This window comes from Alosa pseudoharengus, unplaced genomic scaffold, assembly GCF_046254945.1.
Source record: "Alosa pseudoharengus isolate Yale_2024_CS ecotype anadromous, Long Island Sound unplaced genomic scaffold, YU_APseudo_1.1 YU_APseudo_1.1_scf_20, whole genome shotgun sequence".
NCBI lineage: Eukaryota > Metazoa > Chordata > Actinopteri > Clupeiformes > Clupeidae > Alosa > Alosa pseudoharengus.
The window spans coordinates 3671541-3959898 of NW_027468664.1; the positions used below are offsets into that span (position 1 = coordinate 3671541).

The window sequence follows — 288358 nt, forward strand, 5'->3', positions numbered from 1 at the left end:
ACTAAGATAAACAGAAGCATTTGTTTTGGTATATTGAAACTAACAATGAGGTACTGAATAGTATATGAGGAAAGCAGCCATAATAGCCAAAACCATTGGTAGATCATTCAGCTAACTTCACTTTCATCACTTTTTTTCATTGGTTTATTTCTGCTTGTAAACGGCATATCTGAAGCATACAGTATGCTAACCAGATTTTCATTCTTAACTGTCATGGTCTCTTCCTTCCCCTTCTACATCTACGTCTAAAAAGAAGCTTCATTTCTGTTTGTAATAGGACATCTTTTATCAAAAAGTTTTAATCTATTATCAAACAGTTGAAACTAAATATGCAAACATTGGTATTCCCTCTTTGTTGTGCATGGTCTGTGAGGTCAACAAGTAGCAAAAAGTTGGCAAGTATGTGTCTGCGTGTCATGATTGTTGTGGGAAACATTAAAGATGAGTGTAAAGAATCTGTCCAGGTCCATGGCCTTTCTGTTGAGCAGTAAACATCGAGTGAGTAACCACATAATGTTTACTGAATATATTTAACATTAAATATTAGAAGATCTGAAACGATAGTTAAAAGCATCGCTCCAAGAGTACAGCTATTCAATATACGTAGATGGTAATTTAAGTGCTAAAATCTAATGCTGTCACCTCAGGAAAAAAAACATGTACAATGTGATCGGAAGTATTTTAATGCTGTTCATCCTCATTGTGTGGTTTGTATGGGTTATGCAATATTCTGCTCTTGTGACTGGCATGGTTTATGTGAAGTACCCTGTAACTGTCTCTCGGTGGTAAACAAGTAACAGGCTGCCATCCATAATTTTGTGGGTTCAGATTGATATAAATCAGATGTGAATACATTTATATAATGAATATATTGTTGCTGCTACTTCCAAGACAGAAAACAATATTTATAATTCTGAAACTGTGTGAATCTTCTGCAAAAACAGAATATATATAAAGAATAAAAAAAACATATGACTTATCAGTTGGAGTTGCATAACTTGGGCTTCTATTGAAATGTGTAAGATTCTGTTTTATTGCAAACCCCTAGTTTTCCCTTGCTCTCTTTCCCGATACATACATACACATAGACACACACAAACACAGACAGTGCCATTCAAATAACTTCATTTTCATTATGTGCCTCTTCCTGTATGTGTGAATGTGTGAAAGAAAGGGAGTGGACAGAAAAAGTTACAAAATGAATATACATGGGTAGTTTCAAATGCTTTACAAATGAGCTAACAGGAAAAATAATAAAAGCAGGAAAATAATATATTAAAAAGATAATTTGCATAATAGAATAGATATTTAAAATGTGCATTAATAGTAAAAAAAACAAACAGAAATGTATAAAGATTAAAAGGTTACGGTCGAGCGCCACTACAAGGTGAAACAGCATTTTGCTCAATGTCGGCAGTAGGCCTAGTTCTAAATACATGTAGGCTACACAGAACATTACAAATTAACATTATCAAATTTGGTGCTTAATATGCTGACGGCTTCATGTTTTTCCCCATTACAGTGTCACACGGTGGCATATTTCCCAACATTATTCATGAGGCTATTGTTAAATAGTGAAAACCCTGTTATAATCACCCACTTTGGACATTGGAGCTTACTGACTATGCATCTTCAGTTTTAACTTGACGTGAAGTCATAATCCCATAGCCTACTTTGTTTGAATCTGTCACTTTCTTTCCAACTTCACCAAAGTCATCCACACATTTGCACAGACGTCTGCACTATTGTTGAGCAGCATAGTTTATATTCTCCTGTCTCTTGATTCGTTTGTAATGGAGGCTGGTATTGTTATGTCAGTCTCTACTGTATTTGAAACTGCAGGTGTCAGTGTACAGCTTCGTTAGCATAGATAAATTGATTGATATAAATTTATATGCCTGTGCAAATGTATGGATGACTTTGTCAAGTTGGAAAGAAATGGACAGATTCGAACCACCATGTGACACTGTAATGGGGAAAAACATGAAGCCGTATCAACATACTGTATTAAGCATTACTGTATTCATTTTGGGGTTGCTCCTCCCAAAACATGTAACTCCCTCTGACGCGCCTAAATGACAGATGGGAGAATTCGCCCAGGTTGAAAAGTGCTTAGTTACATGCTTGTTTTGACATGGGAGAATTCCCCCCTATATGCACATTCTGGTCTAACTCAAAACTGTACAGATTTATGTCATTATCATCCACAAATAGATCATTTAAACAGGGGCGGACAGTAACTAAGTACATTTACTTGATTACTGTACTTAAGTATGATTTTTGAGTATCTGTACTTTACTTGGGTATTAATATTTTTGGAAACTTTTACTCCACTGCGTTTGAAAGACAAATACTTTTGACTCATTCCTTGTTTTCTTATTGTTTTTAGTAGGATAGGGCTTATGAAGAAATGTTTTTATTTATTTATTAGTTGGTCGGCACTGAGACCTGAGTTCTTATTTCATTCTCCTCATCCTCCTGTGTTGGAATGACAAATAAAGTATCTATCTATCTATCTATCTATCTATTAGGGTTAGGGTTAGGGTTAAGTGCCTTGAAGTCGAAGGTGGCAGCGCTGCCTCAAAATCAATGGCGGGGGCCCAAAAGACTATCAAGCTTCTGCAGTCCAGACCTGTAACATCGGTTGCATCATGGCACAAAAAATATGCATATCAGCAACTGAAATCCGACAAGATGTTGGGCAAGAATTGTGACTTTAGACTTGAACAACATATGTCTTTTTTTCCAAAATAAATATGTGATTCTGTGTATACTTTGTAGGTAGTGGTGTCAAATTACATCCCAGATAATTTGCCATAAATTAAATCTAAACTTCATCCAGTGAGATTTGTGAGATTCATGAGATGGATTTTTTCAGAGCAGCGGGAAATCAATTAGTTCCTGTTGGGGATCTACCTGTCTTGCTAATTTTCTCCATTTCTGCTCTGCTCTACAGAGCTAATAATGTTACACAAGACCACAGCAGTCATACTGTGGTGCAAACGTCTACACAGGTAGAAATAATTTATTTAGGCATGTTACCCCACACATGGGGTGAGTTAGCAATTAATGAGGTGCCAGACAACCCTGCAGCTGCCTCTAAAATAGGACCATTGGACCTTAGCCTGGACCCACTTAGGACCTCTACTTAGAAAGTTCCCTGGCCATTAAAAGTGGTCAGATTGTGTGCTGTGACCAAAGCACACATGACAATGTCATCAAAATGGCCCCAATTTGTTTACACTGGTGTAAAATATGAGAAGGCATAATAATAAACCTTGCACAGTTGTTTCACAGAAAAAGCTCTAGAGCCGAAAGTGCGCTTTCATTTGCACGATTCAAGTAGCCTACTAGACTGGTGCCAAAAATCCAGAATTGTGACACCCTCAGGCATTTTTGAGACAAAGTTGGCAACCAGTCTTACCTTGTCAATGTGGGTGTGCTGAATTCAAATCTGCAATATGACAAGCTCTATTTGACCTCTGGTGACCTCTAGAGGTCATTGAACTTTGGGGCTGTAAGCGTCCCAGCTGAACCCAGTTTCTCAGCTTCATAAGCAATGAAATGTACTAAAATGATGAATTAAGTTAACAATGGCCTTGTTTGGTAAATATTGGGGTGCTGAATTCACTTTTTCATTTGCAAAACCACATATGACCTCTGATAACCTCAAGGTCATTAAACTTTGCCTATAGGCCTATGCATTTAACTTAACCAAACAAGTCAAGTCAAGTCAGATTTATTTGTATAGCGCATTTAACATGCACAGAGTGCAACCCAAAGCGCTTCACATATAAGACATTGTCATTGACACAGACTAACAAAGACAATAGATGCCGGACGGAGCGGCGTAGTCGCCAGCGTACCCATGACACCAAGACATACAAGAAACAAATTAATAAATAAAATAAATACAAATTAAAAATAAAATTAGTCTGAAACGGCTGAAAATGTCCAAGGGGCAAAGATGACCCGCGTGACAACTGCGCACAGCTGTGTCTTCACGATGCAACACCAAAAGTTCTTAATAACTGACCAACCCGGAGAATCCACTGGCAGTCTGGAGAGCACTGGAAGGACAAGACAGTCCGAATTTGTGATGGGCGACCCTGCTGATTATTAGCTCGGTGGTCCTAGACAGTGACAAAACAAAACATTAAATGCCATTCCATATGGATGGAAAAAGCTTGTGAACTTGTTTCATAATGCCGGGCATATCATTAGTTATAAAAACATTCTTCAAGTTGATACTGTCCTGGCTGAAAGCTCATTAGAGGCAATGGACACTGAAACAGAAGTCGTTGTACTACCAAACTTTGTCAGTGGCCGTTTCACACACTTCACTTGAGACAACGTTGACATCAATGATTCCAGCTTTGATGGCAAAGGCAGTTTCCATGCTACACAAGTTGCAGCCACTGCCATTGTTGTGTCTTCAAGAGACACAGATGTCTTGGTTCTCCTTTTGGTCCATTTTGCCAGCATCAACTGTGAAAAAGTATGGATGAAGGCAGGCACCTCGAAGAAGCAGAAATTCATCCCAATTCACGCAGTTGCCGCAAAGCTTGGAGATGCTCTGCTCGGTACCTTCTTTCTTGGCAGGACACTCAAAAAAATCCTGTTTCAAAGTTTTCATTGAGCACCATAGTCTTCTGAAAGAACTTGGCAGAGGTGACCTAAGCAGTACCACCTGTGCCTTCATTTGCAAGGTTTTCAAAGCTGGCTCATGCACATCATCAAACAGTGCCAGGACCTCTCAATTGATGGGTTTCATCAGGTCCCTTTCCACAGGTGTATTAATCAAGCACCATGCAGACTGCATTGATAATCAAGGTGCTTGATTTTATACACCTGTGGAAAGGGACCTGATGAAACTCATGAATTTACTCAGGCTGTTCCTTTGGAGAGAATGCCCCCATTGTGATGTCATAGTGCCATGATGCATTATCATTCCATATCAAGACGGCACACCACCAAGCAGCTGTATGGCTCCAAGCAAATCAACAAATACCTGCGCTGCCTTCACTGAAAACTATGAAAAAGTGAATTCAGCACCCCAATATTTACCAAACGAGGCCATTTGTTAACTTAATTCATAATTTTTCAATGACCTCTAGAGGTCAGATAGAGTTTGTCATATTGCAGATTTAAATTCAGCACACCCAAATTGACAACATTTTTCAATTTTGGCACCAGTCTATATAGCTATATATAGATTAAATGTTATAGAGCTATACACGGGTTTCCCATTTACCAACAAAACTAGATGCGTGCGCAGCCGTGGGGCAGAAGACGCTTGGTGGCCATCCACAACGTTATAAACTTAACCTAAATAGTCGGCTGCTGTAAGCTACAATCGGATTTTTTTGTATACCCCTGTTGTCTCAATGATAATAACATCTCATTTCAGGCTATATTTCAGAGTTTGCCATTTATTTGCATTATTAATATAACATCGTATTTTGTCATTTTTGGCAAAGACATGCATTCCGTTAGGGATATTGAACATATTGAACATTCTCTAACCGTCGTGATTTCGAATTGGTGCAGTTTTCAGCACAAAAATGTATTTTATTCTTTTCACGGAGAGCACTGCTCTATGCTGTTCTATGGTGCTTTCTGCCTCTTAGTTGCGCACGCATGTTTTCGTGACGTTGCACAGAAATCCATGTATTAAACTGAAAGTGAGGTGACGTGACGTGACGTTGTAAGCAGGCTAGTTGACTTCGAGAAAAGAATATTAGGCTATAGAAAAGAATATAGGATTTTTTTTCTCCCGGCAGTAAAGACAGTAGATTCAATGTTTAAAATGTAAATGCAATCTAAAGGTAGGCTAAAAATATTCATATAAAATACAGTATGCATACCGTGGCTGTAAGAAGAGGTGTGTCTGATGAGTCCCATATTCAAATTTATTTAATGCAGCCGGTTTCACCCAGTGTTTACAGACAGTGTACAAACAGATGGCCCGTCTACTTGCTCCCAGCCGACCTACTTAGGGACCGTCTATAAAGTACCTTCTGAATGGCCTTCATAGTAGGCTAATTTTTTTTCAATAGCTTTGACATCATGTGACCTAGTGACTCCAAACCAATGCAGAATAGTTATCCTATATGGGACTCATCAGACACACCTCTTCTTATAGCCACTGTATCCACACTGTATTTTATATGAATATTTTAAAGAAAATACATTATTTCCTATAATGAATGGTCTCCTTTTTTTCAATACCTCCCAAGCCATGTGACCTAGTGACTCAAAGCCAATGCAGAATAGTTATCCTATATGGGACTCATCAGACACACCTCAAATGAATCTATTTTTTGCACATACTATTTTATAGTAATTTCTTAAAGAAAACCCATTTGTTTGGGTTGCTTTTCTCAATACCTTCCATATAATAGTAGATGCAAAATATTATTTCATATTGAGGTGTGTCTGATTAGTACCCCAGTGTTTCCCATACATTGACTTATTTGTGGCGGCCCACCACAATATCAACATTGACCACCACACAATGCACAGTCTCTGCTTCAAAACTGTTGCATTGAAGGTAACTCTGCACCCCCCCCCCCCATCACCTCCACAAATAGAACTCAATTCTATGGGAAACACTGTACCCCATAGCAGAACAGTTCTGTCTTGATCTGTGATGTCTAGGACCCATTGTATGGCAGCTATTGAGCAAAAAGCTATTTTCCATAGGAAATGAATGGGATTCTTTAAAATATATATATAATAGTAGATGCAAAATATGTTTTTATATTGAGGTGTGTCTGATAAGTACCCCATAGCAGAACAGTTCTGTATTGATCTGTGTTGTCTAGGACAGTGGTTCTCAAATGGGGGTATGCGTACCCCTGGGGGTACGTGAAGGCACTCCAGGGGGTACATGAGATTTTAAAATATACATACTGATATTTATCAGTTCCAAAGTTTAATAAATTAGACACTGATGGCACAGAAGTCTTTTTTTTTCCACTAAAAATGCTTTGCGCTGGTTAGGGGGTACTTGGCTGAAAAAATATTTCACAGGGGGTACATCACTGAAAAAAGGTTGAGAACCACTGGTCTAGGACCCATTATATGGCAGCTATTGAGCAAAAAGCTGTTTTCCATAGAAAATGAATGTGATTCTTTAAAAAAAATTAAATACAATAGTTCATGCAAAATATTATTACACATTGTCGTGTGTCTGATTAGTATCACATAGCAGAACAGTTCTATGTTGATCTGTGATGTCTAGGACCCATTATATGGAAGGTATTGAGCACAAAGCAGTTTCCATTGGAAACAAATTGGTTTTCTTTAAGAAATTAATAGTATGTGCAAAAAATCATATTAATTTGAGGTGTGTCTGATTATTCCCATATAGGATAACTATTCTGCATTGGTTTGGAATCACTAGGTCACATGTCTTGGGAGGTATTGAACAAAGGGGACCATTCCTTATAGGAAATACTATATTAAAAAAAAAAAACATTCATATAAAATACAGTATGCATACCGTGGCTGTAAGAAGAGGTGTGTCTGATGAGTCCCATATAGGATAACTATTATGCACTGGCTTGGAGTCACTAGGTCACATGACTTGGGAGGTATTGAAAAAAGGAGACCATTATAGGAAATAATGTATTTTCTTTAAAATATTCATATAAAATAGAGTGTGCATTCAATGGCTATAAGAAGAGATGTGTCTTATAGTCCCATATAGGATAACTATTCTGCATTGGTTTGGAGTCACTAGGTCACATGATGTCAAAGCTATTGACAAAAAAAGACTATGAAGGTAATTCAGAATGTACTTTATAGACAGTCCCTAATTAGGTTGGCTGAGAGCAAGTAGATGGGCCTGGGGGTCGTTTCTAGAAAGCATCGTTTGCTAACTTGCGTCGCAACCTTGGTAGTTCGCTCCATCGTTCTTGGATTTGGTGTTTCTAGAAAGGGTAGTTCGAACTCTTAATCGCAAACAAGGACGCAAAGTTTGGTCGTTTGAACTACTGCCCCTAGGCAGTCGCACTTGTGTCGTTCCTTGGTAGTTCCTGTTGGTGTCCGGAGCGCCTAACCAAAAATCACAACCGCCTAACCAAAATTTGCGAAGTGGATGTTTATCTCGTGACTCAATGATTGATCTTAATTTTGATTAAGACACTGACTCCCCTACTTGGGTCATTCTTGCTATTTATCTTAATTTAAGTATTGCCTTGCTTTTAGTATTGTAGCGTCGGTGGATGTACATGTTTAACGTTGAATGAGTGTCTCCCAGAATGCAGTGCGAGTGAATGGTAGAATGTGTAATGTCGGTTATAATAGTTGTAGTTACGTTTAGCATGTTGTGTATTTGTTAGCGTGTTAGTCTCTTTAGTTGTACCTCATGTGCTTATCCTCGTGTTGATGTGTGTGGTAAACCCTTATTGTGTGTAGCATGTGCGGCTGAGACTACCCCTGTGTTGCCCTATGTAGTTGTCTGTGTCCGTATGAGTCTTCCTGTTCCAATAAATGGCCGTCCTGGCCAAAGGTGAATCTTGTCTGAGGGTGAGATCGCTACATTGGTGTCAGAAGTGGGATGGGCCCCTCCCGGGGCGCGAAGATCTACGCCAGATCAAGACGGAGAAGAAGGCCGAAGACCAGACCAACAAGATGGCGGCGAACCTCAGCAGATGTTCCAATGGTCCTGTTAAGGACTAGCCAGCTCGCCGAGCTCGCCACTTCGGAGGATGGAGGACCTGTCGGCCCGGCGCGGGACCTGTGCAGGCGACCAGCGGGACCAGCCCTGCACAGCCGACGAGAGCTGCCAGCGCTGGAGGAAGCGGCCCCGGCTGAGGAGTTCCCGGCTCGACGCCGATGTCGATGCTGCCGTCATCCGAGGATCTCATCCATAGAGAGCGCGAACTCTCTGACGACCTTGGAACACGACCACAGCGGCCGGGTTTACACCGCCAGCTACGGAAGAACTTCCAGAGCGTCAGCTGCCGGTCGAGAGTGTGATGGAGTCATAGCTGCTAGTTCGGGAGCTTGCGGTGCTCCAGCTAGTGACCAAGAGGGTAACGTCGACCTGTAGAGCCTTGGGAGCTATCGTTTTGTGGACTGTTTGAGATTTTAAGTGCGCACGTTCCGGTTGACGCAAGTCTGCGCAATGTTTTTCATGTTTTGTGTGAGTTTCTGTGTGTCCCGAGCCTGCTGAGAGGGTCGGGGTCTCCATTTCCCGCCACAGTGGAGCATCGTTGTGCTCGAGAGACAGCCGACAAAAGTTCTACAAGAGGGCAGCGCGAGGAGGGACCTCGACGTGGACTGCTGACCGCCTGGAGATCGGCACACTGTGGACAGGTGGCAACGGCCACGAGCTGTCACAGTAGCCAGAGGGGGCTACCGAACGTCCAGGGGTTCCAGCGTATCCGGGGGTTCGGCTTGCAGTGGGACTGTTTGCTGCTGTTTGGGGTAGCGCAGCTGCACGGCGGGAAACCGAGGGCCCAAGCGACACCACGACCCACGTCTGGCCGGTTCTGGTGCTTGTTCGGGGGAGAACTGACGTGACAGAGGCAGCCGAGAGCCCTTCCAGTCGGGATGGGTTATCGTGCAGCCGGAGGCTTTCCGGTCACTTGGACTAAGCACTGGGATTGACACCGACGCAGCCGCGAGCGGTGAGCTGAGCTGTCATTGCCGGGGACGACAATGGCTCGGGAGGGGGTTATGTAGCGTCGGTGGATGTACATGTTTAACGTTGAATGAGTGTCTCCCAGAATGCAGTGCGAGTGAATGCTAGAATGTGTAATGTCGGTTATAATAGTTGTAGTTACGTTTAGCATGTTGTGTATTTGTTAGCGTGTTAGTCTCTTTAGTTGTACCTCATGTGCTTATCCTCGTGTTGATGTGTGTGGTAAACCCTTATTGTGTGTAGCATGTGCGGCTGAGACTACCCCTGTGTTGCCCTATGTAGTTGTCTGTGTCCGTATGAGTCTTCCTGTTCCAATAAATGGCCGTCCTGGCCAAAGGTGAATCTTGTCTGAGGGTGAGATCACTACAGTATTATAATCTTCCCAGACCCTTACAACAGTAGTGATAAATGGTGTAGTGGCTAAAGCAGATGACTTATTATCCCAAAGTTGTAGGTTCGATTTTCTTATGATGTGAGATCGTCCTCTTGCTTCTCGCTACCTGCAGGTGAACTAGTGTGACACGTAGATTAAATTGTTTTTGACTGATGTCTTGTACCTATGGTCTCTCGATGTAGAATAACTATATACATAAATATGTATGGTCAAAACCTATTGTTGTGTCTCGTAGGCCTACTCTTACTCAGAGATGAAAAGAAGAGACAGGATGCGCACTCCGGCCGAGCGTATAGTGCACTGACGCGTTGCCGTTAAGCCACGAGACGATTAATAACATTTGCGATACCCAGACATTCGTCCAGGCTATATATTTTTTCCGACATAGATATTTAACACAAATAATGGCACATATTGGTCGGCTTCAGTAAAATGTTTTATATACTTGCAATTAATAGGTTTAGGTTTTTGCAGATGATAATGACAATGCCAGCATTAATCACTCGGTTTAAATGAGAAAAATGTCAACAGGCTGTGGCAGAGAATTTCTAGGGGGTGGGGTATTACACGTTGCCACTGTTTCCACCAATGATATCTATCGCTGCATCATCAACAACGTTGTTGGAACTACATTGTTCGAACGTCGGAGGTAGCGAATTGCGACACAGGTACGATGCTTTCTGTAAACAGGTGTAACAATGTCGTTGTTTGGTCGCAAGTTGCGTCGTACCATGGTGGTTGAGCAACGTCGTTGCTAACTTTTCTAGAAACGACCCCCAGGTGATGCTTTCTGGAAACAGGTGTAACAATGTCGTTGTTTGATCGCAAGTTGCGTCGTACCATGGTGGTTGAGCAACGTCGTTGCTAACTTTTCTAGAAACGACCCCCTGTTCGGATCTGTTTGTACACGGGGTGAAGCCGGATGCATTAAAAAAATTGAATATCTGTCAAAGATAGATAGATAGATAGATAGATAGATAGATACTTTATTGATCCCCAGGGGAAATTCAAGAATATCCGAATATCGAATATCAAACTAACTTCACCTTGGTGCTGTAAAACACGAATTGACAACGAAAGTATGGAGATCGCGGGTTAATATCTTGATCGACGATGGAATAAGGTAAAATCTGCATCACCGAATCAGTGGGAGAGCTCGTTTCCCCGACTGCCCTATCATTGGGTGATATGAGAAAGCGACACCCGTGTTCTTAATGTCACGTTAAAATACAAACGTAGCAGACTGAATCATAGGCTATTCAATTGGTAGTCCGAGTTCTGTATCATATGTTTATGTTACGTGAAAGCCCAATTGTATGTTTTTCCGGAAGGCCCAGTCGCAGTTGTCCCGCAACATTTTATTGTTTTTCCGTGCGGTCCAGGGGGTCGTTTCTAGAAAAATTAGCAACGACGTTGCTCAACCACCATGGTACGACGCAACTTGCGACCAAACAACGACATTTTTACACCTGTTTCCAGAAAGCATCGTACCTGTGTCGCAATTCGCTACCTCCGACGTTCGAACAATGTAGTTCCAACAACGTTGTTGATGATGCAGCGATAGATATCATTGGTGGAAACAGTGGCAACGTGTAATACCCCACCCCTTGAAAATTCTCTGCCACAGCCTATGTTGACATTTTTCTCATTTAAACCGAGTGATTAATGCTGGCATTGTCATTATCATCTGCAAAAATCTAAACCTATTAATTGCAAGTATATAAAACATTTTACTAAAGCCGACCAATATGTGCTATTATTTGTGTTAAATATCTATGTTGGAAAAAATATATAGCCTGGACCAGTGATGCCAGTAACGCGTTACTTAGTAACGCGTTAGTCTATTTTTACCACTTTTTTCAGTAACGAGTAATCTAACGCGCTACTATTTACAAACCAGTAATCAGATTAAAGTTACTTATCTAAGTTACTGTGCGTTACTATTTTTGTCATTTTCCTTAATAAAAAGATATATTCTTTGCTTTCTTCTTGTCTTGGGCATTAATGTCATGTAGGCTATGCTCACGTTTTCAGCATGAGGACAATTCACGTGCAGCGACACAAACGAAAACAACAATGGAGGGAGAGAGAGAGAGATGCACATTTCATCAGTCATTACTTTGAGTTTGTGTCAGCTAAACATGACAACATTAAGGTACATTGTACATTCTGTGCTGGCGACAAAGTGCTGTCTAGCTATAGACATCCCAAGTCTCCCGAACTTTTGGGAGTCTCCCACATATTGATAGCGGCTTCCTGACGCCCGCAAATTACATAAAATCTCCCGGAACCTAGAGCGAACAAGAGCACGCAAGCCAGACCGGACTTCAAATCAAAGATTCTAGAGTCTTTGCTTCAAATCGCGTGTGCATAGCTTAATGCGCACACAAAGGAGAGGGAGAGAGAGAGGAGTGGTGCGTTTCTGCCTGAAGCGCATCCAAGACAGAGAGCATCCTGGTCTGTTTTGCTAAATCAACCAATCCGTTTTCAGTGTAAGTGCTTATATCTCTTTTCTCCCAAACATAATTAATCAGTTCAGTCAGTGTATCTAGGAACAGAAGCGTCATGGCAGCGTCAGTGCCCCTCAAAAAGGAAGATTTAAGACCCATTTCACATCAGACTACACAAAAGTGTACCCAATTGTCTCAAAAGATTAAAATATAATGATAATCTTGCACACTGCACTGTTTGTAACAGCAACTTTAGCATTGCTCACGGCGGGTTAAATGATTGCAAAAGACTTGTTGAGGTGAGTTTAACAAGTGTAATTTCATTTGCATATTACTCAGGCCTATAGGCTACAAGATGGCTAGTTGCCAAGGCTACATGAAAAAAAATCTACATATTTTACTATAACAATTTCTATCAATAGGCCTTCCTTATTTGGTGTACTTAGACATTATTGAACAAACATCTGAATTTCAGTATCTAAGTAGGTTAGGTTGGGATGTCTGCTATACATTGCTGTTAAAATGCACTTCCAGTATAGTGAGTATTGGCAAAACCGGTTATCATTTTTATGTTGAGGCGTTGGGGGTGTTGTCGGCAGCTGCTGAAAGTAACTAATAAAGTAACTTGTAATCTAACATAGTTACTTTTAAAATCAAGTAATCAGTAAAGTAACTAAGTTACTTTTTAAAGGAGTAATCAGTAATCAGTAATCAGATTACTTTTTCAAGGTAACTGTGGCAACACTGGCCTGGACGAATGTCTGGGTATCCCATAGATTATTAACTGTCCCGTGGCTTAACGGCAGCGCGTCGGTGCACTGCGCGCTCGGCCGGAGTTCGCATCCTATCACTTCTTTTCATCTCTGAGTAAGAGTAGGCCTACGAGACAATAGGTTTTGACCATACATATTTATGTATATAATTACTCTACATCGAGAGACCATAGGTACAATATACCAGTCAAAAACAACTGAATCTACGTGTCACACCAGTTCACCTGCAGGTAGCGAGAAGCAAGAGGAAAATCTCACATCAGAAAATCGAACCTACAACGTTGGGATAATAAGTCATCTGCTTTAGCCACTACACCATTTAACACTGCTGTTGTTAGGGACTGTGAAGATTATAGGCCTAATACTAAAATCAAGGCAATACTTTAATTAACATAAATAGCAAGAATGAGCCAAGTAGGGGAGCAGTGTCTTAATCAAAATTAAGCTACAGGATAGATCAATCATTGAGTCACGAGATAAACATCCACTTCGCAAATTTTGGTTAGGCGGTTGTGATTTTTGGTTAGGCGCTCCAGACACCAACAGGAACTACCAAGGAACGACACAAGTGCGACTGCCTAGGGGCAGTAGTTCAAACGACCAAACTTTGCGTCCTTGTTTGCGATTGAGAGTTTGAACTACCTTTTCTAGAAACACCAAATCCAAGAACGATGGAGCGTACTACCAAGGTTGCGACGCAAGTTAGCAAACGATGCTTTCTAGAAACGACCCCCAGTAGCGTTAAGTAGCAACGTTGAGCTCCCCCAGGGGCTTCCAATTCTGCAAAGGACGAGGTAGCACACAATCTATGAGCATGGGGGCGACATATTCCTATTTTGCCCAGGGCGCAGGATTGCCTTCCGCCTGCCCTGTGTTAGCACACACTTTACTCTATTCTTTGGTGTTGGCTCTGTTAGGCTATTTTTATAGAAATCTATTCAGTTTGAACTAGGCTACTAGAGGAAGAGCCAGCAATAGGCTAATTTACTGTATTTATTATTATTATTATTATTATTATTATTATTATTATTATTATTGTTATTATTATTATTTTATGTATAGTGCATATTTAGATCAATAGCCTAAATAGTATAGGCTACCTTGTGTAGCCTACGTATGATTATTTGGTAGGCTATTATTATTATAGCCTATCTTTATCAAAATTTCAATTAATCCAAATATAGGATGCATTGTATCTGTGTATGCTTTATAAACGTCCATTAAATCAAACGAGTGTGTATGTGTGCATGCGCGTTCATGTTTGTGTGGTGTGGGCATGTGTGTTGGGGGGTTGAACCGAGGACAATCTCTCCAGAAAGAAGTGAGGTAGGCCTACAGTCTATGTTCAGATCTTTTCATGTTAATTCTGTGGAGGGAGAGCCAGACGTTCCGTTGACATAGGCTACAGTAGGCTACTTGCCAAACACATCGACGGGTCGATATCATGTGGATTTGCAAAGCTTTGTGGTACATTGTAGTTGCGGTTACATTAGGTAAGCAGCTTACAAGTCTTGTCATTTTGGTTTGTGGTTAAAAACAAACAAGGGCGTGTTTTTATTCCATAGAATAGGCTACACATTTTCTATTTCTAGTTGTTTGTGCCAGCTGTTTTGGGAGGTATCTATGCTGAAATGATGATACACGGGTTTTAAGTATAAGCATGACTGAAAGCAAAATTCTAATTTAGCCTACACTTGCTGGATTCACTTTATTTTATTTAGCTATTGAGGCGCTAAAATGCACCTGGCTCTTTTGAAAGCGTGGGTTTGCAGCTTCCATCCTTAAGATCTATCACCCAAGCGATCCTTGTGCTCTTTAGCCCAGGCTACTCTAAAATTATTCACTGGGAAATAGCAATTCTGTTGACAAAAACATTTTTCTAACAAATAACATTGGAAACGAAATGTGTCACTTACTGCTATCCTTATAACTTATAATGCGCATATCAATGGCGAAGGAAGAATTTCCCAGCTAACACACAAGGACGTTGCCAGAAAGTTGTCATTTGGTCCATTCTGGCCACGTCCTTGTGGTATCGCAGCAACGTTGTACAGAGAATGTTGTCATTTGGTACAGTGGAAGTGACATAGTAAGCTGGTCGCCTGATAAGTTGGTATCAAGATATCAGGATCATGGATAACGTTACCACAATGTCGTGCTATGATCATTCGCAAAAGTCTTCATTTGCTGCCATGCATAAAGTTGCCACAACGTCGCGACCTGGTCGACTGATAATGTAGCCAGCTGGTACCTAGGATAACGTTATCACAACGTCTTCATTTGGTGCCATGCGTAAAAGTTGCACAATATCGCGACCTGGTCACCTGATAAAAAAAAAGTCAGACTTGTGAGGAATAAAGTCTCAATTTAGCATATTTTTTTTATTTTCTTGAATTTCCCCTGGGGATCAATAAAGTATCTATCTATCTATCTATCTATCTATCTATCTATTTAGTGGCGGAAACGGGCACCCATTGAGAACACCACCTCCATTTTAAACCTATATGTTGTGTCTGCTGCTGTGTGAGTTTTCCCAGAATTCTGAGAGTGTTTGTCATGTGACTGAATAATGTGTAGTTGTTGGTTATTTTAGTCGTATTTGCGTTTATCATGTGTTACTGTGTATAGTCTGCCTTTGGTTGTGCATCAATGTTGTATAATTGATTGATTGAAACTATGGAATTGATTATCTAATTGGATTCATGTGTGAATAAGGACAAATGTAGATAAATTGATGGTACATTGTAAAGCACTTGTTGGTTGCCTGAGGAAGAGCCAGGGGCTCGAAACGTTGCACGCAAAATAAAAAAACCTTCCATGGGAGCTATATGGTGTGCAGATCACTCTCTTTTACTCTTGCCTTTGGTTGTGCCCCATGTGTTGATTGTTGATGTGTGTGATTACCCTTATTGTGTGTTGCGTGTGTGGGTGAGCCATCTCGTTTTGGCCAATAACTTTGGCCCAATCCAAAAGTCTGGACCCACAAGGCGTGTTCGACTTAAGGGAGATCTGTGCAGATCTGACTTGATGTGATGCATGCTGGGTAGAACACAATGCATACTGGGATGGATGCAATTCTGTCCGACTTCTGTCAGCCGGGGAGGGACTTACCACCGTGACACCATGTCACATGACCTTAAAATATCGCGGGAGTCTTAGCCTGCAGACAGATCTTGCAGTTGCCTTCCACGAGCTGCACGAGCTAAAACACGCCCTCATGACGTCAGTTCAAAGACGTGATAGGGCCATTTGGGAGGAATGTCCTCATGACGATTATGACGGGAGTCTCATGCTGCTTCCTTATGTTGGAATATGCGAAAATAAACAGAAATCGAAGGGATACCTTCTTATACGTGATTTCTGCAACAATGGTAGGCTAGCCTACTGAAAATGTTTGGATATTCTGTTATTTTCTGCTGTTGGCTAAATAGATACACACACATATAGGGGAAACACTTGATATTGAATTTATGTGCTACAATGCAGGCCTGTTAACTGTATGACAACAGTGGTTTATTTAAACTACATCATAAGAATTTATTTCTGCAGTCATCATGCTCATTTTAATGAGTAAGAATGAAAGTTCTGCTGTATTTATTGCAAACAAAATTCCGCGATATCTCCCATGATGTCTCCCGCGAGTCACGTCAGGCAGACTGTAGCCTGTCTGTCTGGGATGAGCTGCCCTCTGTTGTAGCTCCTCCCGGCTAGCCTCTGAAGATCACGTTTACGTAGAAAGCCAGACCAAGTCAGACTCAGTCAAAGTCGAACACGCCTACAGACTCACGGACAGTTCAAAGCGTTGTGACGTCTACGGCAGAGACCATAGAAAATCCGTAAATTACCAAGGTGACACAAGACCAGCTTGTAAAACAAGAATTTGAAAAAATGTGGAATCAGGCAGTTGTCTCCTGTACCTTGGCCATGTGAAAAGCAACAATCTTTGAATGAAAATTCCCAAACTGGCAAGTATCAGCAACATCTTTGTTATTAAACGTCACCAAGGTAACATGTGATCTCGTGAAGTGCTGTCCCAATCCCATGCCTATCTGAGCCCATGTTCCTCACACACTCACTCACTAGCACCTGAGATCAATTAAGTCTGTGAGTCTTTAGTCCTTAGTCCTCAGGGCTCACTTTTGGGATTGGGCCATTGTATGCACGTGGGCCATGACTGCTAGTCCAGCAGATGATCACACGAATCAAAACAAGTTGCTGTAATAGACCTACCATTGCCTTGCTAACCCTATGCAAGCTAACGTCAGCATGGATATCACAATGTACCCAGCCGTATGTACTTTAAATGTAGGCACACTTTAAGGCCCTTATTTTGCACTCTGGCGCACGGCGTAAAACTCGTTTTTCACCCGGCGCAAAGTTTATTTTCTTATTTTGCACTTCTATTTTTTAAACAATGCGCCCAGGGGTGTGGTAATTAACAACATATGGAGTGGCCTAGCGCATTGTTTAAAAATCGCTATCGTACACTACCTAAAACGCATTACGCCACTGACCAAGAGAAACCTGGTCAGAAGTCTATGGTGAGTTGTTTATATGTAAGGGATAATGTATAGAACGCCGGTCATTATTGGGAAAATAAGTCCCGAGAGGGCGAACCGGACCCCGACACGCAGCGGAGGGGTCTTGTTCCGCCCTGAAGGGACTTATTTTCCCAATACTGACCGGTGTTCTATACATTATCCCGCTTATTACACGGCTACTTGTCAAAACGAAACAATAAACTCCCCACGATGTGACTCTTTAGCTAGCCTAGGCTATAGCCTATTTGTTACCGTTTCATCGTAGTTTTTGGTGAGAAACAAATAGTTCGCAACAGCACACGCTGAACTTGAATCAAACATTCTTTAGAACACAGCTGATCAACCGTCTGCTTTCACTTTTGAATGAAGTTCCAGTCCTTGCGCAGTAATATGAAAGACGTAAATTAGAAGCACAAAGCCCATTTTCCTTGACAGCGGTCTGTTATACTTAGCAACGGTCTGTTATTGAGAATTAGCAGACCAGATCAGAACATTGGGAAGGCCCATTCAAGTGAATGGAGCATTCTGCAGCACTCTGAAGAGCCGTGTAATAAGTTATTTTAATCATTGATATAAATTACAATAGTCAGAGAAATAAAATACATTTTATGAAAAGGAGAAAGCCACGGACCTTGTCTCAGACCTACACGCAATAACCAGTGCTACGAGACTCTAATGTATACAGAGCACGACGTTAAGCATCGCCTCCGTAGCACTATTGAGAACTTGCCGTTGCTCTGCCGAGCACATGAAGAATTGTGCCAGTAGCATTGCCCAGTTTGAATCCAGCTTCGGCTGCGGTGGTGGCCTGTATTTGTAACTGTTTGTTTTCTGTTCTTTGTGCTTTTTACTGATATCTTTCATATTAAGAGTGCATTGTCAACAGTCATATTGGCAGGTGTACAACGCACCATCCTTCATCCATGAATGCGCACCAGCGCACGTCCATGCAAAACATTACAAATTACATGATTACAATGGGAAATATAATTAGAATAAAGATATTACGAAATACATCTCACGATGAGTAGTTATTCACCATCATTTGCAAATTGGTAATTACGGTTAAAAGTGATTAGATTGAAAAACAATACTAAAATACTAAATACTAAAAATCCAAAAAAAACTAAATAAAATATCCACATAGTGTGCTTAAGGATGATCAAGCATGAGGCTCTTGCAGTGATAGGGCAGGGACTGAGCCTGTAGTTCCGTATGCATGGTAAGGTGCTCTATGAGAGTGAGTGTCATGGTGATGGTGCAAAAAAGTAAGTCCAACAGTGCAACAGTGCAAAAATAAAGTCTAGAGACCAGCATAAAATAAATATAGACATATAAGAGAATAATGTAGACAAGTAATATAAAAACTATATCAGTGCAAGAATAGGTTGAAGTAATAGGGTTGCAGCCATTGGTCAAGTACTGAATAAAAAGTATTAAGTATTAAGTATTAAGTACGGCCACAATCCAGGCTGTGGGAGGGAGGAAGGGGATATGCATATGTGCTAATATAGCATGTAAACAGCATAGCAGTAAAGCAGTAGGCTAGTGGACAGTACGTACGAGGCGAGAGACACATATGGAGCACAGCTGAAGATGCACTGTCACGAGATATAAGCAACTCCTCTGCAGGATAAACATTGTTTTATTCGCTTTTGAACAATAATAGGCTAAGTGTTGCTTTTTCCAGCCTATGTTTTCAATGGTAACCCATTGTCAGTCAATAGTGAAAGTAGCTTTGTATAACTGTTTTGTCTTTGACTGACACGTCAGTGAAGTTAGTTTGACTTTGCCAATGAGTTCAAATAATAGACGAGTGCAAATGTGTTAAGGCTATACTAGGTTTTAGTAAAGCATGGTTTAGTGGAATGACTGTTCCATACGGTCTCGCAAGCAAACTCCTTCAAATGCGCCGCTGACTGTCAAAATACCGATGCATTCTTTGACGTCGCCCTTTGTGCTGTTAAAGGGAATGACAGATTCTCATTCTCATTGGTTTAAATGATGTTACGCCCCAAACACACCCACTGATTAAGAAACCTAGAAACGCCTTGTTGCGCCATCCGCCCGACGTTTGATAACGAAAACACTCCCAATGTGGACTGGACATCCTACTAAATTTGAATAAGCTTTTGACTAGTGACCATGCGCTTTAGAATGTCATAATAGGGCCCTAAATGTTTAAAAGTCATGATTCATATGCGCCCAATAGGAACAAAAACAAGAACTTCAAAGCACAATAAGTGACGTCCAGAGGACACTGTAGCAACATAATCGACATTGCCAGAAAGTCCCATGCACATAACTTTAGGTTACAGGAATGGAAAAGAAAGACGTAGCCACCTGTCACCACTCCAGGCAATTCACAAATCCAATTATGTGCTCACAACATCCTCTGCACATAACTGTAGGTCACAGTTTTAAAAGGCTATAAACGACTGGGGAGATATTTTTGTTACTTTATGGCATGAGAAAAATTACAATTATATGTCATCGGGTTTATAGACACAATTTAAAGACACAAAGACTTGATTGATAAACATTGACTTGATTGACAGGGTCGGTCTTATGATTTTAAAAGTAACATAATTTGTAACGTTAGATCTTACGCTTGCAACTTTGCTTAGCAGCAACCAATTTGTAATTTTAAAGGAGAATTCCGGTGTGATATTGACCTAAAGTGTGTTGAAACATGATACCGTGTGTGAACGTATGTCTCAGCTCATCTCGGCTTGTCCCCTGCACTCAGAAATCTGGCGCTAGTTAGCCGACGCTACCAAAAGTTTTTCGATGGGGGTGCCTGGGGCATCGGTCTAGCCATGCAAATGAATCACTGTTTTACATCATTTACGAGGCTCAAAGTAGCTCCATACTTCATTGGTAGACTTCCGAGGGCCTTGACATTTAAAACGAGACATTGAGAACTTTGAAAAAGCACTGGTAGTTTATTTACAAGACGATTTATACAGACAGTACCTTCAGAAAGTTTACCGTTTGCCGCCATCTTGAATTTAGTCACGATAAGTCGAGCGACGAGTACGAATGAACAGGTATGATAAGGGATCAGATTCCAAAAATAGCAACTGGAATCCATGCATTTCCACGGAATTACAATTACAATTCACTTCAGACCGTGCGTTGCTAAAATATAGCCTAGCCCTGGAACTTTTTAATTGTTACGCTGCAGGGGCCACTGTGTGTGCTCAGCAGCTAGCCTACTGTGGCTGTGACAGGATACATTTCAGAGTTGCTTTGACACTAGCTACTGGTGCAGAATAGGCTATTCACTTTATTCATCAGTCGGCCATTGTAAGCCAGAACAAGGCCACTGGGCACACTTGCCATCAAAAGAAGAAGAAGAAGGTTACTTTGGCAGGCCAGCAAACCCTCCTTCTGTGAGTTTTTTTTTTTTTCTTTGGTGCAAACGGAGTGCATTACCGCTACCTGCTGGACTGAGGTGTGGTGGCAAGTGTACCCAGTAGCCTCATTTTGGCTTACAATGGCCGCCGGATGAATGAGGTGAATAGAAGTCTGAATATGAAATAAATGTAGAGTCAAAACCCAAAATGTAGTAGGCTTCTGCTACTCTACATGGTCAGGCGACTTACATGTAGAGTAAGTCGCCTACAGAGCTGGGGATGAAGCTGGCATGAGAACAGCGAGAGCCAACCTGTCCCGTGGCATCAAGGAAGCAAAAAAGGAATACACTCACAAGATAACCACCCACTTCAAAGACAGCAGGAACGCACAAAGCCTATGGCAGGGCATTCAGGCCCTCACGGACTACAAGCCCGCGCCACAGAGCTGCGAGAGCAACATCCCTCTGCTCAACAACCTGAACCGCTTCTTTGCTCGCTTTGAAGCACAAAACAGCACCTGCCCACAGAAGACCCATCCCCCTCTACATGAGCAGCCCCTGTGCCTCTCTGCCGACAGCGTGAAGAGGACACTTGCTGCTATCAACACCCGTAAGGCAACAGGTCCAGACAACATCCCTGGTCGTGCGCTGAAGGACTGCGCAGGGGAGCTTAAGGATGTCTTCACAGACATCTTTAACACTTCCCTGAAGCAAGCCATCGTCCCATCTTGTTTCAAAGCTGCCACCATCATACCTGTGCCGAAGAAAACTGCTCCATCCTGCTTCAATGACTACCGCCCTGTGGCACTGACACCCATCATCATGAAGTGCTTTGAGCGGCTTGTCATGTCACATATCAAATCCATTCTCCCCCCCACCCTGGACCCCTTCCAGTTTGCATACCGAGCCAAACGGTCTACAGAGGATGCAATCTGCTCTGCCCTCCACCCAGCCCTCACCCACCTGGAAAAAAGAGACTCATATGTGAGATTGCTGTTTATAGACTTCAGTTCTGCATTCAACACCATAATACCACAACAACTCATCTGCAAACTTGACAAACTGGGACTCAGTACCTACCTCTGCAACTGGCTACTGGACTTCCTCTGTCAGAGGCCTCAAGTAGTACGTGTTGGCAACAATACCTCAAGCAGCATCACACTGAGCACAGGGGCCCCCCAAGGCTGCGTGCTCAGTCCGCTGCTCTTCACCCTGCTGACGCATGACTGCACTGCAACCTACAGCAACAATCACATAGTGAAATTTGCTGACGACACAACTCTGGTGGGTCTCATCACCAAGGGCGACGAGACTCAATACAGGTTGGAGGTCGACCATCTGACCACGTGGTGCAGGGACAACAACCTCCTGCTGAACGTCAGCAAGACCAAAGAGATTGTTGTTGACTTCCGGAGAGGTCACACCCAACACCTGCCACTGACCATCGACGGTGCTGTGGTGGAGAGAGCGAGCAGCACCAAATTCCTGGGGGTGCACATCAGTGAAGACCTCTCCTGGACCACCAACACAGCATCACTGGCGAAGAGAGCTCAGCGCCGCCTGTACTTCCTGCGGAAACTCAGGCGAGCAAGTGCTCCACCAGCCATCATGACCACATTCTACCGAGGCACCATTGAGAGCATCCTCTCCAGCTGTATCGCTGTGTGGGGCGGAAGCTGCACTGAATACAACAGGAAAGCCCTGCAGCGCATAGTGAACACAGCTGGAAGGATTATTGGTGCTTCACTCCCCTCCCTGAAGGACATTTACACCACCCACCTCACCCGCAAGGCGACCAAAATTGTGAGTGATGCAAGTCACCCCGCTCACAATCTGTTTGATCTACTGCCCTCTGGGAAGAGGTACAGAAGCCTGCGCTCCCGCACTACCAGACTCACCAACAGCTTCATACACCAAGCTGTTAGGATGCTGAACTCTCTCCCTCCTCTCCCCCCTCCACCCTCAGCTACATAACAACCTGGACATTGGACCCACAATGGCCGCCTGCACCACTCCACTTGCACACTTGTACACTTTGCAACTTGTTGTTGTTGTCCTGAAAACACAACACTTCTGCTGCTCTTACATAACTTGCACCACTATGCCACTTTATTTCTTACTTAGGTCAAACAGAACTACCTCAGCCTCTTATTGGCCTGACTTTGCACTAGTATTTTATTTTATTGACTGTCTATGCACAATTTCAACCATTTTTTGCTGCTCTTATTTTTTCATTATATGTGCCCTCTTATTTACTTATTTACTTACTTTTTGTTTACTTGAATGTTATGTTTGTCTGTGGACTTAAAATTGGTAAAATATGTCTTGTCTCCACCGTGGGATAGTGAGAAACGTAATTTCGATCTCTTTGTATGTCTGGAACATGTGAAGAAATTGACAATAAAGCAGACTTTGACTTTGACTTTTTGACTTTACAGTGTTCCGGCAATCAGTGTTTGTTAAAGCAAACCAAAAACTGCATAATGTCGACAACCAGGGTCAGAAAATGTGTGGTCTGGGATGAGCCTGATTATTTTATGTATTTAAATTGTAGGGATTTACTGTTGAAATTTGAATTAAATGTTTGTCCAACCCATGGCTTAGCCTACTGTCTATCAACAATTTCAGTGTTTTCCAGTTGCTTGGGTGAGATATGCTTGAGACTTGAAATTCAAGTGGTTTTGCTGGAAAACCACATATTAATTCAGATTTTTTGCTACCAGGACGCAACCATCTTTGATTATGGTATATGATGACGTCACCGTTATGGTTCAACTTCTGTGGATATGACGCTAACATTGATGTACCACATAAGAAAATGTCAAAACAACCGATGCATATAATGGAATAAAGAAATAAAAATGTTATTTGCCAGATGCCTTCATGAAGGCAGAATTAATCGTTGATAAGGCAGTGTTTTACCCCTCCATACAGTATCACTATAAGCCGATGAACGCAGTTCATCCACATTTACAGCCATTCCTCTGTTGCATTACACACAGATATCACATGCATGTCAGGTAAAACTAGACAGCCTCAGCTTTCGAATGGTGCTAATGGCTAGTTGCTGGGATAAACAGTTTGCGAGAAAATTAACTTTGAAAGTACATTAAATGTATGCATTTTATTTACATTCTGCATCCATCTTCACACTAATTTTTCTTGGTGCAAATGTATTAGACTATAGTGATCATAAGTTGGGACATTGAAACCCCTGCTTTTCTTTCTTAACAGTGATTTTTAAATAATGAGTCCTAACAGTACCCTGGAAATCCAGAGTTCTCGCGAGAGCACAATGGAATTGTCTCTGCGAGACACTCTGGCAATGAGCAATGATGCACGTTACTTTTACCCCAACATTCCGGGGAACCAGCTAACTGATGAAGACAGCGCTGCAACGTTGGAGGACAGTACACATTGGTCATGGTGTTATCCGATTGCGTCGAAGTCCGAAATCATTCAGAGTAAACATGGTCTAGTGTTATCCAATTGCGTGCAGTGAGATTTTTAAATGCATGCTTGTTCCCGCCCCTCGAGTTGGGCCATTACATTGTTCTTGGCCAGACCCTTAATCTTTCTAGATTATCAGGGTCTGGATTTTCCAGGCTATTTTAACAGCCCAAGCACATTATAAACAAACCTCTGAACAAATGTGAAGTTTGTGAAATATGAAAAATAAGTTTGGGTATCAGCCTTGTTCTGTATTAAATAAAGCTCTTTCATGAGGCCGTCTTGATTTTGAACTTACACGCTGTGGGTGCAACAGAAATGAGGATGTGTAACTCAAAAGTGTGTAAAGCGTGGATTGGAGAATTCGCCTCTTAGTGAGCAGAGTTCTTATTTTGTGCCTGCTAATGCCTCTATGCTTCTGTCTGTGAAAGAAACATTATTGCCATTTATTTGACTCCCAATCTTTTCCTTTCTTTATGGCATTTTAGAAGGCAAAGAGCAGATCCTGCAGAGGTTTCAAAAGATTGAAGACACCAGACTGTTCTGTCCAGACTGCTTTCTGCCCATTAGGGTAAAATATAACCTCTCAGTTGAGAATTGTGCTCAGAAGTGCAGCAGGAGCAAGAAGACTTTCACTTGCAGGTAAACATGAAGTTACACAAACTAATATCGAAGTCTATGGAATCAATAAAGTTTGTATGTGTTAAAAAATACACCACTAACTGTCCAAGCATCTTGATACAGCACATCCTTTGTCATTATAATGGTCCCTGAACAACATTTCAAGATTATTAAATATTAAACAAGTGTAAACCTACAAGAAACTAAACTGTTCAGGAGTTGCCCTGGGTGTAATTGTTATGCTCTGCTCTGCTTGTTAAGTTCTGCTCTGTTTGCTTCTATAGGGCATTTTACTATGATCATCACAATAAGAAGTGCCATCTACTTCCTTTTGATCACTACAGTCCAGGCACCCAGAGGGAACAGAAGTCTCATCACGATCTTTATGAGAAGAAAAGTAGTTTTTCAACTCCCAACATTTCTGATGTTGCAATACAGAAACAATAACTACTTCAATAAAAATATCAATTGATCATAAAACAAACAAAGTATTAAACATATAATAATAATAATAATAATAATAATAATGATAATAATAATAACAATTACCAAGGCTGTTGAATGGAATCAATCAAAACTAGGTCCTTCCACCACAACAACAAACAAAGGGGCAGGTGTGGGCTATTTATGTATTGTATGTACTGTACGTTATTATAAATTAGATGAAAACTTTAAAACTTTTGGCAGTTATCCTACAGCTAATACCCCATTACCATGGCACTTTTAACAGAACCATGGTGAAAATTATGCTATAGGGGAGACTGTGGACAGTTGTAAGTCGTGTCATTTTTCAGGTCCTGTCTAGCATACTGTGAATATTGTCAAAGACACTATGCGATTTGAGATATACACAGGAGATGTGTTGAATTTCTTGTGGTGTAGGTAGGGATATCTCACAGGGGCCAATCAATGACTACGCCTACGATGTATTTAACATTACACAACATGATGCAGGATACAAGGACAATGTATAGTTGGCTGGAAGCAGACTGCATGTTGCACCCAGGATCCGTAATGGCCCTTCCTCGTGGTACCACATGCACTGAATGCCCAAAGAACCAAAGCGTCACCAACAAAGCATCTTTTGCACACAAAAAAGCATCAACAACAGAGCAGCCTTCATGAGCATTTTACTGGAGTTGTCAAGCAGGCACCTTCCTTCATCTGTGCTTTGTTGAATTAGGCCACAACACCTTCAAAAGGCTCAACAGCCGTGTCTAGACCAACCGCCCTCCACACGCATGATGGGTCCTATAAAAACGAATTCTTCGGTCATTCCTCTTCTAGACCAACACCCTCCACACGCATGATGGGTCCTATAAAAACGAATTCTTCGGTCATTCCTCTTCGCTGCTGTGCCCATTGATGATCCGATCAGCATCATAACCAGACTAACCCTTGACACCAACAAATACCAACAATGTGGCCGTTTATGATCTGGGCCCGTATTCACAAAGAATTTTAAAGATAAAAGTAGCTCCTAACTGGCAAATTTAGGAGCAACTCCTAAAAATAATTGGCATGTCACTCCTAAATTTAGGACTCCTAATTTTTTTCACTAAAAGTAATTCACGAAGCATTTTAGACCTAAAAGTAGCACCTAAGTCTGGGACAGCTTAAAAGAAGTCGAGAGGACTCCTAACTCACTAAGACCTATTCACACTCCCCTTTTTGTGGCATTTCACGTCGCGATGTTTTGCAATCCTATGCGGTTACCGGAGCTTCCAATCGCGAGGAAACAATTTTGCAGGCATAACTAACTGATGCAATAACGTCACTAACAACAACCAAAACTAGGCTACTCATTGTTAACATGTAAATTAAATGTAACATTTCATTGTGAATCAAATTAAAATGTTCTCCTCTTTGCAAACGTAGGCATAGGCATAGGCTATGGTGACAGATTAATTTAAAAATGTTACAAAGATACTGCATCAATCCGTATGTTTCATTAGGCTACTAGGCTATTTGTCTTGCCATACTCTTTATTCAGTTATTCATCATCTTCTGTCCTTGTTCACACATTCTCAGACCTGTCACCTGTCACTCATCAGCCAATCAAGGTGGTCACTTCAGTCAAGCTCGTGCATGAGTAATGACGGCATCCATAGCAATGAAGACTCACTCTTAGTTTAGGAGTTGTCACTTTCCTTACTAAGAGTAGGTCTGAAAGGCTTTGTGAATAGCTTTTAAGAGAAAACTCCTAGCTAAAATCTTTTAGTGCGATTTAGGAGTAATTCTAGTGGTAAGATAAAAGGCTTTGTGAATATGGCCCCTGATCATCAACATAACTACACAAACTACAAGCCCTTGATGCAGCCACCAACAAATTGTTGCCATTTATGATCCGATCAGTAACACAACCAGCCAAAATGTCAGCCCTTGATGCAGGCACCAACAATTACCAGACTCAATTCAGGTCTAAATTGAGTTCATTTCGAGTTCTCAAACCAAAATTCTACAGAATTGTTGTGACTGACTTTGCGACAAAGCCTCTAACACCGATCTTTTCCCATTCACTTCCCTTACTCACTTACTTAGGCTACTTTAGTTATGCATACCTATTCCTCAATTTAATGCGGTTAGCATCCATGGCCCACAGCTCTCTCCAGCTGATCTTCCTCTTCTCAACACCACGCCAGTTATTTCCATTGTCTGTCTCTTTCATTTGAGACATCACTGTTGAACATCTAGCTTTTTAAATGATATCACAAAACTACATTCAAAGTGTCATCAATGTTTTCCACACCTGTCAGAAGTTATAGATTGAAGCTAGTTTCTAAGATGCAAAACTATTTACTTTTTCACAAGATTTTGAATTTTCAGCTGCTTCTTATGTGTTATATATATTTTTATTGTCTTGTCAAATATAACACGCGTTGCATTTGGTTGCAACTAGCAAGGTTGGCTTGCAGTAGGCTAGCAACATTGAATTAGTCATGTAAAGAGACCGATTTTGAGCAATATAAAAAAAAAACATGTCATAACTGTCCCCAGTCTCCCCTAAGTGGGTTCATATCAGACTCCCAAGAGACCCTGTTTACATTCAAGACAACAATAGCACATGTGGTCTCTTTCTGTTCTTCACACAGGGGGCAGAGGTACACTACAGAGGTACCTGAAGACTGAGACATCTTTGCTTTTGTGCATAGATTGTGTTCCCTCTCCAAGGGTCCAGAAAAATATCTCTCTAGAGGAATGTGCACAAAAGTGCAGCAAGGCCAAGATGAAGAATGATTTCACCTGCAGGTATGGGAAAAGCGAAGCATATAACATAGACACTCTGCTGTGAATTGCATAGTCAGTTTGTTCTCATTTTTCTTTGGACTTCTTGAAGGGCATTTTATTTTGACCACCAAACCAGGAAATGTCACTTGCTTCCCTTTGACCACCACAACCAAGTGGTTAGGCTTGAAAACAAAGAAAACCATGACCTTTATGAAAAGAAAGGTAAAATTTAAAATGTATCATGATCTTGTTGCATCTTGATCCGTTTGTATCTTCATCTTATGTAAGGGTGGGAGGACATGAAATAGTCTAGACATAACACATGTATTTGGTATACAGCATAAATGGGACTGAAGTATTCTGCACAGTCTTCTATGTGCCATTGTAAACCTATTGGCCATTAGGGCAACATGTAACACAAAATAAGGCAATGGACCATACTTCAGATTATAACGTTTTTTACTATAAGAAAAGCTATAAAGCTTTTTACTGAAGTACAAACCAGTCACTGTGTGTACAATTTCTTTCTTGAGAATATGTGAGAGAGTGCATCATTGGCAATGGAGAGAACTACCGGGGCAGAACATCTATCACAAAATCTGGGATCCAGTGTCAGCCCTGGGCGGCCTCCATTCCTCATGAACACAAGTAATATCTCTCAATCTTTCTGTCTCCATGGCCTTATTTCCTCTTTTCCATACTCCTTTATTTTTTAATCTGAGTTAGATTGGTTGACTTTTCAAATATTGTTTCACTAGTTTAAAACAAATGTTCAACTTATCATAAATAATGGTTCTGTAACCTTTTCTCTAAATGTACAATGTCAACACACTATTTTGACATATAAGGGTATGGTATTGTAGAAAGAAAATCATCAACATTTGAGAGATTTATTGACTGAAGTCATGTTCTGTTTGCTATCCAGCTGAACTCATAATACTGCAGACACATGGAAATACATGTCCATAGCACATAGAAAGTATTGCCAATCTCAGTCTCAGAGGGACACCTAAACTCCCTTATCTCCATCTCTAGTGTATGTGTTGGTGCCAGAACAACATTAATCAAATTCTTGCCTGTACCCAGAGGAGACTGCAATTCTTGAACAGTCTTTATTTCACAAAATATCCATCCTCAAATTCAGCTTAAATTAACTTTATTAACATGATGAGGTGAAGGATGAATAGCTTGTTTTTATTTAATGACTAGCCTTTGGCAGCACTCCACAAAATCAAAATGTACATGTTTTCAAATATTTTTGACTCCTGGATTTAATTTGAGATTTCCTGAGCTTAAACCAAGAACTCCACGACAAACTGGTCTGTTGAATGAGAAATATATGTGAAACATTTGGTCGGCCACCAATGGGAACTATCTCTGGCAGATACAGTAGATGGATGGCTGGCTACCATCTGTTAGCACACCACATCACAACACGTTTCATTACTGCCAGAGAAATCTAGCTAGGCTTTATGCTCTTCATAACTTGGTTACAGCTTCCAGAGGCACAGTAAGAAAAAAGACCTTCGTGAAAACTTCTGTCGCAACCCAGAGGGTGAGGCCACAGGTCCGTGGTGCTTCACTAGTGACCCAGCGATCCGCTACCAAGAGTGCGACCTGCCTCAGTGCTCAGAAGGTAAGTGTCTGGTATGTCAGAACCAGCAATGCATCATTGTGATAATAGTTTTGGTCTGGGACTTATTGCAAAGTGCAGCCGTTTCTTGTGTGCTGTTACAGGGAAGTCAGCGATCACACACAATTTCATTTTCATTCATATGGCAAAAATCAGAATCACAATTATTTTGGTCAATATGATAGTTATTGCTTATGGAGCCCAGGACGTGACATTGCAAGATATTTTTGAATACCGAGAGAATATGCGCACATTTTAATACATTTTGGTCTCATTTTACTAGATTGTGTGCACATTTTACTAAATTGCGTGCATGTTTTACTAAATAGCGCGCTCATTTTACTAAAATTAAAATGAGCGCACAATTTAGTAAAATGAGCACACTATTTAGTAAAACGTGCACGCGAATGAGCGCACAATTTAGTAAATATATATACACCAAAAAATATCTTGCAATGACCCCTTGAGGGTTCTGTAATTACTCAATGATTTTGGAAACATTATGCATTTTAAATTAATTTTAAATTAACAGTGAATTAAATTTAATTTGAGATATAATTCATCTGTAAAGAAAAGGGGTGCACTAGATTTTAAAGGAGCACACCAACATGTTGGGAAATTAGCTTATTCACCATCTCTCCCACAGCTACTATATCCTTCATCTGTGTGTGTGTGCAGTAACTCAGTCTGACGCACCCATCTTTAGCCTAGCTTAGCATAGCTCATTGAGGTGATTGGAACCAACTAGCTTATATCTCCCAAAAGTGACAAAAGAACTCCCAACATTTTCCTATTTACATGTTGTGACATGTATATCAATGTAAAATGAGACAGAGCGATTTTCTAAGCATATACAGTACATACTTGGGACTGTATTCTCATTCAGGCAAAGCACTGTTATCACTCCGCAAATCACTCGCCTGAATGTGAACATAGTACCAAGTCTGTATACGCTTACAAAATGGCTGTGTTTCTTTTGACTTTGTTATTTGTACACGTTGTAACTATACAAATCACAGTATGTAAACAGGAAAATGTTGGAGTTCTTATGTCACTATTGGGAGGTGTAGGCGATTGGAACAGATTACGTCGAGAAACCTGTGCTAAGATAGGCTAGCGGTGGATGCATCAGACCAAGTAACCACACACCACACCACACACTGAGACCTTGAATTTCCCCTTGGGGATCAATAAAGTATCTATCTATATATCTATCTACCAGGAGATGCGTATGCACGGAGAGAAGGGTATGTATCAACTAAGCTAACTCGTAGTAGTAGTTTTATCTCCTAATATGGTATGTTTTTATGTGGATTTTACAGTAGAGTGTATGATATGTAAAGGGAAAGGATATCGGGGCCCAATGGATCACACAAGCAGTGGTCGCGAATGCCAGAGATGGGACACTCAGTGGCCACATAAACATGCTTTTCAGCCTAGCAGGTAAGACCACACACACACACACACACACACACACACACACACACAGACCACTTCATCTTTTTAAACGTTGCTATGTTACAGAGGTATGACAGTGAAAAGGGATTTCAAAACAAATGTATTAAAACAAGAACAGTGCAATATCTCATTAACATAACATAGCATTGTTTTTGCTAAACAATGTTAGAATAAAGCTGCAAGCTCGATGTGAAAAAGTCAAGGGGACTGAATACTTTATCAATTCATGATACATATACACTCATATAGAACTATAATAGATATAATATATATAATATTTCTATTATTTGTTTATATTATTAGTAATAATATTTCTATTATTAGTTCTATTATATATTATATAATATATAATAGAACTATAATATAATACATAATAGAACTAATTGCCAATCCAAACAATTTCAACCTCTTTTTGCTTTGTGTCTTAAGGCACCCTGATAAAGGGCTGACTGATAACAACTGCCGGAATCCAAGTAATGATATGCAGCCCTGGTGTTACACTATGGACCCTGACAAACGCTGGGAATATTGCAACATCAGTGTTTGTGGTAAGACTTAGGGTAGCGTAACATCAGTGTTTGTGGTAAGACTTAGGGTAGAGTAACATCAGTGTTTGTGGTAAGACTTAGGGTAGCGTAACATCAGTGTTTGTGGTAAGACTTAGGGTAGCGTAACATCAGTGTTTGTGGTAAGACTTAGGGTAGCGTAACATCAGTGTTTGTGGTAAGACTTAGGGTAGCGTAACATCAGTGTTTGTGGTAAGACTTAGGGTAGCGTAACATCAGTGTTTGTGGTAAGACTTAGGGTAGCGTAACATCAGTGTTTGTGGTAAGACTTAGGGTAGCGTAACATCAGTGGGTGAGTGAGAAAAATAAAAAGTTACTTCCATTTTGCCTGACACCATTAGTCTGACGCCTGGTGAAATTCCATAGACTTAAAGGTGCTCTATGCGAAGTCATACATTTTTTTTTCGTCTAAAACATTTTTTGTCACTTACAGCAAACATCACCTCACCATCCGCTAGTTGCCTGTGTCCTGAATACACTGTAAAAAAATGCGATCTCTGTGGACAACCCAGGCTCCAAAAACAGCCACAAAACAACTTGGGCAAACCTTGCCCATAAAAATATAACAAACTGTTCCAGCAAATTACAGACGCACGTGCAGGACAGTATCAATTGCACGGGAGGGAGGGGGAGGAAGTAGCGAGCTAGCTTTCTATTTTGTTTGAACGCAATAGAAGTGGCGTTATCCAGCATCGCTTAGCGCCTTTAACAGAGGTTTTCCTTACATCAGATGCCTTTTCTGATGTCCAAATGTTCCTGAGGATGTCTAACATGAGCACTGTACTATTAGTAGTATTTTAGAGAAGGTTAGTCAGTTAGACACTGTTTTTCCATATATGGACAACCGTAGACAGGGGTAAATTTTTTCTCAGGGATTAGGGGTAGGAAAGCTGGGTCGTATGTGCTCTTATTTGACTTTAAGTTATAACGCAGCTCTTTTTAGGTGAAGTACACTGTGTTGTCACAGCTAGACATGAAATGAATATAACTGCTGTGTAATCTTCCTGCCTTACATCCACCAGACTATCATAATGATACGACTCTGGACACAACCACTTCCTGTTATTGGGGTCAAGGAGAAAACTACCGCGGCAACATGAACATGACCTCACTTGGGATCCCTTGTCAACACTGGAACATGCAATTACCTCATAAGCACAACTATACCTCACAGAATTACAAATGCAAGTGAGTTGCAGACGCCTTAGTATGGAATGGATCTGTGCGGTGGGGTGGTCTAGGCTTGGGGTTGGTCTAGGAGTTGGGGCTCAGGCCTTCCATGTGTAACACCAGAAGGTTGTGAGATCCCAAGGGGCCTCCACCATTGATTAGGCATTTATCCCTGAGTAGCAGGCGGACTTTCCCTGCTAGTTAGTTAATTTTGAATAACACAGAACACAGTAATAATGTGTTATCTGTAATTGAAGGACATAATGTATGACGTTTCATGTACAGTGACTACTGTCCCCCCTGGGAACAATAAACAAGCAAACAATAAGAGCAACATATTACTTACAAAGTGTGTGTGTGTGTGTGTGTGTGTGTGTGTGTGTGTGTGTGTGTGTGTATGTGTGTGTGTGTGTGTGTGTGTGTGTGTGTGTGTGTGTGTGTGTGTGTGTGTGTGTGTGTGTGTGTGTGTGTGTCTGCTTAACTTTGAAGGGATCTGAGAGAGAATTTCTGCAGAAATCCTGACGGAGATGAGAACCCATGGTGTTTTACTACTGATGCCTCAGTACGTAGGGCCCTCTGCACCAACATTCCCAGATGTGAATTTGATAAATCAGACAGCACAGGTAAGTCCACCAGTTAACATTGAGCCTATTTGTTTGAAATGTGATGGTATGAATCAGGGTGCCTTTGAGTGCCTTTGTGAGTCAGTGCTCTGGTTATATTTAGTAAGTAGCAGACATCCCAAGTCTCCTGGAAGTTCCGGGAGTCTCCTGCATATTGATAACGGCTCCCTGACGCCCGCAAATTAGATCAAATCTCCCGGAATCTAGAGCGAGCGAGCAAGAGCACGCACACGAGACCAAAACTTCAAATCGTGTGTGTATCTGAGTGTAGCGCGCACACGACGGGGATAGAGAGAGAGAGAGAGAGAGAGGTAGTGCGTGTGTGCCTGTTCAACACAGAGAGCATCCTGATTGGCCTGTTTCATGTTCAGTTCAGTAGGAACAGGAGCGTCATGGCAGAGGCAGAGTGCCCCCCAAAAAGGAACATTAAGACCCATTTCACATCAGAGTACACGAAAGTGTAGGCTACCCTTGTCTCATAAGAGTTCAAAATAACGATAGTCTTGCATGCTGCACTGTTTGTAACAGTGACTTTAGCATTGCCCATGGCGGGTTAAATGATTGCAAAATACATGTTGAGGTGAGTTTAACAAGTGTAATTTCATGTGCATATTATTCAGGACTAGCCTACTAGATGGCTATTTGCCAAGGCTACATAAAGACCAAACTACCAAAATCGACATATTTTATTATCACAATTTCTAACTATAGGCCTTCCTTATTTGATGTGCTGAGTAGAAACAATTAATTAACAAACATAGGCTATTCAATATTCATCACTATTTCAGTATCTAAGAAGGCTAAAGTATTTTTTTTATAATTATTTATTTCTTTTCTTTGGGGGGGGGGGGGTTACCTCCCGGAAATGGCTTTTTGTAGGTTGGGATGTCTGGCATTTATATTCCTTACTTTTCTCAAGTATGTTCTTAAAAAATGCTGTATGTTCTCAACATCTGTTACAACATTGTTTAGAATGTTCCCTGGCCTCACAAATGTTATCCCTCATTGCTTTTAAGAAGACACATTTCTTTTCTCCTTTCGCACACTGAAATTCTGACTCATTGCATTGTCTGTTTTTACTCGACACAATATGGTTTCTGGCAGAAAAATTTCCTGCAGTCACTGATGACAGAGTGCTCCCTGGTGTTAAATCAGTTACAGCCACTAATAAAACTCCATTTCAAATGTACTTACTCCATGTGTAATGGTAAAACAAAAATAAAACCCAAAATTGCCTCTCTTCTTCTCAGGGTGTATGTGGCCAAACGTTAGTGGACATGTATTGTGCATGTTAATGACAATTCTGTACTGTACAAAAACTATTGTTTTTCCATCAAGTCATGGGAGGTGTCATGCATATCACACATTGCTTTGCTTCTAGATTGTTATGAAGGCAGTGGTGAGACATATCGTGGTAACCTAGCAAAGACCCGCTCTGGAATTCCCTGTGGCTATTGGGCTGACCATGACTATAGGTAATATCTATTTAGATTTTCCTTGACGCATAATCTGTCTGTCGACCTGTCCATCAATTTTTTTTTCAATGTCCATTAATTGATTCTGTATACTCAGCCTCAGAGATGTGCAAGACACATCTCAAACACAATTTTGTATCAATGCCACAAATGTTTTGTGAGTGATTAGGAAACTCCAGCATGTCGTCAAACTGTATTAATAAAGTTTGAAAACAATCAGTTCAAACCAAAGGTTCAGGTGCTTTCAGGCATCTCAGATTTATTTTATTTAACATAAGGAGAAAGCAGATAATAGAGTATTAGGCCCACAAGAAAAAAATATTTTTACCATGACGAGACTAAACTCGAACTTTTGAGAATAAAGTTGAAATTTCATTTTGACTTTAATCTCGACGTGTCAACATTAAACTCGAAATTTCAAGAATAAAGTTGACATATCATGTCGACTTTAATCTTGACATTTCATCTTGTATGTCCATCAACAATAGTTTGGAGAGAGAGCAACTGCTCCAAAGTAGCTGCCACTGAATCAGGACATTCAGTCTCAGACTTAATCAGCTGGCCAACAACTCAACAAAACGCCTTGTGTAGCCTAGATGATTTGGTGAAAATGTACTTCAGAATCGGGTTTAGCAACAACTATACTAACTAGTTTGAATGTTGAGAATAAAGACAAAATGTTGAGATTAAACATTACTTACTTGACAGGAACTTTAAAAGCCAAAATGGCACAGACAGGGCCTCAGGGTTTTGTTCTTCCTGCTCTCCCCCCATGGTAGATCAAAGCCTGTTCATTTTCTTGCATAGCTTGTGAGTGAGCTAGGGCACCATTCAAAACATTGAGTTCTGTCTTGTTTAACATTGGCACATAATATTATTTCACCTTTCAGAGTGCATTGATTTATTAACTTGTTTGCACATTAGTCGATGACATGAATTTCAGTGAGCTGAATAATAATAAAGACTTAAGGGAAAGAGCTTCAAAAGTGGTTGTGGTCTGGGTTTTCCGGATGGTGATTCATATCAAATCATTTGATTTTTTCCCATTCATGTGTTAAAGTATCTTTGAGGAATATATAGCATACAGCTGCATACAGTATTACTGACAAAGAAGCTGTGGATGTGCAATGCAGATGTATGTGTTGCTGTGTTACTGCAGTGATGGCATACGTTCAGCAGCTGGATTGGTCCTGAACTTGTGCAGGAACCCAGATGGAGACAAACATGGTCCCTGGTGCTACACAACTAACTACTCTATTCCATGGGACTACTGTCAGCTACAGCATTGTTAGTATTTCACTTACTTCCACAACTTTGGGTATCAGGGTCTCAGATCTACTAACATGTGTGTGAGTGAGAATATGTGGATATAGTTCAGGCAAAGTGCTACATTTCATTTCAATTTAACATTTCAGGGATTGAACTGGCCACCCTTCAGTCCAAGTCCGCTTCCCTAACCAGTAGGCCACGGATGATTTAAAATTTAGAGTCAGTTATAATTGATATAATTTCAATCTGAACAAACAAGTGACCTGGCTATAAAGTAGCTTTTATATTTTCTGTAGTAAGGCTTTTCTTTTTGACCCTCCAGCCACCAGAATTCTGGTGGTTTTTCACATAGATTTCTGTTTGTCGAGGTCACAGAGTTGGAACGAAATAAAAATCTTTAACATCATACCCCCAGAGTGTAGCACTATAGCTGTCTGGCTGGTATAGTTCAAGTTCAAGTAGTTTATTGTCATATACTCATTAAAGGAATTATAAGTAATGAAATAATTTTACTTAAGGGCCTTCAAGAGCCTTACACCTCCATCGTACCGATGCCAAAACACTCCACTGCAACAAGCCTTTAATGACTTCCGTCCAGTTGCACTCACCCCCTTCATGATGAAGTGCTTTGAGAGGCTGGTCCTGGCCCACCTCAAGACCTGCTGACCACCCTTACTGGACCCCTTCCAATTCGCCTACCGTCAGAACAGGAGCACGGAGGATACCATCTCTACGGCCCTGTCCCACCTTGACAATAGCAACACCTATGTGAGAATGCAGTTCATTGACTTCAATTCAGCATTCAACACCATCATCCCCTTCAAACTGATCACCAAACTCAGTGAATTTGGCATCAATACCTCCCTCTGTAACAGGATTCTGGACATCCTAACCAACAGACCTCAGTCCTAACAGACTGAGGTCTGTTGGTTAGGATGTCCAGAATCCTGTTACAGAGGGAGGTATTGATGCCAAATCAATGCACGCATCCCTGTGGTACGCCGGTGTTCAGGGTGATGGTTGAGGAGGTGTGGTTATCTAACCTAACAGTTAGATAACCACACCTCCTCAACCATCACCCTGAACACCGGCGTACCACAGGGATGCGTGCTGAGCCCTCTCCTTTACTCCCTCTTCACCTACGACTGCACACCTGTACATGGCTCTAATGCTATTGTCATCGATGAGAAGGCCTACAAGGAGGAGGTCCAGCACCTAGCACTGTGGTGCACTGACAACAGCCTGACTCTAAACACCAAGAAGACCAAAGAGCTCATTGCGGACTTCAGGAAGTCTAAAGCTAGCACACACACCCCATTCTCATCAACGGGACTGAGGTGGAGTGTGTCATCAGCTTCAAGTTTCTCCACATCTCTGAGGACCTCTCTTGGTCCCTCAACACCTGTAACGTGATCAGGAGGACTCTAAAGAAGGTCCACCTGTCTCCTCAGATCCTGGTGAACTTCTGCCTCTTCACCGTCGAGAGCATCCTCATCAACTGTAACGGTATGGCAACTGCTCTGCCTCCCACCAGAATCATGATCATGAAAGATAATGAAAGACTGTACTCATCCCAACTGCTCACTTCACTCCTCTCAGGTCTCTCCTCACCCGAACCAGCAGGTTCAGAGGAAGCTTCTCTCCTACAGCTGTCACCCTACTGAACTCTAGCTCTGCATCCCGGTGACAACCAACAAACTAAGCACCCGCTTCATACTATTCATCCTGCACATACACTTATTCTATCTACTCTTATAATGTTACTGTTTCTGCACTACAATGGTACTGTTACCACACTGCACAGAGCCGTACATACTATACATATCTGTCTATATGGTTCATACTGAATATCCATATTTATTCTGTTTTTCTTGTAATATATTATGGTAATACACTGCATATATCTATATTATTCTTACTACTATTATAATGTTATTGCTACTATATTGCACATATCTGTACATGTTCATACATTGTTCATACTACATAGCCATATTTATTCTGCTCTTATAAAGTTACTGCTAATACACTGCACATATTTATATTTAAATTATATTACTGTAAACCACCTTCTGTAAACCAACAGTATACTAGTGTCTACACTGCACTATATTTCTTGTCCTGTCTATGCACGCCTACACGCTGTACTTTTCTGCTTTTTTGCACTTCTGGTTAGATGCAAATTGCATTTCGTTGTCTTTGTACTTATACTGTGCACAATGACAATAAAGTTGAATCTGATCTAATCTCTTCTATTCTAATGCTATGTGTGTGTGTGTGTGTGTGTGGGGGGGGGTAATAGGGTGTGTAGGGGAGGGGGGTATACCTGTGTGTGGGGGAGTAATGGGGTGTGTGGGAGGGGGATGATGAAATGTGTGTATGTGTAGCTGTTGGCTGCAGCGTCTTGAGTTAGGTAGCACCGTTTGCACCGTTTTATTTCGTATCGACAGACCTCGAGAAACGGAGATCTACGTACTGTATGTGAAAAGTCACCAGAGTTTTCCTTTATCTCCAACAGATCCATGCTGCATGTTTTCACTTAGACATTCTGTGCAGCTGGCGTCAGTGGATGAGTGGTGATGAAATTTGTGTTTGTCTGGTCACCATTTATCTCCATAATGTAAGCATGTTCATGAAAGAGTTTGACATTTTCCAAACCAATCTGTGGGTGCTGCTAACCAATGTCGCCTCCCAGTGCATTTCTTTTCTTTTGCTGAACTGGCACGGTTCCATGCCTGTCACTGAGTGCCTGTAATTTAGCAGGGCTTTAGTGGGATATGCTCGAATTGTGACTACATTTCTTTCACTGTTCTTTGATTGACATCTAAAGCAAGTGTGCATAATATTCTCTGAATTCTTTCTCTTTTTTCAGGTAAAACACTTTCAACAAAGGTACTCTCAAACCGTGAGTACAACCCCCCTCCACCATTCACAGATTCACACCTTCTCAGTGCTACAAACAAACTCAGTTTTTTTTTACATTTTATTTTTATTTTTGGCCATCAGGATGTTTTACAGGAATTCAGACAACAAAACAGTACAAAGTGGATTATTATATCCAGTTGGCTTACATACAAGGTATAAAAGAAAGGAAAACAAAATGGAAGAGACAAAGTAATACATAGTTGCAAATCACTCATGCATTAATCCACAATGTACTATAGCGTGCATTAAACTTAAATAAAGCTATCTATTTCCTTATTATGGCCTAATAGTTTTTACTTGCAAAAGAGAACAACAAACTCAGTTTTAATTCAATAATTCTCTTCTTCTTTATTTCAGTCAACATGCCTAAGCCAGCCTGTTTCATTCACAAAACCACCCGGATTGTGGGGGGCACTAACGTTCAGAGAGATGGCAGTTGGGTGGTCAGCATACAGAAGAGGTATTTATGGAAGATGCACAAGATTCAAGAGAGATTTATTTGTCTCATACGCTGTTATATGCACATACCAGTATGCAAGGAACAATGTTAACCTGGTAAACTCCATGACTGTAAAATTGAAGAGATAACAACAACAAAAACAACAACAACATAGACACAATTATAGACACAATCTGAATAAAAACGAGAGAGTACCTTGTGTGTGTACCACTGACAACACCAATTACATCAATACATTTTTGAGATTGTCCTAGTGTAGCAGACATGTCCATATTGAAGAGTGTAATGGCCTGGGGGAGGACACTCCTCCAAAGTCTCCCAGTTTTTGCCTCCAGACTACTGAAGCATTTGCCTGATTTCAGTAAACTGACCAGCCTGTTATTGGGAAGGGATGGGATTGGTCCTTAATCACTTTCATAGATCACCTGATCTTAATGTCGTGCGGAGGAGGGCCACCCTAGAGATGGGCTCAGCTGAGTGAATTCATTTAGTCGTCTAAGTGGTACATTGCCCTTTTTATCTGAGCTTGGACGTTATCAGCTCAGGTAAGGTCCCCAAAGATATTTGAAAGTACTCACTTTCTACCTGGGTCCTGCCAAGTATGTGTTGGGTATAAACAAGTATTAACATTACAATTATTAGAATGTTATAGAAATACCTCATTTGTAGATATTTGTGAAGTAATCTTGTAGCCAGGTAAAAGCAGACTCATTCACTTTGTGAATAGCGTCTGGCCTCGCATGATTGGGAAATGTTTCCAACTGCATAGTGACAGGCTTAGACTTTGCGTTAACTTTGAAACATTGAAACTTTGAAATCACTGGTCCAGCACAGCCAATCACATTGATCAGGGATTCCTAACATTACTTTCAACTTTCTCCTTTTTATCTGCAGCAGTGCGCACTGGTGTGGTGGGTCACTGATCAGAGAGGAGTGGGTTCTCACTGACCAGCAGTGTTTCTCTTCCTGGTAATGTAATCTCCTTATCTTCTCCATATCTGCCCTTTAGATTCTCTCTCTCTGACTTAATTATATGGATGTTTTTTTATTCTCTGTCTTCTAGATTTTTAGAAAGGATAGCTAACTTATGTGGGATCATAAAGAGAGTTTTATGTGGATACTTTGACTATGTTAAGCATATGTTTAGATTGTTAGCATACAGATTGTGTTTAAATTGAATAATTTAAACAATAATTAAAATAATTAAAATACTTTGAAATACTAAATAATCTGATTTCTACAGATGTGTCTCAGTCGGAACACTCTGGTAACTCAAAGGATTTCAAAGTATCATTTTGCCTAAGTGAAGCCAAAATCCTGTGTTCTCAGTGTTCCTGACTTGTCGGAGTACAGTGTGCTGGTTGGCCTCCTTCACCTCAACTTGTCCTCCCAGAGACCACTCCTCCGTATAACACATGTCATCTGTGGGCCCGAAGGTTCCAACCTAGCTCTGCTCAAACTCTCACAGTAATGACACCAACATCATTATGTCATGCCCCCCCCCCCCCCACACACACGCATATTTATTAATACCTCCACCATTTTACCCTTCTCTGTTTGTTGGTTGGTTGATTGGTTTGTGAGTTAGCAAAATTAGGCAAACACCACACACCCGATTCTCATAAAATTTGCTGGAAATGCATACAAACCCATTACATTTTGGAGTAGATCCAACTCACGGGATGCCTAATACTTTTCACTTAGTTCTGAATGTAAACAGACCAACATTTTTGTTTTGATTAATGATACACTGATTATTGACACTTTAAACTCATTCCACCAGTGTGGGAAAGAAGGCCATAAATGGAAGTATGAGTTTGCAATAATCATGAAAAAGTACTAAATCTGTCAGAACAATTAATCTGTAATTGGATTGTACAAAAACACAATTCAGCAACTTTTTCCGGCTTTCCTGCACTTCCCTGCTCATCTGATACCATTGCAGGGTAGCACCAGGCATTTCCATGCCCTCAACTACATTCCATTGGAATATGCACCAGAACAGTTACTTGCATCATAAATAACCTACACATTTCTTATTCAACACTGAACTTTGTGTTGGCTATGACACCTTTTCTAATCATTCACTGCCCGCTAGTCAGATCAGCACCACAATTTCATGGGTTTGTCCTTGGCCAATTGTTTAACGCTGACAACATACTGTACCAAATTAGTAACAAAAACACAAAGAAACATCCCCTGAGGAGATTGGTGGAGGTAGCCTATGCACTGTATTGAGTGCCGTTCTAGTTGTGTTCTTTATTTACACTGACAGTGTTTTCTTATCGTATAGCCCAGCTCCACTGTCAGAGATGGTTAGAACCATTCAATTACCTGTGGCAGGGTGTGAAATGAAGGAGGGATCCTACTGTCACATGTATGGCTGGGGAGAAACTAAAGGTATTACTCTTTCTCACTCACTCTATCCCTCTCTCTCTCTTTCACACACACACTCTATCCCTCTCTTTCTCTCCAGATGCCTTCACTTGCTTATTTCAAGCCATATGTAATTAAGGGATAATGGATGACACAGTGTTCGGTTAACAGAAAAATAAAGCACGTTCGAGGTGGTAATGCGGCCCCTGATGCACAGTGGACCTATTTAATCGCTAAAACTGTCTTGTTTGTAGAACTACTTCTTTCCGTCATATCAACTCTCAACTTGCAGGACAAACTGCCGTTACTAGTTCTAAATGGATGGTTGCTATGGCCAAAGGCCAGTCGTTAGTTCCATCTCTCATTGTCAAGCAGGCATATCCCAGGATTCTCTTGAATCATAGCTTTGTAATATGTAAGGTATAGAACGCCGGTCATTATTAGGAAAATAAGTCCCGACAGGCTGAACCGGACCCCGACGCGTAGTTTATTACACGGCTACTTTCCAAAACAAAACAATAAACTCTTAACTCTTTAGCCTACATAGCCTAGGCTATAGCCTATTTGTTACCGTTTATGGTGGTTTTTGCTGAGAAACAAATAGTTCGCAAACACACGCTGAACTTGAATCAAACATTCTTTAAAACACAGCTGATCAACCGTCTGCTTTTCACTTTTGAATGAAGTTCCAGTAGTTGCGGAGTGATATGAAAGACCTGAATTAGAAGCACAAACTCTGTTGCCATTGACAGCGGTCATTATTTTTTTCAGAGGTCCTTTAGTCGAAAAAAATGACCGCTAGAACTTTGGGAAATCCCATTCAAGTCAACTGAGCGTTCTACTTGCATTATGTTGAGCCATGTAATAAAATTGGTTTACTTAGCCTACTGCAGTGCAACTGAGCTAAATGTCACAGTCATGTTACAATGTTACTATGCTCTGAACATCCGTCAGATCGCTAATTTGTACCTTCGTTGTAACGTGGCAGTTCATTTAACTTCACAACAAGTTAGCAAATTAATATACAAGTGTGATATGGCCAAAAAACTGGAGCTACTTCATAGGTGTTCATAGGTGTAAAATAATTTACGTTCTAAACACTTTATCACAATAGAAAATTCAACCAAGCAGTGGTAAGCAGTGGTAGCTCCAATTTTTCGCTGTGGACTTTCTTGTTAATTTAACTTGGTTTAGATAGGCTACATGAATCAACAATTATATAGGCCTACTTATGCATTGATGTTTGTTCCTCTAGGAACAGGCTACAAGGGCCATTTGAAAATGGTTAGTCTTCCCATTATCGGTACTAAGAGATGCTCTGCTATCCATAATGTTAGTCTGCCAATCACAGAGGCCAAGTTGTGTGCTGGCGGAGAGAAAGATAAAGGTGTATGTGAGGTAAGCCCCTACATTACTCTTTCAGAGTTTTATCATTTCTTGAAGGATTGCCATGTTAATTTCTATTGGTGATTTTCTTACAGAAAGACTATGGTGGCCCTCTGGTTTGCCAGGAGCGGGAGAGCAAAGTCATTATGGGAGTGAGCATCCATGGGCGTGGATGTGGCATTGCCCAGAGACCAGCCGTATTTGTTAATGTGCCTTTTTATGCAGACTGGATACGCAAAGTTTTTATAAGCTTTTCTGAAGACAGAAACTATTAGACTCACTAACTAGATTTTGTGTGTTTACCATAGAAGCAACCTCTGCTTTGACTGCATGGTCATGCAGCAATGTATAGTTTATGTTCTTGCAATGACAAAAAGGAGCTGAGTACTGAGATTTGTGCAGGTCAACATTCTTGTAATGCTCACAATGTAAACCCTTGTCACCATTAAGGGACTTTGATTAACGATCAATTTACACAGTATCTCAATGTTATTACAAGCCTCTAGTCTGCAATTTCTGTAAATATTTGTTCACAAAAATGCAAATTGAACTCCATTCGGGAGTAAAGTGTAGCCCCAGATGGGCTGTGTGATTTGTAACTGTACGTACACACCGCCGCAGACTTGAGCTTCCAAAGATTCAGGAAGTCATTCATTTTCAATGGAAGCCGACTTCTCTCAGGTGCAAGAAGCGGCAAATCCGTCAACTTTATGGTAATGAGCTATGACGCGGTTCAGTGACCAACGACCAGCAACCAATCAAATAGACAACCTTTAAATAAAGTATTAAGATAGAACATGATCGAACGTCAGATACTGTCACGTCAGAGTGGCCAAAGCGTCCAAAGCTTCCCTGGACTTTTTTGACAAGCGTCCTTGTAGATAGATAGATAGATACTTTATTGATCCCCAGGGGAAATTCAAGGTCTCAGTAGCATACAGACATCACACACACATTCAGTAACAGCAGAAAAAAGTAATTAAAAGTATGTAATATAAAAAACACAACTAAGCAATAAGGACAGTAGAAGATAAAGAATATACTAAATATACTAAAATACAAATTATACTAAATAACACTTAATCTAAATCAATTCTAAAAACAGTATCCACATAGTGGGTGATTAATCAATCAAGAGGCGCTTGCAATGACTGAGGCAGGACGACCAGAGGTTCTTTGGAAGCTCAAGTCGGCGGTGGTGTGTACGTACAGTAAAGCTTTATTTAATGGGCCATTAATAGCATTCCCTGTGTTCAATTAGGTCTTATAGATCTTGCTTTCTTAAAGCAACTATATGTTTGTATGTTTTTACCAATTAAAAGGTTAATTTATGTGCAAAACTAGTTTTGTAACATCCAAAAATTCATGTACGGTCACAGAAAGATAACCCCACATCTTTAAAAGATTGCCTTCTTTTTGAACAAAACCATCCTTTGTGGGCTATACATGCATGGCTAAACATGTGTGCTAGCCTGTAACCTAACAGACTTCATAGTGCCCCTTTTTATGAAATGATTCATAATGTGGCCATTTCTTACCACTCCTGTAGCATGCAGGGATTGCACACATGCTCATATGAAAATGTTTTCCTGCCAGTTTACTTCTGTGCATAGACGCTTCAAATAGGCTATGGCGAAGTCATCTTTTATTGATAATAGGCAGGTATCTCTGCTCTGAAGACATTGAGAGCTTTTAATGACCTAAAATCCCTTGAGTATGGTGCATTAATATGATCTGTATGACCAACCGAATATGAAACAGTACTCTTCATGGCATAACAATGCACAAAGGACCTGTACTCACAGAGGGACTACTTTCATTCCAGATTTATAGAGTTGCCTATAAATGGTATGGTATGGTATATGAGATTGGACAGATTTATGAGAAAGTTTTGTGAAGGAATCTGACTTGAGACCGGGAAATGCACTCTACATCTGTGGCATGAGCGGAGGAAGGTCACTGTAGCTTTATTAACTCTTTATTTTGTCTGTCTTTGAAATATTTGGACCAACTTCAAAAAATGTTTGGCAGGGACACTCAAGTTCCCACACATTTATCTCAGACATGTTTCCTCAAGAAACATCATCCCAACTATATGCAAAGTTCTTACTGTCTCACTTCAAAAGACTATAGGCTGTTTTGCAGCAAAGGGGTTTTCTAACCAAATTAAAGCAACGCAATGCAGTAATTTCATCCATTTTCAACATACTGGGTAAACTGTTAGCACTACGGGGGTACCTTATTAGCCTAAAATCAATAAAAAAGGGTCATGCTCCTACCCGCAACATCAACATTGCATAGTGCAATACAGGCATTTCGGGTGTCAGAGACACCATTTAATTCTCTGTATTGTTAATGTCAAAATTAGTTTGAAGTTGATATTTTAAGGTGGAAGAACTTAATTACATTGCCTTAGTTATGCAAAGTTAATGCAAACAACATATTTTGGTTTTTAATTAATTTATGTATTTATTGTTGACAACTTTTTTATAAATCAAATATGTGTGAGAATCTTTTTGTGACTAAATAGTTTTGCAATTACAAACAAACAAATACTGTATTGCATATGTGCTGTTGCTGTACAGTGTGAGTGTAGCACTTGGCTGCTTCATCCACAGTAACAACATAAGAGTAACAACATGAGATTCTTCATTGTGGGGTTGATAAAGGATTATTTTATCTGGCCACAGTTATTTGGTGGGTTTGGTGGGTCAATTAATGATAAAGCATCTTCACATTACAGCATTTTTTTTAATAAAAAAGCTAAGACATTGGCTAAGTGTACTATATAATGTATATTGTATGTGTGTAGTTCCTTTAGTCTTCATAGCAACTAACCAACAAAATATGATTCCTCAACTTCATCATGACCTTTACAGACAAGCAGTTGGTACTGTAGGTCTCACACAACATGTTCTCATGGAAACAGGTAATATACAGAACATCACAAAGCTTTGGGAAATGGAACCTCTCCATATGTTCTCATATGGAAACAGGTAATATACAGAACATCACAAAGGTTTGGGAAATGGAACCTCTCCATTAATATATTGGTGGCATAAAGGGCCTCTTTAATGCCTTGTCACTTGTCAATCAAATCTCCACTTGTCAGTCAAAGCGATTCTGTTAGTATGGTTCCAAGATCTGTCATCATTGAAATGAGCCAAAGAGAGTCTGCTCATTTTGGGGATGCCCAAATGAAAATGTTGGCTGAAAAGATTGATAGTGGGCCCAACACAATCCGGTACTATTCTCTGAGAAAGTAGTTATTTCAGAAGGATCAAACTGGAAATATTTTCTGCCTATATGAGAAGAAGACAATCTGTTATCCTGGTGGTAGGTCTGGGATTGAATTGTCTTGTCATCATGCAGTGATGCAGGTCCTTCGGACAGATGAAAGAATACTGACATCACATTTATACTACAAAGTCAGAAAATGACAGTTAAACTGAGTAGTCTAGGATGCGCTTTTCCTGTTTCACATGTAAACAGAATAAGATAATTGTATTTACGGTAATAACATAAACATGTGTAAATTAATATCATTGTAATATTTGGTTCCCCACCCTTTCTGCAGTTGTGCATGGACCCATTTCCAAACAGAAAACCCTTATTTACTGGAACTTGTTGGCAGTTCTGCACATGGGACTCTTAGCAAAAAGATCTGTCATTACATTTGTATGCAGCACTTCAGTGAGAAATATAGTTTTTCATGAATTTTAAGCTATGCCTTAAACAGTTTCCAGTCTTAGAACATTATCATCAAAGAATCTCAAATACATCGGAGTAAACTTCCCCATGTGTATTACAAATGCAGTATATTTCATAGGAGTCCACAACATACCATGGGATGTCCAGTTGTTTTGCTTGGTCTGACTCTCCCTACTCAATTTGGCTCTTCTATTTGAGAACCACACCTGTATAAAAGAAAGAATCCCTTCATCAGAAGCCTGGTGTGTTGCTGTGGTAATGTAACCTTTCAAATTCTATATGATATTACCTTTATGGTGTCCTCTGGTACACTGATCTGTATCGCTATTCTTTCACGGGCTAACATATCTGGATAGTGATTGTGATGGAACTCTATTCCATGCATGGGGAGAGAGAGATGAGATCAATCAGTTCAATCATGATGCACAAATATGAATCAGAATCAGACACTGCTGACTGACATCTCATCAACCAGTATTGCAGGGGATAACATCACACGTTCATAATACTTCAAATCAGAAATAACCTATGTTCTCATCATTGCAATGGTGAAAAACTGATCGAGTTCCATTTAATGTTTTGTCAAACAAATGAGTCACTTATAAAGAAGTCTGGGAACCTTGCTCGAGAGTCTCTGCTTGTTTAGGGCTGAAACTGGTTTTATTCCGTTGTTGGGTACTGCTTGGATGATGGTTAGATGACTGAAGAACAGCCAGGTGTTCTGTCCCAGATACCCCACTCCCCTGACCTGGTACAGAATTCACAATTTCTGCAAGAAAGACACACACAAGGTGCAGGAGGACTTTCTGAAAGATGTGAACTATTTATTGCTTTATCTTTAAGACTGTGCTGTTCACCTGCATAGATGCCATTTGAGGCAAAAGTGTCAGTCTTCATCTTTCTCAGAATTCTATTGATGGAGGAAACCTAAAAAGCAAAGGCATCACTGAAATGTGCATTTCTCTTTTTGTCCGATGTTATTTTTTCTTTCTAGTCTATTCATTAACTTACACTTGGGATTTTCTCAGCTTCATATGCTCTTGCTGCCAGAAGTCTTTGACGAATTTCCCAAGCAAAGATGTTTGGACTCGCATTCTTGTGTTGAATAATTGTTGATATTACATCAGGTGTGAGCCTCCGAGGTCTACTTCCTCCAATAGCCTTTGGGCAGAGCATCCCGGTTTTCTTATATCGGTTGAGTATCTTGCTAATACAACCACTGGATACCTACAAAAATGTAAATATATAAAACATAACAGTTGTTCACTAACTGACAGCATAACTACACACCTACACAGGACATGAGCTTATAGCAAACGTGGATTCTTTGAAATAAATATATAAATATGTATTTGAATGGACAACATTGTGAGAAAGCATAGGGTAACCCTTTATAGTGTTTAGACAATATTTTTTACTCACTTGGTCTTGTTAACACCCATAGTTTTCACAACAAACTCTTAACACTGAAACATCATTATATGCATTGCCATTTGGCCAAAGTGTACCTTAAGAATCTGTGAGATCTGAGAAGGTCTCACACCCTCTGATGCTAGTTCAATCATCATCCTGCGCTTGTAAGCAGGTAGTGGTCGGCCGTTTAGAAACACACCACCCAGCTGATTGATGCAGTTGTTTCCTGCATTAAAAACGACAAGACAAACGTGTGAAAGATGCATTTACGCGCACGCATGACATTTTGGCATAATAAATAAATAATGTTACCTTCGTTTGTCGGATCCATGTCAGTGCAGCACATAGTTGTAACCAATATTAATACAATGAATGACCTCGTTCTTTAATTAAAAGTACTCCTAAAAGAACGTTAAATACCCTTTTTCAAAAACGTTCTGATAGACTGTGAAAATGCTAACTTAATTCCTTGAAAGGGACAATGAAAAAATCCTCCCCACGAACCTGTGCGCAACGCAGAGTTCACCAGCGTCTCCATTCAGCCCCGGAGCGGGAGATTTCTGATATAGGCTGGGGCAACACGCTCTTATCTGGATGACGCTTTGTCAGATATGGGAAAAGTAAATATTGGATGCAATCTTTTACAGACCTGTTCCCGTGCTGACTGGATTAGGCTATTATCTTTGCTTATAGCCACACAAGCATCTTCCTCACTCTGTGGAGGAACAATACTGTTATAAACCTCACTGCCACTTATGGTGACATTTTCTAAACAGACAGAAGTAGGCTAGTCAGTGGATTATGTTGGACTAGACTAATTGACTTCTTTTCTGCATGTGGCATTGTGGACTTGCTCTCTCTAGAGGAACATTATCTTTCTCCTTAACACTTAGGGTTATGATATATGCTAAAGCGTGCTGATGAACGAAGTATAATTCATTTTCCTTATGGCTATCATATTTTATCACAAGAAAATTCCTTAAGAATACCCAACACATTATGGCCTTACAAAACACTGAGATACAAAACACTGACCATAGCCTGTGGCATATGATGGAGTTGTAATAAGCCTACCAATTTGGAGTCAGCTTTATGCCCCCAGATAATAACGATATGAAAACTAACAAAGTATAAGCCTGCTGTGCAATGATGGTCTGAAACATAGAATTAAATCATAGGTAGCATAGTCATGACGCTAGAGTTGCGTGGTCACGTGACTCCAGCATAATTTCTGATAGTGGCATTGCATGCGAATTAGATGCTTTCTTTTTTAAACAAACATTTGAAAATCTGTTCCACAGTCAACTGCCATATGGTAAAGTGCTTCTGATAAATCATAAATCGATAACTTTGTCTTTTTATTGCATATTCTTTCAAGCATGAGTAAATAGAGGCGGAGAGCAAAATATCAGGCTCAATTGGGATATATTTATAAAATAAAGAGTCTAAAAAGACCTCGCAGATGTCCCTTGTCTGGCCTGTAGATAAAATGTGTTGTAAACGTTATATTTAAATATTTGAAGAGCAAATATTAGCGAATGAGAATATACACAGGCCTCGTCTTTCTGGCTGTTTAATGACTAATTGGGGATCATTAGGTAGGTCCACACAGATCGAAGTACTGTAGAAATATAGGATGGTTTTTAAAATGCCATATGGTCAAAATTATATATTAACCACTGGTTACCAGATAATAATATTTTCATCGTTGGGTGCTTTGTATGTAGAGGACAAACATTCTGAACACCATTATCTCCTTGCCGACGGAGGAAATAGGTAAATAAAGTATTTATTCACAAGAACATAGTGCCCACGCAGTAGAGAATGTACTTTATGACTCACTTTATTAGTCGGAACATAAGTTAATAAAAGCAAGCACTGACTGCAAGGGAAATAGCCAAGCACACCTGGTGCGCAAAAGCCCGAGGGACTTCTATTGACTGTTCAACGTCTTTGTCTTAAGGGAAAATTTGGGGTCTGTACACACAGACAGTAATTCAAATAAATAAAAAAACATTTTTTTCTGAGGGCTGCGTTTGAATTTGCGATTTTTGAAGCATAAAACAAAACAAAGGGCTAGTATATTTTTCGCGTAAATGGGTACCTAAATCTACCCAAAGCGCACAACGACACAATTCGATATTCGTGATTAAACCAACCGTTTCCTGAGTAAAACATACAGTACCAAAAATAAACAGTTTTACGTTTTAATCAACAAAATGATGATGGGCATTTCCCAACAATTCCCCCCAAAATCTCGTTAATTTTCCATCGTTCGCATGGTCCCAGGAGAGCTATGTTAGACCTTTTGGCTAACCACCCAACACGGTCACCTTAGGACATCAACTATGGAAGGAAGCAAAGTAATAGAATCATCACTCATACAGACCACCTTCACGATCAGTAAGCCAATATCTTTCACAAACAACAGCATAAGCGCACCTAAAGTTCCCTTAACATTTTTTCAGACACAGACAGGTGAGTTAGATGCGCTAAATTCAATCCAGGGGCGAAGGGCGAGAACAGTCATTCCACCTTTGCGCATAGCCTACCTAGGCTACAATAACAACTTCGCGTGTTCTCTCTTTTAAACTATTGTCTTACTTAAGCAAAATCATGTTTTAAACTGCGGCGTAATATGTTCATTTCTGTCAAAATTCAAAATCAAGGCTTGATGTAAATAAGAGCAAATTTCTGGACTACTACGTCAAGTTCAAAATGTCATCTTGGTATAGCAATCTGCCCATCTGCAGCTGTCACTGGAATGAATAAAAAGGGAAAATATCCCGTCATAGTTAAAACGAACTAACATTTTCTATGCAGGCATACATTCCAACACTCCCATTCCTATTCCTAGTAAATGGCGTCATCTAGTGATTAGAGTCCTTAACATCACTTTTAGAGTTTCTCAAATTCCTATTTTTTTAAAAGCATGTTCAGCAAATTATTTTGAAACGTTCAGTCTTTTGCAATTACCTTATGGTAGATATTTACGCCTATGCCACACAGGCTGAGGGCATGGATTGCAATTTCTGTGATGTTTTGGCATATTGTTGACAGCCATTGTTTTTCTGTGGACTACTAATGCTTGTTAATGGCAGTTCTTCTCGTGAGCCTATAGGCAACTCAGTGATACGAGGTAAGGAGGATATATGCATTCCAACATGTTACGATATTAAAAGTATAGGTTATGCTTAGTGTCAGTAAGTCACGTGATTTGAATAGCCATATTATATCACTACTGGGCAACAGCATTTAGCCCACTGACTGCTCACTGTGTATGCTGACGTGTCGTACCTCTCCAAGTACCGGATACTACTATTACCATTTTTCTACGTCATGAGGTAATGAGCCTATTTAACTTAGCGTGGGTCTTTGATGACCCCGGAAGAGTAATAGTTTGACGTGTACATTCAACGCATGGGTCCGTATGCTTCCGGTTAAGCTTGTTTGATCAGCAGTGCTCAGTCTTTTACCCCTCTTGGCTTTCAGTGAAACAGTCACATAGGGCTCCTGGTTCCTTACCTGTCTCCCCTAACGGTGAACTTAAACCCACGGACATGGCATCATCGGTCTCGGCACACGCACAGTCTAACCCGGCTCCTGCTCCGGCACTCCAGAGAGGAATCGTGAAGATGGTAAGACCATATGGACACATAAAGTGTTGGGCTAAGGAATTGCTAGCTAGCTAACGATAATTATATAGCAAATAGCGGATAGTCAAAGGTGGGACGCAAATTGAGCTTTTGCACTGATTCAACCACTACATGTAGTTAGAAGTACTTTCATAAACTTTTCATAGGCGTATAAATCCACTCTTGCCAACGTAGGAGACCTCACTCCCCCAGTTTCATGGCTAATGTCAGAGTGGATTGAAACGAAGTAATCAAGGATCTTTGCTAACGTTATGCTTGGGAAGATTCAGCAGTCCAAGCAGACTGTTCAAAACCAACTAATGCTTACGTTAACTAGAATTCTCAAGCTTCACATAGGTAACGTTAAGTGTTACGTTAACATTAAACATGGTAACGTTAGCGTATCCAACCTGGTTATTTAAATGCGCAACGTTACTTTGTTAGACATAGTTTCTCTTGAGTTTATAATGACCTTTGAAACGTCACCACTTCTGTATTCCTTCACTTCAAGATTGATACCTAACGTTACCTTAACCAGTTTCTAACGGTCTGTTGAGACAAATCGATTGTAACGTTAACGTTGTTTAACTACGTGAACTTTATATTAGCCTCCCCTTAGTCAGTGATATTACTTAAGAAATATCTGTCACTGATGCTGCCGACTCCTCACATAGCAGCATGTTCACTGACTTAACGTTAGCGTCTGATATGCACACACAATGTGATGTATTGGTGAACTAGCATAGCTTGCTAACCCAAACCAAAGTGGTCCATGCCTGACGTTAAGCTAAAGTTGTCTCTCAGCGACAGCAAGCCTACGGACCATGTTTTTACTTTGTCCACGTAGAAAATGCCTTGCACGGTCTGAACAGTGACATGGACCAGAGGATAACACTGTAGAATAATCAAAGTTCATGAGCTGTAGCCGCTATTTCTTTTGCTTTTTAGAAGACTATTCGTGTTAGCGCCTTTAGAAGAATACCTTTTGGTAGTCAGCCAACATCTGCCATACTTGCTATTATAGTCTTAAAGCGTTTCAAACGTTAATCGGAATTTCATCAGTTGGAATCAGTGCATATTTGAATGGAGTGGAGTAGAAATGGCTTCATGCACTGAGATAGCGTCTCAGGGTTAGTCAAGAGTTTTCTACTGTTTACTTTTCCCGAGTCTTGAAAGGACTGTTTGAGACTACAGCTGGAAACTGACACGTAGGCCTAATCTCGCAGCCTCTGAGCCTGTATCTCTGTAAAGCTAGCCATAGCTATACATTTTGGAACTCAGAAGCACATTTTGGTGAAGGCTAGTTGAAATTGCAAATGAAAAACACGAGTTTCTAGTATGTGTATAAATTAGTATGGAATATATGTATGTATGTATGCATGCAGATATGATGCTCGGCATAATTCAACTGCTAATTAGTAGCATTTATGCTGTTTCTGGGCTTGCTTTAGCTAGTTAAGCATACATATTTCATGGTCTTTAATGGAAATACACAATCATTAATGATGGAATGAGCCTGTAACTTAAGTGTGAGTATAATAACTTATGATGATGTTTTGTTGTAAAAGGTTGATGTCATCTTGATACAGCATTCTGTGAAATAAAAAGTAAACAGGCCCAGCATGTGTTGAATGAATAGCCATTCATGTGTTCTTCATATTACTTGATAAGACTATCCAGCCTATTGTTACTAACAGCCAATGTTACCTTTGTGTAGAAGACAAAATCACAAAAACTCCATGGCATGACCTCTATTTCTGATAGCTGGTGAAAAGTCAAACTGCATGGGACTGACAGGGAATGTTTTTTTTTTGTTTTCTTTGTTTTTTGTTGTTTTGCCTTAAAGGTGAGATGTTTGCAACTACATTACCTTTTATCAATCCAGTTGTAGAAGGCCTAGTTCCCAACCACAATTGATGAACTGTCCTACTTGTGATTGTTTTTAGACATTGTAGAGGTTTTATACTGATGCCACAGACTTTGTGGCTGGTGCTACACATCTATTTACTTTGTAGCACTGGTGCTACTTGCAAAAAAAAAGGTAACATACAGCCCTGCTATGTGGTAATTTCACAGGTGTTGTCTGGATGTGCCATCATTGTTCGGGGTCAACCTCGAGGTGGACCACCCCCTGAGCGCCAGATAAACCTGAGTAACATCCGAGCTGGAGCTTTGGCCCGCCGAGCTGCCCAGAGCCAGCCAGATTCTAAGGACATTCCAGATGAGGTAATTGTTCTATTTACTGCCATCTATTTAAGTGTCAGTATAACCTTTATATTAGTATCAGTTAAATGTTAAGAACAATTGGATTAATGCCTTTCTGTTAACTTTGGAATCAGTAATTCTAGCATCTCTGCATCCAGTTAGCCTGACAGAAATCGCACACTGTCAGATTTCTTTGACTAGAATCACTTGTCACAATAGCTATGGCCGTTGTTTAGGCTACACATAAACTAATGTAGTACTGTGTGATTTATATGTCCTATTGCTTGGATTGTAAACTACTCTAGACTACAATGGAACCGATGTCTCATAGCATATTTAACTTTACTATTATGGAGGTTAGAGGTGTAGTCAGTGGTTTTAGTGGTGATCATATTGCAATTAATGCCACCAGGCCTATAGAACTGGAAGAATGACCTTAAGTAGAAAAATTGGCAAGTTCTCCTGTTTATCTGTCTTTTATTTTATGTTTATCTGTCTTTTATAATTATGTTTTTTTTTAAATATTTGCTCATATGTAAAGTGCACAATGATATAGAGGAACATTTATTATTATTATTATTATTATTATTATTGTTTATGACTTTGAAGGCGGGTTTCCCTGTGCAGGAAATAGGAGGTGGTGGATACAGCAAAGGAGTTATTGCCAATTATTAAACTTATTGACAATTATTATCAGGATCAGCTAAAATATTGGTTGTCTTATTAGGCGTAAGTAATCTAGAGCTACTGTTTTCACTGTTTAATGTTTGTTGGCGCTGGAGAAATTCATTATTACATATGATGCGGGGATCGAGTGGAGTGAGTGCACCACGTTGGAAAGATAAAAAGGACGGAGCAGTGGACTACTCCCGTTAAGATTCAAACCATTTGAACGTCCCATGATTTCCTGCAGTGGTTTTGGAGAATAACCATAGCTGATCAATCTATCTGTTACTCCACACATCACATTGGTGTAAGGAGGGAAAGTAGGATTATTAGGAAGTCAGTGCATCACTGCTGTCAAAACATGATTAAGAAAAACTCATGCATGCCTCATTCTCCAGTAGGGTTGATTTGCCTACTCCAACGGGCTTTTCACAGGCCTTCCTGAAAAGACCATAAAACAGTGTCAAGTGATGCAGCACTGCAAAATGCAGCAGCTAGAGTTCTTATGAAAATGAAAAGAACTGACCACATTACTCGAATACTTAAGTCCTTGCAATAACTTTCAGCAAATTACAGAATTGCACTCCTAAAGCACTCCTGTGATAGAAGGGGACCAAACTACTTATCAGACATATTTCAGCAATACAAACCTGTCAGATCTCTCAAATCAGAAGAAGAAGATATGCTTGTTGGTAAAATCTGCTGTCAGAACTAAACTTGATAAAGCAGCTATGCAGATCAGCTTTGGAACCAACATCCAGATGTAATCAAAAATGTCAAAAATCTAGACTTAAGGACAAAATGTCTAGATACTTTCTTCTTGCACTTACTTTTGATCTGTGTTTTATTTCCTTTACCTATGGACCTCACTATCTACTTTTGAAACTTACTTACATTTAAAACTATTTTTATTTAGTACTTTTATGCTTTTATTTACTATAATTTACTATTCCTTGCTTCTGTTTATGTAAAGCACATTGAATTGCTTCTGTGTATGAAATATGCTATAGAAATAATCTTGCATTGTCCTCCTTCCCCTCTAGTAGCATGCTGTGTCTATTTCTCAACAGTACTTTTCTTCTGTGTTTTAGCCATGGGCTTTCCAGGCACGGGAGTATCTGAGGAAAAAGTTGATTGGAAAAGAGGTGTGCTTTACTGTGGAGATAAAGACCGCCCAGGGGAGGGAGTATGGCGTGGTCTACCTGGGAAAGGGTAAGATATTGCATTGGTAAATAAAACAATTAACAAAACATGTAGTGGATGCCTCACACTCACAGTCAGGCATCCAGTACAACGACCCCTCTTATTTTCAGGCAAGCAGCTCAGCCAGATGGCTGTTTACTCTACAGATTTATTCATTTGTTTTGTTAGATTTGATATGGTTATTTTCAGCAGGTGATTTGTATGCCTGATGCTGAAGTGACTCGATCAAAATAGAAGTATGTCAACCAGCAGAGAAAAATTAATGCTTTGTCAGCGTATTTTGATGACTCAAAAGATTTGATTCCAGTCAAGCTTGAAACAAAATGCCTATGCTGTGTTGGATGTTTGCTCAGATTTCCGCATATACAGTATGTAATCTAGAGTCTAGTCTTATCTAGTATCATCAGACTTAATCAAACTGAGATCTGTACACATGCTCACTTGCCTGTTAAATACTACTGATGTTCTGTAGCAACTTTTCTATCCATTATGCTCCTGTTAAATGATCAAAATTAGAAATAACTCTCAGTAGGATGTGCCACAAAAACATTAATGTTAACAGTTGTTATAAGTACTCTAGGGACCTGAAACTGACCTTCCTGATCTCTCCATGTAACTGTTTCTGACCCAACTTTACCTATTTCTTGCCATCTGCAGACACATCAGGAGAGAGCATTGCAGAGTCTTTGGTGAATGAGGGTTTTGCCACAGTCCGTAGAGAAGGCATCAGAGGCAACAAGTGAGACTCATTATGTTCTTTATATTGTTACTGTCTGTATAAGTCAAATGGCACTAAAAATATATTAGAACAAAGAAGGAATGTCTTGCTTTGCTAGACCTGTTCTTTCTTATCATATCTACCAGCAGATGGCAGTGTTGTTCAGCTTATTAACCTCAGATGCTAGATGGGGAAAACATTCAGCCCAAACATATCTTCTGAATATCTGATTTTGGATCACTGAAATTTTAACTTGTTCTCAAAAATCCCCTCATGTTGTAGTGTTTTGCTGATTAGATACCGGTATCTAAAATGTGTCAGTTGAACGTTGAAAGCTGGGAACAGTGCCAGTCATCATTTGACCTATCTCCCACTAGTCCTTTTTCTCTCTTCCTGTCTCTCACAGAAACACAGTTGATTAGATTTAGATTTGACCTAGATTGACCCCACTGACTGTGGAATAGGGCAGCCCTCCTCTGCCTAAATAGAAAGTAAAGTTAGACTCTGATTAATGATTGAAAAACTTCTCCTGCCATGCATCTCCAGCTAATGATTAGTCCCCTCTTTGTGCAACTGACTTTTCTGTGACTATTGCTAAACATCCATACTTATTCATTCAGTTATTTGGACTGCCAATGAGGGTGTTTGGTATCGTACTTCATTAACATTTCATCCTCATAACATTTCATAAATGTTTTGCTATAAAGAGAGTTAGTTGTGAACTATTCAGTATTTGGACATGAACAAAGCTAAAACTTCTATCAAAGCTCATGGAGTACACTGATTGAAATTGTAGTTATTATGAATAGAGCTCAGTAAGCCATGTCCCCAGCCATTATGTTGCTCTCAAAATTAGTCTAAGTGCAATTCCAAATGTATACATTTCCCTTCAAAAATTAATAAAACATGTAAGTCTCTTGTAAAAATGAAGTTAATATTTTCTAGGTGTAGACATGGAAATCACAGATGTTTGACTTGAATAATTAAGTAGATTAGTAAATGCCTGTCAGCTTGGCAATTTGCTGGCAGTGTAGTCCAGAGGTGGGAAAAAAGTCACTATTTGGCAAGTCACAAGTAAGTCCCAAGTCTTAGCAGTCAAGTCCAAGTCAAGTCCCAAGTAAAGACAGAGAAGGGCAAGTCGAGTCCAAGTCCAAGTCCAAGTCCCAATCTTTTTCAAGTCCGTAACAAGTCATCAGGTACTCTTCACTTAATAATGCCATTATTAGACTATCGATCATAATTTTAACACATCAATCTAATCTACAGTATTTTTTTTTATAAATGCAGATTAAAACATGTTCAATGTTTCTGTCTTGAAATATTTTACGATATATGCATGCGCATACCTGTGAAATATATGCATGAGCATACCTGAGTAATCTGTACGAAACGGATAGCTACATGACACTCAGCACAGCAGCATATTGTTTTTCCAAATTGCGGTGTCCACTGTAAGGATGAGTAAAAATTTGACTGATGGCATTTCACTGCGCTATGCCACAGATTTGCCTGCAATCAATTTATTAGGCTGTCAACTCATAAGGGAAGCCAAGGTCATGATTTAATGATTGCGATAAATGGTGACGAGAAGAATCGTCACAGGCTACATTAGTTGCTGCTGTTAAATATTTTAAGTTTTTGTGATTAAAAAGTACATTCTCTCCCTAAAGACTAAAGCTTCTTATATGGCATATTAAATACAGCATACATCCCAATATTACTGAGTAACCACAAAGGTAAAAGTAAAACAGCAAAGCTACTATTTATTTAATGTTGGTCCTTCCTCTGTCTCTTGGTTCCCTACACACAGTGCGTGATGCGTGTGGTGGTAGCAGCAGCACTAATCACCTTGCTCTTCCCGCTTATGTCCATTATGTGTTTTGTTTTTTTCGTCGCGGAAGTGAAAGCATCGCTGGGCTGGTCCACAATCAGGAAATTTATTTTTTGATTTTTCGAGACATGTCAAGTCATTACAAGTCAAAGAGGCAAAGTCTGAGTCAAGTCTCGAGTGAATAGTATTCAAGTCCAAGTCGAGTCGCAAGTCATACCGAATTTTATTAAGTCAAGTCTGAAGTCATTGAAATCATGACTCGAGTCCGACTCGAGTCCAAGTCGTGACTCGAGTCCACGTGTCTGGTGTAGTCTCAGGCCCAAAAACTGAATTTGCTCCAAAGTGGAACTCGCCCTATGTATTCAGAAGTTTATTAATCAGTTTTGGTGAAGCATTAAAGATAAGATTGCGTTATTCTTACAGAAGATACCATATTTAGTCTCCATCATAGAAGACATGGGAGTAACCTATGTGTATGTGATATGTAAAAAACAGTATTCTTTGCATGATTTGGTTGATTGCTCAGCATAGCCAATAGCTATCCTGAATATTCCTAATTCTTCTAAAAGATTGCACATAGAACACCTGTCACCTTTTATAATGCGCTTTCTTTATTGTTGTAGCTTTGGTAACAGTTCTGATTGAAGGCTTTGCTTCCACTAAAACCTGGAAGGCTGATGTCTCTGCCAAAGGTTGAGTTACTATAGACTCGACGACTGTTCAGTGTAGTTTAATCACCTGGTGAGTTCATGGTGTGAATTTAAAGAAGGGCACTCAAGCTGAAGTGCTTGGAATTTCACAACTTGCTAAAGGTGTGGCATTTGTTGTACAGAGTTAAAAAAATCACTGCATTTCTGATAAGAGGTTTTAAGCAGAATTGATGTGGCTGGTGCTCTAGTGTCTGGGCATGTGTTCCCTTCTCCAATTAGCAACACACTGCTCCATAACACACCGCCTCTGCTCTGTGCACTGAGTGGGTTTTAATTGAGTTCCTCTTTCTTTCCTTGTTTTTGTACTTGTAAAAAGTGAGAGAGAGATTTGCAAGGAGCCCTTTCAGAAGGCATAAAAGCCCTCTTATCCTCACTGTGATGGAACCCCATTTAAAATCCTTTGACAAACTTCAGCAAAATTGTAATTTGGCTTTCTAACCAGTGGAATGAATTGAGACATAAGTTGGATATTGATATACAATTTGGAGGAGTAATGAAAAGACTGTGATCTCAAGATGTCTCTGTGGAGTCTTTCTAATTACACACTGAGCATGGCAACACAAAGCAATGCATAATTGCACAGAAAATCGAGCATCTTCTGAAAACATACAATGTGTTGTCGTATATATTTTTTAATAAAAAATGTTGGCCGGAAAATATGAACTCGGTGTGCAAAGGCCTTTACTCTGTTTCAGACCATACGGTAGATTCTTTCACACCATCTATTCAGACTGTTTTACCAATATTTACTGATGCATTTCAGTGATCTATTTGGTTTTCTTGCATTATTTATACACACCTTCACAAATATACAGTGCTGCTTGAACGTTTATAAACCCTTTCTAAGTTCATTTTTTTTTAACGTTTTTTACAAAAAATGAAAGTAACCTTATTAAATGTACATCCAAACCCCAATTTGTAAAGCAGACCTTCCAAATAATAGACAGAAACAAATGAAAGTTATATATTTTCATTATATATTCAACAAAAGTGGTTTAGCTCACAAAAACTCAAAATATGACATACGCGAAAATACATGAAGCCATGTAGTTAATAGCTTGTGGCACCTCCTTTTGCAGCCCTCACTTCAACAAAATGTCCTCTGTATCCATTAACCAGTGACTCGCATCTAGTTTTGGGACTTTTTGCCCACTCCTCCTTGCAGAAATCAGCCAGATGAGAGGTAGGAGGGTCAACTGGCATGTACTGCCCGCTTTAGATCTAGCCAAAACATTTCTATCGGATTGAGGTCTGGACCTTGACTATTCTAATCCAGAGTATGAATTATCTTTATCTTAAGCCACTCTATGTATATTCTGAAGTACAAAGTTATGTTTTGAATGTCCTCAGTGGCTAGTAGGATTGACAAAAGTGTTTACTTCCCCTTCGTATAACCATACCACAAGTTAATTAGTTGATGGGCTTTATGCTATCTTACAAAATGTAACCTGTACCCTTCAACATGTAAACTTTATGTTTATTCTTATATTTTTCAGTTTTTTGGTCTGGCTTATTTTGTTTTGGAGAGCCAAGCATTTACTTCAATTTCTGTTTGTCATAATCTGTGTGTGTGTGTGGTGTGTGTGGTGTGTGTGGCCTTGTACACTGAAGTCCTGATCAGGCCAGGCTGTGTGATCTGGAGGACCAGGCGAAGGCTGCTAAGAAGGGGCAGTGGTCAGAGGGGGGCGGCTCTCACACCATCCGAGACCTGAAATATAGCATTGAGAACCCCCGCAACTTTGTGGACTCGCTGCATCAGAAACCTGTCAATGGTGAGGCACTTACCTCCATTCAGCCTATCAGCCATTCAGTACTCCACCCGCGCTGTTCAGCTATGCTGTACCTGTCCACTCAGGTGTTCAGCTATGCTGTACCTGTCCACTCAGGTGTTGTAATTCAGCAGACGCACAGATAATCTGAAGGTTGTGTTTCATCCTCGATGAAGTCACATATTTTATTTTTTATTTTTTTTGTTTGTTTGGTTATTGATTTTTATATTTAATATTGATATTATTAACCTTTTTTACATGTACCTGGTCATTCATTTAACATTGCCATTATTACTGTAGTCAGTCATGTGTTTCCCTTTATGGAATCTAGACCTTTCTAATTGGCTAGTGAAACATAACAGACTATGTTAGTAGTAATGTAAACAATACAAAAACTATACATTGATGTATGAATTGCAGTATAAATGTGTAAAATGTTTGTCTGGATCCTTGGTTTGCTCTGAAAAGATAGATTGTTTCAGTGGCTGTATGAATATCTATCTCTTTTTTTACTCTTCCTAGCCATTATTGAGCATGTAAGAGATGGCAGTGTGGTGCGAGCTCTTCTCCTACCTGATTATTACCTGGTTACAATCATGTTGTCTGGTGTCAAGGTAAGTTAAAAACCACTTGCTTGCCATCGGTTGTTTCCTGATTTCCCTAGAAACAGTCTTTTTCTAGTCCTCCCCTCTTACTCTGAGTAGTGCTTTTACTTCATCTCTTACAAGTTACCGTTGTTTGTATGTGCATATCCAGTGTCCAACGTTTAAACGAGAGGCAGATGGCACAGAGAGCCCTGAGCCGTTTGCTGCTGAGGCAAAGTTCTTCACAGAGTCACGCCTACTTCAGAGGGATGTCCAGATCATCCTGGAGTCCTGTCCCAATCAAGTCATCCTTGGTACCATCATGCACCCGGTATGAATGTAGACCCAGATCAGTGGTCCATCCATTTTGTTCTACTCCTTTTGATAAATGTTTTTAATCAGTTGATACAGAGATGTGCTTAGAGCAAGCCAGGTACAGAGATAAGTTCATATATGTATCAGGACAAGCACTATGAGATCTGTGGTCCTGATCCAAGATTATTGCCCCCTGTATTGGAAGTTAGTGAGATGCCAATGCATATATTTTCCATGTCCATTTTACGAAATGAAGAGGTGAAATATAATTTGGCCTGGATTTTTTTTTAAATACATGTATGTGTTGTGTATTACAGAATGGGAACATCACAGAGCTACTGTTGAAGGAGGGTTTTGCCCGTTGTGTGGACTGGTCTATGGCTGTCTACACTCAGGGTGCAGAGAAGCTTCGAGCTGCCGAAAGGTCAGTTTTTCACTCTACAGAAATGAATAGCACAGCCATGATATCAGGGTGTCCGCGGGGGTTTAAAAAGTATTAAAAGGCAGTAAATCAACTTAGCAAAAATGATGGGCACTAAAAGGTATTAAAATGTTGTAATCGTGATTTTACAAGGTATTACTTTTCGTAACAAATTTTTAAACAATAAATATACAAATTGCCACTCCTCCTTTTAAGTGTTGTAGTAGGCTAGCCTAATATCACGGACAAAGTAATAACTCTCACTTGCACATAGTTTAGGCACAACACCCAAAGTCATCTTGAAATTGTTTTGTTGTTAATCAGTAAGTGCATCAAATCCTCACAGACCCTCTCATTCTTCACGATATCTACATAAAGGTTATGTAGCCCAAGCGAATCGGTGCATGTAATGCTAATGTTATTTGTGATTTTAAAGTGTTATTACAAACCAGATCAGTCACGTAACTTGACAGTGTAGTTAGTATGAAGGCAGACGTTTAAGTTAAACAAACTGCTTACTTATGACGTTTATTTCTAACGTTTACATGTACTAAGAAAAATAAGCAGTTTTGCATCCTTCTCCATGGTGCTGGCACTAGAACTTTGGTGTCTACGGTGACAGTTCAAAATAATGATGAATCATGCCACAAAATGGTTTGTCTTTTCTATCAAGTTATTCAATAGGCTAATCATATAGTCTTAAATAAACGTGTGACCGTGCACATCCCTTTTCACCGTTTTAGATGGGTGCTGGATCTGAGGAAATAATTCAAGAGTAAAAGAGAGTGAACCAAGGTTGGTTGCCTGAGGAAGAGCCAGGGGCTCGAAACGTTGCACGCAAAATAAAAAAACCTTCCATGGGAGCTATATAGTGTGCGGATCACTCTTTTACTCTTGAATTATTTCCTCGGATCCAGCACCCATCTAAAACGGTGAAAAGGGATGTGCACGGTCACACGTTTATTTAAGACTATATGATTAGCCTATTGAATAACTTGATAGAAAAGACAAACCATTTTGTGGCATGATTCATCATCATATGAAATTTGGAACAATGCGACTCAAAAATAGCCTCCGGTAACATCACGCTCTGTCTGCCACGGTTGCATTTGTGGCATTCTGAAACGTCCTTAAATTCTGGATCATTATCACTCATTTCAATTTGGGACCTTGAAGTCGTAATTGTTTGTTTATTCAAAGTCTAAAGAAGTCTGGGCTAGATATGGCTGTGTAGTCTGTGCACCGTAAGATTTATTCCTGAGACAGACAGAAAGATGTTCTTGTAATTAATAGATCGATGATGGACATCTGAGGTACACAAAGGATCATAGTGCTATGCATATATAGAAATTGTGATCAGTAGAAATTGCAGAGTGACCGTCTGAGGTTGTAATTTATAGATAGTTTATTACAAGTTACAAATTACAATTTAAGTTTTTGTTTAGTTAATGCAGTTGTGGTTTGTATTATGGAAATTGCGCAAGCATAATACACTCTGAGTATATTTTCATGTGTCTCTCTTTCAGGTCTGCAAAGGAGCGCAAAGTGAGAATCTGGAAAGACTATGTTGCCCCAACTGCCAACTTGGATCAGAAAGACCGACAGTTTGTTGCCAAGGTAGTAAGAATGGTCATATGTATGTGAATGTATGAAAATACAGATGTGGATAAACTTGTTGGTACCCTCCATATAAAAGAGCTTACAATATTCTCTGAAAAAAGCAGCTCTGGAAACCTCTGGTCTAAGAACAACTAAGCTCACTGTGTCAAATCGCTACTTAACTTTAAGCCACTGACTCAAAATATCATTATACTTTTATGCTGTTGAGGGGATGGTACTTTGTAAGTGTAAAGAAAGGGTATGAAAAGGACTGTTTGTGCAAACAGTGTATTACTTAATTGCTGCCATCTTGCAAGTACTACAGGCTAGATGGCATTGACAGGAAAAATAGTCTCCGTTCACCGCCATTTTGTGGTGTCCTTACCAGATGAATAAATAATCGATTATCACATCACAGTGCCATTCTTATTTAGCTTTTGGCGTAATCTGTGACCTTGTCTACATGTATCCAGCATTTTTCCTTTTTTGTTTCGAAAAGTATTACATCTATAGTAGAGATGCACCGATTGCAATTTTTTGGGTTGATTTCCGATTTTTCACAGAGTTTGACCTGCCGATACCGATTTTATTTCTTTTAGCCACTTTTCAGCACACAAATAGTTATTTTCTATCTTTTCTTTAATAGAACATGTTATAGAAATGTATTCAACTTATCAATAATAGATTGGCTGTGGAAATATACTCAAACTATAATGCTTCCCAGTGTGGGACATTCATTTCACACACTACTAATATAAATGCATTGTTATGGAACACCCATTTTTTTTTTTCTCAAATCCAATATCCAACTAAAACTACAAAAACAATTTTCATGATACATTTGAACATGCTACCATGGAACATATTTTCATATGCATTGATGCATTTATGGGAGGGTGAAGGAAAAGTGGGAGTAGACTATCACGCAAACACCGGGGAGGAGAAGTGCTGATATGCTCCACCATATAAAAATCGTGCACGTCTGTGTTGCGGTGAAAAACTTAAATCCAAATTCCGGTTAAATGTATCAATTATAGAAACTTTCAGAGACAACTGATTCAGTGTTCAGAGCATCAGTTTTCTTCATTGTAGGCTACTATGTCAAAAGCATCTTTAACTTTTGTTTGCCTTTCTAATAGGCTATCGTATGTTCACTTTCACAACATCCACTTCCCAATCTGCTAGACCAGCGGTTCCCAAACTTTTTTTTCCCGCGGACCACCTTCTACATCCTGACTTGGCTCGCGTACCCCCACCATCCGACACATAAAAAAGTAACACATTCTATTCACGCATTCCAGGCATCATGTAACTGGTCTATGAGCTCTCACGCTAAAAAAAACAGTGTGGAGATCATTAGATTGGTTAGATAGCACCTCACTGCAAACCACGCACTGAGGCTTTGGGCAGTCTGTCTCCCAATCCACGTGAAGCCAAGGGCTATATGCCTCATCATACTTTCGTTTTCTTCGCACAGTCTTTTCTGTCTCGTCCCTTCTTCTATCCCCCTGCGCTCGGCTCCACCTCCACCTTCATCAGTCTGCCCCCCATCCCATTCCATCTTTACCTGTCTCCTGCTTTGTTTCTCTTCCTTCTCCTCTTCGATCGCTTTAATTAGGCCTTTTGGACAGTGTCCCTGTTTTTAGCCAGTTTTCCATGTTTGCGTAGCCTTCTACCAGAGCCCGTCTACAGAGAGCCTGGCCACTCCGTATTAAGTCCCATTGTAACGAATTTTGGTTGCAGTTCCACCAGATTTCCACTGGGGGCGATCGCCATGAGTGCAGAATGAATGGGAGTCAATGGAGCTAGACGGCTAAATTTGTCTCTTTCACCTGATTGTCGTTGACAAATCTCAGATTTGATTGTAGTTTGTATAACTTCAACATGGGTTATAGGTCAAAAGTTGAATGAACGAGTACTTATGTCCTTTTGATTTCTTACAGTTTGGGTCGTTGTTGCCCATAACACGCTAGCATTGTGCTAATGAGTGACATCATTGACACGTTTGAAAGGCTTTTTAGAACAATTACGTGACTTTAAAAAATATAATACTCCACCAAGTGTATTTTCTTTGCCTCCCCTTTCGAATACAATATTCAAATTACTTGAAAAAAAATTATATCCCGAGAAAAGTGGATTTTGAGGGGTACAGCTCCATAGACCTCCATGCATTCTGCACTCGTGGACGAGCGCCCTCATGTGGAACCACAGAAGGAACTGCAACCAGTTCAGAAACCGGAAGTTTTCCGAGAGTGGCAGTTCTCCCCTTATTAGACATTCTCTGCTTCTACCTAGCCACGAAACTAACGTGCTAGATATTCTGGCTGCCCGCAGGAAATCACGTGCATTGTGGGTAGCTTATTTATTAATGAAAACATAGCCTATTATAGAGTTTACATATGATTTCCTTTAATTTCACGTTTCCATATCATTATAACCCGATTCGAAATTATTTATTGTTTATGAATCAATTAGATTATTAATTAAGTAATAATTTTTAACACCTTTCCGACATTGCCCTTTTCACCTCGCATACCCCCAAGTGGCAGCTCGCGTACCACCGGTGGTACACGTACCACAGTTTGGGAATCCCTGTGCTAGACTATGGCATTAAGGCATAGCCCTAGTCTACGTGCAGTAAATAGTTTTGAGTATTGAGTAAGTGGAGTTGAACTACTAGAACTGCTTCTGACATCTTATCATGTAGCCTATGATGGCTAAATTTTTTTTCTTTTTAACGTCTCAATCGGTTATCTCTGTTCAGCTGCGCTTGTGGTTCAGCTGTGGGCACACAATTAACGGCAGGGACGGGCAGCGATGAGTGATGTTTACGTAGCCTAATGAAGTGACCGCTTAGTAAATTCCACGCAATATGGCAAAGCACAGCATTCGCTGCATAGAAAAACTCAGTAGCCTATTAGCGCTTTCTTTGTACATCCAGCCCTGGTTGCTAGCTTCTTCAAACTTTGCAATCTCAGCTGGGTGTTGTTACAAGTGTGGCGCGCGAGTGCATTTGACCGGCATAAAATCGGCATGTCTCAGACTGACCTGCCGGTCGCCGGTCATGGCCGATCACATGAAAATCGGCCAATTCCGGTCACCAGCCGATCAATCGATGCATCTCTAATCTATAGTGTAGCCTGACATAGCCAACTCAATTAAGAATTCAGAATTTGAGTCTGGAACTGGAGCATTGAGACATGATTATAGGGCGTGTTTCAGCCGATACAGGGGAAATAAATGCCTCTGCACACAATTGGATAGCCCTAATCAATCAGAGCAATGAAATAGCCTACAGTGAATCCTGTAGAGACAACAGCCAAAACATCCTTTTAGACAAATGTCTTAATCACTGTTTTCTGTTTGTTTTTAAAGTTATTATACTGTCAATATCTTGTACAACAGACGTGATGGCGACATCTAAACCTCTATCTTCTCTAGTGACAAGCTTTTTGCTGTAAACAATATCAACTGAAGCGCACTCAGGTCATGTGAATGAATAGGCACCATTGCTCATTTGTGCATCATTGTATAAAGCCCACCACAACGATTTGATTGGTTGGCTGATTTTCATACGAACATAGAAGCTTGTCAGTGGAGCAAGGCCAGACCGAATTTCCCAACCTCAAATATTGAGGGCGGGGTTAAATTCATGCTGGCTTCCAGGCTGTCTTTTTTTTTTTTTAATTATTATTATTTTATTTTTAATCTCTCCACATTAGAATGAGATGGCTATTCTAAAATGTTCAGAAACACAATGGTCTACGCAGACACAAATCATTAAACCATATCCCTAGCTCATTGTTATGTTTGTTAGCAATTTTACAGACACAAATCATTAAACCATATCCCTAGCTCATTGTTATGTTTGTTAGCAATTTTACAGACACAAATCATTAAACCATATCCCTAGCTCATTGTTATGTTTGTTAACAATTTTACAGCAAACGGTAAAGTGATGTCTCTTGCCTGGTGCATTGAGCTGAAAGTTTCCTGAGTTTTAAGTGGAGATGCAATTTTTTTTCCCTCAGAGTTGAACTCTGAAAAATTAATGGCACCCATTTGGTTATGTAAAGGTGTTGCTCTGCAATCTGCTTACAAAACGAGTTTCTCTAGAAACTGCAAGACACATAAAAAAAAAAGCTTGTTCATGTGCTCAAGAATAAAATGTTTATTCCAGCTTCAGCTGGCCTCAGATCCATCATTGAGGCAATGTGAAATGGAGAAAATAATGAAGGTGGAGAGCTATGGGATGGATCTTACACTCAAACAGAAGTGTACTGGCCTGGGTGGTCTATAGGGGGGGCTGGTAGATAGCAGTGCTGTGAAGCTTTTGCTTCATACTTTTTGTTAGAGATGAGGGAAATACTATTAATCATTTATAGGGATTATATTCTGGTCATTGGGACCTGGTTCATGTTTTTGTATAGTTTGCACTGCAGATGAAGGGTCTTGATTAGCATGTTCGATTTCTCACTGGATTGCAGTGTGTTGTTTCCAGCTTGATCTGCAGGTGGCAGCACACACACACCACAGTAATGAGTGCAGTGACTCATGGCATTTGGACATCCCTCTTGGCAGACTGCGGAGAAGTGCTGTGCATATGCAGCTGCTAATTAAGCAGCAAATGTACTGGCCAGCCATTTTCTGCTCTTCCACCTCCATCTCAACACTCATCTCTCCAAAAAGGGGATGGCTTCTATTTCAGCTTATATGACCTTGTTTTATCTGTGTGTGTGTGTGTCGGTAAGAATGTCAGGGGGGCTAATTACCCTTATGAGGCTGTTGTGATGAGTGTGTTGGTTTGCTGATGACCAACATGAAGGCTTTTCTTTTCCTTCGTTCTGTTTGGCCCTGATTAAAGAATGATTGATTGGTTGGTTGGAAGTTACAGTTTTGTGTTGTACTATTCCTTAGGGACTGTATAGGTTTGGAGCCATGTTTGGTACGTTTGTGTGTGCACTCCTGTGTCCAGGAGAAGGGGAAAGGATACACTGATGACTTCAGTTTTGTAGTTCTATACTGGAAGTGGTTGAAGGTTTATTTGGAGAACATAAGATGTGTTTTTCTGAAATGGAGGATTCTGTATTCTCTCATAGTCATGGAAACAGCATCCAACTATGTGCATTTCACTTTGCAGCAGTATGCCAACCCCTGACTTCTCTTGGCTAATCACAAACTTGTCTACAGGCAGAAACTCTTGACAAATGGTTGACTGGTGCAACCACTTAGTATTTCCTTAATAATTTCTGCCTTGGTGCAACTCAGAGGTTCTCCCATTGGCTGTGGCATCAGAAGGGGGTTGTTAGCGAGTGTGTCACCATTGCTGCTTCTCTTCTCTGAAGTCGGAACAGTCAATTCTCCTCCACAGCCTGATCTCTCCTTTGGGAATGAACCATATGTAATATTTACAGAATCTGCTTTTGTTTTGTTTGCATTTGAAGAAAGTATTTGGCATGAGTCAGAATGCTGTTTTATTCCCCATCCCTGCCATATTTGCTTGGAACAATGTGAGGTGTTTGTGTTGGCTGTATGGTATCATGTCTTACTTTTTTCACACAGCGTCTTAATAGTATATTAGTGATCATACCAGATATTGGTTACCATTTATCACAGTCTGCTTGCTTTGAAATCTATTATTTCCTTTGTTCTGTTTTGGAGAGCAACTCTGATAAACGTACATTTTGTTGGAACATGCCCCCACTGCGTATTCTTAGGGTGCTTTCACACCTGGCTCTATCGTTTCGATTGGGTAAGCCTATATGTGAAAGCTGCAATCGCACTGTTTCGGAACAAAACAAACGGACCGAGACCGCTTGGACTCTAGAATAGTTCGTTTGCAGTGAGAAAGCAATTGGCCAGTTGTAGCAGAACAACTTGCTTGTGCTAACATTTTTGTAGGCCTACACATTAGGCTACAAGTTTATTCAACTTTTAACAAAGTAGAAATTTAGCTAGCCTTTGTTTTGAATTTCAAGCGAATGTCTTTGCAGCTAACTTTACCGGTGTTATGCGCGAGAACGGGAGAGAGTGTAAGCCTAGAAACACAGACACACACACACACACACACACGGAGTTCTTAATAAGTTAAATGTGGGGTTAAGTGTTAGGTGACTGCGGGATAGTCTTCAGCTGTCAAATGTAACCGATCTGGGAAAAAGTTTAATCTCACATGGATTTGTTATATAATTTGTTCCGATATAAATGCTGCCATGTGAACACAAATGAATCAAAGGACAATGGAGAAAAACTGTGAATATGTGAACTATGAAAGCACCCTTAATTAGTGCTTTTAATTAAAACTTCTTTCTTGTCCATTTTCTCTCACAGGTGATGCAGATAGTCAATGCTGATGCCATTGTTGTGAAACTGAACTCAGGAGAGTACAAGACAATACATCTGTCAAGCATCAGACCCCCCAGACTGGAAGGCGAGGTAAGCTTGCAGATTATCAACTGGAGGCTAGGATCAGACAAGGGTGAGGTAAGCTTGCAGATTATCAACTGGAGGCTAGGATCAGACAAGGGTGAGGTAAGCTTGCAGATGATCAACTGGAGGCTAGGATCAGACAAGGGTGAGGTAAGCTTGCAGATGATCAACTGGAGGCTAGGATCAGACAAGGGTGAGGTAAGCTTGCAGATTACCAACTGGAGGCTAGGATCCGACAAGGGTGAGGTAAGCTTGCAGATGATCAACTGGAGGCTAGGATCAGACAAGGGTGAGGTAAGCTTGCAAATGATCAACTGGAGGCTAGGATCAGACAAGGGTGAGGTAAGCTTGCAGATGATCAACTGGAGGCTAGGATCAGACAAGGGTGAGGTAAGCTTGCAGATGATCAACTGGAGGCTAGGATCAGACAAGGGTGAGGTAAGCTTGCAGATGATCAACTGGAGGCTAGGATCAGACAAGGGCGAGGTAAGCTTGCAGATGATCAACTGGAGGCTAGGATCAGACAAGGGCGAGGTAAGCTTGCAGATTATCAACTGGAGGCTAGGATCAGACAAGGGTGAGGGCTTTGGGCACAAGAGCAATGGGATAACAATGGAGACGTGGATATGGTGGTAAAGGTTTAGCAGTGATGAGCTGCTTGCTCCCATGTCTGAAATTATATTGCTATGTTCAGTTTCTTAAAATCTGTGGAATGTTCAACGGTGTAGCTAGTGCAGTCTCAAGGGAATTATGGGGAGGCTTAATAATAAAGAAAAGAACAGTTAAATATAGCAGTAGGAATAAGCATGAGAATCAGGCCTTAAGGATTACTTGCCTTCCGTGTGAACTTTGACCTTGCTGTAGCAAACTGATGACTTGACAAATATAGAGTTGGTCTCCAACGACTTCCCCCCCCAATGGCTGCCTTCATTAGCCTGGCTTTTGACTAATACCTATTCAAGCTTTGTCTTTTGCTCAGTTTGAGAGGCAAAATCTTCATACGCAGCTGTCCGACAGATACATAAATAACCTTAAACATGAGCAATGTAAGCTGCTCCTATCTATGGAGACTGTTCGTACTTTGTGTTTGAGTTGTGTTTTAGAACGTAGTTACCAGAGTATGGATTTAATCAGATCAAGAGGAAGCTTACGGAATAGCAAAGATAATATCCCCTGCATGGTAGCACAAGCTGTTATTGCACATTTACAAAAGTTCAAATGTGTCGCATCTAGGGAGGGGAAAAAAACGGTCACCACTATATTTATTTATGCGTTTGTTGTCTGAATCTATCGTCCTGCTAAAAGCCACATAGCCAAGTGTCCTTTGATGTAATTTCAAATAAATGCATTAGGGAGGCTAGGAGTGGATTTGGACTCTAGAGGTTTTATTGCTGTGCTGAAGTACTCAGGATGCAGAGGTTTGTTTCCTTCACAAGAACTGACCACACATTTTCAGAGATGACATGCAGATGAAATGGATGAGTTTGTCTCCTCTGAATCATCATTGCTTGTTTTCCTTCATTTTGTCTGTCTTTTTGTTCTCTCTTTCTTTCTTTCTCACTATCACTGCTTCGGTCTTCATTTGCTTTTACATCTGACACTCTTTCCTCCCTTACTCACTCACATACATACCCCCCACCTCCCCCTCCCCATTCTTTTGGGAGTCTCTTCTTTGGTCCAATACTGAGCTCTGTGCTCTCTGGCTGCCTCTCTGTACTGACATGTAGTTCTGCAGAGGCTACGGCTGCACCAGATGCTTTGACAGCATGCATTTTGTGCTCCACTGCACAGTCGTATGTTAGGGGCTGTTGAGTGAGAGGAGAGGGTTGGTTTGGCTTCACTCTACCACTCTTTGTGAATTTGCTTAAAGGATCACAGCATATAGTCATGTATGATCCTAACATGTGTTCCCACCCTCCCATGCACCCAGAGAGGTCAGTGTGTCCTTGAATCGGGGCTTCAGTCTTTAAAGGTACAGTGTACAAAGTACAAAAAGATGAAAAACATGTATTAATTATAAACTATGTTACTATGTTGTATGTTACCTATTGTATTTCCATGAGCATCAAATAGTTTATTTAGCCATTTCCTTTTTGAATTCTCTAAAATGTTATAGAAATTCAGTATAGTAAATAAAAAAGTGGTTGACAAAATACAGCTGCAAGCAGCGACAAGGGTGTCAAGCCGCTCAGCCGATGGAAATGAAGGAATAACGTGATTGGGAGTAGCGTAGTCAAGTTATCACTTTAATATGATGGCAACCAAAAATATCTCTACCAATACTGAAATGATAACAACGGCAGAGAACCTAAACATAAGGAAAAGTAATGAAATAAAGAATGTGAGGCACCCTCTGTCACCTGCCCTGCTTTTTCAGCACTGACCAAAGCACATTATGATATGATTGCCCTAATAAATATTTATTAAAAGAATGAATGCGATCACCTACTTGATAATTTGATCAAGAAAAAGTATGTGAACCCATGCTAAAGTTGACTAAAAAGAATAATAATAAATCATCTTTTGGAAATTGATCTTAATGTCTTAATTAACAAAATGAGGAAACACATTTTCAGGGCGAAGATCCTCCATCTTGCCAATTTTGCAAAACACCCCTGTCAGTGAAACATATTTTGATCTGTTGCCCTGCCTTGAAAACCAAAAGACAACAATTTTATCATCACAATTCTATAGCTGATGTTTTTAGTAAGGTCCCACTTTTGAAGGTTTTAGAATATCTTACTAGCATAGACATATTTAAGTTTCTATAACACACAATGCTCTGGCCATTAAATAGCCTTAGTTGCGGAAATGGCCTTAAATTAAACAAACAAACAAACAAACAAACCAATTTTCAGGAAGGACACCAATTTTCTTTGTGGATGAATAATGTATTGTAAATAAATAAATGTTCTTCCTTAAAATACAGGGGACATAAGTAAACACACTCCTACACACCCCTATGTTAAATTCCCACAGAGACAGGCAGATTTTTATTTTTAAAGGCCAGTTATTTCATGGATTCAGGATACTATGCATCCTGATAAAGTTCCCTTGGCCTTTGGAATTAAAATAGCCCCACAACATCACCTTCACCATACCTAGAGATTGGCATGGTTTTATCCCAGTTAGCCTTTATTTCAGCTAGCTAATAGCAAATGGTTCGCAAAATTGTTCTCAATTTGCATTGAGACATAATCTTATGGAAAGTACCCCATGTGTATACCTATGCCCCCTGTATTTTAAGGAACATTTATTTACAATACATTATTCATTAACAAAGGAAATTGGTGTCCTTAAAAGTTGGATTTTCCCTCATTTTATTAATTAAGGCATTAAGATCAATTTCCAAAAGATTTTTTTTATTCCTCTTTTTAGTCAACTTTAGCATGGGTTCACACATTTTTTCTTGCAACTTTATATTGTGGAGGATATGATTTTCTTTGATAACTATATTTTCAACCACATATCATTATTACCGCTAATAATAGGACTGTTATTACAAGTTGTAGGACTACAACATACTGAGAAATACTTTTAAAGTAGCCTAATCACAAAAAATAATTCATATTGACAAACATGTGGTTGGGATTTTGTAAAAACTTGCAAGCTGCTAAAAACAGGCTAAAGTTATGAAGTTAATTGATTGATTGATTACACATTGTGTTTGCACTAGAGATGTGCGGTTCGCGGTTAAACCACGGATCGGGCGGATGACATAAAGAAATATAATATTTTAATTAAATTCAGGCGGGTGGCGGTTGAACCAATCAAATGAAAAAAAAATATAGCCTATACATTGTTAAATTGTGTTACCTACATCCGAAAAAAACGAGCACACTTTGAAATAGTCAATTTCCTCAGGCAGTAATTTGGCCTAGTTGCTTCTATGCATGCTGCTTTGTTTAGGCTAGGCTACTATCAGAGATGGTGTTGCAGAATTGGTGTATTCCGATGTTTCACTGAGCAACCCCTCTCACGCACACACACACATGCACACTAAAGGTAACAAAAAGTGTAAATTAAGTAGCCTATCGTAGCCTACCAGCATTTTTTTCTCTCCAGTGTGCAGTAAGAAAGTAGAATAGGCTACAGTGCAAGTTGACCGATGATTCATCTCCCATGTCGCGTCTCGTTGCAGAGCCTTGGTAGGCCACTAAGCAAATCTGCAACCTATGAGCCCAGCTGCCAGTATTGGAGGAGGCCTAAACATCTCGTAGATGAGACTGCCTGGGTTATTTTGTTTTGATATTATATATAAAACACATAGGCATTGTAGCCTACCATTTAGGGAATAGGCATTTAAAAGAGAGACAGATTATGGAGTGATATGACTCAGAAATGACATCGGGCAATGGCAGTGCGAGATGTTCAGAACGTAAGAGGTAAAACTTCTACAAGCTCAATAACATCCACAGCGGAAAAAAGAAGGTAAGAAAAATAGATGTGTAAGGCAAGCAAGCAAGTTTGGCGGTTGTTACTAAAAATGTGAACATGCATGTTGTGTGGTGGACTTTCGGAATGAATAGAGTCGGCGTTTCTTTAATATCGAGGCGCCATAGTTGGTCTGATCAGCCTCCTGGTATAAAATGGTATAATTGCGCTGTCTATCTGAAAAAGATGCGCTCTCTTCCCATGCAGTCAAAATGAATGGGAGTCTTCAGAGCAGGCTTGTCATATCATCACCCTGACATGACAGTGCGTAAAGTAGCCTATAATGTGAATGACTTGTTTATTTTATAAGGATTTCTTTCTTTTTGCAAAAAATAAAGTACAATAGGCAATAATTAGTAGGCTAAATAGCAGCATGTTGAAATGATGTGCCAAATTGCTTTTTTTATTACAATAACATTGTAGGCTACAGGCCGATGTGCATTTTATTTGGAGACTGTTTTGCGAGACAGAGACTGAGTTTGCTGCTGATATTCTGGGGATAGGCTACAACATAGCCAATGTAGGACTTTAGCCTTTTAATATATTTGCTGCATTGGATCAGTCTTTCTAGAACAGGCAAGAGCTTTCTAGCCTCACGTCAGCAGCGCCGCATCACCCATATACATTAAAACAACCAGCGGATGGCGGGCGGTGCGGTTTTGAAAATTGGTCAAAAAACGTTGGTGCGTATGGATGGCGGATGGATGATAAGTTTTGCTATGCAGTTACGGTTGAAATAATAGCCATTCCGCGCATCTCTAGTTTACACATGTTAAAATTAGTTAAACGCGTTATTAACGGCGTTAACGGACACCTATTTTAACGGCGTCAATTTTTTTATCGCGAGATTAACGTTCATTTTGGTGTAACAAACTTTGTAGTTTTTTCACATGCTGTTGCAACAACTAGTAACGTTAGAACAACTACAACACCACACCGATCTAGCCAGACCGGAAACTAAACAATATGCACTGAGGAATGGAATGGAACAGAACATTGTATGTGCTGCATACACGCCCCCTTTTAGGGGGAAGATGACTGATATAATAGTGGAGAGCGAATTAAGTTCAGCAAGCTTAACTTTACATGTCATAACATCAACTAAACATAAGTCACACATTCATTCTATCACTTGTAATATGAACGTAGCCTATTTCCTACAACTAGGTGAGATAATTGGCTATGTTATAGTGAAGTTCCACAGTTAGCTAGCTAGCAAAGTCGCCACAATGTTCCGTACAGTCTGCCGGTTGGCAAGCTAACCATTTTGCATGGGATATTAGGCCTATACATGCTAAATTTGTATAATACATGGGGTATTGCAAACGAATAAGGTTGGTAATGTACATCGTTTTGACATGAGTAAGTTACATAAACACAATTCTTCTGCCTTGTTAGTAAAATGATTGCATGTCCTGTGAATTAATAACTAGATGTAACGTCAACGTGTGATTACTAGCTGTCTTTCAATGGTATAATGTTAATGTGTTTTCCGCTAAAATGGGGCGTGATGCAGATCAAATGTATCTTTATGATGATGCGCCGTTAGTAGGCTACGTAAAGGCATGCTGCACACACTTGGTTGGGCTAACGAGCCGGCCAAAGAGTAGTAGCCTAGGCTGACGCATTAGTTGTGTGCCGCCAAAGATTTTTTCACCGTCACTTGTATTGTTCTGTTATCAACACTCCTCTTTGGCTGCTACTATTTGCGATGCACACTGCTTTTGACATTCAATTACATTAGATTCCATTCTTTTCAATAAAATGCTGCACACCAGCATCGCACTATGCAGCCGTGTAAATCACGATTCAGTTATATTTGGTCGCTGCTCCATAAAATCCATTGTTCATCCAGTGTTTGCCTGTTAAAAACTTCGGCGTTGATGTGTGTGGCAAGTGACAGTGCACCATAGACTGTAGGCCTATAAAATGGCAATGCACTCATGTTGAAAAGTTCCTTATTTTCAACCGAACTCAAAGATAATGAATATAGTATGAATATAATATTTTCTGTTTGTTATGCCCTTTGTAATGTCTGTAAGCCTACATTTTGTGCATGCACTTCTGCAGTAGTATTTATTTCAGTTTATATCGGCTATATTTCTGAAGAATATATTGTGTTGCCTCAGGTCTGCTGCACATCTTTTGAAATTTAATTTGAAATAATCAAATAGACCTATGTCTTAAAGTTCAGTTAATAAAGTAACTTGCTTTGCCTTCATTTGAATCCCAATCAAGATAAACAATAATTGCTTTATTGTTAATATGGACTCCTGGAAAGTTCAGAAATGCAAAATAATAGAATTTTAATCATATGATAAAATATGTGATTAATCGTGATTAACTATAGGAATACAGCGATTAATCGTGATTAAAATTTTTAATCGTTTGACAGCACTAGTTAAAATTGGTAACTAGGCCAAATTTAAAAGATCATTGTTGTTTATTGCCTTGTCAAACTCTTATTGCGGGCATAAGCTTGATGTACTTATGTCATCTATCACTTACACTAAACCCTCAACCTTTGAGATTGTGGACTGGCCTGCTCCCACTGCTAAAACAAGCTAATTACGTGGGAGCCAGAGGGAGCCGAGCTCCCTTAGTGAGGACTGGCTCCCATAAAAACAAGAAAGTCAAAAATCTGAGAGGGTCTCTTATATCTGAAGGTGTCTGGCATTGTAATTTAATCTTAAACAATGTTATTAAACTTATTATCCATCCCTGTACAATCTCTTACCATTAGGCTAGGCTACGTTAAATTAAAATATAGGCTACTACTGGACATAGACCTACCCTACGCTCTTGAACGCAGCATGACTGCACTTCACCATCACACCACTATATGAGCAAACCGCATAGCCTAATATCAATTTGACAGCACTCGCAAGTTCGAAGAAGTCACCCTGCTTTGATGCGAGTGTTTTGTCTATTTACATAGGCGTCCATTGGGCTGAAAAAGTCCTGTTTGTTGTTGAACTTGCGCTTCGCCTCTTCTATGTTTATTGACAAAAATAAATTATGGCCCATAATACAGCCTACTTCAATGATTGTGTGAATTGATCTGCAACTATCATCTGCCATTCAGAGCTTCGGAAAGTTCCCAGATATTTTGAAACTGTTAGCAATCTCTGATGGCGGAATATTCAAAGGCTACCCGACAACATCTCATCATGCAGTGCACATTCCAAAATTGTTCGTCTATTTATTTCCACGGTTCAACACACGAGACGACTGAACACCCCGGTGTTGATATCACTATGTGTACATTAGCCTATAATACTAGAACATAATTTTGCTGCAATGATTTTTTTCATTTCTGCCAGTTAGTGCATTTTCCCGGTGTATAAGTTACAGACTACATGCATTACTGTGTTTTAGCCTATGTGAGACGGTGGTATGGTTCAAATGAGTTACGTTGTGAAATTGAGAATGGCACTCAGACGAAACTAAGTTTAGTCTATTTTTTTTGTATTGTGAAATTGAAATGAAATATGGACATTTGCAATCAATAATATGTTGAAATTAATTAAAAGAAATACATTTCTATCAAATCTGTCAAGTTATAGCCTTGCGCATACTGCGGAAAAGCGCCACTCGCGCCTAGGCTATTTAATTGTATCGCCTTTAGGCTGTACTGGATGTGCCAACTTTTTATGAGAGAGAGACCCCCTTAAAGACAAAAAGATAATTTGAGATTCCGTCCCGTAACTAATTTTTTTCATGGGTTTAACAGGGTTTTACGGGTTAGAGTAATGTTGTCAAATAAGCCATTACTTCAATTCATCGTGTTTCCTTACTCTCTGACAACATGATGGTGATAATTTTTGGAATGGTTACAGTTTATTTTCCATTATTTCCTACATACTGGTCCTTTAATCCAAACCTCTGCTCTTCAAATGCTTTCTTGTCCTTTCTCTCTCCCTCTCTGCCTCTGGCTTTCTCCCTCTTTTTTCCCCTCACTCTCTCCCTCTTTTTTTTCCCCACTCTCTCCCTCATGCTCTCCTCATGTGCGTGCACACTCAGCTTTAGGGGGGGGGCTATCTGAAGGTCTTATGTGTTGACCAGACCAGAGATAGACTGTGACAACTGCTACTCAGCCTCTCCACTCTATTCTCGCTGCAGGCTTCCCAGAGGGAGGGCTTCCCCTCCCAGAGGGGACAGCATTAGCCATGATTGACAGGGTGTGGACCCAATGTATTTTGATCAGTGCAACGTGACGTTACATTCAGGCCTCCTCTTTTTATTTGATTATTTTTCCCCTGTTCCTCCCTTGAACTGAGCATTGCTGTCTTTTTTTCATTTTAGAGATGCGTTCTATTTTGAGAAATACATTCCAGTAAGCTCTTTAAGGCTATGCAGCAGGACAAACTAAACCAGAGTCAAAAGAAAGCTTATGCCAGAGTAACTAGTCCTACCATGTAGGTATTATATACAGGGCTGTACAGTGCAACATATTTGTCGCACGTGCTACAGTCTGTGCGATGGATGATTTACAATATATATACTTGCAGCTTGTTAAACTACACTTGCAGGCATGCAACGCAAATTAAGCACTCACCGATAAAAGCGCACACCCTTCATTGAGGAGCAACCAACTGTCGTCGCTATCAGAAACTTTAAACTGACGTCACTATCAGAAACTTCTGACACAATGCAATCTCGCAGAAGCCTATTCAGGTGACGCTACATCCATTAAAAGTAGGGGTTGTTGGCTAATTGGCTATTGCCTCAACTGGCAGCCTGATCATTTAACCCTTAGAACCCAATTGACGCAAAGTGCGTCAAAAAACACACCCTTTCTTCTGTTACATTGCTCCGCAACTGTTCATCACAGCGAGACCTTTATTGCGTGACAGAGCAGAAGTGGGACTTTCCAACGAGACCACGCACTTGTCTGTCTGTTAAAGTATGAAAATAAAAAAAAATCATGAAATGAAATCAAATTGCATCATGTTTACAGTCTATACTTCTCTGCGTTCACCTGCACACCCATTACTCTCGTTTGAATTACTCGCGAACCTGTGATCGCATAGGTATGGCAAGCATATCAGATGATAGAGGAGACACAGGGCTATCCATTAGTACCATGTATATCGATCCTTCTGGCTTATAAAAACAGATGAAGTGACTGCAAAATAATAACGTCATGTACACAAACCAACGCTGCACACCCATTACTCTCGTTTGAATTACTCGCGGACCCGTGATCGGATAAATATGCCACGCATGTCAGATAAAAGAGGAGACACACAGCTAACATTCTTCTGGGTTATAAAACAAATGAAGTGACAGCAAAAATAATAACTTTATATAGCTCGACTTTAGGGATCGACCGATATGGATTTTTTTAGTGCCGATACCGATTTTTTTCCCATCAGCCTTAGCCGATGACCGATACAGGCTGCCGATTTTCTTGAGCCGATATTTGGAGCCGATACTGCTTTTGCTCCCTCAATTTACATCATACAAATGACACATAATTACACAAATGATGATAACAAATGTTATAAGTTTATTGGACTTATGGATGGGTGCACTGCATATGGTTAACTGTGCAAGGGTAAAAGGCTTTCATCAACATCTTACAACACAGCCTTGATTATGCATTGCTTGCTGACATATAAGACATAATTCAGGTCATCACAAAATGTCCTGTCAACACATTTAAATAATTTAAGAAAACAATAAGCCTGAAAAGAAGCTGAAATAAAGTGCTTGATTTGTAATTTAAGACTGCATGGTTTCAATTTTTTTTTCTAAAAAAAGCTGCCAGATTTGTCAACCACAGAACATAAATCAGCAGAGGAAAATAACGTGCGTCAGATGTTTCTGTTCTAAACGGCATCAACGTTAAAAGGTATAAAAACATATCTCTCAAAGTTTTAAAAGCTCTCCTTCAGGTAGCGCAGCACTCATATCATATCGCTGTGATGCGTGTGTCCCACTAAGTGAGACAGACCAGACGCACACACAAACTTCTGTTTGGTAGCTAAGGAAAACTCAACCACCATTGAACTAGATTGATAATGATAACGTTAGCAAACAGCTCTAAACACAAATAAGGCATACACGGTACACTTATGTCTGGTACATGATAAACGTTAACACGAATTAATATTCAACAACGTATAACACGTCTCTCATTATTAAAGCTCTGATATCACTGCGATGGCAACTCCGCCCAGCTCGAAGGGAGAGGGGGAGGGAGAGACACACACACCATACGCGTCTAAAACTCAGCCAGGTGGTTGCTGAATTAAACTCCCACAAATACCATGGAACAACGTTGGCATTACTTAATCATATGACCAGTGTTCGTAACAGCTACCGCTACCGCATGCATATGGATAGCCTACAACTTAGCTAACTTAGCAACTTAGCAGTTTTATAGACGAGGGATTCAGCATTAAATAAAGTATCTATCTATCTATCATTCACGTTTTCCATTTGGACCCACAAACTTGCTTCCACTTTCAAAGTGTAAGTGTAATATTTCAGCTAAGTCAAACAGTTAAAAGATGCTTTGAAAGTTTAAAGTTTACTGTTGACTTGAAGAGCATGCTTTGTCTTGTCTTGAAGAGCATGCTTTCAGCACTCTGCTAGTGGGGGAGGGGCAGTCTGCACGTGAATTGACACAGAGCTGCCTGTGGACGCCTGTATGTAAATAATGTGGGGAAAAAACTATCGGCGAACACAGCCGCTTATCGGCCGATGCCAATACACGTAAAAAATGCAAATACCGGCCCGATATATCGGCCGGCCGATATATCGGTCGATTCCTACTCGACTTACCTCACGTTTTTGTCTGTTTTTGTGGCAAAGCATGTTTATAATCCAACGCTATTGTGTGTTTCTCTATGGCAAAGAATGTTCATAATCCGGTTTTGAGATCCTAGCAAATTCCTGCATGGCATCCAATTCAAGGCTCACATTGCATCCCAATTTGTTCGACAAAGAAACACCTTGCTCCCTATGTTGATGTATTCCATGCGATCTGCTTCGGTGGCGGGAACGTAGTAATTGAAACACCATGCCTGGGTACGTAATCGCTCTCAAGTACGCCCTCTGTTCGCTGGTTGGTCCAAAGATTGTTAAGGCGGAGTCGGCTGCCCAACTGCCGAAGTAAACGAGCGCAAATCAACCTACAGTATTCCAGATGGAGTACTGTAGGGAAAAGAAATCGACCGGAAGTACGTAGACAGGCCAAGGCCAGGCTATCTTTCTGTAATGTAATGCAAAATTTCTATGATTTTGGTGAGCTCTACAGGAATGACGAGGAACTATCTCAAGATTTAAATAGTTGCGTATTCTATTACTCAAACAGTATTACCCAACATTGGAGAGCATTGACTCTGACACTGATATAGAACAAACAAAATAAATGAAACCCTGCATGGAATTTATCTGGGAATACTGAAGGTAGGGGCGAGCTACCTCGCTGGCGTCTTTCATTTGGTTCCTTGGTTAAAATATATTGTAGGCTATGTTTGTTTTGCACAAAATTGTGTCTTCTAATAAACTTAAACATAACACATTCCTGTGAAATCCCTGACTGCGCCTTCAACGTTACCCTATTATTACTTGTTGACATCAAACCTCAACAGGAACGAACAACAGCTGTTCCCGCAGTTCACTCCCATTTTTTTTTTCTTTTCTTTTCATGTGACATTTTTGCGGCAGAGTAACTAGTCCTACCATATATGAAATTAGAAAGAGGCCACACATCTCACACCCAAAGTAGAATGAACAAAGTTGATCCAGGCCATCTTGCAATAGCCTGCATTGCAATTTCTGGATCACCTTGAATCATAGATCAATGAATGTTGTTGCGCTGCATCGCTAACTGACAATACACATTGGAAATGTGCGCATGTCTGACATGAAGTCATTTAATTTCACTCTTGATACATCTGAGTGTGAAAGATGGCGTACGCAACATTTTTGTGCATACGCAAGCGTTGTACATGAGGCCCTTTAAAAAAAAAAAAAAAAAAAATCAGTTTGAGGAAAAGTCTCACATTTTTCTTTGGGAAAACAGAAAGCACCCTGCTTCATGATGTCACCAATATTATGAAGTAGACCAGTCCCTTTTGTTAAAAAATAAGTCCGTTACAGAATGTTGCCATCCCAGGGATGGTGTTCTTTGGATTAAAACACTTACCCCTCTTCTTCCATACATAATGTTGACATGGCCAAACAGCGTAGATTTTTCTGCAGACTTTAGCATTGTTTTTCTATGCCTGTTTTTGAGTAGTAGCTTCTTCCTTTGAGCATAGCCCTTCAAATTGTACTGATGCAGTACTCTCTCTACTTTGCATGTAGATACTTTCTTACCAGTTACCTCCGACAACTTTAATAATCTCTTAACTGTTGTCTGTAAATGCTTTTGAACCTTATCAAAATAAGATAATCTGTACGACTTGGGACACTTGTCCTTACTGAATGATTCGATAACTGGTCCAGTGGTTTCACTAGTGACTAGTCCCCTCTGCTGTTGGCTTCTGTAAGAGGGGTACCAGACACTTGTGGTTGACTATCTCGCCAGTGGCTCATTTCTCTTACAATTATTATTGTAATTATTTATTTGTTTAAGAATGTTTTGGTAGTGAGTGTTTATAATATAGTATCTTCATCTTTCTGGGTATGAGCTACAGTATCTTACAGTGTAGGCACTTTTTGTGCTCTAAAAGTTTTCTGACATTTACCTTCCCTCATATTGTAGTTGTATGCTTTGTGTAGGACTGTAAGAACATTATCTTCTCCTCATGAGTCAAGTACTGTGTGCTCAGAGCCAATCAATGCCTCTTTTGCCACCCACATTGATGGGGGAGTTTCAGCTTCTCTTCTGACAGAACTGAGCTCCCCCCCCTCCATTTTCCAGCACCCGCTGTCTCTTTTCTTTAGCCTGCACTCCAATGCTGTGACCTCACAAGGTGATGTGATATACCACTTTCCATCAAGTACTGAGACCCATGTGGCCTCCTCCCCCATGTGTTTGTTTGGCTGCAGGGGGAAGGAATGACTGTAGTTATTTGCAGGCAGATGAAAATGGGTCGTCCTCACACTGTCTCAAGACAGATATAAAAATCCTGTTGGGGAACTCGCGATTTCTTTCTCCCCCTTTTCTTTGGTCTTAATTGGAAGTGTTCTCGGTCCATCTTGGTGATTTCTGTCTGTCTCCGTGCATGTGTTCGTCTGTGTGTGAGCATACTACATAGGGTTCCTTCATTTCTACTGATTTCTGTCTGTCCCCGTGCATGTGTTCGTCTGTGTGTGAGCATACTACATAGGGTTCCTTCATTTCTACCTTTTCTAAAAACTTGGTCGGAAAGAGAGGGATGCCACCATTTCACATCAGTTTCTGCTTTGACAGCAATAATGTTAAAGATATCTATTGGTTGTTTATAGTCATTTTCATGAATGTGTCTTCAAATATGAAAATGGATTCGATTTCTGTACTGTAAGAATGTGCAGAGTATTGTGTTATTCTGTCATTCAGTATGGCCTGCTGTTCTGAGCTCTGCAAAACAATGATGATGAGTCTTCAACCAATCCCCTCATGAGAGGGATGTGAAGTGGGGAAAGCAGAACAATCCTTGTTGTTTTCTTGTTTCGTTTATTTAATTGAGTATTCAGATGGGGAAGATGGAGAAGCCAGAGTTTAGTAAGGAATCAGTGAATCCATATTTAAATGAGTCCAATTGTCTCTGAAGATTGTTGTCTTTTTTCCTGCAAGTCTTCACTGTGTGATGATCATTTGGTTTGTCTGTCTTTTCTTTTGTTCTCTCAGGAAAAGATCAAGGACAAGGACAAGCGTTTCCGCCCACTCTATGACCTTCCCTACATGTTTGAGGCCAGAGAATTTATGAGGAAGAAACTAATTGGAAAGAAGGTATGTACCCCGTTGACCAAACATTTTCCTCCCTTTAAGCCAGGGCATAGAACTATGCACGTCTATGCTCTGTAAATCCACTTCTATGATAGTGGATCTGAAGGACACATCTCTGTTCCAGATAACCTACTCTTAGCTATTTGACACTATTATTTCATTGTACATTCCTGCAACTTTTCTTTCATAGTTCATAGAAAAGTTAGAATGGAGGGCCCCAGCTGTGGCGCAACTGGCTGGGACCTGCACCGTACGCCGGCGACCCGGGTTCGATTCCCGCCCCGTGGTCCTTTCCGGATCCCACCCCTGCTCTCTCTCCCATTCGCTCCCTGTCACTCTCCACTGTCCTATCATTAAAGGCATAAAAAAGCCCCAAAAATATATTTAAAAAAAAGAAAAAGTTAGAATGGATGAAGCTGAACAACGATGTGAATCCAAATACACACTTGCGTCATTAGCACAAATCAAAATAGGAATGAATGAAAAATCTTGAATAAAATCCACTAAGTCCTTTGATATATCAGAGTTCTGTTCAGAGTTAACATTCTTTATCTCCTAGTATTGCTCTGAGATGTATTTCCTGTCTCGGGTTCTGTCCTGTAAAAGTCTCTCATATTCTGTCAGGTGATAAGGGTATAAAGATGCCAAGGTATGCCGTGGAAATTGCATGTTCATCATGTTTGAGCTCATTAAAATGTAATGGGATGCACAAAGTGGGCTTCATGAGGGGTTTATTGCACGGTTAAAGTGCTGCTGTTCCCTCACCGTTAAGTGTTTATGTGCGGCAGAACAAGAAGGGAAAGTCATTCGGAACACATTGCAGTGTTTGTGTGTTCAGGCTTTTCATCAGCAAGTGCTTACACTACTCTGAAGCTGCTATAAACGTCTGGCAGCCCTGCACTCCAAGTGCACTTTCCTGTTCTGGTTTGAAGATATAGTGGGGATGATGAAGCCATACCAGCACTTTAGGGTAGTAAGTCAACAAGCCAATGATCCCTCATAGATATCTCTCCTAACCCTTATGTTGACGCTGGCTATACTACAAATGAGGGGGAGAGAGTAATGTTTTTTGCCAGGCAGGTTGAAGAGATTGCGTTTTCTTGTAGGCCCAAGACAAGGTGTGTGTGTGTGTGTGTGTGTGTGTGTGTGTGTGTGTGTGTGTGTGTGTCTGTGTGTGTGTGTGTGTGTGTGTGTGTGTGTGTGTGTGTGTGTGTGTGTGTGTGTGTGTGTGTGTGTGTGTGTGTGTGTGTGTGTGTGTGTGTGTGTGTGTGTGTGTTGCAAAAACTGCTTATCTAATAAAAATGTGTTAATCTTATATAAAGATCAAAAAATCAAGTTGGTATTGTTTTCAGTATAAAGACACTAACCTAGTGCTTTCTCGTAAAATCATTTGACTTAACTTAAGCAATTTGACTAATTTTAAGACGTGAAAACAAGCAAATTCGTCTGCTAGTACATTAAGCAAATTTGTCTTAAAACAAGCAAATTTGGCTGCCAGCGCATTTAAACAATTTGTCTTGAGTCTTCTTAGAAAATTTGTCTTGATAAGTCTCCTTAGTCAGACTCTTTTTAATGTGTGTGTGTGTGTGTGTTTTACTTATTTGTACCAATCATCATCATCGGGACTTAACATAAGATCATTGCAGAGCTTTTTGTATAGAAACTATAACATTCCCATTTATTCTCTCTTTGTTGTTGCTAGGACACAAGGCTGTCTATGAATACACTCAACAACCTGACTGAAGGGCAAGCGGTTAAAACTGCTGTTTTCCTGCAGCTGTGCTGCTGCTCTAGCAACAGCAAAGGCAAAATTAGATTAAAGTTTTCTTCTTCAAAAGATACAAATTGCTGAGCTCATTACTGTGAATACTGAAGTCAGTTTAGCATAATTTGGATTGGGATATATGTAGGTCTATGCCTTTTGATATTGTTAATAATAAATTATATGCCCTGGTGGATGTGCTGTCTTATTACAGTGGAAGGGTTTGAGACAAAAGGTTCCTCTGGAAGTAACCATTCTGCTAACTGTGACTTGCTGCACAGCTTTGGAAAAGGTTGGGAGGTGTCAGTTGAGGCAGATACTGCACCTTACTTCCATCCCCTTTATATACAGCTTCATTGGCTGTTCTGTAAGCTTCCTGACACAGCAGTAAAGTCCAGAGGGACCAGCTCTGGCTGCTAGCAGTCAGCATGGTTGTATATGTTTGGCTCAGGCTGTAGATAATGTTTTAGTATCAGTTTTAAAGCATTGACTTCTGCTAATAAGCCACTGTACTACCTTCAGACACGAAGACATAGGGCCCGATCATGACATTTTAAAGTGCATCATCACTCGTCAAAAGTCTATTCAAATTAGTAGGATGTCCAGTTCACATTGGGAGGGGTTTCCCTATCAAAAGTGGAGCGCATGGCGTAACAAGGTGTTCCTAGGTCTTTTAATCAGTCATATGGGTGTGTTTGGGGCGTAACATCATTTTAAACCAATGAGAATGACATCTGTCATTCCCTTCAACGGCGCAATGCGCGATATGTCAAATAAATGCATCGGTATTTTGGCATTCAAAGGCGCATTTGAAGGAGGCTGCTTGCGAGACCGTATAGAATAGTCATTCTTAAACCATGCTTTACTAAAACCTAGCATAGCCTTCACGCATTTGCACTCGTCTATTATTTGAACTCATTGGCAAAGTGAAACTAACTTCACCAAGGAGTCAGTCAACGACAAGACAGTTATATGCAGTTACTTTCACTATTGACTGACAATGGGTTACCACCGAAAACATAGGCTGGAAAAAGCAACACTTACCCTAATATTGCTCAAATGACTGAATAAAACAACATTTATCCTGCAGAGGAGTTGCTTATATCTCGTGACAGTGCGTCTTCAGCTATGCTCCATATGTGTCTCTCGTCTCTCCCCTAATCACTTTTAACCGTCATTACCAATTTGCAAATGATGGTGAATAACTACTCATCATGAGATGTACAGTATTTCGTAATATCTTTGTTCTAATTATGTTTCCCATTGTAATCGTGCAATTTGTAATGCTTTGCATGGATGTTCGCCGGTGTGCGTTTGTGGATGAGAGAAGCATGGTGCGTTGTGCACCTGCCCATATCACTGTTGATAATGTGCTCTTAAAATAACATATAAACAACTCGCCATGGACTTCAGACCAGGTTTCTCTTGGTCAGTGGTAGGGCTGCACGATATTAGGAAAACATGCGATATGCGATAACATTATTGAGTCCTGCGATAACGATATAACTTGCGATATTTAATTAAAAAAAATAAATAAAAATATCCATTCTACTTGCTGCTAGCATAGACTTTAGGGTTGGGGGGGGGGATAAATGTATACATGGATTTCTATGCAACATCATGAAAACATGTGTGCGCAACTAAGAGGCAGAAAGCACCATAGAACAGCATAGAGCAGTGCTCTCCTTGAATAGAATAAAATGAGTTGTTATGCTGAAAACTGCACCAATTCGAAATCACGATGGTTAGAGAATGTTCAATATGTTCAATATCCCTAACGGAATGCATGTCTTCACCAAAAATGACAAAATACAATGTTATATTAATAAAGCAAATAAACAGCAAACTCTGAAATATAGCCTGAAATGAAATGGTATATCATTGAGACAACAGGGGTATACAAAAAATTCCGATTGTAGCTTACAGCAGCCGACTATTTAGGTTAAGTTTATAACGTTGTGGACGGCCACCAAGCGTCTTCTGCCCCATGGCTGCGCGCGCATCTAGTTTTGTTGGTAAACGAGAAACCCGTGTATAATTACAGAAATAAATGTATAATTTTCTACATAAAAAATAGAAAAAAATATGTAGCCTGGGCTATATATGGCCTGATGAAAGTGGACAGCTAGGATACCTACTGACTAGGCTATCGAAGTTGTGTGGAAAATCCTCCTAAAAGATGGATAGACAGCCAATCTGAAAACTTGTGCACCAACCAGCGGAATATTCCACATTGCCAGCCTTCGCTGGGCCTAGCAAAAAAGCTACTTAGCCTAAGCTATATCGCGGCGGTCACTCATCTAAAATCTTAAGTAGCCCAGTCTGTAACCTCATACGCTGCGCATCCCACGCTAGACTACGAGGGCAGCGGAAAGTGAAAGTAAGGGGCTACGATCGCACAGTCCAACGAAGTAGGCTAAACAACTTTTACAAATAACGAATCCTGATTACCTCTCTGCTGCTGTCTGGGGCTTTTGCTAAATGCAAATCATGAAATACAAGCCTTACAGACAGTGAAAGATATCTTCTGATCCTATAACGATAACGAAAGAAATTGTTTATTTTAACACGGTGGGGAAGGACGCATTTGGCGCTGTGCTTGTAACACGTCATCCTTCATAAAACCAAAATATTTCCATATAACAGACGCGCTTTTCCTTTTAGTGACCAATCCCTCTTCACCCAAGTGTAACCTACCTTGTTCGACTCACTATCTTCAGCCATCACGATTTAGCTCCCACCAACACCTAAAACACCGCGCACCTAAACTGGATCAACGGGCTTCTCGGGCAGCATGACAGCATCGGTTTGGTAAAATATGTTGACATTCAAAAATGTAGAAAATTTATCAAAATGTATCGAAAATTAAGTAATCTTGGCGGTATGTCTATCGCAAGCATTGATATCGCGATAACGATAGATTTTAGATATATCGTGCAGCCCTAGTCAGTGGAGTAATGTGTTTTAGGTAGTGTACTGAAACGCGCCAGATCCCTCCTCAGGTCGTTAGTTGCCACACCCCTTGGCACATTTCTCAAAAAAAGAGATGTGCAAAATAAGAATTTAAATGTTGCGCCAAGAAAATAACCGGTTTCCCGCCATAGGGCCCCTAGTCTGTTTTAGCTATACATGATATTTTGCTTTTTCATGCATTGCAAATTCCTTGGAACTGCATTTCTAGTTTGTTTATTCTTGAACAACATTGTTGCATTGTTATTAATTTTTTTCCTAATTGGTTGCGATTTTCACACGTTTGTATCGATTTTTAGCTGATTCACAGTGCATCGTTACATCAACAATTGGAGGTCCATTATGACTCTGAGGGTAACTATTTGATGAAGTGAAAAAGGGGCAGACACTGAAGGAGTCCATTTCAGATTATTTGATTCCCTTTGAGAGGAGTGCTGAGCGGTGTAGGCTGAGAAGTTTCCTCTCTATCAGTAATTAAGGTAAACCTTTGGAAGAGACCCCCCCACCTTTCTCTTTTATTCAAGCAGTGCTTGGTTGTGACCATAATCCAAGGCCAGATTTGGTGAACTTAATAAGTAGTGCTTCTGTGCAGTGTCTCAGCCTCAGCAGAAAAGTCAAATGAAAATGTAGCATTAATCCACTTATCAGGAGAGAGCACATTCGGATAATCCCAGCCTCTCAAAGTGGCTCCTGTTTTGTGTATGTGTGTGGCTATTTCAAGTTTTATGTGGTGCTTTTGATTCTTGTATGTGTGTGTTTGTGTGTGTATTCAAGAAGAACACAGTCACACTATGAGACCTATGGTTTTGTATATGTGTGTGTAAAATGGGAGCTTTCTGTTTGAATCACAGTCAGTGTGTATATAGGTGAGGATCTGAAATCATGAGTGGGTATATCATAGGTGTTTTTGGTGTTCAAATTACCACCGGCTGCTCCAATACTGCTTAGTCTTGCACTCAGATGAAGTCATCTCCTCCCGGACAGGGTTTAAAGAGAATTACAGCTGTGTCTGCCGAGAGAGGCTCACTTTAATCCATAAAATATGTATTACAAACCCCCACCCCCACCACCACCACATCTAGTGCAGCAGCATTAAACTGTACCCAGATGTATATAAGCTTGCTGTGAATTCATGATTTCAGCTTGCATGTCAGGCTCTCTTGCTATCTTGTGCTCCATCACTCTCACAGGCTCTAGTGTGTGATTTTGCTCTGTTTCACCCAATGGTGTAAGTTAGGTCAGTAAGTATTTAGACACTTTTAGTTTTTTTACCTCTGTATATCACCAGAATGGATGTGACTACTAACCTGTCCCTAACCCTAACGTAACAAAACAGTGTGCTCGAATTGTAGACCTGCAGCTTTAATTCAAGGGGTTGAACAAAAAATATCACACTAATTATTTAGGAATTACAGTAATTTGTATACTGTTACCCTGTTACTGTAGGCTATTTTGGTAATGGTAGGTACATCATGTAGGTATGCAGTTCAATTTTGATTGAATTTTGGATTCAAAATGTTATCTTTTTTTAAATATATCTGTTTGAAGTTAAGCAATGGTGCATTTCTAGGTATTGGGTTTATTTTAAATGATAAGGGAAAATGAATGTCTACAGTCAACAAGTGTTAAAAATGATCAAATTGCTTTGTATTGCATCGAATCACACCGAATCAAATAAATCAACCCTGTATAATATTATAGCCCATGCATCTAGATTTGCATCAGTCTTGTAAGGGAGAGGTATACACTCTAGTAGTTAGCTTTATAAAACTGGATTTAAATAGCCGGACGAGCCATACCCACAATAAAATGTAGGGTCTGGGCACTCACCGTTGGCAGTGCTCAGTCCGAGGGGCGGGATAATCGGTTCTCTTTCAAATTCCCTCTGCACGCAATAGGACGGCTATGAGTCCCATGCGTTTTCCCACCAGCAGAGCTAGTTGGCTAGTTCAAACTTTTGCCAACTTAAAAAAAGCTTATCTCGTGTCACGCTGTTCGCCAACAGCAACATCCATCATCTTTGTTTTCAAGTAGCAGGGAATTCAAGCCAAACCGTTGCAACTCTGCAATCAATCATTATGTTAAGCCCGCCTAACGTCTCTATACACGATTTGATTGGCCTGATAGAAATGTAATTTTTCCAGCTCACAAGCCAACGGAGAGTTGCTAGACTAGCCCTGGCAGCAAATGTAATTTGATTAGTAGATTTCTAGGCTAGGATTTAAATCCTGTCAGCCATGAAATATATTTTATTATTAGGGCCCCAGCACTGAATGGTGCAAAAGCCCTATTGTTTCTGGGTGGAGGAGGAGGATTATTATTATTGTTGTTGTTATTATTATTATTATTATTATTATTATTATTATTATTGGTATCCTGCCACGCTTTACCTTTTTTGAGGTGTCTCCCATGGGCGAAAACTCATTTGGCGCACACAACAGGTGTCCGATAAAGCGGTCCTGGAACAGGCTTGGTCCCGAGTGTGGCCCCCTTATGTCACTTAGTCTCGTGGTTGGCATATACTTTCAGCTATGCACACCAAATTTGGTAGGTGCGTTTTTTTCCGAAGTCAAATCCCCACCACACTGGAAAGTTGAAAATGGATAGTAGCCTACAAGACTAAGTCAAGTAGCAAAATTTACAGTGGAGGAGGTTGTAAAACTTGCTAGCTGTATAAGTATATATACTCTTTTGATCCCACGAGGTAAATTTGGTCTCTGCATTTATCCCAATCCGTGAATTAGTGAAACACACTCGGCACACAGTGAACACACAGTGAGGTGAAGCACACACTAATCCCGGCGCAGTGAGCTGCCTGCAACAACAGCGGCGCTCGGTGAGCAGTGAGGAGTTAGGTGCTTTGCTCAAGGGCACTTCAGCCGTGCCTACTGGTTGGGGTTCGAACCGGCAACCCACCGGTTACAAGTCCGAAGCGCTAACCAGTAGGCCACGGCTGCCCCCCAAATATATATAGCTGTCCTGAAAGGCTGGGCAGTAACAAGCTCACTATTAGTGAAGTTACTAGCTACATTTCTTAGGATAGATTTTTGTCGGAAACAGATTGCTCTTCAATAGCTTCTGCAGCTCACAGTAACGAGCTTCCTTCTGGACGCCCATGAATGTAAGTTCAGTTCAATAAATCTGACAAATGTGATGCATTTGTCCATCGAAAGCTGGGAAGAGACGGGCATTGATCTTTATTGCACACCCCTGGCAGGTAAGCTGAATTCAATGGTACCCATGGGCAAAAACAATGGTACCCATGGGCGAAAAACTCATGCCATTTGGCGAACACATCATCCCTCACAGTCTCCACTCGGGGACAGAGATTTGCTCCAGGATGTGGCCCAGGGACTCCATAGTGCCCCCTCCTGTCATTCAGCATTGTGGTTGGCATACGGTTTCAGTGTTTCCCATACATTGACTTATTTGTGGCGGCCCACCACAATATCAACATTGACCACCACACAATGATTTTCCTGGAAGTACTAAATTGTGCTTAAATCTGGTTAGAAACATAACCGCGCTGCACTAATTTGTTAAAAACTGTTGCATTCGAGGTAATTCTGCAAACCTACCACCACAAATAGAATTCAATTCTGTGGGAAACACTGGGGTTCACCCACACACACCAAAGTTGGTATAGGCATGTGGAGCTCCCTCAAACGGACATGGGGGGATTGGGGGGGGGTCAAGCCCCCCGGAATGCCACAGGTTGCGGAGCTGTAGATGCTCGGGCCCGCCATCGCCGCTTGTAGCTATATTTTGATACTACGTTTCATTTTAATGGGAAACCGTCTCTGTACAACAGTCCTCTCAGTCCTACTTGTGGTTTTATTCTTCAAAGCGAACATGTGAACCTCTTTTCTTGGTGTCACATTGGAAAGAGCATCACTTAAAAAGCAGGTTTTATCACAGTGATATCCCGGTGCATCATTATGCAGCCTCATGAACGTTATCAGAATCTTGTTATACCTCCCTCTCTAATCCACTCAGTTCTCTTTATATTATATCTTTTTTTTTTTTTTTTGCTCACGTCCATTTCCCTCTATTTCTTCTGTTTCTCTCAATCACCGTTGTCACTATCTCCCGTTCTCCCTATCTGCACAGATTCTGGGACATTTATCCACATTGTGTCTGTCCTTGCCCTTGTCCAGTGCTGTTCTCTCCCAGATTAATGACAGATTTCTCTCTCTCTATCTCTCTCTCTCTCTCTCTCTCTCTCTCTCTCTCTCTCTCTCTCTCTCTCTCTCTCTCTCTCTGTCTCTGTCTCTGTCTCTGTCTCTCTCTCTGTCTCTGTTTCCCCCCCACTCCTTATGTGTCCAACAGATGGGGACTCCTCCCCTCACTATCTCCACCTAGCCTTCTGTCTTTGTTTGCAGTGGCCTGGTGGGAGGATGTGCTAGATTGCTGAATGGTCTGGCTAGACTGGGCCACTGTGTGGCTGGCTGCTCCTGTTTGTTTGCCAGCTGTTAACTCGAGCCCCCTATTCGCCCCCCTGGGGGTGTATACGAAGGCCCTGTGGAAGAGGGGGCATTAATGGCCATTGATTGTGCCCGCAGTAGAGCAGTGTGGGAAATGTCCATCTCCCTCATTCTGCCCGTCCGGTTCCCTCTGGTAGCGCTTAAACACACAGCACTCGTTAATGTATCAGCTCTGAATCATTCTGAAATGCTAAAGCTGCTAAAAACGGCCAGTCTTCCGATCTGTGTCTCCCTGATTGCATGCGTGTGCGTGGGTGTGCGAGTGATGAACAGTTTCCATGTTTGGTCTTGGTTCCTCTAGGGAGATGTACAGTCTAGCGTGACATGATTCACACTGACTGTGGGTGACCTTGAAAAGTAGCCCACAGACAAACAAGCACACACAGCCAGTGCCTACCCAATTTGCTGCGCTATACAATTGAGGGCTAAAGCCCTATTCCTGTATAACAATTTAACATGTTTTTTTATTCTCCATATTTATGGTTGTATCATAATTGTTCACTACACAATCACCAACTTGTGTGTGTGTGTGTTGGAGAGGAAGAAAGATGGAGAATGTGAGTACTGAACAGTGTTTTGGCTTGTTTGCTTTGCTTCAGGTAAATGTTACAGTGGATTACATCAGAGCAGCAACAGAGACGGGCACAGTTCCAGCCTTCCCAGAGCGCACCTGTGCCACTGTAACAATAGGAGGCATGTAAGTACTATTTGTATGATGCATTACACACAAAAACACCCCACTCATGTAACACTGCACCCCTCACCACAGATAAGTTTAGAGAAAGTGATCATTGTATTATCATCCTTTGTATATTGTAACATTGTAATTGTATGCAGTGTTTATAATGTTAAAGTAGAACCCAGTGCAGGGTGTGTGTGTGTGTGTGTGTGTGTGTGTGTGTGTGTGTGTGTGTGTGTGTGTGTGTGTGTGTGTGTGTGTGTGTGTGTGTGTGTGTGTGTGTGTGTGTGTGTGTGTGTGTGTGTGTGTGTGTGTGTGTGTGTGTGTGTGTGTGTGTGTGTGTGTGTGTGTGTGTGTGTGTGTGTGGCCCCAGCAGTAAGTCACTGTCTTGCTCCAACTAATTGCCCATCCTGACTGAGCAGCGTGGTGCATCATGGGTAACAGGTGGTGCATAAACCCCAGGGCCTTACAGAACAGACAGGGTAGCTGGTTGGGCACTTGGCGCTATTTCACCCTGCCATGTCAGCATTGCACTGAACACAATAAGGCAGACTGAGGATGCCAATGCCATGGTGATCTGTACAGTCCACTGTAAACAGAAAAGACAATGAATAGGTTGAATGTGCAGACCTTATATTAAAAATGTTTTATCTATATTACAATATTAGATGAGTGTATTTGAGTGTGTGTGTGTTGGATGGTTCCGTAGTCAGCCTGGACATTGGGGTAGTCAAAATAGATATGGTCTACACCAGATGTTCATCTTGCTTCAATTTGATAATGGTAGAAGAAACATCAAGCACATGGTTACCGAGCAAAACATTTCTCATGCACCACTCAGGCATTTGATCTCTCACTCTTTGGTGTCTTTGTATTTCTCTCTGTCTCCCACTTTGCAGTAACATTGCTGAGGCCCTTGTCAGCAAAGGTCTGGCCACTGTGATTAGGTATCGTCAGGATGATGACCAGCGCTCCTCTCACTATGACGAGCTCCTGGCTGCTGAAGCAAGGTGAGCCGCTGCACACTCACACACTCCACAGGGCATTTTCTCTCAACTTCCAGCTTGATTTTGGTCAAGTGGCTTATGCATTAGCGTGTCACGCAGCCAGGCAGCTACAGCGCTGCTCTCTGTGGGCATACACATACAAAGTGTTGCGCTGTAGCTGCTCTCTGTGGGCATACACATACATACACATACATACACATACAAAGTGTTGCGCTGTAGCTGCTGCTGGCTGTAGCAACTCAAGCTAGGTGAGACAGATTGTTTTCCCGTTTTTTTTTCGTACCGACAGTACTTGGTGACTTTGAGAAATAGACATCTATGTGAAAACTCAAAGGATTTCTCCTTTAATATGGCTGCATTTGTGGCAGTGGGTGCATGAAATATGGTCAAATACCGGAGCTGCAGATGTGTAGATGGAAATGCTGCACTGGTCCACAGAGAGCCATTGCCCTGACCAGATCATATGCAGCTGTAGTCAGACCTGCACTGCACGAGGGATCAGTCATTCCCTGCTGAAAATATCAGTCAGTGCAGCACAGCCTATTAAATTCACCTTTCTCTGTGCTTTGTACATGGATGTAATTATGTGCGGTCATAGTGCAGAGATTAAGGAGGACTTTATGACTGTAATGGCAATAGAGATCCGGTTAGCTGAGGAGAGAGGGAACCCACCCCAGTTCACAATTGACAATTGGGCCTACAATTTCCAACCAGTTTTAAATTGGGTTTGTTCTCTCTCTCTCTCTCTCTCTCTCTCTCTCTCTCTCTCTCTCTCTCTCTCTCTCTCTCTCTGTCTCTCTCTGTCTCTCTCTCTCTCTATCTCTCTGTCTGTCTCTCTCTCTCTCTCTCTCTCTCTCTCTCTCTCTCTCTTTGTCTGTCTCTCTCTCTCTCTCTCTCTCTCTCTCTCTCTGTCTGTCTGTCTCTCTCTCTCTCTCTCTCTCTCTCTCTCTCTCTCTGTGCTTTGTCTCTGCCTCACTAATCCACGGTCATTGTCATTGTCTTTCCTGTTCCACTGTAGATGTGGTGGGGGTGAAGTATACGAGGTCTGATTTTATTTTCAGTGGCGAATGCTGGTTGTTATCCAGCACCCCCTGAATAATAATGCCTGTTCTCAGAACAGCTCACCCCCCCCCCCCCCCACACAATAATTGGGGGGGGGGGGGTGTGTCTGTGTTGGTGTAAATAAAGTTACTTTTTTCCTCCGCATGTAAACAAGTAAAGTGTTGCAGTGTAGTGTATGCAATGTGAAATCCTCTGTGAATTTTCTTCAGTAGTCAGCTGACCTTTTCCTGCAGCACCTACCTAGTTTTCAGTATATGTGGGCTGAACAGTTGCCGCATGATTGATTGCAGAGCCATCAAGAATGCTAAAGGACTGCACAGCAAGAAGGAGGTCCCCATCCACAGAGTGGCTGACATTTCTGGGGTGAGTAAAGGGCTATTTGTGTGTCTGTGGATTCACTTTTCCCTTCTGTAACGCATCTCACACCTTAAAGCAGGTTAGTGCGCTGGCTCCAAGGCTGGCTAACTTGTGTGTGTGTGTGTGTGTGTGTGTGTGTGTGTGTGTGTGTGTGTGTGTGTGTGTGTGTGTGTGTGTGTGTGTGTGTGTATATTTATTTATTTATTTTTCCCCTTCTCCTTGCTTCCCTTAGGAGACACAGAAGGCCAAACAGTTCCTTCCATTCCTGCAGCGCGCTGGTCGCTCTGAGGCTGTGGTGGAGTATGTCTTCAGTGGCTCACGCCTCAAACTCTACATGCCCAAAGAGACCTGTCTCATCACCTTCCTGTTGGCTGGTCAGCAACACATCATACACAATTTCACTACTGTTCCAGGAATGAATTTCTTTTTCATTAGAAAGCTTATAGGGTTTAATTTACATCAACATCGCTGCCATCTTGCTCAGCAATGTCTAAATATATCCTGTTTGTCATATTGTGCCCTACCACAAGTTTCACATTGAGTAAGTTCGCACTGTGTTGTTGCTACGAAGCAATTACTATGTTGCTACTTTTGTTCTAACTGAATTGGGGCCCCTCATAGGAATAGGTCTTCCTCTAAGAGCTGGGTAATATGATTGATGCTGATCTATATCATCTGACTTTAATCTTTCACATTATAATACTCCGTCATACTCTGTACTGCTGCTAGTGTTCTTTAAGTCAGCTTGGTTACCGTTATGGCTGATTGCAAATAGCAACTTTTGCATGACATGGTTGCTTGAATTTTGTGTCAGATTGTGTGTAAATGCCAGGTTTGATTTATAGTTAGGGTTTTTGGAAGAGCTGTTGCTTCCTGTTAAATAGCAGTTAATTTATCTGTATTTGCATAGTGGTTAACCATGATTGTTTTGCATTAACCGCAACTTGATCTGTTGTGACTGATCGTCATTGTACGGTAGTCGGTGAGATTATTTTGGTATTTTAGGCCTTATTTTGTTGGAAAGGAAACTGGAAAAGAAATGGGCCTTTCTGTGTGGTGTTCATATTTGAGTGACTTCCTGTTGGCATCTGCTGTGGCAGCTTGCTGTTGGAGCTGTCTGATGTACCGGCTGTTTAGCATTGAAAATAGCCCCCCAGCTGATGCAAGCATTTTCCAGTATTCTTCATGTAGACATCTGAGGACATCTCACATCACTCCCAGACGTTTCCTCTCACTTCCAGATGCTGACAAGCAAGTGGTGTGAGTGTTTTGGAGACCTCTTCGCCCCCACAGCTGGCTTGTGTGCTTAATGTGGTTTGTGGTGAGAGGATCAATCTGAACTGGGTTTGAAAGGTCATGGCCTCTTAACGGTGTGGACCAGAAATGCTGTTTTTGAAGTGGCATTCACTGTGAGTGGTGCAGGTGTCTGTGACCTTGGGTGTTGAACATGGTCATACTGGGCTAGGTGTGTTGTGGCCCAGGTATGCAGAGAAAATGGAGCTAAATATTAACTTTTGTTCAGTGAGTCTGTGAGTCGGCTTGTTGCCTAGGGGCGCAACAATGCAGTGATATGTATCGATGCATCGACCACAAACAATGTGGTTGCATCGATGTGACTTATTAAGCATCGATACATGTTTATTTTCGCACCATGCGGCATGCAGGCTTGTTGTAGTGCACCTTACATTTGAGAGTTTACACATCTGCCTTATTTCTAATCACTGTCTGAGTAGTGGCAGAACTTTTGTAGCAAAAGAGCAGACAGCTGCAGTAGATGTAGCCTGTGGCCCTGATGGCAGCTAAGAGAATACACTCACTCTGTTGATGGGCAGCACTCTCAGTTGAGCTTGAGCTTGAAGCTTGAACACTCTTGGGGACAGCTGACGCTGGGCGTCTGACTGTGGTCATCCAGAATCATACAATAATAAAATTATCCCACCTATGAGCCCACCAGTAACGAAGTTCGATATACACAAATATCAATAGCCATCAACATAACATACTGTAACAACTGACAACATTTATTTAAATGTAGTAAGCCTATCTAATGTTATGTGGGAATTGGAAGAAAATGAGTGAAAGCAATTCCTTACTTTGACCAGGCGAGTGCGTGTGTTACCGATAGGACAAATCGGCACTGTCCATCAACAAAAACAGCATGGAGTTGGAACGTAATTTAATGTCATGTAAAGGGGCAGCGATCACTCAGGACATAGGCCTACTGTACACCACAACTGAGAGTGAGAGTTGGAATAGCCTAGGATACAAAACACTGCATTTGAAAGACGACAGTGTGTATAGACTAAAGATTCTAGAGCGGAGCTCTATTCTAGAATCTTTGGTATAGACCCTTTCAAGAGTTCCATTATCAGCATCATAATTGGCCCCACAAGGCTTCCGTTTTAACATTCCATCAGAGAGGGTTAAAGCTGTTTTTATTGTTGAAAGGGTCTTCATGATGGTATGACCACACAAATCTAGTTAAAACCGCAATCTGGTTTCTGCCTGAAATTGCACAGTGCCTGCTTCAGAGGCCACTGCTTCAACCTAGTTTAGCCTATAATCAAATGCTTGACCTCTTTGGAAAGCTGAGACATTGTAGTTTCTTGGGAAACAATCAGCATAACTGTGTGATGTACTGAAACAGAGGCTAGAATCTTTTTTTTCTTTCTGCCGGATTACAAGCATCTCTGAACTGACCAAATTTTAAGCCCTCTAGGTCACTTGATATGACTTAGAAACACAACTGAGCCCTAGCACCGGGTCCTGTGAAGCTGTGTGTAAAAATGGAGATCAATATAGAATGTAAAATATGAGTATTTTAGACCATTATTTGTAAAGGTATGCTCATGCGTTTTGTAAAATACCCTATGGAAACTCCCCATAGGACTTTTGGGTGCCCGCAGGCTGACTGCATATAAACCCCTTTGTGTAGAAGCATAATCTTGGTCTCAAATGAAAGGTAACACATGAAGTTTCATGCTTGCATTTGGATTGTATGTCAGGGGTTCTAGTATGGGAACCTAAAGTATAAATTCAGTTTAATGGTGTCATAAACAGATGGGGACCGTCTTCTGATGAACTCCTTCAGTTAGATTAAGTGAGACAGAAGTTTTTTTAGAATATATGTGAAGGGCAAGTTGCTGGTTTGAGCATCCTCCCCCGCTATTTCTCTATCACTCAGACACTCTGTCTGCTTGTATGAATAATGGGTGGGTATTTACTGTGGTCGGAGTGATGCGGACTTCATTTACTCTCCATGTAATAGAGGCCTTTACATCTCTGTATCACAGCATCATTATCTGCTGGGCTGAGCAAACAGTGTTCGCATCTTCATCCATTCCCTACAGTGCACCATATATTTATAATGGCATCAGTGCAGCTTAATTATGCATGTCTGCTATTGTGGATATTTCAATTAATTTGATAATTTGTTTTTAATGTCCCCCCTTGTTTTGTTATTGTGTTTTTCATGGCATTTTAGGCTCACACTTTGTGCTTGGAGATTGTGTGCATCTTTGGTGGCTTGCCATTATCTGCTGATAATATTGTGCCTAAGGACTGTTTCTCACATGTTTCCCTGTTTGTGTTCCTTTATAGGCCTAAATATGTTATGTTATATTCAGTCATAAATATGAAAGTATCTACTGTACATTAATGGTCTATCCTGGCATGCACCTGATGAGCATCCTCTTTATGAAGTGTTTCTTTAGGAGATTGCTCTTCTGCTTGATGCAGTGTTCTCCCTCCATTGTTGATCTATTAGTCTGAAATTAATAGTGATTGATACAAATGGCCCCATTCTGGTTTTAATCAGAAACATTTTGGTCTGGCTTCTCCTAATTCTAGCATCCCACTCCAAAGGTCCTTAGTGAGATTTGGCCCATATAAGTGAGCCCATGCCAAATTGTGTGTGTTTGTGTCAATAAGACCCTTCACAGGGTATATATGGCTCTTATTGCAGCTGTGTGTTATCATCCTTGCAGTCGTCCTCTCAGTGTCTTCATATTGCCTTTCACATTCTTTCCCCCCGTCCCACTTTTGTGTCTTGTCCTGCTTTGTCTCTTTGTCAAAGTTATCTGCTCGTGTTTTGTGTAGGCACCTTGTACAGTATTTAGGCTTTTTGGATAAGATGAGGGCAGAGCAAAGCTTAACTCTCACTACACGACTGACCCAGCGAGCATGTGGATGGACCTATCCAGTTACCATCAGTCAGCTTAGTCTGTGTCTACAGAGAATGTGGAGTGAAGAATAGAATCTGTCCGAATTGGGGTGAGTGTGACCGAGTACTGAAATGGCATTGCTCATTCTTTCAGTCGTAAGGCCTAGGTATATATTATTTGTAGATAACATACAAGAAACTGTATTACATACAAGAAACTGTAGATAGGTTTAAAGGTTAAAATCTTTCTCAGCTGAATTGCTAACATAGTATTCATTGCAGCAAGAAGGTGGACATAACGTTATCATGTGAAACAGCATGATCTGATGTCTGAATATGCTGCTTTCCTGTATGTGACAATGTTTTGGCTAAAAAACTAATTCTGAATTCACATCCAATTTAAATAATTACCACCTTCCCTCAACTCTCCATCCCCACACGATTGCTCATATCAACTATATTGTATTGATAGCGTTGGGCTCATAGGGTTAAAGACTCCTCCACAACACCCCATGTGAACAATAAAAAAAACACTATTCTCATGTAAAACTTGTATGTTTTAATAAGTTTTATTAAAACTAATGATGGATGGGGTGGACTCCCAGTAGGAATTAGGCTAGTAGGACTCATCTAGACCACCACCAATATTTACTGAGTTACAGACATGGACTGAAATAAAGTACATTTTATCAAAATCAACTCTCTTACAACTGACTTCATCACAACCACTTCTGGATTAAAAAAGATGACTCCAAAAGATTCTCATTAACTCCAGATAGAAATGATAACCAATGTTTAAGGTGAAATTGGGCAGCCGTGGCCCACTGGTTAGCACTCTGGACTTGTAACCGGAGGGTTGCCGGTTCGAGCCCCGACCAGTGGGCCGCTTGAGCAAGGCACCCAACCCCTCACTGCTCCCCGAGCGCCGCCGTTGAAGCAGGCAGCTCACTGCACCGGGATTAGTGTGTGCTTCACCTCACTGTGTGTTCACTGTGTGCTGTTTGTGTTTCACTAATTCACCGGTTAAATGCAGAGACCAAATTTCCCTCACGAGATCAAAAAAGTATATATACTATACTTAAATCCCACAAATCTCCAATTGACTTAAATGGGCTAGTGCTTTCCTTACATTCTGGACTATTTGTGTTTAACAGGCTGATTGAATCTTTTCATTTTTGCCAGTGGACTGCCGTGGTAGGTTGAATTGGTCAAAGTCAAAGTCTGCTTTATTGTCAATTTCTTCACATGTCAAGACATACAAAGAGATCGAAATTACGTTTCCCACTATCCCACGGTGGAGACAAGACATTTTACCAATTAGGTCCACAGACAAAACATAACATTCAATTAAACAATATAAAAAGTAAATAAGAAGGCACATACAATGAAGAAATAAGAGCAGCAAAAAATGGGTTGAAATTGTGCATACAGTAGACAGTCAATATAATAGTGCAAAAGTCAGGCCAATAAATGGCTGAGGTAGTTCTGTTTGACCTAAGTATGCAAGTGGCATAGTGGTGCAAGTTATGTAAGAGCAGCAGAAGTGTGTTCAGAAGTGTTTTCAGGACACAGGACAACAACAACAAGTTGCAAAGTGTGCAAGTGTACAAGTGGAGTAGTGCAAGTGGAGTAGTGCAAGGCAGCCATTGTGGGTCCAAAAGTCCAGGATGTTATGTGGCTGAGGGTGGAGGGGGGAGAAAGGGGAGAGAGTTCAGCATCCTAACAGCCTGGTCACATAAATTAGTTATTTTTTTGGCTTTGATTTGCAGTTCTACTGTAGAATAAAACACTGTCTACCAAAAGATCCGATGATGTGTGGATCACAGCTGTTCTTCCTCATTTCCCCTCTCTTTCCTGTTAATATATGAATGGGTTGGAGAACTAGCTCAACAACACTGAACTGAATGCCAGGAGGCACTGGGGAGCAGCATTTCCTTATTGTGTGTGTGTGTGTGTGTGTGTGTGTGTGTGTGTGTGTGTGTGTGTGTGTGTGTGTGTGTGTGTGTGTGTGTGTGTGTGTGTGTGTGTGTGTGTGTGTGTGTGTGTGTGTGTGTGTGTGTGTGTGTGTGTGTGTGTGTGTGTGTGTGTGTGTGTGTGTGTGTGTGTGTGTGTGTGTGTGTGTGTGTGTGTGTGTGTGTGTGTGTGTAAGAGAGAGATGGGTGCTGTGCTGTGCCAAGCAGGCCATAGACTAAAGTGCCCCTAAAAGGTGAGTCTAGCCTGTAGTGGTCCAATCTGTTTCCATAGCTATGTGCTCTGTTTCTCTTGCTGCTCTCTGCTTTGTCTGAGTAAGAGAAAGATACTGAGCATAGGCTTTTAGATAAATTTAGCATGAGGAATAGTTGATGGATAGGGTTTCTCTTACCATTAGCTGAGATAAATGACATTCCTCATAGAGCAAGGATCAGGGATAGTGGGCACGCACATGAGTCAGTGTTGTGAATGTGGTGAATCTATCTCTCTCTCCCTCCCTCTCCCCTCCTTTCTATCTCCCTCCCTCCCTCCCTCTCTTCTCTCTCTCTCTCCCATCCTCCCTCTCTCCCTCCTCCCTCTCTTTTCTCTCTCTCTCTTTTCTCTCCCTCTCTCTCCTATCCTCCCTCTTTGCTCTCTCTCCCATCCTCTCTCTCCCCCTCTCTCTCTCTCTCTCTCTCTTTTCTCTCTCTCTTTTCTCTCCCTCTCTCTCCTATCCTCCCTCTTTGCTCTCTCTCCCATCCTCTCTCTCCCCCTCTCTCTCTCTCTCTCTCTCTCTCTCCCCCTCCCTCTCTCTCTCTCTCTCTCTCTCTCTCTCGGTCTCTCTCTCCCCCTCCCTCTCTGGCTGCTGCAGTGCACCTTATGTTGATGCTCTGCATTCCTGGAAAAGCAGAGTTGGTCTGAGTGCTGCTTTGCTGCAGCCATGCAGCTCACTGCGTTGGTTGTTCTCTTCCACTGCTTTTGTCTACCCGAGAGAACACAAAAATATTTCCTCTCAATTTTACTTTTGTGGATAAGGCTATCTGTTCCTTTTCAGAAGCCTCTAAAATGTTAATGAATTATGGTATGTAGAAATGATCTGTCCTCTGCCTTTGTCTTTTTCAGAAACTAGTCTCTTTCTATTTACTGATTCTTGACAAAAAGGACCAAACATGTGTAGCAGTTGTAATTGCTATCAGGTTTAATGATTCACTTATTTTTCATCGTAAATGCTATGAAGGATTAATAATATAATATTATATTATATTATAAATAATACAATGTAATGTAAAATTGATATTGTTCATTTTAGTGAATGTATTATGTAAAATGGCTAAAAAAGAGACTTTTTCAACAACACACATTAAAACATAAGCAAGTGTAAGCAAGATTGCCAGACCCTTAAATGTAGAATTTCCTGTTAATATTTACATTTCACTCAAATCAATCAGAACTCCTAGTTAAATTGTATTTTATATCCCATCTATGAGGAAGGCTTGAAACACACCACAAACATTCCTCATACCCAGTACATGTTTGGGTCGGAGGGATTGCAAATGTTTTTCCCCACACAGTGTAGTCATTTTAGCTTGCATAAAACACAGCACAGACTGCACTTTTGTTGCAGGTAGCACAGATGCTTTTGAGTTCAAGAGTGCAGCACGCACATCCAAGTAGTTGAGTACTGGGTGCTGGACAGGAAGGCACAAGCAAGTAGAAGAACGTTGAGTCCGCACACCAGAAGCTGCTCCTTAGCGTTTTTTATTTGTAGACTATATCACCACATGTGACGTTTCGGGCCCCAGCCCATGTCTGATGAAGGGCTGGTGATTTGTCCAGCAGTTATTTCAGGCCAGTGGTGAGCTAGGGTGAGGAGGTGGGGGAGACGAGCAGTGTTTTATCGGCATCGCTCACCAGCATCACAGATCTCCAAACAGGCCACACATCAGGCCAGAGGTGTGTGTGTGTCGGTGTGTGTGTGTGTCCGTGTCCATACCTCTGTGTGTGTGTGACTATATTTGTATGTGTGTTTGTGTTATAGGGTAGGATAAAGGAATCAAGTGATAAGTCAGAGAATTATGGGAGGATAAGAAGTGGGAAGAGACTACCTGAATTCCCCCTGCAGAGATGTACCATGCTTAAACGCTGTAAAGCCCTATGCAGTCTCCTACACTGTCTCTAAGCCCTATGCAGTCTCCTACATTAAGAAACATTTAGATTTGCATGTTTGTGGATGTTTACAAGAGAGGGCGATCGTCACAAAGCTGGAGCATCAGTGAATGTTGTAGTCATTAGTGTAGAATCGAGAGCAGTCATGCCTACGGCCTAATCTTCATAGCATCAAACTGGCCCATCCTAAGCACTCGGCTCCCCTACCCACCTCTTCCTTACGCCTTTTCTCACTCTTTCCATATAGATGTGCTGACGGGCAGTTTGCGTACAGAGCAACGGGGAGTCATATCTCTCCTGTTCTGCAGCTAAACTGAAGTGTGCTCCTCTCCTCCTCACCAACCCTCATCTTGCTCTCATGCCTTTAGATGAGGGGGAGAGAGGAGAGGTAGAGGAGAGGGCCCTGTTAGAGTGAGTGCATGTTGCAATCTCTCCCCATCATGAGTCATTGCCGAGTCTTGTGGAGCTGGAACTGTGGCTTGCGCGAGGGCGTCTCTATTCAGACCCTGTGCCCCCTCGCCCATATATTTAGATCTGTGCCGTTATGTGCCAGCTTGTCCTATTTCTAATGCCTGTCAGTTACTTCACAGCTTTACCGCTGGCAGTCCTCAATACATTCTATCAAAAAGTTGAGCTGAACAGAAAGCTTCTTCCTCCAACTGTCTGCATGTTCTAGGTGGACTTGAAGTGCAACATTTTTTCAGTTTTCAGTTTTACCACAGCCTGGTTATTTGTTGGAACACACCTTATCTATTAAGCAATGCAGCACAGATATTTGGCAAAGTTGGCAATTTACGTATGCTTTATGCGTGGGCATTGACTAGTACATTAAATTCAGTGGGCTATCATGCTTGAGTTGCCTTGATAATGGAGTGACCTTAGTAAATCTCATCATTGGATGGGGCACCACGGAATGTGAAGTGTTTGAGAGCTTGAAGATTGTACTTAAAGGTGTAGAGGATTAAATTAAGTGATTTTGTCCTTAGAGTTCAAGAGCAATGAATGACAGAATTTCCTGTTAAGTGAAGACATTTTAATGTGATAGGGTCTGGGGAGTTTGATTTCAAACAACGGTACCCATTATCAGGTAAGGCCTACAAAAAAAAACATTTTAGTTCCATTCCTGCTGTTACCCACGGGGCAGCCGTGGCCTACTGGTTAGCGCTTCGGACTTGTAACCGGAGGGTTGCCGGTTCGAACCCTGACCAGTAGGCACAGCTGAAGTGCCCTTGAGCAAGGCACCTAACCCCTCACTGCTCCTCGAGCGCCGCTGTTGTTGCAGGCAGCTCACTGCGCCGGGATTAGTGTCAAGTGTGTGTTCACTGTGTGCTAAGTGTGTTTCACTAATTCACGGATTGGGATAAATGCAGAGACCAAATTTCCCTCACGGGATCAAAAGAGTATGTGTATATATATATATATATATACATATATATATATACACATACTCATATATATATATATGAGATATATATCATCATTAGAATTTGTGATTTTGTAGTGCTTTATTGGACTTGGCTGGAAAAAAACTCCTACAGCAGTGTTGCGCGGTCTGCCCGAAATTAAGCGGTCGTCCGCGGATGACCGCGGTCACCCGCGGTTATGAGTCATAAACAAAATATTTTAATGATATTCGGGTCATTTGCGGGCGGGTCAGTTAAAATAAATTAAATATATATTTTCTACAAATAGGCCTACTTAAAATATCACGAGAAAGCTAGCATCAATACAGTAAAGCATCAATACAGTAAAGTCAACAGTAAAGAAGCAAGACGCGAGTTAAAATAATAAAGACACCCCTTCAGGAAAAGCGATATAGGCTATGGTTATGGTCTAGGCCTACTTCTTGCGAAGCCATTTAAAAGTATGACAGCCAAAACGGGCAGCCTGCAGGAATAAATGTTATGGCACAGACTACACAGCCATATCTACCGGTATGTATAGGTTCGCGCATGCATAAAAGTTACCTTAGTTCGTTGTGTTTGTGACTTTAAACAGTGGATGTGCTTTAGTAAAGCTTTGTGTTTCATTCAGCATTATAAACCAGTTCTTACGCTAACGTTTTGACCAGCAATGTATCTCTCTTGCCTACCTCGCCTCACCATTTCTGTTTTCGAAAGAAAGATGTATGTCCATGGCCTTCAAATCTTATCCTAGTGTTCTTATCCTTTGTGCGTTGCGTGCGTGCTTGCGCTCTTATTCTCATTCTTTCTCCTGCGCAAACATTATGTCCTGCATGCTTACTGCGTGTAGTTCTACTGCATCAAGTTTCGTAAATAAATTAGTTTGTTTTTACAGAAATGGCCTACTGTCACACTGCATGCAGCCTATAACCAAAAGCACACATTTTGTAAATAAGCGGGTCGGATCGCGGGTCGGGTTTAATTTTGTCCTAATTAATATTCGCGGTCCGAGTTGCGGTCGGGTTGATTAAAATATCGGGCGACCGCGGGCCGCTTGTGACCAAACCCGCGCAACACTGTCCTACAGGTATATGCCATTAGGGTAGACTTGACTTAATAAAAAGTCAATCAGTTCCTTTTGTAGTGCCTGGTGTCAAGTGACAGGGATTCAAAACTGTTTTCCGTCTTATTCAGTTCTACATAGGCCTATGGAATATGCACTATGTGCGCATGAATTTGGTCACTGTTTCTAATCTCTTGGGTAGCCCTCTTTCCCCCATGAGCCTTCCTGCCCCCTGTCTCGTGTAGAACGTGCCTGGCCAGATTGGCCTTGCTAACCCAATCCCAGTGTCTAAAAATACTCCCAACATGGTTGCGGCAAAGCACTTCCTGCTTTGTGTGGCCCAGATGCTCCAAGCAATTTAAATGCTAATCTGGGAGTATTTACGGACTATTAAAAGGTAATTGAGTTGTTTCATTTGTCTAGGCAACACAGTGCAGATTAAAAAATAAGTGTTTTTTTTTTTTTTTTTTGAGTGTTGTCTGCAGGCAACCTTGTGTGTGCGCATGCACATGCTTGCGCATATCCTTTAGTGAAGTAGGCTTGTTTTCCTGCAAACACAACTATCCTCTACCAAGATAGATCTTTTGCATGCAAGCACCCTTTCTTCTTCTTTTCTGATGATCCTGTCAAGTGTGCTGTAGATAATTCTCTAGATCCCCATGTGGTGGTGTGATGTATGCATCAGTTGGTCCCGGTGTTTAGAGTCGATTCTTTGTGGAAGAGTTCACCTGATAAATGAAGACTAATGTGGCTTTGTTAGGGGGAGGTTAAAAGGTACTCACCTCCAAACCAGGCTATGGCTTGCTCTGCATAAATTGATCACCTTTTCTGCTCCCATTGTGCAAACTGTGCTGGATAGAATCTGTGTGTGTGTGTGTGTGTGTGTGCGTGTGTGCAGGTATTAAAAGAGGGCTCAGTGACAACTTGAACATTCTGACCTCCTATCTCAGAAGTCAAACTTTTTTAACATTTGAAAAACAAATGGAAGACACTGGTGAGGTGTTTTTGTCCCTGAAAGCAATCCTTCTGGCATCTTTAAAGAGGTGTGCAAAACTCACGACATAGAAAGTGCATCTCTTATCATGAGGGGTTCCAAAGCTTTCTGAAGTTTGAGGAGCATTTGGAGTAAAAATAAAGGGTTGCCTCTCCTTATTACCTATTACATATTACACCCACACTCATTTGATTTTATTGTTGCAGGCCATAGCCCACATGTCAGTTTGCACAGTTAGAGTTAGAGTTCATTTGTAATTTGTTTATAAACTGAATAATTTAAATATGTAGTTTGTGTTTTATTGCCATTTAATATTAAGGCGGTGTTCACAATGACACGTTTTTCACCTCCAGGCGCTGAAATTAATTTTTTTCCCTATGGAATGGAGCAACGGTCCATTGCAGCGCGCCTTGCATTTATAAAAAGGGAGTAAGAAAAAAAAAAAAAGCGAGGCTTCTAAAAACACGAGGCGCTCAAAGTTAAAATTAGTTTAACTTTTGAGGTTGCATTTTTTTTCAACAATGAGTTGTTGCTAAGCTGCCTGCCTTAGCTAAGTCAGGGAGCTAGCAATTTAGCTAAATCTAACATATAATCGCAGCAACATGTACAAAATCAATGTCTACCTTGCATGTTTTTAACATTCACTTATTCGGAATACTCACGTTCTGAAGGTGAAAAAAGTGGACGTGAACTGTGAACGCCACTTAAGGCAATATATGGCTGATTAAAACATGGTATTCTGTAGTGAACCTTTGTAGTGTTGCATGTGGTCATTTTGCTTTACTGATCTTGGTGCTCCTGAAACTGGTTGCTGAGCAATGGGATTTGCTGACGCAGTGTGACACTCTCTTATTTTTATTTAGGTATTGAGTGTCCTCGTGGCTCCAGGAACATTCCAGGCGGTATTCAGGTAGCAGAGCCATTCAGTGAAGAGGCCATGCTGTTCACCAAAGAGCTGGTCCTACAGAGAGAGGTAAGGCAAAGGTGTATGTTGATGGTATGGAATTGGACACCCATTTCCATTCCATTTTTCTTGTCTAATGTTGCTACAGTCAAGTCTAAAAAAAAGCCAAACACACACACACACACACCGTACTACATCAGTGACCACCTCAGATACTCACTCTGCTTGCGTTCCCCTCTTTAAGTCCTATCTAAGTGTCCTTTATAGGTGAGCTTGATGGAAGATTGACTATTTTAGCTCATTGATTACAGCTCATAAACCATAGGTGGAGGTAAGGGGTAATACTTTAGCCCCCTAAAGAATCCAAAGCCCCCGTAAGCCTCCCCTTTTAGTGCCTTTAGAGTTAGCAGAAATGAACTCCTGAATTGCTCCTATTCATCCCTCTTTTTTCCCCTGTGTGCCCTGCTCCATTTACCCCCTATCTCACTGTTAGCTGTCACCCCTCTTTATTATGGAAATGCCTCTGTCTCTTCTGAACGAACTGCTAAATGAGTGTAACCTAAATTCAAGGGCGCTGCTCTGTCCTTCTCCCTGGATCACTCTCCTTTTTACATTTCTATCTCCTTTCTTTCTTTCTTTCTTTCTTTCTTTCTTTCTTTCTTTCTCCCACTCACCATCCCCATCTCTTCCCTTACTCCCCTCCCTGCTTTTGAGAATGGTCTTGTCCGGCTCATTCCTGATTGTCATGGAAATGCTACTTTTGGCCAGAGGTGCAGTTGAAGTTGAGCTAAAAAGCTGGCTCTGGAAATGTTAAAGAATCTGCTCTCAAAAGCACTCTGGGAGTGGAAAGGCATTAGTAACGGTGCTGCAGGAAACAAAAGTAGCTAAATTCACACCATTTTATTTAGTGTTTCCTCCATTGTTTCTATGTGGTCCATCTAACCAGGCTAGAAATCTGAGCCCTATTCATGTCAGTAGGAGCATAAGGGTGACATTGAACATCCAACAAGTATGTTTGAACTTGCATTGAGTTGTACTTGTGCGTTGCCTGCGTGTGGTTCTGTCTGAATGCTTCTGCTCTCGGGACATTTCACCTAATTTGTTGTGAAGCTGAGAGTGTAAGCAAACAACAGTCTATTTACAGTCGAGCTGTCTGTGAGCGTAGTGGTGATCTGGGACCCATGCTCTCCTCCTTACCCCACTGTCCGAGATACCATTTATTCATCTGTACAGGGAGTTAAGGTGAGGGTGGACACACAAATTTTTGTTATTCATGTGTTGTTCCTCCTATCCTGAATAAATCATTCTAATCTAATCTAAGCCATAGTATTTCTGTTATATCCAACCATTTTTAAGCCCCCACACACGTTTTAAGAGTTTTTGCTATAATTGCCCCCCCCTCCCTCCCCCTTTTTTTTATATAAGTGGGGTATGGAAAAAAATTTGAATTCCATCTGGAGAGACTAGAAAGTCAAATAAAGATCACAGATATGGAGAAGGAGTGTAGACAATCTGCCTGCAAGCCAGGGGTCAACCTCAATCAGTCTGAGGCTTCTTTTAAAAGAGATTAGCACAAGCCTCTCTCCCTCAGCTCCCCTTTATTTACTGTAGCACGGCTGTGTGGGTAGAGGGCTTCGCCATGGGATGCTTTCAAGAAACAAGGTCAGGAAGTGTGTGTGTGTGTGTGTGTGTGTGTGTGAGTGTGTGTGTGTGTTGAATGACACTATTTAGTGTTCAGCAAAAAGGAGGTGTGAGGTATACAAACTTTGAGGGTCCAGTCAGAGGTTGTTGGGGTGGACGGGGTAAAAAACAGTAGCTCCAGCTCAACTTGGTTGGTGAGTCATCCTCACACATGACGCTACAAATGCCTCACTCTCCTGCAGATCAGTCGGCACCAATGACCTTTATGTTCAAACCGTTTACTGGATTGTGGGGGATGTGTCCTCAAGCGCATCAGGGTTGTGTGTGTGTGCGCGCATGTGCACACTATATGCTCATGGTGGAAAGTGGTGCACCATTTTGTACATTTTCTTCCATATTTTCTTTGAACCACTCACTGCGCCTCTGTTGAGATGTGCAGCCCCTCTGTTGTCCTTGTTGTCCGGGCAAAAATGAATTGGATTTCTCTTAGTATGATGCCCGAGCATTGACTTCTGAATACCAACAAATGATGTCGCTCGCCCTCTCTGTCATCCCTCGTTTCAGTCTCCCTCTGTCACCATCATCTCACTCCTCTCTTCCCTTCCGTCTCAGCCTCGTCTCTCCCTCATCCTCAGTCAACCCTCTTGTCGTTTCTCTCTTTCTGTAGCTGTGGTGTAGTGTGGCACTTTGTGGTTTGTTTGAATAATTGATGGAAAGCTCCACAGACAGTAGTGTGATGTGGAGTTCCCAGGGGAGGGCTAGTGGGGCATCATCAGAGCCCACAGGAAAAGCTGTCAGATCTCCTGCACCGCCTGGCCCTGTACCACATGCTCCCCCACCACACCCTTAACACAGACCACAGGTACAATCAAAGACCCCACTTTCACATGACCTGAGAAACCTATAAACCAGGCCTTCCCAAACTTTTCCACTACAAGGCCCCTCAAATACCACTAGGTTCTGGCCAAGGACCCCCTTGATGTGTTATTAAACCCATCGTCAATAATACGGCAAATGTAAAAATAAATGAAGCTAATCCTAATAATTATTTTAGCCACAAGCACTAAGCGATGGAGCATACAGTGTGTAAAAATTGCATTTGGGGCTTTCTGCTGTATGAGAGCTATCACTATTATTCCCAGTCATCGTCATGGAAAATATAATGTTCAGATATGCAACAAATTATTATAATGGCATTGTAGTAATAGGTATATTTAAACATTTTCAAATGTATTTATTTGTTGCTTTTATTTTTCCTTCCAACTTGCTGAGGCCCCCCTGGCACCCCCTCGTGGCCCCCACTTTAAAAACCACTGCTATAAACCATAAGAAATTGTTTCCCACATGTTATGAAAGACAATACGGGCCTATTTTAATTACGGTCTTCACATGTGGAACACAGCTTTTCTAACCGTCTGTGTTGGTAGGTTGATTTATAGTTGGCTTTCCTTTGCAGACCAGAAAATGTAACTTTGTGTTTTTCTGGTCTTGTACTCTCACTTCCATACCATTCTCACAGTTCACTGTGTGACACAGTCAGGCTCACCAATCAGAAGGGCCGTGCTCCTCAAAAACCAGGCATGCTCACAAGAAGTGGCCCAACATAGCTGCTTTTAGATGGACTGATGCTCTGAACATTTCAAGACATAAACAGTAGCCTAATCAAAGTAGCCTACTCAAAGCCCTGAGTAACCCATGTAAAAGGTAATGTACAAATCAGAGAGAGAGACTTCGAAAATTTGAAACTGGAAAGGCTGCCACTCATGTCAGCTATATTTTATCAGTAGCTTATAGTTTTCCTCACGCTAATTAGCTTGCTCTAGCTTTCTACTATATCCTTTAATATTTCTGTATAATATATCAGTGTTCCTATAGTAGGCTACAGTCTTAAATCAGTCTTATCTGATTTTGCAACAACATGCCAACAAACACAGGTATGCAGTTGCTATTCAAAACAACATAAAATTGTGCAATAAACTGACACTTCTACTACTTTGGACTGTCTTTAGACTTTGAAAAAACAAACGACAATTCCGACTGCAAAGTCCCTTAATGGTCCCTTAAGGGCATTTTAGAATGCCGCACAAGCAAAACATAACCAGCTACAGACAACGAGTGGCAGACAGAGTGTGATGTCACTTATAGGCTACCAAAGACTGTTTTTGAGTCAATCGTTGCAAATTTCATTTGATAATGCATCATTCCACAAAATGGTTTGTCTTCTCCATCATCAAGCTATTCAATAGGCTAAACATATAGCCTTGACTCAAAACAGCTGTTAGGCTTATGTCATTTTGATCTGTAAAAAATGTCACATGCAGCCATGCTTAAATTCTGCTCACTGCACATTTATTATACTATGTAAGGGATAAAGGGATTTTTTACATTGCTTTTTTTATTAGGCTATTGATTGAATTGATATTATTGTGTACTACAACTATTCTCCTTACTATATTTGACCTAGATTTTAATCTGTTCCCTGTTCATTTTTAAATATTATTATGTTGTTTTGTATTTATATGTCGCTTTGGACAAAGGCGTCTGCTAAATCCATAACCATAACCATAACCATAATGTATAGAACGCCGGTCATTATCGGGAAAATAAGTCCAGACAGGGCGAACCGGACCCCGAGACGCCAGCTGCTTGATGATGACCGGGGTTCTATACATTATCCCACTTATTATACGGCTACTTGCCAAAACAAAAAAATTAACTCCACACGATCTGTTTCTTAACATTTATTTTTTACCGTTTCTTCTTGGCTTTTGCTGAGAAACAAATAGGTTGCAACACATGCTGAACTTTAGAACACAGCTGATAAACCGTCTGCTTTCACTTTTTAATGGAGTTCCATTTCAAGAAGTTACCAGACTACTTGCGGAGTGATACGAAAGACGTTAATCAGAAACACAACACTCGTTGCCATTGACAGCGGTCATTATATGTTTCAGCGGTCATTACATGGTACATATTTGACCATAGAACGTTGGGAAATCCCATTCAAGCCAATGGAGCGTTCATCAATATATTTTTAAAGCAGGCCTGCTACAGGTTTTCTACAGGAATAGCATGTTTGAACAGGCACTGCACTAGTTGAATTAAATTAAATATAGACCCTTTCAAGAGTTCCATTATCAGCATCATAGTTGGCCCCACAAGGCTTCCGTTTTAACATTCCATATGTTATCTTAATGCAGAGGAAGTAGATTGGGATCCAAATAGAATGTTCAAGCATTGTTTTTGTTTTTATTGTTGAAAGGGTCTATAAAGCATCTAATATTGTGATGTTCTCCCTAGTGGTAATGCTCCATCACGTGGTTTATATAGTGAATATTGACCTCTAAAGCTTGACTTTCAAAAAATTTAAAATCTGTTAGGAACATCACAATTCAACATTTTCCCCAGATTGTTCAGCTCTAGTAGAACCCCTCGGTGACACCCCTTGGATATAAAAAATGAACGGAAAAGAGTCCACCCAGACCTGTCCAATAAACTCTGTGTGTGCGCGCACGTGCGAGAGAGATGTTTCATCAGTGCCAAATTACAAACTATGATGAAAGTGTCACTGATTCTTTGTAGACCTTGGTCTGACTGGTGATGTTGTCTTATCATCTATTAGGAATTCAAAGGACATTCTGCTGTGACACTTCCCCTTAGGGAAGGGTCTATGTGTGTGCGTCATTGTGTGCATGCGTCATTGTGTGCATGTTATGTGTGTCTGTGTGTCTGTCTGTCTGTGTGGTGTAAAGCTTAAGTAATGCCTCATCTCCTCATAATCAAATGAATCATTGGTCCCGAGACAGAGATTTTGCTTTATGCATCCATTGTTTTTGCGTTGCAGGTAGTCTTCTTACTGTCTCTGTCTTCATATCCATCCTTTCAACTGGCCCCTCTTCCTGTCCCCCTCTGGTAGCTATGATGGTGCGTTTGTAGATTCAATCTGACACGTTCTGGAATGCTCCGAGAGTGTGACGCTCTGAATAAACACGCAATAATTCTAAATTTACAAATGGTTAATTGTGCTCGGAGTGGCAATTTATGAATGCACCTTATAGAGTAGGCTATATTCCTTCTATGTGGCATGGTGGTGCAGTATTCATCCCTCTGTAAAGCTTCTTCCTACTGCACGGCCTTGCTCCATTGTGAATCTACCACCCCCTTGTGCCCTTCTTCCTGTCATACCCACCTATCTTCCTTGTCGTCTTTGTTCCTCATTCTCTCTCCATCCTTTCTGTGTCCCCTCCCCCTGTTCCTTACTGGCGACCTAGAGACTGCAGCATTCTTAGTCAAGCTATGAAGCAGGCTGAATCACACAGGATATTTTTAACTGCCAGTTGGTCAAGTTGTTCAATCTCTCTTTTTGCCCCCTCACCAATTATGTTCTCCCCCCTTCGCTCTCTCTATCCATTTCTCCCACCTCCATCCTCCCCCTGTCAATTTCAGTGCCCGTGAGTGTGAGAGGCCTTTTTGAGTTGACAGTGTGTTGCTAAGTGACTGATATAGTAGAACAATTGCTAGGAAAGAGTGGGGCAACTGCTATGGTTAACTGTTATACAATAAGAAATATATCTTGTTTCTATCTCAATCATGATCTCAACCTCCCTCACTTTCCCTCTCTCACTTTTCTCCAGCCACCCCCTGCTGTGGTCACTCTCAGCCTGGTGCTGTTAGTGGCGTGACCAGGCTTGCTGGCTCTGTCACTGCAGACTGTGACATAACCTCCCCCCAGGACGTCAGCCATTTGATTTGTCCTCTTGCTTCACTCTGACCAGTGCCTCTGACACTGTGTGTGTGTTTGCAATGCTTAACAGAAGATGAAGTGGGCTTGTTTAAATGAGTGCAGACGGGAGGATTGTGCAGTGGGGACTGTGGATGGGTTTGAGCTGGCCTACAGTGACACTTGAGTGGACACGGAGACCGAGTGCTCTCTGTGGAGGACATGCTCTCTCTGGGGCTCTGCAGAGGGCCCGCTGTTTTGTGTTCATAATTAGCCTCTGAGCAGTTATACCAAAAATAGCAACAAATTAAAATGTTGTCATTATTAAAACCGCAGAGATGTGGATTCACTTCAGGTGGTTTAGGCAAAATGTCTCTTTCGATCTCCTTCTCTCTATCCCCACACAAACATGTTTTCAATTACAAAATTGAAATAGGCAGACTTGAATGAGGGTGGTTAGCTAGTTGGCGAACCTTTCTCGCACCCATCAGCGTCCTGTTGAGATGTGGAACAGCCCTCTGTGTCATTCCAAAAATACCAGATATGCTTTGAAAGTAAACCCCTCATCCTGTGAATGCTTTCCTCCTACAAGTCTCAGTAATGATGTGATCAAAGGACTTTATTTGTTTCCCCAAACTGTCCCCACAAAGTTGGGAGCATGGAATTGTCCGACATCTTTTGGTATGCTGAAGCATTCAGAGTTCCTTTGACTGGAACTAAGGGGCCAAGCCCAGCTCCGGGAGGGCCCCTTCCTGTTCCAACCAGTGCACAAAGCAAAGTCCATAAAGACATGGATGACAGAGTTTGGTGTGGATGAACTTGACTGGCCTGCACAGAGTCCTGACCTCAACCTGATAGAACACCTTTGGGATGAATTAGAGCGGTGACTGAGAGCCAGGTCTTCTCGTCCAACATCAGTGTGTGACCTCCCCTCACAAATGTGCTTCTGGAAGAATGGTCAAAAAATCCCATAAACACACTCCTAAACCTTGTGGAAAGCCTTCTCAGAAGAGTTGAAGCTGTTATAGCTGCGAAGGGTGGACCGACGTCATATTAAACCCTATGGATTAAGAATGGGATAGTGTATATCCCATTCAGGTCCTTCTTTCTGTTAACAAGGTCAGACTGTGGAGCATCGCAAAAGGAATAACCGGCAACCTCACATTGGTGCTTACAGTACCTGCTGGCTCTCATCTGATCTCTGACCCCTCCCATGATGGCTTGCTGAGGTGATTTGAGCTCTGTCCTGATACAGTATTGTGGACATTTGAATGTGTCCTAACAGTACTGGAAATAGAAATAGGATTCTTTTCCATTTTCCTCTTTTCCATTTTTAAACTTCATCACATCCACAAATATATTTGCTTTATTAGTTAAGACTTATCTCCTTACGTTTTCATGCAGAGTGTGCATTATTTTAAGATATTAAATACAGAAAATACCCTTATATAAAGTAATATTATCAGTCATAATGTTTGTACAAACATGCTTGTTGGAGCTGAGGTAGGACATAAGTTGCAGGGCATAATTTGCACTCTGTCTAACTCCCAAGTGCCATACTATAGAGGTTTCCATGACAACAGGATGAGTTATCATTGATCTGACCTTGTGTTTCTAGGCCCAAGCTCACCTTTCCATTTGCCATTCAACACAAAGCAGCTTTCAATTTCGCTCCCTTCCCTCTGTTGTTTAAGGTCTCTTTGCCCACTGCTTACTCCTCCATCCTCCCTGCTACCTTACACTCAGAGACGGATTTGGAGGAAGTGTCCACCAGTTTAAGGAAGGCTTTTATAAGTTGTTAGTGAGAAGCGTTTGGCTCTAGCCGACGACAACTAGGTTCAGAGCTGCAGGTTGCCAAGGCCCAGTCAATGTGTTGCTTGGCTGGGCCCTTTTTATCCATAGGAATCAGCTCTGTGAAGGAGTAATCCTGTGCTAGCTTACCCCAGCACAAAGCCTGACCTCTCCTGGCTGCCAGGACACTCGGAGCCTAGAGAAAAGGGTCTAATCTCAGCCACAGCGTCAGCGCTTTCCCCCTAAAGCCTCCCTGGAGTGGGAAGACAGCAGTCAAAAGGAAGGGCGAATGGAGAGGATCCTTCAAAGGCTGCATATCACTTGGATACTGAATAGCATAGACAAACTTTACTATTCTGTAAAAATAGTATTGTGTGTGTGAGAGAGAGAGAGCACAAGAGATTTGTTGAGTGCAAATTTGTTGACATTTTTGTTTTTGAGTCTTCTTCTCAAGGCCTGTGTTTCATGAAAAGTAGATAAGAGTGTGTAAGATCTCAATCATAGCAATACTCTTCTTTGGACGAGATGTTAAATGTTTAAGTTCCCTACTGTATGTGTAGTCTCTTGACACAGCCTGCCAGACACACACAGACACAGACAAAACACCAAACTTTTGTTATATTTAAATATCTGGTGATCCATATGGAAAGTGTTTGAGTGGTGCCTTGTTAAAAAAGAGATAATGAGTTAATTACACTAGTGCATTAGAGGCGTTGCTCCAACAGAACTGTGTTTATGGTCATGTCAATTTGAGGCACTTTGTTAAACATGTGGTACAAAAATATATTGGCTGCACTACATGACCCAGCCCCCAAGGTTGTAACCCTGAAGTTGTTTTTGAGAGTTGATTCCTAGATTTGTGTGAGAAGGTCTGTTTAAGTGCAAAATGTTTTCAGAGGCATGTTGACACGCTAATGTTGATTGTATCTTGACAGACACCCAGTTCAGTTCCTTCCCGTCAGCAGAACCCCTTTTGCTTTCAGTGCACACATTTAGAAAGCCTACAAGCAGTCACTCTTCAGATCGCCTTGTACTAGTGTCAAAGCAAACCACTCACTCGTATCATGTTTTGCTAGGAAGTTTTATCCCTTGTCATTTGAGAATGTAGTTCGTTCGTTGTAAAATGGGACTATAAAAATAAAAAGGGAGCAAAAATACCCTTTGCCACACTGACATTTGAGCTCAATTACTCTAATGTGCACATTAAGACAGAGCATGCATTTGCACTTCTGCCAGCAAGCTCTTTGAAATGGAGCTTATTCACGCTTCAGTAAGGATCCTCAGCTGGAGCCTTCTTCACTGGAAACAGCAGCTCTGTTGCACCACAACACACATGTCAGGGCTCCTGTTTTGAATCAGGGAAGATATCCTACAACAGCTAATGCGTGCATCATCCCCACAAGCCCATTTTTCTCCATGCATTACGTCCTCCACCAATACAAGAGGTGTATATAGCACCCAGTTTCTTTTGTTTTTGTGATGGTAGCACATTCCCCCACACACTGTTGGCTTATTGCTCATGTTGTGGAGATTACTGTGAGGTGTTAAGTTTAGTGTTGGTTGAGCACAATTTTAATGATTTTGTTATTGTTGCGCTGATTTGAACAAACAGTTTGTAGAATTTGTGCCAGGAGAACGGAAAGGTAGAGGTTTGCTAAGATGTTTGATTCACCCCTCCACTACACTGCAGTGAAGAGGCCGAGTTATCAGTGGCTCAACTACTGGCTTACTGGGATACGGAGTTATGCTGGTAAACAGACTTTCTCATGTAACCCTTCTAGACTGCACATGTGGAAGTGGAGACCACTTACAATTTTACATGTTTGTACTATTTTAGGTTCAAGTAAAGTAGGTCATTAATTTCAGTCTTAAAACATCGCCACATTTTAAGTCTCATTGAAAGTATCCAATGGTGATGCACGTCTTAATATATGGGGGACAATTGTTGTGCAACCCCTACCAGAAATGCCCAAGCTCAGAACCCAGTGGCTGTCACCCACTCAGATTTAGGTGTTTCTAACCTCATTAATGAGCCATCCTCTTCTACTGGGGCGGAAGGCAAATGTCAACAAGCTGCAAGCTACCATTTCCCTGCACCTCCCTCAGGCAACTGGCATATGATTAGAGAGGAGCATTCACAAATGATCGAGAGCAGCAGAATAAAAATAATAAAGTTAAAAGCCAAGTGCAACGTGTGTGCGCATTACATCTTTGATGTATAAGATTACCTTTGTATTTAATTAGACAGCCACTAATGACAGGGAGGTGTGTGTGTGTGTGTGTGTGGGGGGGGGGGGTAGTTGGTGAGGGGGCTATCTAATTATAAGAACCCCCTGCAGGGAAACATCCCCATCTTGGTGGGACTGACAACCAAATAAGTGAAGAGAGCGGTCTTCGGTGAAGCACTCGTTAACAGCTGAATGGGTGCCGCTTTGTTCTAGTGGCATTCTTTTCTGCAAGGAATTGGTCCTGCTGCTGTCCTTGACTTAACATTGGAGGATACAGGTCGATAACAAAATCAATCTAAATCCTATTTCAATGTGTGTATACTACCGTTTCTTATCCTGTAGTATACTAAAATCTGTCCCCACTGTAAGTGCACAGAATGCTCATACTTTCATCAGTGGTTAGATCTGTCAGTTGTGTTTGTGTACCTCTTCTGTTGTACTATTTTGTTCTTTTGTTAAGTAATAGAGTGTGCATGTTTCTATTTAGAGCTGTGTGTCACAGCAGAAGTTGAAATAATGTATAAATAAAACACACAGAAACCTTTTATGTCACTGCCTGCTACGTGTGGAGGCATACTGTCTATCCTTGTGAGCATTCTATTCTGTCCATGACAACACAACATTTTTTATGATGACCTTTAAGCAGGTTGAAGTATCTTCATCAAGCCTGACTCGGATAATCACTATAAAGGCTAAACTGATTAGGTATTCAAGGTCACGTGAGGCGTTGCATACAGGCTTGGAATTTCACCATTCTGGGGATAAGGCCACTTGGCTTTCAGTTGGGCATATTTGGTGGGGGGCACAAAGGCCACATGTCAGGGCACCAAGGCCAAAGTTAATACAGTAGTAGGCTATAAAAATGATCAAAGTTGTATTCACTGCAGTAGACCTGCATCACTGTATGAAACATTACAAAAACATGAAACATGACATATTACATATAACTGTAAATCATCTGATCATCTAATATCTACAGATATGTAGGCTATATTTAACATTTATTTTATATTTGGCCTGTTATGAAATCATGTATTGAACAATTTAAGCACAGCTCAGCTTTAAGAAACTCAAATAGCCTAGATGCATGCTTTGCATTTTGTGATCATTAAGGCTATACTTTCACAAACTCTTAGTCAGCTGTCCTCTGATTTACCGATATCTAGGCGACATTTGTAATATTTATTTTGTATTTGGCCCGTTATGAAATAATGTGGAACAATTTAAACACAGTGTAAAACTTAAATCCCACATTTGGAGACATGCATGTATGTTGAAATTTACTGCAAATTCAAAACGGGATTACTCTGGAACGGCTAACTGTACAGGGGACTGCTTTACACCTTTCTGTTCGGTAAGGTCTGCTGTTTATTCTGATACTAGTGCAGTGCCCGTTCAAACATGCTATTCCTGTAGCCCAATTACATGCCTGCAGGTAGGCCTGCTTTGAAAATAGAATAGGGAAAAACATAATTCCAGGTAAGCATTCAATAATGAATAGGCCTACAGATAATATAATAAATGTGAAGTGAGCAGAATTTAAGCATGGCTACATGTGACATTTTTTACAAATCAAAATGTCATAATCCTAACAGCTGCTTTGGGTCAAGGCTATATGCTTAGCCTATTGAATAACTTGATGATAGAGAAAACAAACCATTTTGTGGAATGCTGCATCATATGGAATTTGCAACGGTGTGACTCAAAAACAGTCTCTGGTGGCCTATAAGTGACATCACACTCTTTCTGCCACTCGTTGCTTATCGCTGGTTATGCTTTGCATGTGTGGCATTCTGAGACGTTCTTTAATCGGGACCATCATCGCTCGTTTCAATTTAGGACCTTGCAGTTGGAACTGTTGTTTGCTTATTCAAAGTCTAAAGAAAGTCCAAAGTAGCCTGGGCTATTCATATAGCATCACACTCTGTCTGCCACTCGTTGCTTGTCGCTGGTTATGCTTTGCATGTGTGGCATTCTGAGACGTTCTTTAATTTGGGACCATTATCGCTCGTTTCAATTTAGGACCTTGCAGTTGGAATTGTCGTTTGCTTATTCAAAGTCTAAAGACAGTCCAAAGTAGCCTGGGCTATTCGAAGTGTCCGTTTATTGCACATCATTTTTTACGTCATTTTGAAGAATGAAGAGCCACTGCATACCTGTGTGTCTTGGCGTGTTGCAAAATCCGTGGAGTTCACTTTATTGTTTAGGTCAGACATGTTACGTTTTTACCCGTATAACTTACACTGATCCAGCTTAGCCAAAGCCCTGCTTCTATCCTCACTGGTAGCTTACAGTACAGTGGTGTGTGGGAGGGGGAGTGGCTAGCGGTGAAAGCCAATGTGCTTCTTTTACCGATATATTTAACGATATCTTTTGCATTTCTTATTCAAACAACGTCAAATTTGGCACTGCACTTACTCATGCCCATATGACACCTGCCAAGTTTGAAATCAGTCTGACAAACGGTCAGCGAGATATGCGTGCCACAGACAGACAGACAGACAGACACACAGACGCTTCTTGCTTTATAGATAGATATGGTTTGTCATATGTTAAACGAAGGGTTTGTGAAGTATTCCACTGAGATGAATGGGTAGGGAGATGGACGCAAAACCTTCAGTAGAATTTATGATTAAATTGAATGATATTATTCACTTTTCTCGCAAACCGTTCACCACAGCAAATAGCGGCTAACATCGTTTAAAAGCTGAGCAAAAGCTCTTTCATGTGATACTTGTTATGTCTGTGTGAGGAGTAGGGCTGGGACAACGCGTCGACGTAATCGATGACGTCGACACAAAAAATACGTCGACGCAAAATATGAGCGTCGATTCGTCAAGCATAACGTGTGCTGCTAAATATTTTTAATTTTACACCTTCAGTGTTTTCCATACCTTGACTAATCTGTGGCTGGGCACCACGAAATCAAAACCGGCCACCACACATTGATGTTCTATGTTGTAGGCCTACTATTTAAATTAAAGATAAGATAAAATAATTTCATTGAGCTGCACTTTTTACTCACACAGCCTTTCCTCGCCCCGCCCGCTCTCTCTCGTAACGAGCCCGCTGCTCCTCCTCCGCATTTGCATTTAACAAAATATTCACGATTGTTGAAGGATTGTTGTTGCCACACATAGATATCTATGGTTGCCACATAGAAGCACTGCATAGAACACAGTGGGCTAAATTGCTATTAAATCAGCTTAGCATCGTGACCATGCTGCGCAAATTTGCAGCATTAAAACTGCTGAATTAAAGTTAAAGTAAACTCTGCTAAGGTCTTATCACAACACAGTACATTGAGGAGACTGAGGGCTAGTCCACACGTACGAAACCGATCTTTTTTCCCTCCGTCTTCCCTGAAACCGCATCAAGAATATTTGCGTCCAAACGGATCCATCTCAACACGACTCAACACGTTACTTCATACCCCAGGCCTATAGGTGGCACTGTTTCTTTACAGAAATTCACCAAAATTTGCGCTTTACAAACAGACAGAATAGGCTACGACCAAATGGCTAGTGCAAGGAAACCAGAATTGTTTGTGTGGACTGATGGTGAACTGTCAACTGTAGTAATAAAACTAATAAACTTTATTTTACGGTTTGTGAAGGGTGCAGTCCCGTCCTTTATTTGGCTAATGCAGGTAGGCCTACTAATCACCTTTACTTTCTTTGGTTGTAGGATAGTCCGTGATTCACATTAGATTCACCGCAATTAGGCTACTAAACGCAAGGCTTACCCAAGTTCTAGGCTATTCTGCATAGACATATACACTAGATGTCGCCTTGACTACTGCTGTTCATTGGAACGAATGCGTCAATCGAGACGCCATCTTGCTTCAGTGATCCACTCCTCTATAATGCATTAGCATCAATCTGGGCAAAGATCTAGCAAAAATAAAATCACCATAAATCGTCAAAATCTCAAGCAATTATCTAGTTTTTTGGGTTGTTCCAACTGACAGGCATGTATTTATGGTTGAGTCTAGAGAAAACTAAGCTTAAGACGATAATAAAGATACATTTTACCCGTCTAGCCCCATAGACTCCCATTCATTCTGCACTAGCTAGCGGCGGCCCCTAGAGGAACAATGAGTAAACTGCAACCAGGTTCGATACAATGAAAGTAAACAGGCTCTTCTAGACAGGCTCTGGTTGAGGCCACATACCCCTCGTCTCGTTTACTCATGTAAATTGTAATCTCACCAGAAGCTGCTGTAGATCTGTAGAACATTTACCTCTGCTACTACAACTACATAGGCTACGCCAGTCGTTACTTTTATAATAATGGGTCAGTGCCATGGGCAAATGAGATGTAGCTGAATTCATAAATGACAAAGCCATGAGAAAGGTGATTTTCTTACGTTTCAACAACAAAGAAGCCGATCTGCCATCATTGTGAGAAGTTCCCAAATTTGTCGCTAATCGCTAAAAAGGTTTTCTATCGCTGGGGATGGCCAAACGTCGCTAAATAGGTAACGCTGACAATACAGGAGAACTAGTTTAGCGCTTCAGATCCCTGTACAAAGATGGCGGCGGTGTTGACGCATGCTGAGAAGCAGAAGGCGACATCTAGTGTATATATCTATGGCTATTCTGTTGCACATTTATACTATTGCTATAAAACCCTCGTTAGTAACAGTCAATACTTTTGCCTGCATCAAATCGCGCATTCGTATTCAGTGTGCTACCATCGGCAGATACCATCTGATTTCACTCGACTGTGAATGTATATATGTTGTAAGACATGTAAAATAAATGAATGACACTGGCACTACGCACAAATTAATGTAGCCTAAACTTACACCGCACTTTTCTAATAATTTAAGTTCTCTCGCGTCACTGACAGTAGCTAGAATGCATAAAAAAACACCGGGAAAAACAGTGTTCAGTCCACCAAGTCATAAGCTATCGGCGCTGCGCAGCACCAGTTGTGATATTTATCTTACGGAGTGTAATCGTAGGTAATGTCATGTATGAAAACTAGTATTGTTAGGCAATACTATAAGTGCAAGTCCAGGGCAGCTGAGGTGTGGCAATGACACCATCGATACGCAAGCAGGATGTGCGGTTTCGCTGTCTAAACGAATTCAAACGGGCTACGGTTTCAGATTTCTCCACTCTGGGACCAGGTTTCAGAAAGGTGCGGTTTCGGGCAGTGCGTTTACAGGATTCGTTTGGACGCGCGGCCAAGACGAAGCAAAACCTCTGCGTTTAACCTAAAAAGCGTCTCCGTGTGGACGGGCCCTAAACTATGTTAAGTTACAGTATGCAATCAAGCAGTATCTCAAAGCTAACGTTAGAATACCGTTTGGGTGTCAAGCATGTTATTTGCAGCTGCTTATTCGTTACTCATGCAGGGCTCATTTTATTGACTCTGAATGTTTGCAAAATCCCGATGTAAATGGGAAAGTGTTTTCCAAGACTCAAAAGTGCTTGTCCAAAGGAGAAGTATGAACCGTTATTTGAACTAACTACGTTATGAATTGCATCCACACATCAGCAGCCTTTTAACTGTGTTAATGTTAATTGCAAGGATTCCCACACGAACGTCTTAAAATGACAGGCACTCAATTAGACATACACTACTGAACTTTATTGAATGCTACCTCTGACTAAGAATGCATTACTTTGCACTTGTATAGTCTTTTATTTTGGAATCTTAAGAGCAATAAACATGTATTGCAATGTTAAAGAATTCATGTTTTTTTCATTCAGATGTGTAAATAAACATGTATAAGTTGCTATTAGTGAATTAATGGGGAGATAATCGATAATCAAATCGAATCGGACTGAAAAAATGAATCGTTAGATTAATCGATGCATCGAAAAAATAATCGCTAGATTAATCGTTTAAAAAATAATCGTTTATCCCAGCCCTAGTGAGGAGTAGGCTACTTTGCGAGTAGTTCAACTGAGAAGAATGGGTGAATTTGGATGCACTTTCTTTCTTGCGCTGTCACTTTCTCCACTGCGTAATTTGCGCTGTGAATGCTAAGATTGTTTTGACAGGCCATAGGCTAAATATATATCGCTATTAGTAGGACGCAAAGCAGAATATTGAAAGAAGGGGGTACCAGGGCCACCGTGGCCTGTAAACCTCTGATTTTCAAAGGGGCGTCACGGCCAACGCAAGGGGTAACGACGGCCATGGCCGTCTTGGCCGCCGCGAAATTCCTACCCTGGTTGCATATAATAGACCATTTCTCAAATACATGATTTCTTGTGTAAGGTCTCCTGCCCATTGATTTATGTACTTAATGTACTTATGTACTGTAATCATAAACACTACATGACATTATTACAGGTGAATTTCAAAAAGATTTCATATCATGGAAAAGTTTTATCTAAAAAATTTAAACTTTCATATAATCTGGAGTTGTAACACATAAAATATTTCAAACCTTTTTTGGTTAGAATCTTGATTATGATTATTATGGTTTACAGCAAAAATCCAGTATCTCAAAATATTATAATAAAGAATTTCTAACTTAGGCTGATTAGAGCTATTCTCAGGTCGACATTTCTAATTAAGTCAAAACACCGGCAATGGTTTCCTGAGCATTTAATCTCTCTGGGCAGGATTTTTCCACAATATTGTATTTGTTGTCTGTCAATAGCATTGGCCCTCTAAATTGCATCACTAAATACTATAGCCAGATGAGCATAAAGACCTAAACTCTTCTAAGACTGCACTGATTTTAAAACGGTCCCTTGAGGCTATGTTCATACTTTGTGTCTTTCTTGATGCTGCCAGCGTCTGTTTGAATTTTAAACCCATAGACTACACCTTGTTTCCAAAAAAAAGTCCTGCGTTTACCTTCTCAGAAAAAAAAACTTTTTTGACAGATGACCAATTATAAGCTGAGTAGTGAGACGTCCGTTTCCCATAACACACAGCAGAAATGGAGACTATAGTGGTGGAGAAGTGATCAAATTTGAGCACAGTGAGCTATGACCATACAGTTCAACTGTATCACCATGTTCATTTGTGCCGTAAAATTGGGCATGTCCCAAAGTTTCTGGTTAGTGTGTGTGTTAACTTTACAGCTTTTAGCTCACGTTAGTATGGCAATAAAAGACTCCTTCAACTGCTGTTTTGGAATAAAATGCTGACAATGTTTTTTTAATAGAAAAGTGCTGCTTACCTTTTCTTGTCTTAAAAAGACGCCAGGTGTGAACATATCCTAACATCGTAACACATACCAAATCAAGATAACACATAGAAGATGCACCCTCTTTTTTGTTATTTAAAAAAAAAAAATATATATATATCTCATACCAGCAGCTGTGGTTGCTGGAATTTCAAAGTAAAAGTAAAAGTATGTTGACAATGTACATATACGGCAAACAACTTTAATTAAAAACAATAAATTGTATTGTATAACACAATGGTATGCTTTTTGAATAACCGAACATTTTTTAGGCAACATTCTTTTTTGATGGTTATTATCTATGTCTATATTAAGTCAAATGGCTTATACATTGATGCCATACCAAGTCCATATTTATGGGCTGTATCTTGAAATACATATGTATGTAGTAACACAGTGCTCTTAACTTATTTTGTCCTGTCCTCAATTCTTTTTTTTCCCTTCTCCTCCCTTGCTGAAAGCAGTGTGCCAATTCTACACTGACATACTGAATCACAATGCCTTTGATGCTTACAGCATTAAGCAGCTACCTAGTTTAATTCCTCCCCTTTAAAGCATCACTGTAGGAGCTGTTTGTCAAGCCTGAGCAGCAAACTGCGCCATATAAAGGCATTTTTGCCGGAGCCTTTGCACACTGCAGCATGCTTCAGGGCCTTGGGGTCCTGTTGAAACATGTGCAGAGGGGCGCTCTTCTGCTGTTGCACTGCCATCTTCATTATGTTCAAACAGAGCCACAGCACAGCGCAGTAGCTAAAACGTCTCTCTCTAAGATTCTGCTTCAACCAAAGGCCACAGCAAACACCAACAGAGACACAGTACACTAATCCTAGGCAGAGAAAGGCCTTGAGATGTTGCGCATAGCTTTAGAGAGGCTACATAGCTATTGACACTGGGTGATGACATAGGCTCTGACTGTTCCTGCAATAGATTGTGTTATGTTTCACATTGCATTTGCCAGGATGCATTGGTTGTGTGAGTGTAAAAACCCTTACTTTATTTTACACAATTTTGTTTTATTTTCTACCATGGCAGTTTACAAAAACTGTAAAATGCAATGTTGGACAAATGAACATAGTTGCCTTGTGAGGAAGTGTATGTACCATGTCTAACTGAATTTGCCCTCACTGTTTGTACTCTTTTCTAAAGAGTCTGTATTAAGCGTTTGCTTTTATAATTACAATATCAGTAGTCTTTGGGAAATTATGCCAGTTTATTCTACCCTACTGCATGCAACCCCATTATGGAACAACTCAAGATGATTTTAGAAGTTGGATTGTATCATTACACTTTATACCCTTACATCCCCCTTATATATGTTTAGGGCAAGGGCAGGATGGTGAACACATTTGGCCCAGTGTCATGCATAAGTCCACCCTACTGTACCTCACTGAAAAGTAACCTTCATTTCTCTTAGGAAACCTGGGTACCAAGCGCCCCTAGCATTTTGTGGTGTTTATGGCATACAGGATGAATGTATTTAATTTGTAGGAGGTGACAATTTATTGTTTGCTACTATTAACAGTTGTGTTATCCAAGTCGTTTCATGTAATGTAGACTACTCATCAGGGTCAGTTTATGCAATGAAACTAAGGCCATTTGTCCTCAGAAACCCCATGAGAATATGCTTGTACTTCCGTCCATCAATGGTCCCCAACGCACTGTGCATTTTTCATCTCCTCCTTATTAAGGCACCCACCCCCACCCTCAATGGCTCATCCTACCTGGCAGATCTGCTTTGTATCTGTAGCTGGCACTCTTGCATCATGCTCTCAGAGAACCTCCCACCCTCCTCAATTCACTCATGTCTCTGTTCTGTTTTCTATACTCGTTTCTATATGCTTGTTTTATCCAGGCCTCTGCACATCTGCATTTTTCTGCCTTTCAGTGTGTGTCTGACAGTGCATTTCATCTTATGCTATGAATGTGCACCGTTTTTCATGATGGTCATTTTCCTCTGCATTTTTCTCTCTCTCCCTCCCCTCTCTCTCTCTGTGCTTCTCTCTCTCTCTCTCTCTCCCTCCCCTCTCTCTCTCTGTGCTTCTCTCTCTCTCTCTCTCTCTCTCTCTCTCTCTCTGCTTCTCTCTCCCTCTCTCTGCTTGTGCTCCATGATCTGTCGCTAACATGGTGTGCTGTGTGCTTCTTTTCCAAATCACTTCCTAATTGCAAGTGAAGCGCACACAGCGAGTGTTTCCGCTGGAGCCACCTCTGCTGTCGCCCTATTGAGTGGGCTCTGGCCTGACTGGATGCTCTGGCCTGACTGGATGCTCTGGCCTGACTGGATGCTCTGGCCTATGATGCTTGGCAGACTCTGGCAAATGCCGCCTGTTAGCACAGCACCACAGTGCTGATGGGCTTTTTAGCCCTGCAGTGAGTGCCACCCGATCCCTCTGCTCTGACTCTTCCTCTGCTCTTTTCAACTCCATCCCTCTGCCATCCATGTCTTTCATACTCGTATCCGCACTCTTCTCCCACCCTTTGCCTTCAGTTAATGCTTTATGTATGTTTTAGAACTCAACACTATCGGTCAAAAGTTCCAAAATTTCCATTCCACTTCATAGACAGAATACCAGCTGAAATCAGTTGCATTGTTTTTTTTAATCAGGGCAGCAGTTCAGATTACATTATGTGCTTACATAATTGCAAAAGGGTTCTTGACTGTTGTAGAAAATCTTTAATGCAACATCTACATTGCCCATTATCAGCAACCATTCATCCAATGTTGCAAAGGCACACTCTGATCTACTAATCTGACATAATTTATAAAGGCTAACTGAGAAAACATTGGATAACCCATTTGCAATTATGTAAGCACATAATGTACGGTAATCTGAAAACTGCTGCCCTGATTAAAAAAACAATGCAACTGATCTCAGCTGGTATTCTGTCTATAATGGAGTGGAATGGAAATTTCTAAGTGTCCCCAAACTCTTGACCGGTAGTATACATGCATACATTTTGTGACACCTCATTCCATAATGCAGTAAGAGGTAACACGCTCAAATGTGTAATGAATAGTCAACATTTAATGTTTTAGCAGCATCAATGGGAAAAAAAGGCAATTAATTAGTAACACTACCTTTTCTGTGCATGTGTGGAATAAGAATAACATGAAATGTAAAACATACCATTAAGCTCACCTCCCCTAAATCTTTCCTGCATCACTCAGTCAACCCAATCTACACATCAGCTACACATTTAGCTGATTAATAGTCAGATCCAGAATCACAAGGTAATATTACATGATGTCCGCCATCTCCCCTTGCAAGGAGACAGCTGGACTAGGATTAATCCATGTATAGAAAAAGCCAGTCCTATATTTGTCTGGGATGGTGGTATGCCAATATGAGTAACATTGCCATGTAGAGATGTCCAATGCACTATACACTTATAACAGTCTTTCCTTTAATTTTATCATTGACAATCCTCCCCATTTTTAGCCAACAGTAGTATTTAGTTGGGTCTTTAGTTAGGTCAGTTAACAAGGCATTACTGTGTTTTTGTCCAAAATTACATAGCTGACTAGCTAACAGACTACAGACTGTTGGCAGACAACAAAAACCAACCACAACTCAACAAGAGCGAGTCAAAGCTAGATGGAAAGACTCAGTGATGTTGGGTCTATGGTCTGTGTATTCCAAACATATGCCTGTGCATGCAGTCTTTTACTCTGGACTTTATGTGCTGTTTACAGTTTCACTCTCCATCGTTCAGTAAGATGGCCATCTTCTGTCCCTCATGCAGTGACAAAATGTAATGCTTATCATAGAAAGATGAGTCATGAATGTCTCTCACATCTTGCATTTGTCATTATGAAACTGTTTTGGCTTAAACAGAACAGGGGAAAATGTAATTTAATATACAATATAATAGAGTTAAGTATTGATACATTGTTTGTGTTCTATTAATACTGAAGACCAAAGCAGTATGAAACGTAACTTTGCAAAGCCTTAATTGTTTGATACGTTTGGAATACAACACCCTGTAATTCATTCCTTAGTGTCTACCATTGCACAATATTCAGTACACATATTTTGTAGAAGTCTTATCTGGATCTGTTAAAAAGATTAGTCTGTTTGATGTATATATAAAAAAGGGAAAATAATGAGGCAACAAAAAGAAAAACATAGGCAAATATATACAAGATATTGTCATCACATTGGAAAGTGTTTTTGAACTATGAAGGTATTTTGTTTTTGAAGGAATAGCTGTCTTTTTTTTAAATCACCAGAAACTTCTTTGTGTTTTCACATCCAGCAAATATGGGGTTAAAGTATAGCTGCAGAGTCTTACTGCAGTGTCTAAACCATTTGGCTGATCGCTACAGCATGACAGGAGAGGAAAAATCTACTTTTTTCCTTTTTCATCCAAAAAATCATTTTATTGCATTTTATAACATTTGGCACAGTACAAATTCATAGTGCTCTTACAAGATAAACCTGTAAAGATCAACAAAGACCTTTTAGTTTGTATATTTTCAAAGAAAGACTCTTCAGTATAAATGTTTTGTTTCTTAGCACTGCATTCTCTGCATCATGTTTTAGAAATCACACAGAATGCCCTTATTTTAAAACTACCCTCATTTCTGAAAGTCGTGACAGAATCTTAAAACAAATCTTATTTTTAAATAAAGTAAGAAGTTAGAAAATAGGTTTGATTTATTTTTTTAATATAATCTGTTTCTCTTTGACCAGCCCATGATAATTTCAAAATCTATATATATATATATATATATTTATATATATATATATATATATATATATATATATTTATATATTATTTATAAGCATATACAACAAGATATAAGTCTTTAGGCTTTTGCACTCTTTACAAAAAGTAGTTCCTTTGCTCTGTCTTTGTGCATTCTATTGCATGATTTCACAGAGGTGGGGTGGGGAGGGTAGAGGAGGGATTGGAGATTTAGGATCTTAAATCTGAGTTTCCTGGACTTTTTCCTTTGCGTGAGCTTTTATGTTGAACTGCTCTGGGACTGCTGTAATGGTGCTAGGCAGCGTTCGAGGCAGAGAATTTGCAATGCTGTTCTCTGTCCATTTTGCCCCATGCCCAGCTGGTTTGTATGTGTTGTATTTAGGCTTCAGTGTGTAATCAAACTTGTGGGGACTGTAGTCCACTTTACGCGGGCTGTAATCCATTTTGGGCTTAGGGGGGCTGTATTCCGGTTTGTGCGTGATGTAGTCCACTTCAAGGGGCCTGTACTCTGCCTTGAAGGCAGTGTAATTTGATTTGAATGGGGTGATATCCTTCTTGAAAGGACTGTAGTCATTTGTGGTTTTGTGTAAGGTATGTTCCGTTTTGGATCTGTGGGCACTGTAGTCCATTCTTGGTCTGTGAGTGTTGTAATCATCTTTGAAAGGGCTGTATTCAGGTTTAGATCTGTGAGTGCTATAATCTGGATTGTGAGTGCGGTATTGAAAAGGGCTATGGTCTGGTTTTTGTTTATGCATTCTGAAGTCAGGCAAGGATTTGTAGTCCACAGTTGGTTTGTGAGTGCTGTAGTCCATGGTTGGTTTGTATGTATTATATTCAGGTCTTACTTTATGGCTACTATACTCCCCCTTGTGTTTGTGAATAGTACAATCCATTTTGGTTGGTTTATAAGTCATGAAGTCGTGTTTTTGTGTGTGATGATAGCTGTTGTCTGTGTGTCTGTGAGTTAAACAGTCCAGTTTATGAATGCTATTGTGGTCCTTGATTTCTGGCAGAGTTCGTGACCCCTCTCCTCTTGCACTTGATGAAGCAGGAGGGGGAAGTTCTTCTTGTTCTACATGAACAATCTCCACTGTTTTATCAGCCGCGACAGTGCTCCTCTTCTGGTGTCTTTTGCGCAGTTTATAAAAGGCAATCAGCATGATGGCGGCTAGCAAAGTCACAGCTACAAAGCAGCCGATGATTATCTTTGTGGTCTTCATCACCTCATCCAGACTGGTGCCGCTAGGGTTTGGAGGTCGTCCTGTTGTCACTTTTGAGTTTGGCACAGAAATTGGGCGGGATGGTGGCGAATCAGTGCTCTGGAGCAAAACGGTGGGTGTGGAGATAAAAACTGGTTGATAAATTGATGGGGATGTTGTGGTCGTGGTGGTGCCTACCCCTGTGTCTGCAGTCGTTGTGGTGGTAGTGGTGGTTTTCGGCTTGGGCATCTCTGATGTTGGCCCCAGTACCTCTACTGTGACCGTGGAGAAGTAGCTGAGGTTGGACGTATTGAGCTCGGCAGCACTGACATTGAGGTATGCAGAGGCATTGGAGTTCCCTGCTGCATTGGAAACCATGCAAGTGTGCATGCCCGTGTCACCCACTAGCACATTGGAAAAGTTGAGTGTGCCATCATTGAGCACACTGATCCGTGGGTGCTTGGATGCATGTGTTAGGATGGTGCCATTAGGCAGCAGCCAACGCACTGCTGACATGGCTGCTGTGCGACACCGCAACTCCGCTACCCGCTCCGCAGAAATGTTGAGATCACGAGGGGCGTCTGCGATAAAGGGTGCTGAACACTGGAGGGCTCCATTGTCTCCCCGGTCCAGCTCTACCAGCTGACGGCCCCTCATGTGTGCTGGAGCATGGCACCGACCACAGCAGGTAGAGTTGGTTGGGATATACTCCCTCAGCCACCGTGACAACCATAGTGAGTCACAACCACAGTTCCAGGGGTTGTGGTGCAGGTGCAGCTCCACGAGGTACCTCAGTGGAGTGAAGAGGTCATGGGGCAAAGTGCTAAGGTTGTTATGGGCCAAGTTGAGCTCCACCAGGGGCATGAGCTCGTCAAATGCATTGCGCTCAATTAGCCCTATCTGTGAGTTCATGATCCATAGCTTCTTTAGTGAACGCAGACCTTTGAAAGAGCCTGGCTTGATTTCTGGGAAGAGGTTCTCTGATATCTCCAGCTCCTCCAGGCCAAGCAGCGGGCTCAGGTTGGGCATTTCCCCTCGTATGTTGCACATTCCCAGGTTGAGGTACTTGAGGTTGTGCAGACCCTCAAAAGCTCCATCAGAGATGTATTCCAATTTTCGTAACTCTCCCAGGTCAAGCCTCATTAGTGAGGGCACACGGTTGAAGGCATAAGAAGGAATGCTCTCAATGGGGTTATTCCTCAGCCATAGCTCCCGCAGCTTTGACAGGTACTCAAAGGCCCCACTTGGCACCACTGTGAGGCGGTTGTCAAATAGTTCCAATGTATTGAGGCTGGTGAGGCCATTGAAGGCCCCCACCTCTATCTGTCTGATGGCGTTTCGACCAAGCTGGAGCACCTCCAGGTGGTGTAGGTTGCGAAATGAGTCAGCCTGTACTGCCTCAATGGAGTTCTCCATCAGGTTGAGGTGGCGGGTGTTGGAGGGGATCCCCGGGGGCACACGAATGAGGCCACGGCGGGTGCACACCACCTTGCTGAGCTGATTATAGCAGGAGCATTCGGGTGGGCAGCCCTGAGGCCCTGCTGCTGCCACCTCCACACTCATGCTCCACTCTTGCACTAGGAAAAAGACTACACAGAGCAGGGCGGCTTTCCTGGCTCCACGCACAGCTACCCGCCCCAAGAGACTCATGATGTGGCACATTCATAATTCACCATCGTCTGGGGGGGGGGGGGGGGGGTTGGGGGTAGGAGGGGGGCAGGGGATTAGTGTATGTGGTAGCGATTGGGGTGGGGGGGGTGCTGGTAGGAATTGGGTATAAGGGGAGGGACAGGTTTGGGACTGAGTGATGGAGGAGCAGCCCTACCCTGGATTAAGCAAGATTCTGGCTCTTTTTTCCATGGACAGAACTGACTGCTGGTAAGGGACAATATTGTAACAGAAATTAGATGGGAGGAATTTCTATATTTAAAAAAAAAAAAAGGTTTGAAATACTATAGACACCTACCTCTGGTTTTTACAGGTCCCTTGTTTTTTCAGTCACAATATACTTGAGTTAAACTGATACATCCCAGAAGCAGTGAAATACCCTCTCTATAAGTCCAGTTAGACAAGTCAGGTGATAAATAGCAAAATGGCCGTTAATAAATCCACATAGAAATATCCGATGGAAAGTGATGATGAGCCTTGGGCCCACAAAACTCTAGACAGCAATAGGAATCCAAACCTGCTCCCAAAGTTGCTCCTTCTCGCTCAGTTGTGATTTTTTACTGACGTGTGTCCTTGGAAACTGCGATTTGACACTGCTGCTGAATGCCTTTTCCAACTCTCCATGGCACAGAATTCACAAGCCACTTAAAAAGCCAAGCCGAATGGTGGGGGGTGGGATTGGGTGGTAGGGGGTGGAACGGCAGTTGGAGGGGATGGAAAAGAATGATTGAATGTGAATTCCACAGTCCTTAGAAATTCACCCTTTTGTTTCCAAGTCTATCCTCTCGTTCCCTTTAGTATAAAAAGAAACAAGTCCATCGCCTCAACCTTTTCCTCAGTCTTCTCTTGTCTGTGTCCCACTCCCAATAAGAGACTGGTGGTCCACTTGGATTTTCTGTCCGAATTAGAAATTGAAAAGCTTACACCACACACACACTGAAGCTAGCCGTTTTTCTCTCTTAACTAGCTTTGCTGCTTCTCAACACATGCGCACACACACACGCACACACACACACGCTCATCCACACTCAAACAACAACAGCTGCAGCCTGCCCCCCTCTCATTCCAGATAATCCGTCAGTTTCTTCGGGATGGGTGGGGGGTCGTCCGTGGTCTGGGAGGAGGAAAGGTGCAGTAGCAGCAGCAGCAGCAGCAGCAGTGTGGTATAGAAGGCTAGCTAGACAGCTCTCCCCCGTCTCACTCGTTGAATGAAGGAGATAAAAAAATGTCTCCTTTCTGCGTGACGTAGCGTTGGTCTGAGAAACATCTGTGCCATGCGGAGTGGGCGCCGCTGCAGTGTGCAGAGGTAGTGTGGTTGCAGGTGTCCGTTTGTCCTGTCTAGAGCCCGGTCAGTCTGGCGCAAGCCATAGAGAGAGGGACCAAAAAGCAGTGAATCAGCAAGGGTCTGCAGTCCCCTCCCCTAGAGGCTCCACGTGCAGGTTTAATCCCGCTCTCCCCACGGTGTGCGCCAGGACTCCTCCACCTCTCTCCGCATCGCTGGAACAGGCAGCCGGGACGGGCTGCACACGCTGCCTTCCTTTTGTCCTTCACTTGAAACGTGAATGTACTGCTGACGCATCCAGCTCCAAGCAGTGCATTGGTTTGATGCAGTGTTTTTGTGCATTAACTCATCCGCCCCCTCTCTCTCTCCTTCTCTCTCTCCCTCTCTCTCTCTCTCTCTCTCTCTCCCTCATGCGCACGCTCTCTTCCTCACTCACTCTCTTGCGCACACTCTCTCTCCTACCCCCTCCCTCCCACTCACACACTCCTCCTCCCCCTCTCTTCACTCTTTCAAGCTTGCTCTTTTGACTCAGTTCTACCCATTTTGCCTCCACTTTTGTCCTCCTTCTCTTCCTTCATTGTTTCTGCTCCTGCACACAGCTGTTCATGCTGTGTCTCGAGGTTCATTTAGAGTGGCCCGTGTTAGGATATTTCACAATGAGCAGTTAAAGAAAACCCATAGAATTTCCACAAAGTCTATTTTCTGTTACTCTAAAGCATCCTCTTCTCCTGTGCAATATTTAAGATGATCAGATTGATGTGAGTGCGTGATGATTGGTCGTCACATGGAGCTAGGACTGCAGGATGCTGACTGTGCATGCTGTCTGACTAACGGGCCAGGGTGCTGCCTCCTCTGGGATAGCTGTGTGTGTGTGTGTGTGTGTGTGTGTGTGTGTGTGTGTGTGTGTGTGGAAGGAGGCTCTTGCATCCAAAATACATTAATCTAGCTGACAACAAAGGAGTTTGGGCACAGTCTTTCCTAAAACCTCCTTTAGATTAAAATCAAATCCTGGCGGTTGGTGACAGGGGTTTGTGTCTCTCTAGGCCAGGGTATTGGTTGTAGGATCTGTGTACGCTTACCAGTGCCACCTGAGACTACTATGATCACTGATGTTTGCTGTTAAATCTGTCACTCACCTAATCAATATTTGTCAATTCTAAAGACATTGATTACAAATTCCATCTACCACCTGAAAAAGGTCATTATTTCATCGGTTTAGACCCTCATGTCAACGATGGAGCCCTGAAATGCCGTATGCCCTCTGTGTACTCTGAAAGACCACTTACCACTGGTGGCGCCACTGTTGCTGTCGGAATGTATGTGTTTTTGTGTGAAGTTGGGGTTGGCTGGTGGCAGTGCTCAGATGTGATGTGGGACACAAGCACAGCCTGATGCAGTGGTGGGGGGGAACAACATGTGACCTAGAATAACAGGCTGCTGGCGACAGTAGCTGCAGTGGTGTCTCACTCTGTGGCCTGGCAGGCAGATCTGGGGGAGGGAGTGGGTGGTGCAGTGGGAGAGGGCTTGGTCCTCATGCCCCTGGGCTAGTGTGCTGGTGTGGGATGGAAGTATGTGTGGCGACAGCAGGAAGGGCGTAGCTGCAGTGGACATCAGGCGACCCACTTTGGCACTGGTCATCTGTCTGTCAACACAGAGGATGGAAGAGGAAGAGTGCACAGTGCGGGCCGGGGCCCCTCGGGGTGTGTTACTGGGTACGGGAGAGGGGCAGCTGTATGTAGGTCACCCTACTTCACAGCTCAACTCAACTTGAGAGGACCAGTAACCACCGTCACAAGAGTATCAAAGACAAAACACTCTGTAAAACAGCCAAGGCTCTTGTTAGTACCAACATTCGAGCCTTTTTAAATGCATGTTTTAGTTGGCCATTAGCATTTATTATATGCTCAAGCAACACCAGTTTTGGATGTTACAATGCCACAGTGGTGTGAAGTGGGGATAGGAGCCGATATTGTTAATATGGTTAAGTCGTACCGTCAATCCACCCCACTCTGGCAATGGCTGGACTGGGTCAACATCCACTAGTACACCATCCTTGGTCCCATAAGCATGTCCATTGTACTTTTCTCTGACCAACAAAACTGAGTAGTTGCCATTGACAGAAGTGCACAGAGGTGGTCTGAGCCATGGAGTATGCAAACTCCATACTCCATCGTAGATATACATGTAATTGTAAAAAGAAAACGCTCTGCTAGAAGTCAGAGTATCATTTAATGCAGTTTATGCAGAAGCATGCTTAATGGACAACAGCACCAAACATTTGAACTTGGGCTACTATACTGTAGGTGGACGGCTACCCCACAGTTAATATCAGAAATCTACCATAGTATATGGTTAACGATTAACAATATACCTAATTGATCATAAATATGGGACAACTATATTGCATAGCTAAAACAAAAGCAGGGATTCATATTATATGAGCACAGTTGCTCTACAGGTGTTTTATACACCCTTTTACCTTGATCTTTATCAAGGGAGCCTAGCCAAATCATTTTAATAATCGCATGACACAGTATGGACTTCAGTTGCTCATAGCAACATCGACTTCAGCTTAACAAGCTAGAACACATGTCATGATGTCAAGTATATCTTTTTTAATTTAATGGATACCTCGGCCTGATATGCGTTTTGTAACAGTGGCACAGAAAACCTTCCATTTTATGCTACCAAAGTGTTGGTTGATGATGGAAATGTGCCGAAAACACTTAACACTGAATTTATGTATTGCAATGCTGACCAGACGATGATGTTGCCTGGTTGCTATGGTTGCCTAGTTGCCGTGTTAGAAGCACTGATGGTGTCTGTGCAGATTCTCTGCCTGCCCTGCAAATTCAAGTTTTAAATTAACAGGTAATTGTGGTGATTTTGTTGGTATCGCCATTAAGTTAGATTGTGTTCTCATGTGAATGCCAGTGACATTACATTAATTTTCTTATGTGTCTATTTTCTTATGATTTCCAGCTCTTTTGGGTTATCTAGATCAGAGACTGACATTTCTAATTTCATCAGATCTCGAGATTTCATAAGATTGTGTTTTTTTGTTTCCTTGTTTTTTGATGGATTTGAATCTGAAATGTTCACAGTACACTGGCTGATAGCTCCTCTGAGAGCTTGCACCCCAAGCCCCTACTCTGCACAAACATTTGGACTCAACACCAATTATTATTGGTGGCACAATATCAATCTCTGGGCCTCAGACAGAAAGAGCTGTCATTTCAGCAAACACTGCTGACCTTGAGAGGGACGAGGAACGGGGCACTTTTGCCCCGTTTCATTTCAATTTCCAGGAATTAATTCCAGGAGAGATTACAGTGTGGCCTGTGGAGGCTTATATCATGTGCCAGGGCTTTTCTATCTATCGTTATTCAAATTGCATGCTTCAGCTTCCCACCACAACATGCTGCTCGTCAACTTGTGATTCTTTTTGTCTGTCGATCTGTCTGCTTGATTGCTTTGTCATAATAGTTTCAAAACACTCATTCTCTCTGATATTCATCACTCTTCTTGAGGATAAAAAACTCACTGCTTCTTTCCCCTCCTTTTCCCTTTTGCTTCTGACTATGTAGGATACTGTATGGGATGTATTATTATGGGAAGTAGTATTATTACTATTATGTGCATAAAGGTGTAACCATTTTCAAAAAAGATTTAAAAAGTCAGATCATTAACAAAATATATAACAATCTATTTAATACAATTATTATTTAATGTATTTATTGAAATAGTTCTTGCTGATTTGTCATGCAAGCACGGCATTATGCAATATGCATTTACTCATACCTGAGCTGTTGTTAAGCTCACGTTGGCAGGCAATGTTTGATAACTGACTGAATTTGCTTGCAATCATTCTGGGTCAACAAAATAATATCAGGTTAAGCAAACATATGTTCCCTAATAAACATACAGTTAATAACAACTATTCTACCCATGATACTTTTTGAGATAAATGCACAGCTTGTAGCAAAATAACAAATGCTCAACAACATCCTGATGTAGGTTCATGCTGCTATTTACAGTAAATTCAAATTATACCACTCCAGATCACCATATGTGTAGTAATCCTCTGAATCAGTTGTCCTTATTTTTTGTTCACCACGATTGTCACCCATTCGCTTGTGACCTTTTAGTAATCATACTGTTAATCATAGATTAGCCACTTAAATTCAAAATACCTTCATTCCAGAATCCAACTTGGTCATGCCAGGTTAGGAAACAAGGTCATTTAGGGGTCAACACTCCAGACATAGACTGCCAGGCAGCCATGAATGACCTGGCACGGAATGATCCAGACGCAGGTGTTGTGATGAATCATGTGTAGGAAATGGAGTCTGTTAATATCTAATATCCTATTCCATCTCGCATTATAGGCCACATAACATGCAGTGGCACCTTTTAAACTGTTGAGTTGTGGGAAGATTGAGGTCTGTTACATTTAAATGTACAATATGCTGCCTGCCTATTCCTAACGGGATCAGCCAAAGATTGCAAGAGGCTGCAGGCTGAAGAGAAGGTAATGTCTGGTCTCGTAATCAAATGCATGGAAAATGGTATCAGCTAGAAGACACATGAAGGTGAATTTCATCTTGAAGGGATGTGTAATTCTGTGTGGGTGCATAAATTCATTTTATAGGCAGTATTAAAAGGTTTTATGTATAGAATAGAATATATTATATAGAATAGATGTGTTTCAGACGATCCACCTCATCCCATACCCTCTCCATAAGTTTGCGTTTGCCAACCCAGTGATGTAAGTCTGATCTCAGCAGCCGTCAATGTGGAGAAATACATAACTGCATGTGCGGTGTTTGTTCTCTTACTTGTAAACATGTGATTACTAAAGCAAGTTAGGAGAAGAGAGGAACCGTGTGCAGCAGTATTTGATAGGCAGGAGAAGGAAACACTGAAGGGACAGGGGTGGAAGGACATGACTGAGAGCTTTGGATGGCTGTGACCTTTCTTAAATGTGTTTTCTGTTGTGGTGAAATTGGGGATTTCCCAGAGGTGTAGGGAAGCAGTGAGGTGGTGGTTCAGTCAGCACTTTAAAATTGAAGTCAATAACACAGTGGTCATTCATCCAGTGGACATTGGGTGTTAAGCAGGAGCAGGGTATGGGCACTCATTTAGCTCTCTAGCCTCTCAGCGGTGCAGTCACTGTGAATCTTTTGTGGCTCTGTACAGCAGGAACACGCACGCTTTTTTCCCTGGGAGTGAGCGATTAACAAGTGAAGTACAGAAATCAGATGGAATTGATCCAATGTGGTCACCTGCCCTAACCACAGTGATTTCACCACACATGCTTTCTTCTTGTCTGTGTGGTGCATAAAATCCTCCTAATGTCAACAGACTGGTCACAGATCCATTTCTCAGAGTCCCTTTTCATAAGTGCTTTTCATCTGGTTCATGGGATTGAACTGCCCTCTGTGGTATGGGCCTGAGGACCACTGCAATGTCAGGGGAGTGGAAATAGATATAGAAAGATAAATAGTTAAATAAATAAATAAATAAATAAATAAATGTGGGTGTTCACCTGTGTCACCTGTGCGATGGTAACTAACATTAGACAGCCTTATAAAATGAGTTATTAACATTATGTGGTACAACATAGTTGCAGTGTTACTGTACATTTTGTAGTTGACATTGAGGGCCAGATGTACTAACGCTTATGCGCCCACTTCAGGCTTATTTGTTTCGCACGTGCGTGTAAAAACACTACGCGGTATGTTCAAACAGGCCACATTAAGGGTCAAAGCGCAGACTGCCTCTCGCGGGAGCTGAACATGGCAAACTGCGCTTTTCCATGTCATGCATATGCATTCATAGGAGGATCCAGGGGAAAGTTAACCTGGCCCTAGCCAGATGAATGTCGTTCCGCTTAGCTCCGCCTAGCTTCACTCACATCCATCTGGGACCTCTTCCATTGAGAGTGATTTCTCCAACCAACTTTATGGTTTAGCCAATCAGGACGCAGGGCGGGAGTTTCATAGATGTGACATAGCGTAGAAGCGACTGTAAGACTGTTATCAGCGTCACGGGTTGGCTTCGATGTGAGTGGTTGAAGTAGCACGTCAATAGATGACGGACAAGTGGCTTATTCAATCATATGCAAGCATTTTTTGATTAGGTCCAGCCTTCTGAAGCAACACTTCAATGGATCGGTTCCAGATGGATGAGTGGAGCTAGGCGGAGCGAAATTCATCTGGCTAGGGCCAGGTTAGGGGAAAGTGGGAGTTTAGCGTAAAGAGATGGGAGGGGAAGAGTAAAGAGCGCCTAATTATGTATTATGCAGTATGTACAAAAACTGCTCCTGAAAGCGTACAGTAGGCTACGTCTATTCTGCGCCTAAATACTAACACCTTGTAAAAGCAGATGTCAATCCAAATTACAGTTAAATGTGTCAATTAGAGAACCTTTCAAAGACAACAGAACATTGTCTTTGTACTATATCAAACGCAACCTTAACTTTCGTTGGCCTTTCGAATGTCTTACTTTCACTTTCACATCATTCACTTAAGCTTTCCTACTTGCTAGATTTGACCAATCTTCTATAGCCTACGTGCACAAGTAGTTTGAGTAGAACTACTGATCTTCATTAGCTCCCTGCTTGTTGATATCTTATCATGTATGATGGTATTTCATGATCGCTAAACGTTTGATTCTTTTTAATGTTGTCATCAGTTAACTTCATTCAACTGCGCTTGTATGTAGGCTATTCCGTTCAGTTGTGGACATTTGTAAATAGCGGTAGGGGGCGGAGAAAGGCAGAGAAAGGCGCAGATCACACTATGAATTAAAAGTTTAATAAATACGACATAAACTTGGGTATGACAGCATTCGCTATCTGCGGTTTGTCCATAGCACTGAAAACGCTACATTCGCAAATGTACGTACATCTGGCCCTGAGTCCCTCATTTATTCATTCCTGATTATTTTTGAGGAACAAATATAACGTTTATTGTTGATGTATGTGGCAGTGCAGCTCTTTGTGAGATGAACAGGCCCTCTTAGTAGGAGCAAGATATAGTAATATTGGTATGTAGTTTGGAGTCGGTAAATATTTTATGAAACTCAAGTGGTGAATATTCAAGCAAGTACAAACAAACCGAGTGGCTCACATCCTCTTTGTTTGTTTGGTCTGGTGAGGCAGTTCTAGCTAAAGAGAACTGTAGTTCTTGGACTTGGCAGAGCAGTGAAATGTGTGATCAGGATGCTTCCTCTGCTCTGCTCTTTCTGTTTGTCTCTTTTCTCGCTCCGAATTCTTTTCCTCCTTGCCTGTAAAGTGGTTGTTGAGGAGATGCTTTTGTGCCACGAGCCGTGCTTCCCAACAGTGGCTTGGCAACGTGCCAGCGATGCTGGCGCCCTCTATGTGATGAGCCTATATTGAAAGCCATGCCTGGGGGCTGTGTGCTCGCCCGCACTCCCCTCTTCCACCTTCCACAGGAGGAACAGGCAGAACATCAGTGTGAGGATGCTAAAGGAGAGAGAGAGGGCCTTTGAGAGCCAGAGAGTGAACTCCTCTCAGCCCCAGAGCTGCTGACGACAGGCCTTGCGTCACCTCATGTCTCTCAGACACACACAGACACTCACACGTGCGCACACACACAGCTCTGCCTCCCAGCTGAATGCTTTATGTAAGACTGTTTGTAGATCTACAAAACAACTGCATGAAATTGTACTGTATTACTTCTCCAGTTGTTTCTTGAGAAAGGACAGACCTAGATCCCTTAACCCTTAATCCTACTGCTATTAGTAACAACAGAAACCTTTATCTAACCTTGGTTATGGACTAAGATAACCTTTTAAATTATTTATTTTTCAAGATCCATATCAAAACTATGTATTCTTTCATGTTGATTATCTGTACATTCAGATGTACATGTTGTTATGAACATATAACATGATGGACCCTATTTTGGTGGAGGAAGCTCGGTGAAACCTTCACCTGGAAAGATTGTCTGAAACTCAGACTGAATTCTCCCATGGCGTTTTTATGTAGGCATGGTGGCATTCTCGGTCAGGGTAAACTTGCATGTGCCAATCACAAAGCCTAGTTCTAATTTATCTATCTGGCAAATAGATATGTTCCCTTTTTTTAAATAGTGCATTATGCCTACATGTGTTTGAATTGGCAAGAAAGCAGGAGCTTGTTAATGCTATGAGTTATATCTCAGATATTATCAGAAAGACAACCTAGCAGGCTTTAGAAAGAATTAAATGTAGCCTAATTTGTTCAGCATAAATGAAATGTCAGCTGTAAACGACATGCAAGAAGTGAATACATAGTAATGATGACGTTCTTATTATTTCTGTTCATATATTGTAGTCTAATTAGGTAAACAAAAAAATTCTGTGCATGAGTGTTTTTTTCCACAAATGATCTCTCTTATTGGCATGACCGCAACTGCAGAAAGGGATTGCATTTAGGTTGGTGCAGGTGTTCAAATGAACATGCATATTGCTCACCACCTTCCATATCTTATACAGTCCCCGTTATATATTTAGCACAGTGGTCATTGCTTGTCTTGCGTTTCATGTGTCGGTTTCTTTTCTCCCCTGAGCACTGCTTTTGGTGGATGCAAAGAGGCATCAGTGTATCCACACATAGTCACCAGTAGCCTCACCTCATGCAAATTAATTTTGAATTTCCCTTTGGGGATCAATAAAGTATCTATCTATCTATCCAAACTGAACATCCACCTTCTTTCTGTTCATATTTCAATAGTGACGTCAAAATAGAGTGTTTTTCCAAATGGAAGTACTTGTCCTTTTAAATCTTCTGCAGCCATTATCAAAAGAGACAGCGCTTAATTTTTAAGACTATGGAGCTAGTGTAGTGCGCACATTTCTGACTCGTGATGTGGGGCTTTGTGTTTAAAGTTAATTTAACATCAATTTGGCTGATCTGGTATTTTAAGTGATGCTATGCTGTGGATTGTAAATGATGAACTACTTTTTAATTGAATTGTGGTGATACAAATGTAGAAATTTTATTATTTCTCATGGGAAGTCAGACATGAGACAAAATAATAAAGTAGACATTGCCACCTGTCAAACCTGCTGCATACTGTGCAGTAAAGACTTACACACAACATATTAATGAGAGGCTGGTTCACATGCGCTCTCTCTCTTCACACTCCCTGTTTTTGTCCCTAGTCTCCATGGCAACTGGTGGCCATTTGCTCCACTGGTGCTTCAGGTTGAATTAGAGCTTCTGGCCTTGAAGATGACACTGGTTATCATGATTGCTTCATCTGTTTGAGTGTCATTTTAGCAGTTTTCACACACATAATTAATTCAGATACTTATACAATTTCTTACATGTTTCATAGTTGTTACTTGAGTACTTTTGGAATGACTGCAAGTTTGGTTGAGTTTTAAGTGAAGAGTGCATTCTGGATGTTTTTGGACCCCTTCACTTTTCACATTTTGTTTGTTGTAGCCTTATGGTAAAATAATTGTATTTAATTTTCCCCTCATTGATTAGGGATAGATTGTCGGGAGAAATTTGCATGTAAGCTATGGGGTACACAGTAGTTCACGTCACACACGTTACAGACAGTTAATGTCTGAACCACATTGGAAGATAGGAGGCACCTGTATTAAATGTCAAACCGTAGTGTCTGAACTCTAATGTCAATAGCAGGGTTTCCATTTCTTCTTTGAAAAGATTCCCAGAAATGTCCAAATACTCTTTCCACTTCATCATGATGGGATACTGAGTGTAGATATGAGGAGAAAATTAATTTGAACTATGTTTGCATAAGGCTGCAACAACAGCTGTAAACTTGAAGGGGTATAACTGAATACTATCTGAATGCGCTGTAAAAGCAGGGCACTGTAGCTGGTATACTTTTCAAACCAACCAGCATAATGGTGACATTTATGTAACTGAATGTTTCATGATGCCAATCAGTCCTCTTTATATATTTATACATTATAGGTAGCATGACTTATTGTAAAAGGTGAAAGACCCTTGCCATCACCAAAGTTTGTTGACATGCTTAAAACCATAGTTAAATGCTTTATTGTGATGAATAGTTTATTAATTAATTGAATCTCATCCATTGTTAATTGGCTGTGGTAGAATGGAGCCTCAGTGTGTTTGTATTCAGGTCCCATTGTGTCTGAATGAAGGTGCTAATATAACATAGCAGCTGTGTCCAATATGTTTTCCTCCTTTTCCACTGTACCGAACTGTGATGTCCAAACCATGACTTTTTGTGTTTGAAATGTAATGTTTGTATGATTTGTCCACACTCTAATGTGCCTACCGATCGTCTGCTCTCCTATGGATAGTGTAATTATCCTCAAAGATATAGATGACATTATGTAGAACAGATCTGTGGCAGTATGGACTTAAAGGAAGCCACACCCCTGTTTTGACATTTCTCTGCAACCTAGCAACTGGCAATTCCTTTTCGTGACAACCATTTTGAAGTTGATAAAAAAAAAAAAATACTGCCATTATGGCAGCCCTCCTTTTCTTCATCGTTTTATTTAAGTCTGTAGAAAATACTTTTCTTTTTTTCTTCCCACTTCCCACTAGACTCACTACAGCGAGAAGAGAAATGGCTTTTGAAACCCTCTGGTTGGGGTAGTAGCATCCTGTCCATCAGTGAAAATGTGCTTTCAGATAAATGATGGTCACTTCATGATTGCTTTCTCCATATGTGGAGGAGACCGGGCAACCATAGTGGCAAATGCCTTCCCAGAATTGGGGAGTTTTTTTTTTGTTGTTGGTGGTGGACGGCAAAGGAAGAGCCTGTGTGTGATTGCCCTGTCCTTGCTGACTGACTGATGGCTTTGCAAAGTGCCATGGCATAGTCATTTGTTGTCGGTTCAATAGTCGGATTAAATCCCAATATCTGTCAGATGAGTAGACGGGTGGCTGAACAGTTGTGGTTTTCAATAGTCTGATTGGGTTTAGTGAAGGATCAGTGAGTAGAGTCAAATTGGCATGCTGTGCAATGTAGAGGTTCAAGTTAATTTTATATTGGGATAATCATTTAGAGTTTTTCTCAGTTTTTATGTTTTTTATATATTTTCAATTTTCTCATAAAATTGCTGGAAATGAATAGGGAAAATGCTAAGCAACGTGACAACACTGTTTTCCACTGCCACTGTTCATTATGGATTTTATTTGCAGCCTGATTATTGTCCTTATTCCCTCTTCTGAAGGAATGATGTCAGGAATGATGAAATATCATTTATGTCTGCTGGTTGACTTTAATTGACTGGTAATACCTAAAGAGCAACAATACATGTCTTAGTTCATGGTGTGCATAAAGAGATTTGTTTCTTGGTGACTTTTTATAAGAGTGCTATTTTACATGAACCACATGAAGAAAGCAGCATACTCTTAATAACAGCAGTCACAGTTTGTAGTGTTGACAAGTATGTTGCTATTGTGTTTATTTGAATGAGGCTGGAAGTTCCCAATCTGATCTTTGTGAAGCTTGGGAGAATTATATTCGAGTTTAGCAATATTACAAATGTAGCTCAATATCCATTGATTGGTCAGAGTGCAGGCTGTGAAAGAGATGGATTGTATTTATTGCTGCTATTGATTTTAATAACCATGTTGGTAGAGACCAGCCAGTGCTCATTTTGCCTAGGAAATGGAACTATGCCTGGACACAACACTCACCTGACTAGTAGTCACTCCAATATGCACAGTATCTTCACCTACTTTAAAGTGCTAATCAGTCCCTCCATTAATACATTAGTATCAAGAAATGCATTTCTGTATTTGTACTGCTTTCAGCAAATGACTTCCCCGCATCTCTTTTGACCTAGCTGGGTTCTAACCATAGGCTCAGCGGTCACACCACTAGCTGGGTTCTAACCATAGGCTCAGCGGTCACACCACTAGCTGGGTTCTAACCATAGGCTCAGCGGTCACACCACTAGCTGGGTTTTAACCATAGGCTCAGCGGTCACACCACTAGCTGGGTTCTAACCATAGGCTCAGCGGTCACACCACCATAGGCTCAGCGGTCACACCACTAGCTGGGTTCTAACCATAGGCTCAGCGGTCACACCACTAGCTGGGTTCTAACCATAGGCTCAGTGGTCACACCACCATAGACTCAGCGGTCACACCACTAGCTGGGTTCTAACCATAGGCTCAGCGGTCACACCACTAGCTGGGTTCTAACCATAGGCTCAGCGGTCACACCACTAGCTGGGTTTTAACCATAGGCTCAGCGGTCACACCACTAGCTGGGTTCTAACCATAGGCTCAGCGGTTACACCACCATAGGCTCAGCGGTCACACCACTAGCTGGGTTCTAACCATAGGCTCAGCGGTCACACCACCATAGGCTCAGCGGTCACACCACTAGCTGGGTTCTAACCATAGGCTCAGCGGTCACACCACTAGCTGGGTTCTAACCATAGGCTCAGCGGTCACACCACTAGCTGACGTGCCCTCCAAGTGAGCTGCTCCTGAGGGAGTGTGTATTGAGCCAAGACTCTGCAAAGGCATGCAGAGCTCTACAGGGCAGTATTGATCACCTCCTTGTTGGTCACTGTTATGAGTTCCCTTATCCTAGGCCGAGATTGACTAGTTTGAGAGAGGATATGAGCACTCATTACATGGTCAGAGCTTTCATTATTGTATCACCCTGGCCGGGGGACTGTCCTGCTGAGCTGTGTGGATTTCTGATTGATTTGGTGCTTTCCTGGTGGGTGCCGAGATTCCCAACAATGAGAGCTTAAGGTCGATGGGGCCAATCAAAACTCCTATAGGCTAACCCATCAAAGTGCTGTTTACTTCTCCATCTCAGCTAGTATTAGATCCTTACTTATATGTTGTCACATATGTAAAATGCAGAAATGAAATGCGTCATTGGGTCCTTTTCTCTTCACCCTTGTTTACAAAAATGGATAAGGCAAGATGGCAAGAGGTCCTTTAATAATTGATTTTTCCAAAGTGATGTAGGTCATAGAGAGGTGACCACCTCATTTTATTTGTTAGTGGCCATTCTTTTGTGAGGCCTGAATAGGTTGCAGCTGAAGGCTTCCTATCTGTAAAAGGTAGATGTTTTTCACATGATTGGTATGGGGGTTCAAAATAGGCCACATATTTATATACATTTTTTCTGCTTACTTTCTCTGTCCTCTCCAAAAGCTTTCCAGACAGCACCTTTACAGAAAATGTGACTTGGTCCTGCTGCCAGTCTTTTAATTGGTCACTTTTGGGTGCTGCAGTAATAGCCTTCTCAACATCTTTACTAATTTGTGGAAAGAAATGGAGCAGCCAAGGGTGAAGGTTAAGTTTTAATTTCACTTCTCTGCACTTCCCTGTGAGGTTTGTTTTTGATATTGTGTCTATCCTGTAGAACAGATACTGCAGTATAAAAGGATCATTTAAAAAATACTGAAGGTAACAATTGTGTTTTTTGAGTGTTTTGTTTGCTCTCACTCCAGTAAAGAGGTGTTAAATAATTCCTTCCCACTACAAATCTCGTTCTGAAGGCAGTAGTAACATTTTGGTAACACCTTTGTCTGAAGAGGGCCTAAACATTACATATATGTAACACATTCATAAACACAATATAATTTATTGTAATTTATTTTATTTATTTTACATGTAGTTGCTTCATTCAAGCATTCCTGAAGTGTATATCAGTACTGGCTTACACAATAGTAGAATATAATATAGTAATGACAATGTAATGCATTAGGGAAAAGTGGCAATAGCCACTCATTGATATGTCATATGGGTCTTTATGATATGCCATCATATCATATGAGCTGACGGGTATATCACATCTCTTGCTGTTTACCCATGGCATTCAGTGTCATGTATTTTGTGAAAGGAAATGTAATTTTGTAAATATTGACAGAAGAGCTCTATAAACACATTTCCTTTTTAAATGTGTTATTCAGTGTTTTAAAATCTTTAGGTACAGGTAACCTTCAGGATCAAACAAACATTTATTCTTTTGTTCACACATCTCTTGTTTGAGTGTTTGCTGTGCAAATAATGGATGCTAGTGTTTGACACAGATTTATACATTTCCAACCTTATTGATCACGCCTCACTCTAAACTCACATCGATAAACACAAAGCACAGGGGCAGCTTCTGTCTGCATATGTACATAGAATATGTACCTCACTTTGGTAAATGCCACTGGTATTTGCTACATCACCAATAAACGCATGGTTTAATGTTATATTGGTTCATGTTACAGCAGTTGCCACACAGTTCTCTCCTGTGAATTAGTGAGGGCCTTGCTTGCCAGTGTGATCTTGACTGTCTGTACATGTTTAAAGTGGGTGAGTGTATGGATACATGTAACCCTGCTATTATTTGTAAATAACTGTACGTTTATGTTTACAAACATAGTTATTTACAGATAATAGCAGGCAGGGTTACATGTATCCATACAAGTGCATTTCATTGCCTCCCTGTTCTCATCTGCTCTCTCACTTTTTCCTGTTTGCTCACTTTCCTCTTTTTTCACGACAATTCCCCTAGAATGAACAGAACCCTCCGCACCTCTCCCCTAGAATGAACAGAACCCTCCGCACCTCTCCCCTAGAATGAACAGAACTCTCCGCACCTCTCCCCTAGAATGAACAGAACCCTCCGCACCTCTCCCCTAGAATGAACAGAACTCTCCGCACCTCTCCCCTAGAATGAACAGAACCCTCCGCACAACCCTCCGCACCTCTCCCCTAGAATGAACAGAACCCTCCGCACCTCTCCCCTAGAATGAACAGAACCCTCCGCACCTCTCCCCTAGAATGAACAGAACCCTCCGCACCTCTCCCCTAGAATGAACAGAACCCTCCGCACCTCTTCCCTAGAATGAACAGAACTCTCCGCACCTCTCCCCTAGAATGAACAGAACCCTCCGCACCTCTCCCCTAGAATGAACAGAACCCTCCGCACCTCTCCCCTAGAATGAACAGAACTCTCCGCACCTCTCCCCTAGAATGAACAGAACCCTCCGCACAACCCTCCGCACCTCTCCCCTAGAATGAACAGAACTCTCCGCACCTCTCCCCTAGAATGAACAGAACCCTCCGCACCTCTCCCCTAGAATGAACAGAACTCTCCGCACCTCTCCCCTAGAATGAACAGAACCCTCCGCACAACCCTCCGCACCTCTCCCCTAGAATGAACAGAACCCTCCGCACCTCTCCCCTAGAATGAACAGAACTCTCCGCACCTCTCCCCTAGAATGAACAGAACCCTCCGCACAACCCTCCGCACCTCTCCCCTAGAATGAACAGAACTCTCCGCACCTCTCCCCTAGAATGAACAGAACTCTCCGCACCTCTCCCCTAGAATGAACAGAACCCTCCGCACAACCCTCCGCACCTCTCCCCTAGAATGAACAGAACTCTCCGCACCTCTCCCCTAGAATGAACAGAACTCTCCGCACCTCTCCCCTAGAATGAACAGAACCCTCCGCACAACCCTCCGCACCTCTCCCCTAGAATGAACAGAACTCTCCGCACCTCTCCCCTAGAATGAACAGAACTCTCCGCACCTCTCCCCTAGAATGAACAGAACTCTCCGCACCTCTCCCCTAGAATGAACAGAACTCTCCGCACCTCTCCCCTAGAATGAACAGAACTCTCCGCACCTCTCCCGTGGCCTTTCATTGCTTAACTTTTGAATGTTTGAGGTTTTATTCATGTTTTTGTTGGCATGTGTAGCTTTTATCTACACGCTCAGATGTTTCATACAGGCAACAGTCCCAAGATTTGTGAATTGTGCCAATGCTCCGAGCATATGAGGATGGTCTCGTATTAACAGTTTATTGTGGTGATGAATTGTTGGTGGTTGCTGCTCTAACCTGTAATAAATGAGCCTCTTTGGTCTGATTGTCACTGCTCTGTTGGGCAGACTGGTGGAGATTGCGTGGCCTGCCGTGGCTCAGCCGGTTTTGCTGGCAGGGAGGCGTAATGGTGTGGAACACATGTACACAGGAACCTCGTACGCACAGCTCATTTTCACCAAATCAATCTCACTGAATTAGCCCCCCCCCCAGATCGACCAGCCCATTTATTTGCCTGTTTTTCATTACCTGCCATTTCTTTTTCATTAAAAGGCTCATTAACAGTATGTTTATACCTAGAGTAGATCTGTGTCATTAGGAAGTCAATGCCTCCCTTTTTAAGCAGCTCCACAGAATAGATTTATGCTCAAGCCTATTTTTGGTCTTTGGTGCAGGGTGCAGTCAAGGTCTTTTGTTGTTTGCTTGGTTTAATTATTTATTTGCAAATGGTGCAGGCATGGGTCCATTTGGTCAGATATTTGCTGAGGGGTCAACTTCTTCCCACAAGAATGGCACAGAATATCAAAATGTTTTTTTTGCCACTAGCAGCTTTTAATACCGTAGGACAGAGCTGACCTGTGGCAGCAGACTTGCCAAGGTGACCGGTGTGTGCTTTTGAAGCACAGTCATGTCAGGACAGCTGGGACACGTGGGGCAACAACCTTAATCTGCAGCTCTGGGGCAGATGTTTGCACAGCACCCCTTACCCCCATCTATTGTGTGTGTGTGTGTGTGTGTGTGTTTGTGTGACCCGAGAGAGAGTATTGATCTTGCCGGACTATCAAACAGCATTATGTATCATTTAGGCTATTTATCGCACACACAGTTCTGCGAGAGCTGTTTTGGCACAATATCTGTAGTTGCCCAAGGTTAAACGGCAGATTATTCCCTTACTGCCTATGTTTCTTGGTGTGTCTGCATGTCTGTATGTGTGTGCGTGTGCATGCATTTCAGGGAGCTGTGATAGTGTGTGAGCAACAAGGGGAGAGAGTGATGGTGTTGATTGATTTTGGCATTAGTGCTTGGATCAAAGAGTGAATGGTGAGAACTGCTTTATTGGGTGTTTTTTAAAATTAGTTTGGCGCATATGCGGGTTTTCTAAGCATCTTTCACAAGCCTAGTAATGTATCAGAAAAAAGCTAACTAGTTCTGAAATCTTCCTCCTCACTCAGTCCTCCCTCATGTAGAAGTCAGGTCACATATTTCAGTTATATGTAGAAGTCAGGTCACATATTTCAGTTAACTAAAACTTCAGTTCGCAATTGTATTGGTGAGTTCAGCTCAAATCCTACAGAATTCTGTACAACAAACCCCCTCAATTATCTAAAAGATGAGGCAAACAAAGAGAGAGTGAGAGAGAGGGAGTCTTACACTGTGCAGTTTTCAATTGATCACTAAGAAAAGGGAGGCCGGTGTAGAGATGAAATACCCTGTTCTCTGTGTTTTCTTTACATCCTTAATATTGCAAAACAATACTTGGAGACACACCTCCTTGACAGTGTGCATTACTCAAAATGTGACTGCATTTTAATGCAAATTAATGAAAACCAACCTCCATCTCTCCCTACTCCCCCTGTCCTAGTCGTCCACTTGTTATTCAGTTGAAAGTAATGCTTACGTCTGCAACTTAGAGGCAAGTCACTGAATTCCCACCTAATGTGATATTAGAAAGAAATGTTTGGAGGACTTCGCTCTGATCACTGCACTCTGATACTCCTTCTCCCAGTATTTATTTCCCTTTTTGTCTCTTTTCCAGTCACTACCCTGCCAAACACATTCAGAGTAATTGCTTGGTGACATAAATTGAAAGAGTATTGCAGATGACTATTGAACTGTTGTGTTTCTATTCCTGTTACAAGGAAATGGACATATACATGACCACATTAAATTTCAAGATTTTTTTTTTACTACTGTATAAATCATAGTTTGTAATGTCATATTCTAGTACAAAATCTTTTAAGTGAAGTATTGATCCCTTGGGGATCAATCAATTATCCATCTATCTATCTATATATCTATCTATCTATCTGTCTATCTATCTAGAAGTATCATTAACAGATATATGGATAAGATATTATGTTGCTAACAGTATGCTAAATGTCAGTATTTTCATACACCACTACTCCCAAACCCCTATTCTTGGTACGATATGAAGGTCTTTACATTTTTTTCTATGGTCATCTTTAGGGTTGGGTATCGTTTGGGTTTTATCCGATACCGGTGCTAAAACGATACTTTTAAAACGGTGCCGGTGCCGAAACGGTGCCTGAACCGGTACTTTGTTTTTAAAATATTTTAAATTAAAATGGTCTAAAGCATGAATTGCTTTTTTTTATTGATGAGACAAATTTGAACATGAAATTGAACTGTTATATTCAATTTACTATCAATATCTCATTGCCCCTATGAATAATACATTTAAATGTTAAAACAGCTTGCCATGCATGCACACACAATGGTAAGCTCTGCTTTCAAGTTTACCCAGTGTAGGCGGTTTGCCATAAGGTATGTTAAAACCGCTTGCCATAAAACTGGCAGGTCATGGACAACGGCATTTGCAAGCAAGCTAATCTAACAGGGACTCTACTTTCCAGTTAATTCAGTGTGTTGCCAAATGCTTCAAGAAATTGTATGTCTTAACCCATAACACGCAGTAGTTTTGTGGTGCACCCCTCTGGTTTATACATCCAGTGTTTATCATCTAACTGTATCTGGATGTCTTGCTATCAGAGCAAGATGTTAGAGATGGCGCATGACATGCAGTGATGCCTCGTATAAAAAATAAAATAAAAAAAAACGCTATTTAAGCACCGAAATGAGGCACCGAAATCCACGTTGTTATTCGATGCAGTTACTACCGTTTGTGTCGGCACCGGTGCCATATTAGAACCGTGTTTCGGTGCCCAACCCTAGTCATCTTGATTCTAGTGTTCCATCTTCATGGAGCCATTTTGGCCGTGTAGAAAAGTCTCCACTGGGAGCCATCTGGGCTCTTTGCAAAGCCCTTCCTCTCCTATTGTGGGTGGATTTGCTTTGGATTGGAGAGTAAGTGCTGTGTGGGCCGGCAGCATCACGGGCAGATTAACTCTGGGGGTGTGAATTTTGTCTGTTACCTCACACTGTGAGAGACGTTTAAACAGCCGCGTGAACAGGTGCTGCTGGGGCAGGTCTGTTACAACAGCGAAACGGCCTGAGCTCTGAGAAGGGAGCAGTAATCAATGGGCTACATTATCACCTCTGCCGGTAGTCAAGTGGCCCTCTCAATGAGACACCCCACTGAACCCTGCTGTCCCACTTTATGCTGATTACTGCACAGTCAGAGCTGACGTCTGTTGGATCCTTTTACAGCAAAAAACAGTCGCAAAGCGACAAAGGCACCTGAGTTGGCTAGAATTAGTGGTATGGTGTTATTGCAAAATGATAAATGGCTTAAGTTAAAGCTCTGGACTGTGTAGTCTATGTGGTATTGATGCCTCAGTGGGGCAGTTTGTTATAATTGTGTTTCTTGGACCCCCTCCCATTAAGTGAGAATGTGTGTCATATTCAAGTGAAAAGCAAATTCCCCTTCCATTACTGCTGCTGTGACATCACTCTTAGTTTAGGAGTTGCCATTTTTCCTTACTAAGAGTAGTTCTGAAAGGCTTTGTGAATAACTTTTAAGAGGAAACTCCTAGATAAAAGTGTGATTTAGTGCGATACGGGCCCAGGTGTTTTAACCCATTCGCGCTGGATGCTGCATGACGCAACATTGACCCTCCCGCTGGATGCTGCATAGCGCAACATTGACCCTCCCGCTGGATGCTGCGTAGCGCAGCATGCTTTTTATTTCATGTTTCTAGGTGCTACAGAGGCTTAGATATTAAATTTTGGTAGACGTTGACAATTTTTAGTATGTTTTCAGAAAACCCTCAGGAAATAAGGTTATTTAGTCTAGAATGCCATAGGATTCTATAGGCGTTTTTAGCAGGCATTTTAGGAGTAAATGGGTTAAGGTACCCTAAAGGCATGCCTTGAACAGTGGGTTGGCATTAAAGGTACAGCTCTAAAATAGTTCAACTCTTATCTCAATCATAGATCATTCTCAGTGTCCATAGGCCAGCATTCCTCTTCCACAGACGCTGTGTCTTGTGGAGTCCCCCAGGGATCCATTCTGGGCCCAGTTTCCTTCTCCCTGTACATGCTCCCATTAAGTGACATCATTAGAAAGGATAATATTTCTTTCCACTTACATGTGGATGATTCACACCTGTATCTCCCACCTAAATCCAGGGACTCCCTACAGGCTCTCCAAGAATGCCTTAATGAAGTCAAAGTCTGGATGGCAAATAATTTCCTCCGGCTCAATAATGACAAAACAGAGGTGATATTTTTTTGGTCCCACCAAATCTAGTAACCCCCTCACTGACAACTTAGGTCACTTCTCCTCATTTTTTTTCAAACCACATGCAAGAAATGTGGGTATTATCTTGTCTAGACTCTGGGCTTTGTCTTGATAAACAGATCTGTTGTCAAGAGTAGCTTTATCAGTTGAGAATCATCACCAAACTTAAACCCTTTCTGTCATACCATAAGCTGTGTATAAATGTGCTTTAAAATAAATTGTACTTACTTACAAAATCCATAAATGCAGGCTGTATGTTTTACTCATAAATGCTGGTTTATAATGGCCCACTCATCATTGAACAGAGGTATGGCACTTGTAACTGTGGGCTCAGGTCAGGAGGCCTATAGGAGGAGGCATTTTGAGCTGGGCAGAGGTACATCGCCATAGTGAACTCACAAGGCCCCATTCCCTACTTTCTTGTCTGACATTTGGATGCTTGTAGGTGCCGTCTCACTCTGATAGCAGTGCACTTCCAGTGGAAGGGGTAGAGCGAATGATGAGCATGAGCAAGGCAGAGTGTAACTGTTGTGGAGAGATGCGTTTGCTCAGACGTCCCTCTGTTGAAGAGAGCCCATCCTCTTTCCTTTTATGGAGTGTACCACTGGCACAGAAAATGTATTGTTAAAGAAGGAACGAGCACAAGAACAGGTTCATTATTTAAGAGGTATTTTAAGCTTCAAGGAAAGCATTTTGTCTATGCTGGAAAGAAACTGCTGTGCCTTTTAGGCTTCAAAGTGTTAGGGGAGCACTGGTGCTAGCACTTTTTCTTATATCACCATGGGTCAGTTTTAGATTTCAGTGTCCTAGCATTGTTTAGAGTGTGCACAGGTCAAAATGTAGTCGAGCTCTTGGACACAACACAACATTGGTTAAGCACCACACTTGTTTATTTACAGTCCCCTTGGATGGACAAATAGATGAGGCAAAGCATGTTTGCTTATCTTCGTAATATAAGGTTGCTTGTTATTGCTGTGTTTAATCAAAGTGAAGATTATGCACTCATTAAAAAGCTTTTACTCTCTGGGGACTCATGGCCATGCTTGGTGAAATAATTGACGTTAGATTTCCCATGAGTCTGGGAGGCTAAGCAGCCAGATCTTAATTGTTTGACTCTCTTCATCTCTACCCTTCAGTATCTTTTCACAACATCTTTGTGCTCCCACTGTTGATACTGTCTTTAACCTGCATTGCTAAAAACAAAAACCCTTCCATTTAAAATGTGATTGAGAGTTATGTAAATTTGTTAATGTTTCATTTTACAGTCATTATAGCTGGTCCGAGCTCAGAAACCAATGTAATACGTTATCAGTCAGTGTGGAGGAAGCTCCGAATGTCCAACTGCAGACAGAATCTGTGTTGGGTTTAATTGCGCAAGAAAGATGAGCAGTGTTGAACAAAAGAAAGACACTGATAATGTGGGTGCATGCTGGAGGGTGTGTGTTGCGTGGGGGACACAGTCTGGTGTACAGGGCTGCTGGCAGTCGATGGACCGACTGCTCACAGGTCTCCTATGATCTGTTTCTAATGACCGAGCAGAGGCCACAGAGCAGTGATGGCTTTCTTTTCTAATCTTTAATACAGAACTTCAAAAGTGCAATTAGTGTTTATTTTTGTTAAACAAATAATTCTTCTAGACTTACAATAATGATGTATATGCTGTTTATCTGAAGGATAATAGTTAACAATTAACCATTTGTTTGTATCTTCCTTGCTTGTCGATGTGTTGTTTGAGGTGTTTTTTATACATTTGTTGAGCGTTTAGTGGGCTCAGACATGTGAACTAATCCATAAAAGGGCTGAAATAGAGTAACAAAAAATGTATTTAGTACTACGTAATCAGCAGAATTATTTAGATTTGCGATACATGGTAGAAATATAACTTTCTGTTTTTACAAAAAATAATAACCTCTCTCTCTCTCTCTCTCTCTCTCTCTCTCTCTCTCTCTCTCTCTCTCTCTCTCTCTCTCTCTCTCTCTGCTTCTCCCTTATCTTTCTCCTTTCCTCACTCCATCCCCCAGGTGGAAGTAGAAGTTGAAAGCATGGACAAGGCAGGCAACTTTATCGGCTGGCTGCACATTGATGGGGCGAATCTTTCCGTGGCCCTGGTCGAGAACGCACTCTCAAAGGTCCACTTCACTGCAGAGCGTAGTGCCTACTACAAGACCCTGGTCTCTGCAGAGGAGCCTGCTCGTCAGCGGAGAGAGAAGGTAAGTCATTTCTTTTTGTTTGTAGCACACACTTGCATATATTCTTTATCAAACTGGCATTCGCTCATACCCCTTTATTAGCTCACCCTTTCGTCCTGAAAATATTCCTTTAAAAACCTGTGCAATAGTCATTCACAGCACCTAAAATATTTCTCTTCACCACTTTAGTTCTGTCATTTTGCAATATGCAGGTAGGTCTATTAGAGCATTTGTACTCTAAAAAGATCAAGTACAGTTCTCTGGTCAGAATTACTAAACATAGTGGGTGGTCTAACTCAGGCCGCTAAACAAATGTGGGAGAGTAAAACTAATGTGTAGCTTATGGGGTGGAACATGGCCATATATTTTGAGCTTATCAGTAAGGTTCCTCTCCTTGGGGCTGTGATTGATGGAGCCTTCTCTCTTTGTGATCCCAATCTTCCTCTCCATTTTCATTACGGCTGGTGAAGCTGAGGCTAGTGTCGTGCTGGCAGATGAATTTGGGCTCGCCAGCTGTTAGCTCGTCCTCTATCCCTCACCCTGAAAAACCGCACTAGAAGAGTCTGAGCTCATATCAATATGATCTACTGCCCAAGCCAGAAGGGACTGTCTCTGCCCTCCCTCTGAATCAATCATCACCCTCTGGACAGAAATATCTCACTGCCACCCTCCCAATACAGCATGGATCTGGACTGAAATATAGGTTTATCAGCGTGTATAGCCCTCACCTGAGAATGAAACTAGCTGAACTCAGACCACTGCACTCTCACTATGAATCTGAATCTGAATCTGAACATTGTATATCCAATCATTAGTGCAGTGCCTGCTCACTTGTCACTTTTCCAGCATTCACAGCCTGCCCTGATGGGTAGCCAACCTGGCCATGTGCTATTCAGACCCATCAACTTATAGCCACTTCAAAACCTGGCAAATTCAAGAACACTTCTCTTCTTCTCTGAGTTTTCTTTTTTGCCTGTGCTCCAGTGGGTTCACTGAGCTAGAACTGATGCAGTGGTATTTGAAAGTAGAATAGCACAAATGACAGAGACAAGATAGACACATTATCTCTTTTGATTGGGCTTGAAACTTTTCCCCCCCTTTTCCACCTTCAATTCTCTATTTTTCTCACCAAGCAATTTGTATGGAGAAAGGAGCCTCTGTGTGAGTGTGGCTCAGTTATTTTGTAAAGTAGAGAGCAGTTAGCAAAAATGTAAGAGGTTGCCTACTATGAGCAACCTCTGTGTCCGTTTGGGATTTATATGTGTATTTTTTGTTTTAATACAGATAGATAGACCAGGCAGACTGTCTGATTAGACTGTGCTATTACTGTCCACTGGTTTGGTCCCACATTATTACTTTATTGTGTTTTAGCGCAAATGATGCATGTAGGAGAATCCATGATGTGTGGATGTTTTTGCCCTCTAAAAGATCTGTCCTGCTGTATCATCTTGATAAATAGCTTTTTTTATGTTTTAAAAAGCTATGCTTGTAATTAGAACAAGCTAATTACAAAGAAATAAATCAAGTCTTGAAAATAACCACAGTTTTCTGTTGAGCAAGGGATTTTCTAATCTAATTACAGGGAAGTATATAGATTAACCAGGTCCCGATGGGCTCCCATGTCTCACAGCATGAGCAGGCAGTTCTACTCGACCTCTCTCTCTCTCTGATCTCATTTACTGCTCTCCCTTTCCCCACCACCTCCTCTCTCACACTGATCTTCAGCAGACCCCTCTCACAACCACACATCCCCATCTCCCACTTCTGGTCTCTGGAACCCGCGTTCCTTTAATATCGCTTTCATCCTCTCATTGTCCCCTGGCTCTCTTTTATAGGCTTTGTAGGCCTTATCATAGAGAAGCTTAATTCTGTCTCCCGTGGTGAAGCCACGGCATGATTACTGCCATTTTTTTTTTCTTCTTTCTTCTCCTGCTTTGTATTAATGTCATCTAGGTTGAGAGGGTCACCTGGATGCTCTGGCATTCTGACCATACAAGCAGTAAAACCTGCAGCAAGATGGTGTCTTTCTCTCGCTGGCTCTCACTCACTCACTCACACTCACTCTCATCCCCCTTCGTGCCCACTCTGTGTCCGACTGTCCGTGTTGCTTGTCTGTCCAGCCTTTGTGGTGTGCAGTCCATGTCAGTTTAAATTCCTCGGCATACACTTTGACATTGAACACAGACATGTCCTTGTGGACGGCTGATTGAAGTGTAATCCGCTTTGAAATTTTTTTTGGGAGATATCCAATCACTCTGAGTAACTTTCAGCAACACCTCGATGTAGTGCTTATGAATATAAACCTATGAAAATTCTTCCTGGAAAAGAATTTTGTGTACCAAACTTGCCATGTCTTTTGTTAGATCGTTGCCAACATTCTTCCTTGCTTCCCCCAGAAAGGACCAATTATAAAGGATCTACTGTGTCCCCTTGAGCACATCACCCATAGAAAATACAAAAAAAAGCATTTTGTCTTTACTTCTTGTTTTTGTTCTTCTTCTACCAATCTATCCATCCATTAAAAGTGTTCTGACAAAAAAGTAGAAAGAAATGGTCTCACTGTTAAAGGTCCCAAGGAGCACCATCGTACATAGTCAGCATATTACACACCTGGCTGAACAAGAACAAGCTGAGGACGAATCAAGATAATTGGGGTTTGAGAGTAGCTAATGGGGCTGTGTGTTTGCCCATCAGCTAGGCTTTTCACAAAGTATCACTCTATGCACAAGTCAGAGCCATAGATCGCTTTACTTTTGTTATCATAATCTAATATCAGTGTTTATCAAAAAGAGAGATTACTCTAAATCAATCCATTGCCTGTTGTTCTTTGATCTGTACACAATCTGTTGTGGATAGAGAAGCTTAAAGAAGAGAAAGGGAATCATTAAAGGGCACTTATACTACACAATATTGACTGATTTAATGGTCTCAATTAATTCATTCAACGCCAAATAGTTGTTGAGTTCTGAAATTAAAAACATGATTCAATGAACAATACAGAATTGCTCAATCAATTAAATGTTTGATATAAAATTGTATTTGTCATGTTCGCACTGTATATACATATGGAATAATAAAATTACATAAACCAATTAAACCACAACAAAGGCTTTTTTTGCCATAAAATGATGGTCACTTATACACTCATCTGTTCATTTGTCCATGCAGTGCTACAGTAGCAATCCCAGTTAATCTCTTTAAGCAGATCTTCATCACAGCCCTCCCTGTGGCTATATTGCTCAGCCCTCCCTTTTGATGGCCTCCGTGAAGAGATTTGTGTGCCGTGATTCCTCCTGCTCTATGGTTGCTAAATTGCATCAGCCCCAGTGAAGGATTGAGACTAATGGCACTTGGGTAGCAGATGAGATATATGTATATTACCATTCTGGCCATCACTCCTCACACCACTGTCATTGGTGCTGCTAATTTAACAAATGGAGGCCAGGCAGTGTCAGGTAGGAACAACGGGAGTGACACAATGCATCACAGAAAGAGTTATCCAATTAGACACAGCACTTTCCCTCCACATACCTTCACTGGTTATCAGCAGCAGTCAACTTTGTGCTCCAGGTTGGATGCTTCACCTGCTCCCCCATTCACTTAAGTTTTATGGATTCCAATGCAGAGATAAAAATCAATCCCTGGATGTTGCAGGGAAGGTTGACATCAGTGAAATGGAATACAAATGTTATCATTGAAACAGTGTCTCAGTGCAAGTCCAGTGGCCTCACAGAGAGCATTAACATCATTTAATCAGCTGTGCCAGTGGTCAGTCTTGTTGTGGTTTGCACGGTGTGTGTGTGTGTGTGTGTCTTTATGTGTGTGCATCTCCCCTCTTTTACAAATAATTTCTGTGGTCATACAAAGCCTAACCCCTCATCACATCAATTCTATACATCTAATGGCTTACATATTATGAGCTTTACTGTTCTGGGCAGTGTGATACACATTCTCTGTATCTTTCTCTCCCCTCCCCCCTTCACTTGCTTTACCTCAAACACTAGAACTCCCCTGCAGGCTAGTTGCAGAGGCATGCATGCTCATATATACACACACAGCACAGGGGGGTTGGGAGAAGAGATCAGTGCAGGAGTTTTGCATGTACATTTTATTCACACATTCTCATCACGTGTTTTCTGTGCAGAGTTGTCCCCTAAATATTTCCTTTAAATATTACTCATCCAAAGACAAATAAAGTAGTTATATGCAGGTGTGTTTTTAGGAGTAGTTTTTTACCAGTACTTTTGATTCCGTATTCAGAGTAGGGCTGGGCGATATGGACCAAAAGTCATATCCCGATATATGAAGGTTGAATATCGATATACGATATATATCCCGATATTTTTTCTGCAAAGTTAGAGGTGTAAAATGAAATGTTCAGTCAAATAACAATAAAATGTAAACATAAAACTGGAGTGCCTTTTTTGAAATCAAAGCTCCGTAAGGTGCACATTTAAATAAAAAAAATATCTTAAATAAAAATAGCCTATAAAATAAAATAGGCCAATCTTTTTCTGAAATAAATATATTTATATGACAAAAGTAGCGTGCAGTTTCACAGCAGTGCAGAGAGGGGAGCAGTGCAGAGAGCTCCGGTCAGCGGCTTGCGTGGAGCAAGGATCACGGCGCAAATTTGAACTATATCGATATATGTGATATAGTCTAATTCCATATCGCATTTTAAAATATATCGATATATCGCCCAGCCCTAATTCAGAGCACTCTGTCAAGGAGAATTTTACATTTTTATCACACAAAATTAGTCTTACTAGCAGAGGCTAACGTCCACTTAGCCTCATGATTTTTCTAGCTGAGAGTCTATACACCGATTATGTATGAATGTGAAAATAGAGTGATGCACATAGTCCTTGTTGGAATGTCCTCTATTAAGCCTTGATTTTTGACAATACATTTTTATATCTAGATAGATATTGCTAGATGTGTTTTAGGAAATAAGAATAATAAATCAGAACATATCTCAATTTGCCATGGGTATGAATACATATGGGCTTAGTTATACCTCTGTAAAATCACATTTTTGTTATTGACCTTGAGCTTATGATTGAATGCATGTGTGAAATAACTTATTCATGTGCACACATAATTATGCACAATGAAATATGCAGTCATTATTAGATAATGAATTTAACATCTGTCAGATGCACATGAAAGCACATCTCCTTACAGTATCGCAGTACAGTGATTCTTTCCTGTTGAATTCTTTCTCCATATGCATGTGCATTTGTTCATGTGCAACCATGTGTCCTTGGCCCTTTGAGTGTCCTTCTCCAGCGCTCTGTGGATTCCTTTAGGCTCTTAGCAAAGGTCCTCGGGGGCAGGTTTGTGGCTGCCCTTGGCCTGTCCAAGCAGAAAGAGTCCACATGACTCTTGAGGACCATGGTTGTAATGTGTGTAAAGGGAGGGGGCAGTGTGACACAGACAATAATGAGAGATGACACTGTGAATTGCATTACTGCTGATTAACACATGCTTGGATACGCAGGCAGCCAGAGTACAGAAATGATTGCCATCTCTCTTTCCTTTCTCTCTGTGCTCCCCCCCCCCCCCCCTTTTCCCATTTCTCTAGAGAGAGCTGTTGAGTGCTGGTGATTGTGAAGGACATGTTGCACTTGCCTATAGTTGCTTTAGTCTTTGGGAGCTGCCGCAAACAGCCATTTTTAAACTAGTTCTAGTAAAGGTCAGATGGATGTACATTGAGTACATTAGTTTTTTGGTCTTGATGTTGAATGTTTGTAACATCCACATCTGCAATTAGAATTTCTCCCCAAGTGCCAGTGATGTAAGCTGTTAGGTCTGGCAATTGCAAAACAAGCAATGTAGAAGAATCAGCGTCAAGTCATAGGCACCCCATAACGAGCCAAACTGCATGAATATCCATACCTTCACTTGCAGTTCCAAGGACTGGTGGTCTGTGTTAAGTTCTTGATCATCGAGAAGGTGTTCAGTCATGTGGGAGAATGTCTGGACAAAGACATATTTTGTTTATAACAGATATCATTTTCTTATGTCAAACCAAGCTTTGCACATCTTTTCTAACCATCTTCCAAATGGCAGAGACGGTGCTTCTCTTGAGGTAAGTGACCTGATGAGTCTTGTTGCCTTGAATCTGGCTGCCAACTCTAAACAATTAAAGGTGACACATTATCAAAATGTCCCTTTTTAAGGGTTTTTATATAGTTGGGTATCTGGATTGGTACCAGGGCCAGCCGCTTGTTTATGGACTGTCTACATCTGTAAACGTTAATCAGTGAGCCATTTAGATAAGTGATGTCAAGTTTGGCAGCTTGTTAAATAAAACCACCTAAATTCTCCACTCATGACTAAAGCGGGAAAGTTTGGTTTTATTTCGCAAAATTGGGACCTGTTAGCAACATGTCAAAGTGAAGCAATTGGGCAAGATGCTTTTGTTTTTAAAGGAACAGGCACACAAACAGGCCACTTTGAACAGGGGGGTATTCCAAGTACGTGGTTTAGTGACAAACCTGGGTAAGTTAACTCCGGGTAAGTGGTAAACCTCCTACAACAAGAGCCCTATGGCATTGTTTTGTTAGGAGATTGAATCCATATAGCTCTTCTATTAGGAGGTTTACCCCTTACTCTGAGTTAACGTACCCAGGTTTGTCACTAAACCACATACTTGGAATACCCCCCTGGGCTCTTCAGACTGCATTGAAAAGGTGTTAAGGTGCTTTTTCCTTTTGGTATTTTGACTAAAAAAGGGGGTGCAATATGTCATCTTTAAACAGTTTGAGATGCAAGAGATATATAAATTGATATTGACTTTTTACATTTCCTTTGGGATTGCAGTGTTTGTGTGATCTAGATTTAGGTATGTCACACTGATGGGTCTCTATGAGAGAGCATGCATGAGACTACTGAGCCGCAGTAGTAAAATAGCAGGAGAATGGGACTGGTATAAGCTCCTCTGCTGGGGACTGGGCTAACATCGGAGCTAACGGCTCATCAATTTTCTTTATTACCTGCTCTAAAAAAAAAAGGTCTGATAGTGCGGGGAGGCTATTCTTAGCTCTTCAGCCTATTTCACTTCTAAATGCTCTTCTAATTCTCCATCTCACTCTGCCTCCCTAGCTCTGAACATCAAAGACTGATGCTTGGCCACTTTTATTTTGTTTGTGGATTTTTTTTTTTAAAAATTTGAAAGCAGAATTACAGTTAAATGCTGCCGTTCACTGGAGTGCATGTTAAAAAGGCATGGTTGTGGAGTGGCAAATATCTAGAAATATTAGAAAATAGAAAATATACAAAATAGAGCACTGACACAAATTGCATTGGTGGAAAAATATCAAATTAGCTGTTTAGACTGGCAATGATAATTGTGTGGTATGGATTGGTCAGTGCCATACATAGTTTATGCCATACAATATCAGGATTTAAAGCATAAACATACAGTATATCAACATTATAAAGTATTATAAAATAAATTGCTGAATTTCACAAGTAAGTATATGTGAGCTAAACTTTCTGCCATATTCCCTGACAACACAATTGAAGTCACTTCTATCAGCATTGAGTGTAATTGCTCAGTAACAACTCAGTTGACTTATTTATTGTCTGCTTATAAGTTTTTAAATTTGCTCCCTATCTGCCACATTTGTTAAATCAGGGTCTTAGTGTTTCATGAAGTTTCAAAAGACCATCATGTTTAAACACTGAAACACAACAGTGTATTGAGAGAAGGTGATCATACTGTTTGCCTATTCTAGTATTTGGAGAAACAGAAGTCCCTCTATTCTGTTGAAGTGATGGAAGCCAGTCTGCAGTATATGTCCTCTTAATATCAGACAGACTTAGGCCTCTGTCTCGCCTGAAGGAGACACAGTTACGTAAATGTGCACTCAGTCTCTGTGCCTTCACCATTCTCTTTCATCTCTCTGCATTCTCTTTCTTCCTCCATCTCTGCCTCTGCCACTGCCTCTCTTTTATCCATATCTTCAGTAGCTTTTCCCTCCCCTCCATATCTCTATCCCTCTTTCTGTGTTTGCTTCACTCCGCACACCCCACTCTCTCTCTCTGTCTCTCCATATCTCCCTCGCTATCCCTGTGCCCTGGGCTAGTTGCCAGCTCAATAGGCAGGACGTGCTCTGACATGGCTGCAGAGGCTTTGGAGGACTCCTCCTGGGCATAAGTGTTTTCCTGCGGGGCAACTGTCCATTACATTTCCTCTTAGCCCATTACTTCTCTTCCTTACTCCTTTGTCCTCATGAGCACAGGCAGTCGCGCTTCCTAAGAAAACAAACAGGCAAGAGCAGACACACGTACGTGCAGCTAGAGGACGGCTGTGAGTGCGAAGCAAAGAGAATTGATCTGAGAAATTAGAGGTACACTTCAAGAGATAAGTACCAGTGTCACCATGGAGACTCCCTAGCAACCTTCAAAAATATGTGGTCAATTAAAAAGATTTCCATTGCATATTTACACTGTAACTTAAAATGCACTATACCTTACATACATGAAACCCTTCTTGGACACTGGTTTGATATGACAAAAGCAGTGCATGTCCAAAACGCTGTTTGATAAGTGTACTTAAAATATGGCAGCACATTAATCAGGCATTCCAATCCCCTTTATCCTCAACGTAAGCTCTTTGCTGGAGTCAGTCATAATGCATGTCTCACACATTGCTTCATTGTCAGTCTACCAAGAAGAATGGAGAATAGATTGACTTCCTGAAAACGGCAAGCCATCTCAATGCAATAACCAATGCAAATCCATGTCTTCCTTTTTGATATCAAATTAATTCATAACACAGATGTCCCGTAGAATGGAATTCCTCCATTTTAGTGGTATGCTTTATCCCTGCTTTTAACCGCAAGATGCTGTATCTGCTTTCTATGATTTTGCTTGCAGTAACTGTAGCATGTACAGTATAGGCTGCACTCAGGCAGAAAGGGGTTCTGCATTGCATAAGGGTCCTTATGTCTTGAGCTTCTGCCTGCGGCAGTGTCTCTTGAGATGGGGGTGGCATGGTGGAGTATGGTAAGAACTCAGCCTCTAAAGAGCAGGTTGCACACACGCGCGCGCGCACGCACACACACACACACACACACACACACACACACACACACACACACACACACACACACACACACACACACACACACACACACACACACACACACACACACACACACACACACACACACACACACACACACACACACACACACACACACACACACACACACACACACACACACACACACACACACACACACACACACACACACACACACACACACACACACACACACACACACACACACACACACACACACACACACAAGACCACCCGCCACCACGCAGATGTGTATGCCCTGTTACCATGGTTATGGCCTGTGGACATATCAGTGTGAAACAGACTCCTAAGCGATGTCATCTGTCCACCCATCGCTGAAGGCTTTTATTAAGCCCAACCCCAGTCAGCTCTATGGCAGTATACAGTTGCATTCCGTTACACCAGAAAATACCTCTGATGTAACAGTCCTGGTGTGTGAGTGTGAGAGTGAGTTTATGTGTATGTGACAGAGACTTTAGGGAAGGAGGCTATATTAGCAGTGTAAGCTGCGGTTTAGAGTCGACTGCTGTGGAACATCTGTTGGCTGTGATACGAGGCTAAGGAGAGGTTCTCCATCTGCTTAAATTCCCAGCTGCTCGCTCAAACCCTATGCGCCACCTGTGCCGTTTTAATGCATAGTTTTATCTGCTAAGTAAGCGCATCCCAATCTTCTCATATGCCTCCCCTCTGACATGCTGTCCGAGTCGGACAGGCAGCAAATATCCGCATTTAACCGGATTATAGTGCTTCTCCGAGTTGACGTCTCACAGACAGTCTAACAGCAGGACATATTAAGGCTTGTAGGGTTCGGCATGAATTGCGTGTGTTTCTTGAAAAATATAAAATTCGTCTAGTATCAGTGTGTAATTCTGTACCGTGTTGACCTGGCTCATGTCTGTTGTACTGCGGTTGGTTCCTTTGTATGGAAAAGGTGGAGAGGGGCGCGGACATGTTGGCGTTCTGTCCTCGGCTGTTTTAGGATTGTGTTCAGACAGGCTGCTAGCACAGTGCATTTGAATATGACAGTAGCAGGGCCTGTGAACGTGGTTCGAATATGTATGCATTGCCCAGACCTTTAAATCAGTCATATCATCTTCCATCTCAACCCGCCGACAGCTCTCTGCCCTCGGGTTAATGACTCTTCAACCAGTCCCTCCTCTGGTGGTGGTGGGAGTAGTGGGGGTAGGAGGTGTTGGTGGTATGTCTCTACTTGCACCTTGTCAAGTCTGTCACCCCAAGAGGTCACAGCTGTCATGTGTCAATTGTGAGATCATCAAACATACAAACAGCATTCCCTGCAAGTCCTACAGTGCACCAACCTATTGATCACTGTCACTGCACTCTTAGTTGCAATGTGAAGCATGTGGGTGAGCATGTCCAAATGGGTCATCTGATGGGGGGTCTGATCAATTCAGTTAGCTCCCTTACCCTGTAGTATTCTAGTTTGAGATTCCTCTAGCAGACATAAGCATCACATTTGAAATTGCATTGGGTTGTTTTGGAAGATTATATTAAATGGGGGAAATATATACTGTACTGTAAACCTGTGTCAGTTATTCTTTTAGCAGATGGTTTTATCCAAAGCGAGTTATAAAATGAGTAATACAATTACATTAAAGTTACATTGCAAAGAAGACCTTAAGTAATAATAAATACTATTACATTACTACCAGTACATTTATTGTTGTGGAAAAAAGCCAAATGTTCAGGGACTGGGAATATGGTTTTGTTTAATTAGGTGGTTTGGGTTTGGTATTTCCTATCATTTTCATAATGCTGTTATTATGATTAACATTATGGTTTTGTTGTAATGGTGGCTGTGATTGTTAATCTGTTGTATTAACTATGAGATCTGCCATCACACCCCATGGCTTATTTTGTCCCCAATGCTTTTAATGGTTCAATCAATAGAGTCACAATAATTGAGCCCAGAAAAAACCTGTTTAACCCAGTACTTTCTGCCATTGTTATGCTTATAGTGATGGATTTTCTTTGCTCTTTGACTCACCAAACAGCCCCATTCAGCTTGGAGAGAGCTAGCAACTTGCAGCTAGCTATAGGAGAGCCATTTCGAGCCAACAGAGTTGACAGACAACTTGATTGCAGAGCAATTAGCAGTGTCTGTTCAGTTTTAAATAGTGTTACACATAGCATAGCATAGCATAGCATAGCTTTCACACCTATGCACTGGAGTTCAGGGAAACTGTATGCTAGGCACCTTTTTTCTAGAGCGTTCTGGTCCAATCCTTGGTGCACACCAGAATTTGAGAAACGGAGTTCACAAACAAACCCAATGAACTGTTCAAGTGGACACTCTAGTCTACTATAATCTCTGTACAAGAAGAGGAGCTGGGGGCAATAGGCAGGTGGAACGGAAGCAGCGTTTGGGGGAAAGTTATGCAGACTTGAATATTCAGCTGCTTCTTGAATATAAAGAGTTGAGAAGAATTCCGGCAGTTTTCAGCCTAATCCCTATTATTAGCTATCATTAGGTTGCTGGAGTTCTCCTTCAAACAACATATTGGCCTTTTGTTCTCCCACAGTGGCAACAATTAATATATAGAGATGCTACATTTCTTGTCAGTTGGGGCATACTGAATTTAAATGTGGGAAAGACCTCCTCCCACATATCCCAGTGAATCCTATGTCCCCATTCACTTGTTAAACTTGTGATTAGCAGCAAAGAAATACAGTGACACAAGTCACATAGTAGACCTGGCGTTTAGTTGACTCTTTTGTCTTCACTTCCATCCATGTTTGTCTGATTGTATTTTTCCGTGCCCCTACTCTGCCCCTTCTCTCTCCGCTACACTGTCCTTTTCTCTTCCTGAGTGGCGTGGACCTTGGCTGTGAGTCTGTGCGCTCTGGGTGTTGATGGGGCTTCGCTCTTACAGGGCTGAACACATTCTATTGGAATTGACACGCTGTCACCTTTAATCAGTGTTTGGGATGTCCCCCCTCCTCTTTTCGTTGTGTGTGTGTGTGCGTGAACGTGCGTGCGTGTGCACAAGAGAGAGTGAAAGAGAGAAGAAAAAGAGTTTTCTTTAGGATTGTGATAGAATAGCTCAGTAAAGGCACTGCCTTCCCTAGCCCATCACCTGAATGCTAAGTGCTACTTTAGTTAATTGCTCCATGGTCACCTGAGGCCAGAAACTGTGTTGGATTGCAGTTACGTTGGGGTATGCAAGACTTTCAGTAGCCTTTCATCAAAAACATTAGCGGAGTCCCGGAAAGGCACCTCTGCAAGTATCACTCCTCATTATAATAAGCACGCTGCAGGTCTTCCCTTGTAATAAAGTGTCTCATTTGCTCTGTATGTGGTGTTGTCTGAGGAGCATAAATAGATTATTCTGGTCCCTTGACAAGAGCGATCTTCCCTCCCTTGTCATCCATTTGGTGCTGATAGAATTGTGCGAACACTTGGCCTTGTGAAGGTCAGAGCTGCATCTGTTAAGGAAAGACCCTCATTTTTGCCAAACCTTTCAAACTATGGTTTGTTGAATCTGGAGTTCGCTTGCTCCCTCTCTCCCGCACTCGCCCTATCTCCGTTTCTGCATATCTCCATTTGTGTGTCGGCACACTCATTGCAGTTCTGGCTGCAGTAGTGACTGAGCAGCAGCAGCAGCAGCCACACCTGCGCTCAAGTGGAACAAACAGGAATGGTTGGCTACTCAGGGAAGGTCATCGGCCTCAGGCAGGACAGAGAGTTTGTGTGTGTGTGTGTGTGTGTCTGCGCACGTGCGTGTGTGTCTGCATGTGTGTGTTTGCAGTTAGGAGTTATTTGTGTAGGGTTTTTCAGAATTGTTATTGCCGTGGCATTAGGACGCACATGGGTGTATGTCGGTGTGTATTTGTGGGGTTTGCAGCGGCGTGCGCTCATGCCCTTGCCACTGCGGCATGCGTCTGCACATGTCAGAGGTCATTCAGCCACTGGGTTTGAGCATCCACGGTGACCAGCTGTGCCAGAGACAACATTGTGATGGTCGCCACCATAATGAATGGTGACACTATAATCTGTGTCATTCTGATTGGCCTTGCCTCTCCGATTAAAAGCTTCTCTGTGCTGCAAACATTGCATTATGGGAACAAAATGTAGCAGATTGGTGCTGGGTGCAGAGGGCTTTGGGCAGAGAGCTGCTGTAGCATGGCTTATTTACATCTTCATTAACGCTTCATAATCTCTAAGCGCTTATTTGTAGGTTTCTCATTTATTGCATGGCTAGGAGGTGAATGATTAATTGCAATTGTGGATGGTTAACCCAGTCCTTTTGTCAAATGTGATGTGGCAAGGTATTTAAGGCTCAGTGTTTGTGTCACTTGTACTGATAACACAAGATGTTTATCCTGGTGCTTTGCCTCTGCAGCAACAAGGGTAAAAACATAGTGAAGTCCTCTTGGAAATGTCTGTTCTGCCCAAATCTCAGACTTAATTAGTTTATACCAATTCTGTATGAAGTATTCCTAATTAACTTGTAACAAGGCTATTGAAACACTGGTATGAATGGCAACACCTGACAGTGAGTTAGTTTGGAGACCGGTTCAGAAAAGGCTAGTCTGACTTTCTTGAGAGTGACCGAAATGTTGACAGATATTTTTATAATGGTGGTGAAGTTGTTAACGCTGGTTGATTTTGTGCAACAATTGCTTAGCTGGTCGGGAAGAGATGTTGTCCACTGTCTGTGGTTTTTCATTTGTTGCCCCAAGCTCCACTCTTTGGTGTAATGAGCCTGCTGCCCGTGTCCTCTCTCGCGGAATGACAAGAGAATCGGGCAGCGGTCCCGCATACAGTGCTGTAACTGAAAACCTCACATCATTCTAGCTGTGTGTTCCATGTTCACACTTAAAACATTCCAGTGTTTATTGACATTAAATGGAGAGACAAAGTGACTCAGACAGAGTTGAGAAATATTGGCTGTGCCATTCAAACAATGTTGTTTCAGTAGCACAGAAGAAACAGTTGCAATTTGATTGGTCGTTAACTTCAGATATCAACAACCGTTTGCCAGAATCAAGGGTGGCACCTTTAATCTAAAGTCAGTGGCTAGCCTTGTCGATCCCCACCTCAGACATGATCAGTTTTTACCACTGTCATGGCAGTGTTGATGCTTGCTACCTGACTGGAGGTTTTATTTCTTCTCTCCATGTACGGCATGTTATGTAACTGTACATTGCAGTTAACTAATACCAGCATGTCTAATTATTCTTAATATGCCTTTGTGTCTCTGATTCCGTGACAGATCTGGGCCAACTATGAGGACAAGCCAACAGAGGAAGTGGCAGCTCTGCAGTCGGAAGAGAAAGAGCGGGTGGCCAAGTACCGAGCCGTATACGTCACTGAAATCACAGATGAACTGCACTTCTACGCACAGGATGTAGAGACGGGTGAGTTCTACTGGCTGATCTCCTAGTCTTTCTCCTGACCTTTCAACTTTCATTTGTAGCTACTATGCCATCTACTGTACTTGCAGAAGGCGTGGCTTGTGTTCAGGAGAAAATAAAATAATTTTAGCTGCTCAGACATCAGATCCAAGAACACTAAACTCATGCTGACTAAATACCAAGTTTTACTCATCATATGAAACACCCTTTGGCATATTTAACTTTGTTGAACAAGGTCACCTGCATAAGGAGTGAGCCTTCACAAATGTTTATAACTATTCTGTTAGTTCAAGGGCATGGTTATGCACTAAATCTGGGGTTGAGTTATCCATTTGGACACACCAAACACGGAGGTCTCTCATGCATAGCCCAATTTGGAAACACAGCAGGTTATGTTTATGCAGAGCTGTAAAAGTGTCTATGAGGCTAATTTTTTTACATTTAGCTTGTTGGTTAATATACATTAATTCATATCCATGTGAATCCAGTCAGAACGACACTGCTTTTGCAAAAAACAGATAATTTTGAGAGGTGGGGCTAGATTGTATGTTGACATACTTTATACAGTTCATGTATTGCCCTTAAGTCATTTGAATAATTAAGGGTCTTCGCTCCTGTTTCAGTTGTAGTCTACTTTGACAAGGCCACAAAATCGACTTTCGTCAACACTTAATGCGTTCTAATGAGATAATTAATTAATTTGCATTAATTTGGAACCAATCTCAGTCTTCGGTTGCCAAGAGCGTGACAAATCCCATCACATTAAGTCCTGCTTTTAGCTGTGGATAACTCAATGGAGGAGACCTGCAGGTGTTAAAGAATGCAGTTATTCCCCCAATACAGCCCTTGCTTTTCCGGTCTCCACATTCCTGTCAGCTTGATAGGAAGTAGTGATAAATATAACCATGTTTGCTGCAAATCATCACTTTTATCTCGTAGTGAAAAGGCCCAAGAGGCCGACGGCATTCACCCGAGGAGATCAAATAAGGTTGGACTGCCCTATGTGTAGCCTGCCTCATTCCACAGTCAATGTTTGTTCATTGTGTATAGTGAGTGTAACGTAAGTATTTGAAACTTACAAATTCAATGTTTAACTTATTTATATTTTATACTATATATTTTTGAATTTTTGAATTCATGGAAATGGAATTAACCAGATTGTGTGAAATTACCCAGATTGTGGAACCCCAGTATCAAATTACATCTCTGCAAATTTTGAAATAATACAAAGAATCTAATCATTGTCTAAAAAGATTTTCCAATTGGCAACAGATTTTGAGGTTGCTATATTGCCCAGATTGGAGGCAAATAGCTGGCAATCAAAAATTGCTGTGTGCTATGCCATGTGTGATATGAGGGTCTCAGCAACATGTTGCAGACCACGACTAGATTTCTAGCAAATAACTTTTTGAAAAGGGGTCGTTGTTTGTTATTTAAACAAGTAATATGTATGCTGATGCTGTCCCTGACACTTCTCTGATACTGCAATGCAGTTCAGTTGGTGTTGGGACCTTTGCTGATTTGGCAACTGTGTCAAGCAGTTCTTGTCACTGGGGTTTAAAGTTGGCATAAGAATGTTGCCTAATGAATATAGCAGGTTTTTTTAATCAGGTCTCTGTGCACATTTTCATCACCCTGCTTTTAAACCAAGCAGATGTTTCTCACCTAATGAAATCAAGTCTTATGAACCTACCCTGTGTCCAGAGAATTTTTAAAACTTTGAAACCCTTTTTTCCCCACTGTAAATATGGAACATCAGATGCTTTCCATTTACTGTTAACTCTGTAGATAGATAGATACTATTATTCATCCTGAGGGAATCTGTGGTTTTTGAACACAGAACACACACACACACACACACACACACACTAGGAGAAGTCGGAATCCATTGCTGCGGTGCCCGGAAAGCAGTTGGGTTAGGTGCCTTGTGCTGTTCAATCGCTGGCCCTGCCCACATTTGATTGAACCAACCACCCTTTGGCCACCAATCTGATTCCCTAACCAGTAGGTGAAACAAGTGTGGAATAGCTGCACACTGGAAAAGCTCCCAAAATGTAGCTAAAACATGTTATTTGACTATCTGTGTAAACACCTAATGGTGCCTCACCCTGGGTGTTTGTTTCCCTGTGGTTGTACAGTACATATGTTAGAGATATTGAATTCCCCCTTTGCTTTCCTCCATAGCTGGTGTGTGTTCATGTTGTATGCTTTTTCTCCTTTGCATTTTTTCACAGTTATAGGAACGTCAGCTATTACCAACCGTCCCGTATATCCAACCTCTTACATGTATGTGTCACTTAATATTCATTTCTATACAAACCAAGACGGCGGATTCCTAAAGAAACGCAGGCACTCACACCATAAGTGTATCTACATTAGCTATACCAAAAATTACTTTTTACCATGACTCGAAGAGCTGTAAACAGTGTTGTAAGGCTGCGTGTACAAATCCGCTTGGAGCTCCAGTGGAATTTTGATTTGCGATGAGAATTCTAACCGTTGATGTGCCGTGAGAAAGGTTGGGAATAGACGACCCACCAGGCCAACACTAACCTCCGAGCGTGGTAAACAAAATCAGCTATTTCAGGCAGTAAAAGCCCCTGTAAGAACCAAACTAGATTGTGTTCAAATCTACACACCTATGGCTACTGAAAAAACGTAAGGTTCATTTATCAAATGTTAATTTGAAGTATTAAAAAAAAAATTGTTTTAGAATTTTCGAACAAAATTGTTGGTAATTGGCACATTTACGATACGTAGCTCACAGGAAAGCACTATCCACTATCTAGTGTTTCACGTTTTTTAACATCGACCCAAATAATCCTAGGCTACACCATCTACAGCAGTCACAATCAAGCAGCACTGATAGTCCTGACTGATATTTGGAGCCAAGGCACTATGTACACAGAACGGAGCATCGCAAATGTAATTGCTTAAAATGTGATAACAGCTGCAGCCACAAAACTGTGTCTAAGCAGGTTACCCAATATGAGGAAAGGAGAAATGTTTTCTTTTTTCCCCTACACCAGCACCTTTTTTTCAGGTCAGCACTTCAGCTGCATACACGGCAAAGCACGTCAACTCACAGGAGACCCATTGTGTAGTTAGATCAGCTGGGAGAGAGCTATTATGCACCCTACCTACAAACTCATTCCTTTGCAAAGCCTGACGAAATTCTCTTATTCACAGCTGGCCACTCTTTGGATGCTATTAGCCAAAACACTATATGTAAAAAAACAAAATCCCTCCCTTTTATTTTTTCACTGCTGCATCTAACCCAGTATGACTATGTTTATCTCTTGCAAATGCAAGAGATGCCAAATGCAAATGCTTTGTGCTGTGGTTTAATTTTAGATTCTGTTGCAGCACTATTCGGCTTTTCTCATGCCCTGCACATTGCAGGGCTTTAGTCTTTTGTGTGGGCTGAGAGGCACGACAAGTGGTAGTGGTTTGTACATCACACTATGGACTGCTTTTGAAAATGACTTTGTAGAGCCTCTCAAGGAAAACATTATAAAAACAGATACCAAGAGAGTATTGTTAGCCTATACAAAGAGATTCCTTGTACATGTCTTTGCCTCACTTTCCTTACTGTAAATGCACATTTATGCCATGGTCTTGGCATTTTCACTATCTTCTAAGAACGTCAAATCACACAAGATTCTGATTTACCATGTGTGTAGTAATGAAGAAAACAGCCTTGATGCAGCATTAAAGTATCTGCATTAGTATAGAGTGCTCTTTAAATCTAGTACAAGCTGAAACTCTGGTTTGTCAGAGGAGTGAAAAATGTGGAGATAACGACACAGATAGTGAGCGAGAGCTTCGTATTGGTAATGTATGTACATGTGAGGTGTCCACAGTCTTCGTATTGGTAATGTATGTACATGTGAGGTGTCTACAGTCTCTTCTCAGTTCCTTGACCTAATAAATGACTCCACCCACATTATCTCAATGAGACTTGATGTCTTAACACATCAATCAAGGTTATCGTCAGACACACAGCCAATCTTCAGACTGTTAAGAGGAGTATTCAATTTGGCAGGAAAATTTGAATATTTTGAAAAGAAATATACATTCCAATGAGATGATGGCTAAATATGTAATGTAATACTTAAGAAATGTTGATGGTCTTATCAAGCATGTTGATTTTTATTCTCTTTTATTAATTATTTCTTGCTAGATATCCAGAGATAGTATGCCTTGAATGTACAGCCTCCAGTAAAAGAGGTCTGAAACTATAGTAATTAGGGCCCGAGCACCGACGGTGCGCGAGGCCGCGACGGCCTTGCGCACCGAGAGGTGCGAAGCCCTATTGTTTTTGAAAGGATTATTATTATTATTATTATTATTATTATTAGGGCCCGAGCACCGAAGGGCGCAAGGCCCTATTGTTTTTGTAAGGATTATTATTATTATTATTATTATTGTTTTTGAGGTGGTTAACATGGTCGAAAACTCTTGAAATTTGGCACACACGTCAGGGGCCTGTACTACGAAGGGAGCTTAACCTACCCAGATGTAACCCAGGGTTACTTTGTTAAACCAGGGTTGACAAAACCTGGTTATCTTAAGTGGTGTTAATCGGTACTACGACGCTGATTATGAAGTTGATTTGTTGAGCCGGGGTTAACCTGTGCGCATTCACATAAAAGGGGCGGGTTGCAGCGCAAGTCACCACTTTCAATGATGACGCGATCACCTTATTTTACGGATGAGAAATGCACAATTATTATGACAAGTTATGAGGAATTAAAACCCACTCTACGACAAAAATCAAATACGTCGGCAGTGAGCAAAGCAAGGCTGTTGGCAACGTATTACAGATCGGGTAGCCTAAATGCCTAAAAGTAAAGTTTTATTCCCACATGTTCTTCAAATATGTGTTATGGAGGATTAGTAGCTTACGGAATGTCTGAAATGAGTTGAAATAATTAAATAGCCTAATATGAGTTCATAGAAAGGCCTACAGATGCAACCCAATTCAGAAGTGGGCATATAGATTACAGTAATAAGGATAATTGAATGTTTAAGTAGCCCCCATTGACTGATTTAGTGTATGCCTAATCCTGTGAACATTTCAGATGCAACACCATTGCCAAACGCACATGGCAGCAGGTGAAAATGAAACACAAAAACATTATTCAGAATAGTAGGTTTATATAGTTATAGCTTGCATTAATATTTCTTAATTATGAAAACATGTAGGCCTAGCTTATAGCCTTCACTTGGCCTCTTTTTTTCAGCTAACAAGAAACAGGTGTCTTCGAACACTACTGTAGGAGGAAAGACACCAGAGTGTTTTACAGTAGCAGAGGAGTTGGCCATCGCAAATAATAGTGGAAGGCCGATTATGGAGGGGGTTGAGGGAGGCATTCGGTCGGATTCTGGTGCTGTGGAAATGTGTAGCCTTTATGTGCAGGGTACAGTAATATGACATTCAATTCAACAAGTTTGTTAAAATGGTGATTTTTATTTATTAGGCCTACTGTAGGCTATGTCCGATTTATTTTAGGCTATTCTTGCTCAGATGTTCAGCATACAATAGGCCTATGTCCGATTTATTTTAGGACATACAGTATTCATCACCGATTGAATACATGAATGTCCACGTACGGGCATTGCTATGAGACGTCTTCCTAGATCATCTGACAAAGATAACGAATTCCCTCGGCTGACAATCTATATCTTCATAGAGAATATCGTCCGGGTAGGCTATATATATTTTCTGGCGGTCTCTAAAACCCCTCGCCCTGCGAAGAGAGTCCCTCACGATTTGCGCTCCAATGTCGTGGATCATCCAGGTACGCCGACATGTCTCGGGAGATATTGTTAGTGGAGGGGTGGTACTTATAAAGGGTGTGGTTAACGGAAACCTCGGGTTAACCAAGAACATAACCTGGTCGGAGCAGTTTTGAGATGCAGCGTAAATTGCCATGGCAGCATACCTCGGTTAAAACCTATCCACCTTTCGTAGTACGGGTTAATCGGGAAGTTACGCCACACGTGATCAAGTTACTCTCGAAGTTACCCAGATAAGCCAGAAACCCCGCTTCGTAGTACAGGCCCCTGGTGTCACGCAACGCAGTTAGGTACAAGAGCGTGACCCGGGCGTGGCCCAGGGACTCGCTAGCGCCCCCTCAGGTGACTGATCCCGTGGTTGGCAAATATATTTTGAGGTGGTTAACATAATCGAAAAGTCTTGAAATTTGGCACACACATCAGGTGTCACACAAAGCAGCTAGGTAAAAAAGCTTGGCCCCGGGCATGGCCCAGAGACTCGCTAGCGCCCCCTTACGCCCCCTTAGATGACTGATCCCGTGGTGGGCATATACTTTCAGCTACACACACCAAATTTGGTAGGTGTTTGTATCTCCCCAAGATGAACAACTTTCGTATGTACAATGCATTAGCCACACCCAACAGGAAGTGAGGTATTTGGGATTTTGTGCAGACTAATATGTGATGAAATATGTGATGAATCATGATGCCAAAAGAGGTGCTTCTCATGGGTGAAAACGCATGAAATTTGGCACACACATCAAGTGATACAGTGAATAGACAGGGATAAAAGCTTGGCACCGGGCATTGCCCAGGAACTCCATAGCGCCCCCTTATGTCACTGTGACTTGTGGTTGGCATATAGTTTTAGATACACACACCAAATTTGGTGGGTGTATGGAACTCCCAAAAACAAACAACTTTTGTATTAACATGCCATTAGCCAGGCCCACAGGAAGTGAGGTAATTGAGATTTTGTGCCTTGTGGACATGATCAATTTTAACGTACTCCTCCTAGACGGTTGATCCGATTCATGTCAAAGTTGGTATACATGACGCCGAGATGTTCCTGATTATAAATTGTGAAGCTTTTTTTTTGATATGTTGTAATTTGACGAAATGGCGAAATTATTAATTTTAATACCCTTCCACATAAACAATAAATGTGTCATAACTCACCATGCATGGCTTGAAATGTTTTATATTTCACAGGTCATTAAAGACCATGTTAATGATAATATTCACATGCCCATAATGCATGTTTGGCATAGCGCCACCAACTGGCAACAGAAAGAATGACAATTACACTGATGTCACATGGTCAATTTTAACATACTGCTCCTAGACGGTTTGTCAGATTCATGTGAAATTTGGCAAACATTATGCCAAGATGTCGCTGATGTTAAATTGTGAAGGGATTTTTGATATGTCATATATTTGATATGATTTTAATATCTCACCACATAAAGAGGAAATGTGTCATAAATCACAGTGCATTGAATGAATGGTCTGAAACTTCTCAGGTTAATAGATATCATGATTATGATGATATCCAGACACCCAATGGGCCTGCCTGGCATAGCGCCACCACCTGGCCAAGCAGGAAATGTGCCAGATATGGACAATGCCTTAAGTGATTGATCTGAAACTTTATAAAATATTGGATATCATTATTGTGATGATATTCACATGCATAATTCACAGTCCTAGCATAGCGCCACCATCTGGCCAAGCCGGAAATGTGCCAGAAATGCTCTATGCTTTGAATAAATGGTCTGAAACTTCTCAGGTTAATAGATATTATGATTATGATGATATCCAGACACCCAATAGGCCTGCCTGGCATAGCGCCACCACCTGGTCAAGCAGGAAATGTGCCAGAAATGGACAATGTGATTGATCTGAAAGTTTACACAAATTTTGGATATCATTATTGTGATGATATTCACATGTCTAATTTCCATGTCTAACATAGCGCCACCATCTGGCCAACCAAAAAGTGTATCAGAAATGTTCTTTGCTTAAAATTAATGGTCTGAAATGTCTCAGGTAATATATATTATGATTATGATGACACCCAATGGGCCTGCCTTGCATTGCGCCCCCACCTGGCCAAGCAAGTACATGTGGCAGAAAATAAAATACAAAAACAAATAGCACACGCATCAAATATGTACATTTCACAAATGCACCACGTCGGTGCTTTGTTGGATTCCGACATGTCATGGGTTGCGGACCGCAGGTGCTCGGGCCCGCCATTGCCGATTGCGGCTATATTTGAAGTTGGCTCCAGGGTTGTGTCCTCTACTAGCGTGCAATGACCTAGAAGGGCGGGGGGGTGGGGGGGGGGGGGTCTTAAGGGGCCACACCTTCCACCATATGGTCTGGACTTGGTCCCGTCACCCCTGTCGTATAAAGGAGCACGCTACACTCATTTTTGGAGCCTTCTGGTTTCATTTCTTCATTTTCGCAGTTACATTGACTACATAATTACAGGAAGATCTTTCTCAGCATAGTTTTTTTTCTGTACTCTTGAAAAAGCAGCAATGTCAAGCGTTTAGGTAGTGAACCAGTGACAATTGAGTGTGTAAAAATAAAATTGATATGGTGACCTATTGCGATATTTCACTGGCCCTCATTTACAAAACGAATGTATGACATAAAACAGGCGTAGGAAAGGTGTATGGTCATTTCCACGCAAAGCATGGCATACTCTCCATAGTGTAGCATCTTATGTTGACACATTTGATGATTTAGGATACCCATCATGTGGACAGAATTGCTTTCGTCAATAAAACTAAGTTCATTTTAGAAAAGTGCTAGTCATGAATGATGCGTTTTGTTTTCTTCTGCACAAAATGATATGCTGTCCTCCAGTCACCAGTGTTCCAAGGGCTTAATTGTGTGTGTTTGTTTTTTTGTTTTGTTTTTTCAGGCAAAAGTGGCATGTGTCGTGGGTTTTGTAATAAATGCATTTGGAAGTAGCACATGATGCATTCTGTGAAGTCTGTTAGGCTTAAATTCCTAAACTTTCCTGATTTCCTTTGAAGCCAAAACGTTGTCTGTTACACATAAATTGTGATGTATTGTTGAAGGTTGTCTCGCAATTTATCAAGTATTGCAGAATCTCTGTATTGTGATGCCATTGTAATTTGGGCAGGGCAGCAGTGGTGGTATAAGCTTAGTATTGTCAGTTACTCAGTTAGTCCCACCCAGAGTTACATACAGGGTTCCCACGGGTCATGGAATTCCTGGAATATCATGGAATTTTGCAAAGTCTATTTCAGACAGGGAAAAGTCAGGGAATGTTATCATTTTTGGGGAAAAGTCATGGAATATCAGGGAATTTTGTTGTAGCAGTTTAAAATTGACTTGCCAAAATACATTCATACAAATATTTCCACTGAGAATTGGTGTATATCTGGTTATTTGCTTTACTGCTTCCTTAAATATCCGAACATTGTTTATTTAATGCCCAATTATTCATCTCCCACTCTAAACAGTAAGATATTCTTGAACGCCATACGTTAGTAAGTATAGTATAGTAAGTCATAGAAATTCAGTTTTTTTCTGTCAGGGAAAAGTCATGGAATTTTACATTTGACTGGGAACCCTGTACATATATATATTGAGGCTGATGAGGGTCTGCTGATGGCTGTGATTGGAGATGTTTAGTATAGAGGTTTGCATTCTAGTAAGTGCTTTGCTCCAAACTCTGACTGCCCTTGGACAGTAACAGAAGGTCTCATATTAATTAGGTTAAATGAAGAGTCTCCATTAAAGCTATATATAGCATTCTGAGGAGTCCCTCACATCTTATTTATTATTTAATGAGATCTGCAAGACTTAAAGTGGAGCACAGCGAGGAAGCCGGCAGTGTGGGGGAAAGCACTCTGTGCCTAGGAAAGCAGACTCAAACTTTTTTTTTAATTATATTAATAAATCAGAGATGAGACTTTTGCTGTCAGCCTTGCTAGAACATCCCATCACTGGCGGAGAACAGTACAAACAATGCCACTGGGACAGTGCAGGTCTACTGGTCTGCCTGCGTGAAAACCATAGACTGTAAAAAATGCCTTCTGCTGATACAGTATTATGTCTTTTTGTACACTATGTGGCAAAGATTGGCCTTCATACGCACGGCTTCATTTTCCTATTCCTGACGTTAGGGTTAACAGACCTAAAGAGATGGAGTGTGAGAAATCACCTTGGAGGACAATAGCTTTAAGCTTTGCTTCAGTGCAGCAGTGATCCACTCACCCATAGAGTGGAGGTGAGCATTTGAGTTTTAACCGAGTGTGTCTCAGTGCTCTATTTCCAGTGACACTTCCTTCCACCCACAAAGAAATCAATGGAAATTGACTGTCAACAAATCACTGTAATTTCATACAGGCATTTTGCTAAACTAGCTGGAGTAAGCGCTCCACACTCTCCATTGCCATCAAGCCTGATTGCCACTGAATTGTTATTGCTGTGAGCCTGTGACTGGCTTGTTATTGCAGTTATGGGAGCAGGCTTAGCATGGCATATCGGGTGTATCTGCAGACTTGGATATTAGTGCCTGCATTTACTGTAGCGGCGCTTTACTTATTGGTTGACAGTACAAAATATTATTGTGAGCATAAGTGACTGATCATGAGCAAATCTCATTTTCTGTGTCCCTTTTTCACTCTTTCGCTCATGCACACACACACACACACACACACACACACACACACACACACACACACACACAAACACAAACAGCTCTCATTAAAGTTTCCAATGACATACGCCTCAACACAGATTCAGGTAAAACATCAGTCCTAGTGCTACTGGACCTTAGTGCAGCATTTGACACTGTTGATCACAATATTTTACTACACAGACTAGAACACTGGGTTGGATTTACAGGCATAGTTATCAGCTGGATAAAATCATATCTACAAGAAAGGAGCTTCTTTGTTGCCATCGGAAACTGTACCTCAACACCAACGTCCTTGACCTGTGGTGTTCCCCAGGGGTCGATCTTGGGGCCACTATTATTCAACCTCTATATGCTCCCACTTGGACAAATCATTCAAAATAATTTGATTTCATATCATAGCTATGCAGATGACACACAAATTTACTTAGCTCTATCACCAAACGACTATGGTCCTCTTGAATCTATGTGTCAGTGTATAGAACAAATCAACACCTGGATGTCTCAACATTTTCTTCAGCTGAACAAAGAAAAAACTGAAGTAATTATATTTGGTAAAAATGAGGAAAGACTTAGGGTTGCCACTCTCCTTGGCACAAAAGGGTTGAAGGCAAAGGATACTGTTAAAAATCTTGGTGTATTAATTGACAGTGATCTAAATTTCAACAGCCACATGAAAGCGATAACTAAATCAGCTTTTTACCACCTCAAAAATATTGCCAAACTCAGAGGGCTGATGTCAAAATATGACTTAGAAAAACTCATTCATGCATTTATCTCCAGCAGGGTTGATTACTGCAATGGACTGTTCACAGGCCTTCCTAAAAAGACTATTAAACAGCTTCAGGTGATACAAAATGCAGCAGCTAGGATTCTAACAAAAACTAAAAGAACTGACCACATTACTCCAATTCTTAAGTCCTTGCACTGGCTTCCAGTAAGTCACAGAATTGACTTTAAAGCACTATTGCTTGTTTATAAATCAGTAAATGGAGCAGGACCTAAATACTTGTCAGACATGCTTCAGCAGTACACACCTTCTCGTCCTCTCAGGTCCCAGGTGAAAAACCTGCTAGTAAAACCTACAGTTAGAACTAAACATGGTGAAGCAGCTTTTAGCTGCTATGCGGCTCAGCTGTGGAACCAACTTTCGGATGACATCAAAAAGGCCCCAACTGTAGCCAGTTTTAAATCTAGACTTAAGACCAAACTGTTCTCAGATGCTTTCTGCTAACTGTGCCGAGTAACAAATTCTGAATCTGCCTTGATAATTATTCTACTTTGTCTTTTATTACTTTTTTTTTTTACTACTTTTGCCTTTGTTTTGCTTACTAATTATTCTTTATTTTTAAATGATTTTACCTTGTTTTATGTTTCCTTTTTATTATGATCTTTACCTTTTAACTATTCTTTGACTATATTGCCCTTCTATGCTTTTATTTGTTATTATTGTTTGGTTTTGTTTATGTAAAGCACATTGAATGACCTCTGTGTATGAAATGCGCTATATAAATAAACTTGACTTGACTTGACTTGACACACACCGCTGAACCTGACCCTTCTCTCTTATTATGTCTTCCTTTCACCAGGTGCCCAGTTGGAAAGCCTGATGGAGACCATGCGAGCTGAGATTGCTGCGCAGCCACCAGTAGAAGGGTCCTATGCTCCGCGCAGAGGTGACTTCTGCATCGCCAAATTTGCTGATGGAGAGTGGTGAGTTCACGGGGCAACAGAACAGTCTGTAGAAGGGGACTAATATTCATTTCTATGGAAGTCACAAGTCCTTAACCTACAAAAGGGAAGAAAATATAAATGGCCTGTTGTAAAGTAGAGATGAAACATGGGCTGATGGTGGTTGTATAAGCAGGCTAACTGCTGACTCTGGGGCATATTAGCACCACACAGCTGCTGTCACCATGGGAATCCCAGCTGTGCCTTGTGTGGTCTGTCTTGGGCCAGTTGCCTAAAGCAATGCAGTTAGCATAATTAATTGTTGAGGATATCTACACTTGCTCTTTAGTGGGGATGTCTATGAGAGAATTAGATTAATCTTCCCTTTATTTTTTTAACTTTTCATCAAAGTCATTGATCTTATGATCTTCTGACACTGAAAAATATGAGTAGTTTTTCTTTATAAAAACATATGTCTCTTTTGGCATTCAGGGTAACAAATGCAACATTTTGTCATTTAAATGCTGTATTATGTTTTATTCCTCCCGTTGGAAAACGAGCGCCAGTTACTTTCACTAAACACGGGTGACTGAATTAAACAGGGACCTTTTAAACTGAAGCCAAACCAGAGTATCATGTAGAGCACCTGACTTTACAGATGGCTGGACACTGGGAATTCATTTTACCTTTTTTACATTTGAAGATGACTTTGCATATCCAGAAAAGAGATGATTTGAGTTTGAGGGGGAAAAAACAAGACTCAGGTTAAAGGGGGAAAAGAAGTGCAGTCTAAGTTTCCTCTTAAGCAAACTTCAAAATCATTCAGTAGCCCTGTCATTTACTAGTGAATATGTTTCTCTACTTTTCATTTACTTGTGATCACTCATTCTCAGCTTCATTTAATGGAGTATGTCTGGGGTCTGTCATAGGATAATGATAGCTTTTATGCTGGTTTTCTCCTCTACTCTTTTTTAATTAATTACTGTCCTGACAGGAGACTTCCATTCGAGGCTTATTTAATGTAGTGAATGTTTGAAATAAAACCGCTTTGTACAGCTGGCCGTCCATAACTGTGCATTTTGGCCTAATTTTCTGTAGCATTCACTTTCCATCCGCTCTGTCTTTCTGCTCCGGACTCCTTTCTCCCTGCTCTGTGTACCACCTACAAAGGGTGTGTTTTCACCCTTGTCGCCCCAGTCTGGGCCACATCATTCTCATGTAATGTGTATTATGTCCTGAAGAGTCTGTTCAATATCTCACTTCACCTGCATTTTCCCCAAGGTACAGAGCCAGAGTAGAGAAGGTGGAATCCCCTGCCAAGGTTCACGTGTTTTACATCGACTATGGCAACGTGAGTGGAACATGCAGTTCTATATTTGTCTCAGCAAGCAAGGAATGGAAAGGGTGTCTCTGTCTCTGTCTGTATGTCTGTCTGTCTGTCTCTCTCTCTCTCTCTCTCTCTCTCTCTCTCTCTCTCTTTCTCTCTGTCTGTCTGTCTCTCTCTCTCTCTCTCTCTCTCTCTCTCTCTCTTTCTCTCTCTCTTTCTCTCTGTCTGTCTGTGTGTCTGTCTGTCTGTCTCTCTGTGTCTGTGTGAGTGAACATTTGTGGGCAAGCTCAGTATTGTCTGGCTACTGTATGTTATGCAGTAGAATCATGTTGGGAAAACTGCTTTTAACAAGGTTATTTAAGAGTTGATGGCTTTCTGTGTGGTGGGATGAAAGTGCTGGACGTGCATTATGTGTTTTGTCTGTAATGTCCGATTGTTTTGTAAGCTCCTTGTTGAAAAATTATGCAACAACATGACTAGATATGTTGGGGGTTGCACTGTAACACCTCATAATACAAATACATGATCTGTAAATACAGTTTAAGTATCTCCTGATGGCTTTTGGGTTGTTCCTATTTAATACACTGATTCAGCATCTTAGATTTCCCTACAGTTATATTTCGTACAGTTAACTGTGCCGTGGGACTCTGTGGTGACCTCATAGCAAGAGGCCTTGGGCCTGTCTCTTGGGCCTGTCTTGTCGATGTGATGCTCCTTGGCATCCTTCTGAAAATGTGACTGAGCTACAGCACTTCTCTTCTTTAGGACCTCTATCTCTCTCTTCCTCTTCCCTCATCACAACCCTTACTGTGTTCTGCTGAATCTCACCCCATAAGCTTTATCACACTCATGTCATCAAATTTAAAACGATGGTGTGGCCATTGCCATATATCTACTAATTGCATGGTCTTTTGGTTTTAGATTTCTTTTAAGTATGCCATGAAAATATACAGCTTTTAATATTTGTTTTTTCTTTTTGCATAAATCGTTCAGGTCCAGCCAGATCATTAAATGTATCCATTTTTTAAACTATTTTACATGTTAGCATAGGAGTGCTCCTCTCATTGTTGTCAATGATCAGGTAGGCTAATCTCTAGTTTCATGAAGGTCAAAATCTCCATTCCTTTTTCTGCTGGAGTGACTAGGCCTGTATGGCCTGATTTTAACAAAGCAACAAACATTTGATGTAGCTAGAAGGTGGAGAACAAAAGAACCAAGTAACTATTGAATGTGGCTACTAGTTTATACAGTATATTAATCCAGGAAAATCATAAACTGTCAATGTTCAGAATAAATGTTCCCCAAAATGAAAGGAAATGGCCAGTTTACAAGCATTTTCTCAAATTTTGCAGTTGAAGTTAACTTGTACGAAACTTGTGACTTACACAAGGAGAACTTGAACAAACCCAGGGTCAGATGCACTGCTTTTTGGGTTGCTCACTGCATCGTTTCAAATCTGTTTTGATTTGTTTTGATTTGTTTTGAAAGGTAATTTGTGGAGTGTTAACGTCCAGGTCGATATGCCTACAGTAATCGCGCTTTCTTTCTCTCAAACTGCAGAGAGAGACCCTGTCCTCCACACGCCTGGCTCCTCTCCCACCAGCGTTCAGCACCCGCACCCTGGCAGCCCAGGCCACAGAATATGCCTTTGCCTTCATCCAGGTGCCACAGGATGTAAGTACATGTACATGCTAATACATATAGTGGGATGTATAGTAGTTAATAGAATTATAAGTAGATGTTTTGTTTTTTGATTCTGGTGTATCTTAATTTGTACAAAAAGTGTATGACTACTGCCTTTTAGTATAAATTCATTATTTGTTTCTTTTTTTTGTATGTGTAGTTTTCATACTATTAAAACATGTGAACATCAACATTGATCAACATATACTTTTGATGCACTGTCCTCAACCCATCCACCTCCCCCCCAGAAAGCTTTATGGGGCCTTCAGATACAACGTGACAACAGCACTGCTCTAAAACCTATTATTTCTAATTGCTTGCGATGCCACGTAATAACAGTTTGCCGCTACGTTGAGCAAAGTGCAGGCGCAGAGCAATTGCACCACTCGGCGAGCTTGCGCTCACGCTGTGGTCAAAGTTCACCAATGTTCTACAGCCCTATGAGGACTACTGCTTTGCACTAAACCCAGCAACTAGCGCTGTGCAAATCACGTCCTATCTGAAAGGCCCATCACACGTAACCACCAAACCTCAATACAGTCAGCAAATTGAGCATTCACATTAACCCCCCAATTCCCTTCCACCCTAGAGCTTAATCAGAGAATCCTTATTATTCCTCCATTTCCTTTTTTCTATTCATACTCCCCCATTCTCTATCTTGGTTGGAGCTCCCCCACAGCGAAGTGTGACATGTTGACCAGGGGGGGAGAAAAACAAAAAGCCCTGTGAGGTTTTTTTTTTTCCCCTTTAAAGCGTCTCCCTCCATCTCAGCCACCCCAAGGGCAGTCAGCACTTGCAGGTTACCATGGAGACTGGTCATGGTAGGGAGAGTGATGTCCGGAGCTTGAGAGAGAGAGTGTGAGTGAGTGTGTGTGAGAGAGGGAGAGGGAGAGCGAGAGAGAGAGAGACGACTAGAGAGCTTATAGCTTCTTTGGCTCACAGCCTTCACTAAAGAGAGATTGATTGGTTGCTTCAGACTGAAGGGAATGAGTTATTGGCCAATTTTTGAGTGTCGAGTGAATGATTGGCCCAGGGGTGGAGGCTGGAAACCTTGAGTGTCCTGTCTCTTGTGGGCATGATTGGTTTATTTTTGTCTTGTATGTTCATATCACTCTTTGTTTGGTGTCTACAAGGATGTCCCCTGTGAAGTGGTGTGTGTGTGTGTGTGTGTGTGTGTGTGTGTGTGTGTGTGTGTGTGTGTGTGTGTGTGTGTGTGTGTGTGTGTGTGTGTGTGTGTGTGTGTGTGTGTGTGTGTGTGTGTGTGTGTGTGTGTGTGTGTGTGTGTGTGTGTGTGTGTGTGTGTGTGTGTGTGTGTGTGTGTGTGTGTGTGTGTGTGTGTGTGTGCGGTTGGTTTTAAGTGTGAGAGAGAGGAAAAAAGAGTATTCCGTGCTGACCCAGTGTCGCCCCCTGCAGGAGGACGCTCGGGCTGACGTGGTGGACTGCATTGTGCGGGACGTCCAAAACACACAGTGTCAACTCAATGTGGAGTACAACGGGGCAACGTGCCCTCATGTCACTCTGCAGTTCACTGACTCCAAAGACGACGCGGGTCTCGGCCTAGTCAAAGAAGGATTGGTGATGGTGGATGTCCGGAAAGAAAAACATCTGCAGAAGATGGTAAGATCACAGACTCTCCATGAAATGCTGAAATGATATGTGTCTTCCGCAGATGAAATTCATCATTCCAGATCAAACGGCACATATAGATAGCATTAGCATTCCCACTGGGTTTTTTTCATGACTGCAAAGTCCTGTGTTCACTGTACATCCGCTTGACTACATATTACAGAATACTCCTGAATGTTGAGTCCAGGGGACCCATCAGTGCACTGGCCGTTTGCTCATTGGTTTATAGGCAGTCCAGTCCACCGGCAAGTCACAGACAAATGGCCCACCGTTTTTACCGCTTATTTCTTTCAAAACACTTTATTCATTCACCTATACTGCCCTACAAAGCCAAAGTGCAGTAACTGCATTTTTTGTGAAATTCACTTTTTTACACCAATATAAAATGCCATATCCTCCGATCAATCTATCAAAATCTCATTAATCTACTGAAACATTTCCTGAAGATATAGGGATTTTCATTTTCCAGTATCTGCTAAAATACAGTGTGAAAGACAAACATCTTTTAGGTTAAATTAAATATATTGGGCGTCCAAAAACGGACCAGTAGCACACTACTCCTAGTAGGACGCTGACCGAAGTCCAGTCATGGTCCAATGTATGCTAATATGATTTTGCTACCTTGAAGTGAATACTGCCAGCATTTCCAGTATGTAAAAAGGAGCATTAATTCATGGCACACTCGTGGTTAAGGTTCTATGCCAATTCTAGCTACAACTTTACTGCACACATCCACTCATTACCATTACGAGTTCTAAGGAGATGGTTGCTGTGGTCAAAGCCTAGCCTGAAGGCAAGTCAAGAGAAATATTTGTACGTTAATATGAAAAAGCATTTGTGGCAACACTAGAGACCACACTGTCCTTGTGATGCATACACGGCCAAGCATCTCACTGTGTGTACTTGTGTTTGTAAAATCCCTCCCAGCAGGCCTCCTGATGGCAGCCATTTTAGGGGGTTATGAAGCACCAGTGTTTTGCTCAGTCTCATTATGCTAATTTGGCTGCAGACCCATGGTTAATGGAAGATAAGCAAATGGGAATGTTGATTGCTGTGCCCTGGCATTTCTTTAGAATGTCTTGTCACATTACACAAACACACACACACACACACACACAATGATTTGCACAGGCTTACACACAATACAGGTGTTGTAGCTCTCCCGCCTCGTGTCTGTAATGGCCCATATTTCCACAGTCGGAGCCCTACAGCTCCAGAGGCCTGCTCCTCTGACTGGGGAAGGCTCCAAAGTGGCTGCTTAAATACTACTCTCCCCAACTCTCAGGGGGGCGTGTAGCAGATGGCCATATGGAGTCTGTTTGTTTTCCCCTTTTCATGGCCATGTTCATTGGTCTTGTAAAGCATGCCACTCCCCCACTCTGTTCTGGATTTTTCTCTCTTGCTAGTTTCAGCTGATCTGACGCCTCTTTCACGCTTATTTCTAAGAGCAAGGTCCACTGTGAGCTGATATGGGCGGTGGTAGTGTAGTGGTTAAGGAGCTGGGCTAGCGTGCAGTAGCCTGAAAGTTGTGGGTTCAATTCCCGGCTTCCACCGTTGTGCCCTTGAGCAAGGAACTTACTGTAACCCCAAGTTGCTCCAGGGACAATGTGATCCCTGGTAATATAGCTGACATATGTAAGTCACTTTGGTCAAGAAGTGTCTGCTAAATGTAATGTAATGTAATATACAGTAGAATGACTGACTACCCGCCTATAGAGATGGAGAAAGGCTGTTTGGTGCAGTGGACTCCAGCATTTTATGTAATAGAGCTCATTGTAGATGTGGGAAGGTTAGGCTTAAAGCTCATTCAGCCAGCTCGGTCATTAGTTAATCCGGAAGTCTCATCATTGTGGGTCGTGTAGTGGAAGGGCTTTGCATTTCACCTGCTCTCTCTGTGTTGTGCCCATGGCATCACAGAGGATCAGCAGAAAGCATTGCCTATGTCTGAGTCAAGCCAGAGGAACTGGATGTGCCTGGCTGCAGATGGACGTTAGCAGAGGGCTATAGGATTAAGGCTGAAGAGGTGCTGTAAACCCCCCGCAATCTGGGCCCATGCTTTTGCGTAAGGAGCAAGAGCAAGTGAATAACCTCTTTATTCTCTCATCTGTAACATGCAATACACGCCAGACTGGAGAAAGGAGAACTTTACTAGAGTATATTGAGGTCCCATGCTTATTACCAATGAGATGTCTGATATTGGATATGTTGGAGAGATTATGGATACCTAGCCAGTATGAGAATCATTTAAATGTGCCCAGATTGGATTTGAGGATTAAAGGTTTAAGGTAGATATGATATGGTAACATGCTCTGGGATTAACCTATTTTAATGTAACTTGTAGACTGTGTATTAAATGCTTCACTGGAGGTCACAATGAGACTGGTCAGGGAGAGGGCTGGCTAGATGGAGCATGGAACTCCCTCTGTGCCCCAGATCCAGGTCTGGCCATACCCTGCGGGCAGCCTGGCACTTGCAATTGTCTTTAGGGAGAGAACTGGCATTCCCACTCTGTCTAAGAGAGTGGCGTTATGCCACTTGGGAAAAGTGCCATCCTTTTGCCTGCAGTGCACTTGGCTCTCTCCTCTTACTTTGAATCTCTCTTTCACATGCTCTGTCATTCCCCATTTCTGTAATAAGGAGCCAAGTTTCTCTCTATGATAACTTGTATAGTTTTAACTGAGTCGCTTTCCACATTTTGAAAGCGGACAGATTTTTTTTAGTATTTGTATTTTAGGTATATATGGAGGATATATTTTTAAATAATGTTTATAACAATATATGAGAGTGAGAGAGAGACTGAGAGAGAGACAGTCATATTCTGCTCTCCCCACTGAAGAAATCCATTCTCCTGATAGCTGCCATCATGAATCAGCTGTCTTCTGAATCAATGGCCATGTATTAGGTGGGAATCAATGTTTTGTGCTCCGTGCAGTTTTACTGGGCAAACACCTCTGATTTTATTACACGTGGCCCAGACTCCTGCCCCTCCATCACACAAATGGTAGATGTGCTTTTTCTGCCCCCTCTTTGTCTGTCTCCCTGCTTCTGGTGTAGTGTGCTGTGGTGAACATTATATTATTTCTCAGATTGCATTTCCAAAAGCTTTTCTTGCCATATGCACATCTGTGCAAAAAGGTGGTGTTTAACAGTTGTTAACAGTTAACAGTTAACAATAGTATACATCTACACTGTTCTGTTATGGTAGCGTGTCTATGGATTGGCCCACAACCTGCTCTCTGCCTCTTGCACACTCAGGTTGTGTTAAGTGACTGATGAAATTTTAAGTTTATTAGCTTTTACAAGCTAATCATCTTTTATGAGCTAATTGCAATCAATTATACTAATGGAGCAAGCCCCAGCCTCATGGCAATCTGAACTCTTCAGGGCCTGTGAAACCAGCTCTTGAGTTGGAACTAGAGTAGAAATGCCACTGGGGCAGCCGTGGCCTACTGGTTAGAACTTCGGACCTGTAACCGGAGGGTTGCCGGTTCGAACCCCGACCAGTAGGCCACGGCTGAAGTGCCCTTGAACAAGGCACCTAACCCCTCACTGCTCCCCGAGCGCCGCTGTTGATGCAGGCAGCTCACTGCTCACTGCGCTGGGATTAGTGTGTGCTTCACCTCACTGTGTGTTCACTGTGTGCTGAGTGTGTTTCACTAATTCACGGATTGGGATAAATGCAGGGACCAAATTTCCCTCACAGCATCAAAAGAGTATATATATATACTTATACATACTATACTTATACTTGGTGTTGTATTTTTTCCCACCTGGACAAGGGGAAAAGTGCTGTGAGAATCATGTTCTTTGATTTCTCAAGTGCTTTTAACACCATCCAGCCCCTCAGATTGGGAGACAAGCTCTTGCAGATGGGTGTGGACGCTCACTTGGTAACCTGGATTACAGATTACCTGACCGAGCGACCACAGTTCGTCAGATTGAAGGACTGTCTCTCTGACACTGTGATCTGCAGCACCGGAGCGCCACAGGGAACTGTGCTCTCTCCAGTCCTGTTCACCCTGTACACATCTGATTTCTGCTACAACACCGAGTCATGCCACATGCAGAAGTTTTCTGATGATACTGCAATTGTGGGGTGTATCAGGAACGGGCAGGAGGAGGAGTACAGGAGCCTGGTGGAGGACTTTGTGCAATGGTGCAAACTCAATCATCTTCAACTTAACACATCAAAGACCAAGGAGATGGTGGTGGATTTCCGCAGGTCTAAGCCCACTCTGCTACCAGTCCACATTGATGGGGTCAACGTGGAGGTGGTTAGCACCTACAAATATCTGGGTCTCCACCTGGACAATAAACTGGACTGGTCAGCCAACACTGATGCACTCTACAAGAAAGGGCAGAGCAGGCTGTACTTCCTGAGGAGGCTGCGGTCCTTCAATGTGTGCAGTAAGCTCCTCAGGATGTTCTACCAGTCTGTTGTTGCCAGTGTCCTCTTCTATGCAGTGGTGTGTTGGGGAGGAAGCACAAGGAAGAAGGATGCGGGGCGAATTGACAGGCTGGTAAGGAAAGCTGCCTCTGTAGTGGGAGCTGAACTGGAGTGCATCACTTCACTATCTGACAAAAGGACCCTGAACAAACTGATCAACATCTTGGACAATGAGTGTCACCCACTCCACAGCACCATTGTTAAGCAGAAGAGCCTGATCAGCTGGAGACTTCGGTCACTGCCTTGCACAACAGACAGACTGAGAAAGTCATTTGTCCCCAGGGCCATTGAACTATTTAATGCCTCACTTAAGGGAAGAGGAGAGATAGACTTCTCTGCATAGTCTGTCTGCCTCTTCACCCCCTCCATGTTTGGTACTGTCTGTCCACTAGCCACTTGTATCACTGTCTTTATGCCGCACTGTTTGCGTGCTATATTAGCACATTAGCACATATGCATAACCCCCCCCCCCCTCTATGCCACAGCCAAACTGTGGCCACACTTATACATTTTCTTAAATAGTTAAATATATAGATATATAGATTTTACCTTACTTTACTTCTGCACTGCTGCACTGTTGGACTTACTTACCCATTTGCACTATCACCATGACCACTACCACTATCACCATTGCACTACCACCATGACACCCATTCGCACAGAGCACCTTAGAGCACCTTACCATATCTTAACTATGCACAAAGAATCACAGGCTCAGTCCCTGCCTCAGTCATTGAAAGCGCCTCTGATTGATTAGTCACCACTATGTGGATACTGTCTCTAGAATGACTTAGATTAAGTGTTAGTTAGTATAATTTGTATTTTTGTAATTTGTATTTTAGTATATTTTTATATATTGCATTAAGTGTTAGTTATATAATTTGTATTTTAGTATTTTTAGTATATTTAGCATTCTTTATCTTCTAATGTCCTTATTGCTTAGTTGTGTTTTTATATTATATACTTTATTACTCTTTCTGATGTTAAAGAATGTGGTTGTGTGTTATGTATGCTGCTGAGACCTTGAATTTCCCCTGGGGATCAATAAAGTATCTATCTATCTATCTATCTATTTCTTCTCTTCATTTCTCCTTTTTATTATGACCACTCTAGATCATTTTTTCCACTCTGATAGTGCTATTTGTAATCTATACAGTGCCATTATTAATGACTATTAGAATACTACGGTCATTGAGTATTGGTAATTATTATGTACCACTCTTCAACTATTGACAACCTCCAGCTGAGTGGAGGGAGTTGTCTTGCCATAGCTGAAATTGTGATGTGTTTCCCTCAGGAGGGGGATGGTATGTGTCATTCTAGTGTAGTATGGAGGTAAGGTGCCCACTGGGAGATGTAGTTTTGGCAGATGTGTGGGAGTTGTGAGCAGAGCCAGCATGGTGGTTCACTCTAATAAGGATACAGTAATGATGAATGGAGCTGCCATAGGCTAGCACTTCACATCCGCACAGTTCCATGCTCTCAACCCGCACCGCCACACCACCCCCTTCAACATAGCTCTCTCTCTCTCTCTCTCTCTCTCTCTTTCTCTCTCTCTCTCTCTTTCTCTCTCTTTCTCTCTCTCTCTTTCATTCAATCATGGTCTCAATCGCTCAATATTTCTTTCTTTGTCTGCCTCCCATCTCTGTTCTCTTTCCATCTGTCTCCACAGCATTTTATTATACAGCATTTTATTATACAGCATTTTATTATACAGCATTTTAGTATACTGCATTTTATTATACTGCATTTTAGTATACTGCATTTTAGTATACTGCATTTTAGTATACTGCAGTCCAACCTCGTGTCATGATTACTGGGAATATTTTGTGATGCGTACAGTGACACACAGCTGACATAAATGTTGTGCAATGACCAGAAGCATGCACATACACACCTAGGATCAGATAAGCACAATGAGGTCTGACAGTTTGTGTGTGTGGTGCCCAGAAGGCTTAAAGCTGTTAACAGATCTGACGTTGTATAATCAATGCTTCATTGTTTTGGCCACATGACCACAGATGCTGGTGGTCAGTCTCCTGACATCAAATATCCCTCTCCAGAATGACCACACCTGCCAAATACATACACCACCTCCACCGCTCTGCTATCAGATCAACCACAATGTCACCACCACCACTCTGTACTCTAGAGAGTGGGTTGGTGTCTACTTTCTACTGACAGTTTGATACCTCATTAACCAGGAAGAGTCAGACTTATTAATGGACATTCTATGCTTCATGCAATCAGACCTTTTTCAATCTGTTCCTAGAGGGTTTCCGGTTGAAACGTTGAAAACCAAAGCAGATACTTTGAAATAAAAATGAATCGGACTTCAGCATAATGCTCTACAAAATGTCAACAAAATGTCTGCCTTTGTCCCCAAGTTACCATTAGCTCAGTGTGCTTTTCTGTGCCACTGGAAATGCTAATGCAGTGGAAAGGGTCTAAACAGACACATTAGCCCAGTCATAATTAGCCCAGTCAACATGCCAAAGGTCATTATTGGTTGTCGTATAGAAATGATAAGCTGTTTTGTTAGCCATTCACAATGATCAATCTTAAAGGAACTTGCTACTCTCTAGTGACGTTGGTTTTATTGATGGAAGTTGCAACGCAGCTTTTCAGGTGCTGCATCCCATCACTGTGCCCAGGTAGCAGTGCTTCACCAACATGAGAATGTCATTTCAAGTGTGTGTCTGCTTAGAACATAGCTGTGTCTCATGTTACATTGTGGTTTCTCCATGTGGTAAGTGCACATTTTGGAGTTGTTAGGATGTTTACAGAAGTTTTCCTAGAAGTTTGCATGTTCCTTTAACAATGCCTCACGTGCTACCAGCATGCAACAGAAAGAGAACTATCATATGCGGCAGATGCGCTCTCATACATGACTCGAGGGACATGCTCTCACTTACACCACTGATTGAAAGCCAGTCGTTCATATCAAATGAATGTTTCTATGTCTGCACAGGGCTCAGAAAGTGATAAACTGTTCCCTTCCTATTAAGTATTTATACAACACTTAAGTGGCTATATGTCCACAGTTTCTCACTGCAATCTGTGCTATGATGGATGCAAATGCACCGTTTCCTCATCACTGAACATGCCTGGAAATGAACTTGATATTTTTCTGCCCAGTACATTTTTAACCAGTTCCATACTATTAACCAACACAATGAGTGCAAGGGAAATCTGCTCTCATTGTTTGCATTTTTTGTAAAACAGTGAGAGGCTTATTGAGATTGCTGTTGTAAAGCTCTGTAGAAATGGGATGCCAGTTTAGTAGGATTTGGTTGGACAGTGTGAGGAAATTCTCCCTTGGCAGTTTCTGGCAAAAAATCTTTGGGTTTCTTTTTTTTTTTTTTTGGCTAAATCAACAAAGCTGGTCAGCGTATACAGTAATGAGCTTTGCACTAAAGCACAAAGACATTCCTCCTCTCACCAACGCAGAGCACTGCATATTCCTTGCCATGCTCTCTCTTGCCATCCTTATGCAGTGACAGCCGACGCAGACTGGGCAGAAGCTCCCCTCTTGCGTGGGGCATCTGCCCAGCATATGGCACCCTTTCTGGGGTCATCCAGCTGGGTGGAAGCCTAACCCATCCCCTTTCCTTTTAGAGGTGCTGATCAGTTAGCTGAGATGCAGAGGTGATCGACGCTCATGTTGGTCTCAACGATTGCTGAACTTGTTTGTCTTTTTGTCGGCTAAGTCAACTAGCTTCATTCGTTTTGACTGTGGTCATTTCTCCATGAATGCTGGACAAAAGGACACCCAGAGAAGGGATTTCACATTCTGGAATCGGCAGTCTGCTGAGTCTTGGTCTTTAAGGGACTGATTCATGAGAATTAGCAGGACTGCAGGCACTCAGCCCTCAGGCAATTGTATGCTGTTAAGGCTGACATTTTGTGCCTGTGTTTTTCCGTGCTTTTCTTAGCAAGTGCATGCAGTAGAGGGCGGCTGTCTGGGATGGCTTAAAGGTGTTGGTGCTTGTTGGACATGGCAGGGATGTATTCGGTTTGTGCCTGCAGATTGGTTGACTGTGTCCCTCTAATGGATGCCCAGTCCAGAAAACTTGGTTTTGGAGCATTTCTTGTTTTGTTTCCCTTCCTGTTCTTTTTTCTCTTTTACTTACCTTCTTATCACACATGGTCTCAGCCAATGGGACTAAAAAGGCCAGTCTGCCAGAAGCACTTAATATGTGTTGTCCAGGGATGCACTTTTGGTTGTTTAGTTGTCTGCTGATGCCCAGAAACGGTGGCATCAACAAACATCTGCGCTCTGAATGTTATAATCAGACATGTACACTGTATAAGTACAGTGTATATGTACACTGATAAGTACATCTGTGTTGTAGTTGACCATCCATTATTGAAATGTTGACAGGAAATAAATTGTTTATATTAAAATGGTGCATATGTAGAAGGAGCATGTCCATGTATTGTGTATTACTTTTTTAAACAAATGTCTGATTGCTTGTCTGTCACCATTTAGAACTCCATATTTCATGTTTGCAGGTGACTGAATACCTGAATGGCCAGGAGTCAGCCAAAAGTGCCAGGGTAAGTGGCTAATTCAACTGTTCTCCCTCTCTTTCTCCTTCCTCTCTCTGAGCCGGTGGGAAGATGCTACACATGCTATTGGCAGACTGCAGCGCTCCAAGTGGATCCGTGCCTGGTGTATCAGCCTCTTTTGGAAGCATGAGTGTCAAATTCTCCTTGGCAGAAGTGCAAGTGTTGTACCTGCTCAAGCATGGGAAAAGTGTTCCCTGCTTAGACTCATTACACAAAGATAGAAGCCCAGTCCCCCCTCGCTTTTAACACTGTGTACAAATCACTGACTGCAGTGTGCTCAACAAGCGCCAAGTTACAGTGTTCTCTGCTAGACACATACAGGAGCCGTTGATGGTTTTTGCTCCTAACGACTGCACTAATTATCTTTGGCGCTAATTAGCTGTGATTGTGTGAGTTAACAGCTTAACACACTTACTGATGAGAGGAATAGGGAGTGTTAGGCACAGCACAGCTTCAACACACCCTTGGAATCCTCATGAAAATCTAGGCTCTAAACGGAACATTTAACATGGAAATGTTTTATGAGAAGAGACCTAAGTGAGATTTTATGCAGAGTGAAAGGACAGGGAGGCATCCGTGCTTAACTGAACCAGAAAAGTCTCCTTTTAAATAGTGAGGCATTAATAATGACCCTTTCTGCCGTTCTCTAATATCCCACAGTTCAGTGGTTGACTGCATTTGTTCTGCTTGCTGCTGTATGCGATCACATTTTTAGCGGTGCTCCATGTTCTGTTGATGTTGGAGCACAATTGCACTAGTAATGGATCATTTCTCACTAAGTGCATCTCTTTATTGCCGTCTCTTCTGCAGCTGAACATCTGGCGCTATGGAGACTTCCGCGCTGACGACGCAGATGAATTTGGCTACCGTCGCTGAAATGTGCCATTCCAAAGACCGTGTGGAAGGCGAGATGCACACATGGACAAGAAAAGAAATAAAACAAAACATAAAAAAGAAAGCATCAACATTCTCAACTTGTTTCTTTGTCTCTGGTCCTTCATCCTCTGTGCATCTCCCTGCTGTCTTCCCTTGACTCTTTGGGTGAGTCATCCAGGAGTTTTCTGCCCTAGCACACCTTGGTAATCAAATATCTTTAATATCCAGTAAAGCCCTTTCACTGTTATCCTTATCAAAAGCCAGTGGCCATCATCTACTTTACCTTTTAGCCAATTAAACGACTTCTAGCCCCATGTGGACAACTCTTTTAAGTCCTCCTCCTCTGAGAGGTTTGCGCACAGTAAAATGAGTGGGCTTTACAAGCAGAGGGAGGTACACAGAGGAATCATGAATTCAACAGCTTGCTGAGAAAACACTTCCTAGGAATTAAATGAAATAATGTATTGAAATGTAAATGGATATTATTTTGAATTTAGATAAACCCACTCAAAGTGAACTAATGACTGTATTTTTGTCTTTAATGTATATCTGAGTGTTTAATTACATTTAATGACTTTTTATGTAGGGAGTGTTTTTTATTATTTCTTGTGGCAAAGAGTTGCCAACGCCTTGACAAGCATTTCTCGTCCTCCGCTGTGAAGTTTACATTCAATAATGGTCATAATATCTCTTATCTCAGCCTGTCTTTCTCCTGCTATGGCAGATACAGTGTTTGACTTTGTTTCCCCTTTGATGGACCTTTTCAGTGTATTTAAACCTGCTAAATAAAACAAGCAAACCTATATGTATGAGTACATGTTATTGACTTTGTATTAAACATCAATTATTCCTTACAAAGCAGGAAAGCAGTCATCTAATTATTGTATTCATGAGAGGTTTGGTTTCCTGATCATTAAGGCATGTGTACAGGGAAACGGATTGCATCTCTAAGATGAATGTCTCTTTTATTTGTACAGTATACAGCAATGCAGTTATTGGACCTTTAACTTTTATCTTGCGTGTCCTTAAAATGGCTAGTAAGACATGAAGTTATGACCGGTTAATTAAATTGCTGGTTTAACTTTGTTGTAAACAGTGATTTCCAACAACTGCGGTAGTTCACTGTCAATCTCAGATAGATCAAAAGGCACTTGAAAATGAGCACAAGTTAATTTCTCTCTGTTTGTGAAATAGAAGCAAGGAGAATCAATTTTTCATAATCACAAAGCATGTTTCCCTGGAAGGCTTTTTGGTGGGTTGGGGGTGAAACACTGTTAATAATTTAAATAGCAGAATATGTTTCAAACTCTGGATCTTGAACTAATGGAAGTGCAGTACTTATGCAGCGACAGGCGTTTAATTGTGCAATGTCTTTCAGAGAAGGTGTGACTAGTCGTGTATATTTTAGGAATCCACAGCAGCTGATTCCACTGTTAAGGTAGGCTACATTATGTCTGCAACACAATTGCTCAGACATTTATCTAGTCATTACACATTTATTGGCAGTTGTGAGATGAGGTGGATAGTGTAAGCAAAACTTGTTCTCAAATAAAAATATTGTTACTTTATTATGATAATGAAGTAGAAGCATGGGTGGCATGTGGCAGTTGCTTAGGGCTCAAAATACAAAAGGGGTACAAAAGTTTTTGAAGTATTTAATTTCCTCTCCTCACCCCCTCACAATGACTAGAGAAGACCACGCCTTCTACTTAAGCTTCTCACCCAATTTGTATGCTTAGCCTTGAAGTAAGTTGTAGCTTACAGCTTCATAAACAAGTAGGCTACTAACACATGCTCTGAGACCACTGTGTGCTAGCGAACTCCCATGTGGTTACAGAGTGTCTGCGCTTCCATTTAAGGCAATAGTGAGATCTCATGAGTTTTCTATGATCTCTTGTAGTTTCAGCTGTAGATCTTTGCACTGTGCAGATTATGATCTCGGTCCATATTCACAAATGAAACGCACTTGCACAATCACTGGCCATGCAAACATCTCATCGTTAAAAACACTGCAAAGATACTGTTAAAAGATAAACATCTCATCATTAAAAACACTGCAAATATACTGTTAAAGATAAACATCTCATCGTTAAAAACACTGGAAAGATACTGTTAAAAGATAAACATCATCAATTAAAAACACTGCAAATATAGGGCCCTATATTGATGATCAGAAATGCAGCACTTAGCGTATTCTTATCACAACGCAAAGCTTATTCCTATCTTACGTTTTTTGCCATGCGCTTTTCTTTTATGATGCACCCAGGTGTCACAAGCATGGTTCGTTCGCCGCTCACGGGCCTCGAACCCGCCACCTTGACACACACACCGGTATATGAGACGAACGCTCCAACCACTGAGCTAAAAGCCCAGGTCGCGGTTACAAGCGTTCTTAAGGTTAGGGCTGTGAGGATTTACACGGGTAACTAGCATACTAGCTCAGTCTGCCTCCATTACACAGGGGTGTGGCAATTAATGACCTAAGCTGTGGTCTGGCGCATTATCTGAAAATCGTTATCTTACTCCATCTAAAAAGCATTACAAAAAACCTGGTCTATAGCAAAATATGAAGCACAGCTAAAGATGCTAGATGAGATGTCATGAGATAACTCCTCAGCAGGATAAATGTCCTTAGGTTTTTTATTCAGTCATTCGACCATTATTGGGATAAGCTAAGTGTTGCTTTTTTCAGGTAACCCATTGTCAGTCAATAGTGAAAGTAGTTAATTGTGTATAACTGTTCTGTCGTTGACTATGACACCATGGTGAAGTTAGTTTCACTTTGCCAATGAGTTCAAATAATAGATGAGTGCAGATGCGTGTAGGCTTTACTCTGCTAGGTTTTACTAAAGCAGTTTTAGGTGGAATACGTGTTCCATACATTATCGTGTGCAAGTAGATTCCTTCAAATGCGTGGCTGACTATCAAAATACTGATGCGCTGTTTGAAGTTGCGCTGCTTGCTGTTAAAAGTAGCCTACAGATGTAATTTTCATTGGTCCAAAGGATATTACGTCCAAAACACACCATGACTGATTAAGAACCATCAGAACCATGTGTTTTAGATCGCCAAAATAGGGCCCATAGAGTTAATCAGGGTTTTTCTTTACTATTTCATTTTGTAGCCAGTCATCTTTATTTATCTATCTATATGTCTATCTATCTATCTACCTACCTATCTCTCACCCTTTGCGGTAGTCATTTAGTGCATGCTTATTACAAGCACAGACCTTTTAGCCAATCACCATGGTCACTGCAAGCAGGCATTAAAAATGATGTTAACCATAGCAACAGAGCTCTTATCCTAGGAATTGTTTTTTTTACTAAAAGTTGGTCCCAGCAGCCTTTTAAGGGAAAACTCTCAGTTAAAAACCTTCAGTGCAATTTTGGAGTACTCATAGTGCTAAGACAAAATGCTTTGTGAATACACGCCCAGAAGAGCCATATGGATGGAATGGATTATTTGATGTGTATCTTACATGTCAGATCCTTTCAATTTTTATTGTCCGTAGAGAAAGCAATTTAGCGCTGAATAAGCTCTTCACCAACAACATATCCCTCTATGAATACGCTATACTCCCACATCCTTTCAGCCTGTAGTAGTAGCAACCTTATTTAAATGCAACACATGCTCTTTAGATATCAGCTGTCATAATATCTGGCACCTCAACCTGATAATGTATCAGTAGAGCGATAGGATCTATAAGGTTCTCATGATCAGTCCCCTGATGACCTGCCATCCCTGCTGTATCATCACACACTGAGCTCCTGATGGGATGAATACAGAGAGGAGTGTAAAAGGCCCATTCTGTGCTGATGATGCACTGGAGTTTATCATGCTCTTGATCAGGGAAATCTCTAACAGGCATACAACATAGATCTGCCTCTTGTACTTCCTCTGCTTTCTGCCAGTCCTAGAGAAATTGGACAAGCAAGCATCTAGCAAGCATCCCCCCCCCCTTATCATGAACCAAACACACTGAACTCATCTTCCAAAACCCTGTGCCACTGTGGTGTACATGAAGTTTAGACAGATTTTTGTTGTTTCTTGGAAAAGATCCACCTTGAGATAACATCCTGTTGAAAATACTGACAGAGAGGAGCTGCGTTTCATGAGTACCCCACTGCACTAGCCCGGCTGGTTTCGTCCAGCCGATGACATTAAGTCCGTCACATAGGATGCCCCATGCCATTTGTTGTGAATTTATTAGCCTTTATGTGATTGATTGAGTTATTTAATTATTTGTTCTAATCTCACTAAAACTGCCTGTGGGCTGACTGAATAGAAATGACTCTATGGAGCATAACTAATTACCTTAATTAGCATATGCAGATGAGCTGTGTTATCTTCTGTACAGAATGTTGCTTATAGTAAACAGGGCTAATCACTAACAAATTTAGCCATTTAAAGGCTGGTAATTGCATATTGTTTAAACAGATGGGCCCGATTTGTCCATTCATTCTGGTGAGCTTATGGAGGGAAATTTTGTCTTTATTCTTTTCATTGAAAACTACAGATACACCTAAATCACTCACCACTAGCCAGAGAAGGGACACTAATAAGATGTTTGGGTCCATGAATGAGAAAGTACGATTCTGCCTTTGGTGACTTATTTTGTACATGCGCAGATTTTACAGTTACATGATGACAGCAGTATGGTATTATGAACAGGAAATGTACTAATTAGACAACCTTATTTCATCCCATGGAACATGAAGCACAGCTATTCTTGAAGCATGTGTGTTTGCCCATAACAACTACATAACACTGTTTGCAATGTGTGAGTCAGTGTGGTTTGTAAGGATGTTTAGCTTGTCAAGGAAATACATTTCTTTCCTTTTACAATGTAAGTGTCATTGTGAGAAATCAATGAATAACCACACTTTGTATGTTTGCACGGCTGTGTGTGTGTGTGTGTGTGTGTGTAGATTGAAATTACCCTCAGGGTTACTTTTCCTGGCTCTCATAGCCTCCCTTAACTTTCCATCTGTGTTTGTTTTAGTTTGTCCTTGTATGTCTGTGTACATGTGAACGATTCTGCCAGGTCTATTACAATGTCTCTTCTCTCTTTCACCAAAATGATCATTGTTTCATCATGTGGCAGGGGACTGCCCACCTGTTTTAATGGTATTCAACTGACACCAGAATTCTATAATGACAATCATGACACAGAAGACGGGAAGACAAAGAAATGAAGAAAATTATGATTATGAAGAGCGGCATTATTTGTCAACCCTTTTTTAAAATCTTTTCCAACCATTTTAAGCTCAGTTCCCAGAATGCACTGCGGACAGACCTCCCATCATTCTCCGTTCTGCCAGCCTGTTATGGGTAATCAGCCATGCTGTATGTCTCCATGTATCAAATGTTCCGCTCGGCAAGTCGTCCCAAGAGGAGCATCCATCTTACCTGCTGAACGGGGGGCTCCTCTCCTCCGTTTCCTTTCTCCATCTCTATCAGTTCTCCCACTCTCTCCAAGGACACAGAGTCATTATAAGGGAGGACATGCACGCTATGAATTTATGTACGCTGGTGAAACCTGTCCCGTAGCTATGTGTAACCTTGGCCATCGCCTTTTCTGCTCTCGTATCACATGAACAGAAAATAGGCCGAGGGAAGCGAAGAGTCTCTTTTCTGAGCTCTGCAGGAAGCACTGGGCTTATTGCGCATATGGCCATACTGAGCTCATAATACATAATACATGCTCACTGCACTATGTTCTCAGTGTAGGGCTGTTCCAGATTTCTTTCTCAGCCTGTAAGTGTAACCAAGAGGAAATGCTCCTTCGAGACGGGAAGACATGATGTGTTTAGCAAAGCTGAACTGCTTTGACCGCAGCTACCATCAGCACATGCAGTCTGTTAAATATAAATCAGGCCTCACAGTCACTTAAATATTCATGAAGTATGTTGCGTGTTCAGGTGGGTGGGATGATGAGGCAAGGTGGTAAGAGTTGCAGTGCTGGTGTTTATGGAGGGTAGGCATGTGCGTGAGACACATGTGAAGATGAGCCCTCTGAGTGAAAAGGCCCTGATGGTGCCACCCACACTCCAGAGCACAGAGCAGAGGAGAGGAGAGGAGGGAGGGCCTCAGTGTTGTGTTTCCCAGGCTGGAGTGTTGTGCTAAGCATCACGCCCTGCACTGCTGCTGAAGTGCAGCTCACTTATTTCCCACTGGAGGGGCCTGCTGAGAGAGCACTTTCATAGTGGACGTGTGGGTGGATGTGACTCGCTTGCTATGAGAATATAGCAGTAGGCTACTGCAGTGCCTCTCACATGAAGCCATGACAGCTGCACGGCTGCCAAAGAACTTTTCTGTAAAGGGGACACAAGGAAGAAAGAATGACTCGAACATCATGCAAGATCAACTTAAATGATTGCCTCATGAAAGCCTTACCAAATGATGGAAGACCACAAGCAGTTGTCTTTATGTTGGTCATTTTAACATTATTATGACCATGTTACATTTTTCTTTATTTGTCCCAAAAATAGTCTAAACAAATGAACATGACAATTCAGCAGTTTGATGCATCTCATCTCTTGTGCTGGTGTGTGCAAGTGTATCACTGAAAACCACAGCAATAGAGCAGTCCCTTAAGACTGTACCCTGAATACCCCACACAGTGCTAGGTCTATTTAAATTAATGAAATGAATCTGCCTGGGGTTGGTTGCTTCATATAGAGCTAATTAAAACACCCATACCTGCAACACCTTCTTGTTAATAAGGCCAGAACTGCAGTATCTCTTTGTACAAATGCCCCTGCCTGTCACCACTGTAAATGTTTGACAAAATCTAAAAAAAACACTCATATCATGCTTAATTGCTTAAATGCTCAATCTCTTTCATATCTAATAGTTATGTATTTCTGTTTCTGCCTGAACCAAGGGTGTTTGCACATTTCTGACAAATGAAGTCTATTTGTCTCTGCTCTACAAGCTCTCAATTGGCTAAATGGTCATTTGACCATTTACAAGCTATTTTCTTAGGAAATGTTAGGCTAGACAGGCAGCTGTTTGACTAAACCAACCATAAGCTTTAGCCTATCAATGAGAATGAAATCATTGCCATGGTTACTTGTAGGAAGTGTTTCTATGCTCTTTCTTCCTGTGCATGTTTGTGTGTGTATGTATAATCCCTAACTAAGCTCCTATTGGACATTCATCCCAATGATTGATGCTCTCTAATATCCCCAATGTGTCTTACTGTGAGATTTTTCAGCCCTACATACTACTGATGTTACTTGAGATCTTTCTTTAAAATATCTGGTTTGACATTGTTAGAAAAGATAATTTTCCTAATTGTACTGACAATGAAATGTGTATGGTCCACTTAATAAAACTCAAGTGAATGTAAAGATAGCATTAAGAGAAAAGAAAATGCATTTTCATTCGGTGGTTGGTCAGACATCAACACCATCTATCCCATCCAGATTTATCTTAAAAGCTGAGTTGTTTATGCTTTTGTTTGTGTTCATGCTTATGTTTATGGTATTTGGCAGATGTTTTTGTCCGAAAAGAAAGCCTCTGAAACATCTGCAATACACATGTAATGCAATAAAAGGTTATGAAATCTAATATTGCACAACTACATGGGCTTGGGCCTGCATGGGCTCCCTTAATCCCACACAAGCTGCTATCATGTGCTGACTGTACAGTTGTTAAGATGCACCGCAGGTCATGCTGTTGAGAACAGATGTCAATTAACGTAATGATAACAGAAGAGTCAGTACACTGAGAACAAAATGACATCCCCCAAGGGCTCTTGGGATTTGGATTTGCTTCAGTCATTTAAACATAATACAAATGGGAATAAAAAAAAGAATGCTATAATTTACAAATCATCTCCAGCCTATATTTAATTGAGAATAGTTCAAAGACAACATATCAACTGCTGAAGGAGAGAAATGTTAGTGTTTTTATATGTATATATATTTAAATATATATCATATTCTTTATAATATGTTTTAACAATATTGACTGTAGATGATGTAGACAAAAAATTTGATTAATGGCCTTTGAGTTCTTAATTTTACTTTCAAGTTGGAAAAAGTTTAAATTTTTTGAACAGAAGAGCATTTAAGTAAATATACAGATGATTGCAAAGATGTAAATGATGAAAGAATTATTTTGAGGCTAGGACGCACTGTGCTTGAGATATGAGCCCAAATGGATTATTATAGCACCACCAATAGGTGCAGTGCCTCAAGTTTGGGGGTCTGAGTAGTGAGGGGTCTCCTGGACCATATTCTTAAGTTTTTAAATTCCTAGGCCTTACAGTTTTGGCTGCACAACCACTTTTAGCAGAGAAAAATAATAATTATAATATTAAAATAATAATAATAATATGGAGAACAAAAACAATAGGGTTCCCGCAGCTGTTGCACTTGGACCCCTAATAATGAAATACTCATCAAAGCCCTTACCTCAGTCTAAAAGGTGTTCACTCTGTTTTCACAATCAAAGCAGAGGACCATTTGAGGTGGGGGTCATTACTGCACGCAACTCCTCTTCATATCAAACAGCTCTTAATCTCGTGTGATAGGAAGCCCCAGCTCCAGTCAAAAGTCATCACTTCCTCAAAGACCACTGACCTGCATGCGCTGAGCTTCTGTTGCCTTTTTATGTACACACACTCCGAGAGAAGCACAACGTATAGAGTGGGAGCTAAACAGAAACAGATGCTTAGGGCTGTTGCAATGTTTCAGCTATGTTCTGTTTCCCAGAACATGACAACTGTATATATATATAGTTGTAATGTTGTCATTATGTTTATATGGCCATATTTGTATTTTATATTTATGATGGGTCTCAGACTGATTTGACTTGTAACATTAGTTGTGTTTTGAGGTGGAGGAAACAAATTCATCATATTTCTGCACTCATTTAGCCCTTCTGGTTTCGGAAAGTCCATTGACACAAGGCACACAACCATGTGAACTCAATACTACACTGCATCTAGTTTCTAGACAGCTTGCCAGTCTGTATATCTCCCACTTCACCAAATCTGTGAGACGCTAATGTGATGTGAACACTCGGAGGTACAGTAAGCACATCAGCCTTTTTAAAATGTAGCCTCCTCTCCCAAATGGAGGGTGTATACAGTTTTCTCAGGCCACAAGAGAGCTCTTTGCCAAGTCTGCTTTTCTGTTCCACAGACTGAAGGTCACAAAGATCTCCAAAGTCAGAGTCTGTTTGGGAGACTGCTAGCAGTGGCAGCTTTCAAGTATACTTCCAGAAAATGCTGTCATTATATGGATATGCACATTTGTGAGGATTTCAAATATGTCATGCATCCACTATTCAATAAGCAAATATACACAAATGATTATTATTATAGGCTGGTTTTGAAACCAGATTTGTGTGTTCTCAATGTACTGTATATCCATAGTGTCCAGGCATACATATGGATGCAATACATTACTCTGTAGTAGCTGGTTTGTGCATTTCATCTATGGAAAAGTGATGCATGTTCTCCATAAGAAGATGTTCAAATGTTGATGGGCTTTTTTGAGCATAAGAGAAGCTTTGTGATATGGTATAGTGTCACAGGGGGACTCAAAGTATGAGGTCCTCGCAAAGTCCTCTGATTTTAATTTCTTTGATGACTAGAACAGTGCCCCTGAGATGACATTGTGAAGCCCCCACCCCCCCCTTTAATAAAATCCCTGGTTGTAATCTAATTTTCCTCCTATTTGCACTCTTTCCCCTGTTTTACACGTCCCTATCTTGGTGCTATATATGGCCGTGCTTAACCCCTGTGGCAAGTGCCGTGTGCCACATCCACGTGTTTCCACCCGGGAGAGCATGCGTGTGCCCGCTGCATGCTGCATGAGCGTGTGGCGTGGCGTGGAGCGGGTGGGGGGAGAGCATGCGTGTGCCCGCTCCATGCTGCATGAGCGTGTGGTGTGGCGTGGCGTGGAGCGGGTGGGGGGAGAGCATGCGTGTGCCCGCTGCATGCTGCATGAGCGTGTGGCGTGGCGTGGAGCGGGTGGGGGGAGAGCATGCGTGTGCCCGCTCCATGCTGCATGAGCGTGTGGCGTGGCGTGGCGTGGAGCGGGTGGGGGGAGAGCATGCGTGTGCCCGCTCCATGCTGCATGAGCGTGTGGCGTGGCGTGGAGCGGGTGGGGGTGGGGGGAGAGCATGCGTGTGCCCGCTCCATGCTGCATGAGCATGTGGCGTGGCGTGGTGTGGCGTGGCGTGGCGTGGAGCGGGTGGGGCTGTCCCATGTGCCAGCTGTGCTCCAGTGCTCAGAGGAGGAGCAGAGCGCCCATGCACTGAACACTGAGGGATCACACAAACTCATGCCACAAGTCATCACCAAAATATGCTCTATTTTCTATATTAAGCATTGTGCATCCTCATTTTACAGAGGGGAATATTAGCCATGTTTGACTGTATTTGTCAAAGGACCACGGCATATCCATGTTACAACTTTTCTATTTAATCCTGTAATGCATGATTGCTACATCCTTCTGCCAAAGAACCTTTTGGATGTCCACATTTAACAACAGACTACATTACTACATGCGCCCGAGTGTTCAGTGGCCTGGGCCAAGCACTGCCTCTACGTGGGAGCTAACTGCATGGCAGGTAATTAAGGTAATTAACACCCCATCAACGTACCATTTAGACAATGGTACCTGTGTGTGTTTTGTGTGTGTGTGTGGGGGGGGGGGGGGGGGGGGGGGCTGTGCGTGTGTTGGGGGGGGTTCAAATTCAAAGGTGCTTTATTACCATGACTATTTTGGTACAGTGTTGCAAATAACAGCTGTATCACAATCACAAAAGAAAGAAAATAGAGATACAGCAATGTGGGTATTAAAATGTCAACACAGAACACAGAGTGTACTTTTATGTGCATGTGTGTGTGTGGCGGGGGGTTGTGTGTGCAGGGGGTTGTGTGTGTGTGTGTGTGGCGGGGGGTTGTGTGTGTGTAGGGGGGGGGGGTGTTGTGTGTGTGTGTGTGTAGGGGGGGGGGGGTGTTGTGTGTGTGTGTGTGTGTGTGTGTGTGTGTGGGGGGGTAACCTGTATGTAAGTAAATAAGTAAGTAAGTGGACGTCAAAGCGCTCCAAACAAAAACAGCATGCCAGACAGAGAGGCAAAAGACACCAGCGTACCCGTTACTGGGCAACACACATACCACACAGTACATGTAGCACAGTAACTTAAGACATAAATGAACAAATAACAAAAAATAAATTAAACATTTCTAGCACAAGAGTCCACACACACTTTTCATAAACATGTAGACAAAGGCAGCAAAAAAGCCAGGTCCATAGACGATGGTGATTCTCTTGCCGTAGGCAACACAGAGCATGATGTTCTTGAACAGTCCAACCAAGTCCTTGGGCCATCTGCAGAGTTCCGGAAAAACATATCTGAAGTCCTGAACAGTCTGATTAGAGTAGGCTGGAGTAGACACTGAGAAGACTTGCAGATCAGCAACTCGACCATTCCGATAGCGACCATTCCATTCCTGAATTCCCTCCCGCGTCTGTCCAGGGTGATGCTGGTTGAGGCAGCCCGCTGTAGCAATGTAGCTGTCCAGGGTGATGCTGGTTGAGGCAGCCCGCTGTAGCAATGTAGCTGTCCAGGGTGATGCTGGTTGAGGCAGCCCGCTGTAGCAATGTAGCAGTATCTCAGTTGCTTCTGATAGGCTAAGTTGGCGGTCTATTTGGTAAGTCGAGTGACCATGGTGCACGGCAGCTTTCACATCAGTAGTTCTTCACGTCCGGACAGCAATGTTGACGTTAACGTTAGCGACGGATACCTCAGCTCTTGTCAGCCAAGACTCAGCCCAATGGATGTTGACTGGCAAAAACTTTACAATTATTAGAATCAGGCAGAAAAGCACTGAAAGCAATGCCTATATAATGTTAGCCTGAAGTAGCATTACTCAATTCTAGTCAGAATATAAGTCTGATACTGCTCCATTGGGATATAATTATGGGGCGTGTTTCAACCGATACAGGGGGGGAATGCCTCTGCACTCAATTGGATAGACCTAACCAATCAGAGCAACGAAATAGCTTACCGTGAGGTGTAGGAAGAAAACACACAAACCATCCTTCTTCTCCACAAATGCCTTAAAGGAATTATCCGGAGTAAAATGCACTTTAGATCGATTTACGGATGATTGGGGGTACATACGTTGAGTTGACATCAAAATCATGTCATTCGGATGTGTTTTGAGAAAGTTCGATTGTACCGTTTTCAGTCACAACTCGTAGCCTGGAAGTGAGCGGGGCATTTCAATTGCGCCGCTACAAAACGCTATTTTTATACCTCTTCTACAGTTCCAAACAACATAACACTTACGTGGTAGTGAGTAGATGGTCCCTTAAGCCAAACTGAAGTATCCCGAGGTCTTTATGTGGTCGAATAGAGAGTCCAGAATGAATTTCATCAAGCCAGTACCTTTCCGGAAATGTTGCCATCTTTGCCGCCATCTTCAGGGGAAAGTCCGTAGGAGTCTTATTGCTGAGTGTGTTGTAACACGCTCTGGAATTTCACAATTTTGTCGCCGTTTTTTTTTTTTTTAAAAACATAGTCCAGTATTTCTTTCGAAATTGAAATGAAGTTGTATGGACTGGACTATGTTTTTTTTTTTTTTTTTTTAAACGGCGACGAAATTGTGAATTTCCGTTTTGTAAAAGCTAGTGCCGTCAATAACTCCTAGCCTACAACACTCATTAGCGAAATCTAAGAGATACGTAGTAGGGTAGGCTATTAGGAAAAAACAGATAGCCTATATCCCCTCCGTTTTTAAAAATAATTCTGTTGAACACTGATATGCTACAAACATGTTAAACAGCTGGGAAAGGCTGTCGCAAATACCTCAAACAGGTGGTCAATCGGAGATTTCAAACAAACGAGGGAACATGTCGCAATGCAACAGTGCTGTTTTCCCTTGATGAAAGTGAAACCACGAGTTTTCCCACGTCTCAACTTTGGCCAAAGTTTTCAGAAATAATCGTTTTCAGTGATAAAACCTCATTAAATAATATGCATTTTCCATATGGGGTCGTAAAACCCATGTATCCTTCTAGCCACAGCGTTTTTGTTTCAAACATAAGCTTAATCTAAGCATGCAGATGACGTGATGCTGTTGCTCACCTGTCCATCATCGTAAAGCCCGATTTGATTGGTCCGCCTGATCTAGGGCGAGCATACTTGCTCCACAATGGAGCAATGCCAGACCGAACTTCCCGACCTCAAATGTTGTGGGCGGGACTAAGTTCGGAATGGCACCCAGGCTAATATAATGTTATTAATCCAGACAAATACAAATACAAAAACAGAACAAAACATCACATTAAATTACGTAAATTATAAAACAAATCAAACAAAAACAAGATGCCAGAAGAAGTTGCATGACTCGCCAGCGTACCCGTTGCCTGACGACTGTGTGTGGGTGTGCGCTACTGTGTAAGTGTGTGATTCTGTGTGTGTGTGTGTGTGTGTGTGTGTTAGCTTGTGAGTGTGTGTCTGTGTGCAGTTTATGGATGTGTGTGTGATCGTGTGTGTGTGTGGGGGGGGGGGGGTATGGGGTGTGTGTATGGGGGGGGGGGGGGGTATTTAAAAATACACATCTCAATTTCTCAACATCCCCTACCAGCAACCCATTGCTCAACACCACCATCTACAGGCCGATGGGTGTACAGTCATTAAATATATACACACCCCCAATGGATGGAATTCTTCAAAACTGAAATGCCCACAAGTTTCACGTGCCTCAGTGTTTCGGTGTCCCAGGAATCACAAAAATTCAGGAAGTTCATGACAGAAAAAAATCTATAAAAAAACTCCTATATGACTGCTATGGGGGTCAGAACAATACCCATGCTAAAGTTGACTAAAAAGAGGAATATAAAATCATCGTTTGGAAATTGATCTTAATGCCTTAACTAAAAAAATGAGGAAAAATCGAACCTTTATGGACACCAATTTTCTTTGTGAATGAATAATGTATCGTAAATAAATAAATGAGAGAGATCGGCATGGTTTTATTTCAGTTAGCCTATAGCTGGTTTAATTATTTTGCATTGAGAGATAATCTTATGGAAAGTACCCCATGCCAATCCTGAGATATGGTGAAGGGTATGTGATGATGTGGGGCTATTTTAATTCCAAAGGCCAAGGGAACTTTAACAGGATGCATAGTATCCTGGATCCATGAAATAAAATAAATATCTGCCTGGCTCTATGGGAATTTAACATAGGGGTGCGAATACTTTCTATTTTTTTTTATTTAAGACATTAAGATCAATTTCCAAAAGATGATTTTATATTCCTCTTTTTAGTCAACTTTAGCAGGGGTTCAAAAACGTATGAGCCTCACTGTATGTGCCAAACACAAATCTTTGAATCCTTGAATAAAATGTAATGCCATTTATGTCACTTAGGCAATAATGACCAATAATGACCCACACCTGAAGCACATGTTTGCCTGAAAGATTGAGAGACTGCACCACCAACTGCACCATCTACACCCTTTATTCATCCCATTTCCAGATTAAGACTGACTAAGAACACAGTTCTCATGGAATATTGTCAATGTTTGAGCCTGTCCGTTTCACATTCACTATGTAGATTCTCAAGTGTCTGGCTATCTGTGCGTCTCCCTCTCCGTATGGTCTTTGCATCGCCTTCATTCCTGGCTTTGCCTGCTGGCAGTAGATGCCATCCATCAGCACAGGGTTCCCATTAGGCAAGCCATCGCCAGTCCTCCAAGGCCCCATCACAGACGTGAATGAGTGCATACACCCATCCCCATCACCCTTTCCGGGAAAGAATGGACAAAGGAGCTTTATGCTAGGAGAATAATATAATATCTGAGCAAGGTCATACTAAGACTCCCCATGGATCACTTCACTTTCATTGCAGAAATCTCTTGCTAAATACCTCAGTAGCAAGAGGTTGGATTGTACGGTTAAACAGTGTGTTGTTGTGGTTCTCTAATCACAGCCGTAGTAGAGATAAGACATCATTTGGTCTCCATTTATCTAAAACCTATGATGACAACAATAAGGAAGTCATCCATATCTACATCTCAGCCTAATGATGAGTGTTCAGATGATAGAGGATGGCTGGGATGTTACATCAGATCCATTTAAAGGTAATTGAATTCATCTGCTTTGTCAACTGAATATCATAAGAAGTATTTTTAGATCCCAGCTGCTCAGTCTTGAAACCTCCAGGGTCATTTTAAAAGAAGAGATCTATAAAGCAAAATTTGGCTGGAAAAAAATATACAGCTGTCAACTTATAGAGAATATGAAATATCTTGGATACACATGACTAAACAAAGATTTTTGATCAATTCAAATATGAGAAAAAAAGCAGAATTTTTAAAAGTACCTTAAAAAAAACAAAAATCAATCTGTTTTACCTACCTTGAGTTGCTGCATTCAGCAGTTAAAGCAGTGAGGCAGCTATAGCGCTACACTCTGGGGGCGTATTCGTGTGAAAAATCACCAGATTTCTCCTTTAATATGTTTTTATGCAGTTGACGATACACCAATATGACAGTGGTACAGGATTAGATAGAGCTACCAGTAAAAATAACCTCCTTGCATAGAAATTGAACACGTGATATGCTCATTTTTAAGGTCACCTTCAATACACTCAACCGTGATTGACAGCAGTACCACTTAGTAAGGGATTATTGCTGAATGCTGTTTGCATGTACTTGAACATGAGAGCATGGCTATGTGTTGACACACGTAAAGAAAGACCAAATGGCTTGGGCAGTTAAGTTCCTCCATGAATGCTGAGTCTTACATTTGGAGCACAATAACCTGAAGACCATGACAGCACTTTGCATTCCGTTGCTGGATGAGGAGATTGGTGATTAGGTGAGGCAACACGGAAATAAATTTGATGAGCTCTGGCTTGATAACGCCCAAGCCCACACCTCCTCCAGGTCAAGTATTACTTTATAAATGTTATCTGATTGCTGGGAACTTTCCAGTGCTTAAATTCAGCAGAGAAATTAATCTCTGACTAAAATATTGATGCTGCGCAAGTGAGGTGAAGCAATCAGGTAATAAGTGGGTGGGCTCCAAAAGCCCTCTAGATAAGCAGAGTCAATCAGGCAGCTTCACCCAGGGCAACAGGAAGGTGAGTGAGGAGAAGTGGTGGTATGTAAAGGGTAAATAAGGTACTTATTTCATCTTCATTTCTTTTGAAAGTCATATTGTACATATGCATAACTGCATGAGTCTGCAAAATTAAATTCATCCCATCAAATAAAACAGATGTGACCTTTTGCATTAAGTGCCGCTGCCTCAAATGAGAAAATACACATGCACGCGCACACACGCACAGACACACACACACACACACACACACACGCACACACGCATGCACGCACACGCACACAATGTTATACAATTTTATTCAGGGCTGTCACAAAGAAGCCATTTATAGCCTGTATAATTCATAGTAAAAGCAACAGGGGGAAAATAACATAGCACAATGAAAGATTCATGATTTTTTTATAATGCTAACGTATAAAGTGCTTGCACACACAAATACAGCTACATATGCAGAATGGCAACTGACACACGCTTTCATGTGGAAAAACAGTGCTAATTCAGCCCTGATAAAGGGAGCACTGTCTGCAATATTCATCTACCCCTGCAATAAAAAGAGGACAACCCCAGAACTGCTGTGTGCTAAGAATAGTATCTTCTCCCGGTCTGGCAAATACAGGGGAACTCTCTACTTCAACTGACCCAGATTAAAAACAAAACTAGTCATAGATAGCCTAGAAATCTAGACGCACCCTAGCGGCAGCAAATTATATTTGCTTCCAGGGCTAGTCTAGCAACTCTCCGTTGGCTTGTGAGCTCGAAAAATGAAACTTCTATCAGGCCAATCAAATCGTGTATAGAGTCGTTAGGCGGGCTTAACATAATGATTGATGGCAGAGTTGCAACGGTTTGGCTTGAATTCCCTGCTACTTGAAAACAAAGAAGATGGATGTTGCTGTTGGCCAACAGTGTGACACGAGTTAAGCTTGTTTATGGTGGCAAACGTATGAGCCAACTAGCTCCGCTGGTGGGAAAACGCATGGGACTCAGCGCTGCCGCTGTCCTATTGCGTGCAGAGGGAATTTGAAACAACCGATTATCCCGCCCCTCGGACTGAGCACTGCGAACGGTGAGTCCCCAGACCCTACATTTTAATGTGGAGACACACACACACACACACACACACACACACACATCCCTACATTTTAATGTGGAGACACACACACACACACACACAGACATCCCTACATTTTAATGTGGGTCTGGCTCGTCAGGCTACTTCATAGAGGACAGAGGGACACAAACAACAGTCAAGAGAATAATACAACTTGATTAGACCTGATACAAATCAAGAACTTCTTGCAAAATGATAAAATTATTTAAGGGTATTTGAATGGCAAAACATCAAAACTGTTTCACCACAAATATCATCTTATAATGTTTCTTTTTCATAATCCCCAAGTACTGTGGAATGGAATCATCACTACAGAATGCAGTACTGTCATTATGCAGTTGCACTGTGTGCTGTGTAAACCACAGTTCATTTAATTGCAGCAGCACACTGTTCTTCTCTAGAAAGTGGACTCTGATAAGCAGGTTGAGAGACCGATCCCATTTTCAGACTTGGATGGGCAATCTGGCAAATTTTGGCAAATGCCAGATGGGCCACTCCACCTAGTGGACTGCAGGACCACCAGCAATATGAGGCTGGTTGTGGCCCACTTGATGTCTGAACAGTTCACCCTGTCCCACATAGGGTACAACTGGTTAACATGTGAGAGAAGCTATAGCCATGTTTGGGTTCAGGGAGCACCAAATCCCTGTGCATGTGCCTCATTTTATTTCCATTCTGCCCTTGCCTATGCCCATGCAGATAATGTCCATGCTCTCTGGTTCAGATTGTGTCCTGCCACAGCTTCACTGCACTCCTAGCCACATCCATAATATGGCCGAACCCTCTGGTCATAAAATCAGGCATACTTGACATTTTAATTTAGTTAAAATTGCCTCAAATCAATCCTACATATTATAGCTACATGGTGTCCCTGTAGTAGAATCACACCCATACACTATTGATTGAATCCCACAGAATGTTACGCAATACTGATGTCCCTGAATCTATTTTGAAGCACTAAACGTTATTTCTTAACACTTTGACAGTGAATCCTAATGTCAGTATAACATTATATGGTGATAATAAGGCTACAGTATAATTCAATATAAGGCTGTAGCACAGATGGGAAAGCAGTAATGGACACATGATAATAAAAAACATAATTATAAAACGTTTGATGACTGAGAACAACAGTATGTAAAGTAGCCTTGGTAGATGATCATCTTTGCCCCTGTGGTTAAATAAAACCTGGAGTGCAATGGGAGAGAGCTGTAGTTCCAGAACATTCTATTTTGGGTGTTTTTGTTGTGTGCGTCATTAGAAGGAGAAAGGGCTGAGGGGAGGGAAGGAGGATTTGTGAGGTGGAGATATACTGCCTCTGCTCTGGGTATTAGCTCAAGCCTGTTACAATGCCACTGATGCTGCACCCACACAGGCACATGGAACACAATGACTACCTGCAGAAAAATGATAGAACTGTCTGAAATGTGCCACAAGCGAATGTGGAGGAATTGCACAAAGTGCACAAAATACAGACTGGTAGAGCAGTTTTAAAATAAGAAACAGTTTGATGTTGATCTAAATTAGACCTAATGTAAGGGTTAAGTTTATAATGGGTTAGGGGGAAAGGGGTTAGTTAGGGGGTAAGGGGTTAGTAAATGTGGCAAACTTAACCAATTGTATACTGCATTATGCAGTTGCAGGATGTACAGGAACATCCTTTTGAGTCAAAGAGACTCAACAATAGAGACTTGACACTGAGAGAGACAGCACAAAAGAGAGGGAGAAGGAGAGGGTTAAGAGCTTGCAGCAACAACTTGGCTATGGCATAATAAAATAAGTGCTCTTGGATACAAACTAGCATGCAAATTCTACTGTGTGACTTAAAGCCCCTCATGATAAAAATCAGTTGAAAGGGGTTAGTGCCAGAGACTTTCCTCAAAGACATTATTAACCTTGTTTCTTTGCCAGATGCTGATCATAGACATCTTGCATTGTTGCCCTAGGCTCATAGAACACAAATGGAATGGAAGAGAGAAAGTGTGTGTGTGTATGTGTGTGTGTGTGTGTGTGAGAGAGAGAGCAAGAAAGAGAGAAAGAAAGAGAGAGAGAGAGAGAGAGAGAGAGAGAGAGAGATGAAACATAGTGAAGGTGCAAGGCTGTGGAGAATGTGAAATAATGAGTCCTGGTTCATAAATACAGATGGGTGATAATTTAGGGCCAGCCAGAGAGCGAGTGGATATTTTCTATTAGAGAAGATAAGGTACATTGACAATACAAGGATAGCGGCTTATTAAAAGTAACACAATACCTAATCTCTATGTGACAGATAAAGGGCCCTCTGTTGACACAATTATTAACATGACAATGGCATATTGGCTCTTCTGTATATCCACCCTATTTCCTTAGTAGAAAAAGAGACAGTTCTAGATTTGACATGTTTCTCATCAGTTATACCATATTTAGTACTAACTTCCAGTAAGTCGCAATCTAACTTTCAGTAGCAATGCAATGATTCCAAATTGGACTGTATTTAAATCACCAACAGACCTTGTGTGCTTCATTCTCAGTTTCCGTGCCCCTACCTAGGCAACAGAGTAAACGAACCATCACATTCCAGAAAACCAAACTTGTGTGCACGTCCTGCTGTCCTCCACCCTAGCGACCCACCTGGCCAATCCCCCCCCCCCCCCCCCCAACGTCGGTCTGGTTGAACACTATTACACTGCTCTCTCCCTCAGTTTGGACTCAGTGGCCCCTCCCATAACCCGATTGGTCTCTTTCTCAGACCCCGCCCCCTGGGTCACTCCATAGCTCTGCCTCAGAAAGGCAGCTGGGCACCGGCTAGAGAGGCGTTACAGGACATCTGGCCTCACTGTACACCTGGAGGCTTTCAAAGACCACATCAGGGCCTATAAGGAGGCTCTCTCTAAGGCTAAGACACTCTGCTACTCCACGCTCATTAATAACCAACACAATCACCCCAAAATGCTTTTCTCAACCATCAACAGACTCCTGCGCCCCCCTGACACCCCCCAACCCTCTGATGCAGTGGGCCTGTGCTCCAGCTTTTCTGGATTTCTTTGACAGCAAAGTGTAAGCCACAAGCAGCTGCAATGTCCTACTCCACCCTCTTCTACTCCCCACCATCTACTGTAGGTGCCGACACCCTCACTGCTCACCAGCCGTGGCTCAATGCCCCCACCTCTATTGCCCCCACCTCAATTGCCCCACCTCTATTGCCCCCACCTCTATTGCCCCACCTCTATTGCCCCCACCTCTATTGCCCCCACCTCTATTGCCCACCCATCACAGTGCTGCCTCTCTTCCTTCACCAAGCTGGACATCGACCATGTGCTTGCCTTGGTGTCCAAAGCAAAGACCTCGTCCAGAAAACTGCATCAATGCCTACCACCCTGGTGAAGACTTGTCTCCCTATCCTTTGTCCCACAATGGACTAGAGTTCTCAACGGGTCGGCCCGACAAACCCGACAGGACCTGCAGGTTCGGGTCGAAAATATAAGCAAATGACTCAGACCTCGGGCTTAATCTTTTCCGCTCAGTGAAAAAAAAAACATGTATTAATCATCGCTGCTGTTCACCATAAAGAAAGTCTGGCTGCTGCGTGCAACGTGCATCATGGAGAGGGGCGGGGGCAGACGCTGCGTGCAACGTGCATCATGGAGAGGGACGGGGGCAGACCTGACGCCACTGCGTGCAACGTGCATCATGGAGAGGGACGGGGGCAGACCTGACGCCACTGCGTGCAACGTGCATCATGGAGAGGGTCAGGGGCAGACCTGACACCGTTGCGTGCACGCCTTTAGCCTGGAGAAGAAGGTGGAGTTGGTGAAAAGTAAACTTGCCGCAGGTGAATTCACCGTGGCTACAGGAGTGGAAAAATCAGAGGTGGAAAGTGTTTGGAGTGGTGCTGGATTCTGATGGAAATTCTACAGGTTAGCCTATGTGCAAATGCTCAAAATGCAAGGTGCTGATGAAATATGTGACCCTGCAAGGCGAAACCAGTTGCTTTGGTAAAATTTACAAAATTAAAGGAAAATTCCGGTATTTAGCACTTTGAGTCCCTTTCCTGGTTTTTTTTGGATAACCTAGAGTGGTGGACACAGAAATTTTGACAATTGGTCCTGTCTCGACTTTTCTGACTCGTTTTGAATTGCCTTTGACTAGTCAGAGTGGCTGCCTACAGGCATGCTCAAACATGTCCTAAAACAACCCTTAACGTTCATTTTCAAAACTGTGCAACTCACCGAGTGGTTAGTGGTGTTCGTTGATTATTAAAATATATCGGCGCAATGTATGATTTCCAGCCGTCTTATTTGCTATTGTGGAACTATTTTTTCAGACACCTCACAACCGCATATAAACTTCCACTCAATATTTGGGCCTGAAGCATAGACGGTGGCGCAGTAGTATCAACGTGCAATGAGTCTTTCAACAGAAATCAATGGGATTTTACAAAATGCCAAATAAAACACGACAGAAACTGTATTTCGCTATGCTACTTGTTTTGGAACATCTGCTTTCAAGTGAGTTTTGTGATCTTTGGTACGTTAAAACTATGAACTTTTGAACTTTGCTTGATTTTTGCTACTCGAGAGCCAACTTGTAATAGGTAGTTAGCTTCAATTAGCACCCGGTCCCGGATCTTCTTATATGGGCAAAGATGGCACCATTGGATCCTTTTTGTAGGCGAACTTCAGAGGTTTTTTGTTTCATTAGTATTACTTGTGTCGGTATGTGTGATTAGTGCCATGTTCCATGTTCACCGGTGTCTTCTTGCTTTTGTCCAATGGTTTATGTTCCCTGATTAGTTTGCTGTGTATTTAAGTGTGTTTTTGTCTTGTTGCTCTGTCTGTCGTGATCCTTGTGTAAGTAAAGATCCTTTTGAGTTTAATCTAGTGTTTGTTATCCTGCATTTGGGTCCTCAGTAAGCATTGTCACATTGTTGTGCCTGTCATACAAATAAGCTCATCACGTTATCAACAGTATTTATTTCCTGGTTTTGGAACGGATAGCATTCAAACCAAAGCGAACCACACTGGAGTTCTGGCGGACTCTACTCCAGACCACCGTTTTCTGGCGGACTCTGGTCCAGTCTTGGGTTTGCACCCGAGTTCGGTAAACTGCGTTCACATGATCAAAATTAACCAAACCAATGGTCCAAACAAACTCAGAACTGTACCAAAGGCTCCAGAGTAAATGTGCCCTGAGAATGTGTTAGAAATTGTGCATGTGTCTGACAGTATTTCTGAGGGTGTTTTCCTATAGGTGGATTGTTTGGTCCACATAAGGCAAGACAAACACAAAGATACAAGTTTTTTTAGGTAAATTGGTTAATTTAATTAGTTAATTAGAATTTGTTTATTCTACCACCACTCTCTCCTTACTGGTCAGAAACCTCAGTATAACATCCAACTAGAAAATGGAATTCAAATGTAAAACTACCTGGCTCATTCATCCTTGTCTCATGAAATAATGTTATGGGTGTTATTTCATTTCTGACTGTTTGCATCATCACAAGACCAAAAGCAGTATTCTGACATGACATTTGTACTGTACACTATTATACCACAGATGATAATTTCACCTATAGGCAAAATAAAGCTCCATTTTACTTAGGGCTTAGGCACACACACTCACAGCCAAGTGCTTACTGCACAAAATAATTAAAGCATTTGAGACTGTTACGAAAGAGCTCTGTGTCACCAGTGCTCATATATAATGTATACTCAGGACTAGAAAAGCTTGGTGGAGTGTCCCTGACTAACGCAGTTCATATTCATTCCCAAACTACACCTGCTATTGGAACTCCGCAGCACACATACTGTAAACATACAGTGCATTCACATATCTTTCTTTGTAATTACGTGTTTGTGTGTGTGTGTCGTGTGTGTGTGTGTGTGTGGAAGGGGTAGGTCCATCTAAACCAGTCTAGTTTTGTTATATCACCTCCAGTGACAGGGGTTTCTCCAATGACATCAGTCACATCAGTCAAAGATGGGCAGTAAGGATGATCATTCTCATTAGCAGTTTGGTGGAACCTTGCAGTCAGGGAAACCTTTCAGAGTAAAACATCCTTTTGTTCAGGTAGCATGAGTAAAACACAACAGTAAAAGGAGGAGAGGAGTGTGTGCTGCTGTTGGCCATAGTAATTAAACAGCTGGCCCTTATCATCTCTTCATTCCGCAGGTTCACTCTCAATGCAAGGCTCATCATTAAAACATGATCACTGAAATGAGGTGAAATGCCATTAATCCTCAGCATATTTCCACATACTAATTACAGTGGGTCATTAGGTTGGAGATTGGCAAAGCCCCACTCACTAGCCAGCTTTCCATGGATCTCATTTGCATATTCTATGCGCAATCATGAAGATCTGATATTTGAATGGATTCAGTGTGGACAGAGCTGCATGGCAGCTGGTCGCTCGCATGCAGTTAGGATACGCGGTTACATGCATTTTTTTTTAATTTCACACATATTATCAAAATATTTAGCTATAAAAGATGTACACCCATTAGAGAAAAGGTCACTAGGGGGCACATTTCCCCCATGTGCGTAAGGGTGCGTAAGTAAAAAAAAAAAGCGCAACTTTCAGCCTGTACACATTCTGCCCTCTGTCATTTATAAAACATAAAGGAGGAGTTACTCCAAAATCTGGGCGTTTCTTTTGAGTACTCTTGTGCACATTCTGCCACTGACTAAGCACTTTAAGCACTTTTCCAGCTAAGCACTTTTTAGGGCTGTAGGCCTATTAAAGGGGTGGTTCAGTATTTTGGACATAGGACCTCATTTCCAAGTTAGCAAGTGTGATATTTATCAGTGGAGACCGTTTTCAACACGTTTCATCCAGTCCTTCTAGTTGCAGAGTTCGTAGGTGCTAGGCTAGCGCAAGTCAACTGTATGTGTTAGCCTGCCACTAAAACAGTCTTACCCACTCCACAGTACACCCAAGGCAAATAAATTATAATGCCAGACTAACATTGACTTGCACTAGCCTCGCACCTACGAACTCTGCAAATGGATGAAACGTGTTGAAAACGGTCTCACACTTAGTTCTAAAACATGTAAGTTACACAGAATGGTAAAAATTAACATAACAGTATCAAATTTGGTGCTATGCTGAAATGGCTTTATGTTTTTTTTCCATGAATGTGTCACAAGGTGACAAGGTGGTGGAGCTTACCGACTGTGCACCTTCAGTTTTCACTTGACGTGAAGTCATCATTCCATAGCCTACATCATTCGATTCTTTCCATTTCCAACTTGACCGAAGTCATCCATACACTTGCGCAGACGCCTGCATATCGAGCAGCAATTATCGTTTATACAGTATTCTCCTGTTTCTGATTCGTTTCTAATGGTGGCTGGTATTATTATGCCAGTCTCTATACTGTATTAGGCTTGTCGCACTAACATCACATGCGATGAAGACAATGGAGCGACTGGTCTTAGGTATGCTCAGACCCCAGGTACGCCATGCACTATGTGCTCTCTCCAGTCCTGTTCACCTTGTAGACATCTGACTTCTGCTACAACACCGAGTCATGCCACATGCAGAAGTTTTCTGACGATACTGCAATTGTGGGGTGTATCAGGGACGAGCAAGAGGAGGAGAACAGGAGCCTGGTGGAGGACTTTGTGCAGTGGTGCAAACTCAATCACCTTCAACTAAACACTTCAAAGACCAAGGAGATGGTGGTGGATTTCCGCAGGTCTAAGCCCGCTCTGCTACCAGTCTCCATTGATGGGGTCAATGTGGAGGTGGTAAGCACCTACAAGTATCTGGGTCTCCACCTGGACAATAAACTGGACTGGTCAGCCAACACTGACGCACTCTACAAGAAAGGGCAGAGCAGGCTGTACTTCCTGAGGAGGCTGCGGTCCTTCAAATGTGTGCAGCAAGCTCCTCAGGATGTTCTATCAGTCTGTTGTTGCCAGCGTCCTCTTCTATGCAGTGGTATGCTGGGGAGGAAACTCAAAGAAGAAAGATGCTGGGCGACTTGACAGGCTGGTAAGGAAAGCTGGCTCTGTAGTGGGAGCTGAACTGGAGTGCATAACTTCAATATCTGACAAAAGGACCCTGACCAAACTGATAGACATCTTGGACAATGAGTGTCATCCACTCCACAGCACTATTGTAAAGCAGAAGAGCCTGATCAGCTGGAGACTTCGCTCACTGCCTTGCACAACAGACAGACTGAGGAAGTAATTTGTCCCCAGGGCCATTGAACTGTTCAATGCTTCACTTAAGGGAAGAGGAGAGATAGACTTCTCCGCATAGTCTGTCTGCCTCTTCACCCCCTCCATGTTTGGATACTGCCTGTCCACTAGCCACTTTTTACCACTGTCTTACTGCCTCACTGTTTGCGTGCTATATTAGCACATATGCATAACCCCTCCCTCCATGCCACAGCCGAATTGTGGCCACACTTATACCTTTTCTTAATATAGTTTTATATATATATATATATATATATATATATATATATATATGACTATATTAAGAATATAGTTATATATATAGATATAGTTTTTCTATAGTTTTTTATATTACCTTGCCTACTCGCTGATATGTCCATATTTATTTTATGCTGGTCCCTAGACTTTATTCTTGCACTGTTGCACTGTTGGACTTACTCATTTGCACCATCACCATGACACTCACTCACACAGAGCACCTTACCTTACCTTACTATGCACAGAGAATCACAGGCTCAGTCCCTGCCTCAGTCATTGCAAGCGTCTCATTGCAAGCGCTTAGTTGCCCGTGTAAATCATCACACCCCATCACAACCTTAAGAACACTTCTAACCGCTGAGTTGGGAGCCTGGGCTTTTAGCTCAGTGGTTAGAGCGCTCGACTCCCATGCCGGTGAGGTGTGCGGGTTTGAGGGCCGTGAGCGCCTACATGGTATTATATGGAGAGAAAACATTTGCCTTTAAGTATTTTAATAGTCAGTTGTAAACAAAGAACTCTTCTCGTGTAACACTTTTGTAAATGGACTGAAGTTCGCTCTAAATATCTATGTGTATTGATTATGCTAACCGTTAGCATCTGTATGGGATTTCTCATATACATTAGCCATAAGCTAACACATTAGTTTCTATTCTGTAACTTGGAATGCTATCCTACATGATTTCTCTTAAACAAAACATTGAAGAAAATAATTGAGATGTACTCTGTTGGTCTGCTTAGTTTTACAGTGAATCCTAAGTAAAGGTTTTTGAAAGGAACTTCAGCTTCAGACTTTCTCTTGGGAAACTGTTAGGCCTAGTCATCTTCTCTAATGTAGCTTGCTAGACCATGTCATTGCCACACACACAAGTGGGGGCAAAATTGGAAATGTGTCATAGAGTGACAATGCATTGGTTGATTTGGTTAAAAAGTCACAGGATAGGTTATTTGTTATTATTGTATTAATGCTATTCATAAATAATGAGCTGTAAAGTAACTCAGACTTTTACAATTTTTTTAAATCGTTATCGTTATCGTCAAAATCACAAAAAATATCGAGATATTATTTTTTGTCCATATCGCCCACCCCTAGTGCAAAAGGTATAGCCTACAGCACAATCTTTTAGTGCAGGCCCCTTGGCAAACACATGTGTAAACATGTAACACTTATAAACATTTGACACGTAAACATGGGTTAGTTGTTAAACCATGCCCTAAGTCAAACAAAGTTGCTTTATGAGCGATATAGTATCAACTAATTTTTCCATGCAGAAAAGGGAGGCATGGGGGTTGAAGGTGCTGCTTGCTTTTTAATGAGCCACTTAGCATTACTGATTACAAGCTAGCGAAGTAGAAACTTATTAAAACTGACTTCTTGTTCACCAAACTACATTCATTTTCTTGCTAACCGTTTATCACAGCCACTAGTAGCCTAGGCTATTATCATCGTCTCGGCAATGGCTTTTTTTTTTTTTTTGCTGAGGGTGCCGAGTGCTGCGAATGCTGAACTTCATAGGATTTGTATAGAAAATCGACATTGCGGTGAACACAGGCCCTTAAAGATGCTGTCAAACAAATCCCTGTCAAGCATTGTGTACAGTGATGTGTGGGTTTTATAAAATAGGTAGGCTACAGTAGCCTACATATGCCTGACTTCTTGTTCACTGTGGCAGTGGAAAAGGTGCACATACAATATTTTGTATGTTTACAGTAAAATGTAAAATGTATCTTCGTCCTTCTCTGATTTGGTGATAAGAGTTCAATACAAATTTTGAAAGTGTCTATGCTTCACCACATTCTTCAAATATGGAGAAATTGTAAAAGGTTGGTTGGAAAAAGAGGCCGACATTACCTACTTCAGGCTCAGAAGAAGAAAAGTGTCAACAATAGTAATGAAATGAATGCATTAATAAATCACCTGTCTGAAGATGCAGCAATGTCACACAGGTTTGGGGGGAGGGAGACAAATGGATTTTCTGCCATGTTGTCAGTCACTGTAAGTCTCCAGGACAAAAAGGACAAATACATAGACAACTTTGCCTCTGGAATCTCCCCTAAACTTTCAGTGAGTTGAGTAATTACTGCCGAAATAAGGACAGATAGACAGAGAATCTGATGGATGACATACAGCGACTTGGCATACAGTGTTTCATGCAGAGTATGTGTTGAAATGTTTGCTGCACCCTTGGGCTTTCTCTTTCAAAACCTTGCAGCCATCCTTTGGCTTTTTCTGGCAACGGCTTAAAGCAACACCAAAGAGTTTTTTGTACCTTAAAATAATGTTTCCAAAATTGTTTCCGTGGTTCATCAACTCGTAACAGGGTGAACGGCACTTCTGCATTCGCTTCGCGTCCCTCTATCGGCTATAACCGCACTATAAGTTTGCCAGATCGGGTAGCGGATCTGTAGTTCGATGGAATGAGACATAAGAAACTACAAATTTGACTTGCATGATGTCGCAATACATCGTAATTTCATAAAATCATGCAACATATTCTACCTTGTCTATGGACATCGTTATTTGCAAAGCCGTTGCTGGATAAACAAATAGCGTTCGTGCGACAGAGGAAAAGTTCTTTGGTGTTGCTTTAAAATAAAGTGTGTTAACAATCCATTTACAAGGTATTGTTAAATGGTTAATTAACTCTTTACTATCATTAGAAAACATTCATAAATTACTTACCAGTTTTGAGTATCTTATAAACTAAGAGTGAAAGATCAAGAATCACTGCACACTGATCACTATTAACTTTTTTTTTTTTTTAACAAACAACGCGTTTCACCTAGCGCTTCATCAGGTTAAAGAGTTAACTAACCATTTAGAAATACCTTGTAAATGGTTTGTTAACACGCCTTATCATAAAATATTAATGTTTTTTCTTGTTCACTGTTCCTACCTTCAACTATATTACAATGTATTTGATTAAAATTGTCTGGTCATTGTCTAATCATTTCTAATCATATTCAAACACATTTAAGACTCTCTCTCTCCATGCAGGTTCACGTCTAGATAAGGCCACCTCAGGTGGCTTTAAACACCATGTCCTATTCTCTACACCTGACTAACTTATGCATTTGTCATGTATACAGACCATACTGTCCTGTATCTGACCCTATGCAGATGGGTCTGCTTGATCTGCTTGATTTCAAACATGACAGATGTCTTGCTACGGGCACGAGTAAGTGCAGTGCCAAGTTTGACGTTATTTGGAGAAGTAATGCAAAAGCTATCGTTAAATATATCGGTAAAAGAAGCACACGTTGGCTTTCTCTGCTCTACCGTAGCCACTCCCCCTCTCACACAGCACAGCGCAGGACCAGAGAGAGAGGATTTAATAGGCAAGATGTTTAGATGATTATCATGTCTGACCTCAACAATAAAGACTAGAGCAGATGCAGTTTGCTTACATAAAATGATTCCGCGGATTTTGCAACAACACGCCAACAAACACGGGTATGTAGTGGCTATTCAAAATTACATAAAAAGTATATGTAATAAACTGACGCTTCGATTAGCCCAAGCTACTTTGGACTTGAGACTTTGAATAAACAAATGACAATTTGCTGTTGATGTTTTTCCCTATCACCCTATTTTTAAAGCAGACATATATGCAGGCATGTAATTGGGCTACAGGAATGGCATGTTTAAACAGGCACTGCACTAGCAATATGAATGTTAGAACGGGCACTGCACTAGTAATATGAATGTTAGAAAGGGCACTGCAGTAGTAATATGAATGTTAGAGACGGTTGCCTTCATGGAGACATCTGTACATCTGTATTGGTGTGCATGAGGCAGAACACACACACACACACACACACACACACACACACACCCTTGGGCCTTAGTTATGTGTGTATAATTACAGGGAATCTCTCACTGATAGAGCGTGTGGCAAACAAGGACAGCTTTACTAGAGCATTGAGGGCCTCTTCTTCTACCAGTCTCATGGGGCAGTCTCTCTCCACACGGTAGCCTAATTAAGAGCAGAGAATAATTGGGAGAGAGGTGAATACAGGACAAAATGAAAAGAGTTTTTGGAAGAAAGACAGATAGAGAAGAGTGCAGAGGAGGAGAGAAGGCAAACCGAGGACAGAATTATTCAAGAGGATGTACAATTAAACTAACATGGTGCACATGGCATAGCACTCCCCAGAGAGAGAGAGAGAGAGAGACAGAGAGAGAGAGAGAGAGAGGATGGAATGCAAAGAGAGTTGCCAGGGATGCTAGGAGCAGCCAGCTGAGGAAGAAGACGAATGGAAAATGATTGCCTTGCTGAGACGAAGGGGCCTGCAGACAACAACCACACCTTCACCCACAGAGGGGTTCAGGATTCTGAGTAAACATCTGTGATGTGCAGTCGACCTTGAATGCATACTTAACATGGAATTGGACCACAGCAACACAAGCAAGACTGATTAGCCAGCATGGAGCAACTTTTGATCAAAGTGAAGTGTATCGCCATGTTAAAGGTATACTATGCAGTTTCAGCTCCCCCTAGAGTCGCGATATATTTATATTTTACTTTGCCATTGCAAATAGTCTACTTCTTATGGCTTGACGCCCTCTGTACACAAACGCAAAGGACTAACAACAGGCAAAAACTATCTCCAATGAGCTATATACTGACAAGGTAATGTTTCACGATTCTCGCGAGATGTCTTCGGGTCGGCAATTCTTGAAGTTACATGGCTGGTTCTCTTGGTAGCGACCCGCTACGGCTATGCTCTATGGCTATGTTAGGTGAACGTTTCCCCTATTACAAGTTTGTTCTATCTTGTTACAATGCTTAAATGACAAGGTAAACATCAGGTTTTCCATTCAAGACATAAGATAGCACAGATCAAAAGTTCGTTTTGCATATTCTATCCACATTCATTCTGATCAGCTTTAACCACATATTCTATGAACATTTGTGAAAATTATGCTTATTCTGAAAGAATAATATGGATCTGCTGTCACACGGAGCTCTTTCGGTACCAGGCCCCAATGCACCACACCACACACAAACACCTGACTCCACTATTACACACCATGCATGTTGAGCTACTGCTAATTACCAGCCAAGCTAACTTTGTGGGTGCACACACAAGTTGTTTGTAGTAGCAGTTTTTCATAACACAAGTACCTCATAGTTAAATAATCACAGACACAGGTTTCAATATTGTCTTTAATAACTTATCTGAGCGTGGTGAGTGGGAGCCACGCTTGTTTGTTTGGTTGTTGGTCCTCTCTCTCTCCTGCAGCACTTCCGGGTGACTAAAGGACCCGAGCTGTGGAAGCCAGCTGGCTTTGTAGTGCCAGCCTCGTTATGATCTGTGATTTCATCCAATTGTTGTTAATTAAGTGTAAATTAAGAGTTGTGAAGAAATCAGGGTTTTGTAATGTGAATGGATGTGTTGTATGTAAAATGTGTAACCTTTTGGCTATTTTGAAATCTTGCCATTGTTTTGTAAATGGGAGATTAATGGGGTTTGGTATGTGTACAGCTGTTTGGGGTTAATTGTAGGGGAGGGGCTAGTGGTATTTAATGCAGTGTGGCGTCTGCCTGTTGCAGTTTAACAATGTTTATGCATTTCCATCCTCAGTGTGTGAGTTAAAAGTTGACTTATCTAGAGTAGAATTGTGATCAGCTGTGGGATTAAAAGAAAGTTGTCAGGGCTGCGTTTATGGAAAGATGCAGATAGAAAATACAACAAATATATGCAGATAAACGATTTCCATAAACTTCAATCGTATTATACCGATATTGTGTTATATGCATGTTATATCAAGAGTTAATCCACCCGCCTCTAGTAAATCAAATTTCTATTAGAAAATGGAATGCACATTTCAAGTGTTTCCAGTTAGATTTCTTATTTGAACAGTTAAAATGTGCATTAAAAAAGTTGGATGGAAACCTACTTGCCATGGGGAGAGACAGGATAAACAACAGCTGTTTGGCTAAGGTGACACTGCAAAAATACAGATGAAAATTGCCAAACATACACAACAACCAGATGTAATGTGTGTAGCTTAAGTCAATAGCAGACACATTCCAAAGGTGCTGTATTTAGGTTCATTGGAGTTAAAAGGCATGTACCATTACAGCTAATGAACTGTTCATCATCAAATAAGAAAGGAAGTTAATGTATTTCCTGACCCATGCAGGCAAATAATAGGCTGGCGTAATCATACTCAATTCTAGTCAGATGGAGATTTTAAACAAACGAGGGAACATGTCACAATGCAAAAATGCTATTTCCCTTGATGAAAGTGAAACCGGTGTTTTCCCACATATCCACTTTGGCTGAGTTTTCAGAAATAATCGTTTTCATGATTAAACCTCCGTTTTCGTGTAAATGAAAGGCCAAACCGCATCGAAAAAATGTATTTTAAACAGTGATATTTATAGGATTTCTTTGTGCTCTACTCCATGATACTATGTAAATTGCCCCTTGGGGATAAATAAAGTGTTTTTGAATTTAATTTAATTGAATATATGCATTTTTCCTACGTGTAACCTGTCTAGCTTCTAGACACAGCATTTTTGTTGCAAACAGAATCAACCGAAGCATGCTCCAATGACGTGATAGACGAGGCACTGTTGCTCATCTGTCCATCATCAAAGCCCATCTGATTTGATTGGTCCGAACAGCTCGAACAGCTCGAACGGAACAAGTCCAGACCGAACTTCCCGAACCTCAAATGATGGGGCCGTGGCTAAGTTCGACTGGCATCCAGGCTAGGCAAATAAAGCTGCTTCATCAATATCCATCGTCTCCAAGTTTATCATCGCAAGAAAACAGTCAAACACAACCTAAGTTACAGCTATTAAAACCCACCTTTTCAAGATAGCTTATAGACTTTAATTTGCCTTTTACTACCACTATGTTTTTTTTTATTTGTGTGCTGATTATCATTATTTTTCACTGTGTTTCTTTACTCTGTAAAGCTGCCTTTACAATTATTTACTTGTCCCATACTCTTTCAACAGCTGAAAACACATCTTCTGAAACATTTTTGTATTTTTATATATTTTTGTATATTGGTCACATTCTGTCTCTCCTCATACCTGCAGTCACTTTGTGTGAAGGTAGATTTTTCATTATAAATGTATCTGGCAATTAATAATACAGTGTGTAATTAACATTTTCAGGTTAGAGAGGCTCTTTCTCGACATTATCACCATGCAGCCTACCTTTGTGTCATTCAAGTGTGTGCTAAGTGGGTCTTTATATCTCGGTGGTTACGTGTTAGCGCTCATCAATTATTCAGAAACTGTAATTACACATTTATGTATTCTGATAATTACATTTTTTAATACAGCACATGCCGACCTTGTTTAATTCAGTTAATGAAAATGAATGAATGACAGCCTCAATCATAGGAAAACATGGATGTTGCAGCATGACTACGTAAAGAGCACCCTCTATATCCTCTTTTACGGATACAATTATCCTTCAAGTTTTTAGGTTTTCCTATGAACACGACTACAATGTGAATTTTTTTTAACTGAATGATGACAGTTATTCTTATTTCTGAGTTGAAAATTAAGACGTTGTAATAAATGGATAAAATATTGGATTATGGGAATCCGTTTCCAAATTAAAGGGATATTCCTAGCTCTTATAGCTCCAGCCTATAGCATAGATCATTGAACCAGATTAGACAGGTAAAAATAAATTGTTTAACTCATGGGGAGGTGGAAAATGAGTGTAATTCCCCAAATGGTGGAATATCCCTTTAAGGACCTTTTAATGTATATTAAAGGGATCTTGCATGATTCTCTTTGTATTGTGCTTTATCATGAAAGTGATGAATTCATATAGTATAAAAGACAAATTGATGAAACACGTCATGGTTTTTGAAAGGAGTTAAGTAAAATGACTCAATATCAATGGATGTAATTGTTTTTTTTTCTTGTTTTTTTGCAGCAGCAGCAGTTCCTGTATCCTGTATCATTCAGCTCTAAAACAACTGAGTACTTAGAGGAACTGTTAATGATGTCGGAGGAGTATCAAATATCATAGGGGCAGACTCTTGATGTGGGTGGGGAGGTGTGTGAGAGGTCTCTGATGCACATCCATGCAAAACAAACAAATCAATACATATAGTGCCCTCCACATTTATAAGCACCCCAGTAAAGTTGAGTAAAACAAATTATTTAAAGAAATAATCTTTCAGGGATTTATCTTAGTCTGACAATGAAAAGGAAAACCCAAACTGGAAGGCAATCATTTTTTCTGAGAAATAAAATAGTCTGCTAGATTTGTATACCTCTTTTCATACACCTTTACCATGAGTGCCAATAAATGCGGAGGGTGCTGCAACTTTAGCATTAACAGTAGCCTAACAGTAGATTCAACTGCTTGGCATTTTGAGATCCTCCATTCATGACCATGTATATGGGTAGGCTATGTCAAGTTCTTATCTCAAACTATATGGCTGAAATGCATTTATGCTGTTTCTGAACATTGGCCTCTCATTCTTCACTCCTCACACCTCATACTCCTCACTCCTCACAAAACGCCCACACACGACTGAACGTGGGGAGGCAGCGCGACATCTATGGGACACGACAAAATGAAGTGTTGTGCAAGTGGATCGGTACCGTTACACACAGTTGCGTTCCGTCAACGCATGCCAGTGGGTGTTCCCGACGGTAGCTATGCAAATGACTTGAAGTATAACCATAATTTGATTGGTTGGTGCCGTCAGTCGATTGGCTTGATTGGCCGGTGCCATCTGTCGGTGCAGCAACAGCTGAACTCCTCAACGCGAGCGGCCGGGAGAAACGCGACGCAACGGACCCACAATTCAGTTCGGCAACAGATGACGTGAGCCCATGTAGAGTGAATGGGATGCGTCTCCAGCAACGCAACGCACGCAGCTGTGTGTAGGAGCTGTAAGACCCGCTGTTGCGGGCATGTGTATATTGTAAATTTATGTTATGATGAGTTTAATAAAGGGCCCAGTCATGTGCCCCGCCCCCGCTCTGACTTGTTCCGCCACTGCTCATAAGGCTAATTTATAGTCCAGGCGACAAGTGTAGCTCAACAAAATATGATGTAAAAGCAACACAATTTGTTTGCTGGAGTGTCACAGAGGTTGTGGCATAGGCTACATACAAAAATGTAAAGTGATAAAGAGTATTCCACATAGTTAAAGGCTGAGTCTATGGTGCTCTCTACAGCTCACCTCAACATAGACTCAGCCTTTACTAGGTGGAATGTTGTATTGGATAATTCTGAGTTTGTCATTGATTTTGCTTATGACTAATATTTTGTTTAATTTCCTATTCTGAGTTATTGATTATTTAAATATTTTGGAAGTTTATTTTATTTTTTACTTTTGGCTGAATAAAAGAGGGGAACCCTCATTTGGCATCTTATCTGGCGCAGTCTTCCAGGTTTATCTCAATGTTTGTTAAACCTCCTTTCTGGAATACCCCCCTGTTCTCTTTGCTAATCCTTACACTTATCCTATCTTTAACCCTAACCCTAGGATATATATGGTGTCATATAAAATGCAGTTAATGTGTGCATATCCCTACAATACTGGCTCTTTTTTACTCATACAAAAGCAAATACACTAGAATCAGGCTTTACTATGCAAAATGTGAACCTCTAATCATCAGATTTCCCAGAATCCTCCACCACAAACACAACAGGGCTTGACTTTTCCACTCACAGCTGTTGCTTTTTTACCAGCCCAGCAATCCTCTCAGATTGAGGAGATGTGAGTGCAGTGAGTGGAGAGCGCCAGGGCCCTGGACACGGAAGGACTGAGAAGCCAGTGTAGAGTGACAGCCTGGCAAGTCTGAGTGAGACAGACTCACGGGCAAGACCTTTTTGGAGGAAGCCATTATCAGATGTGACACCAGTGAAAAGTGGGCTCACGAGCGGAGTGACCCTGCCATCCGTCACCACTGGACTCTGCATGCCAACATCAGAGAGTGAAAGTCGCAAAAACTGTTTTAATATTCTGTTTCACAATTTACAATGCAGGAAACCAGGGAGAAAAAAAGAAAGAAAGGGTGATGAAGCAAAACTGAATCACCTCTGGATGAAGCTGCGACCTGCGGCTGTGGACCAGACTATTGCTGAGTGCTAATGAAGGGCATAGGAAGGAGAGAGGATAGACCCATGGGAAGTCTGTACCAGGAAAAGCGTGAAGACAAAACATGCAGAAGAAGAGCACAGTGCTCCTAAGGGCAGGACTGTCTGACAGGACATGCTTAGTTACACACTCCCCGCGCCGGGGTTTCCTGTGCCAGGGCATCTGAACAGGCCAGCTGAGTGTGACTGCCAGGGGCTGCACTCAGGTATTGCACAGCACAGACACAATGAGAGAGCAGATGGGGACCAAGATATTATTAAACAGGCCTGGTAGGCCTGGGAAAGGTTATTGGCTTTTCCTGAATGGGATTCTTTATGTTTTAATTTTGTTTTAGAAAAGATTTACAGAAAAGTAAAAAGTAACTTATAGAAAACAGGTGACATACATTATATGGCATTATTTTGAACAATAATTGGGTCCTGTGTCTTCATGCTAACATTTTCTCTCCTCCAAATGACATTGGAGCTGGGAGTTGAAGGGCAGAGTACTGGGGGAAACATTGAGAAGGAGAGAATAAAATAAAACTGAAAAGAACATCCCAAAATGTGTGCATTCGGGAGGGCTGATCTATACCACAGATGGGGGGGTGGAGGGGTTATGGCTAGTGATGGGCAAATTAAGCTTTGGTGAACCACTAAACCACAGCAGTGTGAAGCTAGCGACACTAATGGAAAAAAAACAATATGGCCGCCACATGTAGATTTTTCAACATAAAAGTCTTATTGATATTGGTTTGTTAAGGACTTTTATGTTGAAAAATGTATGCATAGCGGCCATCTTTTTGCTTTTCAGCTAGTGTTGCTAGGTTCATACTGCTGTGGTTCAGTGGTTCACCAAAGCTTAATTTGCCAATCACTAGTTATGGCTGATATATGTAAGTACTAAGTAACTAAGATAAGTACTATCAGCAGGATGAAGAGGGATAGGTCCACAGATAGCCTTTTTCCACCAACAGAGAACTGGCTTCATTTCCTTTTGTGAATCAACATTTGAACCAATCGGAGTATTTCGACCAAACAAAAGCTGGTTCAGCACGTGGCACCTTCAGGGGCGGAGCCAGACATTTGTAACATTGGGGGCTTAGCCCGGTGTCACACACAGGAAGGTTAGGGGGGTCCGGGGGCATGCCCCCCCTGGCAGAACATTTTTAAAAGTAACCCCTTAAATAATGACTTCTAGTGAATTCTGTGTAAACTAATGGACACATTGAGACTTTAAAAATGTGAGACTCAAGGTATATCTGACTGGCACTTTGGGTCTTTCAAGGGGGGTCTTTAGGCATAGCCTATCTGATCAGCATGCACTTAGTTAATTAAGCATTTTTTATGAGTTATGGGTTGTATATTATAGGCTAGTATACTATGCTGAGATAACCCTGATGGGATGCTACCTTGTCTCAATACATTTTTACTTTTACAAAGTAGCCTTATGGTCAGGTTTAGCACAGCCCCACACATTGTGACATTGTGATTTTTCAAAATGGGGGGGAATTCCCCCCTTCAGTGCTTCACATAGGGGGACTAATTCAGTTGAGGGGGGGGGGTACATTTTACAAACTGAAATCACATTTTCCTTATAGACCTACAGGCGACAATGAGAGAACACACGTGACAACACGTCATGATACATTTGATAATGTTTGATCGTTGTTTTGGTATGAAGCATCTTTTACGTAATGAATGCGCACTCTAGAAAGTGAAAGTAGCCTAACGTAGGCCTACTATGTCGGCCTACTATATCGTTGTTTTGGTATGAAGCATCTTTTACGTGATGAATGCGCACTCTAGAAAGTGAAAGTAGCCTAACCTATATGGGCTCTTTGTCTGAGCTGTCTGTGCACGTCTGCAATTGATTAAGTTCCTCACATGGAGAACACATCAATCCCATGGTATTTTTTGCCCTAAAATGCATGAAACATGCAAGTTCAAAATCCCGCCGGTAGCCACGTTACATCTCCCGTTTCATATTTGCCTAGTGTCACAAGGTCGGTTTGTTCGCCGCTGACGGGCCTCGAACATGGGAGACCAACGCTCTAACCACTGAGCTAAAAGCCCAGGCTTCCAACTCAGCAGTTAGAAGCGTTCTTAAGGTTAGGGCTGTGAGGATTTACATGGGCAACTAGCACGCTAACTCAATCTGCCTCCGTTACACTCACCTCCCTAAATCCTCACTCCCATCCGGGTCACGGCAATGTCACAAGGTCGGTTCGTTCGCCGCTCACGGGCCTCCAACCCGCCACCTTGACACACACACCGGCATGGGAGACGAGCGCTCTAACCACTGAGCTAAAAGCCCAGGCTTCCAACTCAGCAGTTAGAAGCGTTCTTAAAGTGAGGATTGAGGACATCTAGCACGCTAGCTCAGTCTGCCTCCATTACACTAGGCTACTAGCCTACAATAAATGAATTGAACGAACTCAACTGACAACAGGTAAATCTACTGATTCGGTCATTGAGACTCTATGAATACAGTACAACAAACTTTCTGTCTTTCTGAAGTTTATTTTTGTACAGTAGCCTAATTGCCTAATGTCTTGACAATAGTTTTTCTTACCAGCTTGCTGTTTAAACTGATTGCGCTGCTCTGAACTTTCCTGCCAGGTTTATGACATAAACCGCTACATCTCGGCTCTGGCATTGCCTAAACTCATCGTGTGGGAAATCAGATTATCTGCCAATATTGGGCTTTGAAAATAAGGGATATTTGCTCAGTAATAGTAGCCTAAATTTTGTAACATTTATAGAGAAACCGAGGGGAAGTTAAATTAGAAATTACAATCGTTGGAAATTGAAAACACATACCAAAAAACAATCGGGCTTTTGAAAAAAGATTCGGGGCTTGAGCCCCCGAAGCCACCCCCTCGTTCTGCCAATGGGCATCTTGGTTCAGAGTTTGAACCAGAAAATAGTTGTTTTTTCCTGCGAACCGGAGTGGGCGTGTCATTCTGCCAGCATGAGTTTTCCATCCATATCAACTGTTACCATGACTAAACAAACTAGTAAACTAGCACTACACCGCAGACGTTGACTAACATGTTAAACAGCTAATTTCTGCCGTTTTTACGGGACAGCTGTTCATATCATTCTCCCGTTTATGCCTCTCATTAACTTTTGTTTTGCATGCAACACCCATTGTTGATGATGCACCCTTGGTTCGGTTCAAAAATGGTGGAAATGTGGGCCGCATGGTTCACTAGATAGCACCAAGGTTCAAAGAATTCTGAATGGAACCGGTTCAAGAACAGAGGCCAACCACTACATCTATGATGGATTCCTCTTAGAGGTGATTCCAGAAGTGCAGGATAGCGAGGGAGCAAGACTGGTGAAGAGTCCCAACATGCCACGTTGGTCCCCTCAGGGCTATAGATGATATCCACGGCTCAAGTCAAGTTCGTCACAGCTAATTAAAGGTACACTTTGTGAGATCTTCACCTTAATATATACGACGGAGTATTAAGGCCACACATGAAGAACAAAATATTTTTGCCATGACGAGATTAAACTCGACATGTCGACATTAAACTCAACATTTCGAGAATAAAGTTGAAATGTAATGTCGACTTTAATCTCGACGTGTCGACTTTAAAGTCGCCATGTCGACTTTAAAGTCGCCATGTCGACATTAAACTTGACATTTCGAGAATAAAGTTGAAATATCATGTCGACTTTAATCTCGACGTGTCGACATTAAACTCAACATTTTGAGAATAAAGTTAGAGAGAACGACCACTCGGGACGATTGAAAGGGAGGACGAATGAAACATTCCAGTTTTCTTCAAGTGCAACAATGATTAGACATAGGCCTATATCATGTGGACAAAACATAGAACATATTAACCTCCATTGCTCAGCCAAATACTTTCCTGTTAGGTCCTTATCACGGAGTTGCGATGGTCAAAAGTAAACTTCATTAGCGGTTTATTTATTGTAGGCTATTATTAAAGAGTGTTTTTCATCTAAAGGTTCAACTTCATGCTTGCACTAGACTAGGCATACTAAATGCTCTCCTCAATCCTAGACTTTCACATTGCTTGTTTGTTTGTAATGGATGCAAAACAGCCTATTGCTGGAGGGACGAATGAAGCTGTCCTCCCAACCAGGCAACCCCATGTATTCTACATGCACACACACACATAGTACATTAAAGTACATGCACACATATTCCCTCACGGGATCAAAAGAGTATATATATTTAGGCCTATACATATCTGTGTTAGCCTATATTTATTGCAGGTGAGACATGGAAAAGCAGTTTTAGAAAAAATAGTTTTGCCATGTTAACCTATAGAGAGTGACGGCCTATGGGTCATGAAGGGCAGTTATTTGGATGTGCGGTGGCCTTACGTAAAACAGACTGAAATAACATTTTGTATAGAAACATTATATCATTGGATACATGTATTATTCTAGCTATATAAATGGCATAGTGCATGATATTCCATAACAGCGAGATACAGCGCTTCACAATGACGGCAATAAGTACCTAGTTAACAGACAAGACGCGCAATCTATCTGAATATCTGCAATCTATCTGAAATAACACCTATTTGAAGCCTATTATTCATGTCACATATTGTGTGTTAGTGTAGGCTACATAGCTTAAACTGTAGGCTATGTTTAAACTGTATTTCGAGTTTAATGTCGACATGGCGACTTTAGAGTCGACACGTCGAGATTAAAGTCGACATGACATTTCAACTTTATTCTCGAAATGTCGAGTTTAATGTCGACATGTCGACTTTAAAGTCAACATGTCGAGTTTAATCTCGCCATGGCAAAAATATTTTTTTTCTTCATGTGTGGCCCTAATACTCCGTCGTAAATATAACCTTTACAAAGTCAATTTGATAGTAAACAACCTTTTAATAAGCGAATCGTTCACCTACCATAGCTATACAGCTATAATAGACATAGTGAGTCTCTACCAAGAAAACCAGTCTTCAACGGTGGACCGACAAATCTCGCGAGAATCGTGAAATATTACCTTGTCAGTAGATATAGCTCTATGGAGATTTTTTTGAAGGATTGTTAATCCTTAACCTCCACATCAAAAGCATTTTCATTTTGTACAGGGTGGATAAGTCACGAGGTGTTTGCTATTTACAACAGCAGAGTAAAATATAAATATATTGCGACTCTAGAGAGAGCTCTACAGACAGGCTTTCTCACAGACAGGGCACATAATCAAAGATAGCAGATACCCCTGTAGCCCTCTTTGGCTGGTTGGCAGAGCTATTTGCAGCAGCAGATAAAACACTAAGGTCCAATTTGCACTTGAAGTTCTCCAGCATTTTGTTGATTTGTTTTACTTCAATAATTTGAAGGTTTCACATGATGTCCTTAGAAATATGCAAGGCAGACATAATAAAGCTTTATGACTGTCTTGAGGAAGATTTCTTGTGCAGTTCTGAACATAATTATTCAGGAGATGGAGCAAGCTTTCATTCTGTTTCATTTTAACAATTTGTAGAAGAGAACCTGAACGTTGTTAAAACACCTGCATGCAATGTAGATTTCAGTTTGGTTTTCCTTGGATGTTGTGTCTACACTGAAACACAAAAATACATACAAAGACATTTTGTTTCTTCCTATACTTAGTGGCAGACATAACATTTCAAAGTAAGGCATACAAACACAACCCATGTGTTATTTGGGTATCTGAAAACAATAAACATGAACAAATATTACAAACATTTATTAAAAATGTAAAATAAAAACATTCATGCACATAAAAACATGTCAAAAACTTCAGTGACTCTTGCAAAGGCTTATGGGAATCCATTTAACAAGGAAGTGGGGGCAGCAACATTCTCCAAGGACACTAGGGTGAACAGAAGGACACAAAAGTAATACCCAATTGCCCACGAGAATTGGGGATTATGTGTCTCCACAACAAAACAACTGGCAACTCCTCTTTAGGAGACCAATAGTCAGGAGAGTGATACAAGGTAGGAGACTGGGGCATACAGTACCATACAATCTATCTGCATTTCTTGGTTTGTAGAAAACTTTAGTTACAAATATAAGGATTAAAACATGAGGGCTCGTGAACATGCCCCCAGAGTGTAGCACTGTAGATGCCTAGAAGCTCTTTAGTAGTGCAATCATTAAAAGTGCTTTTCTTTATAACAGTGTTGAAAGAGACATAAAAACACAGAATGCAGTATGATCATGTTAGTCCATTATTAAGGTGTATTAGCAAATAAAGTGCATAGAGTTCTGAGGGATCAGTCAGTCTATAGACAGAATGCAGTATGATCATGTTAGTCCATTATTAAGGTGTATTAGCAAATAAAGTGCATAGAGTTCTGAGGGATCCCAGTCTATAGACAGAATGCAGTATGATCATGTTAGTCCATTATTAAGGTGTATTAGCAAATAAAGTGCATAGAGTTCTGAGGGATCAGTCAGTCTATAGACAGAATGCAGTATGATCATGTTAGTCCATTATTAAGGTGTATTAGCAAATAAAGTGCATAGAGTTCTGAGGGATCCCAGTCTATAGACAGAATGCAGTATGATCATGTTAGTCCATTATTAAGGTGTATTAGTAAATAAAGTGCATAGAGTTCTGAGGGATCCCAGTCTATAGACAGAATGCAGTATGATCATGTTAGTCCATTATTAAGGTGTATTAGCAAATAAAGTGCATAGAGTTCTGAGGGATCAGTCAGTCTATAGACAGAATGCAGTATGATCGTATATAGTGCATTGTTGAGTTGCATTAATAAAGTGCATAGTGGTCGGCAGTACTGTAGACAGACAGTCCAAAGTCCATGTGCAAAAGGAGACAGGACTGCTAGTCGCTAGTGCGACTCCTCAGGCTCCTGTAACGTCTCCCGGATGGGAGGATGGAGAATAGTCCATGACTGGGGTGTGTGTGGTCCTTGATGATATTGTGTGCACGTCGCCGACACCGTGAGTGATGGTCAGTGATGGCCGGGAGTGATGTGCCAATGATTCTCTGAGCAGTTTTCACCACTCTCTGTAGAGCCTTCCTGTCAGTCATAGTGCAGTTCCCATACCACACCGTGAAGCAGGGATATTATAATACACAGAATATATACACATCCATGTTTGCATACAAATTGTCAGTGGATATACAGTACATATGAGTGATTTTCAAATCATTTCAGTCACAATTGTCATACAGCAAGTGGAGCTTCAGGGATGAGGACTGCAAATAAATAGGGATGGGTCAAGCTGGCATCTCAGTGAACACAACTACAAATCTATACACAGTTTTAAAATGTCCAAACAATATTTCCCAGTAGATGTCTAAAACTGTATGAGATAAGTTTCAGTATTACTTTTGACAATACAATTGATACTGTATGCAGTAGATTACAGATACAGATCACAGCTTGCTCAGCCCTCTGCATTCTGGCAGGCATAAACACTTGGGACTATTTCTCACAGGAAGGTTAAATATCAGATGAGGATTTGCATTTGTAGACTGCTTGACTCCTCCAAGTGTACCACTTTAAGTGGGAAAAGGTATCAGAGGAATTGATAAGGGAAATGCACAGCAAGCTGATTTAGCACATCAGAGGATGTGGCAAATTAGAACAGCAAAGTGCCATATTATTTAGTGCTGGTGATTATTTACGGTTTATTATTTACAATTTTAAAGGGTTTTAGATTGACATTTTTTCCTCTCAATGACTACATTTTCAAGGATGTTGAAATGCCTAATGTGCAAGCAATTACTTTATCCATTTCCCTCAGTGGAATACTGCATACTAACATGTAATCCAATACAGCATCTCATCTTGGTTTCCTGTGTACACAAATCAGATGTATCTTCAACTTGCTGTGCGACATGACCAAAATCTCATATTCCGATATATAGTAAATAACTGTATTTTTTTTAGCAACAACTGTATTTCACAGCAACAACAGAGTACCTTAAACAATACCTCAAGGCCCCTCAATAGTAACCAAGGGCCCTTAAACAATAAACAATACATAAATGCCCCTTAATAGTAACCAAGGGCCCTTAAACAATACCTAAATGCCCCTCAATAGTAACCAAGGGCCCTTAAACAATACCTAAATGCCCTTCAAGAGCGTAGGCTTACAAATGCATCTGCACAACAGATAGAGGATACGGTTCTGTGACATTTGACATTTCCAACAATGCACACATGTGGTGTTATATGCACATATCTGATGTGTGTGTGCTACACTGCACACATTTTAGACATTGTAAACACTTGCTCACTTCCTTTTGTACTAAAAGATTGAGCTCCTCGAGAGGGTAGGCTATTTTTAGGACCTAGATTGACTTTGGTTAAGCCAGATTGATATGAAGGTATATTGGGTGCAAAAGTGGCGAGCACATTTAACTGCAGATTTTGCATGTGCACACTAAAGTCGTAAATGTGTAACAGTAAAGTTGAAGTGTACATATTTTTTTATATCTTGTTAACACAAAATAGGGGCTACGGGTTCACAAATCCTTTTTACAGGTACACAAATCCTATCCTGTGAGTCACAACTTTCCAGAGTCATGCACTCGACACTTTTGCTCCAAACGTTACAGCGCAGTTGGTGCGAAACACATTTGCAAGGACTTTTACAGGCTTTTCCCAAATCACGGAAGAAACGTCGACGCAGCGGTATAGTAGCAGATAATCAGGCAAGTCCTATTTAAATAAACTCCTGGTGCACTTACAAACTTTCTAATGCCTCGTTATTGGACTAAAGGTCATAGTTGTACTACTGCAGAAGTTTCGCACCATTCAGGGCATTATTAGTGGGGTAATTTACGAGATAAAAGTTGTTTCCATCACGACTGCAGAACGTCATTCGTTTCTGACAGCGCTACTCGACCAGGGCTCGACCAAGGGAAAAAAGGTTCTGGGAGGGTGTTTGGCTCGGGGTCATGGTGCAAAGGACCCTAGGGTGAAATTACTCCGAACCATCGCTTTAAACAAAGAACTTCAACAAAAAGCAACAAAAAAGCACTTCCTTCCTTGAGGACACCCACAAATTATAACGAACATTCACCTGCAAATAAAACCAAATGTCTACCCAAAAAACTGGTTGGTGATCGCCTGTCTGACAGCCACTCCTGTGGGATGGTCTACAGTGATAGGGTCTACAACGTCATCAGCCACCAATGGCACATGAGGGGCTCTCTCCTTCCTTAAACTGGCAATGTTATGGAGCACCACACAGGCAGCTCCTATCTGGCTGGCTCTTTCCGGCTTCGCCCTCAGACCCCGGAGGCAGTTGAAGTGGGACTTATTCCGAATGTCATTTCAATCCTCACCCTGCATGTGCTGAGGGCCCTGTTGAATGCCCTCTGACCCACTCTGTGGGTCACTGTATGGAGTTATCAGGAACCGCATACAGGCATACCCTCTGTCCCCTACAAGTAATCCATCATAACGGCCTATTAAAGGGGGAGAACACGGTGTGGTCAATGCCTTACTCCACATTTACAGTTAGTGATCTTGTGTAATTGCCACACCTTGCTGAAACTGTCGGCAAAGACTTGACTCCCAGAAAATATGCGGTTTGTGCACCGAGCCGGGCCATTTGGCATCCACACTGGTTACCATCAGCTGACATCAAGTCATCTGCAAATGGCATTTCTTTGACATAGTCTGGACATTATGAAGCACCAGTACAAAGTTAGTACCTGCATGCATTTGCTCATCCCACATGATCTAGCCCAGGTAATACTTTACCTGCACATTGATATGAGTTGACTTTCGGTTCATAAAGTCAGCCTCATGTTCCCCTAAAGGTGCATTGATGGGGACATGGGTACAATCAATAGCGCCTATGAGTTTGGGGAATCCTAGAAATTGATTAGAGAATTGTAGAATGTTACAAATGCACACATGTAATACACCACACTGGCCATACTTCCATGACCTTTAGCGAATAACTATTTCATATGACAATATGGACTATTCAAGCCCTACACATAAGTACAGTATGTACTGTATGAGGACCCAACCCTGCACGCACACATTCAAGACTGACGCTCTACCGCCACACTGCACAGATAGTGGTTTTGTATCACCTGAAAGTTGATAGAATCCTTCCTTCACAGTTTGAGCAGGCAAAAAGCCAGGAAACACCACTAACACGTCTAGTAATTTATTGAGCGCAGCTACATCCTTTCAAATCGCACAGCACCGTGTTTTTGCTGAGATTTTCCGCATCACCTGCATGCAAATATGTTCCCGTGGCAAAAAAACGCAGTGACACACAGACCCACTGCACAACAATAAGCGCACGGCTCCTTTTTGTAGCGTTGCCTACATAAGGTCCAACAAGGGCGATCAAATAGCGAATACCCTCTGATGAGAACCTGTATCTCTCATAAAGAATACCCTCAGGCAATGCTAAAGGATGGGATCTGTCCCGAAACACCCTCTGGCTCCGGAGGGACCCTTGTACGATGCGTGCACCGAGGTCCACAGGAATACCTACGAATGGTGACGCCATTGTCAGAGGAGGGGCTAGGAAACTGCACTTAGTGCTTTAAGTAGCCGATCTAACCCGAAATCTTAGCTGATAACCTGCTCCCGACCAGGTTTTGTTGACAGTATAAGATACCATGGTGATACAGTGACGCTAAAACAGAGCCACTTTCGTGTCACAGCATACCCTGACTTAGAGCGCAACATACCTCGCTAACCCACTAATCGAGATTCGTAGTATACAGTAATAATAATAATAATAATAAGCTTTATTTGTATAGCACCTTTCATACACAGAATGCAGCTCAAAGTGCTTTACATTTGGAGCATGTAACACAATAATAGTCAGTCAGTCATTATCAATCACTTTCACTTTTCTTCATTGCTGTGGCCGTCAATCAGTGTGCCACAGGCCAAGCTCTGTAACCACTACAAATGAAAAATTAACGAAATCAACGAAAATTACTGTCCCCACGGCTTATTTGATATGTTTTAATCAATTTTCACCAGAATTACACTTTAATTAAAACATGCATGTTCCATCTCAGCATTTCTATTGTTTGCTTGACAAGGCCAGCAGAATCCATTTACAATGCTCAGTTGTCAGAGTTGTCACATCTTGAGGTGGGCTTGTGATTGAACATCCATACGGTATATTATAAATAAACAACCAGAACCAGAGTCTGTTCAAAGATATGATGATGCATGCTGTAACAGCAGCAAAGTGTCGAGTACATTAGATCGGCCATGTAAATGAAGATGTATTAGCACATCTTTGTTTAGAAGTACTTTTTGTGAACACAACAAAAAAAGTATAGAGTAGTTTTGGATGGCTGTTCAGCTGAGAGGGCATGAGATGCCTGCTATTTTAATGTCACTCTGTGAAGGCTCCAGATAAACATGATTACCTTGTAAAGCCTGCTGAAATCCAGGTGATTCAGCCTCTGCTGTCTGGAATGGTGAAAAAATCCATACATCTGAAGTGGAAATCAAACACTGCAAATTGTATGACAAGCTATGCTTCCACTCTCACATTATCTGCTAGCCAAGACCCTTGTGTCTGGCCGATGATACAGTGCTGGAAGTGACGCGTCCCGAGCCAAGTTCACCTCACTTCAGTAATACTGTGTCCTGGGTGCCCTATGTTCCCAACCTCTCAACACATATTGTGCTATCAGACCCCTGCTCACACAGGCAAGAACAGATGTTCATGATCACATGCACACATTGAAAGATAAAGGTGAAGGAGAAATGGTTTAATGGCAAGCAAAAATTTGGGCTTCAGAACTCAGAACAGAGCTATGTCTGTGAGCAAGTAAAATATAGCTCCTAACAGGTCAATTAAGGAGAAACTCCTAAAAATATTGAACAGTAGTTCAAAAGCCCTTTACCGCTAAATGTAGTAAGCAATTTCAAGCCAATCACATTCAGCAAATACTGTATATCCTCATGATCCGCCAGCTGCCCATCTTGCGAGCACACTGTAAAAAAGTGGTTTCTGTAGTCACTATCTATCTATAAAGCAAGAAGCGTCTGTGTGTCTGTGTGTGTGTGTGTGTGTGTGTCTGTGGCACGCATATCTCGCTGACCGTTTGTCAGACTGATTACAAACTTGGCAGGTGTCTTGCTACGGGCATGAGTAAGTGCACTGCCGAATTTGACGTTGTTTGAATAAGAAATGCAAAATATATCGTTAAATAGCCTATATCGGTAAAAGAAGCACGCATTGGCTTTCGCCGCTAGCCACTCCCCCTCCCACACAGCATGTAGGACTGTAAGTTACCAGTGAGGATAGAAGCAGGGCTTTGGCAGAATTGGATCAGTGTAGGTTACACGGGTAAAAACTTAAGCGAGTGCAAGATAACTCCACGGATTTTGCAACAACACGCCAACATGCCAACACACACAGGTAGGCTATGCAGTGGCTCTTCAAAATTACGTAAAAAATGATTTGCAATAAGCGGACACTTCGAATAGCCCAGGCTACTTTGGACTGTCTTTAGACTTTGAATAAGCACACGACAATTCAAACTGCAAGGTCCTAAATTGAAACGAGCGATAATGGACCCGAATTAAAGAACGTCTCAGAATGCCACACATGCAAAGCATAACCAGCGACAAGCAACGAGTGGCAGACAGAGTTTGATGTCACTTATAGGCCACCAGAGACTGTTTTTGAGTCACACCGTTGCAAATTCCATATGATGCATCATTCCACAAAATGGTTTGTTTTCTCTATCATCAAGTTATTCAATAGGCTAAGCATATAGCCTTGACTCAAAACAGCTGTTAGGATTATGTCATTTTGATTTGTAAAAAATGTCACATGCAGCCATGTTTAAATTCTGCTTACTTCACATGTATTATATTGTTATATTATCTGTAGGCCTATTCATTATTAAATGCTTACCTGGAATTATGTTTTCCCCTATCATCCTATTTTTAAAGCAGGCCTACCTGCAGGCATGTAATTGGGCTACAGGAATAGCATGTTTGAACGGGCACTGCACTAGTAAGACCAATGATCAAATGATTTTAGAAAAGCAGTTTCTATCATTCTACATTAAAATATTTTAGAATGACTTAAAATACATTTAAATCACAAGGGAATAATTGTGCAATTTATAAGGGATGTAATTAATTAGTTTAATCTTTTAAGGCTGACTCTAACTTTAAAGCTACTTCTTCATTTTCATCTTTTATAGTTTCAAAATAACATAAAATGAAAAAGGCCCCAAAACAAAAGTCTGTTAGGGGATGTCAAATAATTTGGCAGGGCATAACAGTAAATGGGTAATTTTCTGTCAAATAAGACACATGGTTGGCATATCCTCTCAGATTATGCTCAGAGTTCGTCTACATAATTCGTCTACAAAACTTGACCTGTACATTTTTTTAGTTACATTCAAATGTTACATTACATTTTTACCTTGATTTTTTCACTCAAATTTTCACACAAAAAATGCCTTATCTTGGAGACCATGTTTGGACAATAATATTTGTAGAACTATTATGCCTAGCCTGCCCACATTGTACATTGTAGGATTTAAGACAAACATGTTCCCAGTATGACTGGACCATTAAAGGTTTGTCCTGCATGCCTATTGATTTTATAATAAGGCCCTAGATTAGGAACAAAGTACAAAACGAGTGATATTGAAGGTCTTGTAAATTCACTTCTTAGTACCCACATGACAATCAATCATTTAGTGTACAAAGTGCCAATGTTGCACCATACTGTATAGTACCATAGATGACACTTCACCCAAATGCTTTTTTGTAGCCTGTTAAACTCCATTTCCAAATCATGTTTTCTGTTCTGTCTGTGTTTAGTTTTTTTCTGTCCTTTTTAAGTGTGTATCATGAGGAATTGATCATTTATGAGGAAAGAGCTACCTTATTGGTTGTTTTCATAAATAGCATCCATAAAAAATAGACCTGAGTTTTGTTCGCAAATTCGCAAACATCAGGTGAACGTTGACATTTTGTGTTTGCTTTGAGTTCTCCAGGAACATTTGTGAACACTCACAAATAGTTTGAGGAGGTAGTTCTCCACCAAAATACAGTGGAGCTGGACATGTACTGGATGAAGTGTCATCATGGAAATGGAATGTTTACACCAAATCATTTAAATGAACTGAGAAAACATATTCGCCATGAATGTTAGCCACTGTTTGCCAAATTTGAATGCATGTTTTTGAAGTGAAGCAGAGCATAGACGTGTTTCAGCAACGTTTCTGACATTGTGCAGCTGGTGGAACAGTAAGCATTGACTAGAGTGGTTCCCAGGTAAAAAAGTAGTATACTTTAGTGTGTTAGAAATATGATTAAAGTACATGAAGTATAAAGCAAGTATGCTTACACGTTTTGTACTTTATGTAAAGTATGTTTAATGTGTACTTTTAGAAAGTATACTTCAAAGTAGATGTTATTAAGTTAAACTTCAGTGTACTAAAATGTAATATACTTATTGTGCAATATTCAAAGTGTTTTTGTAATGTACTTTTTAAAAGTGTACTTTGTTGTTAGTGTATTTTAAATGGTAAAGAAGTGTATTTAGTTTAAGAGTATTAAATTGCTAATACTTAGAGTTGTAATATAGTGTACTTATGGAAAGTATATTTTTTGGTAGGCCTAATACATTGTTTGTATAGTTTCATAGTCATAGTATTAAGTTCAACTTCAGTGTACTAAAATTAAATATACTTATTGTGCAATATTCAAAGTGTTTTTGTAATGTAGTTTTTAAAAGTGTACTTTGTTGTTAGTGTATTTTAAATGGTAAAGAAGTTTATTTAGTTTAAGTGTATTAAATTGCTAATACTTAGAGTTGTAATATAGTGTACTTATGGAAAGTATATTTTTTTGGTAGGCCTAATACATTGTTTGTATAGTTTCATAGCCATCTCAACTTTAATAAAATACTAATGTGTGTAGCTTTTAGGCCTATGTCAGCCGCATGGATGGCAATGTGCAATAACCTAGCCTAGAGACATACTGATCTATCAGTTTTGGTCATCAAATAATATTTTTTCTTTTGTTGATTTTGTGTCTTTGTAAGGTAGTAGCCTATACGTTTGTGATGTAGTAGAGGTTGTGAGAGGATGAATGTGGCATTTTGTTAAATTTATAGGCAACACAGTTAAATGTATAGGCAGTCCAGTTGACCAATAACATGGCTGTTTGGATTTGAAATGGAGTGGGCGGATCTGTGCAGCTTTCGAGCAAAACGTGGTGTGAGCAAACATTAACGTTATTTCATACAGTCTATGCTTGTAACTTTATTTGCAAGACAGATGGACTGTAGAGACCAGAAAATGCATACGTTTACGGTCCGTATAAGGTTACAGGTTTGTCCAAATTAAAGATACCATACATTCTAGTCATGCCAGAGACGTTGGTCCTACAGAGCCAGAAGGACTCGTCATATGAGATAACAAGGACTGAAGCCAGTTGGATCTAAAGTGCCAAGTTATTTGTTATCAGGTGAGGCCTAAAGCATATTGTTAAATGATTCTGATGTAGCTTACTCTTTATGACCTTCGGTAGTCTTTGGAGAAGTTAAATTGATGGCTTAGCAATCTTTCAAGAGTTTGTTTTTATCCTTGCTAGTACAAGCTAGCAATGCCAGATTACGTTAGCTAATTTAGCTAACGTTAACGTCATATACCTCGACCAGATCCCTATCAAGAAGAAAACTACATTAGCCTGCTTTGTGTTTGTGGGATTATTGACAAGCGTTGGCTAGCACTAACGTTAGACAAACTATGATGGAAGAAAGTGTGTTCTTTATTAAGCAACGTTTGCCTAAAGTTCACCAATGTTCTTTAATATTATGTGTGGTGTAGGCTAAGTTAACTCACAGAAAGGAGGATAGTGCTAGGCTAGTCACACTTCACACTTCACATTCATTAGGCATGCTAATGACATTGTAGCTGTTTTCTTTAATCGTGGAGACATCTTTTAAAATGAGTCTACAGGACAAATTACATGCATTTTATGAAGTAGAACGTTTTTTTCCACCATTGATATTAGAGGGGGAATTAAACCTGGTGTTCTACTAAGTTAGTGCTATGAAGCTTAGGCTAGCTACATGATTGATATTATGCCTTGGTTTATGCGATAGATTTAGTTTTTTTTTAATTATTTGTGTTTGACAGAGCATTCAAGTTCATTTCATGGTAGTGTTTGTAATTTACCTAGTTTTAATCTGTAGCCTAACTATGTTTTTACAGGTGTTCCTGGACAGTTTTGAAACCGAGATGTCTGAACGCCTCAAATAATCAGCAGTAAAGGTAAATATTCTTCATCCAGGACCTTATCCCATTACTCTTAAAGCATAACTCAAGCCAAAATGCAACCTAGGGTCTTTTTGTGAATGTACCTGAGTCAAACTTTCGTTTGAAAGCATAATTAAGTCAGAAGCGCCACCATTAAGCTTGACTGTATTGTCGTTTCTGGGTCAAATGCCATTTTGAATGGTAGTCGTAGGGGCAGAACTATTTTGATACATGATGATTTTGATTCATGCATCAAAATAGTAGGCTAGTGCCCCTACGACTCCCATTTAAAATGGCATTTGACCCGAAAACGATAATACGTTTGTATTGGAAACAAAGGAATCTAAGGTAATCAAATGCAGAAAACAGGGTGGTTGCACTCATATCGGTGCCAAGGTGCACAACGCTTTAAAGAAAGACTACCTGGCCAGGTCTACCCATACCAGGATGGCAAACAGATGGTGTCAATACCTATTTGACCCATAAAAAGTAAATGTCAAATAGGTACAGATAATCTGTATTAATCTCATCATTGCCAATGGATTTCTGTGTAAAATATTGTTTATCTTGTAAAATGTTTTCCATCTTCTTTCTGTTCACAGACAACAGAGACAAATTCTCTAATACCAAGGTCAATGCATTTGACTGCTGTCCAGCCCCGGGTTGCCACCGAAAACTTTATGCATCTTGGACTGGAAGATGGTGTGCTTGTAAGGAAGCTAGCTACCACAGCTTTTGCCACCACATCTCAGTATTGGGAGGGAAGTTCACTCACTGCACAACTCTACCGGCTGTACCTTTCCTCCTCAGCCATGACCCGTAACCAACATGGTTTTCTTTCTGGGCCAGAAGACTTTGCAAACAAATAAGCAATAAATGATCATGCATTACACATTTAGCCATGTTAGACTGTGAAGTTGTTGGCTGTAGGCTGGGTGTCCAGTAAACTATTTCAAGCTTAGAGGGCAAATTCTCTCACCTAGGAGGGTAAACAACTTTTGTTTTTCATGAAATCTGCATTTTGAATTGATGGTCTACCAATGAGGCTGTAGAGTATCGCGACACAATAGTGGCAAAAAGCACTTGCGCGATGAAACATGCATTCGGGTGTATTATATATTATTTCACACACGTAGATATTAAATGTGTGCGCGCAAATTCTCTCTGCGCGTGCGCACTCAGAGGAAACTGCTCCCCAAGCATGGAAAAAAATGCTGCGAGCGAGGAGGAATCTGACCAGCGCTCCAAACAGCCACTCGAAAAATCTATGCATGTGAAATAATATAATACGGCCAAATGCATGTTGTATCGCGTTACCACATCCAACTTGAAAAGATATGCTCAAGAGATCCATAACTTTCAGAAATTTGTTTTACTTTTGTTATGGATGAATGTTATGTTTTGTTTTCGTTCATGTCAATAATTTTTTTTTCTCATAATCAAAGTGTAATTTGTCATGTAACAGAATAGGTAGGAGAGTACTAATAGTACAATTTTAAAGCACACTAATATTATACTTAAATTGCATGCCTTTATAATGCTTAAAGTATCTTAAGACTACTTTTATTAACATAACTGCAAACTTTCAAGGCACTTATTGTAGTCAGGAAGTACATTTGAAGTTAATTTAAAATATTACAGAAGCATGCCAAATGAATAGAAATGAGGATGATAAGAGTGTATTCAAAATACACTACTACACTAGTATTAGTTATATTGTAATGCCTTTTAAGTACATTTCCAATACACTTGGGATGTTACAAAATTGTACTACGAACGGTGTTCCGAATGCTCATAAAATCTCTTTTTGTATAATGCACTTAAGAACACTTAAAGTTTGAAAAAAGTTGTTCCATTTTAGCACACTAATTACACTCAAAGTATAGTCAAGTTGGTATTAAGTTGCACTTAATACATAATTCAATACACTTAATTACACTTGGATTTGACGGAAAAAGTACAAACGATACTTAGTACACTTTCAAAAAGTATACTTTTAATAGTTTTTTTTTTTACCTGGGTTAGAATGGTATATTTTCTGGTAGGTATGCAGTATGCACACAATCTCATTATGTTTAATCAGCCTAAACAGAGTACTGCTCTGACACCCTTGACACATAGCGGTCTGCTCCTCTAAGCATGTTAAATCATGCAGATGTTGTGCATCTATCATATTTTATGCAAATTGTGGAAGCAGACTGCTCCATCATACATATGTATGTTTCTCAAACAAAGCTGGCAATGAACAGACCTCATTTCATTCCTGTGTGTCTGTAAAGAATGTGTAGATAAATCTCTCTGTGTCTTCCTCTCCCTGATCGTATTACATTGAGATACAGTAATAAACATCCTTGACCACTGCATGTGGATTAGGTCTTCTGTCCTAGAATTTTTCCACATGTCCAGCAAGATGGCACTGACTTAAAAGCAGCAGCTCGAGCTGGTCTGTAAGACATGCCTACAGAGATGAGGATGTCTTCTCTTTTTAGTAGTATGTGAAGATCAGTGAATCAATGAAAATGTTTAATTTCATGAGATGATGCATATCACCTCCAGAATGAAATTATAACACCATTCTTCACGGACTACCCAACAAAATCACCAATAAACTCCAATACGTCCAGAATTCAGCTTCCCGCCTTCTCGCCTCTTCCCGTCGCCGTGACTACATCACCCCTGTCCTCTACAACCTCCACTGGCTCCCCGTCAAACACAGGATCAACTTCAAAATACTTCTCCTCACATACAAAGCACTCCATAACCTTGCCCCCCCCATACCTCTCCGACCTCCTCATCAACCACACTCCCGCCCGCTGCCTCAGGTCTGTTGATGCAAACACACTCAAGACCATCAGGACTAAGCTCTGGACCTGGGGCCACAGGACCTTCTCAGCTGCTGCCCCCTCCCTCTGGAATGCCCTCCCTGACCACATCAAATAGTCAAACTCCATACCATCCTTTATACCTCATGTTCGTGTCTGCGGCCAAATGTTAAAAGGCAGATTCACAAGAGATTTCATACTGATACTTCTGGCAAGGGGACTAAACCCAGATGGTGTCCTATATTCTGTTAAGACTTCTTATGTTGAGGAGTGAGACTGGCTACCCTTACACTCATCTCCCTATGCCTGCAAATGCACAGGTATGTTATCTCTCTCATGTGTGCACACACACACACACACACACACACACTTGAGCAGTGTGCCCTCCTCAGGCCTTTCTACTGTGGTGACTCACCTAATTAAAAGCTACAGTCTGTAAATTGGAGTAAGTCGGTGGAGGAAAAGATGGGTGTAATTCTCAGTCTTAGCCTGGTGCTTTCACAAATTGCAGGAGCATGCAATTATCCTGCATTCTTTTGTACAGTTTACTAAAGACATTCTGTCACTCTTCTAGGCTTTCCCTTTTCAGACTAGCTATTATAATTGGAAAATGGCTGTGGAGAGCTCACTGAAAATGCCTCTCAAAATGAGGCCTAAAGATAAGTACAACATGAGGGTTGGAGCTTTGATTAAAACTGCAGCAAGTATTTTATTTAGTGGCCTTGTTACTTTGCCAAGGCTTGTTTAGCCCGAGAGAAAAATATGCTACAGGGTTGACTGGGCAGGATGACAACAGCCGAGTTTTCATGTGTCCCACTTTGTTCTAGCTTCATATTCAGTGAAAGAGGGTAGCCATTTGATGGTTATTGAGGGTGCCATATCACTGTGTACAGAGATGCTCACCCACTGACCTATAGGTTGAAAGCAAAGTCAAGGTAATGATAAGAAATAAATTGTTATGCCAACGTAACGTTTTCAGTCCAAGTATGAAGAGGGGAGAGCAGGTTAAGTTGAGCCAGTATCGTGGAAAGCATATATAACTTCTCTCATGCTGATCCGAAAATGTATTATTCTCCATTTTCCGAATTTGTGGTAGGAGTATGCTTTTTTCCTGCACCAGTAGACATTTTATATGTACCGCACAGTACCACAAAGACTTAGTCCGTAATGTGTCCAGATGGATGTCCGTTTAGTTTAGACTCAATTACTATAAATGAAAGTATACTAATTTAGGTGTCCCATGAGTCAGATCCAAAATGTAATGGGTTCGTTATTGACCTATGCTCCACATTTTTAACAAATTTCATGAAAATCAGTCAGGTCGTTGTTGCATAATACTTCTAACAATCAAACCAACCAGCAAACATATGGGGTGAAATCTTAACTATCTTGGTCGAAGTAATAACAACAATGAACAAATTTTTCTAAAGATAACTGCTTAATGACATTGTGCCTGCCTCTTCTTTTTCACTCTGGGGCCCGTAGTGTTGAATGTTGTGTTCATTGCTAGAGTTCAGGATTTGCTTGTGGTCATGCCTTTAATCTGACCCAATAAGATCATGAAATTGACATGGAACTAATCTCTTTTGAAGAAAGTCACCTATCAGTGATGCATGGGCGACCCAAGTTCGTTCACTGCTTTAATTCAACTTGATTGCAACTTCAAATACAAATATTAATACAGTACATGCACAATTAATTTTTTATTGCTACAGGCCCCTCCTCTCCTTTCTATTGATGAAATAAATGTAAATGATGCTCAAAGTCAGCTAGTCACACAAATGTTCATACATAGTATTTGGTTATCATGCTATTGGTGGCCTGTAGGTATCCAATGCAGTTTTATTTTTTTGCTACTGGGCTCCCCCTGCTGTTGCGGAGTAGGCCTATTTGTTTTTTATGCAACTGTAGTAAATGCCACTCATGGATAGCACCTTTCCCCCTAGACACAGTATGTGTCGCGATTACACAATTTAATACAAATAGTAGGCTATCGTATTTCGCTAGACTACAGTGACAGAGGGTGCGTGATTCTACCTATTACAAGTTAATTTACCATCAAAAGGACTTTAAAGTTGTTATATTAAGGTACCAACCAAACCAAGTCCTTCCAGAAGTACTGCAAACATGTCTTTCTTCAATAAAGGTTCTAACAGTGGTTGGAGTTAATACTTAAGCGTAACTGTAGGTTGTACATCTTTGAAATCAAAAATTAAAGTGTATGTCCAGAGTAAAAACAACATAGGGGTGGCTTTTTGCTCACAGTTTTCCCTGCAGAGCTCCCCCTACAGCTCCAGATTATATATTTTACAGCATTCCTTGCTCGTTCAGTCTGCCGTTTCCTCTCCCCTGTTCCTCCAACAACGGTTTACTCACTTTCTGCTTCTATTCGCTGGCTCTGCCTTGACAAATGGCTGACAAACTCCATCGCTACCTTGTTCTAGCCGGCACCTGGTGTGTACTGTATGTGTGTAGTGCCGTAAAGCAATTTGTTACATCGCGAGACTTTCTGAAACGAGACGGCCACCATTCAACCCAGAAAAAGTCATATAACCATTCCAATGACTCCAAAGCTGTTAAGTTAAGGTAAATTAAGCTACAAAAACGGCATAGTTCCCCTTTAACAATTCAAACTTTTGATTGAGAGCACAATTACGTTAATTGGTGGAGTTTTGAGCAAGACCATTTGTTGCATTAACACTGAATGGGCTTATAGTGAAGGCTATAGGGGCAGCAAGCACGTCAGTGCTCAAAATATCATTACTCTTCTGTGGTAGTGTGGTGAGGGTCGCTACAGAAAACCTAAGTATTGTAAACTTTGAAAGCGTACAGAGATGTTATAACAAGACCTGTATCTGAAGGAAGCAAAAATCACTGGCTTTGTGTTGCGGTAGCGCCAAATCAGCGGGTGCGTGCAATCTTGCTGAACATGTTTGGCATGTTTGTATTGTAAGATTTAGCCAGATCTGTAGGGACCTTCACCACACTACCGCAGAAGTGTAATCATATTTTGAGCATAGTCCAATCTAGACTTGGATAGGATTGTTTTCTATGTCCTGCCGCTTCAGTACTCTTCAGATTCATCTAGCTATCCTGTCAATTGTGTGTGCCTATAAACAAAATTATCTGAGCTGTAAATCTGAAACAAATAATGCAGCTTGAAATGAACCTACGCTCCCTCAATGTTGCCTCAGGGCATGGATGCATGTATGAGATTGCCTGTTGACCCCAAACAACCAAAAACCTTACGCCAGCATCTAGAACTTCCCGTTTTAATTTTAAACAGCATTGAAATTCCTGTGTGTGTGAAAGGTGAGGTTATATGGGAAGACATATTAGCTCTCTGTTACTGCTGAGTGTGAGTAACCTGGGGTTTGTGTCTTAACTGAACTTGTCAGTGGGCCAGCTTTGTGGACTGGGTTTGTGAACGGTGTGAGCTGTGACAGTGCTCGTGAGTGGAAGGAGTAGAAGTTATTAGAGCCCTGTGCCACACTCCCAGGCCCACATTTAAAAGCAGAGATTGGATTTTTATTTGGAGTGGAGAGGCCTCCCTCAATCCCTTTAATATGGACAAATGGCTCTCATTACCTCCTTCTATCGAATATACCAGCAGGAATGCCTTAAGAAAAATTTGATTAAAGACTTTTCTCTTTCTCTCAGATTCAGAGAAGACTTTACTCGTGCACTCTCACACACTCATTCTTTGTCTCTTTACCTCAATAGATGTGAGTAGTGAGAAGAGGATAGGAATGCACACTTCAATTTAGCAGCCATGAATAAACAATGGGGTTTCAATGTGCTGGATAAATTTCCCCTGGCGCGATGAACTCACTCTCTTACACAAACTCATACACACACACACACACACACACACACACACATGCAGCAATACAGAGGGATTTTTTTCTGATTTGTACAGTTTCCATTAAAACCATTTCCACTCTTTTCCTCCACCGCAGTCTCCCTCACTTTGTTTCACATGTACAGTACAAACACCACCAAATAATCTGAAGCTATTGAGCTATGGACATTCAGAGAAACACAACTGTATCCTCTCTTAATCTTTCTCTGACCGAAGTTACATCCATACACATACAGACTTCGATAAATGCAAATCATGCCAAATCACGGCATTGCTGCATGTCTATGTTGCTGTTGCAAAACCTGAAGACTTCTTTATAGCAAAGCCAGTGGAAGGATCAGCGGTCATAGGGCTTACACTAACTCTGCAGTCCCTTGTCTTGTGTGCCCACAAGTCATTAAAATTGCGGCTTAGATAATGAGAATTTTATCTCCGCTTCTACGGAAACATAGGCAGCTTGACTGAATGGGAGCAGCGTGTAATGGATGAAATGGCTGAGTCTCTGCATCACACACACACACACGCAAACATGCACATACACACACACACACACACACACATAGTACCAGGTCTGTGGAGATATTTAAATCTACAATCCACTCAGGGCATTAGCAATATTCTACCAAAAACAAATTCTACCAAACTACCAAATATTCAATACTCGATAGTATCTGGTAACAGATTTCAGTGCAACGTACACATCTCATTTCATTTCATTTCATTTATACAGGAAAGGATTAAAAGTAACAATGCAGTTATAGTTAAATGGGGCCTGAAAAACAAAATCACAATACAGACACAATGCAAACAAAACAAGACATAGTTAGAGGACGTTAACAGGAGTAAAGACAACGCACCAGTTAGAATACATGGACATTCAAAAGGATGATAGTCGTGAAACTTGTGAAAGCAGACAGAGCATACTACAAGACAAATGAGTACGTACAACAAACTCCAAGAGCCTTCTTGGATAGAGTCTGGGGAGTCACGATTGGGAAACGTTGATCAGGGATTCCTAACGTTACTTCCTATTTTTAAACTTTACAAACTGACAATATAAAAGCATATCCAGTCAGGAAACAATGTGTGTAGGCTGACGTTTGCTGTAAATACATTTACACATTCTTCCAACAGCAATTGTTGATGTTTGCAGGCAGTGCTACTACCGTTTACCACAGTCACTTTTAATTTCAAAACTATAGCGTCGCTGATTGGCCTGTCCTTTTTGGTGTCTGATGGAAACGTTAGTGAATTATGGTATTCCAGACTAGTATCTTCCTGAAAGGAGATCTAGGTGGGTGTGGCCAGACTGATAGCCTTCCATGCAGATTTGTCACTCACATGCTATGCTAGACAACACCAGCTGAGGGCGTGTTGTTTTATGTTTTCTTATTTTGAATTAGAGTTTAATACCCAAGGGGTGTGTTCCAATCAGTGCCTCATTTGTAATTAACCAGTGATTCCACATTTGAAATTATCCTAGATATGGCAGGGACATCAGCATCTGACCTCACAAGAAGGATTAAATTGCACCAATTTTGTCTTGACAGACAACAGCTGCATAAAAGAAGTTGCTGCGCTGAACTATTTAGCCACAATTCTCAATGGAAGAAACCAGGCACTGAGCTGCACTGATGTTTGTCCTTCTTAACGCTTCTCTCATCTTCTCAAAGGAACTCTAGATCTCATTCATAGTGACCGTCGGGTCCTTGGTTACCTGTCTGACCAAGGCCCTTTGTCCCAAATTACTCAGTTAGGCTGAGCGGCCAGATCTAGGAAGACTGTTGGTTGTTCCAAACTTTTCCATTATAGAATGATGGAGGCTACCGTGCTCTTGGGCACTTCCAATGCTGCAAAAATGTTCTTGTACCCTTCCCCAGATCTGTGTCTTCACACAACCCTCAGGGTCTACGGACAATTCTCTTGACCTCGTGGCTTGGTTTTCACTTTGACATACACCAACTGTGAGACCTTATATAAAGAGATGTGTGCCTCTCCTAATAATGTCCAGGCACAGGTGGACTCCAATCAAGTTGTAAAAGCATCTCAAGGACCATTGATAGAAGTAAGATGCACCAGAGCTCAAGTGGCAAGTGTCATAACAAAAGGTGTGAATACTTATGCAATTTTTTTTATACAGTACATTTACAAAACACTCCAAACTCTAGCTTTTTTGTGGGGTGTTAGAGTATTGTGTGTAGATTGATGAATCCATTGAATCCATTTTAAGATGAGTCTGAAACATAACAAAATGTGGAAAAAGTGAAGCGCTGTGAATACTTTCCGTATGCACTGTATTTGGTCAAGGATTTCCATGACACTGCACCACCAAAATGTGCTTCTAGCCAGAGGTCATGTCTCTTTACACTGGAAAAAACACGTTCTTGCTGAATAACTCATCAACTAAAAACTGTTGTGCCTAAGATCGTCATCATACATCATTTATGTGGTGTAATTGGTCTCCAGTGGCCTCATTTATAAAAATGTTGTGTAGAAAACACGCTTCATTGCGCGCATTTGATCTTAGATAATTTCTGAAATGATCGTATGTGTGATTCTGAAATGAACGTACGCACAAAAAAGCATGCGTACGCCACTCTTCCAGATGTGCCATTTATAAATCACAAATTATCGTGAAATTGCACGCAGCCGAATGGTTTTACGTCTCTGCCTTGTAAACAACCCTTCATCAATATCATTAGCATATAAATGCTTTAAAGAAATCAATGGCTGAGCTGTATCTAAAACATATATCAAACAATATTTTTATAGGCCTAGACTATGCCTATAAATGTTGTTAACTGTGTTAATGTGCTGTCAGTTCGAATAACTAATTATGGTTTTCCAAGCGGTGCTTACTGGAAAGAGATCTTATGCATCCATGCGATTGTCCTTTCCATGCTCTCACTTATGCTTGCAGTAGCCTATTATGAAGAATCCAAATACTTTTCAGAGATTGTAGGTTTACTTTGGAAGTAAGAAATAGTACCTTATGATGGAAAGACTAAAGCATTAATCCTGTATACAGGCAGAGATGTAAAGTAACTAAGTAGAAATACTTAAGTACAGTACTTAAGTATGATTGGGGAGTGTATGTACTTTGCTTGAGATTTTATGTTTCTTCCTACTTTTACTTTTACTGTGTTGTACAAAGCCCCTATGACTGCTTTTGTGTATTGGAATGCAAATGATGTGCTCCTCTGCACCCACATTCCCAGAGCATTAAGAGATTCCTTGCCTGGAGCACAAAAGAGAGGCGTGTGACTCATTAACATCCAATGATGGCGTCACTGCACAGAGAAAGAGCATGACCAGTGGGACTTAAATCTGTGACACATCTTTCCATGCTGCACACACTACCGAAAAGAGCAGAAACACTGACTGTTTCATAGGGGGCATACTGGCTATTGGTCCTCCCTCTGTCTATTTAGGATTCTCTCTACAGTGGATGAATTACCTGGTTGAAGTTGATATGAAAGTTGTGGTAATCTCTGTCTGAAGTCTGGGCTTTATTTGGGTACTATTCTGTATGTAATGTAATGTATTATAAAATGAGAGTATATACTGTAAAAAGGCTTTCTGTCCAAGATGTTACCGTGATGTATATGGCGGCTAATCCTTGAAGGTGCTTCACATATAAGCAATATTATTAAAGTAATCAAAGTCATTTCATTTTAACCAACTGTAAATATGAGCAAAAAACATATATTTAAAATAACATTATTTAAAATATTTAAATAAATTATTGGCAAAACATAAATACTTTGACTTTTTTTTACTAATTGAAATCATACACCCAACTAGGTAACACTTTATAATAACTACACACCATTCATCATTTGTTAAGCCTTTATTACTTATTAGTTAATGGTTTGTTCATCATTAGTACTTTCTTGTTCATACATAATTTATCATCAGTAAAGCATTTTTTCACACAGTTATAAATGGTATGTACATAGTAAATAAGCCTATCCAAAAAATTATGTTTGTAAGTACATGATTTATACTTAATAAATAATGAAACACCCGCTTCTAAATGAAATCATTTTCCCATTATAAACCAGTTGCAAACTATTACAAATTGCTTTGTTCATCATTTGTAAAGCATTGCTCCTATGTTAATTCTCATAAATACAGTATTTGTAACAACTGTTAAATAATGGAAATATTACTTCATCAAAAACATATTATTGCATCATTTATTAAGTATTAACAATAATATAAAACATATTTTAGATATAGGCTTATTTACTATGAACAAACCATTTATAACTGTGTGAACAAATGCTTTACTGATGATACATTATGTATGAACAATAAATTACTAATAATGAACAAACCATTAACTAATAAGTGACAAAGGCTTAATAAATGATGAATTGTATGTAGTTATTATAAAGTGTTACCCAAAATTATTCTGAAATAAATACCATTGGCATTTTTACTACAACTGTCATAGTCAGAGAGAAATCCCGCCTCAAAGTCCTTTTGATGGTTTTTATATACAAGTCAATGGGTGGATTACGGTCTATGGAAGATGGTGCTTTTGCTGATCTAGCTAATCTACCAATCCCTGGGCAGGAAATGGAATGGATACAAACTTGTCTCTTCAGTTTGCTTCCTGTTGGTTTGATGGTCAAAAAGTAATGATAAAACAATCGTTATGTGAGGGTTTCCCCCCGTGATTATATTTTCGCAACGTCTTTGGATCTATTACTTCAGTTCATTAATTATGCAACCTGAACTGAACACTACTTTTCTTTGCAGTGTAAATGCGAGATTTAATTTTGTCGGACAACAGAAACCCTGGGCCCAATAATTTGCCACTATTGGTCTAAAATCTTTTTCATTTGTTCAGTTATACTGGTAGTTCAGCACCTGTTTTTGAGTAGCACTAGCTGTCCGCCCCCGACTCAAGGAAAATGTTCATAAATCTGATATCACAGTCAATTGGTAAACATGTTAAATTTGTGTCGATTGTAAGTCATTAAGTCATTATTAACTTACATAATACAGCGTATTATGTTGACTAACGTTAGCGTCACTCAATGTCAACTTTAGCCCCATTGTTTACCTCAGGGGTCTTCAACGGCTAATATTAGCTCATGGCCATTAGCCAATCCTGGTTAATGTCAAGTTGTCATTTCAAAGACATCCCAAACATATTAAATGTAAACTTGTCATGACCAAGACAACTTCTGGTAATGTCACTTTGATTAATGTCAAGTTGTCATAATCAAGACAACCTCAGGCAATGTAATCTTGTTATAACAAAAACCGAATGACACTTAATGACAGAGGTCATGAATGTTTATGACATGTTTATAACATTTATGATACTTTTATGACAGTGTCATGTCATAGTTGATGACCGTGTCCTGTCACTCTTATGTCAACGGTGTAGTGTTAATTTCGTCAGACGAGACGAGAGGAAATATATTCGTCAACAACCTTTTTTTTTCATGACTAAGACGAGACGATGACGAGACGGCAGTAATGTCCTGAAACACTGACTAAGACTATCTTAAGATGCATTATTGTTGACGAAAAAAGACGAGACTAAAATGTTTTGCATGAAATAAAAACTAAGATAAAATCTCTCTTCATTTTCGTCTACAAAATGAGAAGACAGAATATCTAGCTGTTACGTTTTCAAAATATTCTGAATGAGTTCATACGCAACAGCTTTCCTGTAGGCTAGTCTACGTGCTGTTGCTGCAACCCTGTGGCTGCAACACGAAACTACATGGAACAAGAACACTGGAGATTTTCTGCCAGAGTTAGCAAGCTAACTACCAAAGCTTTATGCCACAATGCTACATACCCAGAAGTTGAAGCTTCTCTCATACAAATGAACATCCCCCAGAATGTCCATACGAAAATGTTCATCATGTAATCTCAACTATTTAACTAGTTAGACTGATGATGCAAAGTTTGCTAGCAAGTAAGCTAATATGGAAAGTTCGCTAGCAAGTTAGCTATGGCTAAGATGGAGAGTCTGTTTGGGGAATGTATTGTGTTTGGGCGCATATCGCCATCTAGCGAGGCGGAGTAAAACATTAATACTTTGGTCTACGACAGTGTTTTCAGTTTCAGGACCACTTAACTAACCCTAGCTAAAAAAAAAAAAGATTAGACCTACTTCAACAGTAGCCTATAATAGAGTCCCGAAGTGTGACGTAGCGTTTCCATGACAGCAGAATCACTGGATCTAAACAAACTTTCGAAGTGGCATAAATAGCATTGAATGTAGACATGTGGCATCATTTCTAGCTAATAAAAATAAATATATCCATTTAAACGTGTTTTACCTGCTAGGCAGCAGCTTAGCCACATAACACGGATTCCCTGGCAGGTGTAATAGAAAGAAACAAAATTCCAGTGGATATTTCACGTCTTCTCAAAGACTGGCGGCTGTTAAGAGCGACGTTTTTTGCCAAAAAAATAAAGCCAAAACACGTCCGTGAATTTAAGGATTTTAACCGCATGCTGTGAAGTTACATGCAGGTCTCTTTTACGGAGGAAACACATGGTAAAATAAAACTCTGTAGTCAGGAATTTGATCGTGTTTTAAATAAATATTTTGTAGTATGTGATTCCTACAGTGTAAAAAAATATACTAACGTCTTAGAAACGTTGTAAGATTATTGAAATAGATTAAGAAAGCCACCGCTATGGCGATTTCAATGGTTAGATTGATTTGTTTAGATCCAGTGAAATTGCTGCCTTGGCAACGCTACGTCATGGCTTCGGGACTCTATTAGTCTACACTATAGGCCTACTCACTGAACCACCTTGCTTATTGTCTTTGCACTTTGCTTATTGTGTGGATTCATACTGTATGATTTAAACTGGCATATCTTACATAGACAGTGTTGCAGAACTGTTTTTACATACAAGTTGGTTCAATATTGCAAACAACTCATCTATATTATATTTTACCACGTCTGCTCGCGGACCACTTGGGATAGCTTGCGGACCACCAGTGATTCCCGGACCACACTTTGAGAAACACTGGTCTACAAATATGACAGTGTTCCAGTCAAATCTTTTACTGTCTATGGTCAAATCCCAGCCGAGCTATAACTGTAGCTCGACTTACCTGTGCATGTAAACCTACTGACTGACAAAAAATCTGAATGAGTAATTATAACAGACGTAGCCCTGTGGACACCGAATATTGTTGGAAAATTGAGATGTGTGAAACACTATTTGACTCAAATGGTAATCAGAAATAATTTGTTATAAAAAAAAAGACTAAAATGTGTTGACTAAAACTGACTAAGACTAAGATACCTTTAGTTTTCTTTTGACTAAAACTAGACTAAAATGACGAGACTTTTAGTCGACTAAAACTTGACTAACAAAAATTATATTTGAATGACTAAATATGACAAAGACTAAAAAAAGCATTTTGTCACAAGACTAAGACTAAGACTAAATTAAAAATAGGTGACAAAATTAACACTACAACGGTGTCAAGTAAAGTGTTACCGTTTAGTTTTTTACCATGCAAATGCCCTTAACGTTACCACGTTTTTTTGCTCAGCAATGAACATTCAAACTCGTTATCATGCAAAGCATATCCAATATCCATTTTATCGATTGATAAGGTAAGGTTGTTACAAGCTGTGGGATTAGATTTATGGATAGACTTAGTAACACATCATAATGTTTTTTTTCTTTTACTGTACTAAGTGCACTACAAAACGGGCTGGAAAAGATTATGAAATCAAAGACTCAAATTCCTCCATTTCTTCATTTCTCTCCTTCCTTTATCTCTTTTGTAGCAAAACACTGCGGGCCAGATGTACGTACATTTGCAAACGTAGCATTATCAGAGTCATGGACAAACTGCAGATTGCGAACGCCGTCAGACGCTGTATTGACGCATTGAACTGCAATTTGGATTAACACCTGCTTTTACAAGATGGAAGTATTTATAAGTATATATTTTTTGGGGGCTTTTTATGCCTTTAATTTGATAGGACAGTGGAGAATGACAGGAAGTGAGTGGGAGAGAGAGTCGGGGTGGGATCCTGAAAGTGCAGTTGTACGGTGCAGGTGCCCCAGCCAGTTGCGCCACGGCTGGAGCCTACAAGACGGAAGTATTTAGGCGCAGAATAGACGTGCGATTTCAGGAGCAGTCTTTGTACATACCGCAGAATACATAATTAGGTGCTCTTTACTCTTCCCCTCCCATCTTTTTACACTAAACTCCCACTTTCCCCTGAATCCTCCCATGAATGCATATGCATGACATGAAAAACGCAATCTGCCACTTTCAGCTCCCGTGACAGGCAGTTTGCGCTTTTACATCATTGCGGCCTGTTTGTATATACCTCGCAATGATTTTACATGCACATTGCAAAACAAATACGCCTGAAGTGGGCGCAAAAGCGTTAGTACATCTGGCCCTGAATTATGTCTCACTGATTGCACTTTTGTGTCCTGAAGACATCAGAGGCTGCCATCACCTAAGAACGTTTCAAAGAGGTGGGTTAGATTTAGACAAATGAATGAGGCTTTGGAGCGAGAACACCCGCCACCCCACTATATATCACTTCTAAACCTTTCTCAGTGACTCCTCTCTCTCTCTATCACTACGCCTTTCTTTCCTAGTTTCTACTATCTAGCCACCTTCTTCCTTTTTCAGGTAAGAGGCCAAATAAGGTGGGTTTCTGTGGGGGGAAAATCTTGATTAATTAACACCTTAATTATATGGATACATCCCAGTGCAATATAACTGGTTAATTATATGTGGTGATGTCAAAAAAGAAAGGAAAATAAAAAAATTTCAGGAGGTTAAAGAAGAAAGCTTTAGACATGGATCAAATCCAAACAAGAGGGGACTGTTTTTATATAGAAGACAGATAAATCTTAAAAGTGTGTGAGTAAATTCAGGAGTGATTTCTACATACACAACATGAAACCAGAGGCTTTACAACCCTTTCAAAAACACCACAGAAACAAACAGCAATGCTAGATGAATTATTATTTAGATTTGACAAATGCTAATGCACAGTATTTCAATTAATGTATCACAATCATGCTGATATTTTAGGTGAATTATGTGTGTTATTGAAGCACCAACATAGAATCATATACTTACATAGTGACATCTGTGTGAACATAATTAATCTGTAAATGGGACAATTCACATGATGGAATGATTAAATCTACACTCATAAAATGAAAATGGCTGGCACACTGAGGCTCTGAAATGTGGTGATGTAGCTTTTATAAATCACTGTCTGCACAATGGCTCTGTGGTGGGGTGCCTGTCTGACCCCAACAGATGCAGATTGCTTTAGCTGGCATTGGCTAATGAGTGCATGGACTGCAAAAATGAGGAGAAATAGCCACCAAGACTGAGGGGAAGGTTGTGTATTTGCATTTCGTGCCCTCAGGCCAGGTGCTGATGCTATTAGTGGTTAGGGCTCTTACAAAGTGATATTGATAGAGCTTTCCTTACCATTTAGTGGTTCATTGAACAAATATGAAAATAAATATGCCCTTTTGTTAACTCATGCCTTTCATTAATTCCTCATTCAGGAGTCAGATTGAAGGCCGAACAGCAGCCGCTGCACTCTGACGTTTGCCGTCTGTCTCTGTTAATGCTGGTTTGTGCAACTGGAATGTGTGTTTGTGTGTGTGTGGCACGGAGGCTCATGCTCACTCAAATCTCATCAAACTCAAAAAGACAATTCGTTTTTCATAATTTGTTTCTCTCAAAAATTGAAAATTATTTGTTGATATGCCAAGCCCGTCTGTCCTCCGAATTAATTTCAGTGTTTTTGGATGGTTTTTAGATATGGTGTTGGCCAGGCAGCACATGCAAAAACACATCTGTGGAATTGAGAAAATTACAGAAGTACAGAAGTAATTATCTTGGTCAGAAGCCAGACAAATATTCAATCTTTGGTGTCACGAGGAGAGCATCTTTGATGTCATAACTTGTCAAAAAATGTAGAATAGTATAGGTGGAATTAGCAGTTCAAAGCCAATGCTTTTTTGTCCTATTAGTAAATATATCCTCACAATCTGCTAGCTGTCTATTCTAGGTGTCTGCTGTTTGTTTCTTTTGTCCAAAGTGACTCAGAGCAATAACAGTAAACATTAACAGTAATCATTATACTGTATACCCCGGTCCGGGCTTTCCCTCTATCCTGGCTCCTGCATGTTGACTGACGAGGGACTGATATTCACCCCTCTCCTCCTCAGCCATAGCTTGTAAGTGGTGCCAGGAGGAACACTCAGATTGTCATGTCTTTCAGATTGGATTTTTATGCTGGTGCTAATACTGGATTTTCTGTTTTCTGACCAAAGCCTGTGTTTTTTGGACTTTTTTGGAGGGTTTTTTGCCCGAACCTTCTTGGAAACCTTTCTTTGGACTAGCCTGCCCTTTGTTACCAGCCTATGCCTGTTCAGCCACGTGAGTCTTATCTACCTGTGTACCAAACTCTGCCTGTTTTTTGCCACTTTGGATATCTGACTGAACCCTGCCTGTACTGCTGCCTGTGTTTTTGTCTGCTAATCTGTGTACCAAACTGCTTGTTTATGCCATTTCTGGATTTTTGACTGAGCCCTGCCTGTATCTCTGCTGTGTTTTTTTGACATTTTTTTAAACTCACGCTGCCTACCAAGTGGTTGAGCCTGGCTGCCTATTTGTGTGTTTCTACATTAAAGCCTACATGATCTACTCTCTGCCTCCGAGTCTGCTTTTGAGACTTTTCCATAGTCTCTTACAAGGCCGTAGCCATGATGTCAACATTGGGGGGGACCAAATCTGTGGTGCGGTGTGAATTTCAATAACAGAATTTCAATACATTTCCTGCCATGCAAAAATATTATTAAAATCACAAACAAGTCATTAGTTAAGTCAGTCAATTAGGATATACCAAACTTTTGACGGACATAGGCACGGATGGATTATGAACCCCTGGGCATATAGATGCAAAAAAACCCTCCCCTGTTAAGATAGGGGGGCCCGGGGGCATACTTCCCCGGAAGACTTGAAACAAAAAATTACCCTTTATATTATGACGACTTGTGAGTTTTGTGGAAATAGAAGAGAAGAGCGGAGAAGTAACTTCACACAGTCTTAGGCTTCAGGGCCCTCTTAGCTCTTGGGCCCAGTAGGCCCATTCAATAATCCATCCCTGGATATAGACCTGTGGTATGACTCCACTTGTCTCCAAAATGTATATTTTAAAAGAAAAAACTAGAGTATCTTTGATAACCTCTATATTACACTGAATGCTTACTCATAGGTTTGGACCTAGCCCAATCATATTTTGTATTTTGATTTTATTATTCTGGCGGCTAATCACACAATTTTAAGGTTGTTTGAAAGGGATGGGATTCAATATAGGCTACTAAGACAGGTCCCTCTTCTGTCTGACTCACCTCAAGTTACCCTATGCATTATAGGCTGGTTTCTGACAGAAATTACGTTTTGTGTTAAAATGTAGAAACACAGCCTTTATTTGGTGAATGGAGGTGGAAATTCAATTCTTTGGTTAATGTCCGCGATTCACATTAATTGTAGGCTATCACCGCCATTGTAAAAGTTTTTTCAACTTTTGTGCCGTCGCCACATTTGAGTGCTACTTTTGCCTGCATGGATGCGCGATTGACTGAGAAATGTAACATGCAAGATGCAACAGCCATTTCTAAAAGGCTTATAAACCGGTTCATTTCTGACATTACTACTAGCATATGAATGCATTATTTATGTTGTAAGACATGTGAAAGAAATGAATGACACAGGCACGCACAAATTCAAATGAAAGGACACTACATTTCACTTTCGCTATCATTGCGAGAAAATAGGCTACAATATGGAAAATGCTTCAAAGTTACCTTTGAGTCTGATCGATCAGCTTCAAAAATGAATGGGGTTTCCTTAGACAGTGCTACACCTTTCCAACAAGTTTTGTGAGAATTGTGGTATCTTTTGCAATATTGTTGACAGCCTGCACCGCAGTAGGGTGCAGGAAGCTTTTGATAGCGCACGCCAACGCAAAACCTCCAGGACAAACCACTCACAGTGTACTCTCTGAAACCATGAATAGGTCACTAATTTGTGTGTTATTTACATTTGATTGCATTTCAGATGGCGGGACTTGTTGGTTTCCTGTAGTAGCCTATAGCGTTTTTTCTTTATTTTTTTGTATGTCCGAATATTGGGGGGGACATTTTGGTCACATCTGAATATTGGGGGGGACACCCGGTCTCCGGTCTCTCCGGTCTCTCCCCCCGGTCTCTTACCTAACTGGCAGTGACTAAGCAATGTGGCCAATATGGAACCAGCAGATATGGAGCAGTTGAGGGTTGCTGTGGAGAAGCAAGGTGGTATGCTGTTGAGGGTTGCTGTGGAGAAGCAAGGTGGTATGCTTGGCACTCATCAACTGGACCTCGTCCATGCAGGTGAATCAAAACCTTTTGACGTTTCTCGATAAATTCAACACTCTCTCCGGTCAGGTGCAGCAGCTACTGGTTAACCCATCTTGGGGTGGAGCCCCCTTCTGTCTGTCCTCATGCCTAAAGTCTGCAGTTACGCCTGTCTCTCCTTCCCAAGCCATTGAAGAATTTCCTGATTTATCTAATGTTCCACACAAACATTTGGACCTCAAGCTTGTATTCAGCAAATCACATGCAGTTTCCCTACCCCCTCATAGGCCATATGAGCATATGCACCTCGCCCCCTAAGGGCAGACTCTACTCCCTCTCTCCCTCAAGGGGGCTTCACATTGTACACGCCATGCACTGCCCTCACCGCTAGGTTGCTCTTGGTTGAGGTAATGTCCCAAAGATTGTTGCTGTGGTTGCCGCCAGGCTCAGCGCAAAAGGCCTATGAATGCCGCTTGCGCTGCATTTTTCTCAGCGCAGCGTCAGGCCAGTTCTTGCGTGCGCAAGCCATTGACTATACTATACTTCATACTGCAGCGCTGCCCCTTGCGTGTACACAATGTGAACCCCGTTTCAGAAAGAGAAGCCATGAACAAGTACATTGCAGAGTCACTGGCTGCTGGTATCATCCGCCCATCATCGTCCCCTGCTGGTGCTGGCTTCTTTTTTGTTGATAAAAAGGATGGTTCCTTACACCCCTGCATTGACTATCATGGGCTAAATAACATTACAATCAAGAATCACTATCCCTTACCTCATGTCAACAGCTTTTGAGATACTACAAGGGGCCCGGATTTTGACAAAGCTTGACTTGAGAAACGGCTACCCCTTGTGAGGATTAGGGAAGGGGATGAATGTAAAATGGCCTTCCATAATGCAAACGCAAAGTAAGAAGAAATCACTATTTCTATACCACTAACAAGGTTCAAAATAGCACCACACTTCCACGGTAGCATAATGAGGAGCCCTACATGTAAACCGAAGTATTGAGAACTTTGTACGTGTACAGGTAGTTTAGAAACAGTATACAGGCGGCACCATCTTACGTGACAGGTCAGCTAGCGTTGCTCCAGTCCAACGTCGTGCAACGTAAGTTGAATTGTCACGTGACTGTTTTCCCACTTTTTACTTTGCGTGTGCCCCGAAGACTAGCGTTAAACGCTTATTAGCGGTTTGTGGTAAAAGTAGTCATGTTCGTGTAGCATGAAAACATATCCCAGAGAACGGACGAACTCGGTACACATGTGTTATTAACCCTAGGTTCATTTTGCACCGGAATTATCCTTTAAATTGGCCCTGGAGGAATGGAGGCATTGGCTGAAAGGAGCTGATCCTCCTTTCCTGGTGTGGAAAGATCACAAAAACCTGGAGTACCTTTGCCAAGTGCCTCAATGCTCAAAGACAAGTGTTTTTTTTTTTCTTCTCTGGATTCAATTTCTCTCTCTCATCGTCCAGGATCCAGAAATGCCAAGCCACATGTGCTTTCCCTTGACAGTTTGCCTCAGCTCAGGACCCAGCTTCCGTGGAAACAATCCTCCCTTCTAGAAGCCCTTGTACAGGGGGCTCGGGATCAGGAACCAGTACCAAGTATTTTGCTGTATCTATTTGTTGATGTTCACATGTGTACGGTGTTCATTTTAGGACATCCTCAGACTCAGGTGTCAGACTCAGAAAAACATCGGTTATCTTCAGACAAAACTGCCTCAGCATCAGAAAAACCTTTGTCATCTTCAGACAAAACTGCATCAGCGTCAGAAAAACCAGACTCAGAAAAACATCTCTAAGGAGTCAGGTCTCAGAAAAAAGGCTGTCAGAAAAAGTGGAGTCAGGTCTCAGAAAAAATGCTGTCAGAAAAAGTGGAGTCAGGTCTCAGAAAAAACGCTGTCAGAAAAAGTACCTGTCTATCTTTATGTCTGTCTATTATTGTTGTGCAATGACAATGACAACTGCTAACGTTTTATAATGGTATTATATGGTATTACATCATGGCATAGCACATTTGTCTTTATGGGGGTTTGGGAATAATGATGTGATGATAATGATGCAGGTTTCTTACTGGTAAGTAGTGTACAACTGGGAAACGGTTAGCAAAAGTAAGAAATAATGGTCCAGGTGTCGTTCTGGACTTTTCGTGGTGGAAAAATGTTTAACCCACTTTTCCCTAGCTCATTGAATGTACCGTAGTCCTACGAAAAACTAATTATTTTGCTGTATGTAGTACGTAACTTACTCCGGTATGTGCCTTACAGCAGCTGCTAATGTTACTAGCGAAGTGAGGTTAGCTAAGTTACATACATGGATTTCCTACAATGTGTATACCATTGGATCACTTTCTACCTTTACTTATAATTTCTACATCTAACCAAGCACCAAATATAACATGCCAGTGACAGAATAAGTATTAAGCATAATATTAAACATTATAAATGTATGAAGCATAATATTAAACTCACCGTTCTGTATCCGTCGTCTTCTTCTGTCCCCACAATAACTTTTCATTTGAGACTTTTTCGTCTGACTGTTTTTTCTGACAGCGTTTTTTCTGAGACCTGATTTTCTGAGACCTGACTCCACTTTTTCTGACAGCGTTTTTTCTGAGACCTGACTCCACTTTTTCTGACAGCGTTTTTTTTTAGACCTGACTCCACTTTTTCTGACAGCATTTTTTCTGAGACCTGATTCCTTAGAGATGTTTTTCTGAGGCAGTTTGGTTTGAAGCATTTTTATCTGAGGATGACAGAGGTTTTTCTTACGCTGAGGCAGTTTTGTCTGAAGATGACAGATGTTTTTCTGAGTCTGACACCTGAGTCTAGTTTTTCTGATGCTGAGGCAGTTTTGTCTGAAGATGACCAATGTTTTTCTGAGTCTGACACCTGAGTCTGAGGATGTCCTAAAATGAACACCGTACATGTGGTGTCCATTAAGGATGGGAATCACAGAGTAACTCATGAATCAGTATTTTACCCACAGTAATAATAATATCATGATACATCGATTCTGCAATACTGAATCTATTGCAAAGGATCCATCTACAATACATGACATGAAGCTTAGTAGCTTGTAGCTTAGTGCCTCTTCATTTGGCTGTGTTTAGAGGATTACCCTCATTTATTTGATTTTGAGCCACCAAGAGCATACTCAAAGTAGTGACTCTTGGCAGAAAGTTAAAGTGCCCCATATTATTATGAAAAAATCATTTTGTGTCTGGTGCCTCCACACACATACAATGAATGTATCCTGCCTTCAGTCTCCGGGTGAGCTGGTCAAAATCGGCAGGGCCATCTACGTCATCGGCCGACACATTTGAATATTCCCACTCACCACTCCCTCCCATCAGATAGCAAACAAAGTCTACAGTGAGAATACAAATTCTATTGGTTTAATAAATAATTGCATAGCTTCTAAAGATAGATGCTAGCTACTGGCCTAGTCTGGCACTAACATTAGCTAGCTAGACTACCTTTGACGGGCGACAACACTGACTAATATCTGAGTTCCAAAAAAATAGAAAGTCATTTTTTGACTAACCATTCAGAAGCGTCCTGCTTAATTTTCTGAGTCTCAGATTCTGCAGGAGGCTCCCCTCCTTCTTCAGGGTCCGATTCTGGTTCGAACATGTAGGCCTATGGTTGAACTACAGCCACCATGTCCGTAACTTTCATTAACTATTGTCTAATTATATAAGGCCACCTTCTTTTTTTTCGTCTGCTATCTCTACCCACACCTTCTGCTTCTACTGATTGGTGTGGGCACCTTTGAAGCGATCAAACAGAACACCTTTATTTGCCTCTATCTCCTCGAGGAGAAGGCAAACCTCCTCGGCCTTAAAGCTTTGTTTTCGCTTTCTTTCCAATTCCGCAAAACTCTGTTGATTGTGGCCTTTATATAGACACGTCATTACACACGAGCAATTAAAACAGAGGTTAATTAATTATGATGTAGCCTAGTAGAAATATATTTCACCTAAATATATAATATATTCTTTTAATTTATCATGTGCTGTTGTGAAAGATGGGGAGATGATAAAGAAAATGCTTTAATTGCAGAAGAAATATACCATTTTATTTGAAATAATTTCTGACGTGTCTTCCCCCTAGAAACAGAGTTGCGATATATTCAGCACTGCTTAGGTGGACAGCTCCCCTTGAGAACATCTCGAGAGCAGTTCACGCTACGAGCAAAGTTCGTGGAAACAGTCTAAAAAATTAAAACGAATGAAACTCTTGAAAGTGCACACATCATCATTATCGGGAAACAGGGCCCAGGGCTATTTGGCCTTGGCAGAGGTCTGCGCTGTCTGAGTGCCCTTTTAGTTTCTAAATGTGACAGGCTGTATGCCAGTAATGTTAAATTACAAAATGACACCGTTTATATTGTTGATGCATCCCTGCAGTTAGGTGTTTCTTTGAGAATATACATATGTGTCTGTAATTGTCCTAATTCTGTATGTCTATGTTTATCACCAAGTCAATACATTTACATACTTCTATTAATAGATAGCTAAAGAAGTAAAGTTGATTTCACATGGAGATTAAAAAAATTGTTTTAAGTAGAACATACAGTAGTGGGGAGCTGAGCACTTTTTGTGTCCTGGAAGGAAAATGGGTTGTTTATATAGCACTTTTCAAAACAAAGTTACAAAGTGTTGTACAATATCAACATAAATGAAAATGCAAATAAGACATAAGAATATAACAATCAAATAATATATACTAATTCAATTAGAACTTAACATAAATTTGAAAAAGGAAAATAAACTTACACTGAAATAAAACTTGACACTGAAATAAAACTTAGGATACTGAAATAAAACTTGACACTGAAATAAAACTTACTGAAATAAAACTTAACACTGAAATATAACTTAATAAACTTAACACAAAATGAAGTATATTACTTAAACAAAACTAAGGAAGGCTTGCTTGTAAACATGAGTTTTAAGGAGGGATTTAAAAGAGCATACTGACTTGGCTGACCTGATTTCATCAGGCAGGTCATTCCAGAGCCTAGGTGCCCTGACACTAAATGCTCTCTCCCCTTTAGTTTTGAGATTGACCTTAGGAATAGTTAGGAAACCACTACCAGATGATCTTAAAGTACGCACAGGTGTATAAGGTACTAGGAGATCAGATATGTAGTTGGGAGACAGGCCATGTAGAGCTTTAAAAGTATTCTAAATTCTAAAGCTTACTGGAAGCCAGTGCAGTGAGGCTAAAACAGGAGTAATGTGATTACAGTAATTTGTCTTAGTAAGAAGCCGGGCAGCTGAATTCTGAACAGTTTGAAGTCTCTTTATAGATTTTTGGTTCAGACAAGAAAAAAGACTATTGCAGTAATCCAGGCGTGAAGAAATAAATGCATGTATAATGGTCTCAGTGTCTTTAAAAGTTAAGATGGAACTAATCTTGGAAATATTTCTGAGGTGATAGAAACAAGACTGTATGAGCTTTGTGATGTGACGTTCAAAGTTTAAATTACTGTCAAACCAGACACCAAGATTCTTTGCAACAGGTCTTTGCAACAATCACATCCAATTCCTCTGCATTCAGAGAACATTGGCAGGCCTCTGTTTTTATCACAAATAACAGACTAATGCTCCTTTGAAACTGTGATTGAGAAGGCAAGTAAGTCTGAAAATATGCAGCAATGACACTTCCATTGTAGTTTTAGGCTGGCTGTAATGGGACATTTCATACAATGGGGATACTGACTGGACTAAGATTAATAGTCTTGGTTCAGAATGCAATGGAGTGACTTAACCTGAACAATGGGCACCATCCATCAGAGTGGTTTGGTCCAGTTTTGGTGCATTTTACCATGATCCAGTGCAATCCTTTTGATTTGGGATCATCTCTCCTGGGGACTTATGATCCCGATAAACACAAGTGTGTAGTGTAGCATGCACTCCTTACATCCTCTGTTTTACAGTTTCTGTCAACATACAGTACATGCTTCTTCAACCACAAACACACACACATAATCATTTTCATATTAACCCCACTCTCCTACAAATACATTCATACAAGCAATAGTATTTCAATCCAGTATCCAATCTATGGTTTATTGCATAGCATGCATAGCAATTCTATGGTAAATGTGTGTATATTCTTGCAGAGTTGTAGTTTTCCCTGTCTCTTGAGAACCATTTCCTCATTGAGAGGTTTTAAAGTGGCTTAATCATACCATAGTTATTATCCTGGGAATCACATCAAAACTGTTCACAGGTGCCAAATGATTTCTTCACCATATCAATTTCTGCCCCTCTTCTTTTCCCCCGTCTTTTTTACATGTTAGCTACCAATATATGCAAGGCACAGTGATAACGCACAGATAACAAAAGCATATTGGGTGCTCTTGGAAAATGGAGGAAATCACACTCAAAACCGGTAGGAATCGAGGCACTCCAGATATGACTACTTCAGTGTCATCAGAGCCTTTTCTAATCTTTTTTTTACTGCTTACAGGAAACAAATCTGTGGTGGCCAATTATTGTTTGTAATGTTAAAGTTCATGTTAAAACTTCAGCACCTACTGACTGTACATTCAACTGATGTCAGTGTCACTGTATTTCACATCAAACTGTAAATTATACAGGAAGTCTGTAAACCTGAGTTACAAAGCCTCTGTTGCCATGGTGCTCTTGGTAAATACAGCAACATTGTGTCCTGCTTGGAGACTAGATTCTTATTATAAATGAACTCTTTGATTGCTTGGAGACAGCATGTTCTTGCTCATGTCTACTTAATGACATTAGGAAAGCTTAGAAAGGTTTATATATGATCTGAATGGAGAGATCTGAAATTACTAATGCTTAAATTACTAGTGCTATAAGTAAGGGAATTCACACAGCCAACAACAAAGCCTATTTACTGTCAAAAACAAAATCACAAACAAATGAACCTGTGGGCAAAAAACATTAACAAAAAAATAACACAAAAACATTAACATAAACATAACAGAACAGCCTTCAAGAGCATTCCACTGGGGTTATCGAGCAAGCACCTGCATTCATAAGCGTTCCATTGAATTAGGCCCGCACCACCTCCAGAAGGCTCAGCTGGGGTATCTGGTGTCCCAGGCCCACCCCCCTCTGCACTTTCATATAAAAGGTGCAACAATATTTTTTTAGAAATTGGAACTTTAGGCCCCAGTCGTGGCACGGCTGGCTGGGGCACCTGCACCATACGCCGGCGACCCAGGTTCGATTCCCGCCCCGTGGTCCTTTCCGGATCCCACCCCGACACTCACTTCCTGTGATTCTCCACTGTCCTATCTAATTAAAGGCATAAAATATACAAAAAAAAAAAAAAAAGAAATTGGAACTTCCATTTGAGATTGAAAACATGAATGATCCGTCATAATGACAAGTGGTTTCTCCAGCAACTTAAAGGAAAATCCCGGTATTTAGCACTTTGAGTCCCTTTTCTGGTTTGTTTTGGATGAACTAGAGTGGTGGACACCGAAATTTTGACGATTGGTCCCGTCTCAACTTTTCTGACTCGTTTTGAATCGCCTTTGACTACTCAAACATGTCCTAAAACAACCCTTAACGTTCGTTTTCAAAACTGTGCAACTCACCGAGTGGTTAGTGGTGTTTGTCACATGAATGTCACATTGATACCGTAATTAAACTAGAAAACAGAGTCAGAACTAGAGGATTGCCCCCACCACACACAGGCTTCAGAACAGAAGTACAAAAGAATAACTTTTATTAAACAAATTCATGCAGCTGGCAATTCAGTCCAAATGGGTAAAATTCAGAGCACTGTTCACAAATCACTCCTTTCAGCTAATTAAGTACGATGAATAAATAGGCAAGGGCATCACACTCTAAAAAGCAGAAGCAGTGGAGGAAGTTACCGATCCAGCATGTGCGGAGGTCTCCAGAATAGCGAATGTGGACAACCCCCTGACTGGGAAGCGGCAATCAGTGCACTCCTAAATCCCTGGCCTTAACTAGCATCTCCCTACCTAACGCTGGAACCTCACCCTCCAGTCCTGCTAGCTAGCTTCACTGCCGGCAGCCCTAAACCGCTTGCGAGCTGCACCCAACCACCCACCAAAAACTGAGTGCTTAGCTCGGTCGACTCGCTGTAAACTATAGGCTACCGCTCCCCAGGACCCTCACCATTCCTGGCACTCTCCCTTTTATTTTTTTTATTTAATTTAATTGTACTTATAGAGCGCCAAACCATTACACATGTCTCATGGCGCTTTACAGAGTGTAGGCAATCAGAGAGAAAAGAAGAAGAGAAAAGAAGGCCCATGGGTAACCGGGGTAACAGGGGCGAGAAAAACTCCTAGAATTAGATATAGGAAGAAACCTCGAGCAGATCCACGACTCAAGGGCCTGACCCATCTGCCTAGGGTCAGATACAGGACAGTAAGGTCTGTATACATAACAAATGCATATGATAGTCAGGTGTAGAGAATAGGACATGGTGTTTAAAGCCACCTGAGATGAAAGTTACAAGAGGTGGGATGATTACACACCTTCCTTCTCCACAAATCACAATCAGCAGGCAGGTGTTCTCAATCACAGGTACAATTCACAACACAGGTTTCCCACGCAGATCCCTCCCCCACACACAAGAGTCTCTTCGTTACACTCCCCCCACCCTTAAAGCAGACTCGCCCTCGAGTCAAAACATTTCATAGTCCCTAGCCCATGTTGGCGATCTCCTTGAGCGTCCTCGATGAGTCTCTTGGGGTAGAGTCCCGCCTTTCAGGTTCCTCTCTTCCCTGGCAGAATGGTCCATAGCAAGCGTCCCAAACAACCCAGTGTGTGAAGGTGTGTGGTCACCTCGGCCCTGTGTTGCTTGAGCAGACTGGTCCCCTTTCTCCTGTGGTCCCGACCCAACGGAGGTGGAGCAGCCATCAGACTCACAGCAGGCAGCTGGCACCACTCTATACAAGACCTCAGTTACCCTTTCAATAACTTTGTAAGGGCCCTTGAACCTCCTTTGTAATTTCGGAGATAGTCTCCTTTTCTTAGCCTTCCCCCGAACCCACACCAATTCCCCCTCAGAATAATATTGGAAATGTACTTTAAAATCATATGCCTCTTTCTGCTTCCCTGAAGCCCTAACCCTAACCTTGCCTGATGGCCTTTTACTGCATCTACTACTGTGGACAATGTATTAAATAACCTGGCTACATACTCTGTGGCCGAGGAGAATTTTTCCCCATTACCCAGGTCTAGAAGCACATCCACGGGCAGAACTACACGACTTTGTAAACCCAGTACTTGAATAAACACTGCTCCTGTAAGCCATCATCACATAAGGCAATAAAATGTCCCAATTCGACTGATTATCCTCTACAAAAAGGGACAACATTGACAACAGAGTTCTATTAAACCTTTCAATCATCCCATCCGATTGGGGATGATAAGGCGAGGTCCTGGTCTTATACATGTTTAGCAACCGGCACACTTCTCTAAATAGCCTTGACTCAAAATTCCGGCTCTGGTCAGTATGAATAGTGCGGGGAGTTCCAAAGCGACACACCCATTGTTCCACCAGCAACTTAGCCAACGTTTCAGCTTCTTGATTAGGCAAAGAAAACGCCTCTGTCCACCTTGAGAAGTAATCCACAATGACTAAGACCCCGTTTACACGAGCATGTGTATTTTTATAAACGAAGACATTTCCCTAAGTTTGAGCCTTTCATTTAGACGCAAACGGAGAATTCGCCCCGTAAAAAACGGTTATCCAAAAAAACTCTGGCCAAAGTGTTTTTTTGGGAAAACTCCGTTTATGCGTTTGGTTCTAAACTGTGGTAAACGGAGTTTTGGGCAGCCAACGTCACAGTATGCAACAGAAGTACACCAAATGTGCGACCAATGTTTACATTTACATGTTCTCACGTGCAACTTTTCAGGGTTCTGATTGGTTAATGTGAGCTTGAGGCTATCGTTAGACTGCCACTGTGGTTTGGCGTGCTCATGACAGCATGTATGTACACGGGTTCGTGTAAACACATTTTTTTTAAAAACGGTCTCGTGTACATGCAGTTTTATTTGTAAACGTAGATGGCCAGATATTCGTTTAGGAAAATACCCTGCTTCGTGTAAACGTAGTCTAATACAAACCCCTTTTTTTCCTTGGGGTTTCAGGGAGGGGGCCTAAGATGTCCAGAGCAACCCGTTCATATGGCCTAGATGGAACCACTGGGCACGCCCCTGTTTCCCAGCTACTTTTCGGGAACCACAAACCACACACTCTCGATACCAACTCTTCACATCCCCAAACCACCCCGGCCAATAGAAACGATCCTTTACCTTCTTTTGTAACTTCTGTATTCCCAAGTGACAGAATTATGTAACTTGCCTAAGATTTGTGGTACCAGGGACTTGGGGATAACCACCTGGACCCGATTTGCTGCATCAGAATTTAGTGATGGACAGCGAACCAACCTGGCACCCCGCACTTGCAACTGGGCCCACACCGGTGCATACTGCACTCGGTCGTTTGGTGGTTGCAGACAATCACTCCCCTGCATTTTTATGGTGATAATCCTTTGCAGCTCAACATCTTTCCTCTGAACCTGAGCCAATTCATCTCCCTCCCCTTGGCGCAACAACATATCAGGAGGCGAGGTTTGCACAGCACATATTACCTGCCCACCCTCTGACCTGGCGTCTGGCTGAAAGGCCGCTGGTGATGGCAGGAAAGCAGGCAGCCTTGAGAGAGAATCTGCGTTGGTGTGACCCCGTCCAGGGCGATGTACAATTCTATATTGGAAGCTGGCTAGCTGCTCCACCCACAGGGCTAATTGTCCCTCGAGCCCTTGAAAATTATGCAGCCACCTCAATGAATTATGATCTGTCCGAAGGACAAACTCCTTACCCATCAAATAGTGTTTGAAATGCCTTATGGACGTAACCATACCCAGCAGTTCCTTCTTTGTTGTTGCATATTTCCTCTCCTGTTTAGCCAAAGCCCTACTAGCATAGGCGATTACATGCTCTTGTCCTCCATCTTGGGACAACACAGCCCCAATCCCCGCATCACTGGCATCTGTGTCTAATATAAATATTTTATTAGGATCAGGATACGCAAGAACTGGGGCTGACATTAAACTAAGTTTAAGCTGTTCAAAAGCTTTTTGACAAGCTTCTGTCCATTTAAACCGCCTGCCTTTCTCAGTAAGTTGATGTAAAGGGCGATCAATCTCCGCAAACCCCTTAACAAATCTCCTATAGTAGGAGGCTAGACCCACAAATCTTCTCACCTCAGTTAGATTTTTGGGCGCTGGCCACTGACGCACTGCCTCTACTTTGGATGGGTCTGCTTTCACACCCTTGGAGGAAATTATATGGCCTAAGTACTGCACTTGGTTAGCGAACAAATTGCACTTTGTGGGCTTGACTTTAAGATTAGCTTGACGCAATTTAGTCAGGACCTCATCTAGACGGCCCAAATGTTCCTGAAAGGTACGCCCAAAAATAATTATGTCATTCAAGTACACCAGACAAGTGGTCCACTGAAGATCTGCAAGGACCAAATCCATCAGACGCTGAAATGTACTTGGACATTACAGAGGCCAAAACTAAGGACGTTAAATTCAAACAGGACCTGACGAGTAATGAAAGCAGTCTTATTTTTATCTTCGGGATCCAACTCCACTTGACAGTAGCCACTGGCTAAGTCAAGAGTAGAAAACCAGCAAGCCTTATTCAAGCTGACAAGAGCATCATCAATTCGGGGTAATGGATATGCATCTTTTCGGGTTACATCATTCAACTTCCGATAATCCACACAAAATCGAAGACAACCATCACGCTTGCGCACCAAAACCACTGGTGCTGATCAGGGACTATAGGAGGGCTGAATGATGTTATTTAATTAGCCAACATTTGCTTTAAGTGTTCAGCCGGGGCGGGGAGGCAACTTAACTGGCTTTGCATCCCCTGTGTCGATCTTATGCAAAGTGAGGTGTGTTCTCCCCAGATCACCCTCGCCAACACTGAATACAGATAACTTTCTGTGCAACAGACCCTGGATATCCATTAAGTCAGACGGAGCAAACCCTCTCTGGTGTAACCCAAAATGGGTTATGAGCTTATCAACAGTCCATGGTTCATGCAAGTCGTCTCCGGAGACCACATGTTCAGCCTTACAACCCACCTCAATGTCTGTATGTAGCGTACCCACCCTCATACCTCCTTTTAAGCTGAGGGCATCCTTAGTCACATTAATCACATTAACCTCCCCATTTCCACTTTACAGACCACTCGAGCAATTATTACATCACACTGATTGGATATGGAGTCTGATGGTTCCAACATACCCTCCCAGCTGGGCCCAAATTAATATTCCACCATGCCGGCAATGATTACCTCGCTACGGGGGGGAATGACCGTGTCTTCAGGGACTATGACAGTCCGGGGCTTATCCATATCTGCCTGCACAACAAGGGGAAACATTTTACACATTATGCAACACTCATTCTTTCCAAAATTCACCACCACCCCATATTTGCTCAGGAAATCAAAACCCAAGAGAATGTCCTGCGAGGGTACATCAGCCACCAAAAATTCAACTACTAAGGCCAATGACTCAAACTGGCAAACTGTTTGCCATATTTCCCCACAATCCCCATTCCCCCACCATTAGCTGCAGAAACATCGCCGTGATGTCCAGCCAATTCTGACCCCCTTTTGTTATATCGAGCCACAGCTGTTTTGGAATGACCAACAAAGTTGCCCCACATATGTACCAATTTGTTTGGGGGCAGGCAGTGGGCCTATTGTACCTGCCCCCTGCAGTTTCCCTGCAAATATGGACAGTCTCGTCTTATATGTCTGTTACAACCTCACTCCCAGCATCAGATGAGTCTGTTCTAAATTTCCATTTCAGAGGCCAGATCAATTGCGTCCTCTAAAGTATTGGGCTTTGCACTGCGTAGGCTGTCCCGGAAGTCACCTGTCGCAAACGACAAACGCAAAGTGCATTCAAACTCACACCCATTCTTCTCTGTTGCATTGCTCACGGACATTTACATGTATTAATTTAGCAGACGCTTTTACCCAAAGCCAATAGCATTCAAGCTACAGTGCAGAAGAGACCTTGCCTAGGAATCATTACTGCATTTATGAAACAGATTACTACCTCGTTTTTCAGCAAAACTACTTGAATTTCAGGTTTGATCGTAAAACCATATCTCGCCTAAGATGAAAAGCAGCCGAAAAACGCGGACATTGTTCAGTACCTCATCTCCACTTTAAGACATAATATTTGATAACTTATTATTTGATATTCATTTGAAAAATAAAGGGAGAACTGAATAGGTTGAATAAATGTACCTACCAGAGACCTTATCCAACCTCCACAGAGTGCTGAAGTCTGTACAGACAGAGAGATCTTAAAAGTGAAAATTAGGTTATGTTCATGTAGTATTTACATAACGTACAGTACAACAGTAGTAGCCTGATGTAGCCAGACTCAATTATATTCATTGAGTTTGGAACTGCATTATTGGGATGTGATTAGGGTATGTAGGGTACTGATACAGGGGGAAATGCACAGGTACACAATTGGATACACCTAGCCAATCAGAGCAATGGAATATGTAAATCCTGTAGGGAGAACAGCCAAAACATAACTTTTCTTGACAAATTAATGCCAGCTGTTTGCTGACAAATGAATGCCAGCTGTTTTCTTGACAAATGAAGGTGTCGTAAATGACTAGGCACCTTTGCTCATCTGTCGGTCATTGTTTCAAGTCCGCTCAGGTGATTTGATTGGTGCGCCCAACTTTAATCCAACTTTAACTTTAAGTCCAGACCGAATTTCCCAACCTCAAATTTTGTGGAAGTGGTCAATTCGGGCTGGCTTCTAGGCTACAACAGTAGCACAATAGTAAATGCAGATGCAACTGACAGATCAGATTTGTGTCAAAATCTGCATCCACACTATAGAACATCAATCTAGTTGTTGGATGCAGCAACTCAAACTAGGTAGAATCGATAGAAACATAGAATCGTTTTTTCCCTGTATCGACAGTACTCGATGAACTCGAGAAACAGAGGTCTATGTGAAAAATCGCCGGAATTCTCCTTTAAGTACATCATATCCAGACCATCTACAGAGGTAGGCTATGCTTGTTTTCCTGGGAAATATATTTTTTGTAGAAACTATTTGATGTGTGAAAAGTGCTCAGCATAGCATGATTTTAGTGTGTACACACCATTCATACATGTGACCACCAAGTACTGTATGTAAGATTACATTGGAATTGTGTATATTATGTGTTTTGGGGGTGATATTCATATTTTCATAGTCCTGTCTGAAGGCGCATCAGTTAGTTAGTGCTAGTGTCTGTCCTTCAGTGCTGCTGACAGGAATGTAGATTCATTACCCATGAAGGGGAGCTCACATCACTTTGCCATGCCTGCCTAATGTGTTCATCAGGCCTTGTGTGTTAGCTTAGAGTGACAGGGAAGGTCACACAAGGAAATGGAGTCAAATGACTGCAATTTAAGTCCTGCTTCTGCCAGCTTTACACTTATTGACTGACAGATATTCATTGAGACCACCTTAGTTGGCATGCCACTGGCATGGACTATGAGGCCAGTTCCTCTTTGATGTTACATTTCTAAAGGCAGATATTGTACATTGTAAGTCTCCTTCAAGCCAGTGAAAATTCTTAATTCCAAATACAGTTTGCTCTCCAGAGATGAACAGATTTAGTGTGGGTTTAGGGATTGTCCTTTGATGTTCAGAGTGGGTTTCTGTGTCATTATTATGCACACTGTGTCACTAGGTACCTGGTGAAGGCTCAGTCAGGGCTTCAAAAAATGCCAAGAAGTAACATTAAGGTTATATGTTACTGACCAACACAACCTTTCAGAAATCCATGGGGAAACACAGAGAAAGGAAACTGCTCTGTTAGGACATTTTTATCAGTTGCAGGAAGTGACATTGACCTTGAAAACATACAACCTTCCAGAGATGACTCAACAATAGTGTGAGTGAAGTATTGAGTCACTGATAGTTGAAGTAGCCTCTCTTCTCTTTGACTTTTTTAAGATGATGGTGAAGGAAAGCATTTCACATTACATTGCCCATTTCAACAGTGTTCAGGTTGTAGATTGAGGTGTGAATTTGTTACCTCTGTCAATTTGCATATAAAGCAGAAACCCATATGCAGGGATGTCACTAGGATCGAAAGACAAGGGGGGGGGGGGGGTTGCTTAGCCCCCAGGGTTTTAGGTAATGCGCGTGCATAGAGCGGGGCGGGGTAAAAAACCATCACACCTTAAAAGGGCTTCAATGAATTGGTATGAACAGGGACACCATGCCATTAGTTTTCACTCAATATTGCTGATTATCTTGCTAGTTACAACAACAGTCTGAGGAAACTGATATTGTAGGCCTAGCTTGCCAGTGGTGCCCCCAGAAAATGTTAACGGGTGGTCAGTTGAGGCCATTGCAAATCTTGGGTGGCACACCAAATGGCGACTGACTATGTCATTATCCCCTCCTCTAGCCAAACTTGGACCTCGGTCATAAAGCATCTCTCCAACATAGGCCTACAACATGGCATCAACAACGTAACCGGGAGCAACAGTCCTTTACAAAAAAATCCTGCATTCTGATTGGCTACTAGAATCCAATCAGATTGCAGGATCCCAACAGCCAATCAGGTTGCAGGATTCTGGGAGCCAATCAGATTGCAGGATTCTGGGAGTCAATCAGATTGTAGGAGTCTGAGAGCCAATCAGATTGCAGGATTCCAACAGCCAATCAGATTGCAGGATTATGAGAGCCAATCAGATTGCAGGATTCTGGGAGCCAATCAAATTGCAGGATTCTGGAGCCAATCAGATTGCAGGATTCCAACAGCCAATCCGATTGCAGGATTCTGGGAGCCAATCAGATTGCAGGATTATGGAAGCCAATCAGATTGCAGGATTCTGAAAGCCAATCAGATTGCAGGATTCCAACAGTCAGTCAGATTGCAGGATTCCGGGAGCCATTCAGATTGCAGGATTCCGGGAGCCAATCAGATTGCAGGATTCCAACAGCCAATAACATTGCAGCTCTATACGCTGGCTGCAATAATATCTGTCTAAAGAGCTTACAGCTTATACAAAATGCAGCTGCTCAAACACTCACTAGGACCAAAAAATATGAACATTTTTCCCCCATCGTAGCATTTTTACACTAGCTTACCTGTTAAAAGTCGCATTGACTTCAAAATATTACTTCCTATGTAGTGTAAATTACTTCCTATGTAGTGTAAATCCTCACAGCCCTAACCTTAAGAACACTTCTAACCGCTGAGTTGGAAGCCTGGGCTTTTAGCTCAGTGGTTAGAGTGTTCGACTCCCATGCTGGTGTGTGTTGAGGTGGCGGGTTCAAGGGGCGTGAGTGGCGGACGAATTACGACCTTAGTTACATGAGCACCTGAATATATTAAAGATCTCCTAGTCCCATACAACCTCACAATGTATAGAAAAGCACACATAATATATGAAAATGTATTATTAATCACCTCTATATAATAAGATTTATTAGTAATCCAAAATTTCTACCACAGTAGCGCGTTATAGCACTTTTTACCCGAAAAAGTAGTTACGTTACTGTAACGCGTTACTTTGTAACTGCCTCCTTTGTTACTGTAACGCGTTACTTTGTACACTGCCTATCACTCATCATCCTAGGGGAGGTTTTTGGAATCATTGACCTTAACTGACCACTTTGCCTAAATAGACTACGGTGGCCTTGGCAAACTCACACTTCACTAAATTCACTGTTAAATTTGCTGCCACCAATTTTTCAAACAATGCATAAATGTGAGCAAGGTTGCTCCCAGGTGTCAGCATAAGAAACCACATTTTTGATGTACACTGCGCACCCCTCCAACAACTCATAAGCCGTTGAAAGATTGAGGGGGCGTTATGGTCCCACCCCATCTCTCTCTCTCTCACTCACTTCCTGTCTATCTTCACTGTCCTATCGGAACAATGTCAACATTTTAGATTAGAGTCCAGTCCTCAATCAGTCAAAAAAGTTGGCACAAGGCCAAAGTGATGGCAAATAATCGTTCCTGCCTCAAAACCCAGATTG

The 288358-nt window shown here is 41.2% G+C and overlaps 4 protein-coding genes across 6 annotated transcripts; 2 read left to right on the forward strand and 2 right to left on the reverse strand.

The window, feature by feature from the left end:
* Nucleotides 1–24184: 24184 nt before the first annotated feature.
* On the forward strand, nucleotides 24185–44086 carry hgfa (hepatocyte growth factor a). Its single transcript, XM_076297491.1, has 17 exons — nucleotides 24185–24191; nucleotides 25110–25263; nucleotides 25527–25639; nucleotides 29004–29118; nucleotides 29967–30106; nucleotides 31426–31546; nucleotides 31991–32109; nucleotides 33150–33315; nucleotides 33787–33920; nucleotides 35302–35395; nucleotides 36555–36682; nucleotides 39947–40049; nucleotides 40944–41018; nucleotides 41379–41516; nucleotides 42343–42449; nucleotides 43687–43823; nucleotides 43907–44086. Exons 1-17 carry the CDS (start codon nucleotides 24185–24187, stop codon nucleotides 44084–44086), a joined length of 2031 nt encoding a protein of 676 aa, XP_076153606.1.
* A 2432-nt stretch (nucleotides 44087–46518) lies between these two features.
* Nucleotides 46519–49312, reverse strand: pax4 (paired box 4). The gene is made up of 8 exons (XM_076297256.1): nucleotides 49248–49312; nucleotides 49031–49161; nucleotides 48534–48749; nucleotides 48380–48449; nucleotides 48142–48291; nucleotides 47812–47894; nucleotides 47656–47728; nucleotides 46519–47194 (listed from the first exon to the last, which is right to left on the reverse strand). The coding sequence occupies exons 1-8, from the start codon at nucleotides 49279–49281 to the stop codon at nucleotides 46962–46964; spliced, it is 990 nt and encodes a 329-aa protein (XP_076153371.1). The 5' UTR covers nucleotides 49282–49312; the 3' UTR covers nucleotides 46519–46961.
* A 3062-nt stretch (nucleotides 49313–52374) lies between these two features.
* snd1 (staphylococcal nuclease and tudor domain containing 1) lies at nucleotides 52375–201033 on the forward strand. Its single transcript, XM_076296249.1, has 24 exons — nucleotides 52375–52573; nucleotides 54647–54796; nucleotides 56533–56653; nucleotides 57302–57383; nucleotides 61515–61675; nucleotides 62195–62286; nucleotides 62429–62587; nucleotides 62889–62995; nucleotides 64519–64609; nucleotides 70922–71026; nucleotides 85245–85346; nucleotides 95159–95256; nucleotides 96138–96248; nucleotides 97598–97670; nucleotides 97897–98038; nucleotides 110266–110375; nucleotides 158920–159108; nucleotides 173422–173566; nucleotides 185618–185741; nucleotides 186981–187050; nucleotides 188587–188700; nucleotides 190123–190326; nucleotides 199298–199342; nucleotides 200165–201033. Exons 1-24 carry the CDS (start codon nucleotides 52496–52498, stop codon nucleotides 200228–200230), a joined length of 2739 nt encoding a protein of 912 aa, XP_076152364.1. The 5' UTR covers nucleotides 52375–52495; the 3' UTR covers nucleotides 200231–201033.
* On the reverse strand, nucleotides 132771–135413 carry lrrc4.1 (leucine rich repeat containing 4.1). Of its 3 annotated transcripts, none has more exons than XM_076297259.1 (2): nucleotides 133544–135413; nucleotides 132771–132934 (listed from the first exon to the last, which is right to left on the reverse strand). In XM_076297259.1, exons 1-2 carry the CDS (start codon nucleotides 135411–135413, stop codon nucleotides 132771–132773), a joined length of 2034 nt encoding a protein of 677 aa, XP_076153374.1. The 3 variants fall into 3 exon arrangements, with proteins under 3 accessions (XP_076153374.1, XP_076153373.1, XP_076153372.1); XM_076297258.1 differs by having other exon boundaries at nucleotides 132771–132944; nucleotides 133539–135413; XM_076297257.1 differs by having other exon boundaries at nucleotides 132771–135413.
* Nucleotides 201034–288358: the final 87325 nt, after the last annotated feature.

Bases quoted from the DNA above. Each gene is read 5' to 3' on its own strand.
- pax4 (XM_076297256.1), bottom strand. From the start codon at position 49,281: ATGTGCTGCACTGACATGGATCCGACAAACGAAG. The intron at 48,292-48,379 runs GTGAACAGCACA...TCTTTCTTGCAG, and splicing joins CTCAAATGGCATCTATGCAG to AAATTGTGAATTCTGTACCA. The intron at 47,729-47,811 runs GTAATATCATAT...TCTTTTATACAG, and splicing joins TACCAGAGGACACCATAAAG to GTGTGGTTCTCAAATAGAAG.
- lrrc4.1 (XM_076297257.1), bottom strand. From the start codon at position 135,413: ATGTGCCACATCATGAGTCTCTTGGGGCGGGTAGCTGTGCGTGGAGCC.
- hgfa (XM_076297491.1), top strand. The intron at 25,640-29,003 runs GTAGTTTTTCAA...TTCTTTCTTGAG, and splicing joins CGATCTTTATGAGAAGAAAA to AATATGTGAGAGAGTGCATC. The intron at 40,050-40,943 runs GTATTTATGGAA...TTTTATCTGCAG, and splicing joins GTGGTCAGCATACAGAAGAG to CAGTGCGCACTGGTGTGGTG.
- snd1 (XM_076296249.1), top strand. From the start codon at position 52,496: ATGGCATCATCGGTCTCGGCACACGCACAGTCTAACCCGGCTCCTGCT. The intron at 98,039-110,265 runs GTCAGCAACACA...ATTTTTATTTAG, and splicing joins CATCACCTTCCTGTTGGCTG to GTATTGAGTGTCCTCGTGGC. The intron at 159,109-173,421 runs GTAAGTCATTTC...ATTCCGTGACAG, and splicing joins CTCGTCAGCGGAGAGAGAAG to ATCTGGGCCAACTATGAGGA.